At 35.2% G+C, this 288,358-nt stretch overlaps 1 protein-coding gene and 2 long non-coding RNA genes across 11 annotated transcripts in view; 2 read left to right on the plus strand and 1 right to left on the minus strand.

Annotated features, from left to right (window-relative positions):
- LOC127842320 (uncharacterized) overlaps window positions 1–398 on the plus strand; it is a 13,373-nt gene extending 12,975 nt beyond the window's left edge. Inside the window, exon 3 of the long non-coding RNA XR_008031538.1 lies at window positions 1–398. This exon is cut by the window's left edge and continues 1,584 nt beyond it. This is a non-coding gene — a long non-coding RNA (uncharacterized LOC127842320).
- An 18,919-nt stretch (window positions 399–19,317) lies between these two features.
- Window positions 19,318–238,614, minus strand: LOC127841264 (zinc finger protein 492-like). Of its 8 annotated transcripts, none has more exons than XR_008030831.1 (10): window positions 214,213–214,337; window positions 199,726–200,607; window positions 198,736–198,876; window positions 197,996–198,093; window positions 197,236–197,347; window positions 195,734–195,810; window positions 195,302–195,487; window positions 192,714–192,879; window positions 188,793–190,858; window positions 187,642–188,593 (listed from the first exon to the last, which is right to left on the minus strand). XR_008030831.1 is itself a non-coding variant. In XM_052369944.1 (9 exons), exons 2-9 carry the CDS (start codon window positions 200,462–200,464, stop codon window positions 20,475–20,477), a joined length of 2,241 nt encoding a protein of 746 aa, XP_052225904.1. In that variant the 5' UTR covers window positions 200,465–200,607; window positions 214,213–214,337; the 3' UTR covers window positions 19,318–20,474. The 8 variants fall into 8 exon arrangements, 5 of the variants coding, with proteins under 5 accessions (XP_052225904.1, XP_052225903.1, XP_052225901.1 ...); XR_008030830.1 differs by having other exon boundaries at window positions 187,642–188,643; XR_008030832.1 differs by lacking the exon at window positions 187,642–188,593 and adding an exon at window positions 188,608–188,693.
- A 20,332-nt stretch (window positions 238,615–258,946) lies between these two features.
- LOC127842032 (uncharacterized) lies at window positions 258,947–269,248 on the plus strand. 2 transcript variants are annotated; one of them, XR_008031460.1, is made up of 7 exons: window positions 258,947–259,169; window positions 259,440–259,533; window positions 262,211–262,304; window positions 263,596–263,689; window positions 266,367–266,460; window positions 267,750–267,843; window positions 269,174–269,248. It is a non-coding gene; the product is annotated as an uncharacterized LOC127842032 (long non-coding RNA). The 2 variants fall into 2 exon arrangements; XR_008031461.1 differs by having other exon boundaries at window positions 258,947–259,130.
- Window positions 269,249–288,358: the final 19,110 nt, after the last annotated feature.

Consider the following 288,358-nt stretch of genomic DNA (forward strand, 5'->3'; position numbering starts at 1 on the left):
TTGTATATTTATCATGATATGTACATTCTGTTTTTATGGTTATCATTACTTGAAGATTAATTGAATATGAAAATATCAAAACTTTAATTTTGCCTAACAGGCATATTAGAAATTAGTTGTACTAAGAATATATCGTAGCTAACCCGACTTGTTAAGAAGACCCTGAAGGCCACCTGTTTTACACAAATGTTGGCTAATAAATAAAAACATAAATAAATGCATGAATTAATTTTAATAAAATTTGTTGACTTCTTTACCAAATAAAACTTTAAGTAAGCCATCAAACTCAGAATGTACATCATCCTGTTTATTTTTTTTCACAAAAATGTCCATTTTATGTCCGAAGTGTATCATTGTCATATTTAATCTATACCCCCAGTACAAATAAGCTAAATTAAAATGACTCAAGTATGAATTAAATGACTTTTACATTAAACTGTATTCGTATTTGATCATATTTTGTTTATATCATTTTAACTGTATTTTTAAAGTGTGTTTATGTATATATGTACACGTTTGATGTTTAACGGATTTTTAGAAACTCGATAAAAGCATACAGGTTGTGGGGTAAAATCAATTTGAATATTGTTATGATACTATCTGTTTTCTCATATGTTTTCAAAATGAATAACTACAACAGAAACACGAATTATATAATGCGTTATTCAAATAAAACAGTCTATTAAGATTAATGCCTTAATAACTTAATTAGTTCTTTTGATTTTGAGTTCACCGCATCTATTTGTGTTTTAACATATATTATGATCAGAAGTTTCAAGACTATATTAAATAGTAAATTGAGAGTCTGGATCGTATGACAATAGTTACAAATTTATTCGACTACATAAAACGAAGTAAATAATAGGATTATTAGTTGCATGTGCACATTACTATATCTTGCCTACAGTTACACAAAACAAGTGTGTAACATGCTGACATTATATGCCCGAAAAATGAGCTGTCGTTTTCTATTTTGTGTGTAATACATTTTTGGTCGCTGTTGTTTTGTTGTAAAAAAATTAAATGTCAGAAAAATTGACATGACATATGAGAACAGCATGTTAGTACCTTAACATGTCCTCACTCTGCGCGATTTATGACATTGGCCCCGCACTACACACATACCGGCACAAACTTCCAAGCTGCTCCTGAAAAAAAAGGGTGTATGTCCTGCTATAAGAAATCCCGTGACATAAAAAACAGAAGTAAGATTTTGGACAGGCCTGATAACATTGCATACAGGACATGAATAGATTATGTTGATGGATGATAAGATAATGATAATTATATAATAATACTATTACTACAATAATAATAATAATAGAAATAATAATAATAACGATAGTAAAAAAATCTGACAAATTATGATAATAAACAACGAGGACATTTTCAACAATGAATAATGACAGCAAAAAAATCCAAACATTTAAATACACATTAAACTGCAAAAGAAATTAATACATTTTGATTGACAAATGAATATGAATTTAAATTTCAATATACAATAACGTATATTCTCATTATTCTTAAGGGTTAAACATACATTCTTCATTATCATTATGAAGAAGCAATAGAACAAATTAATAAGAGTATAATAATAATGTCATATATATTTTATTTGTTCAATAACTTAGTTTAATGTGCACGTTTGACGATGAGTTCATTATTTCCAAATGTCATTTGTGCCATACCATTGTGCATTGATCTGTATATGTATCTCTGTAAAATGCTCGTGGTTTTTATTTTGTGAATAATGACAGCTTAGCGTATGCTGAATGCGCGATGCGTTGTTTGAAACGGTAAACAGTTCATTCATATATGATGGCACCAAAAACATTGCAACAAAAGAATCAATTCATGGCAGGAATGAGAACATTCATCAATTGTAAGTAATTGATGACGCAAATGCAAAGCATTTTATTATAATTTGGACAATTCTCAATTTGGACAAAGTCAACTGGCAGACTATTGCAATTTTTATCCGTATAAAAGCGTTCTTATTCTTACTTACCGTTTTAATTTATATCGCAACCAAAGGCTGGTTATCCGACGTTAATACGCACTGACACGTTTCATCTCGTTTTAAACCATAACAATACGTATTACTTCTGTCACTGTATGGTCCAGTCCCGACATTAGCCTTGGGATGTATGTCGCAAAGTTTTAAATCTTTATCTTTATCGGATTACGGAATTGTGCATAGCCGGCGTCATATCTAATTTATTCAATCCGTAGTGAAACCGGCGGGGAGGTCTTTAAATATGTAACATATTCAAAATGTGGTCCTCCGAGAAGAATGTTTAAATCATGCTCTATTGCCACTTATTGCACACACATAGGGGTCAAATAGGGGTTAACATAAATGCCACAGCTCAGTTTAGTAATAATCGATGTTGAAAATTTGATGGTCGTCCTAAAAAGATTGTTCAAAATCTGTCAAGCAGCAATATTATGTTTGACTAACGCGACATACTTACGGACGAACAGACAATGGCAAATGACCCACCCCTGCCATTTGAAACGGATGCAAACATAATTTATTCTCTGGAAAAACAAAACACAAGGCCATTATGTGTTATTTTCATTTGTAACGTCGAACAAATTTTCAAATCATGCCACGGGTATCAACAATGACCTCATCATTTAAGATGGTTCCATCTTTATTTCCACCTAAAATTGTGCATACCCATCTTTGAACAACACATAAAGACACAAAGAAAGGAAACATATTTTGTCGGCAGCAAACGCAGAGCAAACGGTAAACACAATGACGAATTGGTTTTATAAGATTTGAAACAAATAAAAACAATTATGAAGACAAACAAGCGGGGTAAACGACATTTATGATATGCGTGTTCTGGGATGTTGCAATTTCGGCGCTTTTAAAAAATCTTTAAACATGAGGAAATGACAAAGGTCGTATCGGCGGGTATCAGTATTCTTGTCGATCTGATTTATTGTCGCTTTTGTGGCTTTCAAACCGGCAAACTCTCAACGACGTAGAAATCAACCAATATAATATTTGTAGCCATCGGGCTCTATTTAAGTGCTGGCTATGCTGTCAGTTAACATAGTTACACTTAATACAGGGTATTTATTTTGACATGTTGTGATCACTAACTAAGTACCCTTAATAACAAATATTGATCGTTTTAAACGTGGTATACGTTTCTTTTTTAGACTTAAACGGTTGATTTGATATACTTGTCTAACACAATAGTAAACGGATCCCTATTGTCTCATCTAATGATGTGTTATATGACGCCGAGTGACTTCAATCAGGCGGTGATGTGACCTACGACAGAAAGGCGACCACATTAACACTGACAGACTGACATTGACCTATATAATGTTGTGTGGGTGACCTTCTTGCGCTTATTGTAATAAACCTTATTTGCATCAACCACTTCAGACTGAGCGTACCTTCCTCTCCTTCACAAGATGGAGCAAGTGTATGTAGGTCATGTTATGTATCAGTACCGCCATCAAAAAGCTCGACACTGCTGTTTTATTTGTAAATGTAGGACCGAAATAATTTAGCAAAGTAGTAAGCAGTTTTTCTTATCCACATACCCCAGGTAAGCATAGAAACAGTTATATTTAGTTTTAGTTGTCGCACTTGGAACAGAAAAATGATAAATATCTTCATGTTATTTATTGACACAATTCTACGGTGTGTATAATGATTTTTCGTTGATGCATTCGTTGTTTATCTTCTAAATATAATATTCAATCGCTCTTCTGACATTCGTTGATCAAACAACGTCCGATTTTTAACTTCTACCCGGATTATGGCACTTAATATAAAAACGAGTTATTATTTCAAACTATATTTTAGTAAACGATATGTTATGCCATGTACGTAAGTTTCGTTGGGTATTCAAATCCTCTTGGTTCAAATCCCGGCAGGGCTTAAGATGAGATGCATTTTGGAACAAATGATTGGTTTTGCTTTACATTATCTTCAAACATAACCAAATCAACAAATTGATTGAAAATAATATTTGTCTGTACATAAATGAAAATACATCAAACTTATGACATCATTTCACTTCAATTTAGTCACCTTAAGTGTCACGCAACATTCAAATGCAAAAGAATAACATTCATTGTGTCAATAGACTCAATGAAATAAAAACACAGTATAATGCAAAAAAGAGAGAACAGATTTAACTCAATAATTGCCTGTATATAACTATTTCACAATATATAACAATTTACATACCTTAATAATAACTGCTGGTAGTCATGTACAGGTATTTAAGTACATCTATTTAATAAAGGATTGACAAATGTCATACTATCACTCAAGCAACCATTAAACCATTGATGACATAGCCTAAATTTCCTTTTTATCCATGACCACATTTGTGCATTTAAGCTTTGAAATTGTGGAAAAAGAATAAGAATCGTGTTTGTTTGCACATAACCGCGTAAAAAGCGGCAAAACAATTAACTCGGTAAACAACTGACTTCTGGATATCTTCTCATTGAACTCATGCAGTATGTGGCTAGGAACCGTCTTCCCTGTTGTTGAAAAGCCATAATGATTATTTTATGTCCTGGGTTTCGGAAAGATCAGTGTATGAATGCAGCTACTTAACTTTTTCTTAGAAATGTTCATTCATTACCACTTATACAGTTTATTTTGTATAAACGTTTCGGCTGTTCGCGTGGAAACTTTAAATAAACGTCCCAATATACACATATACATATGTGTACACGGAACTTAACATTAAAAAATAACGCGAAAGTATTGTTTTATTACATTATATCACAAGAATAACGTTATTACTTTGGTCAATCAAATAATATTTTGCTTTTTTTTTAAAAATATATAGCCAATATCAATACTCCACCTGCTATCTTACACGTGTTTCGCACTAAACAAAGGCCCTTTACCACAAAAAATGCATACACACTGCAAAGACAAAAACTCATGCAAATTCACTTTTAAAATAAACTATTCGGGAATGTTCATGCTAGTATCTCGCATATTGACAATATTATTTTCTGATATGCATACCATAGTTATAAGATAAGGGAAATCTGCTACAAATGACATAGCAAGAAGCTAAGATTTACAAGGGTTTTAGAACGTAATAAGCAACTAAGTAGCATATGTTTTCAGATTGGAACTGCATCTGTATCTACTATAAGTTATGGAAAAGACAAGCAAGCATAGAGCGTGTACTTGCATTTAAAATGACTTAAGTTTCCATGTTGTCCAGTGTTTTCGAATTGCGCCCACTCTAAGGTTAGAAGCGTAGAGCTCCTTGTCAAATGTTAGCATCATAATGCAACTAGTGTTGCAAGCTGATATATTATTATATTTAATGGGCAGTAAACTTCTTTTTCCTAGTACCGTATGCCATATTCTAATAAGGAATAAAATACTTTTTCACGCTTAACACATTTGACATAAGTTAAAAAAAGAAATGTATATAATTCTAAAGTAAGTCAAAACAAAATAACAAGAGTGCATTTAATTTATGTATAACGATACATATGCATGTTTCTTTTTCGCGTTGACATAGGATTTCTTGTGCAAACCAAACCGGTATTGTCTTCTTCGAATACAAACTTCACAACAACCAAACCTAAAGCCTGTACAATTATTTAACATTTATGTGATATACAAATGCAATCTAGTACATTTCAAAATAAAAGTTTTTTTTAACTCCATTTACTGTTTCGCGGTGGAATAAGGAAAAGGGAATCCGTTCCGTATTCCTTATTCAAGCCAAATAAGGAACTCGCATTTTCCTCATAAGTTTAAATGAACCAACGTGTACTGCATATAAATACAAATAATTGCATATGTAGGTTGGATATTAAAAGTAGTTATTGATATACCTAACGTCTTAGTTTTACCTAATGATAACCCGTTTCCTTTTATCGCTGCTTAATAATTTAATTAATAATTTACTTATTGAGACCGAATAAGAAATTGACATTTTTCATACTTGACACATTCATTAAAATTAATGAAAATCATTGCATATCTAGTGCATTTCTACTTAGTTTTATTTAATGATAACCCAGTTCCTTATTCCGGTTGAATAAAGAATAAGGAGCTGGTTCCTTATTCCTTATTCAATTAGAATAAGGAACTGGCATTTTCTTATTAAAACTAAATTAAAATAAACCAAAGAGACCAATAAAGAAATGAAAATCATTGTAAATGTAGGTTTTGTTTCACAATATTTATTGCAGTACATTTCATTTTAAGGTAGTAACATAAACATGACCAACATACACAAGTTTTTTTTATTGATTTATTGGTGACTTTGGTTCATTTTAATTTATAATTTTTGTAAGAACATTTTTTATTATTTAATGAAAATTACCGCATGACTACCATTAAATGAATTACAACTCATTTTGAATGTAAGCGATTTACCGCAGTTTTGAAGGTTATTTTACACTAAATATAAAATAATTGAAAACAAAAGGGCTACCTTTTAGGACATTTTCCCTGTCATTTCTTTATTTCAGATAAGAGATTATTAATTTATTAGTGAAAATGTATTTTTCCAAAAAAATGGTATAAAAATATGTTATGCAACTTTTGAGTAAACCCAATTCTCCCAGATTAAAGAACCCTCGGACAACCATGTTTTAGGCAGTGATAATTCGACAAAAGCACAACTCTTCAATAAAATCCCACAAACGTTCATCTTCAACGTCGCCCCAAATGAAATACATCAAAATCTTGCAGAAACACATAGGATACAGGGAATTAAAAGAATGTGTAAGCGCGACCGCTAACTGGCCTAAAATCAGAGGAGAAAATGAACTCTTTAAAAAAGGAACTATAAAAACAATTAACTATGGAACTCATATTTTTCACGTAAAACGAATTCGATACTAAATAACTAAAACAAGCAAAGCAGACAGTCTGCTCAGCGCTCAAGAAAATTTTGTTTGAAGGAAACTATAAACGACGGACATATTAAAACATGATACACGACACACAACGCGAAACAGCATAAGCTCACCATAAACACTCCGTGAGCTTCAACACTGATCAAATAGTGTTCGCGACATGTATTTTTACGATAAAGTACTACACATTGTGCCACATTTTATCACATCAAAGTTGTTGAAAAAAAATAAATGATCGAAAAGGCCTCGGGCACAATATCAGAGTATCAATATTCAAGCTTGTTGTACGCGTATATTTGTATATACGAAGCAAAAATAAAAAACCTCGTTGTTTTCGGTGCATGATAAAATATTTATTTTAATCGTGCTTAAAGAAAAAACAGTTCACATCACTCGTACAAATATTAATTTCTTTACCTGCTGGTGATCACATTTTTTTAGTAACTTGGAAAAAAGTAATTTTATTTCCAAATATATTTTATGCATTCAGAGAGAAGATGGAACAGTAATATATGAACCGGAAAGTTTCATAAAGAAGCAACTTCCTTTTACATATTGTTATATTCTGAACAACACACTATCAACTATGATCTCAAAGACGAGTTTAAATATGATGACATATTAGAGGGCAATGGGTTTCTGCGTGGTTAGAAGCACTAATTATTCATATAATATATAGGTTCACTCTCAATAACTCAAAAGAAGGGAATTATTAAATGTATCCTAATGGAGAGAAAGTCTAAACAATTAAAAAAATTGAGACATGTTTGCTTTTTTAACACATTCAATAAACAAGCATCAGGAACGATAGTTAACAGACTTAAGTCAGTCTTGAACAAATTAGTAAATAATGACCAAACTGGTTTCATTAAAGGCAGGTACATGGGAGATAATACACGATTATAATATGATATTTTGAGTTATACTGCGCGCAACCATATCCCTGGCCTACTGATGCTAATAGATTTTAAAAAAAAACGTTCGATACTATATCATTAAATAAAATAAAATACTAAAACAAGTGTTAGTTTTTTTAACTTGGGGTCAATGTTTATGAACTGGATAGCACTTTGTTGTAATACTATGAAAAATGCAATCGAGTTGAACGGGGTTTTGTCAGTCTTTTTATAATAAGACGAGGTTGTGGTCATGGAGATCCTATTTCAGCATATATATTTAAGCAGAAATAGTGGCTAATAAAATAAGGAAATGTAAGCAAAAGAAGGGAATTACAATAAGTAAAATTTGAAAATAATTTGTACACTGGAACGAAAGAGATCTAACTCCCTTATGTAGGATAAATATTGTTAATGCCTTGATACTTCCATTGTTTACTCACTTGTTTATCTCTTTGCCACAACCCGGAGAGGTTATTTGTAAGGTTTTAAATGATAAAATATTCAAGTCTGTTGTCAATGGCCTTTACAAAATCAAATCAAAAGTCATAACAAACGAATTTGATGAAGGAGACTCAAAATGGTGGACATAAATGCTTTTATGAAAAGTTTAAAATTATCATGGATAAGAAAAGTGATTCAAGGCCAAAACAAATTTACATATTTGACTAGAACGTTAGTGGATTTTAATATACTATGTTATACCGACAGCTTATATGCTATTTCAGCTGTAAACAAATAAACAACACTTTTTGGATTATTGTTTTAACCATATATACTGATTTTGTTAAGAGTATTAATATTGATTATGTTGATTAACTTTTAGACATGCCTTTGATTTTCACTAACATTTCATAAATCAACAATAAATACGTTTTGGGAAATATTGCTGTGATAATAACATTCAGTATGTTAAAGATATTATTAAATAAAGTGGGCAGATTTTGTCACTGCAATAGCTACACGTCAAAATGAATAAACCAGTAATTGTTTTACTTTATGAGGGTATAACAATGGTAATTTCTACATACATGGTCTCAGTTCAAAATGTAAACTTATAAGAGTATAAAGTACATTTATATCACATTGTGTGGAACTATATAAAACCTGTCATTTTGAATTCAAGTAATAAGTTACTATACAATATGTTAACACGGAACTCTGAAATCCCTAAGACTGCCTAACCACAGGCTTTTTCCTCAGTTAATCGGCTGCCTAACCACAGGCTTTGCCTCTGTGCATCGACTGGCTAACCACAGGCTTTGCCTCTGTACTTAAGCTGCCTATTCGCATGCTTTGCCTCTGTACATCGACTGCATACTCACAGGCTTTGCCTCTGTGCATCGTGTGACGTAACTAGTTAAATATTAGATTAAATATCAGTATACAAAATAGTTAACGCATTAGAAAATTATAAACAACAAAAATTCAATTGGCTAAAATTCCTACTATAAGTAATATCTTACATACAAAGAAACCAACAAATTAATGAATTAGCGAATACATGCTTCAGAAAGATATCAGATGACCATCACAGATGGTAATTATAAATAACGTCAAAACCGACCAGAATAACACACCAAGTTAATTAATCATTGCTTATAACGTTGATTAAAGATCCATTGTGGTATGCAACCTGCAGATTGAATGTTGTGTGATTTCATGTAAACAGCGTACTTCCTTATTTGTCTCTCTCGTATATCATCTTCGCTACCTTTAGGCATGTTGTTTTGCACGAGATCCCGTCGGAAATTGACACGTTAGCATTGGGTGTTCCAACCTATATTATTACACTGTTTGTCGGTAGAAGTTAGTTAGAGAGCAAGAGACCGCCGAACTTTACGGTCACACAATTTGTTATTGCCATGGGGCCAATAGGCCTTTACATTTCACTTTCAGTTTAGAATAGTTTACGAACATTGGAAACGTTGTGTTGAATTTAAATCAATAGAAAAATTGCCTCTGTACTAAAGCTGCCTAACCGCAGGCCTCGCCTCTCTGCATCGACTGCCTAATCACAGGCTTTGCCTCTGAGCATCGGCTGTCTAACCACAGGCTTTGCCTCTGTATTTTAGGAATATCCGGATGAAAAGCATGCATGAAGCGGTATTTCACTTACATTTTATAAATTATATAATGACTATTTCTTATTTCGAAATGTCTTTAAAGTGGCCCTCTTCAAAATTATAAATAATAAGTACTCTCTATCCTAGACAGATGCCCTGTTGGCAGTATAAAATACCCATTATAAAACATGCTTGCAATTCTTGAACAAGCTATGCTATGCCCATGTTTACCTTAAGTGTGACCATTACCTTTGACTGATGGTGAAATTGCAGTTCAGACAAACTGTACTTTGCTGAAATGGAACACTGGACATGTACGTTACTGTTTGACCCATCTATTGAGTGTGGCCTAGATGTTAGGGTGACGATTGTTTAACATGACATTCAGTTTCAAAATTTAAAAATGTAAATTTCTTATTTAAATGCATAATAATGTTTAGTCTTGATAAACCTTATAATGGTCAAAATTTACTCTTCACCTTGAATGGTTACCATGACGTCAGACTGAAGGATTACACAATAAATGGAGTGGTTAATTTTCCAAGAGTCTATCGATGACCGCTTAAGCAATCATTCAACAAATACTAATTGAAAGATAATCTTATTTTTATACATAATCGTATACAGGGAATATTACCTGAGTGTGGTGTTCCGCTTGGCTGTATCGCATGAGTTGATTGTGTGGCACTATATTTTGCGAGCCCGCTGGGACATCGCCGCCATTCCATGTGTAATATAACTATATACAAATCATCACCATCGCTTTAACTCTATACTCTTCAAATAAACGTTACTTTACGTAGAACTCCACAGACATGTATGAGTTATACATGTCAAATTGACGTCATTGTGACATAAAATTGAATGACATTATTCAATTATCCATTATAACAAAAATCGTGTAGAATGATTAAGTTATGCAGTAGTTGTTTAAGCATGTGGAGAGGGACGCTTTAAAGACATCAGTCTTGCCATTCATTCAAAGATAATTGTGGAAAAGTACTTAAAAGACAATCGTTTATTTTAATGTCATTAAATGAATTATCTTACACAACTAGATTGTTTTGAATAGTGTTAAATAATTGCAAAACCAAGCAAAAAAGACAGAATAAAAATGTGCCTGACGTTAGGTTAGAAAATGGGACCACTAGACTGAATAGATAACGTGCTACCATAACAAAACGCATGTTTTGAATTGAATGTTTGTCCATAAAACACTTGTGTGCTTAATTATAAATGCAAATGTAAAGCATTACAGATGCTTTTTAAGCGATTTTTCCGATTTCGATTGATGACTATCAATACAAGAACACATATTTTTAACATTTGTCTTAGTCGGGAGTGTTATTTTGCTTGTTTGAATGTAATGTATATAGTTGTATTCGAATCCATGACGTATCTTTTAAAATTGTCATTTAGCCATGTTAAAAAGTCCCTTTAAATAATATATATGACATCATGTATGCAATAAAAGGTAAAAGCATAAGTACACATATAAACATTATGCAAGTGTAATTCGCCGAGAATTAGTCAAGTGTGTAACTCAAAGTTTATGAGGTTTTTCCGCGCATGAGGCTGGATTATGTGAGGACCCGGAGTGTGTCCCAGCACTCCTACCTTAGTTATTTAGTAGACTCACACGAGTTGGAAAGAATGTTAAATTACACTAGCTGTCGTGGCCCGTGAAAACTTCTGCACCCGATTGTATAAACGCTGGTTTAAGTTACCGCTCGGTAACATTCAAACCTTGGTAAGTTTGCGGTTATTCAGGTATAGTAACCTTCAAGGTAACTCGATTGTATAAACACGATTTACCGCAAAGTAACCTAACCGCGCATAGTGGAATTTAACCACCGGTAACTTTAACCAAAACATTCCCACAATGCATTTTCTAATGACGTAATTTTCGCGCGAAGTGTCACGCTTATAAACAGCGACATGTATTTTTTTTATCAAATTCATTTACAAATGAATTCACAATAAAATAAAGTGTAAATTTTAACTTTGAGTTCATCAAAATGTCCAAGGACAAATTGATAATGATGTCGGGATATGCATCATTCAGCGGAATCCCTGGTGCTTCCAAACTGCAAGAGAGTGCTTACAAAGACGTCTATTCTTCTAGTTGTTCTAGATGTAACATAAAAATTATACATGGTCGTCGTAACATGCTAGACTATTCTTCTAATTTGGCTTATGTTTACAATAAACTTACTTACTTTCTTGTACAATAAGGGAATTTACCATAGACAAATAAAACATTGTTCAAGTTTAAATATATCTTTTATGCAGAAATCTGCAAATGCAACCGAGCTCACCAACGGCTATTATTTGTGTCGTGTTCTGAGAAAACTGGGCATAATGCATGTGCGTAAAGTTTCGTCCCAGATTAGCGTGGTAAGTTCGCACAGGCTTATCAGGGACGACACTTTCTCCAAAAATTGATTTTTTGCTAAGAAGGGACTTAATTTTAAAGGGGCCTTTTCACAGATTTTGGCATTTTTTTTAACTTATTCATTAAATGCTGTATATTGATAAATGTAAACATTGGATCATAAAAGCTCCAGTAAAAAATCAAGAAAAAAAAATAAAAAAAGGAAAAGAACATTGCCCGGAGCAGGTTTCGAACCAGTGACCCCTGGAGTACTGCCAGAGTCCTGAAGTAAAAACGCTTCAGCCTACTGAGCTATTCCGCCGAGTACACATTATTGACGTATTTTATATCTTATATAAGCAATCTTCGTAGTTTCACAAAATTTAACGACAAAAACAGAACTCTCCAAATTATTCAATCGTTTCGCGTTGCAACGCTTTATAATTTTTAGGTTTTAAAATCGTCAAAAGATGCATATAATGGCTATATTAGAGCATGGTTAATGTTCAGTATTACTGTTTCCTCACAAATATCATAACTAAAACGAAAACTTACGAATCTGAAACAACTTTTTTCAATTTTGTCAATTTACCAAAGCGTGAAAAGATCCCTTTAACAAAAAATGTCATAAAAGCGTAAAGTGTCGTCCCTGATTAGCCTTTGCAGTTCTGTGCGAACTGCACAGGCTAATATGGGACGACACTTTAAGCACATGCATTATGCCCATTTTTCTCAGAACACGACACATTTGATAAACTGCTCCGGTTCATTTTTACAGCAGTAATGTACATCGAGTACATGACGTGGCGTGTGACGAAGAAGAAAGTTTATTGAGTTCTCATTTGAATATAATGATATGATGGCATAAGGGTCTTTATTTAACTATGCTAAAATAATTATCAAAGACCCTAGATGCAAACTCGTCAATTGTTGAATTAAATGGTCTATTTATGGATTGTAAAGAATTATTAAAGGTAAGATACTAGTTCGAATGTGTTTTGTTTTTTGTTTGTACTTTTGTTGTTCACTGTTCTCGGAGAAATTATTTTAACATGGGCGCCATTGATGCATCGGATCACACACGGCATACCCATAACAGAATATAAGAAACACGTTCTGTGCGTCTTTAAATTCGTCGTCCGAAGTCGGAAATCGTATTGCCCTGTAAATTAAGTCAAATAAAGTGTCAGTCGCTGCAATTTGTTGTTTACTCGTCGAAATTGTGAAGGTTGTCGATGGTAGGCTTTTATAATGTCGCGCGCCGCGGCCATTTTGTGTAAGTTACCTATCGGTTACTTGTACTTACCCACCTAGGGAAGCAGGGTATGCTTTAACTGGGTTTAACCGATCGGTATAACTGACCAAATTTTATACAAACGCTTACCGACCAGTAACCAACATGTTACCGACTTTTAACCGCCGATATGTGGTTAACCGACGGTTTAACTGTTTATACAATCGGGTGCTGGTTCAGTTTGTACTATTATTTGCTTGGCCTGTTCATTTGCGATGAATGGTAGCTGGAGCGTGCATGTTTAGTATTTGTACACTTTTGGTAACTTTTTACAAACTAGTATGCCAAGGTGATCATAATTATTTGAATGAGGGTAAGTTCATCACATGAGGCCCCCAAAAAGTGTTTGTTACTTTGGTTAGTTGTTTTGTTGCCGTTATCAAAAAGTAGTTCATTCATATCATGGCGGTCTGCTAGCAAACTCAACACTTTTTTCGGGGTTAGCTGGTTTAACAGTATTACCGTACATTAGTATTTATAAATGTGCATTGTATTAGATGCACACTAATAAATGTGCATTTTATTATGTGCACACTATCGAGTTTAAATAAAACATGAGATGTTGCACAGTTGCAAACCCAAATACTTTATTGGAGATTATAAAAGGTAACTTATGCAGTATAACAAGAAGAACCGCCTCATTTAAATAAATACAAAAACACGCTTAGTCGAAGAAAAACACAACATGATCTCGACTCATTCGACAGACAATAACATGACATAAATACCATCGATAAAACCATTATTGAAAGTGAAATCATTCAAAGCAAGTGTAAGACATTAACCACAAACATCTTGATGGAATACTCCTAAGAGCGAGAGTAAAACACGTAGAGAACAATAAAACTTTAAAAATATGTGGCAAACCTTGAAAAGGTAAAAATGAACAAAGCAGTTATCTACTTGTCGTAAATAACATTCAAGTAACCAACTCTTTAAATGCAAATTATAAAACTCATGTGAAATATGAACAAAGGTACGCCATTTTCCGAAGTAAATAGTCCGTGAATTATGAAACTGGGATTTTCAAATTGAAGATGGGCAAAGCAGGCAACGAAATATTTGCGCATAAGGCACTGTTCATATTAAATTATAAAAACCAAATGACGAGTAAATTAACATTTATATTGAATGCAGCTCTAACAAAGCAATGATTTATTGCGTCATATGATGTGGTCATACAGAAAAAACGTGCGTCACTGGGTCTCTCTACTGGTTTCAGAGATCATGTAATAGTTTCTTGTTTTAGCTCTGTCTTCTCTTATATTCGTATATATCCTCATGTGCCTCTTCAAGTTTTCAAGGGACCACTCTGGTTACACAGATAACCACACATCTAACACTCTGTCAAGTCTTCCACCCATGGATACATGGATAACCACACATCTAACACTCTGTAAAGTATTCCCCCCATGGATACATGGACAACCACACATCTAACACTCTGTAAAGTCTTCCCCCCCATGGATACATGGACAACCACACATCTAACACTCTGTAAAGTCTTCCCCCCATGGATACATGGACAACCACACATCTAACACTCTGTAAAGTCTTCCCCCCATGGATACATGGACAACCACACATCTAACACTCTGTAAAGTCTTCCCCCCATGGATACATGGACAACCACACATCTAACACTCTGTAAAGTCTTCCACCCATGGATACATGGACAACCACACATCTAACACTCTGTAAAGTCTTCCCCCCATGGATACATGGACAACCACACATCTAACACTCTGTAAAGTCTTCCCCCCATGGATACATGGACAACCACACATCTAACACTCTGTAAAGTCTTCCCCCCATGGATACATGGACAACCACACATCTAACACTCTGTAAAGTCTTCCCCCCATGGATACATGGACAACCACACATCTAACACTCTGTAAAGTCTTCCCCCCATGGATACATAGATAACCACACATCTAACACTCTGTAAAGTCTTCCCCCCCATGGATACATGGATAACCACACATCTAACACTCTGTAAAGTCTTCCCCCCATGGATACATGGATAACCACACATCTAACACTCTGTAAAGTCTTCCCCCCATGGATACATGGACAACCACACATCTAACACTCTGTAAAGTCTTCCCCCCATGGATACATGGACAACCACACATCTAACACTCTGTAAAGTATTCCCCCCATGGATACATGGACAACCACACATCTAACACTCTGTAAAGTCTTCCCCCCATGGATACATGGATAACCACACATCTAACACTCTGTAAAGTCTTCCCCCCATGGATACATGGACAACCACACATCTAACACTCTGTAAAGTCTTCCACCCATGGATACATGGACAACCACACATCTAACACTCTGTAAAGTCTTCCACCCATGGATACATGGATAACCACACATCTAACACTCTGTAAAGTCTTCCCCCCATGGATACATGGACAACCACACATCTAACACTCTGTAAAGTCTTCCACCCATGGATACATGGATAACCACACACCTTACACTTGTTTAAGTCTTCCTTCCATGCAAACTTGGATAACCAAACACATCTTCCTCCCATGGATGCATGGATAACCACAAACTTAACACTTTTTAAAGTCATCCTCCCGCATGTATCCTCATGCATTTCTTTAAATCACAACTATGGTTACAAGTATAAACAAGCATGTTTCTTCAAATCACCACTATGGTTACAAGAATAACCAAGCATGTTTCTTCAAATCACCACTATGGTTACTATGGTTACAAGTATAAGCAAGCACGTTTCTTCATACCACCACTATGATTACAAGTATGACCAAGCATGTTGCTTCGATCACCAATATGGTTACTATGGTTACAAGTATAAGCAAGCATGTTGCTTCAAATCACCACTATGATAACAAGTATAGCCAAGCATGTTACTTCAAATCACCACTATGGTAACAATGGTTACAAGTGTAAACAAGCATGTGGCTTCAAATCACCACTATGGTTATGTATGACAAAGCATGTTTCTTAAAATCACCATTATGATTATAAGCAATACCAATTATGTTCCTACACATCACCACTTTGATTACAAGTATAACAAAGCATGTTTCTTAAAATCACCACTATGATTATAAGTATAACCAAGTATGTTTCTTCAAATCACCACTATGGTTACTATGGTTACCAGTATAACCAAGCATGTTCCTTCAAATCACCACTATGATTACCAAAGTATAACCAAGCATGTTACTTCAAATCATCACTGTGGTTTAACATTATAAGTATAAAAAAGCAGGTATCTTCAAATCACCACTATGGTTAGAAGTATAGCCAAGCATGTTTCTTTAAATCACCACTATGGTTAATATTAGGGATGGCAAACCGAAGCAAATTCCTAACCGGTTTACCTGTTTCGATATTCGAGCGGTTAACCGGTTAACCAATTGTCTTTGTACCACATAAATAAATTATAAACATCCGAAAAACATATACGTTTACAAAGACCTATAAAATACGTATTTTATAGGTCTTTGACGTTTATAAGCAATTACATGTATATGCAAATATACTCTGTCTTGTTGATTGTCTTGCAACCTAATTACTTGTACGTTGTGAGAAATCCAGGCATGTGTGTACAGTTTTGTCCAATATTAGCATGTGCAGTCCGTAAAGGCTAATCAGGGACGAAATTTCAACATACACTGGATTTTCGTTAGGCAGATACTTTTCTTTGATTTTCATTTATAAATTGTGTCTTTGTTTTTATACTGGAGCTCTGTATTTTACGTCAACTAAATAATAAATGAAGTGTGTTTATCTTAATGGGATAATATATGATGCTTGTTAAAAAACAACTTTATTTTATTACTTTCGCTCTCTCAAAATTTGTGTTCATGTAATAATAAATGAAGCGTTTTTACGCTTCGAGAATAATAAAACAAAGCGTGGTAATGTTAATGGGATACTAAGCAAACTTGTTTACTTGCGCTCTCGAAAATTCTTACTACATAAACAAATATATAACCAAACATAACAATAGAGCAAAATGTTTAAAAAGTTACTGATGAACTTCAATAGTTTCTATCAAGAGTTCCAGTGCTCAAATAAAAATAAACAAACGGTGGGACGAACATATCCGACAATAACTATTCAAGATGACCATCATCTTTAAGTCAATCACTTCATTCATTCTGTTGTAGTCTATTTATGTTTCTCATACAGATTACAACTATCGTAACACTGGTGTGTGCTGATTAAAAATGAAAATGTGCGAATATTCATCAAAACTAAAAGTAGCAGTGTCTTAAAACAAGAGGGCCTGAAAGGCCCAAAGTCGCTCACCTGAGATAACAAGATATTATTGGGACAAATCTTCTGACCAAGTTTCATGAAGACCGCCCCTTGGAAGCCATGTTTTTCAAGCAAACATAATTATTTTCGAAATCATCCAAGATATCATTGAGACCAATCTTCCTCCAAATTTCATGAAGATTGGACAATAAATGTGGCCTCTAGAGTGTTAACAAGATTTTACTATATCCATATAAGGAAAAATGCCCCGCCCCTTGGCGGCCATGTTTTTCAACCAAAGGGCATAATTTTTGAACTCTTCTAAGATATTATTGGGATGAATCTTCTGACCAAGTTTCATGAAGATTGGACAATAAATATGGCATCTAGAGTGTTAAGAAGATTTGACTATAGCCATATATAGCCATATAGGGAAAAATGCCCCGCCCCTTTGCAGCCATGTTTTTCAAGCAAAGGTTACCATTTTTGAACTCATCCAAGATATCATTGAAAAAAAATCTTCTGAGCAAGTTTCGTGAAGATCGGAAAATAAATGTGGACTCTAGATTGTTAACAAGGTTTTACTGTGGCCATATAAGGAAAAATACCCTGACCCCTGGCAGCCATGTTTTTCAACCAAGCGGCATCATTTTCAAACTCGTCCAAGATATTATTGGGATGAATCTTCTGACCAAGTTTCATGAAGATCACACCATTAATGTGGCCTCTAGAGTGTTAACAAGATTTTACAATAGCCATATAAGGAAAAATGTCCCGCCCCTTGGCAGCCATGTTTTTCAAGCAAACGTAACCATTTTCGAACTTTTATTTCCAGAAAAGACATGTTCTGCCCAAATTTCATGAAGATTGGACCAAAAATGTGACTTCTAGAGTATTCACATTGTTCACTATATACATATAGAGAAAACTGCCCCGCCCCCTGGCGGCCATGTTTTTTCACCGATCTGGACCATTTTCGACCTCGTCCGAGATATAAATGAAACCTATGTTTTCACCAAGTTTCATGATAATTGGGACTTGTAGAGTGTTCACAAGGTTTCTCTATAGCAATATAAAGAGTACTGCCCCGCCCCCTGGCGGCCATGTTTTTCAACGGAACGGAACCATTTTTGAACTCAACCAACATATCATTTAGACAAACATTTTGACAAAGTAACATGAAGATTTGGCATCAAATGTGACTTCTACAGTGTTAACAAGGTTTTTCTTTTTTTGACCTAGTTTATGACCCAGTTTCGAACTTAGTCGAGGTATCAATGGGACAAATGTTCTGACCAAGTTTCGTGAAGATCGGACAATAAATGTTCACAAGACAAAATGTTGACGACGGACAAAAGCTCACCATGAGCACGTTGTGCTCAGGTGAGCTAAAAAAGAATTTGCGTGTTGAATTTTACATTTTGATGTTATTTGTTTACCATTATCCACGTCCAGTTATTTTCAAACATAGCAGGTGGTAATTGCCAATAATTTGCGATCAGATGAGCGGATTAACCAATACAGTGAAATGAATTAAAACAAAACTAACGATTTTAGCATTTATTGTGTTCAACAAAAAAGGCGAGATTAACCGAATATTAATTTTGTAATCGGTTAACCTCCTTAAGAAACGAATAACCGGTAAACCGATTAATCGTTGCCATCCCTAGTTAATATGGTTACAAGTAAAATCAAGCATATTTCTTCAAATCACCACTATGGTTACATGTATAACTTAACTAGTTTCTTCAAATAACCACTATGGTTACAAGTATAACCAAGCAAGTTTCTTTAAATCCCCACTATGGCTACTATGGTAACAAGTATAAACAAGCATGTTTCTTCAAATTACCACTATGGTTACAAGTATAACCAAGCATGCTTCTTCATGTGTCTCTTCATGCGATCACTCTGGTTACATGCATAACCACACATCTAACATGTACGGTCTCTCGCCTGTATGCATCATCATGTGTGTCTTCAACAAACTACTATCTTTACACGCATAATCACACTCTTCACACTTATAAGGTCTTTCTTCTGTATTTATCCTCATGTGTTTCTTCAAGAGACCACTAAAGTTACATGCATTACCACATACCCCACACTTGTACGGTCTCTCGCCTGTATGTATCATCTTGTGTGTCTTCAACGTACTACTAGCTTTACACGCATAGCCCCACTCTTCACACTTGTACGGTTTCTCGCCTGTATGTATAATCATGTGTCTCTTCAAATCACCACTTTGTTTAGACGCATAATCAAACTCCTCACACTTGTATGGTCTCTCTCCTGTATGTATCCTCACGTGTGTCTTCAAGTGACTACTCAATTTACATTCATAGCCATACACCTCACACTTCTACTGTTTCTCTCCTGCATGTATCCCCATGTGTATCTTCAAAAGATCACTCCTTGTACATTCATAACCACACATACCCGTACGGTTTCTCGCCTGTATGTATCCTCATGTGTGTCTTCAACAAACCACTTTGTTTACAAGCATAATCACACTCCTCACACTTGTATGGTCTCTCTCCTGTATGTATCCTCATGTGTGTCTTCAAGGTACTACTCGAGTTACATTCATAGCGACACACCCCACACTTGCACGGTCTCTCGCCTGTATGTATACTCATGTGTGTCTTCAACAAACCACTTTGTTTACAAGCATAATCACACTCCTCACGCTTGTACGGTCGCTAGCCTGTATGTATCATCATGTGTGTCTTCAAGTTACACTTCTGGTTACATGCATAACTACACACCTCACACTTGTACTTTCTCTCTCCTGTATGCATCCTCATGTGTCTCGTCAAGAGATCACTCTGTTTACATAAATAGCCACACACCATACACTTGTACGGTCTCTCTCCTGTATGTATCCTCATGTGTCTCGTCAAGTTTCCACTTTGTTTACAAGCATAATCACACTCCTGACACTTGTACTCTCTCTGTCCTGCATGTATCCTCATGTGTCTCTTCAACGAACTTCTGTCTTTCGAAGCACAATTACACTCTTCACACTTAAACGGTCTTTCTCCTGTATGTATCCTCGTGTGTTTCTTCAAATCACCACTATGGTTACATTCATAGCCACACACCTCACACGAGTACAGTCTCTCGCCTGTATGTATCCTCATGTGTGACTTCAAGTGACCACTCTGTTTAAATAAATATCCACACACCTCACACTTGTACGGTCTCTCTCCTGTATGTATCCTTATGTGATTCTTCAAGTTACTACTCTGTTTACATACATAGCCACACACCTCACACTTGTACTGTCTTTCTCCAGTATGTATCCTCATGTGTCTCTTCAAGGGACCACTGTTTTTACTGGAATCACTGCACACGTTTCTGATGAGGCCAAGTTCTCTGGCGAATTCGTCTCCGTACCAGACCAGCAGTTCCTCTCCTTTAACAATAGAGATATGAACAAGTCATTTGTACAATTTTTTTTGCTAAAATCTATGTTTATATATGTGGATGTATGTTTGCTTTAAACTTTATGTATCTTAAATCACAAAAAGTGGAAATACATAGTATATATATATATATATATATATATATATATATATATATATATATATACACATTGTATATATATGAGCCATGTCGTGAAAAAAACTTTATTTGTGACAAAATTTCACATTTTCTGTTTTCTATAGATTGATAAAGACTGTTCTGTGCTTGTTATTATGAAACCAAATTTAAAGATATAGCTCCATTACCTACTGAGAATCTTGTATTTTAGTAACATAACTGCAGAGGTGTTTTGACGTTAACAACGTTAACAACGTTTTCAAGTAAACGGCATTCAGATGTATGTTTCATCAAAATCCACACTTATTAAAAAGACATGAAATAAAATTGAAGAGCACAATTATTTTGTTAAAGATATATTATCTATTTGTTCTAAAAAAAAGTTGTGATTAACATTAAGCTGTAATCTAACATGCGCTGCTTAGAAACATAGTCCACTTATATTTACATCGACAAGAAAACCATACAGTTTAAATCATTTTCTTCTAAACCAATATCACATATTCTCACAATATATCATTTAGTTTTTCATAGGAATACACACATCATGTTCAAAACAATCACTATCAATAACACCATCAATAAATAAACCAACAATATCCAATAATAATAATAATAAAATTTCATTGTGCTATAATGTTAGATTTTAATTTCTCAAAAGTGTTTTTCCTAAAAATTAAGAGTTGAGTAATCTTTAATAATATCTACTTTTCACACTTATCTATTTTTTACAATTTTTATTAGCATGTTCACAATTTATTTATCATGCAGCTTATTTTGTATGTAGAATTCTTCGTTTGACATGAACTCTATAGAAACAAGCAGAAGTGAATTCAAATATGTCATTTTATATAAAAAAGTGTTATTTAAATGTGTTATAAATAAACCAAAGTATTCAAACAGACATTTAAGGATATTCAACAATTACTGAAGAATAAGTTTGAAGTTATTTGTCATGCCCCTGTAAATATTGACATTATAATGTGTGTACAATTTCGCCGTCGATGCCATTGATGCCATAGATGCGACATCATAATTATAGTTATGCTTCTGGGCAAGGGCAAGTAACATTCTTGCTCGCATCGCTGAGATATGGCCTGGCAACTTAAATTGTACAAGTACTCTTGTATGTTTCGGCTGAGTCCTTTGCCCTCTACAATCCGCAGTTGTTGGTATGGAATATGGTCGCAATTCATAGCCACAGTAACCTTGACCTCTGGACATGCGACTCCCGTTCTCATTGTGACCACACCTGGCTCTTCCGTCTTCATGCGGATATAGTAGTACTGATTGTGTCTGAAAATAAAAATAAATACTATTTTGGCAAACATTTTAATACCTGTTGATAGGACAAATCAAAGCACTGAAAGTACTGGTTTGACGATGCTTTTGAAGAAGATGGATATATAGAGGATATTTGTTGGATTCGGCGGAATATCGATTTTCCCAGAAAAACAGCGAAAAATATCGATATTTTCACTGTTATTTTTCACTGTTTAAAACAGTGAAAAACCAGTTTATTTCACTGATAATTCTGTATAAATCACCGGAAAGCATAAAATCAATAAGCATCCATTTAAGTTAATCTACATCACCGCAATTGTGTAATTTTTATTGCTTGTCGTTTATCCGCAGGTCAATAGTTTATGGTTGTGGTGCAATCGTTTTCGCTCTTGGACACTGCACTCCCTTCAATGAGATTTATTTACCTAAATATCTCATATTTGAACTTACAATACTTTTGGGAGTAATGGTCCAGACAACTGGATAAAACAGCAACAATATGCTAACCCATTATTTTTCGAGGAACATAATTGAGAATTCCCCCAATCACAGTATGTTGGGGTATAATAATAGTCAAATTTTGTTTTTCTTCTCAAAAGATTATCGTAGATTATAAGTTGAGGAATATATCATCCAAGACTACAACTTTTAGAAAGCCATTTTTTTCATTTATTTTTATTAAAAAACAAGGTTTTGTAACAATCTATACTATACATAGATAGCTTTAACAGCAAAATGTGGCTCACCTGAAACTGATTGTTTCCTAGTGGTGTTAACTAATTTTTCATGAAGATCTAGAAAAAAAGGCATTGTGAGTATGAACAAACTATTTGCGTCTATCCGGTCTAGTTGAGCCTTGTTACCGAGTTCCTTACTTTTATTTATTTGAACATTCTGATCAACTGCAGTGAAGATCAGGTAAAAAATGTAAGTGTTAACATAGATTTTAATGATTTTAGTTATTGGTCAAATGCTTGGAAGCATATGACCCACTTTGGAACGTGACCTGTTAATCACTGAAACTAGACCTTGTGACCTAAATGTTGAATATGCTACTTTCAAGCTTGACTTTGAAATCATTTAAAATAATGTTCTAACCAATTTACAAGTGGATCAGAGACAAAATGTGACCACTAAAGTATTAACAGACCTTTTCTTATATTTGATCTAGTGCCCTAATTGTTGATAGAATATGAAACCCAAAAAGACATAGAAGTGACTAGTTTAATAAGAATCTGGCAAAGAGGTGACACCCAAATTTAAACATTGTAAAATGATATCTTATGTGTTCACAATAAACTTTGGATAAAATACAACAGAAAAAGAGTGATAACAAAAGCTCGCCTTTTCACATCATAACAAGTGAGAAAAATTACCAAATTGCTCAGTTACTTCCAATAACAATAAAATGTTACTTTTGAAACAAATACAATACCTTCCCTTTCTTACTACAGGCTGTTCTAAAACAAGATAGCCCTGTATCGCTCACCCAAAACTCATTCTATAGTGTCAAAAACTTGTGTATGATTTGACTTAGTTGTAACCTAGCTTTAGCCTGCACATGACCAACTTGCAAATTCAGCTTTTGATTTGATTAAGAAGGACATTGTAAGCAATTTTCATGAAAATCAGGAAGATAATGTGACCTGTAGAAAGGTAAAGGAAGTTTTCTATATTTTTACATAATGACCTAGTTTATGACAAACTACCAACTTTCAAACTGAAATTTTATTTCATCGAGATAACATTCTGTCCAATTTTCATGAAGATCTGGAAGAAAATGTGACCTCTGGAGTGTTCACTAACCTTTTCTGTGATTTGGTTTGTGGACCTAGTTTGAACCACATATGACCTACTTTCAAACTTAACCTAGAATTTACCGAGATGAACATTAACCAACATAAGACAAACAAGGGCTGTTTGTAAAACATGCATGCCCCCCATATGGGCTGTCAGTTGTAGTGGTAGCCATTGTGTGAATATATTTTTTGTCACTGTGACCTTGACCTTTCACCTAGTGACCTGAAAATCAATAGGGATCATCTGCTAGTCATGATCAATTTACCTATGAAATTTCATGATCCTAGGGCTTAGTATTCTTGAGTTATCATCAGGAAACATTTTTACTGTTATGAATCACTGTGACCTTGTCCTTTGACCAAGTGACCTGAAAATCAATAAGGGTTATATACCAGTCATGATCAATGTACCTATGAAGTTTAATGGTTCTAGGCGTAAGCATTTTTGAGTTATCATCCGGATACTATTTTACTGTTTTGAGTCACTTTGACCTTTGACCTAGTGACCTAAACATCAATAGGGGTAATCTGCGAGTCATTATCAATGTACCTATGAAGTTTCATGATCCTAGACGTAAGCATTCTTGAGTTATCATCCGGAAATCATTAAACTGTTTTGACTCACTGTGACCTTGACCTTTGACCTAATGACCTGAACATCAATAGGGGTCATATGCCAGTCATGATCTATGTACCCATGTAGTTTCATGATCCTGGGCCTAAGCATTCTAGTCACTGTGACCTTGACCTTTGACCTAGTGACCTGAAAATCAATAGGTTTCATCTGCCAGTCATGATCAATGTACCTATGAAATTTCATGATCCTAGACGTAAGCATTCTTGAGTTATCAACCGGAAACCTTTAAACTGTTTTGACTCACTGTGACCTTGACCTTTGACCTAATGACCTGAACATCAATAGGGGTCATATGCCAGTCATGATCAATGTACCTATGAAGTTTCATGATCCTAGGCCTAAGCGTTCTTGAGTTATCATCCGAAAACCATCTGGTGGACGGACCAACTGACGGACTGAGCGACATGTGCTAAACAATATACCCCCAACAAGCCACATAAGAAATGCAGCATAACACATTCTAAAAGTAAAAGACATCTGTCAGTGTGCAATGATATCTTTTCTTCAAATGGTAAGATGAACAAACAAGAGGGCCTGAAAGGCCCAAAGTCGTTCACCTGAGATAACAAGATATTATTGGGACAAATATTGTGACCGAAATTCTTAACAAGGGCTGTTTGTAAAACATGCATGCCCCCCATATGGGCTCTCCGTTGTAGTGACAGCCATTGTGTGAATATGTTTTTTGTCACTGTGACCTTGACCTTTTACCTAGTGACCTGAAAATCAATAGGGGTCATCTGCCAGTCATGATCAATAAACCTATGAAGTTTCATAATCGTAGCCATTAGCGTTCTTGAGTTTTCATCCGGAAACCATTTTACTATTTCAGGTCACCGTGACCTTGACCTTTGATATAGTGACCTGAAAATCTATAGGGGTCAACTGCGAGTCATGATCAATGAACCTATGAAGTTTCATGATCCTAGGCATAAGCGTTCTTGAGTTATCAACCGGAAACCATTTTACTATTTCGGGTCAACGTGACCATAACCTTTGACCTAGTGACCTGAAAATCAATAGGGGTCATCTGCCAGCCATTATCAATCTACCTACGAAGTTTCATGATCCTAGGCATAAGCGTTTTGGAGTTATCATCCGGAAACCATTTTACTATTTCGGGTCACTGTGACCTTGACCTTTGACCTAGTGACATGAAAATCAATAGGGGTCATCTGCGAGTCATGATCAATCTACCTATCAAGTTTCATGATCCTAGGCCTAAGCATTCTTGAGTTATCATCCGGAAACCATTTTACTATTTCGGGTCACTGTGACCTTGACCTTTGACCTAGTGTCCTGACAATCAATAGGGGTCATCTGCGAGTCATGATCAATCTACCTATCAAGTTTCATGATCCTAGGCCTAAGCGTTCTTGAGTTATCATCCGGAAACCATTTTACTATTTCGGGTCACCGTGACATTGACATTTGACCTAGTGACCTGAAAATCAATAGGGGTCATCTGCGAGTCATGATCAATGTACCTATGAAGTTTCATGATCCTAGGCCCAAGCGTTCTTAAGTTATCATCTGGAAACCACCTGGTGGACGGACCGACCAACAGACCGACCGACATGTGCAAAGCAATATACACCCTCTTCTTCGAAGGGGGCATAAAGATCGGAAAATAAATGTGACCTCTCGGGTGTTAACAATGTTTTACTGTAGCAATATAAGGAAAAATGCCCCACCCCCTGGCAGCAATGTTTTTCAACCAATTGTAACCATTTTCGAACTGATCCAAGATATCATTGAGACTTATATTCTGGCCAAATTTTATGAAGATTGGAATATAAACGAGGCATCCACAGAGTTAACAAAGCAAATGTTGACGGCTCACGACGGCCATAAAGCGATCACAAAAGCTCACCATGAGCACGTTGTGTGATTACACTCAATGCGTTCACATTTTTCTCACAGGCTTTGCCATTGACCTTTATAGTATGGATGGCTTTGTTATTATTTATTGCTATCATGTACCTGCAATATTGTGTGTATGTTTACACAAAGCATATGACATAAATAGACTAATTGAGCTTATAATTATCTGATTACTATAGCCAGGTCAATTAAGGACTTAAAAAACATTTTTGTTGTCCTGATTTCATGAAGACTTGAGATATTTATGCACATAAAGTTTCAAGATATGGGATTATCTACAAATATTGATCTGTGTTGTGCAGGCTCTTTTTCCATGACTGTCAAAGTGTAATTTCCATGTGAAAATGATGTCAATTTTTTCATTCAACCATTGTGTATAAAGAACGGTTCTGCATATAATTTGCCTTTTTGATAGGAGATGACCAGTGTGACAGAGAAAAGAGATGTGCATTTTAGATCTGGTCAGGACTCCATATAAAAGTGGTTATATTTAAAAATGTTTAATTACCACATGACCACGGACTCTAGATCTCCGTGACATTACTAAGGTTCTAAATTAATCTAGTATGAACATTTGAACTATATCTTTTTAAAACAATTAAAAAATAATATTTGATGTACAAATTTAATCTACCAATGTGTACAGATACTACTTAACATATATTGGACTGTATTGAATGTAGGAACTAGTTAAAATATCCATTAGAAAAAGAGATCAGGATATGAAATATTCATTGCCTGAAGCAAAGACCCTGGAGCTATGTTTATATATCTTTAAACACACTGATTAAAGAAGTAAAACAATACATTGATACAACAGAGGTAAAATCATCCCCTCTGAACAATATGATACATAATTATGTATCATATCTTTTTATCTGGATCTGGATAGGTACACAGCAGGATGTTTAGGTGTGCGCGATGCGGGAGAGATATAGGAGTTACTTATGTTTTTGATTTAATTTAATTCACTGAAATTCATCACTGAAGTTACAGTATGATCTCATTTGATATAGATGTACATGATTGTTTCAAGCAAAATATATTAAATAATTATCAGTATTAATTCACTGTCATGATTTCAGTATCATTAAAATGATTTCAGTAAAGTCTATCATTCATATGCATCAATTTTGTAAATATCAATATAAGTATACTACATGAATACATTTTTGAAACAAGGGCTGTTTGTTAAACATGCATGCACCCCATATGGGCTGTCAGTTGTAGTGGCAGCCATTGTGTGAATACGTTTTTTGGAACTGAGACCTTTGACCTAGTGACCCGAAAATCAATAGGGGTCATCTGCGAGTCATGATCAATGTACCTTTTAAGTTTTCATGATCCTAGGCGTAAGCTTTCTTGTGTTATCATCCGGAAAACATTCTACTCTGTCAAGTCACCGTGACCTTTGACCTAGTGACCTGAAAGTCAATAGGGGTCATCTGCGAGTCATGATCAATGTACCTAAGAAAATTAATGATCATAGGCGGAAGCATTCTTGAGTTATCATCCGGAAACCATTTTTCAAAGTTGAGTCACTGTGACCATGACCTTTGACCTAGTGACCTGAAAATGATTAGGGGTCATTTGCGAGTCATGATCAATGTACCTATGAAGTTTCATGATCCTATGCATAAACGTTGTTGAGTTATCATCCGGAAACCATTTACTATTTCGGGTCAGCATGACCTTGACCTTTGACCTAGTGACCTGAAATTCAATAGGTATCATCTGCGAGTCATGATTAATGTATATATGAATTTCATGATCCTAGGCATAAGCGTTCTTGAGTTATCATCCGGAAACCATTTTACTGTTTCGGGTCGCCTTGACCTTGACCTTTGACCTAGTTACCTCAAAAGGGGTCATCTGCCAGTCATGATCAATGTATCTATGAAGTTTCATGATCCTAGGCATAAGCGTTCTTTAGTTATCATCCGGAAACTATTTTACTATTTCGGGTCACCGTGACCTTGACCTCTGACCTAGTGACCTGAAAATCAATAGGGTTCATCTGCGAATCATGATCAATGTACACATGAAGTTTCATGATCCTAGGCATAAGCGTTCTTGAGTTATCATCAGAAAACTATTTTACTATTTCGGGTCACCGTGACCTTGCTCTTTGACCTAGTGACCTCAAAATCAATATGGGTCATCTGCGAGTCATGATCAATGTACCTATAAAGTATCATGATCCTAGGCATAAGCATTCTTGAGTTATCATCCGGAAACCATCTGGTGGACGGACATACGGACCGACATTTGCAAAACAATATACCCTCTCTTCTTCGAAGGGGGCATAATAATACAGTAGAATGAACCAACAAAGGAGGCAACTTGTTATGTCACAATTTGGCAGTGTATAAAAAGTGGTACTTAATTATCTCGCTAAACATGGGTCTAAATTACGTTTAAAAGCTATTTTCTGATTGGATGAAACAGTCCGAAATCATCCAATAAATAAAGTCGAGATATTTATCTTGCGGAACATGCAATGCAATGCCGCATGCAAGCTATTTATAAAGTAAATATCGTACATAAAAAAGTTTGTTATGTTTTTTTTCGCGGTCATAGACAGTGTTCCTGGCTGAAAACGATGCAATATTACTTTTAAATCATTCATGCATTAGCTTTTAGCAAGAAAGAGGTAGAATATTAGTGTAAAACATACTTTTTTTATTTAAACTTGTGCCTGCTACAATTTAACGAGTGGTTACGGAAATTACCGATTGTACAGATGTATCGACAGACATATGCAAAACGAAAGAATAGCTTGCATATTTCAAGTTTATCAGCCTTGAAATTACCTATTAATCAAATGAGAATCAAAATTATTAAAATATAAACCAGTAATGTTCATTAACACCAAAATCTTTGGGCACAATCATCATATTTTTGGAAACCGTGACGTATTGTTTTTTTAGAAACCGACGATCGGTAATTTCCATAACCATATGGAAAATTTCATCACTGACAAGTTTCGTTTCTAATGTTTTTCTCAAATATTCTACCACAAAATTATTGTATACCATTACACAAATGAATGACATGTAATAACTCCTTAATTTGGGGGAGGGACACTGTCTATAAATGCTAAAAAAAAGCATAAAGGCTTAACTTAAGTGCATACAATATTGAAAAATAAATCATAATTCAAGTGTAGACAAGTGTTCGTTATATCCGATATATTCATTCATCCACATTGCTCTGACACTCAATTATAATGGAAATTATTACGAATATCTGACAAAAACTTGCATTATTTATTTTTATCTTTAAGCTTCCATTTTATAAATGATTTTTTTTGATAAACGTCGTCAATTATTAATTGTATATAGATTTCTCTATAGTTTGAAAAACATTTAGGCAAATATTTCTCATGCAAGATAAAATGCAAATAATTAATAAAATATTCCCTTTTAATCAGTATGTTGTTTTATCGGTCAATAACAATATCACTTTGAACATTGAATTATTTAAAAGTTATAACAAACATTTAATGTTCTCCGAACAAATGATTCATAATACATATAACAGATTGATAGAAAGATATGAACAAATCAAGGTTGCTAGGTTGCCCACCTAGAATGGTCCTGTTAGTATGGAAGTACTTGATATATAAATTTATTAGCCAGTCGGTGTTGTAAAGACATAAAATATTTTATGAATGTCTCAAAGCATAGAATTATTTTGCATTTAGTAAAAGAAAGGCAACATATAACCCTTAAGTGGCTGACAAGAACTTGTGGCTGAATACAACTAAAAAGAGGCATTATGCTTCTTGAAAATAAAAGTAAACATCATTATATATGAATTTTCTGATCAAAAGTGTTATGTTTAGTGAATAGGGGAAACACATTATCAATAATAAACAATATAATTATAAATGTTTTGGCGAAGTGCATTATAGTATTATCAAAGTACCAGTTTTGGTCTAAAAATCCAGTAACATTTTTTAAATTTCATAACCCCTTGTTGCAAAAAAAAATCATGAAAAATAGAATTTTCAGAGTAACCTATTAAAAAAAAAAAAAGGCTTTATTAGACCCTAGATATTATTTTTGCAATCATTTTTCATCAATTACAAATGTTTAAAAAAAATTGTTTCATGCTACTCATGGTACCAGTTTTTTGTCGAAAATTAATTACATTTTTTAAAAATGCGTTACCCCTTGTTGCCAAAAAATTCATAAAAAATATAATTTTCAAAGATATCCTTTAAAACAAAAGAAAATGCCTTCTTAAACATTAAATATTATTCCTTCAAGCATTTTACATCAATAATTATTTATGTTTGAAAAAATCATTGGTTCATGCTAAATTATGTTTGATATACTGTAAATAATGTAACTACATGTACACATCCAAGTAGTGAGTCCATCAAACTATTGCAACCGAAACACCTGGTGTGCCAAGGCACCAGCCGAAGTCAAATGCCTTCTGACTTAGGGCATTTTACTATTTATATTTGTATGCATTTGTATATGTTTGAAAAAATGTATAATCTTAAATGACATCTTCTGACCATGCATGTCCTAGATTTCAAAATCCAGGCCTTGGTCTGACACATTGGTAACATTAACGTTAAACTGTTACCAGGCTTCTGAATTTAATTAGCCAGGTCACAGGAAAAAGGCAGTCTAATCAGTATCCAATTAAACTATTTGTCATTGTCAGAAAACCGCTCTTAAGCAAACAGCTTTCAAGCAACTGCAGGCTGAATTGGATCTAAACTGGCCACAATCGCCTTAATGTCTCTTTTACTGGGATACAGTTCATATAACTTAAATGGGATCTTTTCACGTTTTGGTAAATTGACAACAATTTTAAAAAGTTGTATCGGAATCGCAAATTTTCGTTTAAGTTATGTCATTTTTAGGAAACAGTATTACTGAACATTTACCATGGTCTAATATAGCCATTATATGCTCTTTTAACGATTTAAAAATTATAAAGCAATGCAACGCGAAACGATTGAATAATTTGGAGAGTAATGTTGTTGTTGTTTAATTGTGTGAAACTACGAAGATTGCTTATATTAGGTATAAAATACGTCAACCATTTATACTTGGCAGAAAAGTCGAGCAGGCTAATGCGTTTTTACTCCAGAACTAAGGGGGTCACTGGTTCAAGCCCTGCGGCGGACTACATTTTTTAAAAGAATTATATTCTGGATTTTTAACTGGAGCTTTTAAGATCCAATGCTTACATTTATCAATATAAAGCATTTAATGACTAACTTGTTACATGTTAAAATCTGTGAAAAGGCCCCTTTAACATAATATCTACTCCTATAAATGTGAGGTCGATATACATGGACTAAACGGTAAATTACGTCTAATTATTTGGACTATGATATCAACTACTTTAATAGAAAGAAGAACAAATTCATACAAACCAGTAATTTGAGTAAAGAGTTTGTAATCAATGTTGTATTTCAGGACAGCTTGGTGATATGCAAATCCCATACGAGCTGTTGATATCGGGTATCATAGCCATTCAATAAGTCACAAAATGCTCGAACAAAATTTATAAAGCAAAATATGACTTAACTTGATAACTAAAAATACCAGTATCATCAGTATGCCAGTTTTGCCAATCTGTCGAGATCCAGAAAGTGCTTCATTTCACATTGAATATATCCTTCGAATTCCATTTATTGTTGCATTACTAAATAGCGAAACAAGCCGATTTAAGCTGTAAGAAAGTTTTGACACGAGTGTTATCAAGTCTCTCATGGGCGAAGCCATTGTTGTAGAAAGTGATCCATTCACATCGAATATATCCTTCGAATTCCATCCATTGTTGTCATTAGCGGAGATTTAGTGAATAAATAATTCATATATCATATATGACAGCTTCTACATTGCGAAACAAGCCAATTTACGCAGTAAGAAAGTTTTGAATCGAGACTCTCATGGGAGCGGCCATTGTTGAATGTTGAAACACGAACGACAACTCTGCTAGAAGAATGTTATCATGAAAATCAACGAGCAATCTCCTACGCAGTGGCGAATGCCCAAGGGAAGTAACTGAAAAATTGAGTTATCTCAATCAGACTGGCTCGGTCTTTTACATAGGTCGCCATTGTGAAGAATTTTTTGATGGTTATCATACCTTAGACGATGCTGTTCCAGCATCGTCAAAAATTATGATGCATTTGCGAATAATATTCATTTGCATTGGTAACTACATGTATAATTGAAGACAATGTGCATGGTTATGTCCGAGTTTTGTTTTTCTTTCGCTTTGTATTGCACTTTAGGAACTTTACACGTTTCTTTAAACAGCATTTTAAAACCGTTATACTGAAAAAACAATCACTTGTACTCAGTAGTGTGAACATTTTCAACCAATTATCATGGGCCTACGTTAGTAAATACCTTACCGATGGAGTTCGTCCAGAGTGGCCGGATAATAAATTCTCCAGTTCCTGGAAACGTAAATATGCCATTTATTCAAACATAAATAATCGATACGTGTTTCTATATGCGAAGTTACAGAGATTTGTTTTTGCACTCAGTCATTGAATCATAGGAGACAATGTAGATCTATATGTGCGATATAAAAGCTATTTCCTCCTGTCCTACATATAAATCTATTTAAATCTATATAGAAGTTGGATAAATAATAAGTTAGAGAATATGATCGACTTTATAATAAACATTGATAACAAATACCAACAAATACTATTTTGATTTGAATTAGAAAAAAATGTTTAGCCTTTATGATCGGCACAACAAATTAGAATCGGTCGGGTTTTTGAAAAAAAAAACACGTTGTGTATGCCTTGTTATGTGTAACCTCATGGCTGCAATTAAAGGTTGGGATAAACTCTTACAACAATTCATGTACAAATAAAAATAACAAACTTCTAGTCTGATAAGCTCTACCATAAATATAAAATTTTCATTCACTAAATATCTTAAAAACGTTTAAAACATGGTGGTTAATTTGTAAACACGTCTAGTTCGCTATATTCTATTAAATGTTTAGATCAAACCAATTTTGCTAAAAAGATAATAATAATAAAATATATTACTTACTTCTATTTCATTATCCATATCACGTCATTTCATGTTAAAGATGTTTCACAAATACAAAAATGTCCAAAAACCAGCTACACAGATTCACATGTTTCAGTGATGACGAAATCGCGCAAATTAAAAAACGTCATAACTGATGTCACGAATACAGGTTTTGTCGCGACACGGCTCATATATATATATATATATATATATATATATATATATATATATAATGACGTACATAATGTCCATATTGCCATCTATCCATGTTCCAAGTTTCATGAAAAAATATTAAGAACTTTTAAAGTTATCGCAGGTTCCGGAAAAGTGTGACGGACGGACGGACAGACAGACGGAGCGCAAACCATAAGTCCCCTCCGGTGAAACCGGTAGGGGATAATTATAGCTCAAATGTCCAACTATTTATTTAATAGCCAAGGTATTTAATTCACATGGCATATCAACCACTTCAGCTAAGTTTCCTCCTGCGGGCAGTGTATGACATGCTTCCAACACCCACAAATCTTCAGTGATGGAAGCTGACAGAAGACCCTCCTTGTTCTTTGTGTGGGAGAATAGGAACGTTGCGAGACATTTTGCAATTGTGTCCAACAGTCCTTGCACAAGGGCGCTACAGGTGGCGCCATGACCAAGTACTCAGAATGTTGGACGACACCCTAGAAAGAGAGCGGAAAAAGAACAAACCCCGGAAAAAATTAGGACCCCAATTCATCAGCTAGGAGGGTACAACAAAGCTCACCACCACAACCAGTTCCAGATCTTGTATTCTGCAAGATGCAAACGACTGAGAGATGCGTGCAGACATAGGGAAGAAACTAGTTTTTCCCGAGGAAGTAGCCCATACAACTCTCAGACCCGACATAGTACTATCGTCAAAGGCAGTGAAGTGGGTGATCCTTGTAGAGCTAACTGTGCCATATAGGGAGAATATCGAGGAAGCCTATGTGCTGAATAAAGCCAATTTCCGCAATCTGGCAGAGGTATGCAGAGATAGAGGCTGGAAGACATGGATCTTTTTGGTGGAAGTCGGATGCAAGGATTTCCATCACATTCGGTGTGGAAGATGTTTGGAGCGCTGGGCGCCGAAAGAAGAGTCAGGAAGACTACAATCCACGCCCTTGGCAGGACAGCTGAACGAGCATCCAGTTGGCTCTGGTTAATACGCAGCTAACCAAATTGGCAGCCATCGTAGACGTGGAAGTAATTGGCCATCACTACCTGCCCCACCACCTCGAGGTTGTACCAAACAAAAGGGGGCGAGACAACCAATGACAGGTGCAGCTTTGCTGATGACATCTACGTTCAGAAGTTTATACTGTATCATAACATCAATATTGGTGCACCTTTGTGCTGTGGGGAAACTCGAGCAAACCAACAGAAAACCACAACTTTCCTGTATGGGAAAAATCGAGCAAACTCATATGCGCTTGCACAGGGAATTGAACCCGTATTACCAAGGTGAGACTGCTCTTATCAGACAACACCTCATTGAATAGTCATATATTTAGTCATACAACAAGCCTGTATACCTGGTGAAACTGGCTTCAATGTGCAGTAAAAGATGCCTCCTTTGTACTGGAATGCTACAAGATTCTGATCTGCCTTCGTCATTGCACAGTTCACGTATCTCATCCAGTTAGAGGTGGCCTTGTTCTGGGCATCCACAAAGTGGCTCGCTTTGCCTTCCTTATAGATCTGAATGGCATAGAATCTTACCATAAAAAACAACAACTAAACAAGATGGATACACAAGAAAACATGAAACCTAATATAACTTGTTTTTAATAGCAAAATTCAATAGCTAGACTAGAATACCAAGGATTGCACTTCTAAACTAAAAAGCGGCAGTGATCATACAATATTTTCAACAGAACAAACAGACTAAGTAATTTGTTCTTAATTTTTTCAAGTTTCACTCATGTAAAATAGTATAGAACTTTACATTTTTGAATTGCCTACTTATTTTAATCAATTACTGAATCAGTTTAAAAAAGATGTGTGCAATCTATTCACACCAGCATGATTATCTAGAACACAAAATAGTTACATCAAAATGAAATGTGCCATGATACAAAGGCCCAAACAACATATTTGGACACGGACAAATCAATATTTTATCCTACAGTGGAAAAATAGAATAAATTCCATAATTCAGCCAAAACTGTCACAGTTGAAATTACTCTTTAAACAATCATCTACATGTACACACTAAGGACCATGAGCTCTTTAAGTCTGAGCAAAATCTGCCATGCACTTAGAAGCATTAAAAATTAAAGTTTGGGACTCTATATTTTATAACTAGTTGAAATCTATTTAGTTTATCTCAATCGCATCAAAAGCCTCAGACTTATAGAAACGCTCAACAACTCGAGTCCGTTTCCTGTGCCAATAACCAGTACTTGGTGTCTTTGAGGAAGATCTAGAGAATGGTCCCCGAGTGGGGATCGAACATGTGACCTCCCAATCGCTAGGCACCTTATCCATTACGTCACGGCAAACGTTCTATAGTTGAAAACCAGGCAAAGGGCCCTTACTCTGCCAAACATTGTCACAGAAAGAGTTCCTTAAATAACAATAATCTCCAGAAAATAAAGATAACTGATCTGTGAAAACTTGAACTATATCAACCCAGTAATTAAAGATGTGTAAAACAGACAAACGCCATAATTCTGCCAACAATTGCTGCAGTCAAAGTTACTTTCGTTGCAATCATCTATGCATTACGGTCATTCATTTTTGAAAGTTTGAAGATTCATCAAATACTTACAAAGAAACACATGCGTCAGGACTTATAAAACAGACAATATACTATCATCATGCTCAAATTCCTAAAGTCCCAATTCCTGTTGTATGATCATCTACAATTTATAGTCATTTAACATTTTGCATGTGATCCACCCACTAGTTAAAGAGTAGTTGAAATTACAAGCTTTGGGGTGAACAGACATGCTGAAGGATAGATGGACAAGTACCATATTAAATGCTTCCCTCACTGTGGTGGAATAATAAACATTAAATACCCTTTAGAGACTGCTAGATAGATAATGCATTTGTTTAAAATGAAGCTCTTTATTTTCAATCATTTAGACTTTAAGAAATAACCCTTGCATTTCAAACAAAACAAGAGTGCCAAACTGTCGCAAGATACGCCCGTTTGAAGGTTTTGGACAGCTTGATAACATTTGAGTGGCATATATGAAGTATGAAAATAAAGTAAATAAAATGCCGTCTGTCAATTTCCTCAAAATCGTGGACAGCATAAACGAAAACCCGCGAAATAAGTGTAGCATGATATCACAACTAATAGACTAGGGTTAAATACACAATGGTGATTGTTTTAAACTACTTTTAAACCCGGAATGACCCATATTTAAACTTGACCTAGATATCATCTAGGCACAACTTCTGAGCAAATTTGGTGAAGATCGGATAAAAACTACTTCAATTAGAGAGCGGACATCGTGCTAAATTCTTGAAATGCACTAAGTGATCATGTTACCTATTTTTTTACCCGGCATGACCCATATTTGAACTTGAACTAGATATTGTCAAGATACAACTTCTGACCAAGTTTGGTGAAGATCGGATGAAAACTATTTGAATTAGATAGCGCACACTGCTGTGGACGCCGGGGTGATTGTTTTAACGCACTTAAAGACTATGTGACCTTTTTTTTGACCCAGCATGACCCATTTAAACTTGACCTAGATATCATCTAGACAACTTGTGACAAAATTTGGTGAAGATCAGATGAAAACTACTTCAAGTAGAGAGCGGACACCATGCTAAATGCTTGAAATGCACTGAGTGATTTCGTGACCTAGTTTTTGACCCGACATGGCCCATATTAGAACTTAACCTCGATATCATTTAGACTCAACGTCAAACCAAATTTGGTGAAGATCGGATGAAAACTTATTGAATAAGAGAGCGGACACCATGCTAAATCCTTGAAATGCAGTAAGTGACCCCGTGACCTAGTGTTTGACCCGGCATGACCCATATTCAAACTTGACCTAGATATTGTCTAGATACAACGTCTGACCAAGTTTGGTGAAGAACGGATGAAAACTATTTAAATTAGAGAGCGGACACTGCTGTGGAAGCCGCCCGCTCGCCGCATGCCAAGGGTGATCTTATAATACGTCCCGTTTTGACAAACGGGCGTATAAAAAGGTATCAATGCATCAAGCTAAGCATCACCTCACCTTTACCTGCCAGCAATATCTTGATTTCTGATTTTCAGCTATGACATCGCCCCCATACGGTCCAAACATGACCCTGAATTCCAGTCCCTCCTTGGAAAATACTCCATGACCAGCTCCAGCTATTTTAGAAGTTTTGATTTCAAGGCAATCTGGCACGGTATGGTCAGCTTTAAGTGGGTCCCCTTCTGGCACCTGCAGTTTAAAATAAGGTATATGAGAATGTACTGGAAACACTCTTTTGTGTTAGAATAATTAGTGCATATTTAAGGCATTTCTTAAATATATTGATATATACAGGGCTCAACATTAACCTAAAAACCAACTTGCCCTTCTGGGCAAGTGCTTAGAAAATCTACTTGCCCTGAACGTAAAGCCGCTTGCCCAATCATGAAAAATAACATTAACTGTAAACCTCATATTCTTTAATAAAGATCAAAATGATACACCACAAAACTTTTTTTGGCACATTTAACAAAATCATTACAGCAATTTAAGTCTAATTTAAGTCTAAATTAAGTCTAAATTAAATGCTCTTTGTTCTTTTTTGCACTTGCCTGGGCGGACAACTAGATTGTAAAAAAACTTGCCCGGACCCAACTTTTACTTGCCAGGGGCAATAGAACAACCATTAATGTTGAGCCCTGCATACATTAAAATAATGAAAAGTTTTTTAAATTCATTACCAGTAATAGAAATCTCAAGTAACAGTCTCAGAAGCCTATTATTATCTTTTGTTTTTCCCTTTTTTTCTCCACCACATGTAGTTTATGTTTTTAAGATGAACACAGCTCTACCTCTTTGTCCTGTATGTAGTTATAGGGTCCATGGACAGGGCAGTCCCCTTCAAACTCCTTGTTGCATTCTCCACAGTCTAAGAAAGCAACATAAACACAAGGCAATAATGAAAACAAAGTAAAAGACTAATGTCAGGCACTGGAACATCAAGTTTAAAGAACCCACTTATATGTATTATAAATATTATTAAACTGCTAATTAAGAAACATATCTGAAAGACAGACTTTGGGTAGCAACACTCTATATTTTATATTTGCACTATTCCTAGAGTCACCGGTTCATTAAAAATAACGTTCATATGGTTTCATCAAATGTTCTTTTTTGTTTCTAAGTTATGTGTAACACATGATCTGACAGAAAAAAAAATATCCTCATCTGAATGTAGGAGCATAACAAGGGAGCCATGATGACTTAAAAGGACTCACCTGAGATCAAGGTAGAATTGTTAAAATAGGTCAATCCTTTGACCTAGTGACACAGTTTGCTACTTCGTGTGACGAGGTTTAATTTATGCCTCGAAATGGTCAAGAAAAACATTTACAAGTTTAATCGCAATGAGGCACATATGAGGCTTTTGAAGTGCTATTACTATTTTTCTCAAATTTGACCTAGGGACCTCATTTTGGACCACATCTGACCACAATTCTAACTTGCTACTGTTAAGATGAAAAAGTTCTTCAAGATTGCCTTTTTAAGCGGCTTGTCATATGGTTACAAGTTTTTTCTCAAATTGACCAAGGGACCTAGTTTTGTATCGCACTTCATCCATAGTTGCACTTGGCCTAGATATTAATAAACTTAAACATTCTGACCAAGTTGTTTTCAAGATGGAATCTTAAACAAGGCTTTAAATGTTAACAAATTTTCAAAATTTATCCTGGTGATCTAGTAGTGACTCAACCCATTCAAAAATTGCAAAGTTAAGCATTTTGACCAAGTTACAGCATGATAGATTCATACATGTGCCTTTTATTGTAGTAAGACAGATTCTCTAGGATTTGACCAATAAGTCTAGTTTTTAACCTACTTGACCCAGGTTCTAACTTGGGTTTCAATAAAAATATACTGACAAAATTTTATCAATATTGACTTAAATGTTTCCTGTCGAGTGGTTACAAGCCAAATCTTGACAATTTTTAACACATTACACCGAATTTAACACTTACCAATATGGTGTCCGCCTAGCGACCGGGAGTTCATGGACTAGGATAAAAGACACAGTGGTGATTTCGAAATTCAAGCGCCCCGGTGAGGGACTGTTAAATTGGCCTGTGGAAAGCACTTGGGTTCGATTCCCACCGTGGGAGCGTTCTTTAGATCTCTCTCAAAGAGACCAAGAACTGGTTCTAGTCCCAGGAAAAAGACTTGAGAGCGTTTCAAATAAGCCTAAGGCTTTCGATGAAATTGAGCTTAACTAAATAGGTTTAAACTACCTAAATTAAGTGATCATGGAGCTAAAACGATTATTATGTTTGTTGGTCTTCAGTGAGACTTTCTAGTGTGAAGGAATGGATGTTTAGTTCAAGGGCTTACAGAGAAAATGGTCATTATCTCGAGGTTCCAGGTTCATACAGCTGGCTTGATTCCTCTCTTGTAGACTATACTCAGTCTTTTCTTTTTCTGGGATCTTGGCTTTCTTTATTCTCCGCAATAGATGATATGTAAAGTTCTGTCAAAAATATCCGAACCAAAATATGGATTTGCACAAGTTCACATGCTAGGGACGTCCTTGACAAATCTATATGCCCCCCCCCCATTATTCCCCGCATAAAGTGCGGGCATAAAAAATGACAGACACAGGGCATTTATTCTGCATATACTTGTCAACTCATATTTTTATATTCTTTACAATTGTGTACACATTAAGTAGTGAAAGTTTGAGCCAATTTTGTAATACAGCTTAAGACTTAAAACACACAATTTTGGGATTATATTTACTTAAGAGGAAAGACATACCAAGGACTCTAAATGCCGTGAAAACTGGCTGCAGCAAATCTTTTTGACCTTATGATCATCACACATTAATGTCCTTCAACTGTGAACAATTGAGCAAGATGTAAAAATAGATTGGAAACAAGCTTCATGACTGACGGACACACGTACTAATGGACCAGCGCAATGCTTAATACCTCCCTATCCGTGGTTTTGATAAGAGGAAAACAAAAACTTATATGTACCTTAACTTTCTTCACTCCGTCATCCTGTTTGCTCAATTTCATCTCAGCTGGTTTAAGAGAAAGGGGGGCAGTCCTTATAACAGCATTCTCTGCACTATCTGCAAACAAATCATTAAAATTAAATAAGAGGATATTTGTTGGATTCGGTGGATTATCAATTTAAATTCATGAGTGTTCTTAGAAATGCGCCACTTGTGAAAATAATTTTTTTCTATGATCTCGAGTGAATTTAAATCGATATTTTCCCGAATCCAACAAATTTTCATTTTATTTCATGCTTTTTTAACCGTTTCTATACATTGTTAAAGAGTTTTACTCAAGAATTTTGCTGCGATAATGACATCATTTCGTAAACAAGAGCACCGCCTTGCGGGTGCAGACAGCTCATCTATTTTCTTTTTAAAGGTGAAGGGACTCTCAATTTCAATCACGAAGGAGGGAGGGGTGGAGTGAAGAGGGGTGTATAGTGTGGGGGTGTGGACATTTATTACATTATCTTCCAAAAATGCGAAAAAAAAATGCAAAAAAAAAAAAAAAAATTCGGGGGTGGGGGGGGGGTGGGTGAGGGGAAGGGGATGCGATGGTTGGACGATATTTCAAAAATAAAATAATAAAAATAAATATGTGTGTTTTTTAACCGTTTAAAAAAAAAATTGGGGGGGTTTGGGGGGGGGGCGGTAAAGTGTTAGGGTGTGGTGGTCATTTGTGAGATGATCTTAAAAAAAAAAAATATTTAGGGGGGGGGGAGGATTCGGGGGGGAGGGAGGGCACAGGGGATGGTTTGGGTGGAGTCTATTGTGGTATGTCAGATAAGAGTAGTTTTGTCAAAGTATCAATCAAATCTAATCATAAATAAAGAAGTTATGGCAATTTTAGCAAAATTTAATAATTTGACCTTGAGAGTCAAGGTCATTCAAAGGTCAAGGTAAAATTGAACTTGCCAGGTACAGTAACCTCATGATAGCATGAAAGTATTTGAAGTTTGAAAGCAATAGCCTTGATACTTTAGAAGTAAAGTGGATCGAAACACAAAATTTAACCATATATTCAAAGTAACTAAGTCAAAAAAGGGCCATAATTCCATAAAAATGACAACCAGAGTTATGCAACTTGTCCTTTTACTGTACCCTTATGATAGTTTGCGAGTGTTCCAAGTATGAAAGCAATATCTATGATACTTTAGGGGTAAAGAGGACCAAAACACAAAACTTAACCAAATTTTCAATTTTCTAAGTATAAAGGGTCCATAATTCCGTCCAAATGCCAGACAGACTTACATAACTTTGCCTGCACAGTCCCCTTATGATAGTTAATAAGTGTTGCAAGTATGAAAGCAATAGCTTTGATACTGTAGGAATAAAGTGGACCTAAACACAAAACTTAACCAAATTTTAAATTTTCTACGTATAAAAAGGGCACATAATTCTGTCAAAATGCCAGTCAGAGTTACATAACTTTGCCTGCAGTGTCCCCTTATGATAGTTAGTAAGTGTTGCAAGTATGAAAGCCATAGCATTGATACTTAAGGAATAAAATGGACCTAAACACAAAACTTAACCAAAATTTTCAATTTTCTAAGTATAAAAAGGGCACATATTTCTGTCAAAATGCACGCCAGAGTTATCTAACTTTGCCTGCCCAGTCCCCTCATGATAGTGTAAGTAAGTGTACCAAGTTTGAATGCAATAGCATTGATACTTCCTGAGAAAAGTGGACCTAAACGCAAAACTTAACCGGACGCCGACGCCAAAGTGATGACAATAGCTCTTTTTTTTTTCAAAAAATAGATGAGTTAAAAACAGTGTTGAAACAGTGAAAATATTAGTTTTAATCCAATGATATTTCTCTTTAAACACCGGCAACCATAAAATAAACTACTGTAATTACTAAGTTAGTTTTTCAACACCCTTGTTTTAGCAAAAAAAAAATTCTTTTTTTGTGTCCCTTTTTTTCATTCATGATTGATGAATTTGAGTTACCCCCCCCCCCCCTTAATATACTGAATCTAAAAATATGATAAATAATTCTACACTACCACTTGCTGAAAGACTCATTGGCTTGACCACGCCACTGTATGAATCTTCACATAGAAATCTCTTTGGTGCCACAATAGTTGAATGACAGCTCTCACTTTTTCTTTTGTCTCTTTCAAAGAATATCTCTGCAAAGTCATCATCTGAAGATTAAACATTCAAATGATAATAAATTACTGCTGCAGTAGTCTCTGTCAAATATTGAATGCATCATTACAGAAGGACATAAACAAGAGCTGTCAGAGGACAGCGCGCTCGACTATTCGAGTGCTTGACAGTATAACGTAAGCCATAAGGTTTTTGTGGAAAGACAGATGTGAAAGAGGGGGCATTTTTTAAGGATGTTTAAAAGAAAAAAATAATATTTTTTTTTTTTTTTTTTTTTTGGGGGGGGGGGGACTTACATGTAGATGAGGGTTTAATTTGGGTTGTGGCAATTTATTAGACGATGCAAAAAAAGGGAAAAAAAATGCGGGGGAGGGGAGGGGGTTGAGAGGTGGGTAGAATGTGGGGCGTGGTTTTTTATTAGATGAAAAATCCAAAATAAAAAAAAGTTAATTTTGTTGTTTGGGGGGGGGGGTAAGAGGGGGGCGGGGAATCTGGGTTGGGGCGTGGGGTATTGTTTGGGTGAGTAGGATAGCTCCACTATATATATATATGTAATTCATATATAAAAGCCGAGGTATAAAATATATTTCATATGTAAAAGTCGAGGTTATAAAGAAAGGAACAAAAAAAATTTGAGGGGGGGGGTAGGGGGCGGTTGAGAGGGGGGAATAATGTGGGGGGGTAATTTATTAGATGAAGTTAACAAAAATGGGGGGGGGCGAGGTTGAGGGTGGGGGTGAGAGGGGGGTATAATGTGGGGGGGTGGTAATTTATTAAATGTTTAAAAAAAAAAAATTTGGGGGGGTGGGGGGGGAAGGGATTCTGGGTAGGGGGTTGGGGTATTGTTTGGGTGGAATCCATTGTGGTATTCAGGTATGTGTTGTTTTGTGAAAGTAATAATAAAATGTGGTCACAAATAAAGAAGTTATGGCAATTTAAGCAAAATGTTCAATTATCTAAGTGAACAAGGGGCCATAAGTATGTCAAAATGCTTGATACAGTGGTGTGCTCTTGTTTAAAGGTTGGGGTCATGTTGGTAAACAAGTACGCAAAATATAAAAGCAATATGTCAAAGGATATAAAAAATATTTGGGGAAGTACGCAAACTTTAACATGGATTTTTTAATAATATGCATATTCTTAGTATAAAAAGGGGAAATAATTATTTCAAAATGCTTGATAGAGTTGTCTGCTCTTGTTTATAGGTTGGGGTCATGATGGTAAACAAGTATGCAAAATATGAAAGCAATATGTCAAGGGACATTGAAAATATTCGGGGAAGTAGGCAAACTTTAACATTTGCTGCATATTCTAAGTGGTAAAGGGGTCATAATTATGAAAAAAATGCTTGATAGAGTTGTCTGCTCTTGTTTATAGGTTAGGGTCATGTTGGTAAACAAGTATGAAAGTTAGGGTCATGTTGGTAAACAAGTATGAAAAATATGAAAGCAATATGTCAAGGGACAATGGAAATAATTGCGGTAGTACGAAAACTTAAACATTTGCACGCTAACGCTAACGGAAACGGAAATGCCGACACCGGGATGATTAGGATAGCTCCACTATATATATTTCATATATAATAGTCAAGCTAGAAATGATGAAGTTAACAAAAATGGGGGAGGGGGGGGGGCGAGGTTGGGGGTGGGGGTGAGAGGGGGGTATAATGTGGGGGATGGTAATTTATTAGATGATGTTTAAAAAAAATAATAATTTGGGGGGGTGGGGGGGGGGGAAGGGATTCTGGGTAGGGGCGTGGGGTATTGTTTGGGTGGAATCCATTGTGGTATTCAGGTATGTGTTGTTTTGTGAAAGTAATAATAAAATGTGGTCACAAATAAAGAAGTTATGGCAATTTAAGCAAAATGTTCAATTATCTAAGTGAACAAGGGGCCATAAGTATGTCAAAATGCTTGATACAGTGGTGTGCTCTTGTTTAAAGGTTGGGGTCATGTTGGTAAACAAGTACGCAAAATATAAAAGCAATATGTCAAAGGATATAAAAAATATTTGGGGTAGTACGCAAACTTTAACAGAGATTTATTAATAATATGCATATTCTTTAGTATAAAAGGGGCAATAATTATTTCAAAATGCTTGATAGAGTTGTCTGCTCTTGTTTATAGGTTGGGGTCATGATGGTAAACAAGTATGCAAAATATGAAAGCAATATGTCAAGGGACATTGAAAATATTCGGGGAAGTAGGCAAACTTTAACATTTGCTGCATATTCTAAGTGGTAAAGGGGTCATAATTATGAAAAAAATGCTTGATAGAGTTGTCTGCTCTTGTTTATAGGTTAGGGTCATGTTGGTAAACAAGTATGACAAATATGAAAGCAATATGTCAAGGGACAATGGAAATAATTGCGGTAGTACGAAAACTTAAACATTTGCACGCTAACGCTAACGGAAACAGAAATGCCGACGCCGGGATGATTAGGATAGCTCCACTATATATATTTCATATATAATAGTCAAGCTAAAAATGAAGAAACAATGGATGTGTGTTAACTGTAATCTTGGATCAGATTGTCTAGTCTGCACAAAAAGTGTTGAATGTGAAACAACTGTATCTAATATACCGGTAGAAATGTTCAGCAGATACAACAGTTTCACACTCAACCCCAGGGATTTTTTCCAATCATTTAACCCTTTCCCTCTCAGAAGCAAACTGAAAATGGCTATGTGCAAACAGCATATCATTAGAACAAATGTTCTGACCAAGTTTCATGAATGTTTGAAAATGAATGTGACTTTTAGTGTGTTTACAAGATTTTATTATAGCCATAAAAGTAACAAGAGATGTGTTTGTCAGAAACACAATGCCCCCTGCTGCGCCGCTTTGAAATAATGTTCTTTTATTATATCTCTTTAAAAAAATATTACTTCCCTTGCAAAATTGATCTGTACCTGCCAAATGATATAAAATAAAAATTATCTCCCTTTAAAGCTTGTTACTTCCCTTGGATTTTGTTTTTTGACCTCTGACCTTAAAGGATGACCTTGCCTTTTTACCACTCAAAATGTGCAGCTTAATGGGATACACATGCATGCCAAATATCAAGTAGCTATCTTCAATATTGCAAAAGTTATGGCCAATCAGGGCTTTCCTTAGACCTCCAATCTCAAGAGTCAATGACTCTTGGGACCAAATTTTCAAGAGTCAAAATCAAATTTGTATGAGTCATAATAATAACGCAGGAGAGTCAATGATCTTTTGTACTTAAAGCGAATTACTGAGATATATATATATATATATTTGGGAAAGTAGCGAAGATGTTTTAAAACAAAACAAAAAGATGTTTCGTCAGTTACTTCTCATGTCAGTGCCAGCTGTTTACCATCAAAATACCTCCTTAACCCTTTCCTTGACAGCCATTTAGCCAATAAAACCTCTCCAGTTACCACAAGACCTAGCTGCCTGCTGACCAGTGGCTGATAGCCATCTTATCAATATCAGTACCCCATCTTTACAGGCATTATTGGAAAAACGCTGTTTTATGACCCTCATTGCTTTTAAACCTGATATTCTCATAAAAATTGAAATATAATTGAAAAATACACAATATGAAAGTTTAAGCTAATAAAATTTCCTTTCCTGTGGTGTAAACTGTATGTTTATACCTTAATTTATTGGTCAGTTATAGTCATGCAAAGTTGACCGTTGTGTGTTTTACTGCATTTAAATGCAAATCTCTTTCCAGCTCATATAGAAACTTTGCGAAGTTGGTGTGTTGAATCAAATACAAATAATTATATTTTGGAATATTAATTTTTTTCTTACTTTCCAAACTACAATTCTTCTTTCTTGAAGATTTTTTTATTTTATAAATTCATTCTGCAAGCCTCAAAATTCATGTAAATTCTTATAAATAACTATAGAAAAACACAGAGTTTCTCAAACAACTTCATGCATTTTCAAAATAAATTGTATTATTTTTTATAAAATTCGTACGATACTTGGTATTTCTATTACATTAATTCACCTAATGATTTATAAACATTTATAGATACCGGTAACAATTTAATTGGATGTTGCATAATGTGCCATGAATATTCATATAATTAATTTGCATTTTGCATTTTATTACCTATCGAAATCCGGCAATGTCGGCGTCTTCAATAAGTCTTCAATTTGTGTATTTATTTGCAAAATTCCAAGTTTATTATCAAATACTCCAGTTTATCTGATCGCCGACATATAACTTTATAACCCAGAAGTCGCCAACAAACCCGTGTATTTGTGTACCAAATTACAAAACGCCGAGGTAACATGGCACGCGCGCCAATGTCATCTGAAGACTACTGCTGCGTCCGGTAAACATGTTTATTCAAAGTGTCTAGAACCCGTGTTTCTTATCCCTAAATGTTAGATTAGCATGTGCGCTATTAATTATTATTGGTCAGTTCAAAGGCATATTGAAGACCGCCGACTGCGTCTTTGTTTTATTGCCCAATCAAGCACCGATAATCCAATATCCTGTGTATTACGAAACACAAACTTTAGATAAGCACGTGTCGTTTGTAAAAACATTTTAGTGTACATGCCATTTAACATATTGATGTAATAGTCGTATATGATCTCGGAAACAAACATTTACGATATAATGGAATCAAACAACAATAAGAATGAAATCGATTTACTCCCAAATGATATTATATCCCTATGGGACGTGTTTATTTTTGCGACATTTTTAACGAGTTATTAATACGTTTTCGGAAAATGTCCAAATTAAATATGGTTCGAGAAAAGCAGTTATTTTAGGACATTACGAAATGCCTGAAGCGCGCACATCCCGGAACGTGATTTACGCATGTCAAATGGTAAACCCTCGTCTTGATTGGTCGCCAATTGCATCATAACTTTAAATAGCAACATTACCGGATGTTTACTCGACAGTTTAGAAAAATGATGAACGCAGGTGTATATGCATTTCTGTTACACTTAAAACGTCATTTTAAGCATTTAAATAGCAAATTAAATCGTGACGCGTAAAAACGCGTATATATCAGGTAATAGATAGGGTAGTAGAAATGCGTAGATAACAGGGAATCGATACAGGCGTAGATAAGCGTATTTGACAGGGAATCGATAGGGTCGTAGAAACGCGTACCTGTCAAGGAAAGGGTTAAACTAACTAATTGGATTTCCTATCATCTCAAAATCGACCCTGGACGGCTCAAATCCAGATTTAATTATTTCATGTGCCATCTTTACCGAGGACGTGCGACAAACACGCCGATTTTCTATGCCGTCTCAAATGGTCAATTATTACACCTATGTTGTAATCAATTAGCAGATGCAGCATCCAAATTTGTCACTTTGCCACACGGTCAGTTATACCAGTTCTATGGTTATTATTAGCAACTCTGATGCAAAGCGTGTAAATTTACTTTGTAGACAGTACATATGCCAGCATAACTTTCGCGCGTCTTTGAACGGAGCAAACATGGAATAAAACAGGGTTGGGTACACTGTATTCAGCATTGGAAATACATTCTGACATATTGTGGAAGTATTTCTCAAAATATTGTGGATAGGGATGTTATAATTATATATTGGATATTATTAAAACTGACGCGGGTGAGTCCATTCTGTTATGGTGGGATGAATACATGTCGTTTCTGCAAACAGCTGATAACAAACGCTCAGATAAATAATGGAACGTTGATACACGCGTCATCGAACCAGCAGTGTTTTAATTGGTCATTATTAGATTTCTCAATGGGCAAAACTCCGCTTACTGGGCGGACTTGTGCTTCAAACGGGCGATATAGGTTAGCGTCTACCAAAAGATACTCCGCCCCAAGCCAATTATCGATTACTCTTAATAACTTTTGATCTCTTTGACGCAAGTCGGTACATTCCCCTGGGTCAAATGTGACGCATGACGTAATTTTCTCAAGAGTCAAACTAGGGTATTCTGTAATTTTCAAGCGTCAAAACCCGGGAGCTCGGGTCAAAGAAAAGCCCTGCCAATTTTAAAGTTTTCGGACAGACGCACGGACAGACAGACAGACTGACAGTTCAACTGCTATATGCCACCCACCAGGGGGCATAACAAGAGCTGTCAGAGGACAGCGCACTCGACTATTAGATTGCTTGACAGTATAACGTAAGCCATCATGGAGAGGGGGGGGGTATAATGTGGGTGTGTGATCATTTAATAATGATATTTCAAAAATAAGAAAAACAAAAGTTTTTTTTTTGGGGGGGGGGATTTTGGGGTGGAGCGTGGGGGATGGTTTGGGTGGAGTCCATTGTGGTGTGTCAGGCAAGTGTTGTTTTGTAAAAGCATGAATCAAATGTGATCATAAATAAAGAAGTTATGGCAATTTAGGCAAAATTTATTAATTTGACCTTGAGAGTCAAGGTCATTCAAAAGCTTTAAGGTCAAGGTCAAATTCAACTTGCCAGGTACAGTAACATCATGATAGTACAGTGTTTTTTTATGGCAATTTCGGGGCCGATATTCGGCCCCATTCCTCTCAAAAAAGAGTATATATATTTTTCCCCCATTTTGTAAAAAAAAATCCCCTCCAGAAGTAAAATTTTTTTTTTTAAAGAACTGTCTCATAATCATGATAAATATATCTCAAATTTATCTCATAAACAACTAACAAAGTATATAACTCTGATTTAAATTATTTTGAATTATTATAAAGAGTTATATTAAATAGTTTTTCCCAAATCAGTGGACTTTTCTCATAAATTGCATTTTTCTCCCAAAATGGCCAGGAAAAGCCTGATGTATCTATATTGTGTCAATATGTGTTGATAAAATCATTCCAATTTGGTTCATTTTATTGATGAAAAATGCTCAAATTTGCCATTTTATCGATTTAAAAGATCCCAATTAGACTCAAAATGGCTAAGAAAACTGAGACTGTGCATGAAGGCTGAACTGTCTGAAACTAATGTTGAAAAAATCATTGATAATTATATATTTAATTTTAAGAAAAAGGACAAAGACATTCGGCTGTGAATATTATATTCATACAAACATGTGTATTAATATCATAAATATCATTACATATAAACAAGTGAATTTTTAATTTTCTCCTTTTCCTAAAAAACAACGCATTTTTTCCCCTTTGGACGGGCCCCGCCACCATTCCCCTATGCCAGTGTTTTTTTTATGGCAATTTCGGGGCCGATATTCGGCCCCATTCCCCTAAAAAAAGAGTATATATTTTTCCCCTATTCGGTAAAAAATAATCCCCTCCAGAATTAAAAAAAATATTTATTTATTTATTTTTTTTTAGAAAGAACTGTCTAATGTTAAATATATCTCAAATTTATTTCATAAACACCTAACAAAGTTTATAACTATAATTAGTATGTTTCTAATTATTATATAAAGAGTCATATTAAATTAGTTTTTCCCAAAAAAGTTGACTTTTCACATGAATTGCATTTTTTTTCCCCAAAATGGTTAGGATCGAAGAGGCCTGATGTATCTATATTGTGTCAATATTTGTTGGTAAAAACAATCTAATTAGGTCCATTTTATTGATAACAAATGCTCAAATTTGCCATTTTATCAATTAAAAAATCCCAATTAGACTCAAATTGGCTAGAAAAACTGAGACTGTGCATGGCGGCTGAACTGTCTGAAACTTATAATGTTGAAAAAAATCATTGATCAATATATATTTAAGAAAAAGGACAGAGACATTCAGCTGTGAATATTACATTCATACAAACATGAGTATATATATAATAAATATCATTACATATAAAAAAGTGATTTTTTTATTTTCCCCTTTTCCTAGAAAACGACGCGTTTTTCCCCTTTGGACGGGCCCCGCCACCATTCCCCTATAGGTGAAAAAAACACTGAATTGACGCTCATGCTAACGCTGATGCCAGGGTGAGTAGGATAGATCCACTTTATATATTTCATATAGAATAGTTAAGCTAAAAATGCCCCGATCCCTGGCGGCCATGTTTTTCAACAGACCAGAACCATTTTCGAACTTATCCAAGATATCATAAGAACAAATATTATGACCAAGTTTCATGAAGATTGAACAATACATGTGACTTCAAAAGTGTTTACAATGTTTTACTATAGCCATAAAACTTAGAAAAAATGCCGCTCCCCCTGGTTGCCATGTTTTTCAACCAACCGGAACCATTTTCGTACTTGTACAAAATATCATTGTAAAAAATCGCCTGGCCAACTTTCATGTAGATTGGACAATATGTGGTCCTTAGAGTGTTACCAAGGCAAATGTTCAACATTCTAAATATTTTCGCAAACGACTCAAATGGCGAATGACAGCACGAGCCCTGTGAGCCAACAGTTTAGGACGCACGACAGACAAAAGGCGACCACAAAAGCTTACTATGCGCACGTTGTGCCCAGATGTGCTAAAAATAAAAATACCTGAGTCATATTTTTTGGAGTTTGAATGTCTATGAACATCAAGGTTTGAGTAAAGGTCCTTTTGTATTGTCTCTCCACCCACAGTTGGTGTAGCACAATATTGGTCAACATTTGAAAGCTCAATCTCTTCCCTTGTCAGGAATACAGAATTAAGGTAGGTCAGTTGAGCTTGATCCACGATTACATTTGAATTATCACATAAAGCATTTTGATCATTTTCTGTTCTATTTTCATTGTCCGTATCTGTTTTTATATACTGTTTAGCTATACCACATACATAATTGAGGTCGTTTGATGTTATATAACTCGGGTCTTTATTTAGAAACTGTGTTGTTGTTCCATGTACAGAATGGAGCTCATCTTGTTGCATAATTTCATATTGTGTCTGTTCTGATTTAACACATTCGGAGGTGAAGCCATCTTGTTTAGTGTAATATTGATCCATCTGTAAACATCCTGTTTGTTCATGTACTACATTAAAGCAATCGTTTTTGTTGCAATCTGATTGTCTCTCTTCCCATAAAACTTGTTCTGCATTGGCACACACAGAATACAAATCAGCAGCCGTGTTATACCATTCATCAGTCTCGATTTTGACACAAACACAGTTTAAGTCACCTTGATTTCGGTCTGAATTTAATGTCACCACACTTACCCTAGCAGACATTGTGTTAACGCTAGTTTTGGTTGTGGAATCAAAGTCCTTTATAATCGCACTCTCGCTTTCCATGTCACTTTCCCTTGTATTGCTTTCTGTTTTTCGTTTTCTTATTTTGAACTTTTTCGAGGCCACCAGAAGAGGACCTGTCTATGTACGCGCCATGCTGAAAATAATTTAAAGATAAAACAGGTTCATTTATAGGCAATTTCATGGGAAAGATATAGGCACAATACTTATAAATGTGTTAAGATGTCAATTGCTTGACATATATAATTATTACGTCAAGTGGTCTTAAAACCTTATCTTGATATATTTTTTATTTTATTTTATGTATGAACAAGACTTTTGCCAAGCAATAAATGTCCCCTGCCGGTGAAACTCCACCATTTTCAGCAAATTTTGTAGTTTATTTGTTGCCATAGCAACTACAATTCTTGACGTAGGAACACAATGAAATGTCGTGCACAATCTCCATATTGCCATCTGTCCATGTTTTAAGTTTCATGAAAACAAGGGCTGTTTGTAAAACATGCATGCCCCCCATATGGGATGTCAGTTGTAGTGGCAGCCATTGTGTGAATACGTTTTTTGGCACTGTGACCTTGACCTTTGACCTAGTGACGTGAAAATCAATAGGGTCATCTGCGAGTCATGATCAATTTACCTATGAAGTTTCATTATCCTAGGCGTAAGCTTTCTTGAGTTATCATCTGGAAACCATTCTACTGTGTAAAGTCACCATGACCTTGACCATTGACCAAGTGACCTGAAAATCAATAGGGTCATTTGCAAGTCATGATCAATGTACCTATGAAGTTCATGATCCTAGGTGTAAGCATTCTTGAGTTATCCGGAAACCATTTTTTTAAGTTGGGTCACCGTGACCTTGACCTTTGACCTAGTGACCTGAAAATTAATAGGGGTCATCTGCGAGTCATGATCAATGTTCCTATGAAGTTTCATGATCCTAGGCATAAGCGTTCTTGAGTTATCGTCCAGAAACCATTTTACTATTTCGGGTCACCGTGACCTTGACCTTTGACCTAGTGACCTGAAAATCGATAGGGGTCATCTGCGAGTCATGATCAATGTACCTATGAAGTTTCATGATCCTAGGCATAAGTGTTCTTGAGTTATTATCCGGAAACCAATTTACTATTTTGGGTCATTGTGACCTTGACATTTGACCTAGTGACCTAAAAATCAATAGGGTCCATCTGCAAGTCATGATCAATGTACCTATGAAGTTTCATGATCCTAGGCATAAGCGTTCTTGAGTTATCATCCGGAAACCATTTTACTATTTCGGGTCACCGTGACCTTGACCTTTAACCTAGTGACCTGAAAATCGAAAGGGGTAATCTGCGAGTCATGATCAATGTACCTATGAAGTTTCATGATCCTAGGCATAAGCATTCTTGAGTTATCATCCCGAAACCATTTTACTATTTCGGGTCACCCTGACCTTGACCTTTGACCTAGTGACCTGAAAATCAATAGGGGTCATCTGCGAGTCATGATCAATGTACCTATGAAGTTTCATGATCCTAGGCATAAGCGTTCTTGAGTTATCATCTGGAAACCATTTTACTATTTCCGGTCACCGTGACCTTGACCTTTGACCTAGTGACCTCAAAATCAATGTACCTATGAAGTTTCATGATCCTAGGCATAAGCATTCTTGAGTTATCATCCCGAAACCATTTTACTATTTCGGGTCACCCTGACCTTGACCTTTGACCTAGTGACCTGAAAATCAATAGGGTTAATCTGCGAGTCATGATCAATGTACCTATGAAGTTTCATGATCCTAGGCCTAAGCATTCTTGAGTTATCATCCGGAAACCATCTAGTGGACGGACATATGGACGGACAGACGGACCAACACGAGCAAAACAATATACCCCCTCTTCTTCGAAGGGGAGCATAAAAATATGAAGAACTTGTAAAGTTATCGCAGGATCCAGAAAAGTGTTACAGACTGACAGACAGAGAGCAAACCATAAGTCCCCTCCGGTTTCACTGGTAGGGTATTAAAAACAATAATGCATACTAAATAATCTGTCATCTGCTACATGTATTTTAAAAGATCACACTGAACTAGACCTTGTCATGATATTATAGAGACTAATACCTTCCCATGATGAAACGAGCTGCTAGTTATAACAATAAACAAGTGATGTGTTTTAGAAACACTATGTCCCCATATACATGACGTTTGACCTTGAAGGATGACCTTGACCTTTCACCACTCAAAATGTGCAGCTCCATGAGATACACATGCATGCCAAATATCAAGTTGCTATCTTCAATATTGCAAAAGTATTAAGAAAATGTGCGATTTTGGCCACATATATTTGACCTCTGACCTTGAAGGATGACCTTGACCTTTCACCACTCAAAATGTGCAGCTCCATGAGATACACATGCATGCCTACTATGAAGTTGCTATCTTGAATATTGAAAAAGTTATTGCAAATGTTAAAGTTGGAGCAAACAGACCAACATACAGACCAACAGGGCAATAACAATTATGTCCCCCAAATTGAACTCTAAGGCAACGTTATAAATAAGAATTGTTTAAGGAGAACAACATGTATTTAATTCATTCCATACTACAGCCTAATGAATCTATAAATCTCTTGGCAAACCCTTTCAGAAATAGCCTTATATAGCCCTCAATAATCCATGCCCTCATCAAATCTGAATGCCTGACAGATTATTATATGTTTATTGATAGTGGTGTGAAATAGGATATGATGTTTTAGGAAGTGTATTGCTATTTTGTTTACTTATTACATGACACATGTTTGGTATTGTATTATCTAACACAAATTTGAAAGTGAATACGGTAACATATAAAAATGTCCAAATCTCGCATAACTTATCAATCAAAACAAAAATAATGGATTATTTCCAAATTAATAAATTTTGAATTGGAAGACATACTGCACATTAATAGCTCTTTTTTAAATACCAATTTAATCAGACGTTTTTTAAGCCATTATGCATTCAGAGCTCCATCTAAGTTGTCGTATATTTATGACCCTAGGAATTCACACTGTAGATAATTGGACACATATACACGACGTTATGAACTCCACTGTAGATTATTTGGACACATATATACAACGCTATGAACTCCACTGTAGATTATTTGGACACATATATACAACGCTAGGAACTAAACTACAGATTATTTGGACACATATATACGATGCTATGAACTCCACTGTAGATTATTTGGACACATATACGATGCTATGAACTCCACTGTAGATTATTTGGACACATATATACGATGCTATGAACTCCACTGTAGATTATTTGGACACATATATACGATGCTATGAACTCCACTGTACATTATTTGGACACATATATACGATGCTATGAACTCCACTGTAGATTATTTGGACACATATATACGATGCTATGAACTCCACTGTAGATTATTTGGACACATATATACAACGCTAGGAACTAAACTACAGATTATTTGGACACATATATACGATGCTATGAACTCCACTGTAGATTATTTGGACACATATATACGATGCTATGAACTCCACTGTAGATTATTTGGACACATATATACGATGCTATGAACTCCACTGTAGATTATTTGGACACATATATACGATGCTATGAACTCCACTGTAGATTATTTGGACACATATATACGATGCTATGAACTCCACTGTACATTATTTGGACACATATATACAACGCTATGAACTCCACTGTAGATTATTTGGACACATATATACAACGCTAGGAACTAAACTGTAGATTATTTGGTCACACATATACGATGCTATGAACTCCACTGTAGATTATTTGGACACATATATACGACGCTAAAAAACTCCACTGTAGATTATTTGGACGCATATATACAACCCTCGGAATTCACACTGTAGATAATTGGAAGCATATATACCACGCTAGGAACTGTAGATTACAGTTACTGTAGACAACTGTAGATAATACTGTAATTATTTGGACGCATACATATGACGCTATGAACTCAGGGGTTTTTATCTGATTTTGGGGAAAGGGCCTGGCCTTTTTTGAGGGGAAAAAAATCGCGCAAAATGCCGGATTTTGGGGGAAAAAATGACACGAAACGCCGGATTTTGGGGAAAATAAGGAAAGTCTTAAATAATCAATTCAACATATTTTGCTGTTTTTAAAACAAAATCAAGGCAACAGATAATTTAATTATGCAATATGTTATATTTTCTACACTGGAACAGGTTAACTTATGTATTAAAAGTTAAAAAAAATAAAAAAATAAAAAAAAAATTATTTTTTTTTTTAGGGGAAAAAAATGAAGTCTGGGGGAAAATTTACCTGCTGAGGGGAAAAAAAATCTGAGGGGAAAGGGCCGATTTTCGGCGGGTCCCAAAGAAGGAAAAAAAGCCCTGGAACTCCACTGTAGGTTATTTGGATGCATATATTCGACGCTATGAACTCCACTGTAGATTATTTGGACGCATATATACGATGTTAGGAACTCCATTGTAGGTTATTTGGATGCATATAAACGACGCTATGAACTCCACTGTAGATTATTTGGACGCATATATACGATGTTAGGAACTCCACTGTAGATAATTGAACGCATATATACAACGCTAGGAACTATACTGTAGATTATTTGGACGAATATTTACGACCCTAGGAATTCACGCTGTAGATAATTTGACACATATATACGACGCTAGGAACTCCACTGTAGATTATTTGGACACATATATACATGTACGACGCTATGAACTCCACTGTAGATTATTTTGACGCATATATACGTCACTAGGAACTCCACTGTAGATTATTTGGATGCATATATACGATGCTAGGAACTATACTGTAGCTTATTTGGATGAATATTTACGACCCTAGGAATTCACGCTGTAGATAATTGGACACATATATACGACGCTAGGAACTCCACTGTAGATTTTTTGGACACAAACAAATGTATATACAACGCTATGAACTCCACTGTTAAGTATTTGAGTCGTGTTCTGACAAAACTGGGCATAATACATGTGCGTAAAGTGTCGTCACAGATTAGCCTGTGCAGTCTGCACAGGCTAATCAGGGACGACACTTTCCGCTGTTATGGTATTTTTTGTTTGGTTATCAATACTGGGTAATGTGTACTGTGTAGCCTACTCCTGTCAACTGATTCAAATAAAGGAATACTATACTCTACAATTTCTTATTCATTTTTACATGGTTTTGGAAACTATAATATCCATTGTAAAATATGTTCCTTGTTGTAACTTTATAATGTACATCAGAGGGCAATAGCGAAGATAAAGTATGTTAATGAACATTTGTGTGAGTCCCAATAACAAAACTTAAGGGTAGATTTTTTTCTTGCTATCAACTATCTTGTTTTTGCTTAATTGTGCTAACACTATGTAAACTTGTCCAAATAACAAATACCGGTCATGAAGAAGATTTCAAGAGCATAAATTAGTAAACAATAAACATACATTTTCCTTGTTACCAAAGCATATACTTATTATAAGATTTGATAAAAACTTTGAATTTATATATAAAATTAAACAGGTTACCAGAAAAATAGCACATGTTCTAAAATTTGATGCAGCAACTTTATTTTCTCATCGAAAGAAGCATTTCATTTTTGTTGTCTTAATTCACTTTAAGGGGTGTTGCTGCAGTTTTGCTGATTTTTTCCATCAAATAGATATTGACAATTTTTTTTATTTAAGATATACATACAAATTCTATATGAAAAATGAAATTAAACATAGGGTCACCGGCCTTGTTTTGATTTTATTCACCATTATATAACATGTACTTTTTCAATAAAACTGAAAAATCTCTAATTGCGTAAAAATAATTAATAACCTATGAAATTGGCAATATGTTGATATTATTTAAGCTAAGATACATCATATACCATTTAATTAAACCACACACTACCAATAAAATGGAGTACACAAGTTAAATTTTAAGATTTTTTTTTTTAATTTTTATGTCACCCAAAAAAACTTCATTTTTTTCTATTTTAACCACATACATGGAATTAAAAAAAAATATACCAAACAGAATTCTGCGAAACTGCTCAAATATGTTCATCTACGTATTTTCATCATAAAACACAAATAAAAAAGGGGGTCACCGCACTTTTAACAGAGATTTTTTGTTTTAATTATCCCTACCGTCTAGACGTCAAATTTCATTTAAAAAACAGCAAATAAGACAAAACCCAAGTACTGGTACATAGATTGTCAGAAATATGCATAAACATTAGAAATTGTTAACAATCTTAACTGGGATCACAACAGCTTACCAAAAAAAATTTAATAAAAAACAATATTTAATCACAAACATAAGACCATACAGGATCAAACTCGACCTTAATCATTAATAACTTACATGTTCACAGATTTCGGCATGTTTTGAAGTTTGTGTTTAAATGCTTTAAATTGATAAATGTAAATAACAGGAATAAAGAGCTCCAATATAAAACAAGTATGAAATAAAAAAAAATAAAAAAGTTAAAAAAAAAAGGTTAACCCCGCCTGGAATCGAACCACTGACAATTGTATTATGAACCAACTCAGTCATTTCTGATGATACTGATAACAAAAATATTCAGTTGTGATAATAGCATCATCGGTGTTGCTATAAATATATCCTTGGTTAAATAAACTGCCGCAACACCCCTTAAACCATACTTAAATGTTGGTTTACTTGCAATCAAATGTCATAAGTTCACTGCCATAATTGTGGAGACTGAAACCCCTGGATCACTGCATAATTTGGTATGACATTGTAATGATGAAATAGTTTATTTGTGTCTTTCTAAAACTCGACTTTTCGAGTGCTTGACAGTATAATTGGGAAATAGTTCATATTCAATAAAGTCAGGGTAATAAAGTCACATTCAAACTGGAAGAGGAACCATAATTGAAACATATTGATCACTTATGTTTAAAAGAAGTGGTACATTTTAGACGATTCTGAGTTCGTGTATATTTTCATAAATCTATTGAACATTCTGAAAGACATGAAACAAACTAATAAGATTTTATTTCAAGTTTGATAGCAATAGCTTGGGTGTGATGGTTGGACTGTCTTTCAAAAATAAAATAATTTCAAAAATAAATAAAAATAAATAAATAATAAAAATATTTTTGAATGTGTGTATGGGGGGTGGGGGTGGAGAGGGGGAATAATGTGGGTGTGTGGTCATTTATTAGATGATATTTTAAAAATAAGAAGAATAAAAAAAATGATTTTTTTATTTTGTTTTCGAGGGGTGGGGATTCTTGGGTGGGGCTTAGGGGATGGTTTAGGTGGAGTCCATTGTAGTATGTCAGGTAGGTGTTGTAAGAGCTGTGTTCATGCCCCTTATGTGCCGCTTTGAAGCCAAATATTTGACCTTGAAGGATGACCTTGACCTTTCACCACTCAAAATGTGCAGCTCCATGAGATGCGCATGCATGATGCCAAATATCGAGTTGCTATCTTCAATATTGCAAAATTTGACATTTGATCTTGAAGGATGAACTTGACCTTTCACCACTCGAAATATGAAGCTCCATGAGATACGCATTTATGCAAAATATCGAGTTACTATCTTCAATATTGCGACCTTGAAGGATGACTTTGACCTTTCACCACTCAAAATATGCAGCTCCATCAGATACGCCTGCATGCCAAATATCAAGTTGCTATCTTCAATATAATTTTTTTTACCTTTGACCTTGAAGGATGACCTTAACCTTTAACTACTCAAAATATGCAGCTCCATCAGATACGCATGCATGCCAAATATCAAGTTGATATCTTCAATATTGCAAAATTTGACCTTTGACCTTGACCTTGAAGGATGACCTTGACCTTTCACCACTCAAAATGGACAGCTCCATGAGATACACATGCATGCCAAATATCAAGTTGCTACATGTATACACATGCATGCCAAATATCAAGTTGCTATCTTCAATATTGCAAAAGTTATGACCAATGTTTAAGTTTTCGGACGGACAGACGCCATATATATGACCTTTGACCTTTAAGGACGACCATGAATTTCACCATTCAAAAAGTGAAGCTCCACATGCATGCAAATATCAAGTTGTTATCTTCAATACTGCAAGATTTGATCTTTGACCTTGAAGGACGACCTTCACCTTGACCCTCTACCACTCAAACTGTGCAGCTCCATGAGATACAAATGCATGCCAAAATTTGAAATATCAAGTTGCTATCTTCAATATTGCGAAAGTCATGGCCCATGATAAAGTTTTTAGATGGACGCACAGACAGACGGACAGTTCAACTGCTGCTACCAGGAGCATAAAAAAAGTAAAACAAAAAAAAATTGGGGGGGGGGATTCTGGGGTGGGGCCTTGGGGATGGTTTGGGTGGAGTCCATTGTGGTATGTCAGGTAAGCGTTGTTTGGTCAAAATATGAATCAAATCTGATCCTAAATAAAGAAGTTATGGCAATTTAAGAAAAATTTATTTGCCCTTGAGATTCAAGGTCATTCAAAGGTCAAGGTCACATTCAACTTGCCAGGTTCATGATAGTAAGAAAGTATTTGAATTTTGAAAGCAATATCCTTGATACTTTAGACGTAATGAGCATCTAAACACAAAATTTAACAAAAAATTCAAAGTTACTAAGTCAAAAAAGGGCCATAATTCCATCAAAATGCCTACCAGAGTTATGCAACTTGTCCTGTACAGTCCCCTTATGATAGTTAGCTAGTCCATCAATGCTGAAAGCAATAGCTATGATACTTTAGGAGTAAAATGGACCAAACACAAAACTTAACCAAATTTTCAATTTTCTAAGCATAAAAGGGGCCATAATTCTGTCAAAATGGCAGTCAGAGTTACATAACTTTGCCTTCACAGTCTCCTTATGATAGTTAGTAAATGTTGCAATTATGAAAGCAATAGCTTTGATACTTTAGGAATAAAGTGGACATAAACACAAAACTTAACCAAATTTTCAATTTTCTAAGTATAAAAAGGGGCATAACACTAAAAATAATGCTGACCAAGTTATGCAACTTGAAATATATAATTGTCTTGTTGCCATAAAGAAGTATTCAAGTTTGAGTGAATTATCTTTGATAGTGTTAAAGTTATTTGACTTTATAAAAAACTTTCACCAACAGCGATGGCGACGCCGGGGCGAGTAGAATAGCTGTCATTTTTCTTCGAAAAGTTGAGCTTAAAATATAATTATTCAAACATTTTCAATAAATTGACATTATATTCATTACAAGACCAAAGACCTATCAAAATGTACATGTCTTTTAAAGAATCCAGTTGCATTTTGTCGGCAACTGCATGGGAACATGTGTGTTTTTCGGTGAAAAAGGTCACGTCCAGTGTTCCACAATCTTCAGTAATAGGCATATAGTACGTTTCATACCTTGTGTATATATAATACATATACGAGGGTTATTTTTTCACACTGTGTATTTTTGTCAATATTCGTTGTTGAAAAGTCAAACCATACACAATAGGTGTACATTTAACAATCTGGAACCCCTAGGGTAAGCTCGGGGGGGGGGGGGGCCTGTGCGTCTCTGCGTTATTTGCAAAGAGTGAATACAGGTTTTGTGTTTATATATTAAATTATAATTTAATTATTTATAGAGAATACACCTAAATTGACTCCTACCTATATGCACGCAGTAGTTTCACTATAAAACAGTAAGAAGTTCAAATTGCAAGCCTCCTTTCGGATTGATGAAAAAATTATCCATATTTGGATTGTTTACATTCCACCGGAAGCACTATTTCTGAATGGGTCAATACGGTCACCTTTCAAAACGGTAGCAACACTCTGTCTGGTTCCCGCGGTAAAAGTAAGATGAAATATAAACATATTTTTTTAGTTTTCGGCGAATTTAATGTAAAAGCATCAGCTGCTACAAAATATCATTAAATGAATGTGAATTGACATTTCTTTGCTTCTACCAACATAAAACACAATTGTTCAAACATGAAGATATAATATTACGGAAACTTAACATTATGCAAACGAGGACTTGACATCTTTCTTTGGTCATTACTAGCACACACCCTCGAATTTGAGGTGCGTTTTGATGTGAATTGTTAATTTTTACTCATATTCTTGATTGAACACATGTATTTTTTCATCTCCAAATATAGCAAATAACGATATTGTTTACTACCGCCGAACAGCTGACAAGATTCCAGCAGTCCAATGGCACTTTACACGTCGACCGCTGTCTGTGCACGCCTTAATGCGACATAAAGATGCATTGAACCATGATATCACAAGAATAAGGCATACTTTGGTTTGGCAAGCGGCTCGACGCATAATCCCAATAAACTAGGTTTCGCTTGAAGATTGCACATGGCTTCTAGAACCCAAGTTTTCGAATGAAAACCTAGGTTTTCATGAGAACCAAGGTTTCTAGGTTTCATTTGAAAAACCAAGGTTCTGGTAACAACCTAGGTTCTCAGAATGAAAACCTAGGTTCTCATGAGAAACCTAGTTTCTTGGGATTATGCGTCGAACTGCTTGCCATATCCGTGGTTTTCGTTTGGGAACCTATTTTCTCATGAGAACCTAGATTCTCGCGAGAACATAGGTTCTTCTGAGAACCTAGGTTTACAGAATTACGCGTCTTTAAAATTAAATCCGTTTTCGTTTGGGAGCCATAGATTCTCATGAGAACCTAGGTTCTCATGAGAATCTAGGTTTCCAGAATTACGCGTCGGACGGCGTAAACTTGCTCGTTTGGAATACGAGACACATATTATTCAGGGCGCAGGATCAATGGTGTTCACATATGATTGCACACGGGCCGGACAGAATGAAAACACGCCGTTAAGAACTTTATTTTTGCAGATATCTCAAGTTATTGAAATATGTTTTCAAAGTCTTTAGTGCATTAGTTTTTCTTGCAGTGTGGGTCGATATCTTACGAGTAAATAAAACATTATTACACATTATCAATAGAGATTAAACTTATATTCATGCCATAATGATTGCTTACTATATCACAGACATACTTAAAATAGAAAACTGTACCGTACAGTCGTTTGAGGCCCGAACAAGGGAACTGAATATCTGAAACTCATTTAATGCTGTAACAATGAATTGTGTAACGTTTGATCTAAATATGTTTCAATTTTAAGTCTCAAAATAATATCTACAGTAAAAGATGTATTTCATAAACAGTTTAATTTTTTATTAACGTGTTCAGACCAATGTCGACCGATTACTTTACTGGTTTCATTCCTCAAGAAGTTTCCTACAAGTTTCGTTGAATATTACTTAGCATTGTCTGAACATTGTTGAAAAATGTTCTTGGGAAGTAACATTCACTGTTTCACGTCGATTTCATATCATTCTACACATATGCCGCCAGCGTGTACCAAGCAACGGGAGACAAATGGAGGTTAATTATAGCAAGCGGTTCGACACATAATCCTAAGAAAATAGGTTTCTCATGAGAACCTAGGTTCTCATGAGAACCTATGTTTTCATGAGAAACTAGGTTTATGAAATCGCAAGAAACCAGGTTTTTCATGAGAACCTAGGTTCTCATGAGAAACTAGGTTCTCATGAGAACCTAGGTTTACATGAAAACCTAAGTTCTCATGAGGAACTAGGTTTATGAAATCCCAAGAAACCAGTTTTTTTCATGAGAACCTAGGTTATCATGAGAACCTAGGTTCTCATGAGAAACTTGGTTTATGAAATCCCAAGAAACCAGGTTTTTCAGGAGAACCTAGGTTCTCAAGAGAATCTAGGTTCTCATTTGAAAACCTTAGTTTACGCTTGAGAACCTAGGTTCTTATGAGTAACTAGGTTTCTCATGAGAACCTATGTTCTCATAGACACATAGAACTTAGGTTCTCATGAGAAACTAGGTTTTCATGAGAACCTAGGTTCTCATTCTGGGAACTTAAGTTCTCGTTTGATATCCAAGGTTCTCATGAAAACCTAGGTTCTCATTTGAAAACTTGGGTTCTTGAAGCTATGTGCAATCTTTAAGCGAGAACCAAGGTTCTCATAATGAGAACCTAGGTTCTCATGAGAAACCTAGTTTCTTGGGATTATGCGTCAAACCGCAAGAAACTAGGTTTCTCATGATAACCTAGGTTCTCGCTTGAAGATTGCACATGGCTTCAAGAACCCAAGTTTTCAAATGAAAACCTAGGTTTTCATGAGAACCTAGGTTCTCATTTGAAAACCTAGGTTCTCATGAGAACCTAGGTTCTTATTTAAAAAGGAGAAACCTAGTTTCTTGCGGTTCGACGCATAATCCCAAGAAACTAGGTTTCTCAGGAGAACCTAGGTTCTCAGACTGAGAACCTAAGTTCTCGCTTGAATATTGCACATGATTTCAAGAACCCGAGTTTTCAAATGAGAAACTAGGTTTTCATGAGAACCTAGGTTCTTGTTAGAACCAAGGTTCTCATTTGAAAACCATATTGATTAGGTAATATTATTTAACAAACACAACCGACTTATAATCACGGATAAGATGTACTTAAATAACAATAAGATCTGTACTCTAGACTGTGCACACATTTAAACAGTTTCGTATTGTACAAAGTCCAATCAAGTATCCACTTTTGTAGTAAAATCAATTTTAATTATGCAACTAGTGTATATGCATGTGTCTGTTTAACCCATTAGATTTCTGATAAACCTACATATAAAATCATAATGTAAAAGCAGTGTTTTATCTAGTTACAATAACATGTTGACATTTTTTTGCGATTTGTATCAAACTCAAACCTAGTTCTTACAGAATTAAAAAAAACTACAGTAATATTGTCAGTAGCTCGGATACCGATTTTATTTAAATACCCGAGAGAAATCCCTAAAATAAAAATAGAAATGGCATGCGCACCATCCGCTTCATCGGATGCCTAACTGCAGGCTTTGCCTCTGTACATCGGCTGCTTAACCGCAGGCATTGCCTCTGTATATCGGCTGCCTAACCGCAGGCTTTACCGCTGTACATCGACTATCCTAATCACAGGCTTTGCCTCTGTGCATCGACTGCCTAATCACAGGCTTTGCCTCTGTACATCTGCTGCATAACCACAGATATTGCCTCTGTACAAAAGCTGCTTTGCCGCAGGCCTCGCCTCTGTGCATCGGCTGCCTAACCGCAGGCTTTGCCTCTCTTCATCGGCTGCTAACCGCAGGCTTTGCCTCTGTATTTTAGCATGAACAAATAAACAGCATGAAGCGGTATTTCACTTACATTTCATAAATAATAATATAATGACTATAACTTTTTAACCATGTCTGTGAATTTGCCCCCTTTAAATTATAAATAATAAGTACACTCTATACTAGACAGATGACCTGTTGGCAATATAAAATACCTAAATCAAAAATGCTTGCTATTCTTGAACAAGCTATGCCAGGCCCATGCTTGACCTTACAGGGATTGTCAACCGCGATTGACGAAAAAAGAAAAGTTGTAAAACGCCGTATTTTTTACAATTTTCAGTTTATATTGATTAAAATATCACGACTGGTATATTACTTTTCTTGAAAAAAGTTGTCAAGTTTTCATATTTTCAGTAAATTCGGTAATACATTTTACTGGGTATGTCTACCAGGTAACTGCCAGTTAACTATTAATAACGCAAGTAGATTGATAATCATCGTCACGTGGTAAACCCAGTAATGCCAATTGTACATGCATAGTCAATCGTATATATTTTATATATAAAATGATCAATCTACTTGCGTTATTTACAGTGTGTATATCATTATGTCATCTATTTTCGCGATGTACTTTCGATTTCACATCGCGAAATTTTATTACCAAATATACTAAAAATATGAACTTTTTTCAAGTCATGTAATATACCAGTCGTATTATTTTAGTTAATATAAACGAATAACTGAAAAAATACGGTATTTTAAAACTTTTCTTTTTTCGTCAATCGCGGTTGACAGTCCCTTTAATGGCCCTATTCCACTACGAAAACAAGCCCACGATTCGCTACGATTTATCACATTTTTTGAATTGGGAAGAATCGTGCAAGTCTACGATTCAGTTACGACACTGGTAAGATTGAGTTACGACGAATCGTTGGGTTCGGTTGAAGTCTTGCGAAAAGGGTCGCGACTTCACAACTATGTGCACGAATCTACAGCGACTGTACTACGAACGATGCAGATCGGTCACGACAAAGATAGAACCTCACCGAACGCACCGATGAATAAGGCGCCAATATCTATTGATATTGATCTTTATTTACAATGTGACCTACATTCGTCTGTGTACATGTACATGTGTAAGAAGGCCTCCGTTCCTTTTGGCGCCAAATCAAAAATGGAAACTCGACGAAGAGCAGCTGTAATATTTGCACTAGAAATTTGACATCAACACGAAGTGTATTCTTATTTATCTTCCCACTGCCATTGCCTTTTCTTGCCATTTTTGATAATAAACAAATAACCTGTTATTCATACAAAGCCATAACAAGCCATAACAACTGAATGACTGAAAAAAAACTTATATATAACAAAAAGGTCGTTTTAATATAATTTGCTATTGTTTCGGTCTTTTTTGGTGATAAATAACATACGATTTGGGAAATGGCTGTGATTATTCGTCATAGTCAAACAAAGTATTTTTCTGAGTACATATCAGTTACTGATGCTTTGTATTTCAGTGGATGTCGTGTTAAAGACTTGCTCGAAAACGACGGAGTTCCGGATGTAGTAAAAAATGCTTCGGTAAGTCTTAATCTTTTATCTTGATCTGTACCATGACATAGACCATTTACTTACTTTTGTTATCGATATTTTAATATTGAAGCTAACAAGACAAATACTGTCTTAACGGATGGGTAATTTTTGCTTTTTTAATAAGCTTATAATACAATTATGTGAAATGTATACACACATATGCGTTTTATTAAGATTATACTTGTTATTTTAAAGTAAATCGCAATTCAAATGCAGTCAAAATGGTATTTTTATGTCTAACGACATTTTGTTATACTATATTTATATATATTTATATAAGAACGCGGCATAATTTCTGTTTTTAACTTCTTTTAAAATAACGAAACGACGGAAAACGGAAAATATAAGAAATGGTTATCTGACTTTTAAAATGTGAAATTCATGTTATATTTGTTATAAAATGTGATAGTCTCTTATAATTTTTGATAAGAATGACCTTTCACATGTATTTTAAATTGAATGCATATATGTAAATCGTACTTGCATGTAATGGATGATACTGAAATAAACTAATACATATAAAACTAATAAATGCAATATCGACAATTTAAATATTTCCAATTCGAATCTGGTATGGTATAATCTATTCCAGAATATATTTAAGCTGTTTCACGGGAAAATGGACCTTAAGGACCTTAAGGCGATTGCGACCAGTTTTAATTATTACAGAATTATGCTTTAACAAATATAACATTGACTTAAATTTAAGGTTAAAAGTTCTCGAAATGAGATGGTTGAGTGTAAAGAAAATGGTACTTTTCAGCCTATTCCAAAAATTGCCAAAATGAAAAAGATGGCTACAGAGGAAACAAAAACTAATAAAATACCTTTGTATTGCGATTTTAGATGATGTTGTGAAGTGTGGAAATTAAAAATGTCCCGTTCAATTGTTTCACAGACGTTGCATAGGATTTGCGCATGAGCATTGGATCTGCATAAGCTGCAGAACTGGGTTTGTTCTCGGACCATACGTACGCTATTAATGTCCATAGAAGTGTACTTAAGGTAAACATGTTTATGCCTACTCGTGTTATAATTTCACAACAGTTGTGTGTTTTATTAATGCATTTATTAATGTACATAAATATCATGCTACCTCGACTCATGTATTTTGTTTTAATCAAATTATTTATGATACACGTATGTGTGTTTTGACATAATTGTATAAATGTATGTACATTATTACGATGTAAATAAAGTTTTGATACTGTCTTTGTATATCACGCTATCCTTTTGGTTTCCTCTTTTAGTTAATGTAATTCAGCGGTATCTATAATATAAGAAAGTTGCATTATTAGAAATAATACTTACGCTCGTCCATATTTTAGCAGTTTCCAACCTACCCATCTCTAAATGATCTCTTATCTAGCTATTGTCAATTAGAAACGTTGTTATCATTAATAATAATTATTTTAAAACATTAAAACAAAATGTTTAATCAATTATTATTTTGTCTAATTTAAACAAGTTGTACATTGTTTGTAAGTGTATTCTTGTACATTTTTTTAAGTGTGTTCGTAAGTAAATAACATGTTTACATGTTTTAAGATCAGGTACATTTTTCAAAGATTTACTGGTGTTTTTATATCGTAGATTTTTTTCTATTTCTGGCGGTTTTCTTTCTATTTAATTTTTCAAAAACAGCAGGTAATTGTTACTACAAGAAATAAATCAATCGTTCTTTATATGTTATATTTACTGAGTACCTTGAAAAATATCATTCTTAAGATTAAGTATTTTTAAGTATTACAATTAATCAACTTATCTTTGGATTTTTCTCTATTTTTTGCAGTTTTCTTTCTATTAAAGTTAAAATTAATAAACGTATCTTTGGAAAAGCTGGCTTAGACAGCTACGCCGAAAAAATGAATGATACTGCACTCGATTTCCCCCGCATAATGACCGCATTTATACCTCAGTCACAAATAGACACCGATCACCGTCCGATCAGCGGCCGACGTATTTTTCAGCTCACCGGGCTGGCGACCGGCCGATGATCGCACGGAAACCGGGCCAATTTGTAGCATCGGGCGGCGTCCGGATTAATTTTAAGTCTCACATAAAATTTTACCCGACGTCGGGCCTGAGGAGGAATCGAGTTGAGATCGAAACAAGATCGGACGATCAACGCACGGGTATCGCCCGGCGATCGCCCGACATCGGATTCATTGAACGTGTATCGGCAAAAGTAAAGGTATTTCCCAGAGGCATATACATCGGCCGGCGACCGTCTGATTGCCGGAGGGCATCCGCACGATGCCCGACGGACGCCGGACGATGCTCGTTATGATACACGTACAATGAATCCGATATCGGGCGCACGCCGGGCGATAACCGTTCGTTGATCGTCCGATCTTTTTTTGATCTCAACTCGATTCCTTCCCAGGCCCGATATTGCATTTAACAAACTGTGATATAAAAAATTAATCCGGACGCCGCCCGATGCTACTAAATGACCCGATGTGCGTGCGATCATCGGCCGGCGCCAGACCGATGAGCGGAAAAAAAACGTCGGCCGCTGATCGGACGGTGATCGGTGTCTATTTGTGACTGAGGTTTTAAACTTTGTTACTCATCGGACGGCGGACGGCTCCGACGTGTCCAGTCACCTGGAGATCGGACACATCGGCCGGCGGCCGGATTATTTGTGACTGAGGCATTAGAGCCGCTGATATGGCCGCAGTGGCCGCAAAATAGGGATGTCCGATTCTTTCGTTGTTGATCTTCTTTCTATAATAATCAATCGCTCTTCTAACATACCTGGATCAAACAACGGCCGATTTTTAATTCTTACTCGGATTAAGGCACTCAATATATAAACGATGTTTTATTTCAAGCTATATTTTAGTACACGAATTCGGGGATAAACAAAATATGTTATGACATGTTAGTAAGTATCGTTTAGTTGTATGACATTTATTGCTATTCGCGTTGAAACGTTAAATAAATGTCACAATATACACATATACATATGTGTATCCAGAAACTTAACGTTTAAAAAATGATTTATTGGTCTCCTTGGTTCATTATATTTTTTTAGTTTATAAATTTTTAAAAACCCGTTTGATTATTTTATGAAAATTACCGCATGACTATAATTAAATGAATTCCAACTCATTTTGAACGTAATCGATTTACCGCAGTTTGGAAGGTTATTTTACACTAAATATAAAATAATGAATTGGGAAAGGGATAACGTTTAGGATATTTTGTCTTGTCATTTCTTTATTTCAGATTTTGCGAACTTATTATCAATTTATTAGTGAAAATGTATTTCTCCTGAAATTGGTATACAAAGATATGTTATGCAACTTTTGAGAAAACCCAACTTTCCCAGATTAAAGAAACCTCCGACAACCATGGTTTCGGAGGTGAAATTTCGACAAAAGCACAACTCTTCAATAAAATTTCCCGAAACGTTCATATTCAATGTCTTTCAGAAACTCATGTAGGATACAGGAAATTACAACGAATGTGTTTGCGCTAACTGGCCTAAAATGAAATGAACTCTTTAAAAAAGGAACTAAAAAAACAAAAGTGTTTCTACAATCAACTATGGAAAACATATTTTTCACGTAAAACGAATTCAATACTAAATAACTAAGAAAACCAAAGCTGACAGTCTGCTCAGCGATCAAGAAAACTGTTGACGACGGACATATTATAAACATGATATACGACACACAACGCGAACAACATAAGCTCACCATAAACACTTCGTGAGCTTCAATACTGATCAAATAGTGTCAGCGACATGTGTTTCTACAAAAGCTCCAGATAATGATTTAGTCTGAAGTGTATTTTACCCCCTGATATTATTGTTAAAGCGTATTTTACTCGTTTGTTGCAGCAAGAAAGGGTATTTAGGAATATTGTGGGGTATTTTCCATTTCAATACAAACCTGACATAGTACATGGCGTGTTTAATCAGAGATGTAGATATCTACGTTTCTTGTTTAATCTAGAAATAATATTATTTGTTATTAATACATGCAAACAGAATACATTTTAAATGATGATATGAACAGTTTTTCTGTAAAATATGCCCAAAGGAGCCACTGGGCGATTAACACGTCCTTTTATTTGATTCACAAACATGATAGGCCGCCATTTTGTTACAAGCTTATTTTGATTGACTTTCTTTTGATTTAAAGGTACACCAACACTAAAATCTCATCTGGATCATTGGTTAAATCGGTTACGCACTTTAATCAATTAAAAAAACGTATCCATTTGTATTGCGTAATGTGACGCACTGGGCCGATTTTTAAAGCGTTTTTTAAATTTTCAATGCGTTAATACGCAGGTACGCATCTTATCTGGAGCTTTGGTTTCTACTATAATGTACTACACATTGTGACACATTTTATCACATCAAAGTTGTTAATAAAAAGTAAATGATCGAAAATGGCCTCATTTGAATCGAACACAATATCACAGTATTTTAGCTTTTGTACGCGTATATTTGTTTATTTTACGAAGCAAAAATAAAAATAACCCTCGTTGTTTTCGGTGCATGATCAATAATTTACATGTTTAAAGAAAAAAATATCACACCTCTCGTAAAAATATTTATTTCTTTATATGTTCGTGATAACACACAGAAAAATATTGTTTACATATTCTATTGTCACCATATTAGTTAATCATTGGGAAACTTGCTTGTAAAATTTCGTTTCCAATCATATTTATGCGTCAGAATAAAAAAATACATTACACGCCCCTTATAAATATCCTCGAATGAAGTCTGGAGAGAGGCGATCACCTGACCGGAGGACGGTAAATGCGACCAAAGCTTATGGATATCGGTTACTATGATAATTTGAAACCCGACTGCATAAACGGGTTACATGATGCCTCGTTACATTGGTTTGATTGCTGAGCGACATTTCACACGGATCCTTATTTGTGAATACCGATGTAACGCAACCGTTAAATAATGACGCGCTTATATGGTTTAATTGCCATGCGATATTGGACACGTATCCTTATTTATGAAAACAAGTAACCCACAGGGCAAGAGCCATACTGTTCCAACGAACATCATATGTACACACTTGGTCAATTGCCACTATATCGATGTTAAATATTACACCAATGGGCCAGTTTATACACCTATGGCATGATTGAACATGATTTGAACAAAACCGTCGACGACTACTTAACTATTTAACTTAACATATGTAACATATCTGAACATTACGGTTTTGGTGGAGAAGACTAGTTCAGTTTCCAATACTTAATCTAATTTTAACATGTGCTATCTACATTTGCATCGGACCGGAACCATTTGAACATCTTTCAAAGCTGTTAACACTAGGATAATTTATGTGAAGGTTCGAGAAAATTTGCTCAGCGATCAAGGACGACGGATATGTAACAACATAGATATGACAAACACGTCGCATCATTAGCCAAGTATAAACACTTCGTGAGCTTAAACGCTAACCAAATATTGTCAGCGACATGTGTTTCAAAGATACAGTACTACACATTGTGACACATTTTATCATGTAGAACTTGTATGTTTAAAAGATATGATTGAAATAAGAACTTTTTTGCAACGAACTCAATGCCCCAGTAGTGAAGCTTTTGTATATTTTTAAAATAGAAAATTCGTGGTTTTCGGTACATGATCAAATATTAATTTCAATCGTGATTATAGAAAATCGTTTTAAGCCACTAACTTAAATAATTTTTTTTTAACTTTTCACGATCATACACAGACAGCAAGAAATCGCATTTTTTACAGTGAAGTATCTCAACTATTGTACTGTCAAAGGGGCATATTACAATATTTATCATACACAGAATTTTTAAGAATACAACTGTAAGATGTAAGAAACTATGAAGGGGTAAAAATAAGGCCCTTATACGTTTATACTGGAGGAAAATCAACGGTACTAATAATAAACCGTGTATACATTCAACTATTACGGCTGACGAATGGTATAAACATTTATATATTAAGTAAACTGCTATATGAGACAGAGGCTGTGGAATATGTCAATGCTGTAAAACCAGAATTTATTGATGCACCAGCATACGAACTTAATGAACGATTTACCGCACAGGAAGTTGAACGGCTATTGTCCAAATTGATAAACAACAAAAAATGTGGTGTTGATGATGTTTCCGCGGAATTTGATAAGTATACCTCCAAGAAAATAACACCGTATCTATGCATACTCTTTAAAAAAATCTCGATTTAAGTAATTTTCCAGAATCGTGGGGAACCAGCATTATAGGTGATATATTTAAATCGGGAACAACAAACGACCCTGGAAATTACATGGGCATTTCTGTTATATCAAAAGATCTATAAAAAAATATCCATAAAAAAAGAAAGATTATATTGCATAAACGTTGATTTTAAGAAAGCTAGATTACTCCATTTTTTTTTAAATTGTTTAAATGTATTGAAAAGAAAGACTTCCAAGGTAAATTTCTGAATGATTTTTAAGGTATGTATAAGAACTTCAATAAGGTAAGGTATGTATAAGAACTGCGTTAAAGTGCAAAATAAATGTACAAGCTTTAATTATAATAACACAAAATCAGTTGACTAGCTGTTACCGATTGGTTCTCTTGTAACATCGGCACCAGACAAGGATACAATACAAGTTTGACAATATTTGTCCTCTTTATTGACGTGTTATCTACCTGTTTGCGTGAAAACTGTGGTTCGGGTACTAATGTGATCAATAAAATTCACGACATTATTTGTTAAATATTCACCGACCATATTGCAAATCGCGTGGAAATAAAACAAACACACGAGAACAAATTAATTTAATAGAGTTACTCTTTAAAAACACTGAGATGGCAGAAAATCACAATAAAACTGAAATAATTGTATATGATACTGGCGGGTAACTAAAATACACCGAACGTTGGTATTTTCGGAGCAAAAAAGTCAAAACAACACCAGTATACACGTATATGGGCCTTATTTTTACCTTTTACCCCTTCATTATCATGGACATTGACACTTATGATCCTTGCTGCCCGAGAACAAAAGGCAATATCATCAATAAATAACTTTCAAAAGCAACTTGGCTACTTTCAGCCTCTTGAAATGTTCAAAATCTTTGATTCCATGATCAAACCTATTCTTTGTTACTGATCCCAAATATGGGGAAATGAGTAGTACAAGAAGTCAAAGCTGTTCACACCATTTTTTGCCTGAAGCTAAATAACACAAACATAATTGTATTCGGTTGGAACAACAGTTTGGATGTGGTAGACATCAATTGTTTGTAAATTATTTTACTAATTGTATTAATTATTGCTGTAACCTTTAACAAATGCCTGCGCATCTTGGGGATTAAAAACTGACCCTTTCAGCGCTAAGTTTCAATTTATTTTTCTTATATTGATTATAACTAAAAGCTAATTTACATTCCTTGCGATGCATGCTTCCTTCGTATAACACCGGTACTCTCGTCGGTCTACAATATATCAGTGCGCCAAATTTGTTTACCGTCTCCGTTATCCGACGTGCTTTTATTTCCTTGTTATCGAAGTGCCATCCGTTATCAAAGTATCCGCATGACCAGAGTGGTAATTTTTACCGATTTAGATAATTCAATATATATAATGGTTAGACAATACATACACATGTTAAGGAGAAGGACACTGTCAAAACAACATATTCATATAATAAAATGTGAAATGTCCATGTTTATCATTTAATCGCTGGACTGTTCCTTGGGATATAGCAAACCTCTGGTCAGGAACACGTACATTTGTGGTTCTAATGGAAAACATTTTGCAAAAGTTGATATTGTTTTCAATCTATTTCAAATTACTTCACAGATATCCTATCGTGACACTTTTTGTTGTCCATCTTCAATAACAAGTAAGAAAGTCCAATTCAAATAATCACTCTAAATAAAATACATCATATTAAATATGGAAATCAGATTTCAAAGAACTTTTTAACAGGATAATTCAGATGTCACTGCGTATGTTCTTAATTAATACGAAGTCAAATGTCCAGCTAAATTCACTTTACATTAAACAGAAATAACATAGCGTGCAATTCCATTTAAATAATTTAAGTTAATGACAAAACAAATAATTTTGAAAATGTTTATATAAGCTGATAATTTGATTACACACAAGTAATTCATGAAATTATTTTTATCGCAGATTAATATTAACTTCACTTTGTCTCATGTCCGTGCTTTTCAGTTCTTGGCAACACATGCACATACGCTAACAGCTAAGCAATATATTTTTGAATTCTCTTATACGTGTTAAGACCGTCAATCTACGGATTCATTTATATTTCGCTTGTATAGACAAATATCCAAAATGTTCTGTATACAGGGTTATTTTCCTTTCCTTTCAGTTTTGTCGTACAAATAAGGTGTTGAAGGTTTTCTATGATTTTATGTCGTGGCTAGGTTCAGACAGCTTTTACGGTTGAAAGTTTGGTTGACTCGAGGTTGTCATCGAGATTCAGGTCGATCCGACGTACCACATCGTAGTTTATAACTGGCTTTTAGTGTTTGATGACCAGAACTTAAGGGTAGTTCCATGAAGCACATTGTATTTGAAAAGCAACAGTGTGCGGGCCATGGGATGTAAACCTGAGTATTGTTCGAGTAAGTCGGGAGAAAATCTTGTCCAAATATCTAGAGACCACTTCAAATAAGGGGTGATGAAGATGGATTTATCGGCCAAGGTGTTCTATCAACCCCTTCCAGGAAGTAGGATTAGCATGGCTCCGACGCGGATGAGGGAAATTTTCTCTGCAGTAAGGATTTATGTTGGCGTGTATAATTGTTAGTTGTTGCTTATTACCATGGTTTGTAGATATGAGGCCAGTGCTATCTCCGACGTCGATAGTATTTTCGATTTTTACGAAATTACCTTTAAACGGTGTGCATACAAGAACATAAAATTAAAGAAGGGTAATTCGAAGGACGTTGATCAGTCCACCATCTTTACTCTGTTGAGCCCAAATAAGGATTTAAACAAAAGTTACCTATACGATTTTGAAAGCTCGTCAAGTCATTCGTAGTGTATTTCAAGTTGACAGTCATATTATTTGCTACCGCATTATGTATTTACTGAAGGAAATTTTTTTTTATGTTAGTTTTAAGTGTAGACAAAAGCTTTGGCAGTGTCGCACATTTGTACAATAAAAGACGATTTATGTGAATTGGGCTTGCAAGTAAAGTGACATTTCTTTCATAAGTTATACAGGGTAATCCACTTTGTGTATGATGATATATGGACCGTTCCATCTTGGTGCCAATGTGCTACATATCCCGGGAATTTAAGATGTGTCGTGTCACGCTGATAATGCAGACGGGTATAGTAATCAAAACTGGACATTGTCCATTCAATAAGATTAGTGGAAAGAAGTTTAAGGGTGAAATAATATCTTATTTGTTGTCTGCCTGGTGCGGACATGAACTGATTACCGGTAAGTAATCATGACTTGCAAATGGTAAGGATCACATGATTTCAGGATTTTGCGAAGCAGTTAAACTTGTATGTTGCATATAAAAAATGACACATCAAGCAATTTTGATACAAATTGGCTCGTCTGTTTGTATGAATATGCATAGGTACATCAAATCTTAAAACCAAGTAAATATCTCAAATGCTTTTGAATTCGCTTCAGATAACTGTTTTGGGATTGCATTTGCTTCGGTTGACGGGTTGAAACAGTCGTTAATTACATATTATATGATCTCAGTATATGAATTACCGTCACTTGTGCGAGAGAGTGATCCAACGATGACTGGCGAAACTAGTTAAGTTTTAATGGTTGGGATAAACCCTTAAGAAAACGTTGATGACGTGGATGGGTTTCTTGCTGAATATGAAAGACATTTTGAGCAGAACGTTTCGATCACACATTCGATACCTGGCCAATAGAAAGTCTGCTGTTTGTTTGCCAGCATATTGTCCGTACCAAGACGATCTGGACATTGGCTGTTGTGCATATTGATCAGAACATCTGGTTGGAGCATACCGGGGACCACAATTTTATTTAAACAAGCGTAAACAAACCAGGTTCGCAAGAGGCAACTATCAATGAATGCTTACCTATTCCATATAACAAATATTTGATCCAACACTTGGGACCATAAAGGTATAGAAGTAGAATGCTCAATAGCATTGATACGGAAACTCAAAGAACTATCTTGCCTTGTTAGGTCTGAAGCTGTATTTTTCTCACAAAATTGGTGGTGGTTTGAAGGTGGACGCTTATGTTTCATTAAGAGTAACTATTCGCACTGTGTCATCTGAGTTTGAAGTAGTTAATTGAGGCACAATTGCACACAACGGTTAAATATTCGATTTTTCGATTTGTGAATTTGTGGAAAGAGCATTAGCCATTCTGTGCTGGATACTCTTACGATGTACCAATGTTACATCATACTTGCTAATAATTCCGAGCCAGCGCTCTACATGTTTGATATTGCGCATTCAAGACTGGTGTCATTGTCATTGCGTAACAATTTTGGCTGACAATGGAAGTATTGATGGAAGGACTAAAAGGTCTAAACCATGTCCTTTTCTTGTAGCTCAGTATTTTTATATGTTGCAACACTCTCGTGACCGTATTAAACTTAGGAGAAAACAGCTTGAGTAGCTCGGTCTGATGCATCAGTGTCTAGCTAGAACAAATTGTGTGTCTGTTACAGGATAACCTTAATTTGGAAATTATGTTAAGGTATCGTTTAAGGTGTTGACGTTACATAATACTCATCATCCCAGATATATGTGTTGCTCTTTTCAGCAAAGATGTGTATTGGTGTTGCGATTTTAGCAAAGCAGTGAACAAAACGTAGATAATACTTATGCCTTAAAAGAACGTTACTTCCATAGCATTCATGGTTAAGGTTGTGTCTTCTGAATTATTTGGAGATGAACAATTGGTCAAGACAGACAGTCATCATCCCTTGGAAAATATAATCTTTGACTGTAACATTATTGAGTTGTGTTGATAATAGTCTGCACAAAATCTGTAAAAGCCATTATGCGTTATTTACAAAAAAGCCAGGACTGGCCCATTAACTATTTGATGGTTCAATTATGCTTCTATGAATCATTTTGTTAACTTTATCTTTTTTTGTCGCTTTGCAAAACTTTTAATTGCCGCATTGAAGTATGATTGGTTTGACCAATATAGTATGGAGTTTTCGAGAATACACTCTGATAAAGAAGATCATGTAAACCTGGCTTTTCTGGCTCATTTAAGTTGTAGAGCCTGTTTGATAGAAGTCAACGAGGTGATCAAGCTATTCATAATATTTTATAGTTTCCTGGACCGATGAAATGGATTCACATTCCTGGTCATGAACAAAGTAAAAAACATATGATGAACAAGTTTCCGTGTGGGTGTTTGTTCTTCACTGTAACGTCAGATTGACCAAGTTTTAAAAGATTAAAAATAAGCAAGTTGGAAATGTAATTAACATGACAAACGAATATGCAAAATTCCAAGTATGTCACGGGGTCTGTAGACAGTCCTTCCATGACATTCTGTGACAAATGTTCTTTAAGATATATCTCGACCGAAATCAGATTTCGTAAATAAGGTCTATTTTAAAGTCTTTTGTAGCTGAACTTGGCATGACTGGTTTACTTGACCACAAGTCTAAATTGTAAAACATGCCCACAAATAATTAAACATGACTGTTTGTTATTGATGGTATCAACATATTGTTCGATAAAATCTTGTCCAATAATGTCCTCTCCTAACCTTTAAAAGACACTACATGATTGGACATTATATTTAACTTAACATTTGGACAATAAAGGTGACCCTTCCGCTGACTGCCAAAGGTTTTTCATTCCCCGTTTTGAGAACATTTGAAAAAGGAAGTTTTAATTAAACTTACTTGATAAAATGTTTCGTCGGAAACCGAGGATGATGTTGTACCAATTAGAACATTTATATGAATAAATCTGTGATAGAACCCGTTATAATATGTTAAATGCGATCCAGAACTATCTGAATGAATTGGTCGTATGTCGTTTCTTATATTGGCCATTTTGTAGAAATGTTAGCTGACCCTTTTCATTCAAATGTAGTTTTCCTTTATACGAGTATGTTTACGACTTCCAAACAGTCCGGTGGTTTGTGAGAATAGTGCTTGTTTTGTAAATTATATCGTTGTAAATTTGTGACGTTTCGTCGCGTGCGAGGATTTGCGATGTGCGGACACGATGTCCATAAGTTCATGTAGCTAGGAGAAAAGCATCCGAAACTTTTATTTGACTTCCTTTGCGGTGCGTTTTCATGAAAACTCCTGTTCGCCGCGTTTCGTTGAAACATTTGTTCGGGAGCAGTTTGATATTAGTCGGAAGCCGATTTTTCCGAAAGCTGATAAAGTTGTCGTCATTTTAGGCTATCGATTCTACGCTAACACAGAACTGTTCTGTGCTGTGACTCTTCAGTCACAAAGATTGCCGCTAAATAATGGGGCTAATCTTTCTTACAACCTCGCCCTAAGTGTCCCATACTCGCGCCGCTCAAAATTTGTAAACCACAAGTACCTTTCAGACTCAGTCTGGACACGTGTCACTGGGTCCTATTCTGTGCAATCCCATAAATGCGAGCAGTTCCTTATTATGTGTCAGGCTTACCTCATTGTTTAAATTTAAAAGTGTGTGTGTATATTGTGTGTATGTTGTTCGTTCGTTCGGAGCGACAGCTGTGTTAAAGGAACCTTGATGAACATGTTTTAAATCGGAAAAGAACGTGCAATGAAATGTCAAGATATGGGATGCCATTATGATTGATGCTATTGAAAGATAAACAAATCAAGCAGGGTTGAGATTTTAATTATAATAAACTAAGACATCATATCCCACTTCTGACTACAAACATTGAAAACACAAATGCTGTTTCAGTCGTGAGTGATGAAACTAACTAAACCACAGAGAAGTTTGAAATTAGTTAACGAACAACTGTATTGTTCCCTCATCGTTTTCCCATTATCGAAACCCATATAGTTGAAAACAGCTATAATCAAAGAAATGGCACTCAGTTTCAGGAAGTACGATGTTCTTCACCTAGCCAATGGGGCCAGCTGAAATGATTAGATCATTCAAAATGGAATTGACAATATGCAAATAAATAGTTAAAGCTATTTTTTGTACCATTGCCTATCCTGGCTTTGAGGTACATAATGAGAAAAATATGCGGTGCGGCTTGTAAATATTTATGTCATTGACATAGTTCAATTGTGTGTGTATTTCGAAGTTAATGAGGTCCTTCCAAACATGAAGCTGCTTTTTTGAGAACCCGGCGTGTTCCCCTGTACTCAAACCTAATTAACTTCCTAGACTCAAGAAAGCTGGTACAAATTTTTGAATGATATCTTCTTTTTTCCAGCTAATTGTAAGCTTAAGCTTTTAACGTTTGGTGTTATGTGTTGTGGGTGTTGCGGCGGGAAAAATGTTGAGTATCTGCAGAAAACCCCATCTTGACAGTATGGTTACCAACAATCAAACACACTAACATGCTTTAGGGAATGTGGATTGAACCCAGAATGCACAAACAAAATATCCCTACGTCAAGTATGTGGAATGCAAATAGCGGTCGGATAGACTAGCTTAAGCGCCAGCATGAGATGCTTGAAGTCGATAATTCATTTTGTAAGTTATGTTGAATCAACTTAAATATAAGCTGGGATAAACATTATTGCAAGAGAATTGTTTGTCAGATTCACACTAACGACCCCTTCTGCGCTGCTTTGAAGCCATATATTTGACCTTTGACCTTGAAGGATGACCATGACCTTTTACCACTCGAAATGTGCAGCTCATTGAGATACACATGCATGCAGGCAGGCAGGCAGGCAGGCAGGCAGGCAGGCAGGCAGGCAGGCAGGCAGGCAGGCAGACAGACAGGCAGGCAGGCAGGCAGGCAGACAGACAGGCAGGCAGGCCAAAAACAATATACACCCGATCATTCGATCCGGGGGAATAAAAATCTAATAATTTGAGGAATTAGAACAGTCATATATTGTAAGTAATTGATAACTTAAGTGCATTTTATTATAATTCGAACAATGCTTACTTCGGACAACGTCAACGACAGGCTTTTACACGATTTCTCCATATAAAGCCGTCTTATTCGTACTAACCCTTAGTTATATCGTAGCGAACCGCTGGTTATTGTAATGCGTCTTAAGGATTTTTCCATCTTAACTCCGACTTAAAATTTTGCATGCCCATCTATAAACAACAAATATTCAAACATGTAGACATATTTCGAAAGCAGCAGTTTCACACAGCGAACGGTTAACGTAATGACGAATTGGTAATTTACGCTTTGGAACAAATAAAACAAATTATAAAGATAAACACGCGAGCCAATCGACACTAATGGTTTGTTGGTGTTGGGGTTGTGTCGTTTTGTTCACGCTTGGCCTGAATAATTTGGTTAGGGTGACTTACATAGGGTTCCGCCCTTGGTCTTCTTGCAATAAACCTCATTTGCTACTAATACTACAAACCCGGTTTACAATCACCTCCTAAACGACGTGGTGCAACAATAACCAAAATAACTAGGCAAAGTTACAATACTGCATTTTTAGCAAATAAACAGTAATCATTACTTTTCTCCCTTGGTTTACACATAAATAAATGTCTGCATTTCATTTGTTGACCAAATTCTACGGTGTTTATGATTATTTTTGATAATGCATTTGTTGTTTGTCTTTCTACTATAAATCAATCGCACTTCCGTAATATTTTGATCAAACAACGGTCGATTTTCACTTACTATCCGGATTCACGCCCTCAAAAATATGACAACGAGGTATAATTTTAAATTATATTTTAGTAAACGAGTTCAGGATTGTTTTCTTTAGTGAGATAACATGTTATTACGCGTTAGTGAATATCGGTTCTTTTCCATAACCTTTTTTACTATTCGTGAAAACGTTATATAAACGTATAATATACAAATTTATGCAAATCCATACTTTTCTAAAGACGCGACATTAGTTTTTATGACATCATTACACCAAAATAACGTTTCGACTTTGGTCAATAAAATTGATATGTGAAGAAAATTCTGGAGCTATCTTACATATGAAAATTGATAAAATCTGAGTAGAAAAATATGTGAAAATCCATGAGGGACTGGACTATTCGGGACCGTTCATGTTCGCGATTTTCAAATGAACGTACCGCATTTAGAAAATAATGGAAATCTGCTCTGAAATACATATCAAGCAACTAAGAGCACGTAAGTAAGAACGTTATTAGCAAACCATGCAGCATAACTGTGTACTATTTGTGCAACCCCGTTAAAATCAGTTATGGAATAGCAGGGAACAACTCGCACATGCATTTTAACATCGCTAAAGATTCTCACGTGTGCAATGTTTTCAGAATAAAGGCTTTAAGCCTCTTGTCAAATCTTAGCGTCATTATACAAAACTAGTTTCAAGTTGATATGTTTTTACATCTAGGGTATTCGGCATTTTGCCAAACGCAATCGGCCTTGGACCTAACATTCGTAAATCAGCAAAAGGCATGGTGTCCCGGGCTTCTTTTAACGCCATACGTGTCATCAGTTCTCTATAAATACAGACGATATATCATAGATTGGAATGTGGCGTGATTAGCGACAACTCATTTTCAACATGTCTTTGGATGATTTGTTACAAAAACTTAATTGTATTTTGCACTGCACTCTGGAAACGTGCCAGACCAACCAACGCAATATATGTTATTCAGCCTTTGGCATAACAAATGTCGATCAATAGAAGACCTCGATTTCCGAAAATTCTATTGACGTGTTTTAACTTTAAATAAAGGTGATTTCATCGACTGAAATGTGGCGTGATCAATGAAAACTAATTTGTAATACTTCAGTATGGTGTGGTGTCCGGCCTTCTATAAATGCTTTCAGTGTCATCAGTTCTGTCTATAAATAGAGACGATATCATGGACTGGAACGTGGCGTGATCAGTGGCAACTCATTTACAAGATGTCTTTGCGATGATTTGTTACAAAAACTTAACTTTTTTACACTGCATTCTGGAAACGTGCCAGACCAACCAACGCAAGTGGATGTTATTCGGCCTTGGCCATAACAAATGTCGATCAATAGAAGGATTTCGATTTCCGAAAATTCTATTGACGTGTTTCAACTATAAATATAGGTGATTTCATCGACTGAAATGTGGCGTGATCAATGACAACTCATTTTATATATGTCTTTCAGTGATAACAGTATGTATAATACTTAATTGTTGTTTTGCCACTGCACTCTGAAAAAGTGCTAGATAAATCATGGCCAAGTTATGATAATGGTTTTCGGTAGTGTTTATTTATGGAGTAAGGAGTGTACCATGGTGATAGACACAACATTATATTATCATATTATCAAGACACGTCAAGACGAAATGATTGTCCGGTCTACCTCAATCGTCTTTTACTGTTTTTTAAATGTTCTAACGACAAACAACAAATTAAACAACGGCAACCTACCCACAAAACATTTTAATATGGCGATCCAAGTATTAGTTTGAGTACACGCCTGCGACGATAGGGGCAGTATACTCGGTTATGTCGATAACAATTTGAATTTATAAATAATTTATCTGATTAAAAACTTAATTTGCGTTTTGTTGTCTTCAAGCAGATGGAATTTTTGTATTTTTCAAAGAATAAAAGCCACACTATGTTTTTGCATGATAATAAATAGGAAGCATTAAACTGTTAAATTACGGCAACAATTAATTATGGTTCATGGTTAATGATAAAATACGTTTGTATACTCCGTTCGTAACAAACCTCGGACGTGTACATTATCCTCTTAATATTGTAGTATGGGGCATAGTTAATAAAAAATGACTAAGATCGATGCACTACGGAATACCGTTAGGGCCATCGTGGTTACAAATTAAAATCCAGAGGGCGACAATTCGATAGTGCGATAGTACGATCGCAACAATACGATAGTACGATGGCGACAATGCGATAGTACGATGGCGACAATGCGACAACGCGATAGTACGATGGCGACAATGCGAAAGTACGATGGCGACAATGCGACAACGCGATATTACGATGGCGACAATGCGATAGTCATATCGTACTGTCACCATCGTATCATCGCATTGTCGCCTTCGAACTATCGCGTTATCGTGCTGTCGCCATCGTATTATAGCATTATCGCCATCGTACTATCGCATTGTCACCATCGTATTGTCGCACTGTCGTCATCGTATTATCGAATTATCGCCACCGTACTATCGCACTATCGCATTGTCGCATTGTCGCCATCGTACTATCGCATTGTCGCCATCGTATTGTCTCACTGTCGTCATCGTATTATCGCACTAACGCATTGTCGCCATGGTACTTTCGCACTATCGCCATCGTATTGTCGTATTGTCGCCATCGTACTATCGCATTGTCGCAATCGTACTATCGCGTTGTCGCCATCGTACTATCGCACTATCGCATTTTCTTCCTCTGGATTTTAATGTGTAACCACGATGGCTGAACGGTATTCCGCAATGCACTGATTGCGATAAGCCCAAATAGAAGAAGGACGCCCGATACGTAACAAAAGCACGCATTTGCCTTGATTAGATGAAGAACTCGGAAGCCAGTATTTTTTTTAAGACGCAGCAAAATACAATACATTGTAGACAATGTTTGGGCGATCAATCTGTAATCCAATGACAAGAGTCACTTTTCCTAGCAGATATATGCAACTCATTGCGATTGTAAATTTATAATTTTAAGGAAATGAATTTTCATTGGGATGATCGGTGCTATGAGTGCGTTCTTACTAGTCAGTATAGTCATTATAGAGCAATTAAATGGACATTTTTAGTAAAAAAATGGATTGCTGGAAACTCGCAGGAACCTTTACCTATTTAGAAAAACTTAATATGAAATTACTGCGCGCCAAACATTTATTTTCAAACAAGCCAGGACGATAATGCAAACATCAGCTTTTATTATGACAATCAAACAGTTGTGTTGTACATATATTATGTAGTACTTTCAATGTCACGAATTCCAAATTCAGGGCTGAAAGTTTAATCAACTTGTTTCCCATGCTATTATATTTATTAAAGACTATTAAAAAAAGTTTACATGTGTAAATAACTTTATTACTGGAATTTAAAAAATCGAATATCTGTCTATTTCACATAAATACATTCATTTATATTTCACAATAAAGTATGATTTAGGAATACACCGACTTGACGCAGACAATTAGTGAAGTTTTCTTACTCTTTATATGATAGTATGACCTGTAATACTGGTGGCGATGTGGTGTTTGTCATCAAACCGACTCATATGCTTCGTAAACTTCTCTGACGTCACGTTTTTAAAAACGACGCTAGATCACTTATATAGTTGTACTGTGTATAAAAATAACGCAATCCGAATTAATCCGGGGCCCGTCTTATCAAAGATAGTACGACATTCTCACCTTACGATGCAATTTTCGAAGCGCCATAAATACTTAACCGTCACTTTAATAATTACTTTTGTTGAACATTTCCATTCATTTTCAAAGAAACTGTCAAATATCCTTTTTATTTGAAACATACAAATCATAATCACGTATATTTTAAAATTACAAAATTCAATCGTAAGTTAACATTGTCGTGCGATCTTTGATAAGACGGACCCCTGATCCTGAATCGAGATCATCCGTAAAGCGAAAACAAGATGGCATCGTGAAACGATATTTACATGCTAAAACGTTGCAGAATGTTTGTATTAAAACGTTTTTACACCAATGTTATTTGTGTTAGGATCTTCCTATTGTAATTAACCTACGTGTGGGACTTTTTGTTGTTATGTTTTGAAAGCATACTAGTATTGAGCAGTGTTCACGGGTTTTTAAACTGTAAACATAAAGAGATTCATTTTATAACCAAACATCGTTTGAACCTAATTTTTGCAAAAGTTTCCTCCGATCGTTTGGTACCCATGACGTTGAGTTAGGATTACTGCATTCTTCTGTACATTATCTACAAATTACATGGCTTAAAATGCGGTTTTAAATGGACGATTCTTTATTAAATCTTATAGAGAAAATGCATAAATATAGAAATTTATGCAATGGGTATCTACCTACTTCGGCATACAGTGCATTTAAATTTGTAGAAGCTGTTACATTTAAAAGTTAAAACGCTTTACAGAATGTTCCGCCTAAGTAAATACCCACGCCTCGCAGTCATAATATGGAAAAAAACCAACTGAGCCTTAAATAGGTTGAACACGGATTTGTATAGGTTCGTTAAAATATTGCGTAACAGAAAATAAAGATTTCAAAACCATAAGCGCATTGGCTTATAAAGTGTTTTTGGCATGTAAATATGCGCCGCTGCCTGACGATACTACTCCTACATTATTTGTAATTGTTCACGATTTTACTCGGATTATTGTAATGCATCCAGCAATTTCCCTTTGTAATATTTTTTTTTATGATAGATTTCGGTTTTGGTTTATTTTTATAATTGACCGTGATAATTCGCTTGTCATCAGCGGACTCGCATGTAATAGTTTAACATAAAATAATTAGGATCGACATAAAGATAAAAAATTTAATGTCATGCAGCAGTTTATATTTATATTTTGGAATAGTCTAGTAAGTTTGAATACCTAAATGATCATTCTTCATTATAATTTATGTTAAAACAAGGAATGATGCAGTGTACTTAATATCAACACTTCACATTGAACTTGTGAAATAGGAATATGCCATCAATCTTTGAATAAACTGTGGTATATGAATAATGCTTTATATGACGTTTAACATGTTTAGTTATTTATAATAAACGGTAGCGCAAAGTTAACTCAAAGGCTCCTCTGCCCAGCCCTTAAATGCACACACGCGTATCCATTTTGTAAGTCATACTTGGCGTTCTTGAAGAATCCAGGGGCATTGGTTGTTCCTTCCTGTAATGTAGCATTTTCTACCCGAATGAATTTAGGTTGTTAAATCTTTATATTAGCTGCATCGCTTAAGCGTTTGAATAAAGAATGGCCGCGTAGGCAAAGGCGGATGGGTCCGTACTAATAATTATGTAAACATTAGCAAACTCTTAGTGATCAAAATGGCTGGGATGTTTTGACAGCGATTGTTGCTAAAAATTACGTGGGGCTTTCCCGTTATTTTGATGAGGTCTTAGGTGTACTTAGCGTTAATTACAATCGTGGAGCTGTTGTCAAAATGTGGAAATCGTGGGACGACCAGGCGACTGTTCTGCCGATTAAATACGGCTTTACAGTTGACAATAAGAACGTTCTCGTTACTCAAGTAGTTCTTCTTGCTGGATTCATCACGGCGGTAGACATTGAACTGTAAGTAAATTTATGGCATGCAAACGTTATCGGTGAGAACCACGTCAAAGAAATTCAGTTGCAAGAAACTACATCAAAGCTGCTGCCAGATGCATACGGAAGCTCTGTTGTGCCCCAAACGGTCTACTATCATTCATCGCATGCGATTCTAGTAGGGTGGTCACCTTAATGCACAAGCGGGGTTTCCGCCGGGTGCAACATATTGGCGAACGGGTTATCCATCGGGTAATTAAACCGGACAGGCGGGCCTTCCATTGGGTTCTCCGGTCTATATACGGGACAGGCCGCGTGTCTACCGAGTATTCAGACAAGCGTGATTTCCACAGGGTGATAAGGTTAACATCGTGGGCTGGCCGGGTTTCGGTCAACATACCAGACATGCGTGGTTTTATACCATATGCTCTTATCCCCATACTGGAATGGTGGGGTTTAACCCGGATACTCTAGACACAACGGGGCAGATTGAGTTTATACCGGAAACTCTTTCGCCGTGCTGGATATGGGGGGGGGGGTCAACCAGGTAATCTTATTACAATACCGCACTGGAGTGATTTCCGCGGGGTACTGTGGACACCTTAACTGACTTGCAGGGTTTCCACTGAGTACTGTAGTCACCATACCAAATAGTTGGAGGTTTCGCAAGATAGTCCGGTACCCCTATCGGTTAGTCCGGGATTCCATGGAGTTCTCTTGTCAATTTACCCAACAAGCGCCGGAGTTTCCAACATGTATCGCCGTCACCGTACCGGATAGGCGGGTTCTCCGCTGAGTATATGGATTACCGTCAAGGGCACTCATGGTTTCCATCGGGTACTCTGTTCATAATACCGGACAGGCTGGGGTTTCACCGGGTATTTTGGTCACCCTACTGGACCGGCGGGGTTTCATACAATCCGAATACAGAATACAAACAGACCAATGGCTGATTAAGCAGTAATAACAGTGTTTGGTTAGGGTTTGAATTCTAGACAGACTAACTTGTATTTTTTATTTTTTAACAATAAAAGTACACCCCCCCCCCCAAAAAAAAAAAATAAATAAAAAAAATAAAATAAAAAATAAATAAATTAAAATGAAATAATGTCATACTGTATTCATTTTTTTCCCAAAAAGGGACTTGTTTGCAGTGTTAATTTTTTTAACAAGTGTCCAAGATCCATACAGTAATGTATTCTTTTTTTCAAATAACACTCTTGTTAATATTATAGGTTTGTCAATAAATAATAATTTATTGAAATTGGTAAAATAACAAAGCGATGGCAAAGCTTTTTGTAATTATTATTTTTTTAAATAACAATCATACCGTTTAACATATGTTGGATACTACAAAAGGGTCCATTGTCAGCGGGTTAGATTTTGCTTTCATGACACGTGGGTGCAAATCCGGCGGCAGGTATAATTTTTATATAACTTTCTTGCTATTATATTCAAACACTTAAAAATCTCGAAGGTTACGAAATTAAACAATAGACTTGTGGACGATTTTGCTTCAATAACTTTTTTATTCTGAAGTCTACGTTATTGAAACGAAACCCGAGGGTAGCACTAACAACGTCGAGCCAAACGGGTGTATTCATTAAAAATAAATATAAAGAGGCTTACCGGGTGAAAATATCTGCTACTCCTTACGGTAAACACGAAAACAACGCAATTTTGGAAGTAAGTTCCAACTAACCTCACTTAAACCCATTAAGCTCCAATCAACGCATACCCCCTCTGGTTCTATTCTTTTAATTTAGCATTTTATTCTAACAACACGCACCTTCAATATAATCGCTACCTAAAGCAATACATGGTTCGTAGATGTCTCCGTAAAGCATTAATGGTGTGTAGATGGCTGAAGTAATTCATGGTTTGTAGCTGTCTACTTAAAGCAATTTAAAGTTCGTAGCTGTCTACTTAAAGCTGGTTCGTAGCTGTCTACTTAAAGCAATTTAAGGTTCATAGCTGTTTTTGTAAAGCAATGTAGGGTTTGTAGCTGTCTACTTAAAGCAATATAAGGTGCGCAGCTGTCTACTTAAAGTAATATAAGGTAAATATCTGTCTACTTAAAGCAATGTAAGGTTCCTAGCTGTCTACTTAAAGAAATGTAAGGTTCGTAGCTGTATACTTAAAGCAATGGCAGTTTCGTCTACTTAAAACAATGTAAGGTTCGTAGATGTCTACTGCCAGCTGTCTCTCTATTCAAAGATATAATTGTACAGACACTACATCGAACTTTATTTTCCGTCAATGCATACGTGTTTCACTTTCGGTATCCAATATCTTAACATACTGACTTAATAATGCATTTTATGCTCCCCTAAAATTTATTTTGGGGGAAGCATATAGTCGCCGCTTCGTCTGTCCGTGTGTGCGTCTGTCTGTCTGTCTGTCCGTCCGTGCACAATTTTTGTCCGGTCTATTTCTCAGCAACTAATGACCGGAATTCAATGAAACTTTATGGGAAGCTTCACTACCAAGAGGAGATGTGAATATTATCAGCGGATTCTGGTCGGATGATTTTTCACAAAGTTATGGCCATTTGAAATTTTCTATAAGAAATTCTTGTCCCCCAAACTACTGTGCCCTCAAGACGTTTCCTTTTATCTGAATATATAGTGCAATATTGTGACAAAAAAATTTTTGGGAGCATCACCCGTCTCCGACGGTTTCTTGTTTTACAAGTTCTCGTTTATTTTAATCAATATTCCATAATCTATAATTAGCAGGTACATGGTATAAACGTTTTGCATTTATACGGCTGTGCATTTTACGGTTTGGCCTCGATAACAGGATAATTGTATGAGATACATTTACCTGGGCTTAAATTATCGAATGTTATAACAGGTGACAGCATTAAAAGAGTATTGACAAATTCGAACAAGCTTACGTTTAACAAACGATCGGCTATATTATACGTATTATGTTGCAATAGAAACATTGTGGTGGGGATAAGAGCGAATGGAAGTCGAATTCGTATATGTTAACAGGTATCTCCGTAACCCGTGTCAAGCGGCAGTGCACACGTCCGGATTCGTTTCATTGACAAGCGAAGGCAGTAACGATGTGCACGTGGTCACTGGGTCCTTGGAACACTCAAAAATACTTCTACGCGGCCACTTGTGTGGACCTCGTGCTATTTGCTTCAATGACACCCAGGATAAGTTAGCTGTGGTTGATTCAACCTCAGGAAAGCAGTTCCGAATTTACAGCATACACACATAAGCTTCTTCTTTAGAATATGGCGCAGTTTAAGTACGACAAAATACGCATTACACAACATTCTCATAAACATCCCTTAAAAACATGTAATCACAATCGAATTACGTATCCAATTTGCATTTTGACTGATCCAGCATATTTACTATTGACCATAAGAACACATAATTTTCTACGCCCAGTGTCTCGAAACGATCGACTTCATTCACATGATGATCACGTTTATGCACAATAGTGCATTTCAGTATACACTGATAGAATCGTTATATAGCATTAAGATGTTTTCTCTTGATCTAAATTTAAGCGGCTGTAAACTTAAGGGCTCGTTAACAATTTAACCAGGCAAGGTCTGGACAATTCATACTTTACATTTTTTTTAAATGCTTTATGCTCTGTTTAATAGATTGTTGTTTATTCAAGAATTGTGCATATCGCACAGAATATGTATTGCTGTTTGTTTTTCAAAAATTGTTCATGTTGCATAGAAATAACGAAATAAGACCAACATGGCCCATAGACATCATAGTTGCAACAATTTTGCTATATGAACACAAATGACATCATGTTATAGACATTTACATTTCGGCACTTAACAACAATTACATGCATTGTATAATTTGCAATTAATGTACACTCTGTAGTATGGTTTTCATAACTTGAACATGAAAGTAATCAGAACCTTAATTTTTGAAACCAGGCTTGATTGCAATAAATTGTACTAGCAATATCGTTTGTAATCCGACTAACCAATTAAGTCCGTATGGTCTCGTTTGAAAAAATGTTTTCCATTTTTTTGTGTAGACATGCTAGCTTGGGCGAAAAAACAATAAACATTTTCTACGGTTGCATTTGCATTTCTCTTTCCTTTCAATTGCACATCAATTATGTTAATGAATATGACTTTTTATTCAGTTAAATTGAAAGAGAAGGCATTTGAACTAATAAAGATAACTGAGAAGAAATATTACTATTCGGTTATCTTCAAACATATATATGTATATACATAAAATAGTATTTCATAATAATAATTGGATTGGTTTTGGTGGCCTATCTTTCCAATTTTCAAAAGTGTGCTGTAACTAACTTACCAAAACATGTATTAAAACCAAATTCATTGCAATATAAATTCAAATCATTGGAGGAATGAAAACATTTATCCAACGTAAGCAATTTATAACTTAAATGCAAACAAGTCAACTTGCTAAGACACTTTTAATCCGTATAAATCCGATGTTATGCGTACTTTCCCTTAGTTATATCGTTTCGAACCTCTGGTCATCCGCCGTGAATACGCACTGACTCGTTTTGAAGTGTGTCGCACTGTAACACTTCGTATTACTCCTGTATCTGTTGGGTCAATAACATACCTCACCCTGGAATGCGCCTAAAATTCATAGTCACAACGTTTCACATCTTTATTGGATTACGAAATTCTGCATATCCGGAGTAACATCCGTGTGGAACTGGCGGGAAGGTCTTTTAATATGTTACATATGCATTAAATGGCTCCATACAAAATATGTTTATATCATGCCCAACTGCCCCCTATTTTCCCACACACAGGTATCAAACATCAAAGCCAGTTCCTTAATAATTCATGTGGAAAATTAGATAGAGGTTTACAACTTACTACGTTGATATGCGCAAGTTCGCATGCTGGTTTCACAGCCGAGCACCAATGTATTAGATTTACGGATAGAAAGACAATGGAAAATTGACATGCCCTATCGCTCCCGTTTGAAATTGATGCATACATATTTTATGCTCTTAAAACCAAGGGCATGACGTGTTTTGTTCAATTTGTATATGTAGGACCAAAATAAGTTAGCAAATATACAATACTGACACTTAAGCACAGAAACAGAAATCTTTAGTTTCCTCCCTGGGTTATAAAATTGATAAATTTATAAATGTGTAAATTGTATTTTTTGAGCGATTGTTACGGTGTTTATAATGCGTTTTTGATAATACAGTAGTTATTTGTCTTCTGATAAATGTTTGAAGCTGATATATTGTTACCTTTAAGATATTAAGATTGTTGCAAAAAGCAATCTGCGTTAGGCATATCACTTGTCAATCAGCAAAAACATGGAGTTCCAGTATTCCACTAGTTCTTGAGTGTGTTTCATCTACGAATATAGACGATATCATCGAATGAAATGTGGCGTGATCAGTGACAACTCATTCTTAACGTGTCTTTTTAAGATCACTTACCAAAAAAAAATAAATAAAAAAATTAACATTTTATTTACAGCGCACAATGGAAAAGTGCCAAACCAACCAACGCACGGGCAATTCATTTACTCTTGGAAGTAATGGTTGTATATCAGCAAAGGCACGATGTCTTTACCTTTCGAAAATTCGATAAGTGTGATCTAACTAAAGATCTAACTATAAATATAGACGATCTCATCGATTGAAATGTGGCGTGATCATTGACATTTCATTCCTTTCATGTCTACCAATGATTACGGTACTTAAATAATGTAAAAAAACACTGCCAAAGTACTCTGGCGAAATGTCAGACCAATGTCAGACCAAAAAACGTGTTGCTAATTAAATGAAATCAATTGTGTATTGTGATGGCATAAGGAGTGTACCTAGTTGACGGACAAAAATATAATATCATCAGGCCACACCAAGATTATTTGGTAGTCTAGTCTATCTAATTGTTTGTTAAAGATATTTAAAAAAACTGTTTAAAAAATGTCTTCCCGATAAAAGACGGTGAATATTTAATCGATTTGTTATTGAGAGATTAATAAATGGCATAGCGGTGGCAGGGTTTGATAATAGCCTTGACAAACAATAATAGATCGACGGCTTAAGCGTTTCAAATTGATTGAACAAAACTTGAAGAAGATCCCCTGACATTGAATGACAAAAGAACAACCAGAATACGGGCCTAAAATACCTAAAATACGTTTACCCATTTAAGAAGTTTTCTTTCAAAACCATCGCATTTTGAAATACGACGCTGTCGAATTCCGTACGTATGCTCTATCAGTGTCAATAGACTAATTGTAATGTAAAAGGTATACCTTTATGATCTGTACAGTACTGTGATTTGTCGCGGGGTATAAAATTTATATTGGCTCTGGCATAAAGGTGCATTTGTTACCATTGTGTGTATGTATAATCACTTTTAAAAGCACATCCGACTCTTATTACATCTTCCCATAATAGAATACTTTGAAAATACATTAATAAGGGAAGCTATTTATTTATGATACGCAATTATTTGATGACATAAGAGAAGCTAGATATGGATTTTTGACTTACAAGAACCTTCTTGTAAATCCCTGTGAATGGTACTTTAATTGAATGAATTACAGTGTATCAAATAACAAGGCGTATTTCTGTATCGTATTAGCGATCCCGTAAATAGATATGTTACTTCATGTTTGCATAATTTACTTGTCCTAAAATAATATCGTTCACATTATTTTGTAAAATGTGCAAGAAGCATTTTTAGTGTAACATTAAAGTAGTACCAAACTAAAACACTTATGGAATCGGGAAATATCGGGTAAAATCGACTTCGTTGTCAACGTATCGGGTTGCCTTGGTATATTGCAGGATATTGTCCAACGCCATATTGACTTGAAGAAAATACCGTGTACTTTGAGCATAATATGTTATTAGCTGCAAAGTATTTATATTGCAAAATGCGTGTAACAAATCTGTAAACACGCGTAAACTGTACACACAGAACTCAGTTGTCTCAGCACAACAGCAAACCGACAAAAGACTCATGGAAAAACTATAATTTTACAGACTGTCAAATACAACTGTATTTCTTTGAAAGTATTCAATAAAATAATAATTAGTATATTTAAAAGGGTCAAACACTCTAACTTGCAACACTTGAACACAAGTCAAGTGATAAAATAGGAGTTAAAAGGAAATGTAATGGATTTGGATCGGAGAGGCTATTCCAATTCTCATATGATTGATGTAAACATTACACACATGGATGTGTTACCAAGATAGAGTATAGTTTTTTTCATTCCAAGTATAGATGGAAATAAATATACTGAAATGTTTTCTAGGGTTGGGGTGCCTGTAATTACCCTCAACTATAAAAAACACTGATTTTAATTAATGGTATTCCTTTGTGACGAAAGGGTTCATGGTCAAATAAGATGATATGTGTTTTTCTCACTATTACCTAATGGTTACTTCCATTAGTTTTTTCTATTTGCCAAATTGATAACATGGATATGTCACTTGTGAAACACTAAGTAAGTTAACATTCGTATAAATAGTGATTTATTAAGCATTTGTAAATTAACAAGTTGGTCACTTTTTCTGCGGACTCGAACGGGAAAAACATTAAAGAAGAAGGCACGGTGCTCTAATGAACAGTATTCGGGCGCATTTGGGTAATCACGTTAACTTCAAACGGGGCTGCCCGTGCTGCAGAGTTCCTGTTGCTAGAAGATATGACTTAAGAACGGTGGAACTCGTACAAAATAAGTCCATGCAAAATACTTTGTGCAAAAACCATTCAAAGCTTAATACGCACTGTAAAGGTCACATGACCCGCGTCATGCGGAAATGGGTCTTTTATCATATTCGGCCAGAGTTGGTCCATGCTAGCTTGCCCAAACCGCCCAGTATGAACAGGTGATACGCTGACTGCTATATACAGTCAAGTCGTGTTTCGTGGTCTCATATCCGAAATCGGTATCTTCTTACACGACTGTGCGACACGTTCATCGGAAACAACGGCACCGAGACGGGCGCTCGAACTTGGCGGATGCGTGTTATATGTTATATCATGGTATATATAATAGCACGATTTGTTTTTTCTTGCCTCAAATTATTAAGCACAATTAGCGTTTTATTGTGTTCTTTGCTTCTACTAATAACAAGAACTTCAACCGATACGAACATGAAATATATTTTAATATGTGTATATAAAGCTTGGAAAACCCATGTATATTTAGACTCCTATTTATAAAACAAAATCGGGGTTTCAACATCTGTTTTAGGCATATAAATTGTGATTCTAAACCAGATTTTACGCTCTATACTGTACGAAATACCGTAAGTGCCATCGTGGTTACACATTACAATCCAGAGGGCGAGAATGCGAGAAGCGCATGTACGATGACGACAGTGCGACACTACGATGGCGACAATGAGATAGTACGATAGCGAGAACGCGATAGTAAGATGACGACAATACGACAGTGCGACAATACGATGGCGACAGTGCGATAGTACGATGGCGACAATGCGATAGTCATATCGTACTGTCGCCATCGTATCATCGCATTGTCGCCATCGTTCTACTGCATTGTCGTCATCGTATTGTCGCACTGTTGTCGTCGTATTTTTGCATTGTCGTCATCGTACTATCGCATTCTCACAGTGTCGCCATCGAACTAGCGCACTGTCGCCATCGTGTTGTCGCACTGTCGTCATCGTATTTTCGCACTGCCGCCATCGTATAATCGCACTATCGCATTGACGCAATCGTACTATCTCACTGTCGCCATCGTATTGTCGCACTGTCGTCATCGCACTGTCTCATTGTCGTCATCGTACTATCGCGTTCTCGCATTGTCGCCAACGTACTATCGCATTGTCGCCATCGTATTGTCGCACTGTCGTCATCGTATTGTCGCATTGTCGCCATCGTTCTATCGCGTTCTCGCATTCTCGCCCTCTGGTTTTAAATGTACCATAGCATTGTATAAATAGGTCACTCCCAATGCTCATATCCTTATGTCTATTTTAGTAAAAACTTATGTCGGCACTGTCACTGAAGAACGCCTACTGGTAACTCTTACAATTTTTTTTTATATAAGACTGAGTAGCAATTTGTTTTGTTGTAGTTTCACTTAAATTCACAATTAAACTATGCTACATAGAAAATAAATGAGCTGGCCGATTTGTTAACGCAAAGGCCGGAAATACATTTTGGGGACCCCAACATAGTATAATTGTTTATACATATCGCATGATAAAACGTAATATATTTACTCGTTCTTAAATAGAAATTTTAAGCAACTTTCTATAACTATTATTAATTTCATGTACGCATACAATGTATATTGTCATTTATTTTATATGTAACATTTTTTAAAATACGACGAAACTTGGCAAACTTGTGTGGCCCGGTGGGCCACGCATCCGCCAAGTTCGAGCGCCCGTCTCGGTGCCGTCGTTTCCGGTGAGAGTGTCGCCAATGATACGCTAACGGGCCCGTATTGGCCCAGTTACCCTAAATTGGGAACCGGAAGTCACACTTATCTCCCCGAGTATGTGTTCGAGAGCAACGAAACTTGGCAGACTTGTGTAAACCCGGTGGGCCACGCATCCGCCAAGTTCGGTGCCGTCGTTTCCGGTGAAAGTGTCGCCAAAGGTACGCTAACGGACCCGTATTGGCCCCGTTATCCTATAAAGGGAGCCTGAAGTCTCACTTATCTCCCCGAGTATGCATCCGAGAGCGACGAAACTTGGCAGATTTGTGTGGCCCGGTGGGCCACGTATCCGCAAAGTTCGAGCGCCCGTCTCGGTGCCGTCATTTCCGGTGAAAGTGTCGCCGAATGTACGCTAACGGGTCCGTATTGGCCCCATTACCATATAAAGGGAGCCTGAAGTCGCAGTTTTCTCCCCGAGTATGAGTCCGAGAGCGACGAAACTTGGCAGACTTGTGTGGCCCGGAGCATTGGTAACGAAAATTTCCAAACTACATGTAAACAAGTCAAAAAAATGAGAAAATTGTCTAACTCAAGCTGTAAAGGCTTGAGTTAAGATTGAGTTAGACGATTTCCTCATATTGACTACAGAAACAGTCAAATGTCACTTTAAACATTAGGACACATGTAGGGATATCTAAACAGTCATTATATAACGTTTTAGCTTCATTCTGTAATTAAAAAAAGAAAAGATTTTCCCATTCTCCCGAAAACTTGTAAATATTGAGGTTGGCCATTTTCGCGGGGAGGGGACGAGTAGTAGTATACGAATAAGTATAATTATTGTATGAATAATAATAATAATCTTTTCATGAGTAATGGAGCTTCGTGTGATACACTTTCACGTGTATTCAACTGACATATTTCATTCAAGCCGATGGTCAAGACCAAATGGTGAGTATTCGAGCGATATACTAGTTCAAATGCATCGCAGTTGTATAGACAACGCTTTGATTCTGTACACAACGCATATAAATAACCTTGAGGTTAAAGGTTCTCTGTCATTAATAATATTCAAAAGTACAACAGCTTGGCAGTTATCATATGTAAAATACTTTTTGTATACATCATTTAATTTTTTTAAGTCAAACACAATTTTACTCTCATTGGCCCGCGTCATGCGAAAATGTGTTGTATGTTATATACGGCCGCTTTCAAGTCACGCAACGTTTTGGAGTCTCATGAGCGGACGTGGTAGCTCCTGTCCCGACCGTGCGAATGCGCCGGATGTGCTGGAGCTACGCTCGGCGTAGATGATAAAAGACTCAGTTACGCATCACGCAGCTTATATGACTTTGGCCATTATTATTTTTATTTACAATTGTATTACACTACCAGGAAGTCGATACAATTGCTATGAGTGATATGACTTTTCGAAACATCCGTTTGTGTTTGTGTGAATATAGCTACGGTTTACAAAATGTGGTAACAAGTTAAAAACAATAGAAACAAAATGGATTAACTGCTGTTGCATAAAGGTGATGTATCACATAAATTATTTTTTAAGACTGTGACTTGTACACGCGAAAGCAATAAAGTACGCAGTCGAAAGCTATAACGTTCGCATGTTACATATATATTACTTGCGCTTGCGATAACTACGACGCACTTACACGATATCTATGACGTGGGCACGCGATTGCTATGATGTTCGCACGCGATAGCTATTCAGTGCGAACGGGATAGCTAAGACGTCTGCATGCGATAGCTTTGACGTGCGCATGCGATATCGCAGACGTGCGCACGTCATAGCTATGGCGCAATTTTCTTGACTGACTATTATTTATTTGGGGTAACAGCTAAATGCGATGCACTGTGCGTTTGGCATTACACTTAAGATAATGCGTGTTTACCAAATATCATATTTTTTAAAAGAATAGAGTGCGGCGACACTTTCCTAAATATCAAACGTGGAAATCGAACTTAAATGCTAGTCAATTGTGAATTTAATCATCCCAAATCGTCTTAAGAGTGGAACTTAGTTTTTAAAATAGTTTCAATTATATTCAATGACGTGATGTGTCAACATTTTTTCTCCCAAAAATAAGTATGAATATATTAGTATCAAATGTCAATTTTACTAACACTCGCACTTAATTAAATTGAAATTTAATTAGTTTTGTTTTTCGAAAACAAAATAAGACAAGCGTGCCATAACGTTATTTGATGACATTAGCGCTGGCGCTGTTTCGCAGACTTGGCGTTATAATTTAGTTCACGTAGTCAATGCAAAACGAAATAAAGGAACATATGAGGTATACAATGCACAACAATTGTAACGGAGAGCTTTGATCTTGGTGATCGCGTTGATCGTGGAATGTCAGTGACCGCATTGTCATGTGTTTGTGTGCGGTTGCAAAACAGCAGGAACATAGAATAAGCATATTTAAAAAAACAACAACATTTTATTCTCAATTGAAACGCTCTTAACGGACCTATGTAATCGTAAACGGGTGACACATTGACTTTTGTATCGGGAATAGATCACATACGAGCGCATCGCAATTTATCTTCACGGATGGACTGACTTCACATGGTACCAAAGTCTAAACTATCAAATATAGCCCACGATCAGTAATGTGTTGTTCGTTAAATATATCACGGCAGTAAAAACATAGCACTTTAAAGAGACCACAATCTGGTACAATTGATCGATCGTTGCGTCCGTGGTGGACAATATATTTTGAAAAAAAGCATACAGCAAGTAAACACAAAGTTCTTCGTAAGCATGTTTTAATCTTAAAAACACATACTCGACAGTCATTCCAGTCAAAAACAATACTTCAGTCAGCACACTAGAGATCAAGATTGTGGATATTACTATTTAATTCAGGAATATCACTTGTATCAAGTTCAAAATCCGAAAAAATAAAGAGGGAGTCTGGGGCAGTAGGTCCCTTACAGGTATAAAATGTAGATCCCCGCCCGAGCCGTGGCTAATTGATTTATCGTAGTCTTTCTAGTTGCAATAATGATCTTTTGAATAAAAAACGCTATATTGTTACAATAGAATACATGTTTAAAACAGGTTTTCCTTTAATAAAATAATTAAGTCATATTCGGGGTTTCAGCGATTGACATCGGCAGCGGTCGGATAGATAAATACACTTGGCCGCTTCCGTGTATATTAAATCCCTTGAAAAAATAAAAATTTCAAAGCGTGAAATAATATATCTAATGTTAATAATGTTTATTTTTCCTGTTTTTCGTATGGTTCAGATGTTAATTACTTGACGTTTATGTTTAAAGGGGGCCTTTTCACGTTTTGGTAAATAAACAAAATTGAGAAAAAGTTGTTTCAGATTCGCAAATGTTCGTTTTAGTTATGATATTTGTGAGCAAACAGTAAAACGGAACATTTACCATGGTCTAATATAGCCATTTTATGCGTATTTTGACGATTTAAAAACATGAAAATTATAACGCGAAACGATTGAATAATTTGGAGAGTTCTGTTGTCGTTTAATTTTGTGAAACAAAGAAGATTGCTTATATTTAGTATAAAATACATCTCTCCTACGTACTTGGCAGGGTGGCCGAGCGGTCTAATCGGTTTTTACTCCAGAACTCCGGGGGTCACTGGTTCGAGCCTTGCTGAGGGCTACTTTTTTTCCTTTTTTATTATTTTTTTCTTGATTGTTTACTGGTGCTTTTAAGATCCAATATTTACATTTAATAATATTAAGCATTGAATGACAAACGTCAAAACATGCCAAAATCTCTGAAAAAATCCCCCTTTAAGTAATATTTTGTTTTAGTTTCTCATAAACATATGGTGCCTGTTATCTGCTATTGGCTCCTATGTAGATTGCACATATCACATAACCCTTACAACGGCCTAGCGCAGATATCTGCGCTAGGCCGCTATATAGAAACATCTTAGTGCATTAATTTAATTCAAATCTCATTATCATAATCATAATCATCGTCGTCGTCGTCACCATCATCATCATCATCATCATCATCATCATCATCATCATCATCATCATCATCATCATCATCATCATCATCATCATCATCATCATCATCATCATCATCATCATCATCACCACCATCATCATCATCATCATCATCATCATCATCATCATCATCATCATCACCACCATCATCAGCAGCAGCAGAAACAACAGCAACAACAACAACTTAACATCATTATCGTCATCAAACAACAATTAACATCGGTAGTATGCAATGTGCTATAGCAACCAAACATAATAATATGCGTTAAACCACCATAATATAACAATATGACGGAAAGCTGTTTTTTACTCTTTTATAGTTCATATACCCATACTTGTATTTTTTTTATTTTTTTATTTTTTTTTATTTGAAGGACTAGTTAAAATCTCCTATTAAAGCCCCTCTCTCCTAAAAAACTAAATAACCCTAGCAAACAACAATAAACATCGGAAGTATACACTGTGCTTTAGCAACCATGCGTAAATGAATGTTTATTACTTCGGACCGTAATTATGATTAAATTTAATTCTATAAACAATCAATTGTGTATGTATGCGGCACACAACAAATAGATAATTATAGTTTTATACCTTAAACGTAGTTAATCAAAATAAAGGTAAATTATTATCTATGTAATACTTAATTTATGTTTATAACGTATGCATACTCCCAGCAAACACAATAACTTTGTAAAAACGTTATAATAACGTTTTATCCCATTTTCACCGCGACATTGACGGTATAACACGTTGTGAAATATACTTGCTTGTATTCAACACTGTGGAATATACCTGTCGCGTGCACGGACTACTTTTTAAATGACGTCATGCGATATGCGCTAAAATTAAGTCGATATTGTTTGGTTCATTGATCAAATTTTAAGGTCAACCATTAGAAGAAAATGTGCATATTTTGCAGAAATATATATATATGACATATTCACCAAAAGAAATGTTGAAATAAAATATAAAATAACACGATTTTTGTTTTGTTATTTTTTTATTTATATTTACTTTACCACTGAATGATTTTTCATAAGAAACAAAGTCGACAAAACTTAAGCTTCAAAATTATACGACCTTCAACCTTTAAATCTAGTCATATGACATAATTTTTCGCCATCCGTATAATGAATCAGCTTATTGATGGCGTCATAAAATGACATACTTATTGCGTCATTTTCCCCATTTTTTTGACGATTTATTATAAACGCGACTTAATTCACATGTTTTCTACATGTACTGTATGTCGACATATCTGAATTGTCAATTGATCACATTTTCCTTATTTCATGTGATGTGCATTTTTTCTAACCAAAGCATATACTTTTGACATGTAACTTAAATATTAAGAATGTACAACAAGCCATACACAATCGCACAGTTCATGAATAATCTGCTATGTTTGCTTTCCTATTTAATTCACGTTAGGCATAGAGCTGTGTAAAGTATAAGATGGTAAAAATAGCACCACACTTGAATTGGGAACGTCCCATTTTGTACACGGGTATTTTCTACTCATTTATCTGTTGTGTACTGGAATGTTTTCCATTCTTTGTGTATTTATATATTAAATTATTTTCTCGTACAATAAGGGCATTTACCATAGATAAATAAAACATTGTGCAAGTTTTAACATAATTATGTTTGTATGCAGAAATCTGCAAATGCAACCGAGTTTACCAACGGCTATTATTAGATAAACTGCTCCGGTTCATTTGAACAGCAGTAATGTAGAGTACATGACGTAGCGTGTGACGAAGAAGAAAGTTTATCGCGTTCATAAACTCATTTGAATAAAGTGATAGAATGGCATAAGGGTCTTTATTTTACTATGCCAAAATAATTATTAAAGACCCTAGATGCAAAATCGTCAATTATTGAGTTAAATGGATTATTAGATGGATTTTAAAGGATAATTAAAGGTAAGATACTACTTCTTACGTGTTTTGATTTTTGTTTGTACTTTTGTCGTTCCCTGTTCTCGGGGAAATGATTTTAACATGGGCGCCATTGATGCATCGGATCACACACGGCATACCCATATCATTATATAAAAAACACGTTCTGTGCGTCCTTAAATTCGTCGTCCGAAGTCGGAAAACGTATTGCCCTGTATATTTTGTCAAATAAAGTGTCAGTCGCTGCAATTGTCTGCTACTCGTCAAAATTGTCAAGGTCGTCGATAGCTAAAGAAACTTCAGCGTACAGTTTATTTAGTATTGACAGACCTGTACAAAGTCGCGCCAGTCGAAAATCATAAAAAGCGACATTTAAAGTTATGGTAGCCAGAACTAGGTCGTCGATGGTGTACATGTATGTTGACATCGACAGCATTTTGTCAGGAGCAATCGCCGCCATATTGGATTTTGATCATTTTCTTTCGAAAATAAAATGAATTATAGTAAATAAATCTTCTTTTCGCCGTCGTAATGTGTTAAAATTCGCATACTGCGTAAAATTGAATCTAGGCATATGGTGATATTTTTACTTGTTTTACAGTTTGTGTGTGAATTTTTTAAAGACTATTTTGCGTACCAGAACAAATACATGTATATCACTACGCATGGTTAGATTTTAAGCGCTTTTATGACTGAATTAAAATTATTGTTAAGGTTATTAGATCTATTTATGTTAAATGTCACGTCGAAAAAAATCAAATGGGATAAATAGAATACTAGGATTAGCGTTGAATACAGAGAAGTTTATGTTGCTCGGCACGAGCCTCGCAACATAAACTTCTCTGTATTCAACGCTAACCTAGTATTCTCTATATACATAACGTTGGTAAGACGTTATTTTACACCGTCCATACGACGTGATTTGGTGAACTCAGTATAACGTTGTTATAACGTTATAAAATAACGTTATACAGTAACCAAAATGCAACCTATATACGACCTAAATGCACAATTGACACACTCTACATAACACGCCATATTTTAATAATTTTATTACAAAATTATAAAACAATCAAACAATGTAGCCTAACAAACTTAAAAAAATTAGTTCAATTATGAATAAATGTAATGTTTTCAGTTGTTAACAATGGTTTAACAGGAGTACATTAACAAACTAAAAAAGGATCGAATTTTAACAATCTACAAGAAGCATTTAAAGCACTTATAGTCAATAAGTTGGCTAAATTAATTTCCGGTAACTATGTCTTTTCAGAGCATTTGTGAAAGTTTACCCAGTAAAAATCACAAAGCTTTCTAACATGCATCCATGGAAGTGTCACAACTATATATGTATTAAATGCATATGAAAATAGGCATATTTTACCGTTTTAAGTGCAATAACAGATATTTTTACAAAATAAGGTTTAAGTTTTGTAAGATCATTGTTTTCCTAACCTCATAACTTCCAATTTTTTTTATATAAATCAAAACCTTCAAACTAAGGAAACAGGAAGTTCATACTTCATTTATGAAGACCTGTCTATTATTACAATAATAGAGCAAATTATCTACAACTGCAAGACATTAAAAAAAGTTGTTAGTTTCCACCAACATATGTTTGTTTCCACTAACACATCGGCAAAAATATAGGGTAGGTAGGTCGCCACAACTTTTGCCATCTAATTTTTTACCTTTACACGTTATTTTCCACTTAAAAAAGTAATCTAAATGACAAAAGTCATTCCAATTGTCAGTGCAACTTCATTTGTTTGTAATTCTGTGATGGCAAAATCAAAATTCGATAAAATAATCCAGTAAAAAAATTCAATAAAAAACTTGACTTCAAATGGCCAAAAATGTTAAGGATCCGCAAAAAAATAGGGTCGGTCGGGTCAGTGGAAACACGCAAAGTTTTTTAGGCCTTACAGACAAAGCCAATAAATTGTTTATGACACAATGTTTCAGTTTTGGTCTCTTATTAATCACACAAAAATGTTAAAAAATCATGTCGCTTTTGCACTACTTCTACAAAGTTTAAGAACAGTCCTACAGCTTCCTTTTCGTACACAAAATATGTTCTCCACACACGCACACAAGTAAACATTGACAATTATGAAAGTATATAAAATTGGCTAATTCTCCAGGTTACAAAATTAAAAATAGTTTAACATACACAGAAAATACTTCTAAATTTAAAGACAATATCATTTCGTAACATGCCCATAAAGTTTCATAGAAAACATTTTCTGACACCAACCGGTTTAACATATAATATATAGCCACAGGTGTGTGGCTTTCACGGAAACAATGCGTGCTTGCTATATTTAAGTATTGCAAAAATATGTACACATATTTTTATGAGAAGGATTTCTCCAAAATGTACCGGTATGCACAGCTAGAACGTTACGTTATTTGCAAGACAGAAGTACACATAATCGTGAAATTTGATCAAAATATATAAGAAATAGAAAACCTCACTGAGGGCCTTATGGCAGAATAGTGACCAGCCAGGCAGCCCCAAATAGTATATATGGACCGATCTGAATGCTGAGGTCCATATGCGAGTCGCGTTCTGAGAAAACTGGGCATAATGCTTGTGCGTAAAGCGTCGTCCCAGATTAGCCTGTGCAGTCCGCACAGGCTAATCTGGGATGACACTTTCCGCTTTTATGACATTTTTCGTTTAAATAAAGTCTCTTCTTAGCAAAAATCCAATTTAGGCGGAAAGTGTCGTCCCTGATTAGCTTGTGCAGACTGCACAGGCTAATCTGGGACGACACTTAACGCACATGGATTATGGCCAGTTTTCTCAGAACACGACTCGTATATACTACTTGGGGCTGCCTGGTTGGTCACTATTCTGCGACTGGACCTGAAGTGAGGTTTTCTATTTCTCATGTTATACATTTTTGTGCAGATAAATGTCAATAGAAATAAAAATAAATAACACAATATAAATTCCATCAATATCGACATTTTTGTAAACAAAGGAAATAGTACTCGAAAAATCTTTGCGTTATAAAACTTGCACAAATGTTACAAATAACGAACATTCTAGCGGGCAATATTTGATGCGCGCATCTAGTCAGCGAGTGTAGCGCCGTTTAATGTCGCATCGCCGTTAAATGTCGCAGGCTACGAGATTTGTCGCAACGTTGACGATAAATGTCGCAAGGAACGATACATGTCGCAAATCATACTGACGATATATGTCGCAACTTTAACGATAAATGTCGCAAAAATTTCAACTGCCGATATATGTCGCAACATTAACGAGAAATGTTGCACACCTTTGTAAGTCATGTTAAAAACGAAAACTTGAAGAAGTAAAATGACTAAAACTTTAAGGTTAGATTTAGATTACCCGACAAGTTTCTTTGAGCCGACTTCCACCAGAATGGTAAGATTTTAGTAAGTGTTGTCCGAAATGGTCAGTTGTGGTCAGTATTGTCCATAATTGTCAGCTGCGGTGAAGATCGGCCGTTGTGTGTTATAGCTTTGGGCCGTGCTCTGTGAAAAGGGGGTTTGATGCATGTGCGTAAATTATCGTCCCAGATTAGCCTGTGCAATCTGCACAGGCTAGTCAGGGACGACACTTTCCGCCTTAATTTGTGCTGAGAAGACACTTTCTTTAAACGAACAATATCATAAAAGCGGAAAGTTTCGTCCATTATTAGCCTGTGAGGACTGAACAGGCTAATGTGGAACGACACTTTACGCACATGCATTAAACCCCCTTTTCACAGAGTGAGGCTCATTTATAGCATGAGTTGTGTTGTGTGGGAGGGAAATGGGCTCGTACATTAACACACAATATTGTGTTAACTTAACACTTGAATGATTAAGTTTGATAAATTAGTGCAAACACCTGTTTTTTTGGCAGTAAAATGAAAGTTTAAAGACAAAAAACCTTTGTAATTAAAAGAGTTTTTGCTTATAATTGAGATAAATGGCTGAAATTATTTTGTACAAAAGATTCAATCAGATTCGTGTTGTGTTATTTAACTTAAGTGAATTACAGAATGTTATTTCCAAATCATATAAAGTTCTAATGTATGATTGCTTGCATTATATGAAGATCTAATTTACAGTGAATGCAAAGGTGTGCAAGTATCTGCTAAAGTGCACAACAGCATAATCAACCCATTTATGCCCAGTGGACTCTCCCATCCTTCTTAATTGGATCAATTTATTTCCAATATTAGGGATGTCTAGTTTATTTATTTCGATATTTAGAATATTTCTTACAAAAAATCCTTTAAGCAAACAGCGCAGACCCAGATGAGACGCCGCATCATGTGGCGTCTCATCTGGGTCTTCGCTGTTTGCCAAGGCCTTTTTTCTAGACGCTAGGCATAAATGGGTTAAATGAGCCGCCCTCCTTGCAAGCAATGCCTTATTAGCCTATGTGGACTGCGCAGGCTAATATTTGATGACACTTTAAGCACTTATATTAAACCCCATTTTTTGAAGAGCGAGGAGAAATGGGTTAATCACGAAAACACAAATCACATAAATAAGTAACCACGTTGGGTAAGTCGAACCAAATAGCATGCATACTTTGTAAGCTTACATACATGTATACTAAGCAAGTTGCTAAACTAAGCGCATACCATTGGCATTATGTATATTGTTATGTCGGTTTGTCTGATTTTTTTTTAATGTGGACAGCGAGGGACAAAATAAACGTTTTTCCTTTTTTAAGCGAGCATTGCGTTTCAGACACTTAGACATTTTTTTGTTATGCCTAATTGAGCGTAGGAAGCATGTTCGTTTACAATTTACATGACATATATTAAACATGTTGTTGACATCGACACCTTTTTTATGTGTCATTAAGTATGTTATTTTTAAGGATATAAACATACGTTTAAAACGTTTTTTCAGCACAATTGATCCTGACAATATTTCTGACTAATAATTTGTTACTCACTACAGAGCATCACATACAATGACGATTAATTAATCTTTATATTTTTAAGTAAAAATAATCAGTACATTTGTTATGAGAGTTCTTAAGTTTAAACCTACTTATTTTAGATCGAAGCATAGAAAGTCAACGGCTTATTTAAAACGCTGTCGAGGCCGTTTCCTATGACTATGACCAGTACTTGGTGTCTATGGGGAAGATCTAAAGAACGCTCCCACAATAGGGATTGAACCCGTGACCTCCCGATTGCGATGCGGACACCATCCATCCTTTTGGAATATGTGTATTTCATTGTAAGGATGCATAATGTGTTATCTTTACGTAGAGATAACGTGTAAGCGTTTTGGTCTATAATTTCATAAACGAAACGCATAATTGAGTCTTGACGACCTTCATATAAACGCTGCACAAACCCAGATATATCAATACAGGATATTCAATAATGATGGTTGAACCTTTGTCGGTATAATATTATGATAGGGCATTACCGTATCAACTGTCAGCCTAATATATATTTTGTATCAGCTAATGGTTATAACTCCCAATAAATCATTTAGTAAACGTGTAAAGGTAAATATTTTGGTGATTAAAGATAACATGTTTATGAAACAAAACATATCGACAAAGATTACAAGTTGGATGGTCTTTTGTTTGAAACTAAGGGATACGCTGGTAACTTTGGTTTATAATAATTTTTATATTACTGAAACGTTGTATCCCATATCTCGTGTATCAAAAGAAAGGGATTTTACACACGTACGTGCCTTTTTTGTAAAGCGCAACACAGCCTCAACTTATTCAGTAATAGTGCCCATGCCTGTGAATCTATCTTTTGCGACTTATGTAATTGAGTCGTGTTCTGAGAAAACTGGGCATAATGCATATGCGTAAAGTGGCGTCCCAGATTAGCCTGTGCAATCCGCACAGGCTAATCAGGGACGACACTTTCCGCTTTTATGGCATTTTCCGTTTAAATGAAGCCTCTTCTTAGCAAAAATCCAATTTAAGCGGAAACTGTTGTCCCTGATTAGCATGTGCGGATTGCACAGGCTAATCTGGGACGACACTTTACGCACATGAATTATGCCCAGTTTTCTCAGAACGCGACTCATTTGGACTTTTGAACCTGCCAACAGGCCAGCACGATATGGCTGAAATCAGCCAACATGTACGAATATGTGGGTTTGACAAATGGAAACATGATATAAATCCACACGCTTTCTGACATATATGCTGGCTATCTTGTATAATTAACTACGTATGTGTAGGCATGGTAAACTAAACTATAAATATGTAAGTATACAGTGTGTCTATACCCTAATAAAAAAAAAACGTCAGTCAACCCATTATCGTTACAATCAAATGGGCATAAATACACGGACGGGTATAGAGTTTGAATAAGAAATATTAAGAACGTATAAAATTAACACTGCCTTGGCGCAAATATATTAATTTACATTGTTAACGTGTTCATAAATCAAACGTAACTTGATATGTAGACCAAGGCTAAAGCATTCCCATCACCAACCATCTCAGGTCCTTTATTTACGGCAAGTGACCAATTGCCGAACAGCACAAAACAACACACATAACAAATGATGTTGGATAAAGCTGGGGTCACCACCTTGAAACGGTCAATGCTAGGCATTGTGGGTTTAAACCGGTTTTAGAGCGCTCAAGGAACTTTAATTTATTTCATTCTTTTTTAATATTTTTATAATATTTAACAAAGACATGACACGCTCTCCATTAAATTTAATATAATGTTTTATGATAATAGGAAGTAGGTTTATTTACATCGCTAAGGTGTCGTCTAATACCAAACTTAAATATTTTTTCGCGTCGTGAAAAATCCCATTTTGGGAAAAAAAATCGCAAAACTGGCTCAATTGGGAAAAATAATCGCATGCAAATAGTATTTCTTATATTTCAAAGAAGCCTTTAACTGGTAAATAACGACTATTTTGTAACAATATTATTAAAATTTTACAAAATATTATGAACATTTGTGATAAGTGTGCATGACCATACCTATGATAATAAAATATAAACAAACACAGTGTCAGTACTAAAAATACCCGACGTTTAGTTTGCGGATTAAGGTAACGTTATTTTGCGCATTTTTAGCGGCCAAAATAAATCAACTTTGCAATTGTTGGAAGTTGGAATTGGGATTTTTTTCAATTGGGAAAAAATCAACCAGATTGTCATTGGGAATGGGGCCCATATTCGGACCCGTGGCATAGGGCGGAAAAGGCCTGGCTGCATAAGAATACATGTCTTATAAATTAGACTAGTTCGCAATATACCATGCAATAAGAATAAATTGTTAAAATTTCCGGCTAGATTGCACTTTACCGGTACGCAGTTGTTTCCCACTATCGACAAGCGATGGTTTAGGGGCGGTTAGTCTTATTTATAAGACGCGCAAAGAATTTAGAGATACTTTTTATATGGGCTAAATTCTTTGAAGCTCCAAATATTACCAATATAAAAAGTAGCTTAATATTTGAGAGCCTCAACAAGTAGGACTACGGGGCAGTAGCCCCGGATACTAAGGAAATATAGAGAATAAAAAGGATTACTAGGTGTTGCGTTAAGGACTAGATGTAAAGTGTAAGGAGTTGCGTACCGGTAAAGTGCAATTGCCCCGAATTTCCTGATTCCTCTTTTCTGTTACTCATGACCGGGTAAATAATGTCATGCCCTTTACAGGTAAACATCTGCCTTTAACAGTTAATTCTGGGCCAGGTGAATGTCCGTATTTCTGGAAGTTTTAAGACTCCCATGGATGCAATTTTTATTGTTGTGACAAAAACTGGGGGTAAATAACTATACCAATTAAACTTGTTTAAAAAATGCCAGCAGCCTGGAGATGCATCAATATTAAAGATGCATGAAATTAATTTTCCATGATTCTATTAATATAATTTTTTATTATTTTCATTATTCTGAATTGTATTTCGACTTCCCAGTATACGTTTACAGGGCGAATTGACCGGGTGCGAACGAATATTGGGGGCGAACGGGGTCGTATCATTCTCGTAGAGTTCATGTTAGCTAAATCATGCCAACCGCGATTATATATGCAAATTAATTTAATACAATTAAGAAAACACATTTCGCTTACCTGTGAATGTAGTTTTTTTTATCAAACACGTTTTCCGGAATTAAATAATTTGCGTCTTGTTTCGCACTACTTTTGTGTTTCTTTTGTTCGTTTATTGTGGCACGCTACAAAGAGGAAGCTAGAAAAACCGCGGTTTCGTATTCAGAATATTGAAATTTGTTAAGTTGCAAATGTATATTTTAGCGCAAAACCTATCTATGTGTATCTTGTATGCAATGTTTTTGTGAATATTTAGTATAATTTATTGTTTACAAGTTTATTTTATACCCCAACGCAAAAATTCGCAACTAAAACTATAGCTCTTAAAGCTTTTTTAAAATGTTTCGGAAAACTGTTACAATATTTATCTAAAAATATAAATGGTATTTTTATTTAAATCGGTTACCAAATATTACTGATAATAATTATTTCGATAAAAAGGAACATTATACACTTATTTCATGGATGCGCGGTGAACAGTATACACTTATTTCATGGATGCGCGGTGAACAGTCAAAACTGTTTCCCAAGGTATCAGGGATGACTTTGGTACTGTTGCCCGAGGCCGATAGGCCGAGGGCAACAGTTCCAAATGTCAGCCCTGATACCGAGGGACAACAGTTTTGACTGTTCACCAAGCATCCATGAAATAAGTGTTTTATTACCTGATCAAATTTCCAACATAGAAATAACAGAAAACTAAATTTTTATCTACACATAACATTAATCGATAAAATAAATAATTTTGATTATTACCCGATGTCTTATATAAATGATAATTAATTATTTTTTGCTATTTCCTCGTCGAAAAAGAAATTTGCAATGTTTTAAACTGTTACCGGTGAATATCGAACTGTTGACCGGTCAACAGTTTGAACTGTTGCCCGCTGGAATAATGACGTCATTTCGTCGAAAAAATGACGTCATTTTACAGTTAAACAGTCAAAATTATTTATTTTATCGATTACTGTTGTGTGTAAATAAAAATTAAGTTTGCTGTTATTTCTATGTTGGAAATTTGATCAGGTAATAAAACACTTATTTCATGGATGCTTGGTTAACAGTCAAAACTGTTGTCCCTCGGTATCAGGGCTGACATTTGGAACTGTTGCCCTCGGCCTATCGGCCTCGGGCAACAGTACCAAAGTCATCCCTGATACCTTGGGAAACAGTTTTGACTGTTCACCGCGCATCCATGAAATAAGTGTATACTGTTTAACTGTAAAATGACGTCATTTTTTCGACGAAATGACGTCATTATTCCAGCGGGCAACAGTATATAAATATTACATGGCTGACAGGGTGACAGTAAATTTGTCAACTTGAGGTAATACTGTAAACCGAGGCGAAGCCGAGGTTGACAGTATTTTTCCGAAAGTTGACAAATTTACTGTCACCCTGTCAGACATGTAATATTTATTTCATTATACCGAATAAACTATTCAAACATGAACAATTTATATGAACCATGAACAATTTTAATATTCAATAATTGAATTGAATTTCAGCAATGAACAACCATTAATATGTTGAGTGGTTCAGATTTACGGGCAGAGCAAAATGAACTTCGCTTTATTCGGCACCGACCAAGTAATCAATTTATCCCATCAATTTTCTTAGTCGTCAATTATTTCTTTGAAAATATATTACAGAACCAGCTTTCCGTATTTTATTTTCATCACTTGATTACGCAATTTATGACGTACTTGTGTGACGTCATTTCGGTGACGAAACATTTTGGGACAACAATATGGACGTGTTGGTTTTTTTTTAACAGTAAAATATTTGTTTAAAGCATCGAACGAATCCAAAACGTATTTCGGATTGTGTGTTTGTCATGCATAACACCTTAAGAACATGCACTGGAAGTGTATATCGTTGTAACGTGTATTGTTATTAGTATTGGATTAAAGTTGCTTTTGAGGTAAGCGTGTCGTTTATACTAAATTGATTTTCTTTTTGACTCCTGTCAAAGCTTAAATAATGGCATTAATCTATTCTACCGCACAGTTTCAGCTGCAATCGATATTTTAATTATCCAAATACAACGGACACGCAAAACTGCGTACTGCGCATGCGCGAATGGGACAGTATAATTTTCGAACATTCCGCACGTGATTGCTAAGGCAGCGGGATACAGTATTTTTATGTCAGTAATTTTTTTCCCGCTGGTGGCACGTGATTGCTATGGCAGCGGGATACAGTATATTTTGGACAGTAAATTTATTCCCGCTGGGTCTGACAGTATTTCTATGTCACGATGGCCTATGGGAGTTTAGCATTGTAAATAAAAGTGAGGTATAATAATTCAAACTGTTGACCGGTCAACAGTTCGATAATCACCGGTAACAGTTTAAAACATTGCAAATTTCTTTTTCTACGAGGAAATAGCAAAAAATAATTAATTATCATTTATATAAGACATCAGGTAATAATCAAAACTGTTTCCCAAGGTATCAGGGATGACTTTGGTACTTTTGCCCGAGGCCGATAGGCCTCAGTTCCAACAGTTCCAACTGTCAGCCCTGATACCGAGGGACAAAATATTTTAATATTCAATAATTGTATTTAAATACAGCAATGAATAACCAATTATATTTTAATAACAAAAATAAAGTACACAGTCAATTTCTTATCATTTGATTACGCAATTTATGACGTTGTAAACAGACGACAAAATGGCAAGCAATATTGCCAGCAAACGTTTTTCAACGATAAGCGAGGAGGACTTGAAGGTTAACACAGTCAATTTCTTATCCCTTGTTCGGTATAATAAAATAAATATTACATGTCTGACAGGGGTCACCCTGTCAGACATGTAATATTAATTTTATTATAACGAACAAACTTTTCAAACATGAACAATTTATAAGAACCATGAACAATTTTAAGATTTAATAATTGTAGTTAATTTCAGCAATGAATAACTGTTTATATTTTGATAACAAAAATAAAAGTTCACTGGCTAACACAGTCAAAGTATTCTTTCCTAATGATGCAGCACAATACCAAATGTCACTGGTCTCTTGAAATGATTCTAACGGTCTTTGCCATAATGCTTCGAGTTTAGGGTTCAGTTTAGATAGGTACTTCTCAAAGTATCGGACTTGACAAAACGTACTGCCAGGCTGCTCGTAGATCTTTCCTTCTCCTGTGGTATCATCAGGCGTATCGTCAATCCTAAAAAGATGAATTCATTTAATTGAAAACACTGGTCTGACATTTAAAATTGCCTGAAACCGAAAATAGATATTTTTGCTTAAAGATTATGCGGTTTCATCCAGGTGGTTTCATCACTAAAATTCCATGTAATTCATGTTTTTTTTTCCTTTGTCAAACAAATTAACAGCCATCTTTTATAGTTATAATTCTTTGCAGTAACTGCCAGCTTTTAGTAAAATTACTACCATTTGAAAGGTTGGCATAATATATATTTTTTTAATTGAACCTACCCGTGATTTTTTGTTGATTCTGCGGTGACCTGGTGTATAAACTTTCTCCCGGTTGAATCGTCATCGACCCTAAATTCTCTTGACCTCTTCTCAGAAGGAAGTGCATTAAGATAAACCACACCCTGTTTTGAAAACCACATTGAGTGTTTATATGTTAATATTAAACGGTACACTGTTGCCACTTAATTTTTCCAGATCGCTGTCAGATATTACAGGTTTGTGGTCGACACTCCCACTCCACTTCGCTTAAGCTGCTTAACTTTTGACTTGTAGGCTTCATTACTTGATGAAAATTGCTGGTCTTTCAAATTAATGTTATACGTGCTTAAGAGATGCTTGGATATGCCCTACCGGTTTACTCCCGATTGTCGCACATTTTTATTTTAAGAGTAAAATATCGATAACGGAACATACAGGTAAGTCGCATATCTGGGGCTCGAAAAGGGGTATTTATTTCGTGTATTTATTTGATTAAATTAACAAAACATAAACACAAAAGTGTTTCTCGATAAATATTTTATTTTTATTTTCTTCCAATAGAGGGAATATAGACACACTTTATTAACATTTTATATTTAATCACCAATCGATTTAATACCTATAAAAATGAAATATGAATGTATTAAAAAATCAAACAATCTCAGGTAATTTGTTTATTTAACAATCTCCATTTAATCTTAATATTTCGATTCAAAGCATCAATCATTCAATCCGTTATTTAATCTCCCCTCTGAATAAAGATTCTGTATAATTTATTTCGAATGGCATACTAACACTACTTAGTTATAAGTAACACTGTTATAAGATCAATGAGTATACAAGTATACATATTAAAATACAAATCTGAATCCGTCAAGCAAAATGCTCATCCCTTCGTGTTTATTAGTAAATAAATAACGTGGAATTTTGAAAAAAGTGAAGTTAGGTTAATTTATTGATAACGCATGGATATATATTAATGCATGTTTGAGGTGTTCAACTGTTATTTAATTATATAAAATAACAGTTTTTATTTATCTTATTTTTTTTAAATTTAAATTGTATTTATGTTACAGCAGACAAACAATAGATAATTATCGTTTTATACTTTGATCGTAGTTAATCATAATAAATCCTAGACATGATATTTTTTACACTTGTATTACCCATCTTACGCCTCTTCACACCTATTTGTACGGTGTATTGAATTTCTAAATGTGGGACAATCGGGACGACACCGCCCTACCTCAGACTGTCCAAAGTTTAATTCTTTAGCTCCTCGCCGTTTTTCTGACGTACAGATGCATAGAAAAAGCGTAACCCAATAACTGGTTGTTAAGTTCCGCTGGATTTTCCACGAGATCACTAAGATCCATGTAATTTGAACGAAGATATTCGTCGTACAAGTTCGTACCATGTTTAACTACACGTTTAAAGTGTTTTTAGAGTCCTTGTCACGATCCAATGCCTTCAAAACTTCCTCGCTTATCGTTGAAAAACGTTTACTTGCCATTTTGTCGTATGTTTACAGCGGAAAGGCAAAACTGCGTACTGCGCATGCGCGAATGGGACAGTATGATATTCGAACAGTCCGCACGTGGTTGCTAAGGCAGCGGGATACAGTATTTTTGGTACAGTACATTTTTTCCCGCTGGTGGCACGTGATTGCTATGGCAGCGGGATACAGTATATTTTGGACAGTAAATTTATTCCCGCTGGGTCTGACAGTATTTCTATGTTACGATGGCCTATGGGAGTTTAGCATTGTCAATAAAAGTGAGGTATAATAATTCAAACTGTTGACCGGTCAACAGTTCAATATTCATCGGTAACAGTTTAAAAAATTGCAAATTTCTTTTTCTACGAGGAAATAGCAAAAAATAATTAATAATCATTTATATAAGCCATCAGGTAATAAGAGATGAAATGACCAAAAACAACGTTGGTAAAACGTTATGTTATAACGTTGGATAAACGTTGTTAAATAACGTTATAAAATAACGTTTAAACAACGTTATTTAAACGTTATTGCAAAGAAGGTAGAAAAACAAAAAAAACATGTTTTTTTTTTTAATTAAATTGTTTTCTTTTCCTCGTTTTATCAATTTACATCAAATTAAATTAAGTTTTACATAGTTATGGTAATAACGTTGCCGCAACGTCCGTATAAGGTTATTACATGACCTGACCATAATACAACCATATCACAACGTTGTAATAACATTATGTGTTTGCTGGGCTTGTCTAAAACATGTGAAATCAGATTCGTGAGCCGACGATAACTTTATCATTCGGACCCTTCTCCCCACCTAACAATCGAGAGTAAACCCCTGTGGAGGTCCCGATCTTATCAATTAATAAACGGGTTTAATGATGAAAACATAGTATTACTATCCAAACAAATATCTTTCAATGCATGTTTATTGATATATCGACCTAACTAAAACTTAAACTAAACTTAATCGATTAACAAGAAGAAAATATAAAGACGAAGCAGGCAAAGTAGACAAATTAATTAATTAATTGTAACATTTGTTTTCTCAGTCTCCCACTGTCGAACAATAGAAATAGCATTTATCGCCACCTCAAAAGGGATATTTATCACGTTTGGCTCAATTAATATAAAAATGTGGCAGGGCAAACGGTCAACATTTAACTTGTTAAACACATAAGTCCAATCAAAGGTTGACTTCCAAGCAAACTGCGGCATGCGGCTCTAGGATAGGTGCCCCCCCGGAAAACTGCCCCCTCAAAGATTTCTCGCTGGGCGGAGAACTGCCCACTCACTGTTTTTTAATGGGCGGAGAACTGCCTACTGACTGTTTTTTAGTGGGCGGATAACTGCCCTCCTGCTGAAAAATAGGGGGCGGAGAAGTGCCCTCCTGTCAGAATTGAAGACCCGGAGAAGTGCCCCCTAAATAAAGAAATTGCGCGGCGAGTAAAGTCGATATATAGAGCGAGTATTACAATGACAGAAACGCCAATAACTTTCTTGATAATATAGTTAGAAAGTAAGCGAAATTTATGCAATTAATAAAAGGTATAAAACAGCAGATAATACCTACATCGGCATCGACGTCGCCATATTGAGTTTCCCCTTTTTGCTTTTAAAAAGTTATCGCGGCTGAATTATTTGATATATTCCCCGTCAGTAAAATAAACAATTAGTATGCAATTTATTACATCCTTATGCAAGCTGAAAACAATAATTTATTTGTTTATTTTCTCCAATAACGGATTTCGACGGTTCAATATAATAAACCCGTATGCGGCTTTCTTCAAAGGTTACAAGTGCTCAACAATTAAAAGTCCGCCCGGTCTACCAATTAAAAGATTGAAAGATTGCGGTGCTTATCGTTAACGGTAACACGTTCGCAGCCTGCCTAATTAGCTGCAAATTAAAGCAAACTGAAACCGATTTTGTTTTTGCTCAAAATGCAAACTGTTTTCCGTCAAATGTATAAAATGCAACATAGACTTCAAATCACTATAGTAGCGGATCCGTGGTCTAGTGGTAACACACTGGCTTCACAAATCCAGAGATCGCTGGTTCGATCCCCCGCTGCACCTAACCTACGAACTCGTCTTTCGCATGAGACGTTAAACCGAGGTGCAGTGTACTAGGTGCTATACACCGGGCACTTAAAGACCCAGGGTCACCTCTGGAACGGGGTGTCTCCTGTATCTTGCACTATTCCCCGTAACCAAATAACACGTCTTTCTGGGGGCGAAGGCCATATGGGAGACAATCCCGGTGCACTCGATAAAAAAAAACAACAACAACAAATCACTATAACCATTTCATCAATTATGGAGTTCATTAGAAGTCAGAGAGGCGCTGCTAAGTTTTGCTATGAAGGTTTCTCGTACACAAAGAAGAAGGAAACCAAGTCGACGATTCGATGGGAATGTTCTCAGCGACGAAGTGAGAACTGCAAGGGAACTGTCACTTCCGACAATCCAGTAAGTTAATTATTAATAATTATAAATAAACTGTATTAGTATACGAAAAGTTCATAACTTAATGAATCCAAAACGACCCTTTTAGCTATTATAATATTAAAGAATAGTGCATTTATTGCAGTAAGTCATTAATTGAACAGTGATGCGGACTATAAATGGAAATATACTTGTGCTAAAATTACATTGTTACCGGATAAAATGTGTACGGGTATAACGTAAAATTCCCCGTAAGTATTGTTTTCATTACGTATTCGCCATAAGTAAATTATTGCTCACCATTTGCATTTTACTTCTCATCGGAAACCATTTATGTTTGAGTAACTGTTTGCGGTAAAAAGGTGTGATGATGATGCCCGACATTTCATGTTAATTGAAGTTGACACGGGAGGGCACTCCTCCGCCCAATGAGTTATTGTGAGGGGGCAGATCTCCGCCTGCTTAATTCTGACAGGGGGGCAGTTCTCCGCCCCTAAAGATTTAATGGGAGGGCAGTTCTCTGCCCATAGAGATTTGATGGGAGGGCAGTTCTCCGCCCCTTTTAAAATAAGGGGACTGTTCTCCGGGGGGGGGGGCAGTTCTCCGGAGGGGAGGGGTGGCCTCTCCGGATACCGATACCGCGGCATGCTACAACTGTTGATTATGACAAAATGTTGTTTAGTACAAATAAGTACAATAGCGTCTGTTATATGGCCTTTAATAATCCAGTTAAATAAAACAGTTATCGCAGGAACGTTTAGATTATTTAGACCTTCAAGAAAATGAGAATATAACAGTTCTGTCCTGTTAAAAGAAAATGATACATTTAAAAAGAAAATATGAAGCATCGCTAGCAATAATAGTAATAGAAGTAGAAGGCGCATTGTTATAATTAGTAGCAGTAGCAGTAGCGGTAGCGGTAGCAGCTGTTTGCTTTTTTGTTTAAGAAGCATTTGTCTTTTAACAAGAATGCAAAGAAGACAAATTAATTGTAACATTTGTTATCTTAGTCTTTGTTTTAGTAGTATTTGTTGTATAAATAGTACACACAATACATATTTATATTCTACTGAAATAAAATAATTCATTATTGATATCCTACACAGCCATTTATCAGTCACCCGAGAGACATGTTTTTATAAGAGATTTTATTGTTGGCCAATATATCGTGTATTACTATCAGTGTACCGACTGGGACACCACATGGGGCGAGGATTAACAGATAAACTAGGCTTTTTATTAATTATGCACTAACAGGCAAACGATACTATAACTAACTGATAATTTGGGGATAATTATGCACTGAGAGGCAAACGATACTATAACTAACTGATAATTTGGGGATAATTATGCACTGAGAGGCAAACGATACTATAACTAACTGATAATTTGGGGATAATTATGCACTGAGAGGCAAACGATACTATAACTAACTGATAATTTGGGGATAATTATGCACTAAGAGGCAAACAATACTATAACTAACTGATAATTGGGGGATAATTATGCACTGAGAGGCAAACGATACTATAACTAACTGATAATTTGGGGATAATTATGCACTGAGAGGCAAACGATACTATAACTAACTGATAATTTGGGGATAATTATGCACTGAGAGGCAAACGATACTATAACTAACTGATAATTTGGGGACAATTATGCACTGAGAGGCAAACGCTACTATAACTAACTGATAATTTGGGGATAATTATGCACTGAGAGGCAAACGATACTATAACTAACTGATAATTTGGGGATAATTAAGCACTGAGGGGCAAACGATTCTATAACTAACTGATAATTTGGGGATAATTATGCACTGAGAGGTAAACGATACTATAACTAACTGATAATTTGGGGATAATTATGCACTGAGAGGCAAACGATACTATAACTAACTGATAATTTGGGGATAATTATGCACTGAGAGGCAAACGATACTATAACTAACTGATAATTTGGGGATAATTTTGCACTGAGAGGCAAACGATACTATAACTAACTGATAATTTGGGGATAATTATGCACTGAGAGGCAAACGATACTATAACTAACTGACAATTTGGGGATAATTATGCACTGAGAGGCAAACGATACTATAACTAACTGATAATTTGGGGATAATTATGCACTGAGAGGCAAACGATACTAAAACTAACTGATAATTTGGGATAATTATGCACTGAGAGGCAAACGATACTATAACTAACTGATAATTTGGGGATTGTGATGTGTGTGAATCTTATTGGAAATAACCTCGCTTAATTCAAAAACTAATTATAGCCTCATTATTATCATGGACAACAACATCATCATATATCATTTCTGTTATACATAATCATATCACCATCACAATATGCCAGAATATCACCATCACAATATGCCAGAGCGTTAGTATTGAGCATACATATACTACAGCAACATTTACAAAACTTATTACATACTTACTACACAAGCTTTCATTTAGATTGGTTTCATTTTATGTCAAGACATACATTAAAGATAACTTTCAATTAATTAAAATAAAGCTTGATTCTTCATACTCGGCGATTTAAATAAGAGAAACGTTGCGTACACATTAATTGGGATTAATAAAATTGTACGATTCAAATAATGCCACTTAAATGATACTAGATTAAGTTTCAAATTGTCGCTCAAAATAGTTATAAGTTATATCAGTTACTAGGGAATCGATTTCCGCAATCCAATAATAATTAAGGTGTGTGTATGACAAATGAATAGCTATTCGTCATTGAATGTATGCTACTCATTAAGATATTGAAACAACAACAACAACAACATATGTGCATATGTATATATCTTCTTCAGATATACTGTGTCATACTTTTAACGTTATCCTCATAAGATTTATTGTAATAAAATAAACGCTATTGCAATCTTAATCAAATTTTTTTTTAACGTTATGCTAATGCTTTTATTTTCAGTATATGTCTATATTTTAATATTGTATAACAAAACGTGTTCACAAATACCAAAAAAATAATAATTCAAATAAATTGACTGTTAAATATAATTGACTTAGTCGTGTATATCATACCAACCAAAATTTTAACTATCACCGCTATACAAAAGGTGTTTATCGCGGTTGCGACCCAATTAAGAGGAACACGTGTAATGTTAAATTGATAGCAATTATCCTGCTTAAATCTAACGCATTCAGTAAATAAGATGTTCGGTTTACTTGAAAAAAGTTATGAACGTCTTAAAACATCTGGGGGCTTATATCCTAGCGTGTACTTTTTTGAAGGGGCTAATGTCCTAGGGGCTTATGTCCCAGGGGCTAATGTCCTAGAGTGCTAGTGTCGATACCCTCTCTTGAATTTTAGTTTATTTTAAAACTGATTATTATTGCATGATATTGTAATGTTATGTACAAGTTTTCACGTTTATGTTTGTTGTTTATGTGTGTACCAAGCATCATAAAAACCACAGTGCATTCTAAATTTTCTAACATATCATTTTTAAGCCAAAATATTTATTTTTCATGATTCTAAATTTTCGGACATACGGATTTTCGGACAGTCAGTTAAACAGCGCTGTTTTATCAGATTTTGGCCACACTAAATAAACATAACCAGATACCCCCAGCCGTCATTATAAACACTTGCTCAAAACGTTCATAAAGAAACATAAATATACTGTAGAAAATAACTAAGGTCATTGAACGCTTCAAACCACAAATTATATTGGAATCTTTTAAACAGTGCAAATAAAAGTATAAACTTAAGTGAACGCCTGAAGATTGCGCGGTTAATTTTTTAATTATTAAAAGATACGAATTCAATTATAAACCCAAATATATTGCCATCCAGTTATATTGCCACCAGAACCAGATGAACGTGGCACACCAGTTACATACAATGAGGAAGTCCTGAATACACAAATCGCTTGGAGCGAAATTGATAAAAGGATTATAAAATTAAAGAATGGAAAAGCGCAATCACAAATTGACAATGTTTTAAATACAATATAATGACACTTCTTTCAAAATATTCCCAATAAATTAATGTTCCCAATATAATGAAGTCTTTTTAATACAATTTTATACACAGGAATCTTACCTGAAGCTTGGTTAATCGGTGCAATAAAACCCTATTGGTCTTTCATTTTTTATGTTAACAGCAAGAGAACATTTCGACAAATAAAATACGTGAGAAGGTCAATACAACTTTAACCGATCTGTTAATCCTGTGTAGGAATGCACATAAACAATGTTATATAAAGGCATAATTTACGGATAATTTAGATTAATACAAATTTTTAACATTATTTAACAGCCTCACCAAATCACTACGATTAACTATGCTACAGTTTTGTACCGGCAACTATCTATTCCCAGTTGAAACGTGCCTCTTTTCTCAACACTTCACATCTCACGAAGTTCGAAAATGTAACCTCTGTTATACAAATGATATTGGGAACAAAACGCATAACCTTTAAGTATGTCCTCATTTAGAGTAAAGAGAACACAATTAATCCCATATTTTTATACGCTCCGCTCAAACGTCATTAAATTTTAGGCCTTAATGCGCACTATCAACCCTGTCACACTTGCAAACACAGCTTTATTTATGAAACACTTTATCATCATCATCATCATCATCATCATCCTCATCATCATCATCATCGTCATCGTCATCGTCATCATCATCATCATCATCATCATCATCATCATCATCATCATCATCATCATCATCATCATCATCATCATCATCATCACCACCACCATCATCATCATCATCATCATCATCATCATCATCATCATCATCATCATCATCATCATCATCATCATCATCATCATCATCATCATCAAAAGTTCTCCTTATACCGAGCCCTGCTACATTATTATGCAATTAACGCTCTTGTTGTTGTTTATTTACCCCAATTTTGTCATTCGAGCCTATTCACATTAGCACTAAACAATTGTCAACTTTTAATTGCTGTTGTTGTTGTTGTAACTATTGTCAGAAATATTATATAATATGTTGTTGTTAATAATCATTAATCGTACTTTTGTAATTGGAGCGTATTTATATTAGTACTTAACTATAAATTATTTAACAACTATTTTTTCCAAAACTTAAATTGTTGTTTCTTTCTAGACAATTTGTTTTAAATAACCACTAGTAGTGATTCTCTTCTAATGAATCTTCACTTAACAACCACTTTCCCACAGGTTTTACGATGATTTAATGTTTATACGACTGTTTGTTTGATGTCTGTGTAATTCTCTTATAAATTTGTCCGAATGTTATTACAAAATGTTATTGTTTTGTAACCTGTTAAAAATAATTTAGTACTGTTCTATTCCACTCTGTTCTGTTCTGTAAATACATTTCACAAGCTATTAGTTTGATGTGACAAATCATTAATATCTAATGTATGTAAGTATATCAAAGAGGCTTTTTTGTGATAAGAAATATGATCCTAAAAATACTGTTCAATACATTTCTAACCGCATCGATCGAACATACGTGTTCGTTTAATCGAGTTTGTTCAATTATACTTATATTATTTTTTTAATGACTATTGCATATTATATACTGTTGTGTTGTTATACCAATTCAAGTGAAAAAAATGTCTGTTTTTCTGTCTGTGTGTCTGTCTGTCTGTATGTCTGTTTGTGTGTCTTTCTGTGTATTCGCGTATTGTACTGTATTGTACTGCATTTTTGTCTTTAACATGTTTGAAATATTTGTGTTATTATTAAAAGCCCATAGATTCTCAAAATCAACGAATATTTCTCACAATATTTCAAAATCTTAAGTTAACACATATAAAATTAATGTTCCTTATAGCAATAGCCAAAATGTCAATATTAGATGTGGTCTGGTAATATAGATGTGACAAGATACGCGTATTGTACTGTATTTTTGTCTTTAACATGTTTGAAATATTTGTGTTCTTATTAAAAGCCCCTTAACCCTCAAAATCAACATATATTTCGTACAATATTTCAAAAAATAAAGTTAACACATATAAAATCAATTCCTTATAGCAATAGCGAAACTTTCAACATTAGATGTAATCTGGTAACACAGATTCGACAAGATACAAAATGCTCTTTTTGGGGTTTTGTGCGGGACAATATATTTAGCACATGTTCATGTACCAAGTTAGTGTTCGTGTGTCGTTTGATAAGATATCTTTCAAGGAAATTAAAATGGAATATATTCAGTCACAAAAAAAACGAGTACCATGTACGACATTTAAATTGCCTTTTAGTGTATGTTTCCATAATTATTTATAATCTATACAAATGTATATCAATTAAGTTAGAATTATACGACTGGCACTCCAAATAAAATATTTTATGATCTCCGTGTAGTACATAATACGTTTCATTTGTAGAGAAAAATACACATCAGAAGGATAATACTGATAAGATATCAGCATAACTAACCTTGGTTGAAAGAATGAAGAAATGTTAACTTGTCAAGAAAAACAGGATTTAATATAAAAAGAGTCCCTTAAATTTCTATTTTAAAAATGAACGAACGTCGTGAAGAGTTTTGGCACAATGATTAATCTTTGTCAGTTTGTATCCACACCTAACACTAAGAAAAGACGGGGTTATATGAATCGCAATGTCCCTTCGTCTGTTGGTTCAAGTGTCCGGATGTCCATCCAACATGTCAACCATTATAAAGTCAAAAGTTCGTCTTTGGCCATTAAATTCCTTCACCTGCCAAAACTTTTCTATATACATGTTTTGGAGGATTTTCAATCACTTGGCTTAAATGTCAATCATCATAAGACGACGTTGTCACATGTAAATCCGTTTCAAGTGCAAGTTGATATGTTTCTATTAGAGCTTGGGACTGTCAAGTCGTCTTAAATAATGTAATTTAAAAATAATTTTCAACAAATTACCACCTTCAGACAACGGTGTGTCGCGTATAACCCATTTCGATTGCAGTTAGGCCATATCTTTGTACAACAGTTAAACGACCTCAATGTGAATTCTGTTGTATAGAGAGGAGTTATTGATTCAACAAGCTATTGCAGACTTATGCTTCTTTGTGTATTTGATGTACTTATGTACAGTGACACAATGTTTTATTCTCAATTTATCTTGAACTACTGGGTGAATCTTGATCAAACTTGCTCAGTTAAGTGACCTTAATGTTTAGATGATGTCATATAAAAATAGGCTTTAGATTTGGTAGACAAATGTAGTTTCAAATATCTTCTTTTTTGACCGATTTCGCTCGTTCAGACAGACATTTTGGATTTTATGCTCCGACCCGTGTTAGCTGAATTTTAGCTATTTGCCCTTTGTCGAGTTTGAAATATAAAGTGGATTTGTTCGTGTTCAAATATAGGTTGTTGGGACATAAGGTCTCTGTAAATTTTCTAGTTTCTGTTATTTTTTTTTATTGTGCACTGGTTATGATACTTGAATTTTTTTATTATTCAAATCTGCCAATTTTTAGTACTTGGCATTTTTCAAGATATGGCAATATCCATGAAACAAGTCTCTTTAAATTTTACTAGTGCAGTTGTCGATGTCAATTGCAATCAGTACCTGTTTCAGTTCCATTTTATATTACACACTTAATAAGATACATAAGCTTAGAGGTAGATAATGAAACATAGTATTTGAACAATACATCAAATGTATAATTGTAATATTGGTATATTTGTATACATGAATGGGACTAAATCATGTTATATTTTTTAACTAGATTTGTCTTAAGTTTATTTGTAGCATAAATTTCATTCTTTTGAATACTGTGTGGGCAATATGGTAGCAGTAATTTATTGAATTTCATCTTTCTATATCAATTGCCCAACATAAGAGTATGTTAAAGTTAGACCCAATGTAATAATGTTCAGAGCACGTTCATGGCATATTTACAAAAATATCCAACATACAGGTTTTACAATCAAGAATGGCGACTGTTTCAATTTAATCGATGCGAGGCTAGGGAAGGTGGTTATATTCTTTATTCTGTGCATAGTACATCGTCGTTATAAAATGTAAGCGTACAAATAGGTAAAATATGATATGAACATCAAACAAATATAATATATAATGATAAGATAATATAAAAGTATATTATTTGCTGTCAGTGATAATCGGTTTATTATTTTTAGCTAATTACAAAACACCCATCACAACTAGAATTTGCTACACTTACTAAGTATATATAAGTTACTATATTCGTGATACATTGCAACACACATATTAAAAAGTAAAAAGTATTAATATACACATGATACTATATATCAAACAATACATACACCCTACGACAGAGTTGTACACGAAGCAAAGCATATAACTCACACCATGGTGCTACAAAACCAAGCATGCATCTGTAACAATACTCATTAATTAATAAAAAGCCACCATTGAATTAATTATTTAATACAAATTATAAAACGGTTAGCCTCTTCTTTTTTTAAATTCTAAGCCTCACCGTATATATACCACATTAGGGAAGTAACATGCTATTAACTATGTATTCTACTAAAATGTGTCAGACCATTTACACGAAACGTTTATGCTAAACGTTATTGTTTATTGTTTGCTAGCATTTTGAACTGTAGTGTGATATGCTCTCCATGAATGTAGGGAATAAAGAATCTATCGATTAATTTGACGTCATATTGGATCTTTGAGTTGTATTAATGATTCAGGTGCCATTCCTAAAAATTCAAGACTTTATTTACAACATTTCCAGAAGGCTAATGGCCCATGTAAACACATTTTAGTACATGCAATTGATAACCACATTAATATACCTATATACATATTGATTATCATTATCGATACTTTATACATAAATGATGTCAATCAACCATTAACACAGCAATTTTTTAATACTTACATTTCCTCGTCGCAAAATAACCATGGTGAGACAATAACAAGAACTTACACAAAACTATTGAAAATACAGGGGACGCTTAGTAATACAAAAACCATAGTGTATTGTATTCCTTTAAAATTAACAATGATAGGACATGCAATAAATAAGAATTAGAACGAATGTGTAACATTCCAGTAACAAAACACATTTCGCGTCTATTTTCCAACACTACCATATGTTAAATGACATGCATGTAATACAACACATTAAAAACATTCATAAAGACAATTGAATACCATTTTTGATTAATTTAAGCATAATTTACTTAACATTTTATAACGTATGAAATAAATGTACATTTCATGTACATACACAAACAAAAACAGCAGCAATTAACATATTTGAGCTAATAAACGTATGAAACATCAATAACAGTTAGATTACATGCGTTGACAACGTTTCATGGGTAAATATAATCCAATAAAAAGACACATGCGAGGTAACCTAACTAACAATGCGGCATGGACAAAGGCACTAAGTTTTCTTTACACAGATTTACACTCAGAAGACATAAGTGCTATAAATGTTCGCATATCTGGTCTGTTTCGAGATACATAGATTTATATCTTCAATCTGTATACATGTTGCATTAAAACACAAAACGCCGTCAAGACGGTTACAGGCAATACATGTTCTTTTCTCAACAGTTATATGATTGGGTTTAATCCATCTGCATCTTTCTATCCTCAATCTATGAGCAAATGAACACAACCTAAACTAAATAATATGTTAACTTAACTAAATGTTTAACTAAATGTTCATGAAAGACATTAACGTCAAAATGTGTTGTAATGGCTGAACGTTCGTCAAAAAAGATGCGTCGAGTATAAACAATATAGTTCTAACGCATACAGTTCAAGAAACATACTAAAAAATTAGATATTTTCTACCATATTACAACTGCTAAAACATATAAATCAATAAGTAATAGTTAAAACTAATAGCTGAAAAAATGATAACATGTTATCGAAGAGCATTATGAATAGACATCCAAGAAGCAAGCATCACTATAGATAATGATAAAATCATTCACCATAGACAATCGTGTGCTTTTGAACGTTGGGTAGGTGTGGTTTCATCTTTGTGCACGTGGACATGTTAAAACGCGATATGATTATTATTTTATTTTAATTTTTTAATTTAAGTTGGGTTGATACATCAGGGAAACATAAGATTCATTAAAAAACGTCTCGTATAAAAATTTAGGAGCACAACCGCGCAATCGTCGTGTTGCAGGCTACCTTCCCCACTTGCTGGAGCATCTATTCGCCACAGATGAATGATTTTAACGTTTGATTGCACAAACTGTAGTCTAAAAATCACATGTACACTTTAAAATCAAAATATTTACTTATTACTGAGATATTTAAGTTTGAACAATTTTGCGTTAGAAATGTAATCAAGTGTAGTAAAACGCTATAAAAGTCCAATTTAATTTAAATATCATCATTCTTGGTGAGTTTTTACCCCAGGAAAACAAAACATTAATTAAAAAATTATGGCTCGTATGAATATTCAAAAACGAAATGTTGCAATCCGGTCGGTCATTAAGAAGTTTAAGTTAATGCGTTTTACTGTTCACATTATATTATTTAACGTTGTACGATTATGAAAAGTCACAAAGACTATACGAATAGGGTAACACCTGATGAATGCTTCGAAACAAAATTGGGACTTATTTGACAACTATAAATTTAATTGAAAAGAAGGACAAGCAACAACAACTACGTTTCATTTAAAGGTGCTTGTCATCCACTTATAATGACAAGACCACCTCGTTTTTGAATAATTCGTGTTAAGAAAATTTCGCCAAATTGTTTTTTAGCGATTTATCTACAGTAAAACTGCGATAACTCGAGGAAGCACGGGACCGACATCGATGCTCGAGTAATCGCAGGTTTCGAGTAATCCATGGTATTATTTGTTTTCACTGTCTCGGTTGATAGTGCTAAATTCTGACCGCCAACGCTTTATTTACATTTAAGACGGTGCTAGAGAAAGAAAAGGCTTTGTAATAATCGCTTAAGGTTACAGTATAATAAACAAAACAATTAAGATGATCGTAAATTCATTAAATTATTTCATATAAGGTGACATAGGCCTTTCAGGTTCCGGCACAGCGTCTAACACACATATCTGTTTTACTTCAACAAGGTTTTCTATTTCTCTAAGTACATTATTTAATAGAGTTTGTTTACCTGTAAATCTTTTTGCTCCAAGTGTGGGGCTGAACCTTGAACTTTTTCTAGGTTCAGAATTTTCAGAATAATAATTTTGTGAAGAGCATTCTGGTGTCTTTTCGAGAACAATACGCTTCTGCGTGAAAGTAATGTACATGGCCGCTTCAGCGTCAACATTGCTCGGCTGATTACGCATGTACACATATTTCTGCACATCGTCACCATGAGAAAGAACACCATCAAGTTCCTCCTTCTTGTTTTGTATATCGGACTTTTTGGCAGTCGCTTTTCTTAAGGTTGTCTCTGACGACTGTTTAATGTCTTTTTTGTCCTTCATAAACGCCTTCCTTACCTTGCCTTTAAGACTTTGAACTGCATTCTCTATAAGTGATTTAATTTCGGACAGCTGCAATTCTATATTTTTCTCATAAGTGGCAATACGTAACGGCTCTCCTTCTAGTTCTAAGCACAGAGCAGAAACATGCTTTAAAGCTTTGTCCATCATGTCTGTCTTTTCTTTAATACTAGCTTCGTAGGTTTTACTGTCTTTGATGACGTCTCTTAAAAGGTCTACTTTATCACATTTTCGATGTGTTGTTAAAGTGCATTTACTACAGCAGGGTTGGTCATGATCTTGGCAAATATACTCTAAATGTTCAGTTTCATGATTTGGACAGCGACTCAGTTCCTGTAACAAATTCGCTACTTTGGGTGAAGGCGCCTCTTCTGACGGCCGTAACTGATGATTCCTCATGTTTTTGTACTTTATGTGATTTTCTCCACAGCTTTTACACATGTGTTCGTGACAGCCCATACAATATACCGTCGCAATCTCTTTCTTATTCTCGATTTTGCACGCGACGCATGTCTTCCTCCTGTCCAAATGAGATTGCATCTCGAGATCCACTGGGAATTGAGTTACGAGTACTCCTGATGTTTCAATAGTAATACGAATGTTAGTATTTATAGAAGCCCGGCACAGAGGGCAAGGGAACGCAGACTTTCCCTCGTGTTGCTTCACGATCCCACACAAACAATCGTGGCAAAACTTGTGCTTACATGTCAATATTCTTGGTTTCCGAAAGATTAACAGACATATTGAACATTTTGTGTCGTCCTCAGTTATCTTTTCTTTTTCAGTTGCCATTATTGATTATACTGAAATGATTTTTTTTAAATTGTTACAACTGGTTTCAATAATAAAAGAAAACAGCATTATGTACATAGGTGATTTCTTAACATCGACCATGCAATGAAAGAAGAAAATTAATAATGTTCTTCACATCAATTTTATGTGCTGCGAAATTCTCTTCGTTAACATATTAAAGAATATCAGATATAATCAAATAATAATTTAATATACTTTCTGTATATTCAAGTTTCAAAATTAACTCGTTTACTTAACACGTTAGATCTTCATAACCGCAAGCTAGTCATTTATTGCTTTAAATATAATATAGTTATCAGAAAAAGAAGTACTTAACAAAACTAATTTTACGAAAAGCACTCACCGACAATGCTAGGTTGTGTAGATCCGTTGATGGTTCAAACAGAGTATACTTATAATCGTACGCTTCAGAGTAAATATAGGGGCGGGTTTCCCTGTGATGACTCAATAAGTTGCGAATTTCGCAATACATTCAAGTTCGTTGGCTCCATGCCATATATTTTTAAGCTTGGCGACTTAATAATCGTGCATGCAACAAATTAATTAGATCATTCTCCCGATATAGCATTAACAACTTAAATCCTTTTTTTTTATACATTTGCTATAAGCGAATTCAGGCTATCAAGTTGTGTAGCTTTATTATTACTAATATAACCTCGCTAATGAGGCCTTTAGTACCATGGTAAAAGTTTGAGCTTTTTGGATGGTTTCTAGCTAATGATGAGTGTATGACTTTAACTGTTATTGTTATTTCTAAGAGATGTGTTACACATTTATGAATGGAATCAAATGACTTTATATGCTTAAAATTACAAATGCAAACACATGATCATATCCTAAAAATGTCACAAGTTCCTTAGGCAATCGTGCACATTGTAAGATTGAATGTCTGAGTAGGCTGAGCCAATCTCATAATCAAACCACCTTCTGATTGGTGTGATTGTTGCTGAGATGGTCCACCCATCGCTTCATCAAATAACACCACTCTGTGAACTTAAAGGTGCACTGAAACAGAAATATATTTATATAGTGAAATGTTACGAAATCAAGATCCATACATTGACGGACACTTTTCTGTGAACAACAAAAAGTGATTATATCCAGGGAGGCTACTTTCAAGAGTACAAGGTATGATCACGTCGTCAGTTCTCTTCCTTTTAAGTTTCAGTAAACAAGTCAAAGTATAAACGGACGGATTAATATTTATGACATGAAATAATTATTCATGATTGAAATAATTAGAATTATAATCATGTTGAAAATAAAGGCATCACATACCCTTTATAGAAAATGATAGATTCTGTCATTGAAAGCAAATCGTGATGTTAACACTGGTACTATGGTTTCTTCAAATTTATTTAAAAGCGTGCATAATGTAATATGTGGTGAAAAGTATGACCAATAATTTAATAAAAATAACATAAATGCCTGGTATATTTTTTGGCGTCGCACTGAATTGCGGCGACTAGTATGTAATACGTTTTTATTCGCTTATGGGAGGAGAAGTCATTTACGGATCAATGTATATATTTTTGTTGTCAGAATATCTTGCATAGTGGTGATTTTTTGTGTAAATTAGTGTAAATAAGTACTGCATTTGTGCCTATCACATTTACTACAACATTTATTGCCAATAATGCAATGCAAATTCTTTTAATTAATAACTGATCACAGGGACTGGGCAATAATAAAAGATCACAGGGACTGGGCAAATACGCGAACTGGTGAAACTGTCTGGTTTTGTATAAAAACAATTTTTTTTGTTCCACTATCCTAGCAACCATCTAGTTACTAATAAAGGCGCTATAGAGCGCAAAGCGCGACACGTATTATTAATTGTAATAATGAGTCTTGATAAAGGAAGCAGCCGCTTATCAATGAGGAGCATCATCACAGCACCCCAGTGTCATTACTATCAAGTCCTCCCACCGGTTTTTTAAGAACCACATATAGAAGGCCGCAGGCCTGACCCGTATCTTGCCAGTGGTATGGACCCTTTGGTTTGGACCTTTAACCCCGCTCACTATCCAGCGTTTCAGCGACTATTAATAGCTTATTAATATCTTAGTTAGAAGGAGATTTTTTTAAGCGGTTCCGTAGTGTAGTGGTTACACGCTCGCTTCACATGTGAGAGGCCCAATGTTTGAGCCCCAGTAGAATCAAATTATTTTATTTGTGTTTTATGTTAACTTTTTGTTTTGATGTAGACATTTTATTTTAAATAAATATGCTGTTTTATTGTAACCATTTGTTGTTTTAATTATGCCCATGAAATATATGTGTGAGAGGGTGGGGGGGGGGGTCATAAACACATTCAAACTTTAACAGTGTTTTCATTTCAATGAGTACTCAACCCCTATCGTAAATGAGTAACGTAAGAATAAGTTTAGAATCATCTCTCCTTGAAAAATATGAAATAACGCTTACAAGATGAAGCAGATTTTTTAAAACCTACACAGTTATGTTCCATTGATGAAAACTGCACTAGGATGCCAGTAAAAAAGGAAACCCATGTAAATAAAATCAACTATGAAATATTGGGGGGTTACAACACAAAATCATAGATAATGGTTATTTGGGAGTTATAACACAATATCATAGATAATGGTTATTGGGGGGTTATAACACAAAATCATAGATACCGTAATTACTCTATGTTTTCGGACATTTAAAAATAATTATTTTTTTCGTGTCCGAAAACTTAGATACGAAAAATATTCACAAAATACAGGTGTCCGAAAACTTAGAGTCGAAAATTGAAGAGTCCGAAAATAGCCTCAATTGTATCAACGACTACCGGTAATAGCACGCGCTTGTAAATTACCATGCTGTAAAGTATAAATTACAGTTAAATATGTTTGCACTCCATTGTAAATAATTTTTTAATGCTTAATTTATGTGACCGAAAGTTACTACAAGGTTGTACTTTGACCAACGAGTTCAAAGATAAGCATGTGATGTACCGATACTCGCTAGTATAAACCTGTAATTAACGCAATAAAAAATTCGAACTATGAATTCTTTGTTTGTTCCTTTCCGACAGTTGTTGTCTAACACCTTCCATTGTTCGTAAAACTTGAATCACACTTTGAAGCGTTTAGTATTTGTCAAAGTTATTTTACTGAGAATTGGTAGTACCATTGCGGTAGATAATTTAACTGTTAATTGGCGCTACCCCTGGCAATTGTCATAACGCTTATGCTATCGGGCGAAACCATTGTTTAATACCGGTTTACAAGGTAATTTACCCATTTACGCAAATGTAATGGTCCGTTGCCCTCAGGCAAGCACCAGCCATGGGTCAAGGTCGATGGTGAAAAGTCGCTGTTTATATCACAGTGATAAATTCTAGGATATATGTGTAATGATGAGACTAAATTAAAATAAATTAAATAAATACCTAGTGGAAAAATGGATGTCTTAAGTGTAGTGACGGAAGATGAGTGTTTGGCAGGGAGTGAAGAGAAATTAACTTTTGAATATAGTGTTCCCATAACAAACCGGTTTGAACAAAGGCAAGATGGCGGGCCTGGTGGTTTTGAAACTGTCAACAGAAAGAGGAAAAAACAAAGCAGCGGTTCAACACATGCCTTTGTGAGTATGAGCACTGATGAAAAACTTATATGCATTTTTTAACAAATAAACAAAACGTATGATAGAATAGGAACTATCGAAAGCCAGCAAACCACATGCAACAATGATATGAAAAATATCAAACAGAGTTACCTGGACTTAGACTATAGGCTACAGAAAATGGAAAATCTATGCAAAACACAGGCCTTACAGTCAAAAGCGCTATCATACAAATCTATTGACGCTGAAGCAAGGAGTATGAGAAACAATATAGTTATATATGGCCTTACAGAGAATATACATAGGGATGCAAAAAACTTAGTTCGAGCCTTCATCGAGAATGAACTAGATATTGACACTAGTGAGATGTATATAGAGCGAGCACATCGAATAGGAAAGGGCCCACGAACCAATGAAAGTAAGCGGCCGATGGTTATACGGTTCAGGGATTATGTCGACACAGAAATCATAATGGAAAAGACCTATAAACTGAAAGGAACACCGTTTGGCATCGACAGGCAATACCCCAGAGAAATAGCCAGAGCACGATCAGAGCTGTACAATAGCCACGAAGCACGTGACGCGAGAAGCAGACGCCTTAAAATGCAGATCCGATACCCAGCAAGACTATATGTTGAGGGGAAAATGGTTAAGGATAAATTCCCAGACTGGTATGAAACACTGAACATGGACCGACTGGGTAATACCACGACTGACTTAAGAAATAACACTACTGATACAAGAAATAGGCAAGACCGAAAACACTACAGTGTTTATTCGAATGACACAGTTGTCGACAGCACAATCCCAACAGCTGATCGGAGAAGTCACTCTGAAAATGAAGAAGTGTTCGAAGTAGCCGAAAATAGTGAACACAGCTGCGAAGAAAGTGACAGAGGCCACGCCCCCATGGAGGTAAACAAACCACACAAAACAGCAGCCTATGAAGAAAAGCAACATAAAATCGAAAACAAACCTTGTGCTGATCAATGCTCAGATTCATCGGCTACAGAAGGACGTAATCAGTCCTTTAGTGAAGTAGTTAGGTCAACACAAAACAAAATTAACAATGATAACAAACAGTTACACAAGAACACGTCAACAAACAAATCTAAACCGGAACCACGTGGAAATGCGACGATGACAAAACGCGAAACTATAAATAGACAAGGAAACCCGTCAGACGAGGTAAAACGTGACTACTCGCTGGGATCCCAGCAAGTCGACACCGAGGACACGCGGCGTGCAGAAATACCGGCCAATCAGAAACGTACCTAGGAATGCGGGGAGGGGTTAAACGAGGTCAGGATGTGTTTACTGAACGTTTAAGGACTTGTGGGTAAAACCTATAACAAATTAGACGATGAAGAAATGCAAAAACTGTTTATGTCTCACAAAATTTTGCCATTTACGGAAACATGGCTAAATGATTTTTACAATTACGATGTTCTAAACTTTCACTCATTTATATTAAATAGAGACAAGCGAGTAGGATCAAAACGGAGCAGCGGAGGTGTTATTGTTTACATACATGATTCTTTAAAGAGGCATGTTGACTTTGTAAAAAATTCTGATGATTGTATTATATGGATAAAAATAAAAGGGAATTTGTTCAATCTAGAAAGAGATATTTTACTATGTCTTACATATAATGTCCCTCATGGGAGTAGCAGATTTTTACTAAGCGAAAATAATATCTTTGAAATAATTACTGATGATATGATTAAATTTGAATCAATATATGGAAATGACTTAAATTTTATTGTTACTGGAGATCTAAATGCAAGAGTAGCGGGGAAAGCCGATTATGTTGAAAATGAAAATTCTTTTGTATCAAATATCTTACCTGATGGATATACTTTTGATGTCGAATTACCAAGAATAAGCCAGGATAAATGTGTTAATGAACATGGCAAGAATTTATTAGATTTTTGTAAATCAACAGGATTGAGAATATTAAATGGGAGATGTGGTGTTGATAGAAATATTGGGAAATTCACATTTGTAAGTACTCAAGGGTGTAGTGTTGTTGATTATGTGTTATGTAAACCGACTTTTTTTAAACATGTGAATAATTTCGAAGTACAAGACCCTAACATTCTTTCTGATCATTGTGTAATAACTTTTAGCATAATGCTGTTGTTGATGATGAAAATGCCATTGTTGTTGAAAATAATGAAAAATGTGTACCTTACAAATATAAATGGGATTCCAATAAGGAAGATGCATATTTTTATGCTCTCTCAGATGAAAACATTTCTAGGAAATTTGATGAACTTACAGAAACTATCGAATTATCTAATAGTAGTTGTGATTTGGATTGTAACCTCCAATCATTTTGTGATATTGTAGAAAGTGTTTGTAGTCCTTTTTTTAGAAAACAATTAAACATAAATAAAAATAAACAATTTAAAAATATCGAAAACAAATTATACTTTGATAAAGATTGTAACGATGCTAAATCAAAATACTATAAATGTCTGAATATATATAGGAATCACCCGAATATAGAAACAAGGCAGGAAATGGTACAGGCAAGGAATACTTATAAGAACACAGTTAGAAAGAAAAAAATTGTCTTTGATGAAAATGAAACTCAAAAATTAGAAAAGTCAAAACTCGAAAATGCTAAATCGTACTGGAAACTATTGAAAGGAACCGCTTGCAAGAAAAGTGTCCCATAAGTACTCAACATTTTTTTGAATATTTTAAATCTGTAAATGATCCCCAATCTGTGTTTTTTCAACCAGACGAAGATATTTTATACTTCAATGAAAGATATTTAAACGGAGAACTACAGGTGATGTTCGATGAACTGAATAGCCCCATAAGTGTAGAGGAAATTAAAAAGGCATGTGCAACTTTAAATAATGGCAAGTCCGCTGGACCAGATAAACTTTTAAATGAATTTTTTAAATACGGAGTGCAAAATGTATCATTTATTAATGTTCTGCACACGCTGTTTAATAAATTGTTTAACGCCAGTCATTTTCCAGATAAATGGGCGGAAGGGCATATAGTGCCGATTTATAAAAAGGGGGACGCATCTTTACCAGAAAATTATAGGGGCATTACGTTACTAAGCACTTTCGGAAAACTGTTTACAAAACTTCTTAATAATAGGTTAAATATTTGGGCAGAGAAATATCATGTATATATCGAAGCACAGGCAGGTTTTAGAGGGAAAATGGGAACAGTAGACAATATCTTTGTACTACATAGTGCTATTATGCATCTGATAAACAATGGTAAGAAATTATATACAGCTTTTGTCGATTTTACAAAGGCATTTGATTACCTGGTTAGGGATGTTATTTGGTTTAATTTAATAAAATTTGGGGTTAGAGGGAAAATGCTAGATATAATTAAAGCGATGTATATTACCGTCAGATCGAAAGTAAAAAATAATAACCAGCTCAGTGAAGATTTTGAATGCTTTCTTGGTGTAAGACAAGGTGAATCGCTCTCACCATTTTTATTTTCAATGTACCTTAACGACATTGAAGAATATTTTATATCACATGACTTCAGAGGGCTAGATATAGGTACCTTAAAATTATTTTTGCTGTTATATGCAGATGATATCGTACTACTATCAGAGACTGAAACTGGACTACAAAACGGATTACACTTGTTAGAAGCTTACTGTGAAAAATGGAAGCTATGTGTAAATACTGCTAAGACTAAGATTATGATTTTTAGAAAAGGTACACTAAGAAAAAACATTATTTTTACATATATGGAGAAAAATATAGAAATTGTTCAACATTTTACTTATCTTTGTCTTTACAACGGGGGGCTCTTTTAATGGCACGTTTATTTCACTGACAGGCCAAGCTATGAAAGCTATTTTTAAGTTAAAAAGTTGTTTTACAAGATTTCCCACAATGTCAATAAGTCACAAGTTAGATTTGTTCGACAAATTAATTGCACCAGTCTTAAGTTACGGATCAGAGGTTTGGGGGCTAAACAAAAATATCATACAAATAGAAAGAATACATTTAAAATTTTGCAAAGAACTACTCGGTGTATGGTCTCAAACACAAAATAATTTCGTATACGGGGAACTAGGCAGAACCCCATTGAAAAATAAATTTTATATAAATGTCATAAAATACTGGTTTAAAATATTACAAATGGAACCAATTAAATATGCAAAAATAGTATATAATACCATGGTAGAAAATGTAGAAAACAATAATGATACCAAGTCATGGGCATATAATGTTAAGATTTTATTACAATCTATTGTTTTTTTCCATGCATGGATATATCAAGGTGTTGGGGACATAGATATGTTTCTTCTCGCGTTTAAAGAAAGAATCAGAGATGTATTTTTACAAAATTGGATAAATGAATTAAACGAGTCAACACGATCTAGTTCATATACTATGTATTCTATTTTTAAGTTACAGCCATATTTATACCAGGTTAATATAGACAGTTGTAGGATTGCATTATCAAGATTAAGAATGTCTGCACATAACTTAGAAATAGAAGCTGGTAGATGGAAAAAACCAATACCTACTCCACGTGAAAATAGAACATGTTGTATATGTCATAAGTTAGAAGACGAATTCCATCTTTTATTGGAATGCCAACTTTACACTGAATTAAGAAAAACATACATTAACAAATATTACTATGTCAGACCAAACGTACCGAAATTTATCGAACTTCTTCAGTGCAATAATAGTAAAATAAATAGAAACCTTGCAATTTTTGTTAAAAAAGCTTTCGAATTGAGAAAAACATACTATACATATTATGAATAATTAAACAGTACTAAAAATACATACCTCTCACACGCTCACCTAACACATATCATAGATGGAAATCCATCTTTTCTATGTTTTTCTCAGCCTCTTATTACAACACCGAAGAAAACACACACCACTATTTTTTAACCAAATTGGTAGAAAAACAATTTGTGTCAAGAAACAGTAGTGGTACCTGAAATAGACAAAAACACTGTTATTACAAATAGATACAACATAACATACAATTATGTTTATTAGGTGTATTGCAAACATAAGAATCAAATAAACGTCATTAGTAAACGTCATATTTTATTTACATGTAAGCCAGTATATATATATTGCTCATTTTTATGTACATGTACATGTATGTATCTAAGTTTATAACAGTTGTCCATCATATAACATGCTATTTTATTCTATGTTGTTACTAAAACTTACAAAATGTGCAAAATGTGTAAGGTGTACTTATTTTGTGAACGCAAATACAATGCATTTGTTTACCACATAACATTCGATAAATGTGTGCTCTAATTGTCTAAATGTGTAACTTTTAAATCTTCATAAAAAAGTTTTTTAGCATGATGAATTGGCCATCACATATCAAGCCACTCAATAGATAGAGTTCTATCATGTGTAGTAACCTAATTGCTTGAATTAGGTTACTCGACTAACATGAGTCATGAGCAGAATTACACAATTATTAAATAAAAGTTGGTCAACTTTACACATGCGCCCCAACCTAACGTTTTGATTTCGGGTTAGGATGTCAAGCTTGTAAAACTGTACCACACTTACAACGTTGACTTACCATGATAAAATCCATTTAACTGTATTCACGACGTTAGTTAATCCGATTATTTCCAGACACATTGCTCCACTTTTAAATCGATTGTGTAACGGAAACACGCGTTAATATATCTGATAGTAAAATCGTTATGAGCTTGGATATGAAAGGCTACACAACACCAACATCAATTGCAAAATACACATGCACCAATTACATTACCAAGGTTGTAAAAAATGTTATATGATACCAAATATTTGTATACATATATTTATGTGTGTGTGTGTGTGTGTGTGTGTGTTTGTGTGTGTGTGCGTGCGTGCGTGCGTGCGTGCGTGCGTGCGTGTGTGTGTGTATAACAAATGTTATTTTGTAAACTGTTAAACATATATGTAAATATATATGTAAATAACTTTTACTGATAAATGCACATGATATGTACATGTACCTGAAATCAAACACTTTGGCACGCCTACGTGAGTTTTTCCATATTTTTGGTTTTCTAACAAGGAATATACAATTTCCCCCCCCCACACCAAAAAAAGGCTACCTAGATCTAATATCCATTTTTGTGTTAACTCACCTTTGTGTCTCAAATATATACTAAATATAACGTTCATATCTAAATTTACACTTTTTAATATATAAACTCTAGTTAGATTTCATTAGAATAGAACTTACATTTTTCTCCGAAATGACTCAATAACCCTGGCCTAAGACATATACACGTTATATTAATTTTTGTTATACATTTTCCTCCCATTGCTTCCAAACGTTTACTTATCTATTTATCTTGTATTGTATTTTCACAATCAAAACTACATGCTGATGCATCAGCATATATCTAACAGATATCTAACGCGATGCAACATATCTCACCATTAACAGGTTATATGCTTCTTTGTCATGTGTTACATGAGGCATATTGCCTCTTTTCCTGAATAAACATCTACATTATGTTATATTTTCCTCAGTACATGTATTATTCTGTACTACGTATTATATAACAAATGCTTTATTATTGGATTGTAAAACTTTTCACTTGTTCATATGCCTTAATATTTTCATAGAGAATATATTGTACTTCATAACATTGTGTAACAATATGCATGTTTTTATTATGACCTTGACTTTGATATGTGTAGAACATCTTTTGTATACTTTTGTGTACTCATGGGCATTTCTGCCCCGATGTATTTGGAAATAAAAAAAATCTAATGACACTTCGATCATGGGGTTTTACAACCAGATTAACATGGCTGGTGCTTGCCTGAGGGCAACGGACCATTACATTTGCGTAAATGGGTAAATTACCTTGTAAACCGGTATTAAACAATGGTTTCGCCCGATAGCATAAGCGTTATGACAATTGCCAGGGGTAGCGCCAATTAACAGTTAAATTATCTACCGCAATGGTACTACCAATTCTCAGTAAAATAACTTTGACAAATACTAAACGCTTCAAAGTGTGATTCAAGTTTTACGAACAATGGAAGGTGTTAGACAACAACTGTCGGAAAGGAACAAACAAAGAATTCATAGTTCGAATTTTTTATTGCGTTAATTACAGGTTTATACTAGCGAGTATCGGTACATCACATGCTTATCTTTGAACTCGTTGGTCAAAGTACAACCTTGTAGTAACTTTCGGTCACATAAATTAAGCATTAAAAAATTATTTACAATGGAGTGCAAACATATTTAACTGTAATTTATACTTTACAGCATGGTAATTTACAAGCGCGTGCTATTACCGGTAGTCGTTGATACAATTGAGGCTATTTTCGGACTCTTCAATTTTCGACTCTAAGTTTTCGGACACCTGTATTTTGTGAATATTTTTCGTATCTAAGTTTTCGGACACGAAAAAAATAATTATTTTTAAATGTCCGAAAACATAGAGTAATTACGGTATCTATGATTTTGTGTTATAACCCCCCAATAACCATTATCTATGATATTGTGTTATAACTCCCAAATAACCATTATCTATGATTTTGTGTTGTAACCCCCCAATATTTCATAGTTGATTTTATTTACATGGGTTTCCTTTTTTACTGGCATCCTAGTGCAGTTTTCATTAATGGAACATAACTGTGTAGGTTTTAAAAAATCTGCTTCATCTTGTAAGCGTTATTTCATATTTTTCAAGGAGAGATGATTCTAAACTTATTCTTACGTTACTCATTTACGATAGGGGTTGAGTACTCATTGAAATGAAAGCACTGTTAAAGTTTGAATGTGTTTATGACCCCCCCCACCCTCTCACACATATATTTCATGGGCATAATTAAAACAACAAATGGTTACAATAAAACAGCATATTTATTTAAAATAAAATGTCTACATCAAAACAAAAAGTTAACATAAAACACAAATAAAATAATTTGATTCTACTGGGGCTCAAACATTGGGCCTCTCACATGTGAAGCGAGCGTGTAACCACTACACTACGGAACCGCTTAAAAAAATCTCCTTCTAACTAAGATATTAATAAGCTATTAATAGTCGCTGAAACGCTGGATAGTGAGCGGGGTTAAAGGTCCAAACCAAAGGGTCCATACCACTGGCAAGATACGGGTCAGGCCTGCGGCCTTCTATATGTGGTTCTTAAAAAACCGGTGGGAGGACTTGATAGTAATGACACTGGGGTGCTGTGATGCTGCTCCTCATTGATAAGCGGCTGCTTCCTTTATCAAGACTCATTATTACAATTAATAATACGTGTCGCGCTTTGCGCTCTATAGCGCCTTTATTAGTAACTAGATGGTTGCTAGGATAGTGGAACAAAAAAAATTGTTTTTATACAAAACCAGACAGTTTCACCAGTTCGCGTATTTGCCCAGTCCCTGTGATCTTTTATTATTGCCCAGTCCCTGTGATCAGTTATTAATTAAAAGAATTTGCATTGCATTATTGGCAATAAATGTTGTAGTAAATGTGATAGGCACAAATGCAGTACTTATTTACACTAATTTACACAAAAAATCACCACTATGCAAGATATTCTGACAACAAAAATATATACATTGATCCGTAAATGACTTCTCCTCCCATAAGCGAATAAAAACGTATTACATACTAGTCGCCGCAATTCAGTGCGACGCCAAAAAATATACCAGGCATTTATGTTATTTTTATTAAATTATTGGTCATACTTTTCACCACATATTACATTATGCACGCTTTTAAATAAATTTGAAGAAACCATAGTACCAGTGTTAACATCACGATTTGCTTTCAATGACAGAATCTATCATTTTCTATAAAGGGTATGTGATGCCTTTATTTTCAACATGATTATAATTCTAATTATTTCAATCATGAATAATTATTTCATGTCATAAATATTAATCCGTCCGTTTATACTTTGACTTGTTTACTGAAACTTAAAAGGAAGAGAACTGACGACGTGATCATACCTTGTACTCTTGAAAGTAGCCTCCCTGGATATAATCACTTTTTGTTGTTCACAGAAAAGTGTCCGTCAATGTATGGATCTTGATTTCGTAACATTTCACTATATAAATATATTTCTGTTTCAGTGCACCTTTAAGTTCACAGAGTGGTGTTATTTGATGAAGCGATGGGTGGACCATCTCAGCAACAATCACACCAATCAGAAGGTGGTTTGATTATGAGATTGGCTCAGCCTACTCAGACATTCAATCTTACAATGTGCACGATTGCCTAAGGAACTTGTGACATATTTAGGATATGATCATGTGTTTGCATTTGTAATTTTAAGCATATAAAGTCATTTGATTCCATTCATAAATGTGTAACACATCTCTTAGAAATAACAATAACAGTTAAAGTCATACACTCATCATTAGCTAGAAACCATCCAAAAAGCTCAAACTTTTACCATGGTACTAAAGGCCTCATTAGCGAGGTTATATTAGTAATAATAAAGCTACACAACTTGAAAGCCTGAATTCGCTTATAGCAAATGTATAAAAAAAAGGATTTAAGTTGTTAATGCTATATCGGGAGAATGATCTAATTAATTTGTTGCATGCACGATTATTAAGTCGCCAAGCTTAAAAATATATGGCATGGAGCCAACGAACTTGAATGTATTGCGAAATTCGCAACTTATTGAGTCATGACAGGGAAACCCGCCCCTATATTTACTCTGAAGCGTACGATTATAAGTATACTCTGTTTGAACCATCAACGGATCTACACAACCTAGCATTGTCGGTGAGTGCTTTTCGTAAAATTAGTTTTGTTAAGTACTTCTTTTTCTGATAACTATATTATATTTAAAGCAATAAATGACTAGTTTGGCATCGACAGGCAATACCCCAGAGAAATAGCCAGAGCACGATCAGAGCTGTACAATAGCCACGAAGCACGTGACGCGAGAAGCAGACGCCTTAAAATGCAGATCCGATACCCAGCAAGACTATATGTTGAGGGGAAAATGGTTAAGGATAAATTCCCAGACTGGTATGAAACACTGAACATGGACCGACTGGGTAATACCACGACTGACTTAAGAAATAACACTACTGATACAAGAAATAGGCAAGACCGAAAACACTACAGTGTTTATTCGAATGACACAGTTGTCGACAGCACAATCCCAACAGCTGATCGGAGAAGTCACTCTGAAAATGAAGAAGTGTTCGAAGTAGCCGAAAATAGTGAACACAGCTGCGAAGAAAGTGACAGAGGCCACGCCCCCATGGAGGTAAACAAACCACACAAAACAGCAGCCTATGAAGAAAAGCAACATAAAATCGAAAACAAACCTTGTGCTGATCAATGCTCAGATTCATCGGCTACAGAAGGACGTAATCAGTCCTTTAGTGAAGTGGTTAGGTCAACACAAAACAAAATTAACAATGATAACAAACAGTTACACAAGAACACGTCAACAAACAAATCTAAACCGGAACCACGTGGAAATGCGACGATGACAAAACGCGAAACTATAAATAGACAAGGAAACCCGTCAGACGAGGTAAAACGTGACTACTCGCTGGGATCCCAGCAAGTCGACACCGAGGACACGCGGCGTGCAGAAATACCGGCCAATCAGAAACGTACCTAGGAATGCGGGGAGGGGTTAAACGAGGTCAGGATGTGTTTACTGAACGTTCAAGGACTTGTGGGTAAAACCTATAACAAATTAGACGATGAAGAAATGCAAAAACTGTTTATGTCTCACAAAATTTTGCTATTTACGGAAACATGGCTAAATGATTTTTACAATTACGATGTTCTAAACTTTCACTCATTTATATTAAATAGAGACAAGCGAGAAGGATCGAAACGGAGCAGCGGAGGTGTTATTGTTTACATACATGATTCTTTAAAGAGGCATGTTGACTTTGTAAAAAATTCTGATGATTGTATTATATGGATAAAAATAAAAGGGAATTTGTTCAATCTAGAAAGAGATATTTTACTATGTCTTACATATAATGTCCCTCATGGGAGTAGCAGATTTTTACTAAGCGAAAATAATATCTTTGAAATAATTACTGATGATATGATTACATTTGAATCAATATATGGAAATGACTTAAATTTTATTGTTACTGGAGATCTAAATGCAAGAGTAGCGGGGAAAGCCGATTATGTTGAAAATGAAAATTCTTTTGTATCAAATATCTTACCTGATGGATATACTTTTGATGTCGAATTACCAAGAATAAGCCAGGATAAATGTGTTAATGAACATGGCAAGAATTTATTAGATTTTTGTAAATCAACAGGATTGAGAATATTAAATGGGAGATGTGGTGTTGATAGAAATATTGGGAAATTCACATTTGTAAGTACTCAAGGGTGTAGTGTTGTTGATTATGTGTTATGTAAACCGACTTTTTTTAAACATGTGAATAATTTCGAAGTACAAGACCCTAACATTCTTTCTGATCATTGTGTAATAACTTTTAGCATAAATGCTGTTGTTGATGATGAAAATGCCATTGTTGTTGAAAATAATGAAAAATGTGTACCTTACAAATATAAATGGGATTCCAATAAGGAAGATGCATATTTTTATGCTCTCTCAGATGAAAACATTTCTAGGAAATTTGATGAACTTACAGAAACTATCGAATTATCTAATAGTAGTTGTGATTTGGATTGTAACCTCCAATCATTTTGTGATATTGTAGGAAGTGTTTGTAGTCCTTTTTTTAGAAAACAATTAAACATAAATAAAAATAAACAATTTAAAAATATCGAAAACAAATTATACTTTGATAAAGATTGTAACGATGCTAAATCAAAATACTATAAATGTCTGAATATATATAGGAATCACCCGAATATAGAAACAAGGCAGGAAATGGTACAGGCAAGGAATACTTATAAGAACACAGTTAGAAAGAAAAAATTTGTCTTTGATGAAAATGAAACTCAAAAATTAGAAAAGTCAAAACTCGAAAATGCTAAATCGTACTGGAAACTATTGAAAGGAACCGCTGTGCAAGAAAAGTGTCCCATAAGTACTCAACATTTTTTTGAATATTTTAAATCTGTAAATGATCCCCAATCTGTGTTTTTTCAACCAGACGAAGATATTTTATACTTCAATGAAAGATATTTAAACGGAGAACTACAGGTGATGTTCGATGAACTGAATAGCCCCATAAGTGTAGAGGAAATTAAAAAGGCATGTGCAACTTTAAATAATGGCAAGTCCGCTGGACCAGATAAACTTTTAAATGAATTTTTTAAATACGGAGTGCAAAATGTATCATTTATTAATGTTCTGCACACGCTGTTTAATAAATTGTTTAACGCCAGTCATTTTCCAGATAAATGGGCGGAAGGGCATATAGTGCCGATTTATAAAAAGGGGGACGCATCTTTACCAGAAAATTATAGGGGCATTACGTTACTAAGCACTTTCGGAAAACTGTTTACAAAACTTCTTAATAATAGGTTAAATATTTGGGCAGAGAAATATCATGTATATATCGAAGCACAGGCAGGTTTTAGAGGGAAAATGGGAACAGTAGACAATATCTTTGTACTACATAGTGCTATTATGCATCTGATAAACAATGGTAAGAAATTATATACAGCTTTTGTCGATTTTACAAAGGCATTTGATTACCTGGTTAGGGATGTTATTTGGTTTAAATTAATAAAATTTGGGGTTAGAGGGAAAATGCTAGATATAATTAAAGCGATGTATATTACCGTCAGATCGAAAGTAAAAAATAATAACCAGCTCAGTGAAGATTTTGAATGCTTTCTTGGTGTAAGACAAGGTGAATCGCTCTCACCATTTTTATTTTCAATGTACCTTAACGACATTGAAGAATATTTTATATCACATGACTTCAGAGGGCTAGATATAGGTACCTTAAAATTATTTTTGCTGTTATATGCAGATGATATCGTACTACTATCAGAGACTGAAACTGGACTACAAAACGGATTACACTTGTTAGAAGCTTACTGTGAAAAATGGAAGCTATGTGTAAATACTGCTAAGACTAAGATTATGATTTTTAGAAAAGGTACACTAAGAAAAAACATTATTTTTACATATATGGAGAAAAATATAGAAATTGTTCAACATTTTACTTATCTTGGGATTGTCTTTACAACGGGGGGCTCTTTTAATGGCACGTTTATTTCACTGACAGGCCAAGCTATAAAAGCTATTTTTAAGTTAAAAAGTTGTTTTACAAGATTTCCCACAATGTCAATAAGTCACAAGTTAGATTTGTTCGACAAATTAATTGCACCAGTCTTAAGTTACGGATCAGAGGTTTGGGGGCTAAACAAAAATATCATACAAATAGAAAGAATACATTTAAAATTTTGCAAAGAACTACTCGGTGTAAGGTCTCAAACACAAAATAATTTCGTATACGGGGAACTAGGCAGAACCCCATTGAAAAATAAATTTTATCTAAATGTCATAAAATACTGGTTTAAAATATTACAAATGGAACCAATTAAATATGCAAAAATAGTATATAATACCATGGTAGAAAATGTAGAAAACAATAATGATACCAAGTCATGGGCATATAATGTTAAGATTTTATTACAATCTATTGGTTTTTTCCATGCATGGATATATCAAGGTGTTGGGGACATAGATATGTTTCTTCTCGCGTTTAAAGAAAGAATCAGAGATGTATTTTTACAAAATTGGATAAATGAATTAAACGAGTCAACACGATCTAGTTCATATACTATGTATTCTATTTTTAAGTTACAGCCATATTTATACCAGGTTAATATAGACAGTTGTAGGATTGCATTATCAAGATTAAGAATGTCTGCACATAACTTAGAAATAGAAGCTGGTAGATGGAAAAAACCAATACCTACTCCACGTGAAAATAGAACATGTTGTATATGTCATAAGTTAGAAGACGAATTCCATCTTTTATTGGAATGCCAACTTTACACTGAATTAAGAAAAACATACATTAACAAATATTACTATGTCAGACCAAACGTACCGAAATTTATCGAACTTCTTCAGTGCAATAATAGTAAAATAAATAGAAACCTTGCAATTTTTGTTAAAAAAGCTTTCGAATTGAGAAAAACATACTATACATATTATGAATAATTAAACAGTACTAAAAATACATACCTCTCACACGCTCACCTAACACATATCATAGATGGAAATCCATCTTTTCTATGTTTTTCTCAGCCTCTTATTACAACACCGAAGAAAACACACACCACTATTTTTTAACCAAATTGGTAGAAAAACAATTTGTGTCAAGAAACAGTAGTGGTACCTGAAATAGACAAAAACACTGGTATTACAAATAGATACAACATAACATACAATTATGTTTATTAGGTGTATTGCAAACATAAGAATCAAATAAACGTCATTAGTAAACGTCATATTTTATTTACATGTAAGCCAGTATATATATATTGCTCATTTTTATGTACATGTACATGTATGTATCTAAGTTTATAACAGTTGTCCATCATATAACATGCTATTTTATTCTATGTTGTTACTAAAACTTACAAAATGTGCAAAATGTGTAAGGTGTACTTATTTTGTGAACGCAAATACAATGCATTTGTTTACCACATAACATTCGATAAATGTGTGCTCTAATTGTCTAAATGTGTAACTTTTAAATCTTCATAAAAAAGTTTTTTAGCATGATGAATTGGCCATCACATATCAAGCCACTCAATAGATAGAGTTCTATCATGTGTAGTAACCTAATTGCTTGAATTAGGTTACTCGACTAACATGAGTCATGAGCAGAATTACACAATTATTAAATAAAAGTTGGTCAACTTTACACATGCGCCCCAACCTAACGTTTTGATTTCGGGTTAGGATGTCAAGCTTGTAAAACTGTACCACACTTACAACGTTGACTTACCATGATAAAATCCATTTAACTGTATTCACGACGTTAGTTAATCCGATTATTTCCAGACACATTGCTCCACTTTTAAATCGATTGTGTAACGGAAACACGCGTTAATATATCTGATAGTAAAATCGTTATGAGCTTGGATATGAAAGGCTACACAACACCAACATCAATTGCAAAATACACATGCACCAATTACATTACCAAGGTTGTAAAAAATGTTATATGATACCAAATATTTGTATACATATATTTATGTGTGTGTGTGTGTGTGTGTGTGTGTGTGTGCGTGCGTGCGTGCGTGCGTGCGTGCGTGCGTGTGTGTGTGTATAACAAATGTTATTTTGTAAACTGTTAAACATATATGTAAATATATATGTAAATAACTTTTACTGATAAATGCACATGATATGTACATGTACCTGAAATCAAACACTTTGGCACGCCTACGTGAGTTTTTCCATATTTTTGGTTTTCTAACAAGGAATATACAATTTCCCCCCCCACACCAAAAAAAGGCTACCTAGATCTAATATCCATTTTTGTGTTAACTCACCTTTGTGTCTCAAATATATACTAAATATAACGTTCATATCTAAATTTACACTTTTTAATATATAAACTCTAGTTAGATTTCATTAGAATAGAACTTACATTTTTCTCCGAAATGACCCAATAACCCTGGCCTAAGACATATACACGTTATATTAATTTTTGTTATACATTTTCCTCCCATTGCTTCCAAACGTTTACTTATCTATTTATCTTTTATTGTATTTTCACAATCAAAACTACATGCTGATGCATCAGCATATATCTAACAGATATCTAACGCGATGCAACATATCTCACCATTAACAGGTTATATGCTTCTTTGTCATGTGTTACATGAGGCATATTGCCTCTTTTCCTGAAAAAACATCTACATTATGTTATATTTTCCTCAGTACATGTATTATTCTGTACTACGTATTATATAACAAATGCTTTATTATTGGATTGTAAAACTTTTCACTTGATCATATGCCTTAATATTTTCATAGAGAATATATTGTACTTCATAACATTGTGTAACAATATGCATGTTTTTATTATGACCTTGACTTTGATATGTGTAGAACATCTTTTGTATACTTTTGTGTACTCATGGGCATTTCTGCCCCGATGTATTTGGAAATAAAAAAAATCTAATGACACTTCGATCATGGGGTTTTACAACCAGATTAACATGGCTGGTGCTTGCCTGAGGGCAACGGACCATTACATTTGCGTAAATGGGTAAATTACCTTGTAAACCGGTATTAAACAATGGTTTCGCCCGATAGCATAAGCGTTATGACAATTGCCAGGGGTAGCGCCAATTAACAGTTAAATTATCTACCGCAATGGTACTACCAATTCTCAGTAAAATAACTTTGACAAATACTAAACGCTTCAAAGTGTGATTCAAGTTTTACGAACAATGGAAGGTGTTAGACAACAACTGTCGGAAAGGAACAAACAAAGAATTCATAGTTCGAATTTTTTATTGCGTTAATTACAGGTTTATACTAGCGAGTATCGGTACATCACATGCTTATCTTTGAACTCGTTGGTCAAAGAACAACCTTGTAGTAACTTTCGGTCACATAAATTAAGCATTAAAAAATTATTTACAATGGAGTGCAAACATATTTAACTGTAATTTATACTTTACAGCATGGTAATTTACAAGCGCGTGCTATTACCGGTAGTCGTTGATACAATTGGGGCTATTTTCGGACTCTTCAATTTTCGACTCTAAGTTTTCGGACACCTGTATTTTGTGAATATTTTTCGTATCTAAGTTTTCGGACACGAAAAAAATAATTATTTTTAAATGTCCGAAAACATAGAGTAATTACGGTATCTATGATTTTGTGTTATAACCCCCCAATAACCATTATCTATGATATTGTGTTATAACTCCCAAATAACCATTATCTATGATTTTGTGTTGTAACCCCCCAATATTTCATAGTTGATTTTATTTACATGGGTTTCCTTTTTTACTGGCATCCTAGTGCAGTTTTCATTAATGGAACATAACTGTGTAGGTTTTAAAAAATCTGCTTCATCTTGTAAGCGTTATTTCATATTTTTCAAGGAGAGATGATTCTAAACTTATTCTTACGTTACTCATTTACGATAGGGGTTGAGTACTCATTGAAATGAAAACACTGTTAAAGTTTGAATGTGTTTATGACCCCCCCCCACCCTCTCACACATATATTTCATGGGCATAATTAAAACAACAAATGGTTACAATAAAACAGCATATTTATTTAAAATAAAATGTCTACATCAAAACAAAAAGTTAACATGAAACACAAATAAAATAATTTGATTCTACTGGGGCTCAAACATTGGGCCTCTCACATGTGAAGCGAGCGTGTAACCACTACACTACGGAACCGCTTAAAAAAATCTCCTTCTAACTAAGATATTAATAAGCTATTAATAGTCGCTGAAACGCTGGATAGTGAGCGGGGTTAAAGGTCCAAACCAAAGGGTCCATACCACTGGCAAGATACGGGTCAGGCCTGCGGCCTTCTATATGTGGTTCTTAAAAAACCGGTGGGAGGACTTGATAGTAATGACACTGGGGTGCTGTGATGATGCTCCTCATTGATAAGCGGCTGCTTCCTTTATCAAGACTCATTATTACAATTAATAATACGTGTCGCGCTTTGCGCTCTATAGCGCCTTTATTAGTAACTAGATGGTTGCTAGGATAGTGGAACAAAAAAAATTGTTTTTATACAAAACCAGACAGTTTCACCAGTTCGCGTATTTGCCCAGTCCCTGTGATCTTTTATTATTGCCCAGTCCCTGTGATCAGTTATTAATTAAAAGAATTTGCATTGCATTATTGGCAATAAATGTTGTAGTAAATGTGATAGGCACAAATGCAGTACTTATTTACACTAATTTACACAAAAAATCACCACTATGCAAGATATTCTGACAACAAAAATATATACATTGATCCGTAAATGACTTCTCCTCCCATAAGCGAATAAAAACGTATTACATACTAGTCGCCGCAATTCAGTGCGACGCCAAAAAATATACCAGGCATTTATGTTATTTTTATTAAATTATTGGTCATACTTTTCACCACATATTACATTATGCACGCTTTTAAATAAATTTGAAGAAACCATAGTACCAGTGTTAACATCACGATTTGCTTTCAATGACAGAATCTATCATTTTCTATAAAGGGTATGTGATGCCTTTATTTTCAACATGATTATAATTCTAATTATTTCAATCATGAATAATTATTTCATGTCATAAATATTAATCCGTCCGTTTATACTTTGACTTGTTTACTGAAACTTAAAAGGAAGAGAACTGACGACGTGATCATACCTTGTACTCTTGAAAGTAGCCTCCCTGGATATAATCACTTTTTGTTGTTCACAGAAAAGTGTCCGTCAATGTATGGATCTTGATTTCGTAACATTTCACTATATAAATATATTTCTGTTTCAGTGCACCTTTAAGTTCACAGAGTGGTGTTATTTGATGAAGCGATGGGTGGACCATCTCAGCAACAATCACACCAATCAGAAGGTGGTTTGATTATGAGATTGGCTCAGCCTACTCAGACATTCAATCTTACAATGTGCACGATTGCCTAAGGAACTTGTGACATATTTAGGATATGATCATGTGTTTGCATTTGTAATTTTAAGCATATATAGAGAATAATAGGTTAGTGTTGATTATAGATCAGGTTTATCATGCGAGGCTTAGAAAACAAAAAGCACGAGCCTTGGCGAGTGCATTTTCGTTTTCGTGCCGAGCATGATAAACCTGATCTATAATCAACACTAACCTATTATTCTATTTATCCCACTTTTTATTCAGTAAACTATTTTTATTTAAACAAAATAAGTTTTCATGAGTGTCTGTCGTACTTTGATAATGACTGTAGTGTAACCAAGGTCAGTGTATTACTCCGCGTTCCAAAAATAACCGCTGATCAAATAATCATTTTTTTTTAATCAGAATATCGTTCTGTAACAAAGTGTCGAGCGTTATTTATTACACTTTTAATCATATTGAATTGCAAATCTTTAAGTTTTATGATATCAATATGGCATTAAGTTGTTATATACAAGGAACTACATTTGTTTACAACGTAGCCTAACACCACACACAATTCACTTTCGATATCAAACTATCGAGTCGATCACGAGGTGCACAATATTTCCTTCTTTGTTATAATATGTGGTTATTTCGTGACAAAATAACAAAGATTACTTGGATTTAAGCTAATTATATACATTAACATTTTGAATGTTGAAAGTGGCACCAAAGAATTGTGAGGCAAAGTTGTTCGAACTAGAGAAAGACATTTGCAAGTGAAGTGACTGGGTGGGGCGAACATCAAGATCAACTTGTTCGACGGTAGACATCGGTTGTCTAGGCTGCATTTCGGCCATCGTTTCAGTGCGTGAAGGTGAACCAGAGGAATCTGTTGGATTGTTACATTTACTGGACTGAGCAAGAATGAACACTTTTGCTGCTGTTCAACAGATATGTTGGAATAATTGGTTATGGACTGGACATTTTTGTGCCCTGTTATGGCCATGGTTTCAGTGGGTGGAATGTTTGCATTTCGAAGTTTTTGGACCAGGAATTTGCGAACTGAGTGGTTCGTTATTCTCTTGTACTTGAGAAAGCCGGCGTCTTTTGCCATGGCCTTCAGCATCTGACCTAACTTGTTGACACCCAATTGTTGACGCAAGAATCACCGGGATGCAGTGTCATTTGTGCGTATTGCCAGGTAGAAAAGATGCTTTAAAGAAAAATCAGATGGACGCATATCCGAGTACATCTTGTAAATGAACACAGGATTTCTTGGTCCAGACGATTGTTTTCTACGGTCAAAGGGGAGCAACTCGAACTGACTTCTTCAAAGGGGAGCAACAACAACAGAACCTATTTGCATAGTGTTAAATTTACCTAATACTAGGTTTTAATGACAATAAATGACAAAAAACTCGTTTATTTGCTACTTTCCTTTGTTTTAAGGTCATTAAGATTGACAAACATTTGAGATTGTTTTTATTATTGATGCACTTGGCAAATACAGGTGACGAGGTGCGTGGGAAAAAGTAGTCCCGGTTCGGCAGTTGATGACGTCATTTCGTGCCATTGATTATAGCCTTGCCGTTGATTATAGATGAAATTTAATCAACGGGGCTTTAATCAACCGATTTCGGTGTAAAAGTGGGATAAAAAGTCATTTGATTCCATTCATAAATGTGTAACACATCTCTTAGAAATAACAATAACAGTTAAAGTCATACACTCATCATTAGCTAGAAACCATCCAAAAAGCTCAAACTTTTACCATGGTACTAAAGGCCTCATTAGCGAGGTTATATTAGTAATAATAAAGCTACACAACTTGAAAGCCTGAATTCGCTTATAGCAAATGTATAAATAAAAAAGGATTTAAGTTGTTAATGCTATATCGGGAGAATGATCTAATTAATTTGTTGCATGCACGATTATTAAGTCGCCAAGCTTAAAAATATATGGCATGGAGCCAACGAACTTGAATGTATTGCGAAATTCGCAACTTATTGAGTCATCACAGGGAAACCCGCCCCTATATTTACTCTGAAGCGTACGATTATAAGTATACTCTGTTTGAACCATCAGCGGATCTACACAACCTAGCATTGTCGGTGAGTGCTTTTCGTAAAATTAGTTTTGTTAAGTACTTCTTTTTCTGATAACTATATTATATTTAAAGCAATAAATGACTAGCTTGCGGTTATGAAGATCTAACGTGTTAAGTAAACGAGTTAATTTTGAAACTTGAATATACAGAAAGTATATTAAATTATTATTTGATTATATCTGATATTCTTTAATATGTTAACGAAGAGAATTTCGCAGCACATAAAATTGATGTGAAGAACATTATTAATTTTCTTCTTTCATTGCATGGTCGATGTTAAGAAATCACCTATGTACATAATGCTGTTTTCTTTTATTATTGAAACCAGTTGTAACAATTTAAAAAAAATCATTTCAGTATAATCAATAATGGCAACTGAAAAAGAAAAGATAACTGAGGACGACACAAAATGTTCAATATGTCTGTTAATCTTTCGGAAACCAAGAATATTGACATGTAAGCACAAGTTTTGCCACGATTGTTTGTGTGGGATCGTGAAGCAACACGAGGGAAAGTCTGCGTTCCCTTGCCCTCTGTGCCGGGCTTCTATAAATACTGACATTCGTATTACTATTGAAACATCAGGAGTACTCGTAACTCAATTCCCAGTGGATCTCGAGATGCAATCTCATTTGGACAGGAGGAAGACATGCGTCGCGTGCAAAATCGAGAATAAGAATGAGATTGCGACGGTATATTGTATGGGCTGTCACGAACACATGTGTAAAAGCTGTGGAGAAAATCACATAAAGTACAAAAACATGAGGAATCATCAGTTACGGCCGTCAGAAGAGGCGCCTTCACCCAAAGTAGCGAATTCGTTACAGGAACTGAGTCGCTGTCCAAATCATGAAACTGAACATTTAGAGTATATTTGCCAAGATCATGACCAACCCTGCTGTAGTAAATGCACTTTAACATCACATCGAAAATGTGATAAAGTAGACCTTTTAAGAGACGTCATCAAAGACAGTAAAACCTACGAAGCTAGTATTAAAGAAAAGACAGACATGATGGACAAAGCTTTAAAGCATGTTTCTGCTCTGTGCTTAGAACTAGAAGGAGAGCCGTTACGTATTGCCACTTATGAGAAAAATATAGAATTGCAGCTGTCCGAAATTAAATCACTTATAGAGAATGCAGTTCAAAGTCTTAAAGGCAAGGTAAGGAAGGCGTTTATGAAGGACAAAAAAGACATTAAACAGTCGTCAGAGACAACCTTAAGAAAAGCGACTGCCAAAAAGTCCGATATACAAAACAAGAAGGAGGAACTTGATGGTGTTCTTTCTCATGGTGACGATGTGCAGAAATATGTGTACATGCGTAATCAGCCGAGCAATGTTGACGCTGAAGCGGCCATGTACATTACTTTCACGCAGAAGCGTATTGTTCTCGAAAAGACACCAGAATGCTCTTCACAAAATTATTATTCTGAAAATTCTGAACCTAGAAAAAGTTCAAGGTTCAGCCCCACACTTGGAGCAAAAAGATTTACAGGTAAACAAACTCTATTAAATAATGTACTTAGAGAAATAGAAAACCTTGTTGAAGTAAAACAGATATGTGTGTTAGACGCTGTGCCGGAACCTGAAAGGCCTATGTCACCTTATATGAAATAATTTAATGAATTTACGATCATCTTAATTGTTTTGTTTATTATACTGTAACCTTAAGCGATTATTACAAAGCCTTTTCTTTCTCTTGCACCGTCTTAAATGTAAATAAAGCGTTGGCGGTCAGAATTTAGCACTATCAACCGAGACAGTGAAAACAAATAATACCATGGATTACTCGAAACCTGCGATTACTCGAGCATCGATGTCGGTCCCGTGCTTCCTCGAGTTATCGCAGTTTTACTGTAGATAAATCGCTAAAAAACAATTTGGCGAAATTTTCTTAACACGAATTATTCAAAAACGAGTTGGTCTTGTCATTATAAGTGTATGACAAGCACCTTTAAATGAAACGTAGTTGTTGTTGCTTGTCCTTCTTTTCAATTAAATTTATAGTAGTCAAATAAGTCCCAATTTTGTTTCGAAGCATTCATCAGGTGTTACCCTATTCGTATAGTCTTTGTGACTTTTCATAATCGTACAACGTTAAATAATATAATGTGAACAGTAAAACGCATTAACTTAAACTTCTTAATGACCGACCGGATTGCAACATTTCGTTTTTGAATATTCATACGAGCCATAATTTTTTAATTAATGTTTTGTTTTCCTGGGGTAAAAACTCACCAAGAATGATGATATTTAAATTAAATTGGACTTTTATAGCGTTTTACTACACTTGATTACATTTCTAACGCAAAATTGTTCAAACTTAAATATCTCAGTAATAAGTAAATATTTTGATTTTAAAGTGAACATGTGATTTTTAGACTACAGTTTGTGCAATCAAACGTTAAAATCATTCATCTGTGGCGAATAGATGCTCCAGCAAGTGGGGAAGGTAGCCTGCAACACGACGATTGCGCGGTTGTGCTCCTAAATTTTTATACGAGACGTTTTTTAATGAATCTTATGTTTCCCTGATGTATCAACCCAACTTAAATTAAAAAATTAAAATAAAATAATAATCATATCGCGTTTTAACATGTCCACGTGCACAAAGATGAAACCACACCTACCCAACGTTCAAAAGCACACGATTGTCTATGGTGAATGATTTTATCATTATCTATAGTGATGCTTGCTTCTTGGATGTCTATTCATAATGCTCTTCGATAACATGTTATCATTTTTTCAGCTATTAGTTTTAACTATTACTTATTGATTTATATGTTTAAGCAGTTGTATTATGGTAGAAAATATCTAATTTTTTAGTATGTTTCTTGAACTGTATGCGTTAGAACTATATTGTTTATACTCGACGCATCTTTTTTGACGAACGTTCAGCCATTACAACACATTTTGACGTTAATGTCTTTCATGAACATTTAGTTAAACATTTAGTTAAGTTAACATATTATTTAGTTTAGGTTGTGTTCATTTGCTCATAGATTGAGGATAGAAAGATGCAGATGGATTAAACCCAATCATATAACTGTTGAGAAAAGAACATGTATTGCCTGTAACCGTCTTGACGGCGTTTTGTGTTTTAATGCAACATGTATACAGATTGAAGATATAAATCTATGTATCTCGAAACAGACCAGATATGCGAACATTTATAGCACTTATGTCTTCTGAGTGTAAATCTGTGTAAAGAAAACTTAGTGCCTTTGTCCATGCCGCATTGTTAGTTAGGTTACCTCGCATGTGTCTTTTTATTGGATTATATTTACCCATGAAACGTTGTCAACGCATGTAATCTAACTGTTATTGATGTTTCATACGTTTATTAGCTCAAATATGTTAATTGCTGCTGTTTTTGTTTGTGTATGTACATGAAATGTACATTTATTTCATACGTTATAAAATGTTAAGTAAATTATGCTTAAATTAATCAAAAATGGTATTCAATTGTCTTTATGAATGTTTTTAATGTGTTGTATTACATGCATGTCATTTAACATATGGTAGTGTTGGAAAATAGACGCGAAATGTGTTTTGTTACTGGAATGTTACACATTCGTTCTAATTCTTATTTATTGCATGTCCTATCATTGTTAATTTTAAAGGAATACAATACACTATGGTTTTTGTATTACTAAGCGTCCCCTGTATTTTCAATAGTTTTGTGTAAGTTCTTGTTATTGTCTCACCATGGTTATTTTGCGACGAGGAAATGTAAGTATTAAAAAATTGCTGTGTTAATGGTTGATTGACATCATTTATGTATAAAGTATCGATAATGATAATCAATATGTATATAGGTATATTAATGTGGTTATCAATTGCATGTACTAAAATGTGTTTACATGGGCCATTAGCCTTCTGGAAATGTTGTAAATAAAGTCTTGAATTTTTAGGAATGGCACCTGAATCATTAATACAACTCAAAGATCCAATATGACGTCAAATTAATCGATAGATTCTTTATTCCCTACATTCATGGAGAGCATATCACACTACAGTTCAAAATGCTAGCAAACAATAAACAATAACGTTTAGCATAAACGTTTCGTGTAAATGGTCTGACACATTTTAGTAGAATATATAGTTAATAGCATGTTACTTCCCTAATGTGGTATATACGGTGAGGCTTAGAATTTAAAAAAAGAAGAGGCTAACCGTTTTATAATTTGTATTAAATAATTAATTCAAGGGTGGCTTTTTATTAATTAATGAGTATTGTTACAGATGCATGCTTGGTTTTGTAGTACCATGGTGTGAGTTATATGCTTTGCTTCGTGTACAACTCTGTCGTAGGGTGTATGTATTGTTTGATATATAGTATCATGTGTATATTAATACTTTTTACTTTTTAATATGTGTGTTGCAATGTATCACGAATATAGTAACTTATATATACTTAGTAAGTGTAGCAAATTCTAGTTGTGATGGGTGTTTTGTAATTAGCTAAAAATAATAAACCGATTATCACTGACAGCAAATAATATACTTTTATATTATCTTATCATTATATATTATATTTGTTTGATGTTCATATCATATTTTACCTATTTGTACGCTTACATTTTATAACGACGATGTACTATGCACAGAATAAAGAATATAACCACCTTCCCTAGCCTCGCATCGATTAAATTGAAACAGTCGCCATTCTTGATTGTAAAACCTGTATGTTGGATATTTTTGTAAATATGCCATGAACGTGCTCTGAACATTATTACATTGGGTCTAACTTTAACATACTCTTATGTTGGGCAATTGATATAGAAAGATGAAATTCAATAAATTACTGCTACCATATTGCCCACACAGTATTCAAAAGAATGAAATTTATGCTACAAATAAACTTAAGACAAATCTAGTTAAAAAATATAACATGATTTAGTCCCATTCATGTATACAAATATACCAATATTACAATTATACATTTGATGTATTGTTCAAATACTATGTTTCATTATCTACCTCTAAGCTTATGTATCTTATTAAGTGTGTAATATAAAATGGAACTGAAACAGGTACTGATTGCAATTGACATCGACAACTGCACTAGTAAAATTTAAAGAGACTTGTTTCATGGATATTGCCATATCTTGAAAAATGCCAAGTACTAAAAATTGGCAGATTTGAATAATAAAAAAATTCAAGTATCATAACCAGTGCACAATAAAAAAAAAAAACAGAAACTAGAAAATTTACAGAGACCTTATGTCCCAACAACCTATATTTGAACACGAACAAATCCACTTTATATTTCAAACTCGACAAAGGGCAAATAGCTAAAATTCAGCTAACACGGGTCGGAGCATAAAATCCAAAATGTCTGTCTGAACGAGCGAAATCGGTCAAAAAAGAAGATATTTGAAACTACATTTGTCTACCAAATCTAAAGCCTATTTTTATATGACATCATCTAAACATTAAGGTCACTTAACTGAGCAAGTTTGATCAAGATTCACCCAGTAGTTCAAGATAAATTGATAATAAAACATTGTGTCACTGTACATAAGTACATCAAATACACAAAGAAGCATAAGTCTGCAATAGCTTGTTGAATCAATAACTCCTCTCTATACAACAAAATTCACATTGAGGTCGTTTAACTGTTGTACAAAGATATGGCCTAACTGCAATCGAAATGGGTTATACGCGACACACCGTTGTCTGAAGGTGGTAATTTGTTGAAAATTATTTTTAAATTACATTATTTAAGACGACTTGACAGTCCCAAGCTCTAATAGAAACATATCAACTTGCACTTGAAACGGATTTACATGTGACAACGTCGTCTTATGATGATTGACATTTAAGCCAAGTGATTGAAAATCCTCCAAAACATGTATATAGAAAAGTTTTGGCAGGTGAAGGAATTTAATGGCCAAAGACGAACTTTTGACTTTATAATGGTTGACATGTTGGATGGACATCCGGACACTTGAACCAACAGACGAAGGGACATTGCGATTCATATAACCCCGTCTTTTCTTAGTGTTAGGTGTGGATACAAACTGACAAAGATTAATCATTGTGCCAAAACTCTTCACGACGTTCGTTCATTTTTAAAATAGAAATTAAAGGGACTCTTTTTATATTAAATCCTGTTTTTCTTGACAAGTTAACATTTCTTCATTCTTTCAACCAAGGTTAGTTATGCTGATATCTTATCAGTATTATCCTTCTGATGTGTATTTTTCTCTACAAATGAAACGTATTATGTACTACACGGAGATCATAAAATATTTTATTTGGAGTGCCAGTCGTATAATTCTAACTTAATTGATATACATTTGTATAGATTATAAATAATTATGGAAACATACACTAAAAGGCAATTTAAATGTCGTACATGGTACTCGTTTTTTTTGTGACTGAATATATTCCATTCTAATTTCCTTGAAAGATATCTTATCAAACGACACACGAACACTAACTTGGTACATGAACATGTGCTTAATATATTGTCCCGCACAAAAACCCAAAAAGAGCATTTTGTATCTTGTCAAATCTGTGTTACCAGATTACATCTAATGTTGAAAGTTTCGCTATTGCTATAAGGAATTGATTTTATATGTGTTAACTTTATTTTTTGAAATATTGTACGAAATATATGTTGATTTTGAGGGTTAAGGGGCTTTTAATAAGAACACAAATATTTCAAACATGTTAAAGACAAAAATGCAGTACAATACAGTACAATACGCGAATACACAGAAAGACACACAAACAGACATACAGACAGACAGACACACAGACAGAAAAACAGACATTTTTTTCACTTGAATTGGTATAACAACACAACAGTATATAATATGCAATAGTCATTAAAAAAATAATATAAGTATAATTGAACAAACTCGATTGAACGAACACGTATGTTCGATCGATGCGGTTAGAAATGTATTGAACAGTATTTTTAGGATCATATTTCTTATCACAAAAAAGCCTCTTTGATATACTTACATACATTAGATATTAATGATTTGTCACATCAAACTAATAGCTTGTGAAATGTATTTACAGAACAGAACAGAGTGGAATAGAACAGTACTAAATTATTTTTAACAGGTTACAAAACAATAACATTTTGTAATAACATTCGGACAAATTTATAAGAGAATTACACAGACATCAAACAAACAGTCGTATAAACATTAAATCATCGTAAAACCTGTGGGAAAGTGGTTGTTAAGTGAAGATTCATTAGAAGAGAATCACTACTAGTGGTTATTTAAAACAAATTGTCTAGAAAGAAACAACAATTTAAGTTTTGGAAAAAATAGTTGTTAAATAATTTATAGTTAAGTACTAATATAAATACGCTCCAATTACAAAAGTACGATTAATGATTATTAACAACAACATATTATATAATATTTCTGACAATAGTTACAACAACAACAACAGCAATTAAAAGTTGACAATTGTTTAGTGCTAATGTGAATAGGCTCGAATGACAAAATTGGGGTAAATAAACAACAACAAGAGCGTTAATTGCATAATAATGTAGCAGGGCTCGGTATAAGGAGAACTTTTGATGATGATGATGATGATGATGATGATGATGATGATGATGATGATGATGATGATGGTGGTGGTGATGATGATGATGATGATGATGATGATGATGATGATGATGATGATGATGATGATGATGATGATGATGATGATGATGATGATGACGATGACGATGACGATGACGATGATGATGATGATGAGGATGAGGATGATGATGATGATGATGATGATAAAGTGTTTCATAAATAAAGCTGTGTTTGCAAGTGTGACAGGGTTGATAGTGCGCATTAAGGCCTATAATTTAATGACGTTTGAGCGGAGCGTATAAAAATATGGGATTAATTGTGTTCTCTTTACTCTAAATGAGGACATACTTAAAGGTTATGCGTTTTGTTCCAATATCATTTGTATAACAGAGGTTACATTTTCGAACTTCGTGAGATGTGAAGTGTTGAGAAAAGAGGCACGTTTCAACTGGGAATAGATAGTTGCCGGTACAAAACTGTAGCATAGTTAATCGTAGTGATTTGGTGAGGCTGTTAAATAATGTTAAAAATTTGTATTAATCTAAATTATCCGTAAATTATGCCTTTATATAACATTGTTTATGTGCATTCCTACACAGGATTAACAGATCGGTTAAAGTTGTATTGACCTTCTCACGTATTTTATTTGTCGAAATGTTCTCTTGCTGTTAACATAAAAAATGAAAGACCAATAGGGTTTTATTGCACCGATTAACCAAGCTTCAGGTAAGATTCCTGTGTATAAAATTGTATTAAAAAGACTTCATTATATTGGGAACATTAATTTATTGGGAATATTTTGAAAGAAGTGTCATTATATTGTATTTAAAACATTGTCAATTTGTGATTGCGCTTTTCCATTCTTTAATTTTATAATCCTTTTATCAATTTCGCTCCAAGCGATTTGTGTATTCAGGACTTCCTCATTGTATGTAACTGGTGTGCCACGTTCATCTGGTTCTGGTGGCAATATAACTGGATGGCAATATATTTGGGTTTATAATTGAATTCGTATCTTTTAATAATTAAAAAATTAACCGCGCAAACTTCAGGCGTTCACTTAAGTTTATACTTTTATTTGCACTGTTTAAAAGATTCCAATATAATTTGTGGTTTGAAGCGTTCAATGACCTTAGTTATTTTCTACAATATATTTATGTTTCTTTATGAACGTTTTGAGCAAGTGTTTATAATGACGGCTGGGGGTATCTGGTTATGTTTATTTAGTGTGGCCAAAATCTGATAAAATAGCGCTGTTTAACTGACTGTCCGAAAATCCGTATGTCCGAAAATTTAGAATCATGAAAAATAAATATTTTGGCTTAAAAATGATATGTTAGAAAATTTAGAATGCACTGTGGTTTTTATGATGCTTGGTACACACATAAACAACAAACATAAACGTGAAAACTTGTACATAACATTACAATATCATGCAATAATAATCAGTTTTAAAATAAACTAAAATTCAAGAGAGGGTATCGACACTAGCACTCTAGGACATTAGCCCCTGGGACATAAGCCCCTAGGACATTAGCCCCTTCAAAAAAGTACACGCTAGGATATAAGCCCCCAGATGTTTTAAGACGTTCATAACTTTTTTCAAGTAAACCGAACATCTTATTTACTGAATGCGTTAGATTTAAGCAGGATAATTGCTATCAATTTAACATTACACGTGTTCCTCTTAATTGGGTCGCAACCGCGATAAACACCTTTTGTATAGCGGTGATAGTTAAAATTTTGGTTGGTATGATATACACGACTAAGTCAATTATATTTAACAGTCAATTTATTTGAATTATTATTTTTTTGGTATTTGTGAACACTTTTTGTTATACAATATTAAAATATAGACATATACTGAAAATAAAAGCATTAGCATAACGTTAAAAAAAATTTGATTAAGATTGCAATAGCGTTTATTTTATTACAATAAATCTTATGAGGATAACGTTAAAAGTATGACACAGTATATCTGAAGAAGATATATACATATACACATATGTTGTTGTTGTTGTTGTTGTTGTTTCAATATCTTAATGAGTAGCATACATTCAATGACGAATAGCTATTCATTTGTCATACACACACCATAATTATTATTGGATTGCGGAATCGATTCCCTAGTAACTGATATAACTTATAACTATTTTGAGCGACAATTTGAAACTTAATCTAGTATCATTTAAGTGGCATTATTTGAATCGTACAATTTTATTAATCCCAATTAATGTGTACGCAACGTTTCTCTTAATTAAATCGCCGAGTATGAAGAATCAAGCTTTATTTTAATTAATTGAAAGTTATCTTTAATGTATGTCTTGACATAAAATGAAACCAATCTAAATGAAAGCTTGTGTAGTAAGTATGTAATAAGTTTTGTAAATGTTGCTGTAGTATATGTATGCTCAATACTAACGCTCTGGCATATTGTGATGGTGATATTCTGGCATATTGTGATGGTGATATGATTATGTATAACAGAAATGATATATGATGATGTTGTTGTCCATGATAATAATGAGGCTATAATTAGTTTTTGAATTAAGCGAGGTTATTTCCAATAAGATTCACACACATCACAATCCCCAAATTATCAGTTAGTTATAGTATCGTTTGCCTCTCAGTGCATAATTATCCCAAATTATCAGTTAGTTTTAGTATCGTTTGCCTCTCAGTGCATAATTATCCCCAAATTATCAGTTAGTTATAGTATCGTTTGCCTCTCAGTGCATAATTATCCCCAAATTGTCAGTTAGTTATAGTATCGTTTGCCTCTCAGTGCATAATTATCCCCAAATTATCAGTTAGTTATAGTATCGTTTGCCTCTCAGTGCAAAATTATCCCTAAATTATCAGTTAGTTATAGTATCGTTTGCCTCTCAGTGCATAATTATCCCCAAATTATCAGTTAGTTATAGTATCGTTTGCCTCTCAGTGCATAATTATCCCCAAATTATCAGTTAGTTATAGTATCGTTTACCTCTCAGTGCATAATTATCCCCAAATTATCAGTTAGTTATAGAATCGTTTGCCTCTCAGTGCTTAATTATCCCCAAATTATCAGTTAGTTATAGTATCGTTTGCCTCTAAGTGCATAATTATCCCCAAATTATCAGTTAGTTATAGTATCGTTTGCCTCTCAGTGCATAATTGTCCCCAAATTATCAGTTAGTTATAGTATCGTTTGCCTCTCAGTGCATAATTATCCCCAAATTATCAGTTAGTTATAGTATCGTTTGCCTCTCAGTGCATAATTATCCCCAAATTATCAGTTAGTTATAGTATCGTTTGCCTCTCAGTGCATAATTATCTCCCAATTATCAGTTAGTTATAGTATTGTTTGCCTCTTAGTGCATAATTATCCCCAAATTATCAGTTAGTTATAGTATCGTTTGCCTCTCAGTGCATAATTATCCCCAAATTATCAGTTAGTTATAGTATCGTTTGCCTCTCAGTGCATAATTATCCCCAAATTATCAGTTAGTTATAGTATCGTTTGCCTCTCAGTGCATAATTATCCCCAAATTATCAGTTAGTTATAGTATCGTTTGCCTGTTAGTGCATAATTAATAAAAAGCCTAGTTTATCTGTTAATACAGAACAGAACAGAATATTTTATTTTAGCTTAAGCATACAGCTCATCGCCATAAACATACATATGCAATAACAGCATGCGTGACAATTATATACAAAACATACATCCTTTTGAGGAAAGATCAATTTAAAAAGTAATGACATACAACATGTTTTAGTGAGAATGTCACATGGATGGGGTTAATACAAAGTGATCATGTAATGTTAACACGAAATTTAATAATTGTTACAAATACAACATTATTCTAAGCTTAATGTCTTTGTGGAAGATATATCATTTATACTACACATATAGCACATCTTCTCGTAGCTTAAAGCATTTTAAACAAAAAATGGCAAGTTTTCTTAACACTATTTTGTTTGAACAATTAAGTAGTTCGATAAACTTGAACATACTAGGTCGTGATCTGTAATACTTTGGAATTAATGTATTCCTAATATCGGCATAATAAGGACATTTAATAACAAAGTGATATTCATCCTCGATATCATTGAGGTTGCATAAAACACATTTGCGTTGATCTCTGACAATGTTCTGGTGTCTACCCGTTTCAATTAATAATTTGTGAGACGACAAACGTAATTTAGCAATAATATTCCTATGTTTTTTATTTTCAACAATATCAAGATACGCAGATTTTTCGAATATTGGTTTCAATTCTTTATATAAAATCATTGACCTAGATGATGTGACACTTGTATTCCAGTTAGTGATATACTGGTCTCGTAATCTGGTTTTAAGTAGCGGTATTAATTGATTAGAGTTCACAGATTCGGGGAATAGCCATACATCGTTAAAACCGGTTTGGTTTAGAATATTCCTTACTTTCGATGACCAATTGTTTGTGTTATTTTTGCGTTCAATTTCTAATCTCTGTGATAATAAAATGTGTTTAAGAATACAATTACCCTCTTTAACAGTATATAATTTCAAAAAGTATTTCACGATCCTGACATATCTGTCTAAATACAAGGGGAATCGACCAACTTCGGCATATAGCGATAATGAGTTTGTTGACATCTTAACATTCAATATTCTTTTACAAAATTTACGATGGACGCGCTCAATGTTTTCCGCTTTCATAAATCCCCATACCTCACAGTTATAGTTTAAAATTGATGATACATATGCGTTAAATAAATTTAACATGATATGTATAGGTACGTTCATGTCTTTTGTGAGAGTGAACAAAGAATGCATCGCTTTTAAAGCTTTGCCATACAATGTATTTGTTGCGGACGCAAAAGATCCACCGCTTGACATGACAATTCCAAGGTAATTAAAATTGTTAACAATTTCTATTTCTTGACCTTTATATGTCCATATTAATGTTTTACTAATTGTGCCACCTTTTCGGAATACCATGACCTTTGTTTTTTCAATGTTTACCGTTAAATTCCACTTATCGCAGTAGGTTTCTAAATTGTTTAATGATTCTTGAAGACCCTCCGGTGTTTCAGAAAATAAAGCCGCGTCGTCAGCGAATAATAATAGATATATCGATATTTGATCTAGTGTAATTCCGGCGTTTATTCCATTTTGCAAACCGAATTCGATGTCGTTAATAAAGAGGGAAAACAATATGGGCGAGGTTATCTCCCCCTGAAATAAGCCGACGTTACTATTAAATACGTCTGATAATTTACCCATGTGTTTAACCTGTAATTTCACTTCATCGTACATGGATCGAATAAGTGTTAATAGTTTACCGTCGATGCCCACATTAATCATCTTACTCCATAATTGGCCGCGATTGATGACGTCATATGCTTTCCGGTAGTCAATATAACAACAGTATAGCTTACCTTTATTCTGAAACTGTTTTTCTATAAGTGCATTAAGAATAAATATTGCATCGACCGTGCTACAGTTTGGTTTAAAGCCGAATTGTGCATCCGTTAGAATGTCATTCGTTTCTGCCCATTGTTTAAGCCGTTCATTTAATATGCTTGTAAACAATTTCGCAAAACAACTTATTAAAGTAATTCCCCGATAGTTATTTGGATCTGATATGTCCCCACGTTTATGAATTGGTATTATAATACCAGATGACCAGCTGCGCGGAAAACGCTTTTTATCAAGTATGTAGTTAAACAATATTTCTAACGGCCTGACGATTACATCGATTGTTTCAGTAAAATATTCATATATAATATTGTCATGCGCATGAGCTTTATTGTTTTTCAACCGTTTGGTTGCCCTTATAATTTCTTCTGTCGATATAGGATTATCGAGTTCGGGGTAGGAGGGTTCTGTGTTTAACCTATTGTCAAATTCATGTAAAAAAGTATCGGAATCAAACGAGTTTATATTTAGGTCACCTTCGTCCGCTAATTTACTGAAATAATCGTGGAATTCGATTAACGGTATCGTATTTGAGTTTTGTGATGTAGTTTTACGTTTAAATAATTTCCAAAACTCACGGGGTGATTTCCTTCTCATAGTGTTCATATGCTTGCTTAGATCAGTGTTGTACTTTAATTTAGTTTTTCTACAAGTATACTTATAATCCTTTTTCGATGCAATCATTTGTTCTCGTGTACGCTCGTTTTTGTTAAGATTAAACTCGTATATAGCTCTGGTACATTGAGATTGTTTGGTTTTACATTCTTCGTTAAACCACTTTTGTTTATTTTTATCATTATCTATAAACCCTTTACTTTCAAGATTTATATTGCGCTTAAAATACTTTTCTCCTTTAGAATTTAAGTAGTTCGAAAATTCTCCCACTAGGATATCCGGATCAGAGTTTGAATCAATTTGTGATAATAACATGTGTTCCAGATTATGTACATCGCACGAAACATCACGAAGAAAGTCGCATTTGTTCTCGGGTTTCCATTTAAAATAAACAATCGGATTAATATTACTAGTTGAAACAGCGTTATTCGTGCGGAGAGCAAATGTCAGCGGCGCATGGTTCGAGAATTCCGTGAAATCGTTAACGGTAAAATCTAAAATGTCCGTAAAATTGGTGTGCGCAGTTAATAAATAATCAACTAAGCTTTCACCATTATGTGTATAGCACGTTATTTTACCTATATTTTGATCGTTATGTAAACGTCCGTTCACGATACGAATATTAGTCGCTTTACAAATATCTAACAGGTTGTCTCCAAATCGATTCGTAGTAAGGTCACAAGTTGAGCGTGGGATTAAGGTTTCAATATCTGGGACAGTATCAAAATCGGTATCGCTTATATACCTATCATTTTCGATGTAATCGGCTTTATTTCCCGTTCGCGAGTTTGTGTCTCCAGTTAAAAATACCTTTCCTTTGGTTTGATAAAAATTAATATCTAATTCAATAGTTTCAAAAATATCATAAGTATACAAAGAGTGGACAGGGGAATTTTCAGGTGCAATATATATAACACATAAATATACATCTGATTCAATATTAAAAAACATTTTATCTAATTTAAGCCAAACAATGCAATCAATGTCATTTTTTACTAATGTAACACCTTTACGAATATAGTCTTTAATGTAAATCACAATACCACCACTCGAGCGCTTCGCTCTACGGTGTTGTAATCGTCTGTATGAGTGAATAGGCTTACTATAGCCTTTTAGGTCTAAGGTAGAGTCTTTATTTGTCCAAGTTTCAGTAAGACATATAATATCGTGACAGTTAAGAAAAGATGAAAACTTACTATCAGAGCATTTAAACGCTGTTATTCCTTCCACATTCCATGTGACAATTTTAATGACACCCTCACTAACGTCCTATTCTTTATACACTTGCTTGTTTATATACAGTTTGTCAATCCTGAGATACGCCTCCTTACCCTCGGATCTTGCCTTTTTCATGATGGGTACTAGCCTTCGTCGGGCCTCCATAACTTCCTGTGGATATTGCTCGGATATTCCGAAAGGGGTACCTTTTAGTTCCCTTGACTCCCTGCGAACCCTCTCCTTGTCCGGGTAGTATGCGAATTTCGCAACAATTGGCCGCACTTTATTTGGCTGGTATCGGCCTATCCGATGTGCCCTGTGCAACTTGATTTCGGTTTGGGCGTTTTGCACGTGAAGCTTTGTTTCGATAAATTCCAAGATTTTTTTGTCGCACTGTTCTTCTTGCTCCTCAGGTATCTTGAAAAACAACAAATTGTCCCGCATACTCCTGCACTTGAGGTCCGTTATTTCAGCCTGTAATTTATGTTCGTGCTGGATCACTGAATTCTCGCGACTTTGCAAGTTACTCGTGGATTTTAGAGTTGAGTCGAATTCACTCTGTTTTTTTGTTATGTTTTCTATCATGTTCCCACTGAAATCACACGATTTTTCTAACTCTTTCATTCGGGTTTCAAAGCTATTCATTCGTTGCTCTATTTTGTCTATTCTCAAAACTATGCCCGACACTGTTTGATGAATTTGGTCAAGTTGTGAAAGTTTTTTGTCAACAGAATTTAACCTTTCCAAAATTGATGATAAAATGTCCGAGCTTGGTGGCGGCGATGGCGTTGCCGGGGGTATAAACCCCTGTCCATAAAAATTGGGCGTGTTCATCATGTACGGAAATGGTATCTGCGTTAGTTGTGGACTGCCATAGTACTGACCTGCCTGGCTCGCCTGTGTTTGTCCGCTTATATTAGTCACGGGTGAAGCTTGAGCATTTTGCGCCATTTTTTTCCCTTTGTTTCGCTTGTTCGTGCTTTGTGTTGAGCTTGCTTGACCGTTATCCGGCGAATCTTTGGAGGGTTTGCGTTTTCTGGTCATAGATAATCATAGGTATCATCCAAATGTTCACTTAAAAACACTTTTCATTCATCCTCACTTGTTTTATTCCATAAACTTTCAATATTTTCGATGTAATTTTACTCCTTCAAAATTTTAGCCCGCCATGTTCACGCATGCGCATTATTAATCCTCGCCCCATGTGGTGTCCCAGTCGGTACACTGATAGTAATACACGATATATTGGCCAACAATAAAATCTCTTATAAAAACATGTCTCTCGGGTGACTGATAAATGGCTGTGTAGGATATCAATAATGAATTATTTTATTTCAGTAGAATATAAATATGTATTGTGTGTACTATTTATACAACAAATACTACTAAAACAAAGACTAAGATAACAAATGTTACAATTAATTTGTCTTCTTTGCATTCTTGTTAAAAGACAAATGCTACTTAAACAAAAAAGCAAACAGCTGCTACCGCTACCGCTACTGCTACTGCTACTAATTATAACAATGCGCCTTCTACTTCTATTACTATTATTGCTAGCGATGCTTCATATTTTCTTTTTAAATGTATCATTTTCTTTTAACAAGACAGAACTGTTATATTCTCATTTTCTTGAAGGTCTAAATAATCAAAACTTTCCTGCGATAACTGTTTTATTTAACTGGATTATTAAAGGCCATATAACAGACGCTATTGTACTTATTTGTACTAAACAACATTTTGTCATAATCAACAGTTGTAGCATGCCGCGGTATCGGTATCCGGAGAGGCCACCCCTCCCCTCCGGAGAACTGCCCCCCCCCCCCCCCCGGAGAACAGTCCCCTTATTTTAAAAGGGGCGGAGAACTGCCCTCCCATCAAATCTCTATGGGCAGAGAACTGCCCTCCCATTAAATCTTTAGGGGCGGAGAACTGCCCCCCTGTCAGAATTAAGCAGGCGGAGATCTGCCCCCTCACAATAACTCATTGGGCGGAGGAGTGCCCTCCCGTGTCAACTTCAATTAACATGAAATGTCGGGCATCATCATCACACCTTTTTACCGCAAACAGTTACTCAAACATAAATGGTTTCCGATGAGAAGTAAAATGCAAATGGTGAGCAATAATTTACTTATGGCGAATACGTAATGAAAACAATACTTACGGGGAATTTTACGTTATACCCGTACACATTTTATCCGGTAACAATGTAATTTTAGCACAAGTATATTTCCATTTATAGTCCGCATCACTGTTCAATTAATGACTTACTGCAATAAATGCACTATTCTTTAATATTATAATAGCTAAAAGGGTCGTTTTGGATTCATTAAGTTATGAACTTTTCGTATACTAATACAGTTTATTTATAATTATTAATAATTAACTTACTGGATTGTCGGAAGTGACAGTTCCCTTGCAGTTCTCACTTCGTCGCTGAGAACATTCCCATCGAATCGTCGACTTGGTTTCCTTCTTCTTTGTGTACGAGAAACCTTCATAGCATAACTTAGCAGCGCCTCTCTGACTTCTAATGAACTCCATAATTGATGAAATGGTTATAGTGATTTGTTGCTGTTGTTTTTTTTTTATCGAGTGCACCGGGATTGTCTCCCATATGGCCTTCGCCCCCAGAAAGACGTGTTAGTTGGTTACGGGGAATAGTGCAAGATACAGGAGACACCCCGTTCCAGAGGTGACCCTGGGTCTTTTAGTGCCCGGTGTATAGCACCTAGTACACTGCACCTCGGTTTAACGTCTCATGCGAAAGACGAGTTCGTAGGTTAGGTGCAGCGGGGGATCGAACCAGCGATCTCTGGATTTGTGAAGCCAGTGTGTTACCACTAGACCACGGATCCGCTACTATAGTGATTTGAAGTCTATGTTGCATTTTATACATTTGACGGAAAACAGTTTGCATTTTGAGCAAAAACAAAATCGGTTTCAGTTTGCTTTAATTTGCAGCTAATTAGGCAGGCTGCGAACGTGTTACCGTTAACGATAAGCACCGCGATCTTTCAATCTTTTAATTGGTAGACCGGGCGGACTTTTAATTGTTGAGCACTTGTAACCTTTGAAGAAAGCCGCATACGGGTTTATTATATTGAACCGTCGAAATCCGTTATTGGAGAAAATAAACAAATAAATTATTGTTTTCAGCTTGCATAAGGATGTAATAAATTGCATACTAATTGTTTATTTTACTGACGGGGAATATATCAAATAATTCAGCCGCGATAACTTTTTAAAAGCAAAAAGGGGAAACTCAATATGGCGACGTCGATGCCGATGTAGGTATTATCTGCTGTTTTATACCTTTTATTAATTGCATAAATTTCGCTTACTTTCTAACTATATTAGTAAGAAAGTTATTGGCGTTTTTGTCATTGTAATACTCGATCTATATATCGACTTTACTCGCCGCGCAATTTCTTTATTTAGGGGGCACTTCTCCGGGTCTTCAATTCTGACAGGAGGGCACTTCTCCGCCCCCTATTTTTCAGCAGGAGGGCAGTTATCCGCCCACTAAAAAACAGTGAGTAGGCAGTTCTCCGCCCATTAAAAAACAGTGAGTGGGCAGTTCTCCGCCCAGCGAGAAATCTTTGAGGGGGCAGTTTTCCGGGGGGGCACCTATCCTAGAGCCGCATGCCGCAGTTTGCTTGGAAGTCAACCTTTGATTGGACTTATGTGTTTAACAAGTTAAATGTTGACCGTTTGCCCTGCCACATTTTTATATTAATTGAGCCAAACGTGATAAATATCCCTTTTGAGGTGGCGATAAATGCTATTTCTATTGTTCGACAGTGGGAGACTGAGAAAACAAATGTTACAATTAATTAATTAATTTGTCTACTTTGCCTGCTTCGTCTTTATATTTTCTTCTTGTTAATCGATTAAGTTTAGTTTAAGTTTTAGTTAGGTCGATATATCAATAAACATGCATTGAAAGATATTTGTTTGGATAGTAATACTATGTTTTCATCATTAAACCCGTTTATTAATTGATAAGATCGGGACCTCCACAGGGGTTTACTCTCGATTGTTAGGTGGGGAGAAGGGTCCGAATGATAAAGTTATCGTCGGCTCACGAATCTGATTTCACATGTTTTAGACAAGCCCAGCACACACATAATGTTATTACAACGTTGTGATATGGTTGTATTATGGTCAGGTCATGTAATAACCTTATACGGACGTTGCGGCAACGTTATTACCATAACTATGTAAAACTTAATTTAATTTGATGTAAATTGATAAAACGAGGAAAAGAAAACAATTTAATTAAAAAAAAAAAACATGTTTTTTTTGTTTTTCTACCTTCTTTGCAATAACGTTTAAATAACGTTGTTTAAACGTTATTTTATAACGTTATTTAACAACGTTTATCCAACGTTATAACATAACGTTTTACCAACGTTGTTTTTGGTCATTTCATCTCTTATTACCTGATGGCTTATATAAATGATTATTAATTATTTTTTGCTATTTCCTCGTAGAAAAAGAAATTTGCAATTTTTTAAACTGTTACCGATGAATATTGAACTGTTGACCGGTCAACAGTTTGAATTATTATACCTCACTTTTATTGACAATGCTAAACTCCCATAGGCCATCGTAACATAGAAATACTGTCAGACCCAGCGGGAATAAATTTACTGTCCAAAATATACTGTATCCCGCTGCCATAGCAATCACGTGCCACCAGCGGGAAAAAATGTACTGTACAAAAAATACTGTATCCCGCTGCCTTAGCAACCACGTGCGGACTGTTCGAATATCATACTGTCCCATTCGCGCATGCGCAGTACGCAGTTTTGCCTTTCCGCTGTAAACATACGACAAAATGGCAAGTAAACGTTTTTCAACGATAAGCGAGGAAGTTTTGAAGGCATTGGATCGTGACAAGGACTCTAAAAACACTTTAAACGTGTAGTTAAACATGGTACGAACTTGTACGACGAATATCTTCGTTCAAATTACATGGATCTTAGTGATCTCGTGGAAAATCCAGCGGAACTTAACAACCAGTTATTGGGTTACGCTTTTTCTATGCATCTGTACGTCAGAAAAACGGCGAGGAGCTAAAGAATTAAACTTTGGACAGTCTGAGGTAGGGCGGTGTCGTCCCGATTGTCCCACATTTAGAAATTCAATACACCGTACAAATAGGTGTGAAGAGGCGTAAGATGGGTAATACAAGTGTAAAAAATATCATGTCTAGGATTTATTATGATTAACTACGATCAAAGTATAAAACGATAATTATCTATTGTTTGTCTGCTGTAACATAAATACAATTTAAATTAAAAAAAAATAAGATAAATAAAAACTGTTATTTTATATAATTAAATAACAGTTGAACATCTCAAACATGCATTAATATATATCCATGCGTTATCAATAAATTAACCTAACTTCACTTTTTTCAAAATTCCACGTTATTTATTTACTAATAAACACGAAGGGATGAGCATTTTGCTTGACGGATTCAGATTTGTATTTTAATATGTATACTTGTATACTCATTGATCTTATAACAGTGTTACTTATAACTAAGTAGTGTTAGTATGCCATTCGAAATAAATTATACAGAATCTTTATTCAGAGGGGAGATTAAATAACGGATTGAATGATTGATGCTTTGAATCGAAATATTAAGATTAAATGGAGATTGTTAAATAAACAAATTACCTGAGATTGTTTGATTTTTTAATACATTCATATTTCATTTTTATAGGTATTAAATCGATTGGTGATTAAATATAAAATGTTAATAAAGTGTGTCTATATTCCCTCTATTGGAAGAAAATAAAAATAAAATATTTATCGAGAAACACTTTTGTGTTTATGTTTTGTTAATTTAATCAAATAAATACACGAAATAAATACCCCTTTTCGAGCCCCAGATATGCGACTTACCTGTATGTTCCGTTATCGATATTTTACTCTTAAAATAAAAATGTGGGACAATCGGGAGTAAACCGGTAGGGCATATCCAAGCATCTCTTAAGCACGTATAACATTAATTTGAAAGACCAGCAATTTTCATCAAGTAATGAAGCCTACAAGTCAAAAGTTAAGCAGCTTAAGCGAAGTGGAGTGGGAGTGTCGACCACAAACCTGTAATATCTGACAGCGATCTGGAAAAATTAAGTGGCAACAGTGTACCGTTTAATATTAACATATAAACACTCAATGTGGTTTTCAAAACAGGGTGTGGTTAATCTTAATGCACTTCCTTCTGAGAAGAGGTCAAGAGAATTTAGGGTCGATGACGATTCAACCGGGAGAAAGTTTATACACCAGGTCACCGCAGAATCAACAAAAAATCACGGGTAGGTTCAATTAAAAAAATATATATTATGCCAACCTTTCAAATGGTAGTAATTTTACTAAAAGCTGGCAGTTACTGCAAAGAATTATAACTATAAAAGATGGCTGTTAATTTGTTTGACAAAGGAAAAAAAAACATGAATTACATGGAATTTTAGTGATGAAACCACCTGGATGAAACCGCATAATCTTTAAGCAAAAATATCTATTTTCGGTTTCAGGCAATTTTAAATGTCAGACCAGTGTTTTCAATTAAATGAATTCATCTTTTTAGGATTGACGATACGCCTGATGATACCACAGGAGAAGGAAAGATCTACGAGCAGCCTGGCAGTACGTTTTGTCAAGTCCGATACTTTGAGAAGTACCTATCTAAACTGAACCCTAAACTCGAAGCATTATGGCAAAGACCGTTAGAATCATTTCAAGAGACCAGTGACATTTGGTATTGTGCTGCATCATTAGGAAAGAATACTTTGACTGTGTTAGCCAGTGAACTTTTATTTTTGTTATCAAAATATAAACAGTTATTCATTGCTGAAATTAACTACAATTATTAAATCTTAAAATTGTTCATGGTTCTTATAAATTGTTCATGTTTGAAAAGTTTGTTCGTTATAATAAAATTAATATTACATGTCTGACAGGGTGACCCCTGTCAGACATGTAATATTTATTTTATTATACCGAACAAGGGATAAGAAATTGACTGTGTTAACCTTCAAGTCCTCCTCGCTTATCGTTGAAAAACGTTTGCTGGCAATATTGCTTGCCATTTTGTCGTCTGTTTACAACGTCATAAATTGCGTAATCAAATGATAAGAAATTGACTGTGTACTTTATTTTTGTTATTAAAATATAATTGGTTATTCATTGCTGTATTTAAATACAATTATTGAATATTAAAATATTTTGTCCCTCGGTATCAGGGCTGACAGTTGGAACTGTTGGAACTGAGGCCTATCGGCCTCGGGCAAAAGTACCAAAGTCATCCCTGATACCTTGGGAAACAGTTTTGATTATTACCTGATGTCTTATATAAATGATAATTAATTATTTTTTGCTATTTCCTCGTAGAAAAAGAAATTTGCAATGTTTTAAACTGTTACCGGTGATTATCGAACTGTTGACCGGTCAACAGTTTGAATTATTATACCTCACTTTTATTTACAATGCTAAACTCCCATAGGCCATCGTGACATAGAAATACTGTCAGACCCAGCGGGAATAAATTTACTGTCCAAAATATACTGTATCCCGCTGCCATAGCAATCACGTGCCACCAGCGGGAAAAAAATTACTGACATAAAAATACTGTATCCCGCTGCCTTAGCAATCACGTGCGGAATGTTCGAAAATTATACTGTCCCATTCGCGCATGCGCAGTACGCAGTTTTGCGTGTCCGTTGTATTTGGATAATTAAAATATCGATTGCAGCTGAAACTGTGCGGTAGAATAGATTAATGCCATTATTTAAGCTTTGACAGGAGTCAAAAAGAAAATCAATTTAGTATAAACGACACGCTTACCTCAAAAGCAACTTTAATCCAATACTAATAACAATACACGTTACAACGATATACACTTCCAGTGCATGTTCTTAAGGTGTTATGCATGACAAACACACAATCCGAAATACGTTTTGGATTCGTTCGATGCTTTAAACAAATATTTTACTGTTAAAAAAAACCCAACACGTCCATATTGTTGTCCCAAAATGTTTCGTCACCGAAATGACGTCACACAAGTACGTCATAAATTGCGTAATCAAGTGATGAAAATAAAATACGGAAAGCTGGTTCTGTAATATATTTTCAAAGAAATAATTGACGACTAAGAAAATTGATGGGATAAATTGATTACTTGGTCGGTGCCGAATAAAGCGAAGTTCATTTTGCTCTGCCCGTAAATCTGAACCACTCAACATATTAATGGTTGCTCATTGCTGAAATTCAATTCAATTATTGAATATTAAAATTGTTCATGGTTCATATAAATTGTTCATGTTTGAATAGTTTATTCGGTATAATGAAATAAATATTACATGTCTGACAGGGTGACAGTAAATTTGTCAACTTTCGGAAAAATACTGTATTAACACTCGGTATATTTTCCAGCTGCATATTTTTATGTCAATATAGCTATACATTGTCACAAATTGTATGAAATGTGTTTATAGAGCAAATCCATGCTTAGGCTGTCTGACTAAATTGTCAGGTATTGTTTTTGTACATTATGTTTTTTTGTTGTTTCCTTTTAATCTATATATGGTTGCATAGAGAAAAACAAATACATTCTCACGGATGATTTAAGCATAACACAATGTATTGTTTATGAAACATCCATTGCTGAGACTTGGAATATGATTTTTTGCATACAGAGAAATCATCTGACCCATAACTCCATTACGCTTAACCTATTGTTTAGGATGAATAGCTCTTCTCTATTTTTTTAAAATGAAACGAACTGGACAAGCACACACACATTATCATTCACGTCACCCTCCACCTTTTTTAAATGATTAAACTATGTACTTTGAATGTAAAGGGCTAAACAATAAAGACAAACGAATAAAAATCTTCAAATGGTTAGACGAAAAAAAGTGTATGCCTACTACAAGAAAGTCACTTGACACATACTTTAGCAAAAAACCTTAAAATATGAATGGGACGGAGACATCTACCTCAGTGTACAACATACTAATAAACAAGACATTGCCTTTCTGATTAAAAGCAATATAGGGATCACAGTCGATAACTTTAACGAAATAATAATTGGCAGACAAGCCACTCTTTTACACTGCGGTTCATTACATGTACGTTGAGGCACGAACGACAGCTCTGCTAGGAGAATGACGAAATGTGTAACTTTTAGGATATTTTTTCATGTCATTTCTTTATTTCAGATTTTGTGAACTTATTATCAATTTAAAAGTGAAAATGTATTTTTCCGAAAATTGGTATACAAAGTTATGTTATGCAACTTTTAAGAAAACCCGACTCTCCCAGATTAAAGAACCCTCCGACAACCATGGTTTCGGCGGTGAGATTTCGAAAAAAGCAAAACTCTTCAATAACATTTCCCGAAACGTTTACATTAAATGTCGCCCCCCAATAAAATGCATCAAAATCTTGCAGAAACACATAGGATACAGGGAATAAAAACGAATATGTGATTGCTAACTGGCCTTAAATCAGAGGAGAAAATGAACTCTTAAAAGAAGGAACTAAAATAACAAAAGTGTTTCTACAACTAACTATGGAAAACATATTTTTCACGTAAAACGAATTCACTACTAAATAACTAAGAAAACCAAAGCTGACAGTCCTCTCAGCGATCAAGGAAACTGTTGACGACGGACATATTAAAACATGATATACGAAACACAACGCGGATCAACATAAGCTCACCATAAACACTTCGTGAGCTTCAACACTGATCAAATAGTGTCAGCGACATGTTTTTCTACTATAAAGCACTACACATTCTGACACATGTTATCACATCAAAGTTGTTGATAAAACTAAATGATCGAAAAAGGCCTCATTTGAATCGAACACAAAATCACAGTAATTTAGCTTTTGTACGCGTATATTTGTTTATTTTACGAAGCAAAAATAAAAATAACCATCGTTGTTGTCGGTGCATGATCATTGATTTATTTATATCATGTTAAAAGAAAAAATATTACACCACTCTCAAAAATATTAATTTCTTTATCTGTTCGTGATCACACACAGAAAAAGGGCTTTACATATTATATTGTATACAAATAAGTTAATCATTGGGGAATTTGCTTGTAAAATTTCGTTTTCAATCATCTTAATGCGCCAGAACAAAAACTAAAAAATTCATTACACGCCATTTGTAAAACTTCTCCAATGAAGTATGGATAGAGGCGATCACCTTACCGAAGGACGGTAAATGCGACCCAAGGTTATGGATTTCGGTATCTATGATAATTTGAAACCCGACTTGCATAAACGGCTTACATGATTCCTCGTTACATTGGTTTTATTGCTGTACATTGGTTTTATTGCTGAGCGAACTATGATAATTTGAAACCCGACTTGCATAAACGGCTTACATGATGCCTCGTTACATTGGTTTTATTGCTGAGCGACATTTCACACGGATCCTTATTTGTGAATACCAATGTCATACAACTGTTAAATAATGCCTTGCTTAATTGCCATGCGATATTGGATACATATACTTATTTATAAAAACCAGTAATCCACAGGACAAGGACCATATTGATCCAACGGACATCATATGTACACACTTGGTCGATTACTACTATATTGATGTAAAATATTAGACCACTGGGCCAGTTTATACACCGGTGGAATGATTGAACATGATTTGACCAAAACCGTCGACGATTACTTCACAATTTAACATAACACGTATACCATATCTGAACATTACGCCCGCGGGGGGGGGGGGGGGTAACTTTCTATATACAGGTATATAGGGGTGTGCCGATTTTATGGGGTGTGTTTTTCGACTAAAATTATAGATATGGGTATGGTTTTGAGCATCTAAGTATAGATATGGGTATTGAAATCAGAAATTTGCTTGTATATAAATGCATATAGATTTGAAAGTATCAGTATCAAAATAGGTATGATAAATGTCATTCTTGTATATAAATGGGTATCAAAAAGTAAATTTCAGTAGCGGGAAAGATATAATAGCAAATTCAATAAGTATCCTGTATTGATATGAAAGAGATTAAAATTCAAGTTTGAAATGTGTCCACTTTATCAATTTCTAGTATTTAAATGGGTCCAGTTTATAAAACTTCTTGTATTGAAATGGGTCCACTTTCTCAATGGTATCGTATACAAATGGGTATGCTTTAAAAAAAATCGTGTATCAAAATGGGTGTACTTTATTAGAGTTCCGGTATAAAAATGGGTCACATTTCGGAAATCTCAGCGGGACACCCCTACCCTAAAATTTGGGAAGTTACCCCCCCCCCCCGGGACATTACGGTTTTGGTGGAGAAGACTTGTTCAGTTTCCAATACTAAAATCTAATTTTAACACGTGCTATCAACATTTGCATCGGGCCGGAACGATTTGAATAAGTTTGGAAGCGGTTAACACTAGGATAATGTTTGTGAAGGTTCGAGAAAATCTGCTCAGCGATTAAGGAAATGTCGTTTGAAAAAAATTGTTGACGACGAATATATAACATCGAACGACGTACACGTGGCAGCATTAGCCAAGTATAAACACTTCATGAGCTTAAACGCTGACCAAAAATTTTCAGCAACTTGTGTTTCAAAGATACAGTACTACACCTTGTGACACATTTGATCATGAAGGACTTGTATGTTTTTTAAAATATGAATGAAATAAGGACTTTTTTGCAACGAACTCATTTCACAGTATTGGAGCTTTTGTATATTTTTAATAGTAAATTCGTGGTTTTCGGTACATGATCAAATATTAATTTCAATCATGATTATCGACAATTGTTATCAAAATATTCATTTCTTTAACTTTTTGTGATCATAGACCGAAAGAAAGAAATATACTCTTTGACATTAAAGTATCTCTATTATTGCAATGTAATAAGGGAGAAAACTCATTTAAACTTGTATCCTTATCCTATGTTTTCAGATGTACTTACTTCCATATATCTATCCATAGCATTGACATACGAATGGATTATTGTAAAGATTTTTTTAATTATTTATTCGAGAAAATAAAGTCTTAATAATTATGGAAACCTATCGTCTGATTATGGAAACCTATTATGTGGATATAAATAAATAAATAAACATATATATATATATATATATATATATATATATATATATATATATATATATATATATATATATATATATATCCACCATTTTCAGCAATATTTGTAGTTTATTTGTTGCCATAGCAACCAGAATTCTTGACGTAGGAACACAATGAAATGACGTGCATAAAATGTCGGAAGAATCAATTACCCATTTATTCTGGGATTTACATAGTAAATGTACTTATGAAAGATATCGCTGATAGCTTATAAACGCAAATATACAAATAATAATAAACTGCGAAATGCTCCTTCTTGAAGATACAAATGAAAATGACGACTGCTTTATTATTTTTAGGGAACTTCAAAAATACATTTTGGAATGCAAAAAGGAAGAAAGCATTCCAAATTTTCAGGAATTTAAGGCCAGCTAAGATAAGCTTTAAATATTTATGCAAACACAACAAGAGAGTCGAATAAAGGAATTTGTTGGACAGTTATAAGAGTAATATGTTATCCATAAATGCATGAATAACAAAAATGACTGTATTTTACTCTCATTATATATAATATGTGCAAAATTTGTTTACTTGATCAAAGCTTTATATGTCATTCGTATATTGATCATAAAGTTTAAATTGTTTTGTAAACTGCACTCTTATTAAAAATCCAAACTTTTTTAATTTGTAACAACACTAGCAAATGTTACATAATTGGGTTTCATCCTGTTTGAACCAGAGTGAAAGTGTTGTTGTAAATCTGAATCCTTTTTCGTTCAATATAAATAAGTGAAACTCCAGCTGCTCCAGCAGTATTATGATACTCATGATACATATAGGTGTAAACAAAATTTAACCTCATAGCATTGCAACTCAAATTTAACAATAATAAAATGGAATTAAAATGCATTAAATTTAATTACCATTTAATTACTCATTGGTAGGAAGGAGACCAGAGCAACCGAGTTACAACTTTTTGAGGAACGGTGAAATAAAATTACGAGCAAGTGTTATCTACATACCTTCTTTTAACAAAAAGATTCATGAAAATAGCATTATATAGTTAATATTTCAATTACTGTGCAAGGCAGCAATATTTGGTGTAAAAGTTCCATATTACATAGCTTGGTTGTTTATGTGCCTGTAATTTACTAGGAAAATACATGTAAAAGAAAATGCATGTTATACCTAAAAAGAATAACCGTAAAGACTTAGGCGATAGTTTATCAAAACGAAAATTATACTAGGTATGATAAAAAGCTGCGTGATCTATCTATACACGAAGCTGAAAAATAAATCAATCGAGAAATGTCAGCACTTATTAATGTGTTTTTCATAAAGAGTATTTAAGCACATTACAACATGTAAAAGGTTGAAGTATGTATGATAATAATTCAAATTGTGTAATGATTTTGATAATATAATGAAAACACGTTACATATGGTATATTAAGTCTATGAATGTGCATGTCTTTGTGAATTGTGTGTAAAATAAATAAAATCATTTAAATAGGAAAAAAAGAAATATCCTCTATATATTTTATTGTCGTTAAATTATGTTTACCAGGGTAGAAATGGCTGGTTACATTTCAATTCCAATTATATTTAGGCGCCAGAATAAACACAAAGACAAAAACATCATACGCCACTTATTAAACTCCTCGAATGAAGTCTGGAGAGAGGCGATCATTTGATCGGAGGATGGTAAATACGACCAATTCAAGAAATCTTAATGATTGCATTGACTATCATAATTTGAAAGCCGATTGCATAAACGGGTTAAATGATGCCTCGTTTAATTACCGTGCGATATTAGACACGTAGTCTTTTTTATGAAAACCGACGTCATGTTAGGGTTTTAAGAAAGCTTCGGTTCATGTGTTTAATTCCCGTGCTATATTGGACACGAGTACTTATCTACGAATACCGACGTCATGTAACGGTTTAAATAATGCCGCGTTTCAACGGTTTAATTTCCGTGCTATATTGGACACTAATCCTTTTTTATAAATACGAGATTTTTTAAAGTTAAAATCTCATGATCCATCAAAAAAGAAATCATCTTTGAATTAACGTTCCGACGAGGTTTTGAGGGTTGCTTCACATTGTTTTGTTTTCAGCAACCAAGTTTATAATAATCATTTGGGCAACCAGTTTAATGAGCACATTATTACTAGCATTATTACTATTCCCTTTCCCCGTTTAGTTTGGGGCTTGCTTACTTAAATCGTCATTTCTTAAAACAAGGTGTCGCATTGAAACGTTTATGCCGATTCAACATTAAACAGAAATCACAAGAAACGGAACATGAAACGAGAATGATCCGAAATCTCATATTAATATTGTGTTTAGTATGAACATGTCAGTTCATTATTCGATTCGAATAAGGAATAAGGAGCCAGTTCCTTATTCCTTTTTCACACCGGATAAGGAACTGTGTTACTATTTAGTAAAACTAGGTAGAAATATACTGCAATTAATATTTTTAACGTCGAACCTACATATACCATGGTTTTCATTGACATTTAGTTTTCTTTGGTTAATTTTACTTTTTATGAGCACATAGTAGCCAGTTGGTCCTTCCTTCCGTCACACTTTTGTTAGAGTTTCTCATAGCGCCTTCAATATTTTACCGATCTCTTACATATTTGGCATGCATGTACCTTGCATTGACTTCTACTTTTTGATGAGGTTTGAGGTCACTGGGGTCAAGGTCAAGGTCACCGAGGCTAATAATAGATTTTCTCAATGTCACACGTTGGTTACAGTTTCTCATAGCGAAAATAAGGGGAGCATCGTTTTCAACGGTTCTTGTTGTTTGAGTAAGGCAATACCATTTCCTTATTACCGTCTTCATAATACTTGTTTTCAGCGTTTAAAATATATATTTCGTCAAATATAATATTAAAAGAAATGTGACAGAATACGTCCATATAACATTATCAACAACTAAAATATAACATATCCGAATGTGATCGTCCGGAATACAGGCTTCCGAATAAGAGACTAACTTTTAAGCTCATTCCTTATTCATAGGCCATAATTTCGGATACTTAAATTCGGATCATTCTCGCAAAGCACATCTTAATAGTCTTTTTTATTGGCGATGTTTAATGTAAGATTTGTTATTTATATCTCTGGTACAGTTCTTGAAGTCTCATCTGACCCTGAGCCTTGGTTAAGACTATAGGATAGCTGGAAACTCAAAATGTTTTAGATCACTCATTCCGTTCTCATACGTAAACAACTACGAAGGGATATGATTAAGAATTCAAAAATGATTTCAACAAGTCACCATTAAAGAAAGACTGCACCGGAGGCATCGGTCCATGTGCCTCAAGAAGACTGAAAAGTTTCATCAAAATGCCTTAATATTTTATTTTATAAACAAAACAAAAAAGCGCGCATCCTAGCTGTAAAAGTATGTTTTCTTTTTAGATATTTTAGTGCGAATACGCGTTTTCTCGCCCATGCAGACCAGTGGTACGTTCGGCGACTTTTAACCTCGGTACACGTTTATTGACCGTGAGATCTACAAAACGACAATGGTCGTGATGGTAAACAGTCCTTCGTCGTTCATAGTGTAACTGTATTCGCACCGAATGCCAATATGTCGGACAGCGCTGTCATCAATGCGACGTCACTGATGGCACAATAGAGGCGAGACTGAACCGGCAACAGCGGACAATGTGCCTCTATAAGACTAGAAAGTTTCATCGAAATGCCTCTGTATTTCGTTGTTGTTTCGTTGTTGTTGTTGTTTTCAGTTAAAAACAAAAACTTGCATTGCTGTAATTGGGTGGTTTTATTTCAAAAGATTTTCTATATTTGAAAGCGCGTTACCTCGCTCTATGATGCCTAAGTTACATCCGGCGACCTTCAACGTGGCTGCATGATTAAAAGTCGTGGTAACCGACAAAATGGCGCTGTTTTTTGGTTGTTATCAGTAATATTTTAAGATAGTGTAACATGTTACGTTTTCCTTTTTTAGACGCGAAAAAGGCACGGGATTATCATTACAACACAGAACTTAGAAGAAATGTACTGCAATAAATATACATTTTTTCCCAACCTACATTTACAGTGAGTTTCCATGATTTATGCGTTTCTTTATTCATATTAAATTATTTGCATGTCGACCAGTTCCATATTCAAGAGAAAGAGAGAGGGGAGATGGAGAGGAAGAGGGAGAGAGAGAGGGAGAGAGGAGAGAGACTTTCTCGCTATATGTCATTCGGTGTTTCATCTACACATGTACACCATTTTAATTTTATAACGCGTCATCTGGTTGGTTGTTCGCATTGTGTTGGCCAACGATATGGCGTTTTAGAACCGAGCATTCGATCATTTACTGTCTTTAAACGAATCCAGTTGCATTTTGTCGGCAACTGTATGGGAACATGTGTGTTCTCGATGAAAATGGTCACGTCCAGGGTTCCACAATCTTTCAGCAATAGGCATATAGTGCGTTCCTACCTTGTGTATATATAATACCTATGCGAGGGTTATTTTTTCAAACTGTTTATTTTTGTCAATATTCGTTGTTGAAAAGTAAAACCATACACAATAAGTGCCCTGGGGATATGCTCTGTGGAAGGTCTGGTCCCGGGGGGGGGGGATCAAATTTATAATACTGCTGCCTGTGGTACTGATTAGTCTAATCCGCTAATTGGTTGGAAAAACATAGATCGCTAATTGTCGATATAAATAATACCTGACGAACATTGCGATTAAAGGTGTTTTCAAATACATATATTTTCCTCCCTGAGTATCATCCCGGCTGTTTTCGATGCGTCTGACCCATGACAGTGGCTTATCAACGAACGCACCTTGGTACACCGAAAAAACAACAACAAATTACGAGATTTGATGGCAAATTTAAAGTACCATTATGCGCATCTAACAGTATATATGTTAATATTTGTCCATCGCAACCTTTGTTTATTTTTGGTGTTTTTATTTCAAATACACGTATATTTGTTAATGCAGCATCAACATACTAAAACAATATCCCGGAGAAAATGCATTTGAATATCAACCGTAGTTTCGTTTGACAACGGATCATTTTCATTTCCTGCAACGATATCTATTCCTACCACACACGATAGTTTAGCTCGGCTAAGAGGACTGGCACAGTCATGTAAAATATCAAATATAATATAAATCTTTTTTATTAACAATGGTAGCAAGATGAGTTGCAGATAATTGGTCAGCTACCGCATTTTAACTAACTCTTTTGACTCGTCTAACGTATTTTGTCATAAAAAGCGAATAATTGCGCGGTAATAATCATGTCAATAGGAGAACATGCATGCCTTATGCAACCGAAATTGTAGAGTTTACTCACGTTTAGGTCCAAAGTCAGTGCACCCTTGCATGAAAACGCTCGTCTCTGGGTGCATGTCCATCGTATGCTATCTTTCAATGTTTTCTGTTGTGTGTACAAGTAGTTTGCGAAACACAACCTTCGCACACCTTTACGTGTCGTGATGAATTGCATTTTTGTTGTGAAATGTTTTCATTTTCATTCGTCTAAATAAGCTTATGTTCATTCGCAGTTTGTTGTTTTCGGGACAAATCATAAGTTTAGGAATTCTTTAATTGTCTTTGATGTTTGTAAATTGCTCAGAGGTGTTATTAAACCAATTAGCAGATAACGTTAATCAATCCACATTTATATTGGTTTTATAACACATTTTGTTTGACGGGATTTATTAATCATCTCTTTTACCAAACCAATTAGCGGATGAGATTAATTAGTTCAACAAGGTGCTGACGGGCTTTATCGATCGCCTCTATTCGGGTGCCTATTGTTCGGGTATACAAATAAATCGGGTGCCGTTTGTCCGGGTATACAAATAAATCGGGTGCCGTCTGTCCGGGTATACAAATAAATCGGGTGCCGATTGTCCGGGTCGACAAATTAACAGGGTGCCGACTGTCCGCGTATGCAAAAAAAAACACTGGGTGCCGATTGTCCGGATACCTTCTGGGTTAGCTGGTTTACCAGTTCAACGGTTCATAAGTATTTATAAATGTGCATTGTATTATATGCATACTAATAAATGTGCATTTTATTATATGAACACTATGGAGCTGAAATAGCATATTAAATAAAACGCACAGTTGCAAACCCAATACTTTATTGGAGATAATAAAAGGAAATTTACGCAATGTATCAAGATGAAAAGCCTCATTTAAATAAATACAAAAACACGCGAAGTCGAAGAAAAAACACAACATGATCTTGGCTAATTTGATAGACAATTACCTAACATAAATACCATCGATAAAACCATTATTGACAGTGACATTAGTCAAAGCAAGTGTAAGAAGACATTTACCATAAACATCTTGATGGAATACTCCTAAGATCGAGAGTAAAACACGTAGAACACAATGAAAACAAAAAGTGAAAAATATATGGCAAACCTGGAGGAAGGTAAAAATGAACAAAGCAATTATCTTCTTGTCGTAACACGGGAGCGAGTTCAAACTAACCAAAATTTAAGTACTTATAAATCCTTCTGCTCTCAATAGAAATAAAAGTTCTTTATTTAAGATAACAAAAATTCTCTTTAAATGCACATGATAAAACTCATGCGAAATATAAACAAAGGTACACCTTTTTTTGAAGTGAAGTGTGCCGTGAATTATGAGACGAGTTTTTTTAATTGAAGATGGGAAAGGAGGTTACGAAATGTTTGCGCATAAGACACTGCAATTAGTATTAAATAATAAAAAAGAAATGGACAAGTAAATTAAAATTAAGATTGAATGCAGCTCTTACAAAGCAATGATTTATTGCGGCATATGGTCATGCAAAAAAACGTGCGTCACTGGGTCTCTACTGGTTTCAGAGATGATTTAAGTTTCTTGTTTTAGCACTGTCTTCTCTTATATTCGTATATATCCTCATGTGCCTCTTCAAGTGTTCAAGGGACCACTCTGGTTACACAGATAACCACACATCTAACACTCTGTAAAGTCTTCCACCCATGGATACATGGATAACCACACATCTAACACTCTGTAAAGTCTTCCCCCCATGGATACATGGATAACCACACATCTAACACTCTGTAAAGTCTTCCCCCCATGGATACATGGATAACCACACATCTAACACTCTGTAAAGTCTTCCCCCCATGGATACATGGATAACCACACATCTAACACTCTGTAAAGTCTTCCTCCCATGGATACATGGATAACCACACATCTAACACTCTGTAAAGTCTTCCCCCCATGGATACATGGATAACCACACATCTAACTTTTTTAAAGTCTTCCTCCCATGGATACTTGAATAACCATACACCTAACAATTTTTTAAGTCTTCCTCCTATGGATACGTGAATAACCACACACCTGACACGTTTTAAAGTCTTCCTCTCGTATCTATCCTCATGCGTTTCTTTAAATCACCACTATGGTTACAAGTAAAAAACAAGAATGTATCTTCAAATCAACACAAAGGTTACAAGTATAACCAAGCATGTTTCTTAATCTCACCACAATGGTTACAAGTATAACCAAGCATGTTTCTTCAAATCACCACAATGGTTACAAGTATAACCAAGCATAATTCTTCCAATCACCACTTTGGTTATTATGGTTACAAGTATAACCAGGCATGTTTCTTCAAATCACCACTATGATTAAAGGTATAACCAATCATGTTTCTTCCAATCACCACTATGGTTACTATGGTCATAAGTATAACCAAGCATGTTTCTTCAAATCACCAATATGATTACAAGTATAACCAATCATGTTTCTTCAAATCAATACTATGGCTACTATGGTTACAAGTATAACCAAGCACGTTTCTTCAAATCACCACTATGATTACAAGTATAACCAAGTATGTTTCTTCAAATCACCACTATAGTTACAAGTATATCCGAGCATGTTTCTTCAAATAACCACTCTGATAACAAGTATAACCAAGCATGTTCTTCAAATCACCAATATGATTACAAGTATAAACATGCATGTTTCTTCAAATCACAACTATGGTTTAACATAACAAGTTTAACCAAGCATGTTTCTTCAAATCACCACTATGGTTACTATGGATTCAAGCATTATCAAGCATGTTTCTTCAAATCACCACTATGGTTACAAGTATTACCAAGCATGTTTCTTCAAATCACCACTTTGGTTACAAGTATAACCAAGCATGTTTCTTTAAATCACCACTATGGTTACTGTGGTATTAACAAGCAAGTTTCTTCAAATTACCACTATGTTTAAACGTAAAACCAAGCATGCGTCTTCATGTGTCTCTTCATGCGATCACTCTGGATACCTGCATAACCATACACCTAACACTTTTAATGTCTCTCGCCTGAATGCATCATCATGTGTCTCTTGAAGTTACCGCTCAAGTTACATGCATAACCACACACCCCACACTTGTACGGTCTCTCGCCTGTATGTATCCTCATGTGTGCCTTCAAGGTTTCAATCCTGTTACATGCATAACCACACACCTCACACTTATACTTTCTCTCTCCTGTATGTATCCTCATGTGTCTCTTCAAGGTTTCACTCCTGTTACATGCATAACCACACACCTCACACGTATACTTTCTCTCGTCTGTATGTATCCTCATGTGTGTTTTCAGGTGACTACTCTGTTTACATAAATAACCACACACCTCACACTTAAACGGTCTTTCTCCTGTATGGATCCTCATGTGTATCTTCAAGGGAGCACTCTGTTTACATAAATAACCACACACCCCACACGTGTATTCTCTCTCCCCTGTATGTATCCTCATGTGTGCCTTAAAGGTTTCACTCCTGTTACATGCATAACCACACACCTCACGCTTGTACTTTCTCTCTCCTGTATGTATCCTCATCTCGCCTGTATGTATCATCATGTGTCTCTTCAAGTTACCACTCATGTTAAATGCATAACCACAGACCCCACATGTGTACGGTCTCTCGCCTGTATGTATCCTCATGTGTACCTTCAAGGTTTCACTCCTGTTACATGCATAACCACACACCTCACACTTGTACTTTCTCTCTCCTGTATGTATCCTCATGTGTGTCTTCAAGTGACTACTCTGTTTACATAAATAGCCACACACCTCACACTTAAACGGTCTTTCTTCTGTATGTATCCTCATGTGTGCCTTCAAGGAACCACTCTGTTTACATACATAGCCACACACCTCACACGTGTATTCTCTCTCTCCAGTATGTATCCTCATGTGTGACTTCAGGTGAACACTGTTTTTACTGGAATAAATGCAAATGTTTTTGTCTCTGATGAGGCCAAGTTCTCTGGCGAATTCATCTCCGTACCAGACCAACAGTTCCGCTCCTGTAGCAATAGAAATATGGACAAGTTTTTTGTTGTTGTTAAAATCTATGTTTATATATATAGGGATGTATGTCGCTTTATACTGTACATGTATATATCTTTAATCATAAAAAAAGTGGAAATACATAGCATAAATAAATAAATAAATAACTAACTAACTAACTAATTAACTAACTAACTAAATATATAATATATATATATATATATATATATATATATATATATATATATATTATTTAAAAAAAGTACAAACTTGTAACTTTTTCCAAGAAACAATAAATACCCTAACTACACCTTGTCACAAATGTAACTTATACTCAACATTTATTTCTGAAAATGTGCACGTGCGTTAGTTTTATTAAGTTAAATTATTAGTAAAGCTTTATTGTCTGAACAAAATATTCTACTGCAGTTCAAAGATAACTCCAATTACTTACATTTTCTGAAAGAGGAAGAAACACTTAACGGTGGTTTTGAAAAAATTGATGATTTTAGATTCTTATAAATTAGTGATGCAACACTAGAAGACACACTGAAAACAGGGTTGTTTACAAAAGAATTGACCTTCTCTACTTTCATTACTTATAATTGTGTCAAACCTTCTTTTATTGTCATGAAAACCTAGACAACAAATATTTATAATGACAAGGAAAGAAAAAAACGCGCACATATCTTGACGTTTATAAGGTCTTTCTAGGCCTAAGGCTGCTGTATGCAAGGACCTGGAGTGAATATCAGACAGAACTCAGACTTGAGAAGAAGTTTGAATTATAGTTCCAATGTCCAACTATTTATTTAATAGCCAAGGTAATAAATTGATGTGGCAAGAACTGTGGACATATGAACCACTTCAGCTAAGTTTCCTCTTGCAGACAGTGTGTGACATGCTTCCAACCCCCACAAATGGAAGCCGGCAGAGGACCCTACTTGTTCTTTGTGCGTTAGTATAGGAATATTGCGGCACATTTTCTCATCTTGTTAAACAGCCCTTGCAAAAGGGGGCTACAGGTGGCGCCACGACCAAGTACTCATAATGTTGGACGATGCCCCAAAAAGAGAGCGGAAGAAGAACAGACCCCGGAAGCAATTAGGACCCCAATTCATCAGCTTCATCAAGGAGGGTATAACAAAGCTCACTGCAACAACCATTTCCAGATCTTTTATTCTGCAAAGTGGAAACGACTCGGTGATGCGTGCAGACCTAGGGAAAAAAACTAGTTTTTTCCCGAGAAAGAAGCCCATTCAACTAACAGACCTGACATAGTCAAAAGCGGTGATGCCGGTGATCCTTCTAGAGCTTACTGTGCCATTGGAGGAGAGGATCGAGCTGAAGAAAGCTGATTACCAGGATCTGGCAGATGTATGCAGAGATAGAGGATGGAAGACATGGATCTTTCTGGTGGAAGTCTGGGATCCGAAGGAAAAGTCAGGAAGACTACAATCCACGCCCTTGGCAAGACAGCTAAACGAGCATCCAGTTGGCTCCGCAGCAAACCAAATTGGCAGCCATTGTAGACGAGGTAGTGATTGGCCATCACTACTTGCCTCGCTACCTCGAGGTTGTACCAAGCATAAGGGGGCGAAACAACAAATGACAGGTGGAGCTTGGCTGATGACATATACGTTCAGCAGTTTATACTGTACATCAATCACATCAATATTGGTGCTCTCTTATACTGTGGGCAAACCCGAGCGAACCCAGAGAAAACCACAACTTTCCTGCATGGGGACAATCGAGCAAACACATATGCGCTTGTACAGGGAATTGAACCCGTATTACAAAGGTGAGACTGCTCTAAGCAGACAAAACCTCATTGAATAGTCATATATTTAGTCATACAACATGCATGTATACCTGGCGAAACTGGCTTCAATGTGCAGTAATAGATGCCTCCTTTGTACTGGAATGCTACAAGGTTCTGATCTTCGTCTGTCATTGCACAGTTCACGTATCTCATCCAGTTAGAGGTGGCCTTGTTCTGGGCATCTACAAAGTGGCTCGCTCTGCCTTCCTTATATATCTGAATTGCATAGAATCTTACCATAAACAAGGGCTGTTTCTAAAACATGCATGCCTCCCATATGGGCTGTCAGTTGTAGTGACAGCCATTGTGTGTATTCGTTTTTTGTCACTTTGACCTTGACCTTTGACATAGTGACCTGAAAATCAATAGGTGTCATCTGCCAGTCATGATCAATGTACCTATAAAGTTTCATGATCCTAGGCCTTATAATTCTTGAGTAATCATCAGGAAACCATTTTACTATTTCGAGTCACTGTGACCTTGACCTTTGACCTAGTGACCTGAAAATTAATAGGGGTCATCTGCCAGTCATGATCAATGTACCTATGAAGTTTAATTTCTAGGCATTCTTGAGTTATCACCCGGAAACCATTTTACTATTTCGAGTCATTGTGACCTTGACCTTTGACCTAGTGACCTGAAAATCAATTGGGGTCATCTGCATGTCATGATAAATGTTCATATGAAGTTTCCTGATCCTAGGCGTAAGCATTCTTGAGTTATCATATGGAAACCATTTTACTGTTTCGAGTCACTGTGACCATGATCTTTGACCTAGTGAGCTAAAAAATCAACAGGGGTCATCTGCCAGTCATGATCAATGTACCTATGAAGTTTCATGATCCTAGGCGTAAGCATTCTTAAGTAATCATCCGGAAACCATTGTACTGTTTCGAGTCACTGTGACCTTGACCTAGTGACCTGAAAAGCAATATCTAATTCCCGACGCAATTAATCGAATAAGATTAGTCTCGAATTTATTGTATTCGTTCAATTCTGCACCTTATTTTTATTATTATACTCATAAATTAATAAAAATATATATTTAAAAAGCCTTTTTTGTTATAATCATTAACACCAGCGTTGTTTAGAGGTCTTAAATTTAAAGGGAGGTCGGGATTTAGGTAATACATTTTAGACAGGTTATTTTTCTGAACATTATGTTTGGAAAAAGTGAACGCGAAATTTAGTATAGCAGTCTTTGGTATTTGGCTTATTCCCGTAACGGCGTTAGGCCGGGAAACAGGAAAATAGGAAGAAAAACAAAAAATCGCATTTGGCGTTGAAAAACATATGTATAATACAATAACATAGAGTACGACTCGCTACACAATAATCACTGCCATGACGTATTGTTTCTTGAGGAATGCATCTACGTGTCATGTAGCGTTTGTCGAAGTGCCTCCAACGGTCTTTGATCTTCCATCGCGAAAATAGATGACGGCAGGAATTATTTGACTTGATAGCCTATAAGGTAATGTCGCTCTGTATTTCAGAAAATTGATATAAATAAACGGTCAACGCCCGCTTTGCGGGCTTTTGCCCGTATATAACTGATCAATGCCATAATTCTGCCAACAATAGATGCAGCGAAAGTTACTTTCGTTGCAATTATCTATACATTAGGGTCATTCAAATTTTGAATGTTTGAGGAAGATTTACCAAATAGGTACATAGAAAATACATTATAAAACAGACAATAAACTATAATCATACCCAAATTCCTAGAAGTCCTAATTCCTTATTTATGAGTATCTACAATTTAAAGTCATTTAAAAGTTTGCATGTGATCCACCCACTAGTTTAAGAGTAGTTGAAATTACAAGCTTTGAGGTCAAAAGACATACTGAAGGATAGACGGACAAGTAACATGTTTAATGCCTCCCTCACTGTGGTGGAATAATAAACATTAAATACCCTTTAGAGACTGCTAGATAGATAATGCATTTGTTTAAAATGCAGCTCTTTATTTTCAATCATTTAGACTTTAAGAAATAACCCTTGTATTTCAAACTAAACAATAGTGCCAAACTGTCACAAGATACGCCCGTTTTTGGACAACTTGATAACTTGACCATTTGAGTGGCATATATGAAGTATGAAAAAAATACCCGTAAATAAAATGCCGACTGTCAATTTCCTCAAAATCGTGGAGAGCATAAACGAAAAACCCGCGAAACACTAATGGAGACTAGGGTAAGACACAATGGTGATTGTTTTAAACGCACTAAGTGACCCTGAGACCTACTTTTTGACCCGGCATGACCCATATTTGAACTTGACCTAGATATCATTTAGACACAACTTCTGACCAAATTTGGTGAAGATCGGATGAAAACTACTTCAATACGAGAGCGGACACAATGCTAAATCCTTGAAATGCACTAAGTGACCCCGTGACCTAGTTTTTGACCCAGCATGATCCATATTCGAACATGAGCAAGATATTGTCTAGATACAACTTCTGACCAAGTTTGGTGAAGATCTGATGAAAATTATTTGAATTAGAGAGCGCACACTGTTGTGGATGCCGCCCGCCGGCCGCCCGCCTAGGGTGATCTTATAATTCATCCATTTTTGACATAAGGGCGTATAAAAAGGTACCAATGCATCAAAATAAGCATCACCTCACGTTTACCTGCCAGCAATATCCTGATTTCTGATTTTCAGCAATGACATCGCCCCCATATGGTCCAAACATGACCCTGGATTCCAGTTCCATCTTGGAAAATACTCCAAGACCAGCTCCAGCTATTTTGGACATTTTGATTTCAAGGCAATCAGGCACGGAATGGTCAGCTTTAAGTGGGTCCCCTTCTGGCACCTGCAGTTTATAATAAATTATATGAGAATGTGCTGGACACACTCTTTTGTATTCAAATAATAAGGGCATATTTATGGCATTTCTTCAATATATTGACATATATTAAAAGATTGAAATGTTTTTTACATTTATTACCAGTAATACAAATCTCAAGTAGCAGTCTCATAAGCCTATAATTATATGTTTGTTTTCCCTTATTTTCTCCACCACATGTAGTTTATGTTTTTAAGATGAACACAGCCCTACCTCTTTGTCCTGTATGTAGTTATAGGGTCCATGGACAGGGCAGTCCCCTTCAAACTCCATGTTGCATTCTCCACAGACTAAGAAAGCAACATAAACACAAGGCAAAAATGAAAACTAAGTAAACGACTAATGTCAGGCACTGGAACATCAAGTTTAAACAACCCACTTATGTATTATGAATATTATTATTAAATTGCTAATTAAGAAACATATCTGAAAGACAGACTTTGCGTAGCAACACTCTATATTTTTACTATTCTCAGAGTCACCAGTTCATTAAAAATAAAGTCCATATGGTTTCATCAAATTTTCTTTTTTCTTAATAAGGTATGTGCAACACATGATCTGACAGAAAACAAATATATCCCCATCTGAATGTAGGAGCATAACAAGGGAGCCATGATGACTTTAAAGGACTCACCTGAGATCAAGGTAGAATTGTTCAAATAGGTAAATCCTTTGACCTAGTGACATAGTTTGCTACTTCGTGTGACGAGGTTTAATTTATGCCTCGAAATGGTCAAGAAAAACATTTACATTATATTGAACAAATTTAATCGCAATGAGGCATCTATGAGGCTATTGAAGTGCTTTTACTATTTTTCTCAGATTTTACCTAGGGACCTCATTTTGGAGCAATCTGACTGCAATTCTAACTTGCTACTGTCAAGATGAACATTATGACTAAGGTTCTTCAATATTGACTAAGCGGCTTGTCATATGGGTACAAGGCTTTTCTGAAATTGACCCAGTGACCTAGTTTTTGTAACGAACTTCATCCATAGTTGCACTTGGCCTAGATATTGATAAATCTTAACATTTTGACCAAGTTTGTTTCAAGATTGAGTCTTAAACACGGCTATAAATGTTAACAAGGTTTTCAAAATTTAACCTGTTTATCTAGTTTTGACTCAACTTAACCCATTCAATAATTGCAAAGTTTAGCTTTTTGACCAAGTTAAATCATGATAGATTCATACATGTGCCTTTTATTGTAGTAAGACAGATTCTCTAGGTTTTCACCATATAGTCTAGTTTTTAACCTTCTTGACCCAGGTTCTAATTTGGTTTCAATATAAATATATACTGACAAAGTTCTATCAATATTGACTGTTTCCTGTCGAGTGGTTACAAGCAAAATGTTGACCATGTACAACACATTACACCGAACTTAAGACATAGCACAATAGCTTAACTTGTAAAGGTCGCCAGGGGTAGTGGATATGGTGTCCGCAAGCGACCGGGAATTCATGGGTTCAATCTCCACCGTGGAAGCGTTCTTTAGATATCTCTCAAAGAGACCAAGAACTGGTTCTAGTCCCAGGAAATGGACTCGAGAGCGTTTCAAATAAGCCTAAGGCTTTCGATAAAAATGAGCTAAAATAAATAGGTTTAAACTACCTAAATTAATTGATCAGGGAGTTAAAAAAGATTATTGTGTTTGTTGGTCTTCCGTGAGACTTTCTATTGTGAGGGAATGGATGTTTTGTTCAAGGGCTTACAGAGAAAATGGTCATTATCTCGAGGTTCCAGGTTCATACAGTTGGTTTGGTTTCTCTCTTGAAGACTGTACTCAGTCTTTTCTTTTTCTGGGGTCTTGGCTTTTTTCATTCTCTGCAATAGATGATATGTAAATAATTATGTATGTAAAGTTTCAGCTCTCTATCAGAAATAATTTTTGAGTTATATGGGAAAAAAGGAGTCCTTAATCAAGTTGTCAAAAATATCCGAACCAAAATATGGATTTGCACAAGTTGACATGCTAGGGACGTTCTTTATGAATCAATACCCCCCCCCCATTATTCCCTTCATAAAGTGCGAGCATAACAAATAACAGACACAGGGCATTTATTCTGCAAATACTGGTCAACGCATTTTTTTGTTCTTTACAGTTGACTACACATTAAGGTTAATCCAATAGTGAAAGTTTGAGCGAATTCTGCCAAACAGTTAAAGACTTAAAACATAAAATTTTGAGATTATATTTACTCAAGAGGAAAGATAGACCAAGGACCATAATGCCGCGAAAACTGGTTGCAGCAAATCTTTCTAACCTTATGATCATCAAACATGTCACAATGTCCTTCAACTGTGAACAATTTAGCAAACAATTGAGCAAGATCCAACCAGTAGTAAAAGATAGGTTGGAAAACAAGCTTCATGACTGACGGACACACATACGTATGGACCAGCACAATGCTTAATACCTCCCTATCCGTGATGTGGATATGAGGAAAACAAAAATCTAATTTATATATGTACCTTAACTTTCTTCACTCTGTAACCCTTTTTGTTCAATTTCATCTCAGCTGGTTTAAGAGAAAGGGGGACAGTCCTTGTCACAGCATTCTCTGAACTATCTGCAAACAAATCATTTAATTAAACAACTGTAATTACTAATATAATTTTCCTAGTTTGAGCGCAGTAAATAAGATTTTTTTTTTTCCTTTGAATAAGAAAGTCTCCTGTAGGGGTCGCTCAGTGTATTGTTTTTGCGGGTAAATATGCTAGTGGAGAAGCCATTTGGCTTTGCGATACGAACCAGAGAACATTTTCCTAATATTTTATTGGATATAAAATATTGACAAGTTTTCTGATGAAAATGATTATCTGTAGGAATATAGTCTGTTTGTTGATTTTTGTGTGTAAACTATATGAGCGTCATTTTATGTATGAGTTATGAAATTTATATAAAAATGTGAATTGTTCACATTTGTTTGTTGTTATACGTTATACTAGTAAATGTGTCATCTGGTCGTACGCATAGGTACCATAATACAAGCTGTATTTTTAATTTATATCGTTGTGTCTGTTGTTTATTTAGGAGACGTATAATGTATAAGGAAAGTTAGTTTTTCGACACTCTTGTTTAAGTCACAAGTAGCCAAAATAATAATTTATACTTGCGTGTGACTCTTTTTTAAATTTATGATTCATGAATTTGAGTTACCCCCCCCCTTAATATATTGAATCTAAAAATATGATAAATAAATCTACACTACCTCTTGCTGAAGGACTCATTGGCTTGACCACGCCACTGGATGAATCTTCACATAAAAATCTCTTTGGTCTCACAAGAGTTGAATGACTGCTCTCACTTTTTCTTTTTTCTCTTTCAAAGAATATCTCTGCAAAGTAATCATCTGAAGATTCAACATTCAAATGATAATAAATTACTGCTGCAGTCGTCTCTGTCAAATATTGAATGCATCCCAACAGAAGGACATAAAAAATGAAGAAACGATGCATGTGTGTGATCTGTCATCTTGGATCAGATTGTCCAGTCTGCACAAAAAGTGTTATTTGTTAAACAATTGTATCTAATATAGAAATGTTCAGCTGGTACAACAGTTTCACACTCAAACCCAGGGCTTTTTTTCCAATCATTAAACCCTTTCCTTCTCAGAAGCAAAGTGAAAATGGCTATGTTCAAACAGCATCTCATTAGAACAAATGTTTTGACGAAGTTTCATGAATGTTGGACAATTAATGTGACTTCTAGCGTGTTTAATTACCACGTTTTATTATAGCCATTTAAAAAAAAATGCCCCGACACCTGGCGGCCATGTTGTTCAACAGACCAGAACCATTTTCGAACTCATCCAAGATATCATAAGAACACATATTATGACAAAGTTTCATGAAGGTTGGACAATACATGTGACCTTTAGAGTGTTTACAAGGTTTTACTTTAGCCATATAACTTAGGAAAATTCAGCGCTCCCTGGTTGCCCTGGTTTTTCAACCAATCGGAACCATTTTCGTACTTATCCAAAATATCATTGGGAAAAATAGCCTGACCAAGTTTCATGAAGATCAGACAATAAATGTGGCCTCTAGAGGCAAATGTTCAATATTTCGCAAATGGCTCAAATGGCGAACGACAGCACGAGCCCTGTGAGCCAAAAGTTTAGGACGCAAGACAGACAAAACGCGATCACAAAAGCTTACTATGAGCACGTTGTGCTCAGGTGAGCTAAAAATAAAAATACCTGAGTCATCTTTTTCGGAGTACGAATGTCTATGAACATCAAGGTTTGAGCAAAGTTCCTTTTGTATTGTCTCTCCGCCCCCAGTTGGTCTAGCACAATTTTGGTCAACATTTGAAAGCTCATTCTCTTCACTTGTAAGAAATACAGAATTTAGGTAGGCCAGTTGAGCTTGATCCTCGATTGCGTTTGAATGATCACATAAAACATTTGGATCATTTTCTGTTCTATTTTTATTGTCCTTATCTGTATTTATATACTGTTTAGCTATACCACCTACAGAATTGAGGTCATTTGTTGTTATATAACACCGGTCTGTATTTGGATTTAGAAACTGTGTTGTTGTCCCACATACAAAATGGAGCTCATCTTGTGCTGTATATGCGTTTGAATTGGCAATCGTGTTTCTGTTCACACATACAGAATTGGTGACATCTTGTTGCATAATTTCATATTGTGTCTGTTCTGATTTAACACATTCGGAGGTGAAGCAATCTTGTTTGGTGTTAATTTGATCCGTCTGTAAACATCCTGTTTGTTCATTTACTAAATTGAGGCAATCTTGTTTGTTGCAATCTGATTGTCTCTCTTCCCATAAAACTTGTTCTGATTTGGCACACACAGAATACAAATCAGCAGCCGTATTATACCATTCATCAGTCTCGATTTTGACGCAAACAGAGTTTAAGTCACCTTGTTTTTGGTCTGAATTTATGGTCACCACACTTACCTTAGAAGACATAGTGTTTACGCTAGTTTAGGTTGTGGAATCTAAGTCCTTTATAATCGCACTGTCCCTTTCCATGTCACGTTCCGTGTATTGCTTTCTGTCTTTCGTTTTCTTATTTTAAACTTTTTGGAGGACCTCTCTATGTACGCGTCATTCTGGAAATAATATACAGATAACACAGGTTCATTTATAGGCAATTTCATGAGATAGATATGGGCACAACACTTATAAATGTGTTAAGGTATTGCCAATTGCTATACACTTACAATAATAACGTTAAGTGGTCTTACAAACTTATCTTGATCTATTTTTTATTTCATTTTATGTATGAACAAGACTATTGCCAAGCAATAAAAGTCCCCTACCGGTGAAACACCACCATTTTCAGCAATAATATTTCGCTGCATTGGTTCAAAAAGGTACCACGTGACATTGAAATAAGAAGGCACATCAGTAGTGCGTTCAGTTACAGCGAACGTTCGCTATAGTTCGCGAACGGTCGCGAACGTTCGCTACTGAACGCTCGGTTCGCCGCGAACGTTCGCGAACCGAAGCGAACCCTCTTGGGAGGTAGTTCGCTATAGTTCGCTAGCGAAACCAAGATGGCGGACAAATAAATATGTTGTATTTGTTCAGTGTAACTTCGATATTGTTTCCTTTTTTTGTAGTACAAAAATGAATTGAACAATAAACAAAGTGTATATGAGGTTTTGGGGATTCCGATAATGACGCCACGTTTGCGCATCCTCAAATTTTGGCCGTCAACACTGCGGCCATTCTGCTTTTGTTTGCGTTTGATGATCCGCATCGTGATAAGATTTCAATCATATTCGCGACCCTTTTTAAGAACAACAAAACACTCAGAAATTGAAATTCTTTCAGATTAAATAGAATCCAATGAATGAACACAAATAAGGACGAAAACAAACAACAAATTGATTGATTTTATGTAATCAACATAAAGAAACTATTTGAACCTATATGTCCGTAAAAACTTACCTTGTTGCAGATTAACTAAATCCTCTTGATACATGTAAATGTTTTTATTTAATTGTTCACACCAATTTTGACACTCCTTATTTCAGCATGTTTAACCACCCATTGTTTAATTGCCCCTTCATCACAAACCGATTATCTCGATATGATCGGATACTGTCCAGACAATTACTAAGAAAACAGGGTGTCATAAACCCAGGGACCTATATTTGTATGACTCAGTATGGGGTCATTAACCACATGTGTCTGGTCATTAAACACAATTGATGATACCTCTGTGTCATCTCTTGGCATATTAAGCCAAACACTTAACAGTTGCTTTAATAAAACATTTGAACATATTTAAAAAATAGGCGTACATTTGTCCGAAATGGATTAACAGGAACTATTAAGTATGTATATTAACCAGTTTAAACATAACACTTAAGTGTTTTATAATGAAATACATTTAAAATATTGTAGAAATTTACTGCTACACAATTATCGTATTTAACGGGTACCTGCAAATGTAAACTCCGATGTAATAACGTGTAAAGATCGTGCGTTTTTGCAGTGTTCGAAACATCATCGTGAAAACAAGCAATCGCGTTTGATCATAATACGGATATAAAATACTTGGGTAAAATAAATGTATAGATTAAGGTATAATAAAATGCCAGATTTGTATCCCTCATTATCACTACAAAAGAGTTTTCAATATAGATGTGCATTCAAAGACAGTTCAATTCGCAAAATATGAAGGTGTTTTTTTTCCATTTGAATGCTAAAATTTATTAATATTTTCATTAAATGTAAACGAAACGAAAATTCATTCAATGTAAAAGAAAATTACAACTACATTTGAAGATTGTAATGTATTGCGCTATTTTAGGGCTTTGTTTTATAACTGATTCAATGCACCTCTTACACTAAATTTCGATCGCTAATGAAAAATAACACTATCGCATCCACACCACTTATAATTATAATCAAATTATTATAGGTTTTTTATTTTTGAAATATCTGTTAGATAAGTACTTTCTGTGTTATTAGCGATTTCCGCCATCAACATCGCAATCAATTTTCTGGGAGCCGCCATCTTGAAACGTTCGCGCCGAACTTATCGTTCAATAAGACCGAATCGCAAACGAACCATCATTGGCGAACGTTCGCTGTAACTGAACGCACTACAGGGGTTCCGCTGTCGATCGCCATTGGCGCCAAATGGCGCTAAATTTTTAAATGTGGCTCCAATTTTTTAAAAGTGGCGAATTTAAAAAAATCGGTAAAATCCTATCCGAAAATGTACTGCGAGTCGAAAGCACGCGACCGAGCATTAGCGGCCAGCTTCTGTCAGTTGTATTTATAGATTTACGACGATGTAAGCGACCTACAGTGCATGGTGCATTAGAAATCACCGAAGCGTGTAAGTGTTACAAACGGTGTTTTTACTGCTATTGTCAAGTTTTATGGGGGTTATTATCGGATTAACGGCTCCTTTATGATATTGAGCAATAAGTTAAGTAACACGGGGACAAACTGTCACGACGATCAATAATTATAACGATTATTAGGGCCGCTATTTCTTTGTTAAAATCAAAACCATGGGGCTGGCAAAAGCATTTAATTTCTCCACATCAACAAATAAAAACTTGTTTCAACAGGTATTTGTGAGCATTTCTGTTTAATAGATTCATTATTGTAATGTTCTGGGAAGGATATAAATTGTTTAAGATAACAACAATTTTTGAATTAAATATAAAACATTCACTCGATGTACTATATTTCGGATATGTTAAATTCGGACATTTAAAGATAGGGACATTTATGTGTTGGTTTGATGTTGATACATGTAGTTAGTAAAAATATGTTTTATGCTATTTCAGGCAACTAGAATGGATGGTGGCAATTATCTGGGCCTTTCTGTCAGGAAAAAGGCGTGAACAACAGTCATTTAATTGAACCTGGAAATCATCCACCACTAACAGAAAACTTGTTAACAACAGAAGCTGATGTATATCATGTCCAAATGACCAAATATAACTGTTAAACACTTTGAAGTGAGATGCTTTATTTTCTGATTCCCTTTCAAATGATGAACATTGGTGTGATTTTATGTTTAAATAATTAATTTCGAAACATTTATGCAGCATACTGTTTAATACATTGATGTTAACATTATTATATAATTTTGGTTATCTGTGTTGTTTATCAAGTTGAACTTTTTTTTATTTATATACAAATAAAGCTTATTAAGACTTATGAAGGTATGACTTATGAAGGTACTTATTGTTTTATTTATGAAATAACATACTTTTTAAAGTGATAATATAGTTAATGACATTTATGTAGCAAGGTTTCTTAAAATGTTCTTATTAATAAGGTGGAATAACCGCCAGTATTCACGCCGCGAAAAAGTGGCGACAACATGGTATCTTTTTGACCTTTTTGCACCAATAGGGTGATTTGTAGTTAATTTGTTGCCAAAGCAACCAGAATTCTTTACATAGGAACAAAATGAAACTAGAGCTTTGTCACAGACGTGACGAATACCCCCACATTCCGCATTGACACAGAATATTTTGCATGTTGTCTTCACAAAAAACAACGGACACCATGCTTAATGCTTAAAACGCACTAAGTGACCCCGTGACCTAGTTTTCCCATGTTCGAACTTGACCTACACATCATCTAGATACAACTTCTGACCAAGTTTGGTGAAGCTCTGATGAAAACTACTTGAATTAGAGAGCGGACACTTAATACGGACCGACCGACCGACAGACAAGCTCACTCCTATATACCCCCTAAACTTCGTTTGTGGGGGTATAATAACGTGCATAATCACCATATTGCCATCTATCCATGTTTCAAGTTTCATGAAAAAATATGAAGAACTTTTTAATTTAACGCATGATCCACCTTTTTCAGCAATATTTCTAGTCTATTTGTTGCCATAGCAACCAGGAATCTTGACGTAGGAACATAATGAAATGACGTGCATAATCTCCATATCGTCATCTGTCCATGTTTCAAGTTTAATGAAAAATATGAAGAACTTTTAAAGCTATCGCAGGATCCAGATAAGTGTGACAGACTAACAGACAGAGCGCAAACCATAAGTCCCCTCCAGTTTCACCGGTAGGGGACTAAAACAATATTGTATACTAAATAATCTATCATCTGCTATTTTAAAAGTTCAGACTAAACTAGACCTTGTCACAATATTATAGAAACTAATACATTTTCATGACAAGCAGTAAGTAATAACAATAACAAAGTGAACTCGTAGGCAAGGTTATAAATAAGAATTGTTTTAATAAGGAGATCGACTTGTATTTAACTCATTCCATACTATAGCCTTATCTTTAGGCAAACTCTATCATTCAGAAATAGCCTTATTTACCCCTCAATAATCGGTGCCCTCATCAGATCTGAATGCCTGACAGATTATTATCTGTTTATTGATAGTTTCGTGAAATACATATGTAAGATATTATGTTTTCAGGAAGTGTATTGCTATTTTGTTTACTGATTACATGACACATGTTTGACATTGTATTATCTAACACAAATTTAAAAGTGAATATGGTAACATATGATAATTTCCAAATCTGGCAGAACTTCTAAATCAAAACAAAATAATGAATTATTTTCAACCAACAGGCATCATATTTGAACTCTTCCAAGATATTACTGGGATGAATCTTCTGACCAAGTTTCATGAAGATCGGACAATAAATGTGGTCTCTAGAGTGTTCACAAGGTTTTACTATAGCCATAATTATATAGCCATATAAAGAAAAATGCCCCGCCTCTTGACAGCCATGTTTTTCAAGCAAAAAAACCCATTTTCAAACTCATCTAAGATATCATTGAGGCCAATCTTCTGACCAAATTTCATGAAGATTGGACAATAAATGTTGCCTCTAGAGTGCTAACAAGGCAAATTGATGCCGCACAACGCACGACGGACAAAAGGTGATCACTGTCACAAAAGCTCATCATGAGCACATTGTGCTCAGGTAAGCTAAAAATAAAACAAAATTAATTATTTAAAGACATAAAAATAAGATCATGTTTACAATAAAAACACACATAAATAGATAGTAAGCACTGAAATGTTTAAATGGCAGGTAATGTATGGAAAAAAACAGCCAAAATCTGAGAACATCTTAATATGCTTATATAAGTACTTGGAAAACATTAAATAGAATACAAATAACTATCCATGAAATAAACAAAAAAAAACATGAGTTACTATTAGTGACAGGCATTACTTCAAATATATTTTTATTTTCATCTTATTTTAACACGCTTTGAAATGGTAAATTAAGCAAAATCAATTTCCAAACTTAGAAAGTATTTGTTACAAGAATTTTTTAAAGTTGGAAAACATACAGCAAATAAATAGCTCATTTTTACAAGGGCCACATTGGCCCTGAATCGCTCACCTGAACAAATTTAATAGCCTTAGGCCCAATGGTAATTGACAAGAAACAAATTTTCTTGAACAAATTTTTAGGGGAGCCTTTAAGGATCATCCTTGTAAAAAAAATTGAAAATCCGACGAGCCCTTTCTGACAAGAAGATTTTTTAAGGTATTGACCATATATGGGCATGGCGGCCAGCTTGGTTATGTGACCAATTTTTTTTTTAACAATATTTTTTTTCGTGACGTAGGAATGCTCCACATGAAATTTGGTTGAAATTGGCTCAATGGTTTAGGAGAATATGATCTGCTCAGGTACGCTAAAAACTTAAACATTGAGATAAAAGGAATTTTTGCTTGTTTTGAAGAGATTCCTCCTTTTTCTCAAAATTGACAAGATATCATCGACTAAACAGGCAACCCATGTTTGCATAAGGATAAATCCTTTTACCAATCAACATATTTTGGACTGAACAATTTCTCAATTTCCCACAATGATTCAACCCTACCAGAGCCATTTCCTAAGCAATAATCACCTCCCATTTTAAAGGAAAAATAATTTCTCATCAACAAAACTACAGCATTAATTGATTTCTGGTAGTTAACCCTTTTCCAAATTGAAAGAGGTTGCAGACGACAAATTAAATTATAATGGAATAAGAAGAAACTGATTTAATAGGGTAGGAAGCATTGTGATGAAAGGAGAAAATGCTAATTTCAGCAATTTCTCCTTTTATTTCAATGATTTCCACAGTCACAAACATTTGCAGAAAGAATTAACTGTTCTGGGTTAAGGGTTTATGTGGTCTGCAGCAAAGCCATCAGAAGAGAATCGTGTCAGAGAAACCTGGCCTGTAGCCAGCAAATCCTTTACTCTAATAGCACTATTAATTGGAAAAAAGAGTACACTATAATTATTTCTAAATCTGCCATCTCAAGGAGATAATTCTGGACTTAATGGTATGATGTTGCTCATTTTCGACAGGGCTCGAGTTTTCATTGATATGAAGACACTGTGCAAGTTTGGAAAGAATTGGATGAAAAATTTGGACTTTATTGCATAAACACCATTTTCTCAATTCAAGGGGAGGTAATTCTGTACTTCATGGACCAATAATGCTCATTTTTTGTAGGGTTCGTGTCCTCATTGATATAAAGACACTGTGCAAATTTGGAAAGGATCGGACAAAAAATGTGGAAGATTTTTGAAAGTTTTCACAAAATAGGCAAAAACGAATAAACATGCAAAGTTCAACGAGCTCCTGCGGCCATGTTTTTTGACGAATCAAATTTCTTTGAACAACTTTTTCAGGGGAGCCTTCAAAGGTCATCCCTGTGATATTTTTTGAAAATCTGATGAGCGGTTTCTGACAAGAAGATTTTTTAAGGTTTTTACCATATATGGTCATGGCGGCCATCTTGGTTATGTGATCAAATTTTTTTTAACAATTCTTTTGTCCCATGACCTAGGGATGCTCCACATGAAATTTAGTTGAAATTGGCTCAATGGTTTAGTAGAAGAAGATCGGACAAAAATGTGGAAGATTTTTGAAAGTTTTCACAAAATAGGCAAAAACGAATAAACATGCAAAGTTCAACGAGCTCCTGCGGCCATGTTTTTTGACGAATCAAATTTCTTTGAACAACTTTTTCAGGGGTGCCTTCAAAGGTCATCCCTGTGAAATTTTTTGAAAATCTGATGAGTGGTTTCTGACAAGAAGATTTTTTAAGGTTTTTACCATATATGGTCATGGCGGCCATCTTGGTTATGTGATCATTTTTTTTTTTAACAATTCTTTTGTCCCATGACCTAGGGATGCTCCACATGAAATTTAGTTGAAATTGGCTCAATGGTTTAGTAGAAGAAGATCGGACAAAAATGTGGAAGATTTTTGAAAGTTTTCACAAAATAGGCAAAAACGAATAAACATGCAAAGTTCAACGAGCTCCTGCGGCCATGTTTTTTGACGAATCAAATTTCTTTGAACAACTTTTTCAGGGGTGCCTTCAAAGGTCATCCCTGTGAAATTTTTTGAAAATCTGATGAGTGGTTTCTGACAAGAAGATTTTTTAAGGTTTTTACCATATATGGTCATGGCGGCCATCTTGGTTATGTGATCATTTTTTTTTTAACAATTCTTTTGTCCCATGACCTAGGGATGCTCCACATGAAATTTAGTTGAAATTGGCTCAATGGTTTAGTAGAAGAAGATGTTTACAAATTGTTTACAGACAGACAGACAGACAGACGGACGGACGCCGGACGGTAAGTGATCACAATAGCTCACCCCGAGCTATCGCTCAGGTGAGCTAAAAAACCAACTTGACCAGACGTGTTTTTAAGTCAATAGGCATTCTGAGCTACATCTAAGTTGTTGTATATTTATGTCATTAGGAATTCACACTGTCGATAATTGGAAGGCAAGCATATAATGAGTCACTTGGAACTATACCGTAGATTATTTGGACACATATACGACGCTATGAACTCCACTGTAGATTATTTGGACACATTATAAACAACGCTAGGAACTCCACTGTAGATTATTTGGACGCATATATACGACAATAGGGCTGAATGGGTTAAAGAAGGTCTCAGGTAATCAATACTGGGTACTGTGTAGCATATTCCTGAATGATTTAAATAAAAGAATACTACCCTCTACAAACATTTTAATATTCATTTTTACATGGTTTTGGAAACTATGTTAATATCCATCGGAGGATTTTGTGTGACGTCACAAGAGGGGTTATCTGTTACTAAAAATAGATTGGCCGTCAACACTCTCGATCGCGGCCATTTACATTGTATAAGAGTAAAGGTCGTCGGAAGACTAAATACTGACAATTTCAAACAAACAAAATATAAATACACGTATTCTTTCTTAAAGTAAGACGTAAAGAAATTATATTTTAAAAATAAATAAAACATACACCGTAATAATTTGATTATAATTATAAGTGGTGTGAATGCAAAAGTGTTATTTATCATCAGCGAGGTGCATTCAATCAGTTAGAAAACAAAGCCCTTAAAAAGTGACAAACATTTCAATCTTTTAATGTTGTTTTAATTTTCTTTAACATTGAATACATTTTCGTTTCGTTAACATTGAGTAAAAATATTAATAAACTTAATAAGTATTCAAATGAAAAAAATGAATATTTTGAAAATTGAACTGGCATGTACATGTATATTGAAAACTCTTTACTAGTGTTAATGAGCGGTACAAATCTAGCATTTTAATTTATGTATGCCAAGAGATGATATGAAGGTATCATAAATAGTGTTAAATGACCAGACACATGTAGTATATGCAGGGTATAGGTCCCCGGGTTTATGACACCCTGTTTTCATAGTTATTGTCTTGACAGTATTCAATCATATCGAGATAATCGGTTGGTGATGAACAAAGGGGCAATTAAACACTGGGATAAAAATGCTGAAACAAAGACTGTCAAAATTGGTGTGGACAATAAAATAACAAGAGAGCCTGAAAGGCACAAAGTTGCTCACCTGAGATAACAAGATATTATTGGGACAAATCTTCTGACCAAGTTTCAAGAAGATCGGAAAATAAATGCGGCCTCTAGAGTGTTAACAAGGTTTTACTATAGCCATATAAGGAAAAGTGCCCCGCCCCCTGGCAGCCATGTTTTTCAACCAACCGGCATCATTTTTGAACTCATCCTACTCCAAGATATTATCGGGATGAATCTTCTGACCATATTTCATGTAGATCAGACAGTAAATGTGGCCTCTAGAGTGTTAACAAGATTTCACTATAGCCATATAAGGAAAAATGCCCCGCCTCCTTGGAAGCCTTTTTTTCAAGCAAACATAATTATTTTCGAACAAGTCCAAGAAATCATTGAAACCAATCTTCTGATAAAATTTCATGAAGATTGGACAATTAATGTGGCCTCTAGAGTGTTAACAAGGTTTTACTATAGCCATATAAGGAAAAATGCCCCGCCCCTGGTGACCATGTTTTTAAAGCAACCAAAACCATTTTCGAACTCATTCAAGATATCATTGGGACAAATCTTCTGACCAAGTTTCATGATGATCGGAAAATAAATGTGACCTCTAGAGTGTTAACACTGTTTTACTATAGCCACATAAGGAAAATAGCCCCGCCCCCGTGGTGGCCATGTTTTTCAACCAACCGGCATCATTTTTGAACTCGTCCAAGATATCATTGGGATGAATCTTCTGACCGAGTTTCATGAAGATCGGACTATAAATGTGGCCTCTAGAGTGTTAACAAGATTTTACTATAGACTTATATAGCCATATAAGGAAAAATGCCCCGCCCCTTGGCGGCCATGTTTTTCAAGCAAAAGTAACCATTTTCGAACTCATCAGATATCATTAAGACAAATCTTCTGACCATATTTCATCAAGATTGGAAAAAAAATCCGGATTGTAAGAGATTAATCCCCCAAAATATTCATCCCTAAGCAACCCCTTATTTGCAGAACAAAATCCCTAACCCCACTGTAGCCATATAAGGAAAAATGCCCCACCCCGTGGCAGCCATGTTTTTCAAGCAAACATTACCATTTTCAAAGTCATTCAAGATATCAGTGAGATCAATCATCTGACCAAATTTCATGAAGATTGGACAATAAATGTGGCCTCTAGAGAGTTAACAAGTCAAATGTTGACGCCGCACAACGCATGACGGACAAAAGGCAGGGTTGGCACCAATCGACCGCCCCCGGTTTAAACTGGCGGTTTTTACCGGTTAAAACCGCCCCGGTCAATACTCCCAAAGTGGTCATTACTGGTCAATACTGGTCGATTGAACCTTACCCCCAATTTTGATTAATATTCCATGCTTAATTAAACAATATTGATAATATAAATTAAACAGACATGTTGCCAATAATGTTATAAGCTATTAAAACCCACTATTTTATACCTTTTCATGCAATTTGTAGGCCAATCTCTCAAAATTTTGAAAATGAGTCAAGTTGGTAAATTGGATTTTGCTGGTCGATTGGATTTTTTTTTTCAATTCTAACGAATTATGAATGCTCAGAAAATTCTGTGCTTGATTCAACAAGAACCTGTGTATTAGTTGTTCCTCATGCCCCACTGTCTCCACAGTCTTTCACAGTCTTCAAACCTATACAGGTTAGGGCGCCCAAAACTGATAATAGGGCCTTACATGGCACCTTTGACACAACCCTTACTTGTCATGTATTCTCGCCTGGATTTCTTTAACAAAATAGTGAAAAAATATTTTGTTTTACCATTGATAAAAAAAAAAAACTTAATAAGAAATAATTATTAAAAGAAAGAAATAATTGAAAAGAAGAGTCTAGAGTAGACCAACAATTGGTTAACATTATTTGTTGCCAAAATCAAGAACTTTGATTGCTTATTCATTTGAAGACCAATTGAACTTTAAAATAAGAAAACCCTCTTAATATAGAAAGTAGACAAGTTAGAAGTAACTATTAAATTAATAACATTAATAGCAAGTTATCTCATTTTGTTTGAGTGAAATGAAATAGCCTAAGGGCAGATTTGCTTCATTGTCACTATCAGAGACATACCAGTGCATGCATTTTATTACCAATTAAGGCTTAGGGTTTAGATCATTTATGACCCTAGAAACCACAAGAGTTCTGTTTGCCCATCAGCTTATCAAATAGATATATCAATAGATCAGTGAAATACTATGATAACTACAATAGTAATAATACTTCAGTAACAGATGTGATACATTGAGATAAAGATATTGCCTTAGTTCTTTTGTATTTGAGACCGTTTCCATAAATAATAAAGAAGTATTTTTTCCAGCTTTAAAGCTTTTTTTTACAATAGATAACTCAAAAAAAGTTTATCAATTACAGTTTAATGATTGATTTAATATAGAATAGCTTAAATTCTTCCTTTGTCATGTTTAAATGCTACAATTTTCAATCGACCAGTATTGACCAATAATGACCAGTAATGACCGGTTTTAACCAGGTATTGACCGCCGGCCCGGTCAATACTCAATTGACCGGTCAATATGCCAACCCTGACAAAAGGCGATCACAAAAGCTCACCATGAGCACGTTGTGCCCAGGTGAACGTGCTCAGGTGAGCTAAAAACAATTACATTTATCAAGAGGATTTAATAATTCTGTAACAAGGTAAGTTTTTACAGACATATCTATAGGCTCAAATCAGTTTGTGTTGATTAAATCAAATAAATCTATTTGTTGTTTGTTTTCGTCCTTATTAATTTCGTGTTCGTTCATTGAAATCAATTCATTCTGAAAGAATTTCAATTTCTGAGTATTTTGTTGTTCTTAAAAAGGGTCGCGAATATATTTCAAGTAGAGATTATTGTGGTAACCTTATCACGATGCGGTTCATCAAATACATACAATAGCAAAATGGCCGCAGTGTTGACGGCCAAAATTTAAGCATGCGCAAATGTGACGTCATTATCGAAATCCCCTTAACCTCCTATTGTAAAATATGTTCCTTGTTGTAACTTTATTATGTACATCAGAGTGCAAAAGCGAAGATAAATTATGTTAATGAACATTTGTAAGAGTCCCAATAACAAAACTTAAGGGTAGATTTGTTTCTTGCAATCAACTATTTTGTTTTGCTTAATTGTGCTAACACAAAGGAAACTTGTCCAAATAACAAATAGCGGTCATGATCAAGATTTCAAGTGCATAAATTAGTTAGTTAACAATAACCATACATTTTCCTTGTAACCATAGCATATAATTATTAAAAGATTTGTTAATAACTTTTAATTAATATATACAATTAAAAAGGTTACTATAAAAATACCACATGTTTTAAAATTTGATGCAGCAACCTTATTTTCTCATCAAAGGAAGCATTACATTTTTCTTGTCTTTATTCACTTTAAGCCATACTTAAATGCTGGTTTACTTGCAATCAAATGTCATAATTTCAGTGTCATAATTGTGAGGACTGAGATCCCTAAATTACTGCCAAATTTGGTATGACATTATGGCTATAATGATGAAGCAGTTTCCTTGTGTCTTCATAAAATTAAGACCCCCCACTACCCGTACATGTTTTCACAATTTGGTAACCATATCGTACAACATTATGTTTGTAGTCAATTGTTAAAGTTATACGTCTAAATTGCATTATTTTCATTCGCAACATCAGAGACGTAGTTGTTATCGGGTGATGGTCGTTCCGTCCCACTACCAGTTCGAGCCACTGATATTTGTGTAGGGAGGGATTGGTCGTTTCGTCCCACTGATAAGATATAGCCAGGATGGTGTGAATAATAGCCTGGATGGTGTGAATAATACCGAATAATAATAATCTTTAATTTGCCGCGTGGATTGTACAAACTGTGTAATGAACACTGTTGCGCCGTGAGGCAGATATGACGATCCGCCTAGTGTCTGAGCACGCCCTGACACGCGTGCATCGGAAGAAATACCAAGAAGCCCATGGGAAACTCTTCCTCATATGGGAGCAGTATGAGGACCATGAGACAACAACTACCCAGCTTCTGCGGGCATTTAGTCGCATTGCCAGTCTGGGACCTGATACATCCCATGACCAGGTTCACGACGAAGACGAGCTCTGAAGAAAAACAACTGAAAAAAACGTGTTGTGTATAAGAGGCTCTGTTTTATTGTTTGTATATATTATTGCTATGTGTATAAAAGGCTGTTTTTATTGCTTGTGAATATGTATTTATTTGTGTAATTTTTTTCTAAGACATCTTGTAAAATCTGATTTAAAAGAACGTGTAGTGTACTGAATTTGCTAAGAGGCTGTTTTATTGTGTGTATATATGTGTACAAAATGTGAAATATATCTTGTGGCGTGATGTTTTATTTTATTTATGTATTCCATATCAATATTGTTAATGTACTATATATAATATATATATATATATGACAACTTTAAAATAAATCTTTGACTGAAATATATTTAATTAAATTTTTCATATTTAAATTCAATCTTCAATTATGAAAAATCGCATGCTGAATACATTTAACCTGAATAAATAATCTTGAAATTAAACAATGTTGTTTTTACATGGCCCAGAGGTGACCATCACAGGTGCAAAATTTCCCGTTTTCATTCACACCTATATAGATACGGTATTATTCACACCTACCCGGCTATATAATTCACACCTACCCGGCTATATATTATCAGTGGGACGAAACGCTACCCCCATTTCAACAGTAATATCAGTGGCTCGATCTGGTAGTGGGACGAAACGACCATAATTCGTTGTTATCTACGTCTCTGCGTTATTTGCAAAGAGTGTTTAGTGTTTATATATTAAATTCTTATTGAATTATTTATTGAGAATACACCAGAAATGACCCGTACCTATATGTAGGCAGTAGTACCACTATTAAACAGTAAGAATTTCAAATTGCAAGCCGCCTTTCGAATTGATGAACAAATTAATTGCCAATTTTGGAAATGTTTACATTCAACCGGAAGCAGTATTTCTACATGGGTAAATACGTTCACCTTTCAAAACGGTAGCAACACGCTGTCTGGTTCCCGCGGTAAAAGTAAGATGAAATATATACATATTTTAGTTTTCAGCGAATTAAACGTAAAAGCATCAGCTGCTACAAAATATCAGTAAATGAATGTGAATTGACATATATTTTCTTCTACCAACATTTAACACAATTGTTCGAACATGAATATATAATAATATGATTATAGGCGCTACCTAATTTGCGGGCAACAGCTTAAATATGTCTATTTTAGTTTGCATATTGATTAGAAATAAAAGCCTGCACATTTTAGTGGAACAAAACATTTAAACGTAACTCTGCAACCCCAAAAATAATTAGTTTAAGACAAATGAACCAAAAACAATTTTTAAGATTTAGGCAATAGATATAGCAATCACTTGTCTTGTTTTAAAACGTTTTAATATCAAGTTTTATGGTTGTTCACTTTTTAAATAAACAATATTTGAAATTTCAATCGTAACAATCTCTTGAAAAGAGGAAAGTAACTGGGTTTGAAGAAAAAATAAATGCTCAAATATCAGGATAAATGTTATTATAAATTATTGGGCATCTTTAAATCACTTCAATAGCAACATATATTTCATATATCTTTACATGAGTCCATTTACAGAAGTGTGACATCCATGCTTGCATCTAGACCCTGCGAGAAACGAATAACTTAATGACATTTTTTCACAAACATGCATATGCGAAGTTGTTGTCCACCGAAAAAGAAAATAATTTCTAAATAGTGTTTTTCCCAGTAGGGCAAATGAGCATGGTGAAGAAAATTCAAAAAGCGCATATTTTAACGCGCAGTTAAGCCAAAAAGGGCAAACCGTTCCGTCACGTGAAAACCTGTTTTTTTCGAGGAATATTTAAACACATACATGTATAAAAAACACACTAAAGTGTAAGTGATCTATTTAATTTACATGTATTTAATTAATATTAATATGTTGCCTTGCAATATAATCCATTTCATTTCCATGCTCTTTCAGTACAGCATGACAAACGTAATAAAGCAATATATGCACACGAATCTGATTATACACAGATTCACTAACATATCAATGAAACCATGTTTGTCTTATCCCATTTTGTAACGATAATCTTGTCAAATGTTTTAACCTCGCGATTAAACTAAATGCCAATTTGGTAACAGTGTAACACTCGTTTCCGTGACATACATCCAGTGTGTAGGAGTGCGTTTCACTAAGCTAAATAATTTCCGTAAATATTTGCGTACGCAAATCTTGTTCTCAAAAACGCATTTTACTAAACAGCGTACATTAACGCAGTGCGTAAATTCTGTCGTAAATTTACGCCAGATATGTACTTCGCGTAAATCAGAAAAATTGGCATAACGCCAATCTGTCATGGTTCCGTTGCTGAAGCGTTAGCAGTACGCGAAATTCGTCCTCGAATATTCCGAGCACGAATCGACCCCTTAAGTTATCTAATGCCTCAGTCAAAAATTATCCGGCGGTTTTCCGCTCATCGTGCTGGCGCCGGCCGATGATCGATCGCACATCGGGTCATTTTGTAGCATCGGGCGGCGTTCGGATTAATTTTTTATATCACAGTTTGTTTTACCCGACATCGGGCCCGGGAAGAAATCGAGTTGAGATCGAAAGAAGATCGGACGAGCAACGAACGGTTATCGCCCGGTGTGCGCCCGACATCGGATTCATTGTACGTGTATCATAACGAGCATCGTCCGGCGTCCGTCGGGCATCGTGCGGAGGCCCTCCTGCAATCAGACGGTCGCCGGCCGATGTATATGCCTTTGGAAAATACCTTTATTTTTGCCGATACACGTTCAATGAATCCGATGTCGGGCGATCGCCGGGCAATAACCGTGCGTTGATCGTCCGATCTTGTTTTGATCTCAACTCGATTCCTTCCCAGGCCCGACGTCGGGTAAAATTTTTAGTGAGACTTAAAATTAATCCGGACGCCGCCCGATGCTACAAATTGGCCTGTTTTCCGTGCGATCATCGGCCGGTCGCCAGCACGATGAACGGAAAAATACGTTGGACGCTGATGGGACGGTGATCGGTGTCTATTTGCGACTGAGGTATAAGCGAAAAAAGAAATTGTTGAAAGGTATCGTCTGTCGCCGGAGGGTATTATAAAGGAGGTTTTGGCGTGACGTCACAAGCGGGGTTTTTCGTTACTAAAAATAGATTGGCCGTCACACCTCTCGATTGCGGGCATTTACATATTAGCAGAGTAAAGGTCGTCGGTTGACTAAATACTGACAATTTCACAAAGCAAAAATATAAATACCCGTTTTCTTTCTTAAAGTAAGACGTTAATAAATGATATTTCAATAATTATAAAACAGATATCAATTTGATTATAATTATAAGTGGTGTGGACGCGATAGTGTTATTTTTTATCAGCGATTGAAATTTAGTGTAAGAGGTGCATTAAATCAGTTATAAAACAAAACCCTAAAAAAGCGCAATACATTACAATCTTGAAATATAGTTTTTATTTTAATTTACATTTTCGTTTCGTTTACATTGAATAAAAACGTAAATGAATTTGAACAAAAAAATAAAAAAACGTACATCCGGGACCTGCATATTTTGTAAAGTGAACTGTCTTTGCATGTTCATGAATTTTGAAAATTCTTTACTAGTGATAATGATCGTTACAAATCTAGCATTTTATTATACCATAAATCTTTACATTTAATTTAAGTTACGCAAGTATTTTATATCCCTATTATGATCAAACGTGATTGCTTGTTTTCATGATGATGTTTCAAAACTGCAGTATACAGAATTGTATTGATACGCAGATTTTTGAGTTGCGAATATATGTTCACTAAAAAATGCAATTTCAGTCTAGCAAAAATTCATCACACGTTATACTTTTACCACCAGCACCAGTTATAAGCTCCAAAAATGAAAAATATACACACGATAAAGAATAAATACATGTTTTCACATTTAACACTGAAGCTTAAATTTAGCAATGACACTACATGCTTAAATTGTATCAGTTTTATTTCAAAAAGGGGCTTCAGAAAAATTGATCGATCATCAGTTACTAAAAATTTTATATCTAAATTATTGTCTGAATTTTCTTTATTTTCTTGAATTTTTGTGTTGATATGATTGATCTGAGGCTTTGCATGTTCAACCACTTACGCGTCCATTCTATAACGCTTTACCAGGCTTTTCGTTTGTCCGAACCGGTGAGGGAAACGGACAGATCACCCTCGAGCACGTCAAACTTGTTTTCATACTCGGAAACGAGCGTTTCAAACTCGTTTTTTGACCAATTCGTTTTCTTTTTCTTCGTTTTCACGTCCATGGTAACGATTGTTTACAGCGAGTATATACGATCTTGTCAAATACTTATTAATTAATATAAAATGTGTAAAAAACTTATTAACCATATATTTTTATATAAATTAAAATAAAAGTTAAGAAGAACATATGTCGGAAAATGCTAAATAAACCAGATATTTAATTCTGAAATCGAAAAAGGCTGTACAGACGAATTCGCCAGCATTTATATCATGCATGTACGATGTGAATCTAAATTTAGTTTCACAGATCATTTTAATTTCTTGCAACGATATCTATTCATACGACACACGAACACTAACTAAACAGACGAATGCTTCGGTTATTGTAGGAAAATATATACGAAATACATTCGTCACAATCGGCTCGGGGCGCTAATTTGTCTTTGCTGCATGTTATGAAATTCGTCTTCAATGTATAATTTTTATTGCCTATTTTGTGTTATTGTGACCTGACCTTTGTAAGTGTCCAATAAAATTCAAATAAAATTTCCCGCGGCTGATACGAATGAATACACTTCATTTATTCCATTGGCTGATTTGAGTATACCACCAGAACATTGGAAACATATCCGCGTCTTTGTAACACTGTTTTACTGCATGAAACAATTTTATCTCTAATGAAAAGGCTTAATATATAGAACAGTTTTACACTCAATTCTCGACATCAACGCAGTTTGCGCGTGCACCTTTTATTTTCAGAGGATTGCTAGCGCCAGTATCAGGGTCAAATCGCGGCCAGTGAAATAATCGTTATATAATATAGACGCTATCGCGTGAACTAGGTGAAGTGTTTGGGTTATCTGGAAGACTTGTGGTCAGCAGAAATAAATCACGTTCTCGGGTTAACCTTCTTAAAGGGTCAATCTCAGCATGTTATCTCATTAACAGCTACAGACCATTATTGTATTGCTGATAAGCGCTGAAGTCTATCTGACTCAAGAATCTGGCATATACCCTGGACTGTGGAATTTTCTTTAGACCAGAAATATGTTAAATGAAAATATTCAGCGATATAATTATGTTATGTACATACTAGATTCTTAATGTGTTTTCAACAATACAATGATAAATATTATTTTTGATTAATTTAACAATAATTATTCCACCATATTGACTAATGTATTAATAATGAGCGCGATGATTCTCGATACTGTTAATAATCGAATCAAATAGCAATGACCGACAAACCACTATAACAGGTTTGTTCGAAGAACGCGCCGATAAATACGGATACTTTGCGTGTGGCCGGTTGACTCATGTTTTAATTTCACTTCCATTCTTCTTTTGGTTTTCTGTTTTGTATCTATAGGTTTATGGCCAGCAATATGTAATAATGTAAAATAAGCCGCGAAAACTCCGCGTAACTACCCGAACTGCGTGTGATGCAGCTAAGAACTGCAAAGAAAAAGACATTCGCTATCCTTGATCTCATTCATTGAACTATCAACGCCGTATATCTTTTTTAAAGATATTTCTTCTTAGCCCTATTTGCGCTTTGGCCCCGGTCAATTTCCTGAATTTAAGGTGTATGGCCTAAAACAAATAGTTTTGTGACTCCAGAAGCTGAAATGTAAGTATAAATGGTCAATATTCTAGCAATTTCACTTGTTTTCAGTAATTGTAAACTAAATGACCCGGATTTTAGTCAACATTCTGCACATGCTCATTGAGAAGTAAACACATGTACTTCCTGCTTGAAGCAGTAGGCATTTGACATTTTTAAACGGTGGGTTTAAATAAGTTAGCAGTGCAAAAAAGTTTAACGGTAATGGCCCATTTTGTTTGGCTCAGTTTAAAAGCATTTGCTGTGATAGTGCAAAGCATGTTGTCGACTGAGTGCGTATTCTTACCCGGAAAGATAAATGTGATTGCCGGGTTTATCTTTTACGTGCAAGTTCCGAGACCCCCGAAAAGGTCTATTTTATCCCAGATATCAATTTAAAGAGCATTTTCTGCATTGTTTTGTGCTTTATTTTCAAGCTGTTGATTATCTGCACTGAATATTGTTTGAATCTTTTTTCAGGTTGTGACTGAAGGCCTTGTTTTGAGGGTGTTTTGCAGACCAGTGGTTGTCGGCCTGGGGATTTTCAAGAAAAACTGTAGACTTCCCCCTAATAATACCGGTACAAAATTGGACCAGCTATTTTAAAAAAATATATCGCGATATTGTTCGAGGTTCAGAGGAAGTAATCTGCGTACCATTTTCGGGTTATTTTCCCGAACTTGTTGACAGCTGACAGTTACGAATAAAAGCTCGTTCTAGTCTAATAAGATTCAGTATAATATGCAACTTGAATACTACATGAAACGTAATATCGTCGCGTTACTTAAAAGTGGAAATTCTTGATTTAAGAGCATGTGAATCTTTGTTTTTGATCTTGTTATCAACGGAATGATAGAGAGATAAAAAAATAATCTGGGAAACGCCGCGCGCGAACCATAACATTATAACGTCAAGTCACGAACAGCGCTACCGATTGGCTTCGCGTTATCCAATTAAAATCGCCGATACATGAGCCTATACCTGTTGTATATTATAGTCAACGGAGTCAACGTTTACATTTAACGAGGAACCAGTTAAGGGTAAAACTGCTTTATGAGAGAGAATGGTAAAGGCGTCACGAGTTCTGACAAGTAAACAGTAGGGTGTCGTTATTGAAATACCGCGAGAATACTGCGAGAACACAGATGCCGACTATAATGTTTAAAACAAATATTATTTTTGAACAAGCGTTTGTGACTTGTCAGGATAACAATATGATATCGAAAAGATCAACGCAAATAAATTCGAAAGAAATCGGAGATTCAGGCAGTACATTTTAGACGGGTTATGTTTAGGAAAATTGTGTTTGGTATAGACTGTCACTTTGTGCAGTGAACCAGTCTATGGCTTATACCCAATGAAGGCCGGGTGAGAGGAAACAAACGGAGGCAAAACATGGAACAAGATGAGTGTTCAGGGGAGATAAATAGCATCTCGAAAATATATGTCGCGTGGATATTTTATTTTAGATTCATCCCCTATGCCTATTGTTTTGTCTAAATTTCCATATGTATGAATCGGTCAACGCCCGCTACATGGGTTCTTGTCCGTATTACGGTATTTTAACATTATGCAAACGAGGACTTGACAACTTTCATAGGTTATTATTAGCACACACCAGAAATTGGTTGTGTAAATATACGCAAGTTTTAACATTATGCAAACGAGGACTTGACAACTTTCTTAGGTCATTATTAGCACACACCAGAAATTGGTTGTGTAAATATACGCAAGTAAAGAATATTAATATGTTTAAACAGAAGCAACAAAATAATAGAATAAAATGTCGCAATCATAATGGAAACAGTGTCCGCCTAGCGGCGCTAATCCTTAAACGTGCCCCAGGAAAGAATTGTCCAACAGACCCAACATCTCTCGAATTTGAGGTGCGTTTTGCTCAGAATTGCATTAAGTTAATTTGTACCAATATTCTCGATATATGTATTTATTTATCTTCAAATGTAACAAACGATATTGTTTGCTACCGCCGAACAGCTAACAAGACTCCAGCAGCCCCAAAACACTTTCCACATCGAACGCAAGCCGTTTTATCAACTGCTGTAAGAACACGCCTTAATGCGACATGAAGATCCATTGAACTATGATATCTCAAGAGTAAGGCATACCTTGTCGCCGTTTTTCGCCACATTTGAGGTATTTGGCGAGAATACACACTCGTCCAAAACTATGTTATGGACTTTGATGTAGATTTGTTTTACCCTTTTTAGTAGCAGCGTTAGTAGCGTTATTCAATATGTTGATATGTGTTAGCCTTTTCAATTATGTAGAAGCGTGATTTGCGTTATTAAATGGGTAATTATGTAAAAGGAACATGTAACATTTTAATGCCACCGTTAAATTTAATATTTCAGCACTATGGAAGGCGCTAAAGGAGCTTTACCCAGCATTCCAGATGAAAGGATGTGCCTTTTATTGGAACCAACATGTTCTCAGGCTGATTTACGAAATGGTCCTTAAAGCGACTTTCGAGAGGCATGATGCCGTCCTACGTTGAGGAAGTTAATGGCTATTTAATTTCTGCCCGGAATACAGATACATGTATATATAACTGATTAGTATTTAGTTTTTAAGGGTGGTACCGTTGGTTGAACAAGTGGGCAGCTGGCAAGTGCTACTCCCATTTGCTGGTACATTTACCTCCCAGTGCAGATCCAGGTTTGTTGGGAGTGATCCAGACGGATCCGACGACAAACGTACGTCTAGATGGACGAGTGACTCGACGAGTTGTGGAAAACATACGACGAGAGAGATCTGACCACCGAAGAAAAGATCGGAGATCTATGCCTATGCTTTCGCGTATAAAATCATCACTTGTCAAGTTTTGTCTTTTGGTACACAGACGACACATTATATCCGAGCAATATAACTCATATGTTAGACATGTTTAAAGTTAACATATTCATGAAATCATGAGTTAACAGATCAGTTTACAATCAATGAGTGTATTTAATTTATTTGTATTGTGTTCTGTTGTTTTTCAGTTTGATTATGACTCTATTATATATATTTGCTAGTAACATTGTTTTAAATTTATTATAAATGTAATACACGTGTGAAATTTGAATTGAAATGAAATAACCATTTTTAAATTTCAACACAACGATTGTATGATGTTCAGAACATGATATTATATTGTGGTGTGTAAACTGGTCACCAAATATATCTATATGTGGCAATATTGCATTGTATTTTTAAGACGTGCTTATTCGTTATTATGATGAAGAAAAAATAGATAAAAACATATGCAAACGGCATTATAAAATATACCGAAAGTTTTTTTTATTTCATTGCCGCCTGTAACATTCATAGTCCACTTTTCGAAGACACCATACCTGAAGCAAATGACAAAAGAAACAATTAACAAAATGGAATCAACAATAACAACAAAAACATTATTCTGTAATACACAATATCTCATAGCTATAAACAGTTTACACATATGTATTCAAATTAAATGAGGCCGAAAAGACATCTATCTTGCCTTTCATTTAAAGATAATTACTTAATGGCGAATAATTGTTTATTTTAATGTCATTAAATGAATTTACTAACACAGCTATAGACTATTTGGAATAGTGACTGTGCTAAATAATTGTACAAATAAGCAAAAAAATGTGCCTGCCCTTAAGTTACAACCAGGGACCACTAGAACGGATAGATAACGTGCTACTATTCCAAAACGCAGGCTTTGAATTTGAATGCTCGTTTGTCCATAAAACACTTGTGTGCTTAATTATAAATGCAAATGTAAAGCATTACACATGCTTTTAAAGCAATTTTTCCGATTTCGATTGATGACTATCAATAAAAGAACACATATTTTTAACATTTGTCTTAGTCGGGAGTGTTATTTTGCTTGTTTGAATGTATTGCATATAGTTGCTTTTGAATCCATGACGTATCTTTTAAAATTGTCATTAACTCATGTTAAAAAGTCCCTTTAAATATATATGACAACATGTATGTAATCAAAGGTAAAAGCATAAGTATACATATAAACATTATGCAAGTGTAATTCGCCGTGAATGAGTCAAGTGTGTAATTCAAGTTTTTGTGGTTCTTTCGCGCATTAGGCTGGATTATGTGAGAAACCTGGGTGCGTCTCAACACTCCTACCTTATTTTTTTAGTAAACTCAGCAAAGTTGGAAAGAATGTTAAATTACAATTGCGATGAATGGGTTGGCAGCTGGAGCATGTATATTTGATATATGTACGTTTTTGGTAACTTTTTACAAACAAGTATGCAATGGTGATCATAATTATTTGACTGAGGGTAAGTACATATCATGAGGCCCCAAGAAAGTGATTGTTGCTTTGTTAAATTTTTTTGTTGCCGAATTCAAAAGTATTTCATTCATATCATGGTCTGATAGGATAGCAAAATCAACACTTTTTTCCTGGATTGGCTGGTTTACCAGTTCAACGGTACATAAGTATTTATGAATGTGAATTGTATTATATGCGCACTAATAAATGTGCCTTTTATTATATGCACACAATGACGCTCAAATTAAACATTAAATAAAACGCACAGTTGCAAACCCCAATACTTTATTGGAGATTATAAAAGGTAACTTACGCAATATAACAAGAAATACCGCCTCATATAAATACAAAAACACGTTTAGTCGAAGAAAAACACAACATGATCTCGACACATTCGATAGACAATAACATTACATAAATACCATCGACAAAACCATTATTGAAAGTGAAATCATTCAAAGCAAGTGTAAGGAGACATTGACCATAAACATCTTGATGGAATACTCCAAAGAGCGAGAGTAAAAAACGTAGAACACAATTAAAACAAAACTATAAAAATATTTTGCAAACCTTGAAAAAGGTAAATATGAACAATGCAGTTATCTACTTGTCGTAAATAACATTTAAGTAACCAACAGAACACTTATTATTGAAGAGCAATGCTTATGTTATGAAAATCCCTAATCCTATACACGGAAGCGAGTTCAAACTAACCAACATTTAAGTACTCCTCCATCTGCTCTCAATGATAATAAAAACTGTTTATTTAAGAAAAAAGTATCTCTTTAAATGCAAACTATAAAACTCATGGTACGTCATTTTCCTAAGTGAAGTGTACCGTGAATTATAAGACGGGGATTTTCAAATTGAAGATGGGAAAAGCAGGTAACGAAATGTTTGCGCATAAGGCACTGCAGTTCATATTAAATTATAACAAGAGCACCGCATAACGGGTGCCACGCTCGGCTACGGGTGCAGTTTTGAACAAGAGCACCGCATAACGGGTGTCACGCTCGGCTGCGAACGCTTGTCAGAATTTGTTTTTTAGAGGTCACAGTGACCTTGACCTTTGACCTAGTGACTCACAATGGGTGTGGCTTGTAGAAGTCATCAAGGTGCATCTACATATGAAGTTTCAAAGTTGTAGGTTGAAGCACTTTGATTTTAGAGGCAATGTTAAGATTTATGTAAAAGTTTTATATCAGAGGTCACAGTGACCTTGACCTTTGACCTAGGGACCAAAAAATGGGTGTGGCATGTAGAACTCATCAAGGTGCAACTACATATGAAGTTTCAAAGTTGTAGGTGGAAGCACTTTGATTTTAGAGCCTGTGTTTGAGTTTGATATAAGAGGTCACAGTGACCTTGACCTTTGACCTAGTGACAAAAAATGGGTGTGGCGTGTAGAACTCATCAAGGTGCCTCTACATAAGAAATTTCAAAGTTGTAGGTGGAAGCGCTTTGATTTTAGAGTTAATGTTAAGGTTTTAGCACGACGCCTACGGCGGACGGCGGACGTCGGACGAGCTGTCTATGACAATAGCTCGGGTTTTCTCCAAAAACAGCCTCGCTAATAAATGAAAGCTTGTCAGATATTTTTTAGAGGTCACAGTGACCTTGACCTTTGACATAGTGACCATAAATGGGTGTGGCGTGTAGAACTCATCAGAGGTGCATCAGTTTCAAAGTTTTAGGTGTAAAAACTTTGATTTTAGAGCCAATGTTAAGGTTTTAGCACGACGCGGACGGCGGAGGTCAGACGGCGGACGAGACGACGAGCTGGCTATGACAATACCTCGGGATATTTCCGAAAACGCCGTGCTAAAAACCAATGGACGAGTATATTAAAATTTAAATTGAATGCAGCTCTAACAAAGCAATGATTTATTGCGTCATATGGTCCTGCAAAAGAACGTGCGTCACTGGGTCTCTACTGGTTTCAGAGATGATTTAAAAATTTCTTGTTTTAGCTCTTTCTTCTCTTACATTCTTATATATCCTCATAAGTCTTTTCACGTTTTTAAGGGACCACTCTGTATATACAGATAACCAAACAGTCACACCTTACACTCTTTAAAGTCTTCCTCCCATGGATACATGGATAGCCAAACATCTAACACTCTTTAAAGTCTTCCTCCCATGGATACTTGGATAACAACACATCTAACAATTTTGTAAGTCTTCCTCCTATGGATACATGGATTACCACACACCTAACATTTTTTTTAAGTCTTCCTCCCATGGTTACATGGATAACCACACACCTGACACGTTTTTAATCTTCCTCTAGTATGTATCCTCATACGTTTCTTTGAATCACCACAATAGTTTCAAGTATAACCAATCATGTTTCTTCAAATCACCACAATGGTTACACGTATAACCAAGCATGATTATTCACATCTACACTATGGTTACTATGGTTACAAGTATAACCAATCATTTTTCTTCATATCACCACTATGATTACAAGTATAACCAAGCATGTTTCTTTAAATCACTACTATGGTTACTATGGTTACAAGTATAACCAAGCGAGTTTCTATAAATCACCACTATGATTAAAAGTATAACCAAGCATGCTTCTTCAAATCACCACTTTGATTACCAGTATAACCAAGCATGTTTCTCCAAATCAACACTATGGTTACTATGGTTACAAGTATAATCAAGCATGTTTCTTCACATAACCACTCTGATAACAAATATAACCAAGCATGTTTCTTCAAATCACCAATATGATTACAAATATAAATATGCATGTTTCTTCAAATCACCACTAAGGTTTAACCTAACAAGTATAACCAAGCATGTTTCTTCGAATCACCACTATGTTTACTATGGTAATAAGTATAATCAAGCATGTTTCTTCAAATCACCACTATGGTTACAAGTTTAACCAATCATGTGTCTTCAAATCGCCACTATGGTTACAAGTATAACCAAGCAGGTTTCTTTTAATCACCACTATGGTTACTATGGTTACAAGTATAACCAAGCATGCTTCTTCATGTGTCTCTTCATGCGATCACTCTGGATACATGCATAACCATACACGTAACACTTGGACCGTCTCTCGCCTGTATGTATCATCATGTGTCTCTTCAAGTTACCACTTAATTTACATGCATAACCACACACCCCACACTTGTACGGTCTCTCGCCTCTATGTAACAACATGTGTCTCTTCAACGAAAAAATTTGTTTAGGTGCAAAATCACACTCCTCACACTTGTATAGTCTCTCTCCTGTATGTATCCTCATGTGTCTCTTCAACGAGAAACTTTTTATACATGCAAAACCACACACCTCACACTTGTATTTTCTCTCTCCTGTATGTATCCTCATGTGTCTCTTTAAGTGACCACTCAAGTTACATACATAACCACACACCCCACACCTGTACTGTTTCTTTCCTGTATGTATCCTCATGTGTATCTTCAAGTTTTCATTCCTGTTACATGCAAAACCACACACCCCACACTTGTACGGTCTCTGGCCTGTATGCATCGTCATGTGTGTCTTCAACGAAATACTTTGATTACATGCAAAATCACACTCCTCACACTTAAACGGTCTCTCTCCTGTATGTATCCTCATGTGTGTCTGCAAGTGATCACTCTGTTTAAATAAATAGCCACACACCTAACACTTAAACGGTCTTTCTCCTGTATGTATCCTCATGTGTGTCTTCAAGTGAGCACTCAGTTTACATAAATAGCCACACACCTCACACTTGTATGGTCTTTCTCATGTATGTATCCTCATGTGTGTCTTCAAGGTTTGACTCCTGTTACATGCATAACCACACAACCCACACTTGTGCGGCCTCTTGCCTGTATGTATCGTCATGTGTGTCTTCAACGAACTACTACGTTTAAATGCAAAATCACACTCCTCACACTTAAACGGTCTTTCTTCTGTATGTATCCTCATGTGTGTCTTCAAGTTACCACGTTGTTTATATAAATAGCCACACACCTCACACTTGTACTGTCTTCCTCCTGTATGTATCATCATGTGTGTCTTCAAGTTACACTTCTGGTTACATGCATAACTACACACCTCACACTTGTACTTTCTCTCTCCTGTATGTTTCCTCATGTGTGTCTTCAAGTGACAACTCTGTTTACATAAATAGCCACACACCTCACACTTGAACGGTCTCTCTCCTGTATGTATCCTCATGTGTGTCTTCAATTGACCACTATGCTTACATAAATAGCCACACACATCACACTTGTACAGTCTCTCGCCTGTATGTATCCTCATGTGTGTCTTCAAGTGACTACTTTGTTTACATAAATAGCCACACACCTCACACTTGAACGGTCTCTCTCCTGTATGTATCCTCATGTGTGTCTTCAATTGACCACTATGCTTACATAAATAGCCACACACATCACACGTGTACGGTCTTTCGCCTGTATGTATCCTCATGTGTGTCTTCAATTGACCACTCTGTTTACATAAATAGCCACACACCTCACACTTGTACGGTCTCTCTCCTGTTTGTATCCTCAAGTGTATCTTAAGGTGACCACTGTATTTACTGGAATAACTGCAGATGTTTTTCTCTCTGACGAGGCCAAGTTCTCAGGCGAATTCGTCTCCGTACCAGACAAGCAGTTCCGCTCCTGTATCAATAGCAATATAAACAATTTATTGTTTTTTGTTTTTGCTTAAGTCTATCTTTATATATGTGGATGTATGTTTGCTTTATACTGTATGTATTTTTAATCATTTAAAAGTCGAAATACATAGTACATACATATTTATATATATACAACATTTATTTCTGAAAATGTGCATGCACGTTAGTTTTTATAATTAAATTATTAGTTAATCTTTATTATCTGAACAAACATTTCTACTGCAATTCAAAGATCACTCCAATTATTTACATTTTCTGAAAGAAGAAGAAAAACTTTGCGGTCGTTTTGAAAAAAATATGAGATTTTAGATTCTATTTAATTAGTGATGCAACACTAGAAGACACACTGAAACAGGGTTGTTTACAAAAGTATTTACCTTTTTCTACTTTCAATACTTAAATGTGATGCAAACCTTCTTTTATTGTCATGAAAACCTAGACAACAAATAATTATTATTAGAAGGAAAGAAAAAAACTCGAACATATCTTGACGTTTATAAGGTCTTTCTAGGCCTAAGGCTGCTGTATGCAAGGACCTGGAGTGAATCTCAGACCGCACTCAGACTTAAGAAGAAGTTTGAATTATAGCTCCAATGTCCAACTATTTATTTAATACTCAAGGTATTTCATTCACGTGGCAAGAACTGTGGACATATGAACCACTTCAGCTAAGTTTCCTCCTGCGGGCAGTGAACGACATGCTTTTAACCCCCACAAATCTTCATCGATGGAAGCCGACGGAAGACCCTACTTGTTCTTTGTGTGGGAGTATAGGAACGTTGCGGCACATTCTGTCATTGTGTCCAACAGTCGTTGCACAAGGGCGCTACAAGTGGCGCCATGACCAAGTACTCAGAATGTTGGCCGACGCCCTAGAAAGAGAGGGGAAGAAGGACAGACCCCAGAATTAATTAGGATCCCAATTCATCAGGTTTGTCAAAGAGGGAACAACAAAGCTCACCGCCACAACCAGTTGCAGATATTGTATTCTGCAAGATGCAAATGACGGAGAGATGCGTTGAGACCTTGGGTAGAAACTAGTTTTTACCGAGGAAGTAGCCCAACATAGTGCTATGGTCAAAGGCATGGAAGCGGGTGATCCTTATAGAGCTAACTGTGCCATTGGCGGAGAGGATCGAGGAGGCCTATGAGCTGGAGAAAGCCAAATACCAGGATCTGGCATATGTATGCAGATATAAAAGCTGGAAGGCATGGATCTTTCTGGTCGAAGTGGGATGCAGAGTATTTCCATCACAGTCGGTGTGGAAGATGTTTTGAGCGCTGGGCGCCGAGGGAAGATTCAGGAAGACTACACTCCACGCCCATGGCAAGACAGCTTAATGAGCATCGAGTTGGCTCTAGTTAAGACGCAGCGAACCGAATTGGCAGCCATCCTAGATGAGGCAGTGATTGGCAATCACTACCTGCCCCGCCACCTCGAGATTGTACCAAGCATAAGGGGGCGAAACAACCAATGACAGGTGGAGCTTGGCTGATGACGTCTACGTTCAGCAGCTTGTTCTGCCCGCCAGAAAGCCCGACCGCCCATCTGCCCGCCCGCCCGCCGACATTCGCCAATCCAATAAAAACCAGTTTTTTTCCTTTGGAAAACCTGGTTAAAAACCAAAACTTTCCTGTATGAGGACAATCGAGCAAACTCATATGCGCTTGTGCAGGGAGTTGAACCCGTATTACCAAGGTGAGACTGCTCTGATCAGACACAACCTCATTGAATAGTCATATATTTAGTCATACAACATGCCTGTATACCTGGTGAAACTGGCTTCAATGTGCAGAAAAAGATGCCTCCTTTGTACTGGAATGCTACAATGTTCTGATCTTCCTCCGTCATTGCATAGTTCACGTATCTCATCCAGTTAGAGGTTGCCTTGTTCTGGGCATCTACAAAGTGGCTCGCTTTGCCTTCCTTATAGATCTGATTGCATAGAATCTTACCGTAACAAACAACAACTAAACAAAATGGATACACAAGAAAACATGAAACCTAATATAACTTGTTTTTAAGAGCAAAATTCAATTGTTAGACTAGAACACCAAGGATTGCATTTCTAAACTAAAAAGCGGCAATTATCATACACTATTTTCAACAGAACAAACAGAATTAGTAATTCGTTCTTAATTTTTTAAGTTTCATTCATGTAAAATCGTATAGAACTTTACATTTTTGAATTGCATACTTATTTTAAATAATTACTGAATCAGTTTAAAAAAAAGATGTGTGAAATCTATTAACGACAGCATAATTATCTAGAACACAAAATAGTGACATCAACTTGAAATGTGTCCATGATACGAAGGCCCAAACAACATATTTGGACATGAACGAATCCATATTTAATCCTACAGTGGACAAATAGAAACAAGAGGGCCAAGATGGCCCTAGTTCGATCTGAGAGGAGTCGGTTCATATAATCTTTACCAAATGTCACACTTGACCTAGATATTGTCAAGACAAACGACCTGGTCAAGTTTCATCATTATTTCATCTGCGAGTCATGATCAATGTACCTATGAAGTTTCATGATCCTAGGCGTAAGCATTCTTGAGTTATCATCCGGAAACCATTTTTCTAAGTTGAGTCACCGTGACCTTGACAGCCATTGTGTGAATACGTTTTTTAGCACTGTGACATTGACCTTTGACCTATTGACCTGATCATCGATAGGGGTCATCTGCGAGTCATGATCAATATACCTATGAAGTTTCATGAACCTAGGCATAAGTGTTATTGAGTTATCATCCAGAACCTAGTTTACTATTACTGGTCACCGTGACCTTGACCTTTGACATAGTGACCTGAAAATCAATAGGGGTCATCTCCGAGTCATGATCGTTGTGCCTATGAAGTTTCATGATCCTAGGCATAAGCGTTCTTGAGTTATCATCCAGAAACCATTTTACTATTTCAGGTCACCGTGACTTTGACCTTTTACCTAGTGACCTGAAAATCGATAGGGGTCATCTTCGAGTCATGATCAATGTACCTATAAAGTTTTATGATCCTAGGCATAAGCGTTCTTGAGTTATTATCTGGAAACCATTTTACTATTTCGGGTCACCGAGAACTTGACCTTTGACCTAGTGACCTGAAAATCAATAGGGGTCATCTTCGAGTCATGATCAATGTACCTATGAAGTTTCATGATCCTAGGCCTAAGCGTTCTTGAGTTATCATCCGGAAATCATTTTACTATTGCGGGTCATCGTGACCTTGACCTTTGACCTAGTGACCTGAAAATCGAAAGGGGTCATCTACGAGTTATGATCAATGTACCTATGAAGTTTCATGATCCTAGGCCTTAGCATTCTTGAGTTATCATCCGGAAACCATTTTACTATTTCGGGTCATCGTGACCTTGATCTTTGACCTAGTAACCTGAAAATCAATATGGGTTATCTGCTAGTCATGATCAATGTATCTATGAAGTTTTATGATCCTAGGCATAAGCGTTCTTGAGTTATCATCCGGAAACCATTTTACTGCTTTGGGTCACCATGACCTTGAACTTTGACCTAGTGACCTGAAAATCAATAGGGTTCACCTGCAAGTCATGATCAATGTATCTATGAAGTTTTATGATCCTAGGCTGAAGCGTTCTTGAGTTATCATCCGGAAACCATTTTACTATTTCGGGTCATCTTGACCTTGACCTTTGACCTAGTGACCTGAAAATCAAAATGGGTTATCTGCTAGTCATGATCAATGTATCTATGAAGTTTCATGATCCTTGGCATAAGCGCTCTTGAGTTATCATCCGGAAACCATCTGGTGGACGGACGGACCGACATGAGCAAAACAATATACCCCCTTTTCTTCAAAAGGGGGGGGGGGCATAATGAGAAAACTGCCCACCTCCCAGCAGCCATGTTATTCAACTGACCGGAACCATTTTTGAACTCAACTCTCGTATCAAGGAAACAAATGTTCTGAGCAAATTTCATGAAATTTGGGCCAAAAATGTGACTTCTACTGTGTTCACATGTTTTCACTATATACATAAAGAGAAAAATGCCCCGCCCACTGGCGGCCATGTTTTTTCACCGATCCCGACCATTTTCAAATTGGTCCGAGATATCAATAAAACCAATGTTTTGACCAACTTTCATGATGATTGGGCAAAAATTGTGACTTCTAGAGTGTTTACAAGGTTTCTCTATAGCCAAATAGGGAAAACTTCCACTATATACATATAGAGAAAAATGCCCTGCCCACTGGCGGCCATGTTTTTTCACTGATCTCGACCATTTTCGAACTCGTCTAAGACATCAATTGAACCAATGTTTAGACCAATTTTCATGATGATTGGGCAAAAATTGTGACTTCTAGAGTGTTTACAAGGTTTCTCTATAGCCAAATAAGGAAAACTGCCCCGCCCACTGGCGGCCATGTTTTTTAATGGATCGGAACCACTTTTGAACTCAACCAAGATATCATTAAGACAAAAATTTTGACAAAGTTACATGAAGATCGGACATGAAATGTGACTTCGACAGTGTTTACAAGATTTCCCTTTTTTTGACTTAGTGACCTAGTTTTTGACCTGGCACAACCCAGTGTCGATCTCGGCCGAGATTTTATTGGGACAAAGCTTCTGACCAAGTTTCATGAAGATTGGACAAGAAATGTGGCCTCTAGATAGTTTACGAGTAAATGTTAACGGACAGACGGACGGACATACGGCGGACAAAGACCGGTCACAAAAGCTCACCTGAGCAATCAGGTGAGCTAAACATTCCAAAATTCAGCCAAAACTGTCAGTTGAAATTACTCTTTTAACAATCATCTGCATGTACACACTAAGGACAATCAGCTCTTTAAGCCTGAGCAAAATCTGCCATGCACTTAGAGGCATTAAAAACTTAAGTTTTGGACTCTATATTCTATAGTTAGTTTAAACTAATTTATTTAAGATCAATTGCATCGAAAGCCTCAGGCTTATAGAAACGCTCTCGAATCCGTTTCATGTGCCTATAATAACCAGTACTTGGTGTCTTTGGGGACGATCTAGAGAATGGTCCCCGAGTGGGGATCGAAACCGTGACCTCCCAATCGCTAGGCGGACACCTTATCCATTACCCACGGCGAACTTTCTATACTCGAAAACCAGACAAAGGGCCCGTACTCTGCCAAACATTGTCGCAGAAAGAGTTCCTTTAATAACAATTATCTTCAGAAAATAGAGATAACTCATGCCACAATGACACAGACTATTTTGCATGTTGTCTTCACAAAAAACAGCGGACACCATGCTCAATGTATAAAACGCACTTAGTGACCCCATGACCTAGTTGTAGACCCGGCTTGACCCATATTCAAACTTGACCTAGACATCATCTAGATACAACTTCGGATCAAGTTTGGTGAAGATCGTATGAAAACTACTTGAATTAGAGAGCGGCCACCATACTCAATGTTTAAAACACACTAAGTGACCCCGTGACCTAGTTTTGGACCTGCCATGATCCATTTTCGAACTTAGTCTAAACATTATCTATATACAACTTCTGACCAAGTTTGGTGAAGCTCTGATGAAAACTACTTGAATTAGAGAGCGGACACCATGCTCAATGTTTAACACGCACTAAGTAACCCCGTGACCTAGTTTTTGACCCGATATGACCCATATTCGAACTTGACCTAGACATCTGACCAAGATCGGATGAAAACAACTTGAATTAGAGAGCGGACACTTAATACGGACCGACCGACAGACCGACCGACAGGCAGACAAGCTCACTCCTATATACCCCCCCCCCTACACTTTGTTAGTGGGGGTATAAATACCATTTAAAGACTGCTAGATAGATAATGCATTTGTTTTAAATGCAGTTCTTCATTTTCAATCGTTTAGACTTTAAGAAATAATCCTTGCATTTCAAACTTAACAATAGTACCAAACTGTCACATTTGAGTGGCATATATGAAGTATAAAAAAACAAGAGCTTTCTCACAGACGTGACGAATACCCCCACATCCCGCATTAACACAGATTATTTTGCATGTTGCTCAATGCTTGACATGCACCAAGTGACCTCGAGACCTAGTTATTGAACCGGCATGACCGAGATAGCATTTAGACGTAACATCTGACAAAATTCGGTGAAGATCAGATGAAAACTACTTAAATTAGAGAGCGGACACCATGCTAAATGCTTGAAATGCACTAAGTGACATCGTGACCTCGTTTTTGATCCGGCATGACCCATATTCGAACTTGACCTACATATCATCTAGACACAACTTCTGACCAAATTAGGTGAAGATCGGATGAAAACTACTTCAATAAGAGAGCGGACACCATGAGAAATGCTTGAAATGCACTAAGAAACCTCAAGACCTCATTTTTGACCCTGCATAACCCATATTCGAACTTGACCTACATATCATCTAGACACAACTTCTGACCAAATTAGGTGACGATCCGATGAAAACTACTTCAATTAGAGAGCGGACACCATGCTTAATGCTTGAAATGCACTTAGTAACCTCATGACCTCGTGTTTAACCCGGCATGACCCATATTCAAACTTGACCTACATATCATCTTGACACAACTTCTGACCTAAATTTGGTGAAGATCGGATGAAAACTACTTCAATTAGAGAGCGGACACCATGCTAAATGCTTGAAATGTACTAAGTGACATCGTGACCTAGTTTTTGACCCGGCATAACCCATATTTGAACTTGACCTAGATATCATTGAGACACAACTTCTGACCCAATTTGGTGAAGATCGGATGAAAACAACTTCATTTAGGGAGCGGACACCATGCTAAATCCTTGAAATGCACTAAGTGATCATGTTACCTAGTTTCTGACCCGGCATGACCCATATTCAAACTTTACCTAGATATTGTCTAGATACAACTCTTGACTATGTTTGGTGAAGATCGGTGAATACTATTTGAATTAGAGAGCGGACACTGCTGTGGACGCCGGGGTGATTGTTTTAAACGCACTTAGTTACCATGTGACCTATTTTTTGAACCGGCATGACCCGTATTTAAACTTGACTTGCATATCATCTAGACACAATTTCTGTCCAAATTTGGTGAAAATCGAGTGAAAACTACTTCAATTAGAGAGCTGACACCATGCGAATTGCTTGAAATGCACTAAGTGTCCTCGTGACCTATGTTTTGACCCGGCATTGCCCAGATTTGAACTTGACCTAGATATTATTTAGACACAACTTCTGACCAAATTTGGTGAAGATCGGATGAAAACTATTTCAATACGAGATCGGACACAATGCTAAATCCTTGAAATGCACTAAGTGACCCCGTGACCTAGTATTTGACTTTGCATGACCCATATTCGAACTTGACCGAGATATTGACTAGATACAACTTCTGCCAAATTTGGTGCAGATCGAATAAAAACTATTTGAATAAGAGAGCGGACACTGCTGTGGACGCCGCCCGCCCGCCAAGGGTGATCTTATTATACGTCCCGTTTTGACAAACGGGCGTATAAAAAGGTATCAATGCATCAAACTAAACATCACCTCACCTTTACCTGCCAGCAATATCCTGATTTCTGATTTTCAGCAATGACATCGCCCCCATACGGTCCAAACATAACCCTGCATTCCAGTCCCTCCTTAGAAAATACTCCAAGACCAGCTCCAGCTATATTGGACGTTTTGATTTCAAGGCAATCGGGAATGGTATGGTCAGCTTTGAGGGGGTCCCCTTCTGGCACCTGCAGTTTATATTAAGGTGTATTAGAATGTACTGGATGCACTCTTTTGTATTAGAATAAAAGGGCATATTTATGGCATTTCTTAAATATATTGACATATTAAATTAATGATTTTTTTTACATTCATTACATGTAATACAAATCTCAAAAAACACAGTCTCATAAGCATATAATTAAATGTTTGTTTTACCCTTTTATTTTCTCCACCACATGTAGTTTATGTTTTAAATATGAAAACAGTTCTACCTCTTTGTCCTGTATGTATGTATAGGGTCCATGGACAGGGAAGTGCCCTTCAAACTCCTTGTTGCATTCTCCACAGTCTAAGAGAGCAACATAAACACAAGGCAATAATCAAACTAAGTAAATGACAGGCACTGGAACATCAGATTTAAAGAACCCACTTATATGTATTATGAATGTTATTAAATTGCTAATTAAGAAATATATCTGAAAGACAGACTTTGTATAGCAACACCCTAATTTATTACTATTCCCAGAGTCACCAGTTCATATAAAAAAAAAGTTCATATGATTTCATCAAATGTTCTTTTTTCTTTCTAAGTTGTGTTCAACACATGATCTGACAGAAAAGCAAATATATCCCCATCTTAATGTAGGAGCATAACGAGGGAGCCATGATGACTCACCTGAGATTAAGGTAGAATGTTAAAATAGGTCAATCCTTTGACCTAGTGATTTAGTTTGCTACTTCATGTGACGAGTACTAATTTATGCCTCGAAATGGTCAAGAAAAACATTAACAACAAGTTTAATCGCAATGAGGCACATATTAGGCCTTTGAAGTGCTATTAGTATTTTTATCATATTTGACATAGGGACCTCATTTTGGACAACGTCTGACCGCAATTTTAACTTGCTACTGTCAAGATGAACATTATGACTTATGTTCTTCAAGATTGACTATTTAAGCGGCTTGTCATATGGTGACAAGGTTTTTCTGAAATTTACCCAGTGACCTAGTTTTGTAACGAACTTCATCCATAGTTGCACTTGGCCTAGATATAATAAATTTAAACATTTTGACCAAGTTTTTTTCAAGATTGAATCTTAAACAAGGCTTTAAATGTTAAACAGGTTTTCAAAATTTAACTTGGTAATCTAGTTTTAACTCAATTTAACCCATTCAAAAATTGCAAAGTTTATCATTTTGACCAAGTAACAGCATGAAAGATTCATACATGTGCCTTTTATAGTTGTAAGACACTAAATATACTGACAAAGTTTTATCAATATTGACTTAAATGTTTCCTATCGAGTGGTTACAAGCCAAATGTTGACCATGTACAACACATCACACCGAACATAAGACATAGCTCAATAGCTTAACTTGTAAAGGTGTCAGGGGGGCAGTGGATATGTCGTCCGCCTAGCGACCGAAGGTTCATAAGTTCGATCCCCACCGTGGAAGCGTTCTTTAAATATCTCTAAAAGAGACCAAGTACTGGTTCTAGAAAACGGATTCGAGAGCGTTATAAATAAGCCTAAGACTTTCGATGCAATTGAGCGAAAATAAAATAGGTTTAAACTACATATATTAAGTGATCAGAGAGAGCTAAAAAAGATTATTATGTTTGTTGGTCTTCAGCGAGACTTTCTAGTGAGGAAACGGATGTTTTGTTCAGGGGCTTACAGAGAAAATGGTCATTATCTCGAGGTTCCAGGTTCATACAGCTGGCTTGGTTTTTCTCTTGAAGACTGTACTCAGTCTTTTCTTTTTCTGGGGACTTGGCTTTGTTCATTCTCTGCAATAGATGATATGTAATTATGTATGTTAAGTTTCAGCTCTCTATCAGAAATATTTTTTGAGTTATGGGAGAAAAAGAAGTCCTTACTCAAGTTGTCAAAAATATCCGAACCACAATATCGATTTGCACATGCTAGGGACGTCCTTGACAAATCTATATGGCCCCCTCCCATTGTTCCCCTCATAAAGTGCGAGCATAAAATATAACAGACACAGGGCATTTATTCTGCAAATACTGGTCAACGCATTATTTTTATTCTTTACAGTCGACTAAACATTAAGGTTAATCCAGAAGTGAAAGTTTCAGCTAATTCTGCCAAACAGTTAAAGACTTAAAACATAACATTTTGGGATTATATTTACTTAAGAGGAAAGACAGACCAAGGACCATAATGCCGCGAAAACTGGTTACAGCAAATCTTTCTTACCTTATGATCATCACACATGTCGGAATGCCCTTCATTTGTGAACAATTGAGCAAGATCCAACCAGTGGTAAAATATAGGTTGGAACACAAGCTTCATGACTGACGGACACACATACGTATGGACCAGCACATTGCTTAATACCTCCCTTGCCATGATTTCGATAAGAGGAAAACAAAATACCGCTAACTTATATGTACCTTAATTTTCTTCACACCGTCACCCTTTTTGTTCAATTTCATCTCAACTGGTTTAAGAGAAAGGGGGACAGTCCTTGGCACAGCATTCTCTGCACTATCTGCAAATATATCATTAAAATTAAACTACTATATTTACTAAGTTAGTTTTAGCCACAAGTAGCCAAAATAATAATTTATAATTTATGTGCCTCTTTTTCATTCATGATTCCTTAATTTGATTTATCCCCCTTAATATATTGAATCTAAAATTATGATAAATAAATGTAAACTACCTCTTGCTGAAGGACTCATTGGCTTGACCACGCCACTGTATGAATCTTCACATAGAAATCTCTTTGGTGCCACAAGAGTTGAATGACAGCTCTCACTTTTTCTTTTTTCTCTTTCAAAGAATATCTCTACAAAGTCATCATCTGAAGATTCAACACTCAAATGATAATAAATTATTGCTGCAGTCGTCTCTGTCAAATATTGAATGCATCATAACAGAAGGACATAAGAAATGAAGAAATGATGGATGTGTGTTAACTGACATCTTGGATCAGATTGTCCAGTCTGCACCGAATGTGTTGATTGTGAAACAACTGTATGTAATATACCATTAGAAATGTTTCACACTCAACCTCAGGGCTTTTTTCCAATCATTTACCCCTTTGCCTCTCAGAAGCAAAGTAAAAATTGCTATGTGCAAACAGCATATCATTAGAACATATGTTCTGACCAAGTTCCATGAATGTTGAACAATTAATGTGTCTTCTAGAGTGTTTACAAGGTTTTGTTATAGCCATAAAATGATAAATGCCATGACCCCTGGCGGCCATGTTTCAACAGACCAGAACCATTTTCGAACTCAGCCAAGATATCACAAGAACAAATATTATGACCAAGTGTCATGAAGGTTGGGCAATACATGTGACTTCTAGAGTGTTAACTATAGGTTTAACTATAGCCACATAACTTAGGAAAAATGCTGCGCCCCCTGGTTGCCATGTTTTTCAACATATCGGAACCAATTTCGTTATTGTCCAAAATATAATTGGGAAAAATCTTCTGACCAAGTTTCATGAAGATTGGACAATAAATGTGGCCTCTAGAGTGTCACCAAGGCAAATGTTCAATATTCTCAATATTTTCGCAAATGGCTCAAATGGCGAACGACAGCGCGAGCCCTGTGAGCCAACAGTTTAGGATGCACGACGGACAAAAGGCGATCACAAAACCTTAATATGATCACGTTTTGCTCAGATGAGCTTAAAATGAAAATACCTGAGTCATCTTTTTCACAGCTTGAATGTCTATGAACATCAAGGTTTGAGTAAAGGTCCTTTTGTATTGTCTCTCCAACCACAGTTGGTCTAGCATAATATTGGTCAACATTTGAAAGCTCAATCTCTTCCCTTTTCAGAAATACAGAATTTAGGTAGGCCATTTGAGCTTGCTCCTCGATTGCGTTTGAATGATCACATAAAGCATTATGATGATTTTCTGTTCTATTTTTATTGTCCGTATCTGAATTCATATACTGTTTAGCTATACCACATACAGAATTGAGGTCATCTGTTGTTATATAACTCTGGCCTGTATTTGTTGTCCCACATACATAATGGAGATCATCTTGTGCTGTATATGCATTTGAATCGGCAATCGTGTTCACACATACAGAATTGGTGACATCTTGTTGCATAATTTCATATTGTGTCTGTTCTGATTTAACACATTCAGAGGTGAAGCCATCTTGTTTGGTGTTAATTTGATCCGTCTGTAAACATACTGTTTGTTCATTTACTAAATTGAGGCAATCTTGTTTGTTGCAATCGGGTTGTCTCTCTTCCCATAAAACCTGTTCTGATTTGGCACACACAGAATACAAATCAACAGCCGTATTATACCATTCATCAGTCTCGATTTTGACGCAAACACAGTTAAAGTCACCTTGTTTCTGGTCTGAATTTTAGGTCACCAAACTTACCCTAGCAGACATAGTGTTTACGCTAGTTTGGGCTGTGGAATCAAAGTCCTATAATCGCAATCTCGCTTTCCATGTCACTTTCCCTTGTATTGCTTTCTGTCTTTCTTTTTAGTTATTTTGAACTTTTTGGAGGCCACGATAAGAGGACCTCCTAATCTACGCGTTATTCTGAAAATAATTTATAGAGAAAACATGTTAATTCAAACGCAATTTCATGACATAGATATGGTCACAACAATTATGAATGTGTTAAGGTATTGTCAATTGCTTGACATTTACAATAATTACGTAAAGCTGTCTTAAAAACTTATCTTGATATATTTTTAACTGTATTTAATGTATGAACAAGACTATTGCCAAGCAATAAAAGTCCTCTACCGGTGAACTCCACCATTTTCAACAATATTTGTAGTTTATTTGTTGCCATAGCAACCAGAATTCTTGATGTAGGAACAAAATGAAATGACGTGCATAATCTCCATATTGCCATCTTCACATGTTTAAATTTTGATGAAACATATGAAGAACTTTTAAAGTAATAACAGGATCCACCATTTCTATTCTATGTGTTGCCATATCAACCATAATTCTTGCCTTAGGAACAAAATGAAATGACATAATGACATATGACATGAAATGCATAATCTCCATATTGCCATCTGTTCATGTTTCAAGTTTCATGAAAAAATATGAAGAACTTTAAAGTTATTGCAGAATCCAGAAAAGTGTGACAGACTGACTGACAGAGCGCAAACCATAAGTCTCATCAGGTTGTGCCGGTAGGGGACTTAAACAATATTGTTTACTAAATAATCTATCATCTACTATTTTAAAAGTTCATACAAAAGTAGACCTTGTCACAATATTATAGAAACTAATGATGAAACGAGCAGCAAGTTATAACAATAACAAATTGGACTCTTAGGCAAGGATATAAATAAAAATTGTTTAAGGAGAACAACTTGTATTTAACTCATTCGATACTACAGCCTAATCTCTTGGCAACCCCTATCAGAAATAGCCTTATCTACCCCTAAATAATCGTTGCCCTCATCGGATCTTTATGCCATACAGATAATTATGTGTTTATTGATAGTGGTGTGAAATAGGATATGATGTTTTTAAGAAGTGTATTGATATTTTGTTTACTGAATACATTGTATTCTCTAACACAAATTTAAAAGTGAATATGGTAACATATGAACATTTCCAACACTTGCAAATCTTACATGTATCAATTAAAACAAAAATAATGGATTATTTCCAAATTATGTACATGTATCCAATACCATAATTATTTTTGTATACACTTTTTACCAAAAAGAAACTGTTTTTATTAACAAATTAAAACAATCATATATTATTATTTAAAAATAAAACAAAATTAATAATTTAAAGCGGGTATATACGATTTTGTCAAATATTTATGAATTTATATAAACTGTGTAAAAAACTTATTATATATATATATTTCAATATAAATTAAAATAAAAGTTAAGAAGAAAATGTGTCGAAAAATGAGAAATAAGCCAGATATTTAATTCTGAAATTGAAAACGGCTGTACAGCCGAATTCGCCAGCATGTTTACCATACATGTACGATGTGCATCTAAACGTACGAGGGGTGTTCCAGAAGTTAGTGGATTTTCGCTATAACTTTCATTTGGTAACATAAATGGACAAACAAATAGCATGTTAAGAATATTTCGTCCTTTCCAAATCTACTCTCCAAATATCATGGAAATACATAAAACCAATAAATATATATCAGAGATTTAAACATGTGCACAATGCGCACACCGACGCACGTGTAACGTTTCTGTTCAACGTCAATGACGTTATGGAGTTAACAACTGTCAAATCTTTTTCACATAATCACCTCCAACGCGAATGCACTTTATGTGTCGGGAAATCCACTTGTCAAAAGTGTCTCTATACCAGTCAGCGTCAAAAGACGACACGATTCGCTTTGCTTCAACTGTAAGTTCCTGTTTACTTGCAAAGCGAATATCGCGCAACTGTGATTTAACTTCCGGGAAGACGCGGAAGTCCATAGGGGCCAAATCCGGGCTGTAAGGAGGAAATTCTGTTAATCAACGACATATAAACCAAATTTAAATTCGCGTAACGCTCATACTTATAATAAAATACACGCGTGCGCAGCATGCCGTTACTGAGGTCTCTATGGCAACGCGTTTCAAACGCGCTTTATGGAATTCATGCATTTTTAGCTTATATATAAAGTCCGTGATAATTGGTTTGTATAATATGTCATTTTCATTGACTTTTACCAGCAAACTAATAAGTTATAGCGAAAATCCACGAACGTCTGGAACACCCCTCGTAGTTTAACGGTTTATAATACAAAGACGAATGCTTCGGTCACTATCGGCTCGGGGCGCTAATTTGTCTTTGCTTCATTTTATGAAATTCGGCTTTAATGTTTAATTTTTCTTGCCTATTTTGTGTTATTGTAACATATTTTATCAATATATTACAATTAAACACATATAAAAAATCGTATATACCCGCTTTAAAGACATGAAAATAATGTATATGTATTGTTTACAACAAGATGGCCATGGTGACCTTTTATCGCTCAACTGTTTTTTATGCGAAAAAAGCGTGCAATGCGCATGGGTTGAAATGTACTCAAGCATGTGACATTCTCTTTCTATCCCTGGTCCCACTGGGTCCTTGAAGTTGGAAGGGTGAGCATTTTTTATATATGGAAAACGTTAATACGGTGTTAACTAAACAGACTAAAAAGTCCGAGAATTGTCGCACAGGGCCTTTGCTTATAACGTAGGTACATTTATCTCTCAAAAAGATATTGTCGTTCTTTCTATTTCACATATTTTGAGATGCTAGATATCAAATCTACGCATGTTCTACAAGATTAATGAAAGATCCTTCATTCAATCATGAATCTTTTTCCAAAATTCCAAAAATAGTTTGTAGATTTCAAAGTTTCTGTTACTTATATAGTTTATGACATATGCAAAATACCTAATGACGTAGATCACCTGAACTTTACTTCATTCTTGAGGCATTAGTGAGTGTAGCAGGATTGTTAACGTAGTGAAGAAATTGTTTATTGTACAAAGAAGATATTTGCCTGAGGAAACATAAAGTAACGAGTTTTTTCAGGTTCATGAGGTGCCAAAAGGCAGTAGGAATGATAACTTTGTAGAGGTTGTTTGTTGAACAAAGTAAATGTTTATGAGACAAAAAACTGAATTATAATTCATCAAGATGTTGCGATCATGGCAACACTACTTGCATATGGCGTGTTGTTTAAAGAGATATCATTACAAACAATTAGCTTGACTTAACTTCCCTTTACTTTTTCCATCTGACATTGGTTACCTGTCATGTTTACTTTTGAAAAATACTAGGATTGCCATATATTGAAATAAGGTATCTGACCTATTCTCTGATAGGTTGCTAGTAATAGACTTAGCGGCAGTCATGTTATTAACAAGGGGATTGTTCACGGCATTGGTAGAATATACTTTGAATAGATATATCTTTTTAAGTTGGATTCTCCTTACTTTTTCGGTACTGAATATTAAAATCACTTAATTTCAATGTAACAATTTGTTGTTAAGTTTATCTTGAACAAATATTTTTTTGCAATCTGTTTATAAATCATAAAATGATGTCATTCAATTTTTTTTAAATAGAGCCTATAATAAAACAAGAGTTTTGAGAATGTTTACATAAAAGATTAATACTAGCCATTTGGTGAAAACAAACAAACAATACATTTTTTTTTATAAAATGTTATATAATATACACTTGAGTATTCTTCTTGTGGTAATGATGTATTAAACTGGGTCAAATTAATATGTATAATTTGTTTACCTTTCAATATCTTGCATTTCACATCTTTAGTTCAATGGTATTTCACTTAACTGAACAGCGTGACAAACATAATAAAGCAGAATATGCATACGAATCTGATTATACACAGATCCACTATCATATAAATCAAATCATGTTTGTCTATTTCCATGTTCGAAAGATCCTCTTCTAAATTGTTATACTTTGCGAGTAGACTGAACTCCCAATTAATGGCAATTTGCAAACAGAAACACTGGTTTCCGTGACACAAATTCAATGTGCACATTTCTAAACAAAATATGTATTTCTTGTATCTAAAACGTAGTCTTTTTCGTTGACAAACACATTTCATTATTCCTATCAAACTATATGATGTCAGTCGTTAATTCGATTGATATTTGTCATTTCAATAATCTTAAGTTTCGCTTCACAACAGGGCATTTGCATACGAAATACCAAACACATTTTATGAAACCGATTTTAATTGGAAGACTGGGAAACGACAGCCAATTATATCGCTCGTTTTAAAAATGCTTAGGCAGCATCTACCAGTGTAAAATGCGGAGAGATTTCGCGGGCTGCGGATATATTAAGCATATGTTCATTTTTGTGACCCCCGGGGCAGGGTCAAATTTGACCCCATAATTTGAACAAACTAAGTAGAGAACAATTAGATGTCACTACATACCGAATTCGGTAGCCCTAAGCCCTACGGTTATGAACATAAAGATTTTTAAAGTTTGCACAAAATAGGCTTTATATAAGCATTTGTTCAATTTTGTAACCCCCGGGGCAGGGTCAAATTTGACCCCAGGGGCATAATTTGAAGAAATTTGGTAGAGGACTATTAGATGTCTCTAAATACCCAATTTGATAACCCTAGGCCCAATGGTTATGGACGAAAAGAGTTTGAAAGCGTTCACAAAATAGGCCTTATATAAGCAAATTTTCAATTTTGTGATCCCCGGGGCGGGGGTCAAATTTGAACCCAATGGGCATAATTTGAACAAATTTGAAAGAGGTTCACCCAAGAAACATTCCTGAGAAATTTCATCAGAATTGGACCAGTACTTTAGGAAAAGATGTTTAAAAAAAGTTTACGCACGGATGTACGCACAAACGCACGCACGACGGACACAGGATCCTGACATAAGCCCCGCTGGCCTCTGGCCAGTAGAGCTAGTAATAACACACATAAATAGATAGTAAGCACGGAAATGTTTCAATGGCAGGTAATTAATGGAAAACAAGAGTTGTGTTTGTCTGAAACACAATGCCCCCTACTGCATCACTTTGATTAATTTATTTTTGTTTTTTATTATATCCCTTTAAACAAGAGCTGTCAGAAGATAGCGCGCTTGACTATTCGAGTGCTTGACAGTATAACATAAGCCATCATGGGAAAATTGTTCATATTCAATGAGGTCAAGGAAATATAGTCATATTCTAAGTGGAAGAGGACCATAATTGAAAAATATTGATCGCTTATGCTTTAAAGAAGTTGTACTTTATAGACGATATTTACCACAATCTATTGAACATGTGTTAAGAAATAAAACAAACTAATAAGATTTTATTTCAAGTTTGATATCAATAGCTTGGGTGGGATGGTTGGACGGTCCTTCAAAAATAAAATAAATCAATATTGGTGTTTTTTACCATGTTTAAAAAATCTTTTTGTTAGGGGGTGGTGAAAGGAGGGGGTGGAGAGGGGGTTTAATGTGGTGTGTGGTAATGTATTAGATGATCTATCAAAAATAACAACAAAGAAAGGTTGTCGGTGGATTTTGGGGTGGTGCGTGGTTCGGGTGGAGTCCATTGTGGTATGTCAGGTAAGTGTTGTTTTCTCAAAGTATTAATCAAAGCTGATCATAAATAAAGTCATGGCAATTATAGCAGAATTAATTAATTTGACATTGAGAGTCAATGTCATTCAAAGGTCAAGGTCAAATTCAACTTACCAGGTACAGTTCCCTCATGATAGTAAGAACGTATTTGAAGTTTGAAAGCAACAACGTTGATACTTTAGAAGTAAAGTGGAGCTAAACACAAAATTTAACAAAATATTCAAAGTTACTAAGACAAAAAAGGGCCATAATTCATTAAAAAGCCAACCATAGTTATGCAACTTGCCCTGTACAGTCCCCTTATGATAGTTAGTGAGTTTTCTAAGGCTGAAAGCAAAATCTATGATAATTTAGGAGTAAAATGGACCAAAACGCAAAACTAAACCAAATGTTTCAGAGTTACATAACTTTGCCTGCACAGTCCCCTTATGATAGTTAACAAGTGTTGAAAGTATGAAAGCAATAGCTTTCATACTTTAGGAATAAAGTGAGCCCAAACACAAAACTTAACCAAATTTTCAATTTTCTAAGTATAAAAGGGCACATAATTCTTACGAAATGCTTGATACAGGTGTTTGCTCGTGTTTATAGATTGGGGTCATGTTGGTAAGGAAGTATGCAAAATATGAAAGCAATATGTCAAAGGACATAGCAAATATTTGAGGTGGTACGCAAACTTTAACATAGATTTAGCAATAATATGCATATTTTAAGTGAAAAAAGGGCCATAATTCTTACAAAATGCTTGATACAGTTGTCTGCTCTTGTTTATTGATTGGTGTCATGTTGGTAAAGAGGTATGCAAAATATAAAAGCAATATGTCCATGGACATAGGAAATATTTTAGGTGATACGCAAATTTTAACATTCCACGGTAACGCCGACGCCGGGGTGAGTAGGATAGCTCCACTATATATATGTTTATTTTTTATATTACATTTTATTATCTCTTATAATATATATATATAGTCGAGCTAAAAATATTACTTCCTTTGTAAAAATGATCTGTACCTGCCAAATGTTGTATAGAAATTATCTCCCTTTAAAGCTTGTCACTTCCCTTAGATTTGATATTTTGACCTTTGACCTTGAACATTTGTTTGAGTCCCAATAACAAAAGTTAAGGGTAGATTTCTTTTTACTATCGACTATCTTGTTTTTGCTTAATTGTGCTAACACTAAGAAAACTTTTCCAAATAACAAATACTGGTCATGAAGAAGATTTCAAGTGCATAAATTAGTAAACAATAGCCGTACATTTTCCTTGTTACCATAGCATATAATTATTAAAAGATTTGATAATAACTTTTAATTAATACACACAATTAAAAAGGTTACTAGAAAAATAGACAAATAATGTTTTAAAATATGATGCAGAAACCTTGTTTTCTCATCAAAAGCAGCATGACATTTTTCTTGTCTTTATTCACTTTAAACCATACTTAAATGCTGGTTTACTTGCAATCAAATGTTATAATTTCAGTTTCATAATTGTTGAGACTGAGATCCCTAGATTACTGCCCAATTTGGTACGACATTATAATGGTAAAGTAGTTTCCTTGAGTCTTCATAAAATTAAGACCCCGACTACCCGGGGTGATGGACGTTTTGTGCCACTACCAGTCTGTGCCACTGATATTTGTTAAGGTGGGCATTGGACATTTCGTCCACTGATGTATATAGGGAGATAGGGGTGAATTATAACAGGAAACTTTCGCACCTTTAATTGTAACATCTGTTCAATGTAAAAACATTGTTTTATTTCAAGATTATTTATTCAGCTTAAAAGTATTCTGCGATTTCAAGATTTTTTTATATAATGCATGGACAAAAGGCATGTCAGTTTAAGATTCAATTTACATGATTCATATACTAGTAATACATTAGCTAACACTATCGAGAATGGTTAGATAAAAAAATATATTCAAACATTTTCAATAAATTGACATTATATTCATTACAAGACCAAAGACCTATCAATATGTATATTGATAGGTCTTTTACAAGACACACAAAAATCGAAACAAGATTTATTTCATTTCAAGATTTACTTTACCTATTTTAATATTATTCATTAACAATATCAACAGTGAATACATATATATATTTTAAAATGTTTCAATACACATGTACACAAGTACACAAATGTCATGATGGCCCTGAGTCGCTCACCTGACTACCCTTGCTTCATGAACTTAAATTTTATTAGACCCATATACAATCCCAAGCCAAATTTCATTAATTAATGCATTCTGACAAAATTTCATTAAGACGTGATGAAAACTGTGACCTCTTTCATCTACACAAGGTTTAACTAGAATTGCCCCAGTGACCTAATTTTTGACCCCAGATGACCCATATACGATCCAAAATCAGATATTATCAAGATAAACATTCTGACCATATTTCATTAAGATCATATGAAACTATGACCTCTATTGTCTTCACAAAGTTTTTCTATGATTTGACCTAGTGACCTAGTGATTTGACCTAGTGACCCCTGATGATCCTAATACAATCCCAACCCAGATTTCATCAAGATTAATATTCTGGCCAAATTTCATAAAGATTTGATGAAAACTGTGACCTCTATTGTCTACACAAGGCTTTTCTATTATTTGACCTAGTGACCTAGTTTTTTGACCCCAGATGACCCAAATACAATCCCAACCCAGATTTCATCAAGAGAAACATTCTGACCAAATTTTATAAAGATAGGATGAAAACTGTGACCTCTACTGTCTACACAAACAAATTGTTGACGGACACACGCACGCACATACGGACGCCGGACATCACACGATCACAAAGCTCACCATGTAACTTCGTGACAGGTGAGCTAAAAAATACAACAGCATTATTATGATCATACTATACTTTATATACAAAAATCAGATATATTACATTTCATAATATAACCAAACAAGAGATGTGTTCGTCAGAAACACAACGCCCCTATTGCGCCGCTATTAATTTTTTTTTACCTCTGACCTTGAAGGATGACCTTGACCTTGAAATTCCACCACTCAAAATGTTCAGCTTCATGAGAACGCCGCTTTGAAAAAAAAAAATTGTTTTTGAACCTTTGACCATGAAGGATGACCTTGACCTTGAACTTCCACCACTCAAAATGTGCAGCTTCATGAGAATGCCGCTTTGAATTTCTTTTGGACCTTTGACCTTGAAGGATGACCTTGACCTTGAACTTCCATCACTCAAAATGTGCAGCTTCATGAGATACACATGCATGCCAAATATCAAGTTGTTATCTTCAATATTGAAAAAGTTATAGCCAATGTTAAAGTTTACGGACGGACAGACGCCATATATTTGACATTTGACCTTGAAGGATGACAGACTGACACACACACATACTGGCATACTGACTGACGGACAGTTCAACTGCTATATGCCTACCTACCGGGGGCATAAAAATAGATTACTACCTGCTTCAAAGTCGTACATGAACCACTGGACCAGTGGATTGTCCAGGCGTTGGTGGATGGTTGTCAGCACACTTATATACCAGTGATCATCCTTCGTATGCCTGGACATCAGCACGTACACCAAACCAACGGCATTTGCTTAATCTCTTCAGCCTTCTTCACGAAGGCATGTATAGTGAACAGCTTGGACGTCTCGTTGGTAAATTAAAGGCATCAGAACGTACACCAACGGCACTTGCTTAGTCTCTTCAGCCTTCTTCACGAAGGCATGTATAGTGAACAGCTTGGACGTCTCGTTGGTAAATTAAAGGCATCAGAACGTACACCAACGGCACTTGCTTAGTCTCTTCAGCCTTTTTCACGAAGGCACGTATAGTGAACAGCTGGTAAAGAGTTTTTACCAGCTTGAACGTCCTTTCGGTAAATTAAAGGCCCGTGTCGGTAATTAATTGTTTGCTAATTACTTACAGGCACATACCGCTAATTGATAGTTTGTGAGTCGATAGTAAACCATAAGCTTTTTTCTAAAAGTAAAAGACCAACTAATTAATTAAATAAATTGTATTTTTACATACACATAATGCATATAAAAATAACAGCACTTTATGTTTTATATTTATTGAACATAATGAAATTAATGCACATATATTTGTATACTTACGATTAATCATTTATTATTGTTATTTATAATTATAATTGTTAACATGGTTTTAATTTACTACATTAATATACACCCAAATATCATTCACACTATAATACGGCATTATTCACACCTATCCGCCTATATATTATCAGTGGGACAAAACGTCTACCCCTTTTCAACACAAATATCAGTCATTCAGTGGCACGGACTGGTAGTGGCACGAGCATTAGGTATATACTGACCATGGATCATACGGCCCAGATTAGCGGACCATACGGCCCAGATTAACGCAAATACGGCCCAGATTTGCAGACTATACGGTCCAGATTTCCGGACCATACAAAACATATTCGAATTAATTATCATTTCGTGTTCCTCTTCATTTTTTTGTATTTATACATGTACTACAATAATAAAGTTGATTTACTTACATTAATGACTACATACTTTCTTAAATTTTGAACATGTGCGGACCATACGGATCAGATTTTCGGACCATATGGAACATGTAAAATTAATATTCATTTCGTGTTCCACTCCTGCATTATTGCATCAATAAAATTAATAAAATATTCAAAGTTGCTGTAATAACAGTAATGCCAGTATAATTGTTTCAATTTGAACATTTGCGGACCATACGGATCAGACTAGCGGACTATACGGCCCAGATTAGCGAAACATACGGCGGACTATACCGCCCAGATTAGCGGACTATACGGCCCAGATTAGCGGACTATACGGCCCAGATTTACGGAACATGTCTGAATTTATATTTATTTCGTGTTTCACTTCTTCCAATAATGTATCAATAAATTAAATAAAATATTTAAGTGGCTGTAATGACATTAATTACGGCATACTTTTTTAATTTGAATTACGGCATACTTTTTTTAATTTAAACATGTCTTAATAGCAGGATTTCAGGAAAGGGAGATTTTTACCCTGACACCGCCGCGGCGGCCATCTTGGAGGCATTCTGGAAAATTCCAAAGCGTTCTTTTGTTGTCGATAAACAAATAACAAATATTGACGGTTATAAGTTGTGTTAAAACATGTATATGATGGCAAAATCAAAAGAAATTGTTTAGAAATCGATTGCATACAAAGATGGACTGACTTATGAGGAAAAACAGCGATATGAAGGGAAATTATCGATTGTCGGTGGACTTGATCCGTACGAAGATAAATTGAGTTGGTCACAAGATGTGAATGTGTTACCGACAATCACGTATCCTGACATAGTGAACTATTTATTATTCACACCAAGTCCATACATCAAGGATGATTTGAAGGCTTACAAGTCTTTAGAGGCTTACAATCAGTTTGTGTGCGGATTGGTCCGAGATAAAGTCGGCATTGTACATGGACAGCATGTGATTGTAATGGCAAAGGTATTTATTGTTGTGAACTTACATTCTACATTTTTCAATATTGATTTGCGTTCGTGTCAATAATGAATCTTTGTTGGTGATTCAAGCATTTGCAGAAGTGCGACAGCAGTCGAAGAGGACAAGTGTTAATCGATTACTGCATTAAATCTTTACAAAACAATATAACTCAGACGCGCCGTGTGTCCCCTGAATTGTCTAACATCCTTCTTGGTTACATGATTGTGCATGCATAATCTCTCCAAGCGTGCTTAATATCACGGCAATGCACTAAAAATTAATATCTTCTAATTACCTATTATGCTATTATGTACATGTATGTGTTTGTTAATTCCAGGTTCTCCACTCACAGAGAATGCGGGAGAAGCCAGTAAGACCCTGGATTATCGCCACCAAAGACGGGAACATTGTTTCTTGCCACTGTAACTGCATGGCTGGACTGGGCGAGGTTTAACCTGATGTACTTTATTAAAACTATAACATAACTGTTTTGCTCATTTTCTGTATATCATTGTCAGTTTTTGTACATATTGTAAGCTTCCAAGAATAATAAAATGTACATATATTGTATATATCACTGCAGATCTAATGAGGCACGTTCTAAGAAAACGGGGCCTAATGCATATGCATTAAATGTCGTCCCAGATCAGCCTGTGCAGTCTGCACAGGCTAATAAGGAAAAAGGCACTTTACTCTTTTATGACAGTTTTCGTTAAAATGAAGTCTCTTCTTAGAAAAAAATCCAATTTAGGCGGACAATGTCGTCCCTGATAAGCCTGTGCGGACTGCAAAGGCTAATCTGGGACGACACTTTACGCACATGCATTATGCCTAGTTTTCTCATAACACGACACAAATAATTAGATAGTAAAGATAATCATTAGAGCAATATTTTCAAACATGTTTGAATCTTCAACTCAGATATTGTACCATACAAGTTCCCTGAAATTATTGCAATAATGTTAACTTTAATATTATGATTTTGGTTGAATACTTGCCACACATTTAAATGCCTACACATTTATATGTACAGTATTAACTTCTTAATAATGGATACTTTAATGTTAAACTTAAATATTTTAATCTTTGTTGCTCTTCTCATTGTCTTTATTTTGATAATACTCAATACATATAATATATATATATAGAATAATAGGTTAGTGTTGATTATAGATCAGGTTTAGCATGCGAGGCTTAGAAAACAAAAAGCACGATCTATTATTCTATTTATCCCACTTTTTATTTTGTTAACCTTTTTGTTTAAACAAATTAGTTTGACTGGATAATTTCGCTGGATATATGACGTCATTTCGTCGAAATATCAACGTCATTTGCTGCCGTTGATTATAGATGATATTTAATCAACGGGGCTTTAATCAACCGAATTCGCTGTAAAAGTGGGATATATATATATATATATATATATATATATATATATATATATATATATATATATATATATATATATATATATATATTTATATGCATTCAATAAATATATATGTTCCTTTCATAGTGTTATACTGATTACTCTTACTCTCTTCAAAATGAGAACCAGTCCATATAAACAATCAATGCGAAGCATTTCACTCAAAACTAACAACCGAGTCAGGTTTATTAGAGAACAACAGACATGTGCTATTTTGTCGATCACCGTTACTACACCCTCTTGTCCGGAATTTAGAAAACTGATAGGAATTGTATTTTGTCTGACAGTCCCAATAACACGTTCCACGTGTATACACATTAGCCAATTTTCTCGTTGTTTCCAAATCGGCTGGAGAAAGCTGGTCTCTCCCCTTTGTGAAAGCCGGGATATTCACTTGGGCACACATTGTTCCTACACTGTCTCGTATATCGAACCCTCTGTCCGCTAATATAAGATCACCGGGCAATAACTTATCAAGAAAGCCGCTGTGCTCTGCAATTATTTTGTTGCTAACTCTTCCGCCCCAAGCTTTAGATATGAAAGAAACTGTTCATTGCAGTGTGATACATATAAGACATTTGATGGTGTTATGATGTTTATACGAGGACCAGGTTTCTGCACGCGCTTTCAGATTAGATGGTCGCTCTATGTTTACTTCAAAACCATGATCACAGCGCATGTACGTCCAAATATTTTTCGAAACTGCATTGGCATTGTCAACTGTAATGACTCGCGGTCTGGCCAGTGAACGAATGGTTTCATCCGTAAATACATCGCATCAATAACACTTGAAAAAATCCTAGAGACAGAAGCCTTCGAAATGTCAAAATCATACGACAAGAAAAGCACTGATAAATTCAGTCTTTACCGCATGAGTGTGAGAAATAGACATCTAAATTTGTCCAAAACGTCCATGTTTTGCAAGAATGGCTCAATGTAATTAAACAGTGTCATAAGTAAAGCAAATGTAGCAAGTCCAGTCAGGTTCTTATCTTTTTCATTATTTCCTTCAAAGTCTTTTTGTGAAAACATGCGGTAATTCTTCTCACAGTATTTCCTTAATGTCTCATTTTCGTGTCTTAGCGCATTAATTTCACTGTCCATGGCACGAAGGTAGTTTCCATCGATTACAGTCTGACCTTACATGTCCTTATCATCGTCGTCTGTCTGTTCAGACACAGAGGCTTCAGGCTCTTTCGTAGGAGCTTCAGCGAAAAGCTCAAGTTTGCGACGCTTCCTCTATTTCATTCGGTTATACCGGCTTACACTAGGTGTAGTCCCTGTCTCAACCGACACATCTTCATGTTCTTGATTCCCTTTGAGGCGTAATGTAGGACACCAATCTGGGTTGTTACGGTCGTACAGCTCTGCTTTTTTCCCTGAAAAGATCAATATTTGTATAAAGTATAATCTGTAAACCCATATTTGCATTCATGTTCATGAAAAATTTGTATAATAAAGTTTGCTAAAACACGGCATCAGTTAATTTCATTGATTTATCTTTCGCAAATGTGGGTGGGGTATGGCACAAAAACATGTAATTTATGTGATTGTTAATTTATTAACATATATCTTACCTAGTAACAAACAAAATCAATACCCACTTACCACTTAAAAAATGGACTGAACACACTATGACATGATCCAGATTTTTATTTTCGAAGTTCTGGTTTATTTTGGCAAACCATTCACGGCGCCGGTCCTCGCTCAGTTTCTCTCATTCAGAGCCTTGTTTTTTTTTTTCACTGCTGGATGTCTATAGTAATTTAAGTCCTTTTCACGTTCCTTTCTATTCGAACAACCAATAATTGCACATTTCAAAACCCTTTTCTCGATATGTATCACATAAAATCAGTAAGTATTGATACAAAAATGACATTGCAATAAACAATAGGTGTTCAATTACAAAAATATGGATATATGTTTAAATACCTTTATTGACAAATGTCTGTAAAAAAACGTTTATAACAATTATGGATGATCTATATACAAACGCATGTACAGGAACAAACATTTATAATATACAAGCAAACAAACAAACTTACATATACATTGACAGTCAACTAACGATCATACATTCCACTCAATCGCTCACACAGGTCTATACAATCTATAACACTCATTCAGCAACTCACTCGTACATATCTCTTTCTTTCCGTAGCAGTCCCAAGCCGCCCACAAACGCCCTTGGATAGTACGGGACTGCTTAGTCTGATATCTCTTTAGCTTTTTTCATTTACCAGCTTGCATTGCCTAGGCACTTCGGTAGCTTCTTCGAAGAGCAGGGTGATCAGTGATAGAAGGACAGGTTACCCTTCTTCTCCGGCGGTTAAGGCGGTTGTGCCACCCCTTGACGTCATTATTGGTTGAACAGGTTCTAACTGAGCGCCCGTACACCGACCAGTTTTCCACCGCCCATACGACATTAGTCATCCATGTATTCCCGACGTATGGGAAGAAGGGGTGCAGGCATTTTGTCGAATATGGCAAGACCATGTCTAGACCTGATATTTATATTGTCGTCAATAATAATGATTGTCACACTTCAATTTTAATAAGTAATTAAAGACGTGCTCACTCTATTAGTGTATATTATTCACTAGTGTAATTATCAACATCAATTAATATTTATGTTATAAATAGCGTAACAGATAGGCAAACATAAGCTGATGTTGTCTACAATTATAACGATTATCACACTTTTCCTTTAATTGGTACTTACAGACGTGTTAATCAATTAGGGTATATTATCAATTACTGTAATAGATAAGATCAATCAGTAGGTGTCATAAATAGGGCGTATCCAATATGCAAACGTACGTGTCACTTATTCGAGTGTCATAACCCTATTGCAATTTTAAAATATACGTTTGACTGCTCAACTTTATTAAATATGAATAAAAATGTGTTGTCTAAACATACATTGATACAGCTATATTGTTTGCATTTATTTGTTAATATAGAAACACATGTGCAGTTTTGTGTGATGTAAGCCATTTTTATTACCATTTTCATCATGAGGCATGTTTTAAATTTAATAAGTATGTTATAAATTTTTAATACCATTTTCACCACGCGGCATGTTTTAAAATAAGTATTAATTTATAATTTTATTCAAATACATTCTGTACATTAAAGACGAATAAAAGTGCATGTTTGCGTTATGAGTACTGCTTAAATGAATAAGTGATGACAACATGAAAATGAATTTATCATGGACAAACCAGTTATCGAACACCTAGGAAATTACGTTAAATTACCTTGAAATTGAAACACTTACAATGACAAAAACATTTTGTTTTAACAAATGACTAACAGTTCAATCATTGAATGATTTATCTGTAAAGCTTTCCAGCAAACTACCTTCAAGAATTCATAACAATGATTCCCTGGTTATTGTCACCTCTAGCAGACAAAACAAAATGGCGGCCGATGTAAACATGACCTATTACCCGACACTTCATAAATACTACTCCAGTATATACCAAGTCACATGACTATCACGTGACCCGGACTCGGCGAAAAAATCTGCGTCTTCTGCAATTAAAATTGCAAACGGAAATATGCTTTTTGGTGTGTAAATGCACGTTTTGATAAATGCATTCAAAAAGTAATAGCAAAAACACATTAAACGGTGTAAATAACAATAAATGCATTCCTTTAACCTGTTTTCGGCGCATTTGTTTCAAGCTTAGTAGGCAGGTAGGTCATGGACTTCATGTGCGACCATTTGTTTATCAATGTGACGTCATGCGCACTTTTGCGCATGTGCATACAGAACCAAAATAAAACATCCGATAATAGGTGCTGTTCGATAACAGGTACTTACATGATAAAATCTGACAGTAATAATGACTTTTGCAAAAATATGACACAAAAGTTTCATTTCCATGTAACACATTCTTAGTACAATAGTAGCACAGTAGTGTAGTATATTCATGTTTTAAAATAATGAACATGACGTAAAAAACATGTGGGCCATATGGTCGGCTAATCTGGGCCGTATGGTCGGCTAATCTGAGCCGTATGTTCCGCTAATCTGGGCCATATGGTCCGCTAATCTGGGCCGTATGGTCCGCTAATCTGGGCCATATGGTCCGCTAATCTGGGCCATATGGTCCGCTAATCTGGGCCGTATGGTCCGCTAATCTGGGCCGTATGGTCCGCTAATCTGGGCCATATGGTCCGCTAATCTGGGCCATATGGTCCGCTAATCTGGGCCATATGGTCGGCTAATCTGGGCAATATGGTCCGCTAATCTGGGCCATATGGTCCGCTAATCTGGGCCATATGGTCCGCTAATCTGGGCCGTATGGTCCGCTAATCTGGGCCATATGGTCGGCTAATCTGGGCCCTATGGTCCGCTAATCTGGGCCATATGGTCCGCTAATCTGGGCCGTATGGTCCGCTAATCTGGGCCGTATGGTCCGCTAATCTGGGCCGTATGGTCCGCTAATCTGGGCCGTATGGTCCGCTAATCTGGGCCGTATGGTCCGCTAATCTGGGCCATATGGTCCGCTAATCTGGGCCGTATGGTCCGCTAATCTGGGCCATATGGTCCGCTAATCTGGGCCGTATGGTCTGCTTATCTGGGCCGTATGGTCCGCTAATCTGGGCCGTATGGTCCGCTAATCTGGGCCGTATGGTCCGCTAATCTGGGCCGTTTGGTGTGGGCCGTATGTAGTGCTGCAACAATATACCGGTATATCGGTATATATCGCAATCCGCATATTGTATTGCGATACGATTTTCATCATACAGGTACGAAAATTTTACAAAAAATCATTCACATTTCGTCCAGAAAAGCCATCCAAAATAATGATAACGAGGTAAACAAAACAAAGCAGTGTAAATATTTTTTTCCGTAAAAATAGCATTCTGAAAGTGTATTATACGGAGTAGCGTTGTTACATCGGAGCATTCGTTCGATGCTTTTGAACAGATTATCGTTGAATTAATTGCGCACAGCTGTAAATGTTTCGTTCGATTCTGAATTGAGCATTATAAAATTTGTAATCTGAATTTCGGAAATACGCTTCCAAATTTTAATGCTAATGCGACAATAAAAAATTATAGCGTCAAATAAAAAGTGCTTTATCCTTTGTCTCAATAAAAAGCGGGCGAAAATTATACAGACATGTAGAACGTCGCATGGAAAGTATGGGTGTATTTTATGTTGTATAAAAACGGGAACATCACGTCAGGTGAATTACGCGTGTTCAGTGGAAAAAAATGCCCCGGTTGGACGTTATTTCATGACATCTTTAAATAGTAACGAATGCCAAAATGTATTTGATACTTAAGAAAATTTGCGAATGTTTGTGTTTCTTGTTATTCTTGAGCACATTTATAGTAAATATATACCAGAATGTGCTTTAAAACTGGAATATACGGGATTATCGGGTAATTGGCAAGTTATAATTTTGGTACAAGTTAGCAATATATTGCGATATATTGCAATACGGGTTTTTGAACTGACAATATATTGCAATACGGGTTTTGGTGTATTGTTTCAGCACTAGCCGTATGGTCCATGGTCTGTATCCGTTCACGAAACGTCCATAACTCACTACCTGTACATGTTTTCACAATTTGGTAACAATGTCATACAACATTATGTTTGTACAACACTATGATATAATAAATCATACGTCCATTTTTGAAAATGATACATCTAAATTGCATTATTTTTATTAGCAACATCAGAGACGTAGATGGTATCTGCGTCTCTGCGTTATTTGCAAAGAGTGACTATCTAGATACAAGATATACTATCTAGATACAAGAAACAAGATACAAACTTTTATTTCAAGTCGGTTAACAATAAATAACAGTATAACATTAGCTATGTTTAGCTATTGACCGACACCTATCTATGTTTTGTGTTTATATATTAAATTCTTATTTAATTATTTATAGATAATGCACCTAAAATGAGCCCTACCTATATGCAGGCAGTAGTACCACTATAAAACAGTAAGAATGTCAAATTGCAAGCCTCCTTTCGGAGGCAGTCTACAGTTTTGTAGCCCTATTTGCGCATTGGCCCCGGTCAATTTCCTGAACATAAGGTGTATGACCTAAACAAACTTGTTTTTTGACTCCAGGAGCTTAAATGTAAGTACAAATGGTCAATATTCTAGTAATTTCACATGTTTTCAGTAATTCGAAACTAAGTTACCTGAATTTTAGTCAACAACAACAACATGCTCAGTGAGATGTAAACAAATGTACTTCCTGCTTAAAGCAGCCGGCATTTGACAGATTTCAACGGTGGGTTTAAATAAGTTAGCAGTGCAAAAAAGTTCAATGGTAATGACCCATTTTGTTTGGCTCAGTTTGAAAGCTTTTGCTGTGATAGTGCAAAGCATGTTGTCCACTGTGTGCGTATTCTTACCCGTAAAGATAAATGTGATTGCCGGGTTTATCTGAAAATGGGGTTTTTAGGGGCAAATTCCGAGACCTCCGAAAAGGTCTATTTTACATCAGATACCAGTTTAAAGTGCTTTTTCTGCATTGTTTTGTGCTTTATTTGCAAGCTGTTGATGAGCTGCACTGAATATTGTCTGAATCTATTTTCAGGTTGGGACTGAAGGCCTTGTTTTGAGGGTGTTTTGCAGACCAGTGGTTGTCGGCCTGGGGATTTTCAAGAAAAACCGTAGACTGCCCCCTTAAGGTAAATATCCCAAATTTCACACCCAACGCCCCATAGTCAAAGGTGACATTTTTTAATAAAATAGAGTCATCAACACCTGAAAACAGCTTTCCCATTGAATTCTGAGCAATTAGAGCAGAGATGTTAACATTCCAGTAGGGGGAGGTAAGCCTGATTTTTAAAGAAAACCCTATTTTGCATGGTACGCACATCTGCTTTAGAGCCACAGTCTTTGTTTCTTTGTGCGATATGCTTAGTTGTTTATGCAAGAAAGACTAAGCTGACTTATTTCAACTATATGTACAACATTTAGTGCCTTTCAAACCATTTGAACGCCTAAATGTGCATACACTTTGATGAAAAGTGAGTAAAAAACACTGATTTAAAGGAAAAACCCATCAAAATTCATTATTTTTTTTAAACTTTGACCAGTGTAGTGAGCAATTTTTGACTCAGGATGTAAGCTGACACTCATTATGAGTGATTTTTGGCAATATGATTATATCTACATCTCATATCTGTGCAAATTGAGTGATTTTTAGACTTGCGTAGAATACCGAAAGAATGACCAAAAAGTTGCGTGAAAATGTTGCCGCTGATATGCTCACTAAAAATAGTCTCAAAATGTACATTGCAGTTATATTACAAAGAAAACCACCCAGTTTCATCCAGAATCGACTGAAGAGTACAAATACTTCAAATTTAGATGGGTTTAAAACTTTGGACTGCTATCTTAAGGAGGCAGTCTACAGTTTTGTAGCCCTATTTGCGCATTGGCCCCGGTCAATTTCCTGAACATAAGGTGTATGACCTAAACAAACTTGTTTTTTGACTCCAGGAGCTTAAATGTAAATACAAATGGTCAATATTCTAGTAATTTCACATGTTTTCAGTAATTCGAAACTAAGTTACCTGAATTTTAGTCAACAACAACAACATGCTCAGTGAGATGTAAACAAATGTACTTCCTGCTTAAAGCAGCCGGCATTTGACAGATTTCAACGGTGGGTTTAAATAAGTTAGCAGTGCAAAAAAGTTCAATGGTAATGACCCATTTTGTTTGGCTCAGTTTGAAAGCTTTTGCTGTGATAGTGCAAAGCATGTTGTCCACTGTGTGCGTATTCTTACCCGTAAAGATAAATGTGATTGCCGGGTTTATCTGAAAATGGGGTTTTTGGGGCAAGTTCCGAGACCTCCGAAAAGGTCTATTTTACATCAGATACCAGTTTAAAGTGCTTTTTCTGCATTGTTTTGTGCTTTATTTGCAAGCTGTTGATGAGCTGCACTGAATATTGTCTGAATCTATTTTCAGGTTGGGACTGAAGGCCTTGTTTTGAGAGTGTTTTGCAGACCAGTGGTTGTCGGCCTGGGGATTTTCAAGAAAAACCGTAGACTGCCCCCTTAAGATAAATATCCCAGATATCACACCCAACGCCCCATAGTCAAAGGTGACATTTTTTAATAAAATAGAATCATCAACACCTGAAAACAGCTTTTCCATTGAATTCTGAGCAATTTGAGCAGAGATGTTAACATTCCAGTAGGGGGAGGTAAGCCTGATTTTTGAAGAAAACCCTATTTTGCATGGTACGCACATCTGCTTTAGAGCCGCAGTCTTTGTTTCTTTGTGCGATATGCTTAGTTGTTTATGCAAGAAAGACTAAGCTGACTTATTTCAACTATATGTACAACATTTAGTGCCTTTCAAACCATTTGAACCCCTAAATGTGCATACACTTTGATGAAAAGTGAGTAAAAAACACTGATTTAAAGGAAAAACCCATCAAAATTCATTATTTTTTTTAAACTTTGACCAGTGTAGTGAGCAATTTTTGACTCAGGATGTAAGCTGACACTCATTATGAGTGATATTTGGCAATATGATTATATCTACATCTCATATCTGTGCAAATTGAGTGATTTTTAGTCTTGCGAAGAATACCGAAAGAATGACCAAAAAGTTGCGTGAAAATGCTGCCGCTGATATGCTCACTAAAAATAGTCTCCAAATGTACATTGCAGTTATATTACAAAGAAAACCACCCAGTTTCATCCAGAATTGACTGAAGAGTACAAATACTTCAAATTTAGATGGGTTTAAAACTTTGGACTGCTATCTTAAGGAGGCAGTCTACAGTTTTGTAGCCCTATTTGCGCATTGGCCCCGGTCAATTTCCTGAACATAAGGTGTATGACCTAAACAAACTTGTTTTTTGACTCCAGGAGCTTAAATGTAAGTGCAAATGGTCAATATTCTAGTTATTTCACATGTTTTCAGTAATTCGAAACTAAGTTACCTGAATTTTAGTCAACAACAACAACATGCTCAGTGAGATGTAAACAAATGTACTTCCTGCTTAAAGCAGCCGGCATTTAACAGATTTCAACGGTGGGTTTAAATAAGTTAGCAGTGCAAAAAAGTTCAATGGTAATGACCTATTTCGTTTGGCTCAGTTTGAAAGCTTTTGCTGTGATAGTGCAAAGCATGTTGTCCACTGTGTGCGTATTCTTACCCGTAAAGATAAATGTGATTTCCGGGTTTATCTGAAAATGGGGATTTTAGGGGCAAGTTCCGAGACCTCCGAAAAGGTCTATTTTACATCAGATACCAGTTTTAAGTGCTTTTTCTGCATTGTTTTGTGCTTTATTTGCAAGCTGTTGATGAGCTGCACTGAATATTGTCTGAATCTATTTTCAGGTTGGGACTGAAGGCCTTGTTTTGAGGGTGTTTTGCAGACCAGTGGTTGTCGGCCTGGGGATTTTCAAGAAAAACCGTAGACTGCCCCCTTAAGGTAAATATCCCAAATTTCACACCCAACGCCCCATAGTCAAAGGTGACATTTTTTAATAAAATAGAGTCATCAACACCTGAAAACAGCTTTCCCATTGAATTCTGAGCAATTTGAGCAGAGATGTTCACATTCCAGTAGGGGGAGGTAAGCCTGATTTTTGAAGAAAACCCTATTTTGCATGGTTAGCACATCTGCTTTAGAGCCGCAGTCTTTGTTTCTTTGTGCGATATGCTTAGTTGTTTATGCAAGAAAGACTAAGCTGACTTATTTCAACTATATGTAAAACATTTAGTGCCTTTCAAACCATTTGAACCCCTAAATGTGCATACACTTTGATGAAAAGTGAGTAAAAAACACTGATTTAAAGGAAAAACCCATCAAAATTCATTATTTTTTTAAACTTTGACCAGTGTAGTGAGCAATTTTTGACTCAGGATGTAAGCTGACACTCATTATGAGTGATTTTTGGCAATATGATTATATCTACATCTCATATCTGTGCAAATTGAGTGATTTTTAGACTTGCGTAGAATACCGAAAGAATGACCAAAAAGTTGCGTGAAAATGCTTCCGCTGATATGCTCACTAAAAATAGTCTTAAAATGTACATTGCAGTTATATTACAAAGAAAACCACCCAGTTTCATCCAGAATTGACTGAAGAGTACAAATACTTCAAATTTAGATGGGTTTAAAACTTTGGACTGCTATCTTAAGGAGGCAGTCTACAGTTTTGTAGCCCTATTTGCGCATTGGCCCCGGTCAATTTCCTGAACATAAGGTGTATGACCTAAACAAACTTGTTTTTTGACTCCAGGAGCTTAAATGTAAGTACAAATGGTCAATATTCTAGTAATTTCACATGTTTTCAGTAATTCGAAACTAAGTTACCTGAATTTTAGTCAACAACAACAACATGCTCAGTGAGATGTAAACAAATGTACTTCCTGCTTAAAGCAGCCGGCATTTGACAGATTTCAACGGTGGGTTTAAATAAGTTAGCAGTGCAAAAAAGTTCAATGGTAATGACCCATTTTGTTTGGCTCAGTTTGAAAGCTTTTGCTGTGATAGTGCAAAGCATGTTGTCCACTGTGTGCGTATTCTTACCCGTAAAGATAAATGTGATTGCCGGGTTTATCTGAAAATGGGGTTTTTAGGGGCAAGTTCCGAGACCTCCGAAAAGGTCTATTTTACATCAGATGCCAGTTTAAAGTGCTTTTTCTGCATTGTTTTGTGCTTTATTTGCAAGCTGTTGATGAGCTGCACTGAATATTGTCTGAATCCATTTTCAGGTTGGGACTGAAGGCCTTGTTTTGAGGGTGTTTTGCAGACCAGTGGTTGTCGGCCTGGGGATTTTCAAGAAAAACCGTAGACTGCCCCCTTAAGGTAAATATCCCAAATTTCACACCCAACGCCCCATAGTCAAAGGTGACATTTTTTAATAAAATAGAGTCATCAACACCTGAAAACAGCTTTCCCATTGAATTCTGAGCAATTTGAGCAGAGATGTTAACATTCCAGTAGGGGGAGGTAAGCCTGATTTTTGAAGAAAACCCTATTTTGCATGGTACGCACATCTGCTTTAGAGCCGCAGTCTTTGTTTCTTTGTGCGATATGCTTAGTTGTTTATGCAAGAAAGACTAAGCTGACTTATTTCAACTATATGTACAACATTTAGTGCCTTTCAAACCATTTGAACCCCTAAATGTGCATACACTTTGATGAAAAGTGAGTAAAAAACACTGATTTAAAGGAAAAACCCATCAAAATTCATTATTTTTTTTAAACTTTGACCAGTGTAGTGAGCAATTTTTGACTCAGGATGTAAGCTGACACTCATTATGAGTGATTTTTGGCAATATGATTATATCTACATCTCATATCTGTGCAAATTGAGTGATTTTTAGACTTGCGTAGAATACCGAAAGAATGACCAAAAAGTTGCGTGAAAATGCTGCCGCTGATATGCTCACTAAAAATAGTCTCAAAATGTACATTGCAGTTATATTACAAAGAAAACCACCCAGTTTCATCCAGAATTGACTGAAGAGTACAAATACTTCAAATTTAGATGGGTTTAAAACTTTGGACTGCTATCTTAAGGAGGCAGTCTACAGTTTTGTAGCCCTATTTGCGCATTGGCCCCGGTCAATTTCCTGAACATAAGGTGTATGACCTAAACAAACTTGTTTTTTGACTCCAGGAGCTTAAATGTTAGTGCAAATGGTAAATATTCTAGTAATTTCACATGTTTTCAGTAATTCGAAACTAAGTTACCTGAATTTTAGTCAACAACAACAACATGCTCAGTGAGATGTAAACAAATGTACTTCCTGCTTAAAGCAGCCGGCATTTGACAGATTTCAACGGTGGGTTTAAATAAGTTAGCAGTGCAAAAAAGTTCAATGGTAATGACCCATTTTGTTTGGCTCAGTTTGAAAGCTTTTGCTGTGATAGTGCAAAGCATGTTGTCCACTGTGTGCGTATTCTTACCCGTAAAGATAAATGTGATTTCCGGGTTTATCTGAAAATGGGGATTTTAGGGGCAAGTTCCGAGACCTCCGAAAAGGTCTATTTTACATCAGATACCAGTTTAAAGTGCTTTTTCTGCATTGTTTTGTGCTTTTTTGCAAGCTGTTGATGAGCTGCACTGAATATTGTCTGAATCTATTTTCAGTTTGGGTCTGAAGGCCTTGTTTTGAGGGTGTTTTGCAGACCAGTGGTTGTCGGCCTGGGGATTTTCAAGAAAAACCGTAGACTGCCCCCTTAAGGTAAATATCCCAAATTTCACACCCAACGCCCCATAGTCAAAGGTGACATATTTTAATAAAATAGAGTCATCAACACCTGAAAACAGCTTTCCCATTGAATTCTGAGCAATTTGAGCAGAGATGTTAACATTCCAGTAGGGGGAGGTAAGCCTGATTTTTGAAGAAAACCCTATTTTGCATGGTACGCACATCTGCTTTAGAGCCGCAGTCTTTGTTTCTTTGTGCGATATGCTTAGTTGTTTATGCAAGAAAGACTACGCTGACTTATTTCAACTATATGTAAAACATTTAGTGCCTTTCAAACCATTTGAACCCCTAAATGTGCATACACTTTGATGAAAAGTGAGTAAAAAACACTGATTTAAAGGAAAAACCCATCAAAATTCATTATTTTTTTAAAACTTTGACCAGTGTAGTGAGCAATTTTTGACTCAGGATGTAAGCTGACACTCATTATGAGTGATTTTTGGCAATATGATTATATCTACATCTCATATCTGTGCAAATTGAGTGATTTTTAGACTTGCGTAGAATACCGAAAGAATGACCAAAAAGTTGCGTGAAAATGCTGCCGCTGATATGCTCACTAAAAATAGTCTCAAAATGTACATTGCAGTTATATTACAAAGAAAACCACCCAGTTTCATCCAGAATTGACTGAAGAGTACACATACTTCAAATTTAGATGGGTTTAAAACTTTGGACTGCTATCTTAAGGAGGCAGTCTACAGTTTTGTAGCCTTATTTGCGCATTGGCCCCGGTCAATTTCCTGAACATAAGGTGTATGACCTAAACAAACTTGTTTTTTGACTCCAGGAGCTTAAATGTAAGTACAAATGGTCAATATTCTAGTAATTTCACATGTTTTCAGTAATTCGAAACTAAGTTACCTGAATTTTAGTCAACAACAACAACATGCTTAGTGAGATGTAAACAAATGTACATCCTGCTTAAAGCAGCCGGCATTTGACAGATTTCAACGGTGGGTTTAAATAAGTTAGCAGTGCAAAAAAGTTCAATGGTAATGACCCATTTTGTTTGGCTCAGTTTGAAAGCTTTTGCTGTGATAGTGTAAAGCATGTTGTCCACTGTGTGCGTATTCTTACCCGTAAAGATAAATGTGATTGCCGGGTTTATCTGAAAATGGGGTTTTTAGGGGCAAGTTCCGAGACCTCCGAAAAGGTCTATTTTACATCAGATGCCAGTTTAAAGTGCTTTTTCTGCATTGTTTTGTGCTTTATTTGCAAGCTGTTGATGAGCTGCACTGAATATTGTCTGAATCCATTTTCAGGTTGGGACTGAAGGCCTTGTTTTGAGGGTGTTTTGCAGACCAGTGGTTGTCGGCCTGGGGATTTTCAAGAAAAACCGTAGACTGCCCCCTTAAGGTAAATATCCCAAATTTCACACCCAACGCCCCATAGTCAAAGGTGACATTTTTTAATAAAATAGAGTCATCAACACCTGAAAACAGCTTTCCCATTGAATTCTGAGCAATTTGAGCAGAGATGTTAACATTCCAGTAGGGGGAGGTAAGCCTGATTTTTGAAGAAAACCCTATTTTGCATGGTACGCACATCTGCTTTAGAGCCGCAGTCTTTGTTTCTTTGTGCGATATGCTTAGTTGTTTATGCAAGAAAGACTAAGCTGACTTATTTCAACTATATGTACAACATTTAGTGCCTTTCAAACCATTTGAACCCCTAAATGTGCATACACTTTGATGAAAAGTGAGTAAAAAACACTGATTTAAAGGAAAAACCCATCAAATTCATTATTTTTTTTAAACTTTGACCAGTGTAGTGAGCAATTTTTGACTCAGGATGTAAGCTGACACTCATTATGAGTGATTTTTGGCAATATGATTATATCTACATCTCATATCTGTGCAAATTGAGTGATTTTTAGACTTGCGTAGAATACCGAAAGAATGACCAAAAAGTTGCGTGAAAATGCTGCCGCTGATATGCTCACTAAAAATAGTCTCAAAATGTACATTGCAGTTATATTACAAAGAAAACCACCCAGTTTCATCCAGAATTGACTGAAGAGTACAAATACTTCAAATTTAGATGGGTTTAAAACTTTGGACTGCTATCTTAAGGAGGCAGTCTACAGTTTTGTAGCCCTATTTGCGCATTGGCCCCGGTCAATTTCCTGAACATAAGGTGTATGACCTAAACAAACTTGTTTTTTGACTCCAGGAGCTTAAATGTAAGTGCAAATGGTCAATATTCTAGTAATTTCACATGTTTTCAGTAATTGAAACTAAGTTACCTGAATTGTAGTCAACAACAACAACATGCTCAGTGAGATGTAAACAAATGTACTTCCTGCTTAAAGCAGCCGGCATTTGACAGATTTCAACGGTGGGTTTAAATAAGTTAGCAGTGCAAAAAGTTCAATGGTAATGACCCATTTTGTTTGGCTCAGTTTGAAAGCTTTTGCTGTGATAGTGCAAAGCATGTTGTCCACTGTGTGCGTATTCTTACCCGTAAAGATAAATGTGATTTCCGGGTTTATCTGAAAATGGGGATTTTAGGGGCAAGTTCCGAGACCTCCGAAAAGGTCTATTTTACATCAGATACCAGTTTAAAGTGCTTTTTCTGCATTGTTTTGTGCTTTATTTGCAAGCTGTTGATGAGCTGCACTGAATATTGTCTGAATCTATTTTCAGGTTGGGACTGAAGGCCTTGTTTTGAGGGTGTTTTGCAGACCAGTGGTTGTCGGCCTGGGGATTTTCAAGAAAAACCGTAGACTGCCCCCTTAAGGTAAATATCCCAAATTTCACACCCAACGCCCCATAGTCAAAGGTGACATTTTTTAATAAAATAGAGTCATCAACACCTGAAAACAGCTTTCCCATTGAATTCTGAGCAATTTGAGCAGAGATGTTAACATTCCAGTAGGGGGAGGTAAGCCTGATTTTTGAAGAAAACCCTATTTTGCATGGTACGCACATCTGCTTTAGAGCCGCAGTCTTTGTTTCTTTGTGCGATATGCTTAGTTGTTTATGCAAGAAAGACTAAGCTGACTTATTTCAACTATATGTACAACATTTAGTGCCTTTCAAACCATTTGAACCCCTAAATGTGCATACACTTTGATAAAAAGTGAGTAAAAAACACTGATTTAAAGGAAAAACCCATCAAAATTCATTATTTTTTTTTAAACTTTGACCAGTGTAGTGAGCAATTTTTGACTCAGGATGTAAGCTGACACTCATTATGAGTGATTTTTGGCAATATGATTATATCTACATCTCATATCTGTGCAAATTGAGTGATTTTTAGACTTGCGTAGAATACCGAAAGAATGACCAAAAAGTTGCGTGAAAATGCTGCCGCTGATATGCTCACTAAAAATAGTCTCAAAATGTACATTGCAGTTATATTACAAAGAAAACCACCCAGTTTCATCCGGAATTGACTGAAGAGTACAAATACTTCAAATTTAGATGGGTTTAAAACTTTGGACTGCTATCTTAAGGAGGCAGTCTACAGTTTTGTAGCCCTATTTGCGCATTGGCCCCGGTCAATTTCCTGAACATAAGGTGTATGACCTAAACAAACTTGTTTTTTGAACATAAGGTGTATGACCTAAACAAACTTGTTTTTTGACTCCAGGAGCTTAAATGTAAGTACAAATGGTCAATATTCTAGTTATTTCACATGTTATCAGTAATTCGAAACTAAGTTACCTGAATTTTAGTCAACAACAACAACATGCTCAGTGAGATGTAAACAAATGTACTTCCTGCTTAAAGCAGCCGGCATTTGACAGATTTCAACGGTGGGTTTAAATATGTTAGCAGTGCAAAAAAGTTCAATGGTAATGACCCATTTTGTTTGGCTCAGTTTGAAAGCTTTTGCTGTGATAGTGCAAAGCATGTTGTCCACTGTGTGCGTATTCTTACCCGTAAAGATAAATGTGATTGCCGGGTTTATCTGAAAATGGGGTTTTTAGGGGCAAGTTCCGAGACCTCCGAAAAGGTCTATTTTACATCAGATACCAGTTTAAAGTGCTTTTTCTGCATTGTTTTGTGCTTTATTTGCAAGCTGTTGATGAGCTGCACTGAATATTGTCTGAATCTAGTTTCAGGTTGGGACTGAAGGCCTTGTTTTGAGGGTGTTTTGCAGGCCAGTGGTTGTCGGCCTGGGGATTTTCAAGAAAAAAAGGTAGACTGCCCCCTTCGGATTGATGACAAAATTAATTGCCATAATTGGGATTGTTTACATTCCACCGGAAGCAGTATTTCTAAATGGGTCAATACGGCCACCTTTCAAAACGGTAGCAACACGCTGTCTGGTTCCTGCGGTAAAGTAAGATTAAATATATACATTTTTTAGTTTTCAGCGAATTAAATGTAAAAGCATCAGTTGCTACAAAATAACAGTAAATGAATGTGAATTGACATTTCTTTGCTTCTACTAACATTAATCACAATTGTTCAAACATGAAGATATAATATTACGGACACTTAACATTATGCAAACGAGGACTTATCATCTGTCTTTGGTCATTATTAGCACACACCAGAAATTGATTGTGCAATAATACTTAAGTAAAGACTATTAATATGTTTTAATAGAAGAAACAAAATGATAAAATAAAGTGTCTCAATCGTATTGGAGACGGTGTCTGCCTAGCGACGCTAATCCTTAAACGTGCCCAAGAAAAGGATTGTCCAAAACACCCAACATCCCTCGAATTTGTGGTGCATTTTGATCAGAATTGTTAATTTTTACTCTTATTCTTGATTGAACACATGAATTTATTTATCTTCAAGTATAAAAAAGAACGATATTGTTTGCTACCGCCGAACAGCCGACAAGACTCCAGCAGTCCAATGGCACTTTCCATGTAGACCGCAAGCAGTTTTATCAACTGCTGTCAGTACACACCTTAATGCGACATGAAGATCCATTGAACCATGATATCACAAGAGAAAGGCATACTTTGTCATCGTTTGTCGCCACATTTGAGGTCTGTGGCGTGAAAACACACTTGTCTTAAACTATGTTATGGACTTTGATGTAGGTTTGTTTACCCTTTTCAAAGGAGCGTTAGAAGCGTTATTCAATGTGTTGATATGTATTCGCCTTTTCAATTATGTAGTTGCGTGAGTTGCGTTATTTAATGGGTAATTATGTAAAAGGGACATGTAACATCTTAATGCAACCGTTAAATTTAATATTTCAGCACTATGGAAGGCGCTAAAGGAGCTTTACCCAGCATTCCAGATGAAAGGATGTGCCTTTTATTGGAGCAAACATGTTCTCAGGCTGATTTACGAAATGGACCTTAAAGCGACTTTCGAGAGGCATGATGCCGTCCATAGGTTGAAGTTAATGGCTATTTAATTGCTGCCCGGATAACAGATACATGTTTATATAACTGATTAGTATTTAGTATTTAAGGGTGGTACCGTCGGTTGAACAAGTGGGCAGCTGGCAAGTGCTAATCCCATTTTCCAAGTTTCATGATGATTGGGCAAACAATGTTAATTCTACAAGCTTTTTTTATATAAATATAAGGAAAATGCGCCAACCCCCCCCCCCCCCCGCCATCCATGTTTTTCAACGGACCGGATAACTTTTGAACTTAACTCCCGTATCTAGGAAACAAATGTTCTGACCAAATTTCAAGAAGATTGGACCAAACATGTGACTTCTGGCATGTTCATATGTTTTCACTATATAAATATAGAGAAAACTGCCCCGCTATCTGGTGGCGATGTTTTTTCACCGTTCTGGACCATTTTTGAACTTGTCCGAGATATCAATAAAACCAATGTTTTGACCCACTGGCGGCCATGTTTTTCAAAAGCCAGGAACCACTTTTACACTATACCAACATATCATTAAAACAAACATTTTGATTAAGTAACATGAAGATTGGGCATGAAATGTGACTTCTACAGTGTTTACACGGTTTTTCTTTTCTTCACCTAGTGACCTAGTTTTTGACTCAGCATGATCCAGTTTCGAACTAGATCAAGGTATCATTGGCACAAATCGTCTGACCAAGTTTCAAAAAGATCGGACAAGAAACGTGGTCTCTAGAGTGTTTACAAGGTTTCTCTATAACCGAAAAGGAAAACTCATCCGCATAATGCACGTGTGTGTTTACACATTAAAATATGACTATGTCAATTTTTTAAATAAATAAAAGGTCAGGGTGGGACCTCGGAAGGGCAGGGCGGGCGCCCTTCCATTTAGGACTTGCTGGAGCAATGCTCATGTGTTTTTTCAAGTGACTGTTTTTAGATTCAAAATCACACATTTTACACATGTACGGTCTCTCTCCTGTATGTATCGTCATGTGTTTCTTCAAGTGACCACTGTTTTTACATGCAAAATCACCCATTTTAGACATGTACGGTCTCTCTCTCTTCATGTGTTTCTTCAAAACACCATTAAATTTACATTCATAGCAACACTTCCCACACTTGAACTCCTGTATCTATCCTTATGTTTGCCTTCAAGTGACCACTCAAGTATCATTCATTCACTGAAAATTATTGTCAGACATTATTTGATCTACAAATATGTCTTAACAACATATAATTTGCCAGTCGTAAGTATAAATTGTGGGTGGATTAATTGTTTAAGGCAGTACTCCTTATAAAAATGCATGTTCGAGCAAAAAGAGAAGGTTATGGGCCGCTGCAGTTGACATCAGTTAAGTTAATGTCACCATTCTTCTTTGTGCTGCCCACACAAACTATGCTAGATACGGCCTCTATTATCTAAGGCAATTGAAAAAATGAGTTCAAAAGAACAAGACAAGTTCGTTAAGAGTTATCATGTCTTGAGACATGTTCCGGGGGTATGGATTGCCAGATGTAGCATCATGTGCATAGAAAAATGGGGTAGGGTAATCGTAAGAAGGGGAATAGGGGTGCAAAACACGAAACAATCAAACTCTCAAGGTTTGGAGTTCAGCCTGCATAGTTGCAGAATTAAAGATGATCTGAGAGAAATTAGCAGTACCAGTTTATTGTACACTGATGAACAACACAAAAAGAAAATCGAGGAGGATTAGTGCAGACGCTAAGCATGAAGTATTAAAAGAAAGTTCAAAGCATTAATTAACCAGTTTGATTCATACAAGCATCCACTTAATCTAATGAATATTTTAACTGGAACAATAGCGCAAAAGCCTGGTATTGTTGATCAAGCAAAAGATAATGGAAAAACCTAAATGACAGAACTTTGAAAACTTATGACCGTACAATTGGTTTTGACTAATATTGAAAAAAAGGTTAAACTAAGGTTGAGTCTAGAAACACATGATAGCTTCAGACACCAACATAAACCTAATCTACATATTTAAGAAATATGGCTTGCAAGCTATTTCTAGGGAAGCTGACATTACCCATATACTTAGCCATGAATTGGCTCGAGTACCTACTGCTATGTTTACTGAAATAGGGAAACGTAAATAAGGAAAAATATCGGTGCTAAAGAAACAATTAATAGGAGAAGTTAGGGGCACATTGATAACCATATCACATGTTCAGTAATAGATGGATCTGCTGTCCTTTATGTCATTCAGTGATCCCAATAAAGATAGATGCATGACTACATTGACAGTTTTAAGTCTTATGTGAGACAAAATTTGAAGTAATATGGTGTCTACTTAGCGTGTGACCAATTCATGGAGTTCAGCTCCAAAAAGCGGTCGAGGTCAAGTAGACAATACAATGTGTGAAGGATGTACAAAGTAACAGGTGACATGTCAGTACCATCAGTGCATTTGATACTTGGTGTCACTGAGAACAAACATCAGCTGGTCTCTGTGATTTGTAAAAAACGGATAAAGAATTTCAAATCTTGTGCACTCAAACAACAACTGAGTCGTTTAAAGAGATCAAGGTACGCATACAAAAATATATACGAGTGTCATAATCATTCGAGCAGACTTAAAAATAACATATGATTAAGCTGACGTTAATGTAATTATGCAAATGATTGACGCTGAATACGCATACCACATAGGCATTTCTGTGGTAACTTACAATACAGAGGTGTTTTTGGTTACATTTCTATGTTGTCATGAAGCTGTCTTTACTGATCATCGTGTAATAACCAGTTAGAGAAAGAATGCTGTATTCGATATTCGCAAAACTTCCCAAACAATATGAAATATCGTGAGCGACTTGCTTTTTGTTCTTGCTATCTCTGTATGGGACACTGTGGCTGGATATGTTTGTAGAGTTAAGAGTGAATTAATTAGACTCTGAACGCAGAAAGCTTTATCAGACCGTAAGGCGATATGATAACCAGTTTAAAGGAAGGTGTGAATGAATCGACCAGGTTTGTCTCAGCATGCTTTGGAAAGCCTCATACAGATGACAGGTGTTACAAGAAAAAACCTTTTGGCAGCCAGGGAAATTAAGTCGGGAAAAGCTTTTACATCCATCGAAAACAAACTTGCTACTAACCATAGAAGCATTTTATGATAATGTGGAACGAGCGCACATGCAGACGGCTATTTTGATACACGCATTAGATGCAGACACCCAAATCTTTCTAACAGTAGATAAAGAGGTCAAAGCCCTAGGCGTTTTTGGTTGATGAAGTATCTGGGGCCTTTATATATGCGCCGCTGTTTGACATTTCTATTCCTACATAATTAAAAAAGTTAACGATTTGCATCGGAGTATTAATACACCCAGCAATATATATTTTGTAATCTGTCTAAAAGGACCTATTCACGTTTTGGTAAATTGACCAAATTGAAGAAAACAAATGATTCAGATTCGCACATTTTCGCTGTAGTTTTTATTTTGGCGAGGAAACAGTATTACTGAAAATTTACCACGCTCTAAATAATTTTGATAGTTCTGTTTTTATCATTATATGTTGTGTCACTACGAGGATTAATTATATAAAGTATAAACAAACACAAATCACTGTATGAGCAAGGATGGCCGAGTGCTTTATGTGCTAGACTCCAAGGGTCACTGGTTAGAGAACAGATGATGATGACTTTTTTTGTCTTTCTTCACTTTTATTCTTGTTTTATATTGGAGCTTTTGAGCTCTAATGTTTCTACTACTACTTCTACTTCTACAACAACAACAACTACTACTTCTACTACTACTACTACTACTACTACTACTACTACTACTACTACTACTACTACTACTACAACAACTACTAGTACTACTACAACAACAACAACAATAGTTTCCATCGGGTACTCCGGCCGGTCATAATACCGGGTAGGCGGGGTTTTCACCGGGTACTAAGGTAACCATTCCAGACCGGCGGAGTGTTCTATAATCCTTCGCGCATAATACGCACATACCAAATGCTTAAGTTGAACCGGCATCAGAATAATTTTCTCTGACTCTTAACCCTAGTATCTGTCGTGTCTAATTTCGCAAACGCGATTTGCAGTCATTCTATTCTTACCGAATCGATTACTTTGTAGCAGCACTCTTGGGTTTAAGGTTAGGGTATTAATATAGCCGTGTACTTATAGCAATTCATGGTTCATAGCTGTGTACTTAAAATCAATTTATGCTTCGAAGCTATCTCCTTAAAGCTATGCGTGGTTCATAGCTGTCAACTTAAAACAATAAAAGATTCGTAATTGCCACTAGTCAAGCCCCATGTTCACAAATCAAAACAGTATGACTACGATTTCATGTGACTAATTCTCATTTATTGTTATATTTAACTTAATTTGTGAACTGACAAGGTTTACATTCGTCTCCATAGCATGCCGTATTAAACCAATGTGATACAAATCATTTTTGAAAGCAAACAAAGTTCACAATTTCTTTTAAAGTAAACGTTTTTAGTAAACTTTTTAATGACATCAACGAATGTTATAATTATTTAGTGTCCTTGTTAATTGTTCAGCAAGATAATATACCGCATTCTTTTGTTTCACAAATGAGTTATGCACAGAGCTATTTTAAACTAATTATTATTAGTTTAAACAATTAAAAAAACAGCAAATTGTAACACTTTATACGGAAATTAATTGGACGTAGAAATTCGAGATGAAATGCACCGCTCATAAAGGTTCTGAATACATTGGGCAACAATCATGTTTACACAAACGACACCATATTTGTGAAAACATTGAAATTTTCTGACGAATTACAGAAATTTATTTCCTGATATGCGTTTTCATACACGACGTGGATCTTTATTTTCTGTAAATTCACTTTCGTTTTCGTATATCGTAGAAAACGTATACTGTGATGTAAATATTAAAATGTTCTTGTTAATTGTAATCAATAAATAATTCCGTATAATTGCAGGTATATTGTACCAAAACGATTGTGTCGGGGTGGACTACGTTTATAAACTAACGGAAGTGTTTTCTTGTGAATGTTTTATTAGTTCACGGACTAAAAATAAAAGAGATAAATGTAAATATCCACGAACGTAAAGTAATATGACATAGATGGACTAATAAAGAAAATGACGAAGCTTCTGCGCAAGCAACACCAAGAATTTCGTCAAACTATTTTGTTTCGAATTTGTTTACAGTAGCAGCGTTTTCTTGCGAACGTGAAAAGCATTCATGAAAAACTCAACATCTTGTGAGTATTTATCACTTTAAAATAGCGGCGCCCGAACCATATGTTGACAGTCTTGCTACATTTCACTTACATACAGCCATGGAACCAATTGGGGATAATCAGGATCATTCGTATTACCGTGAATCTTCGGAGTCAATCCTTGAAAAGAACCATGACGAACAAGGTTTGTCTACTGACAGTGGACTGACAGCCATTAAGGCTAAAGATAACGATGACGTCTTGTTAGAAGAACTTCTTTCTTCAATCGATGATATAATGAAAAACCCCAATAAAGTAGTTGATATAACTAAACATCAAGATGAAACCGATAAAGCAACCACAAAGACGAGTCAGTCTTCACTTAGTTCTATAATCAGTTCAATTCGTCTGTCAAACAAACGAAATACAATATCATCAAATTTGTGTAACAGCGTCCAAAATGTACGTCAGCGGATTTCCAATGAAGTCATCAAATGTGACCCACATATGTATTGGCATTTCGACCTTAAACAGAGAAATGATGCCACGGACTACTGGACCAACGGATGTGTTTGGGTTGGAGAATTTATAGCTGTAGCCATTGGTGAATCAGATTTAGTAAATCTTATTGATATAAGACACCGGTCAGTGGTTTCCACGTTTTATTGTGACTCGGAACCATTTTCCATAACTGCTATAGCGAATGGGGAGTATCTGATGATTTGCTTAACCGATTCTAACAAAATAGACGTGTTGACCATTTTCGACAGATGTCTTACATGTGTACTCGAAATTGACTGCGAAGTTCCTATTTTTGACATTGTGCATTTATACGACTGTGTATTTTACTGCTTGGCCTCGATAAAAGGTGACTTGTATGAGATACATTTAGATGGGCTTAAACTATCAAAGTTGTAACAAGTGAGAGCATTAAGAGAGCATTGAGAAATGCAAACAAGCTTACATTTAACAAAAGATCCACTATATTATACGTAACGTGTTGTAATAGAAATAGAAACAAGGTGGTGGGTATTACAGCGAATGGGGAAGTGAAATTCGTATATGTTCACAGGTATCTTCGCGACCCGTATATTGCGGCAGTGCACACGTCCGGATTCGTCTTATTGACAAGCGAAGGCAGTAACGCTGTGCACGTTGTCACCGAGTCCTTGGAACACTCAAAAATACTTCTACGCGGCCACTTGTGTGGACCTCGTGCTATTTGCTTCAACGACACTCAGGACAAGTTCGCTGTGGTTGATTCTACACCCGGTAAAGAGTTGCGAATTTACAACCTCCAAACAGTTGCTACTTCTTTAGAATGTGGCACAGTTTAAGTACGACATATAACGCATAAATCAGCATTTTGTTAGACATGTTGTCAAACAGGAAAATTTGTCGAAGACATATTTTTATCATGATCGAAATGCGTACCAATATAGTGACTAATCCAACATATAGTTAATGTTTAGTTGCTCGGAACGGTCGATTTCATTCACATGATGCGCACGCTTAATGCAAATGCTGTTAGTGCATTGTATTACAAATAATTTGTTCATTCTTATTTCTTTTTTTCAACATAACAGCGCTGCCAAGATACACTTAACAAATCGTTATCTAAAATGTACATGGTATCTCTTGATTAAAATGAAAGCGGCTGTAAACTTTACGTTCGTGAATATCGCAATTTAATCACGCAAGGTCCGGACAATGTATAATCTACATTTTTGTTAATGTTGTATGCTTTGTTGAAAAGAGTGTAGTTTATTTGAGAAGAATACAAATTTCATATACATAAATATAGTTTGTTTAAACATTTTACATGTTGCATATAAATTTCGAAATAAGAACGACATTGCCCATAGGCATAATGTTCGTAACACATTTTCTATATGATTGGAGCATATATCTAATCTTGTTTGAAATGTTTTAATTTCGGCACTTAACATGGACATGTATTGTATAGTTTGCAAGTAACGTACACTATGTTTATGGTTTGTTTTATTTAAAAAATAATTGAACATGAAAGTCATCAAAATGTTAATTGTTCAAACCAGGCTTGATACATATCAATTGTACTAGGAATATTGCTGTTTACCCGAGTTACCAATCAGATCCTTGTAGACAAACATGTAATCTTAAATGATGGGCGAGAAAAAGACAACTAACATTTCACCGGTGGCATTTTTCTCTGCTTTCCATGGCATGTCATTTATATTCATATATGTGAATGTTTATTTAATAAAATGGAAATATAAGGTTTGGGAACCAATCAAGATAACTAAATGAGATAAAATTGTAGTATTCGTTTATATACAAACTTATTTATGTTCGTATGAAACCTAGTATTTCATAACAATTAACTTGATTTCCCTGGCTTCTATGCCCAGGTTGATTATGTATGTTTGCTACACATTTGTGTATTTAATTAATCTATACCTTAAGAAAATTTAATAAATAATAATACATTAATTAGTATTTCTTTGACTTTTTCATTAACAATTATGGTTGATTTTAGCACGGTGTTGATAATATTCTTTGTATTTTTAAACCTTGTTTATGCACGCATAGACACATTGATTTTTTGGTAAATTTTTACAAAATCCATACAAGCAAACAGTTTATGTGTTAAAATCAATTTCAAAAGATTCATTATACTGTCTGTTATACTCATTTGTTGTCAAGATACATAAGTGGTACACGTTCAACAGCAATCATTATTGAAATACAGCAGTTTATTCCAAGATTTATGTCTGATTCCGACTTTACATGACAGTGTGTTAATAGTTTAATGTGTTGTTTTGATCTTAAGTTCACATCATCTTTCTGGGCTTAGCATGTTATAATGCAAAATGATCATTCATGGATTAGGACCTACTATACAATCTCTTATTGTAACTGTCATCCCACAGCTGTAACCTTTTAAACTTAACATTCCATACACACATTAAATAAACAAGAATATCAGTGAAACTGATTAATGCTCCCCGATGATGCGCTTTGTCAATATATGTGTTAATTGTGTAACCACCTAACAAATCTATTATTAGCCTCGGTTACCTTGATCCTAGTGACCTCAAACCTCATCAAAAGGTAGAGGTCCATGCAAGGTACCTTCATGCCAAATTATAAGAGATCGGTTCAACATTGAAGGCGCTATGAGAAACTGTAACAAAGTGTGACGGAAAAAATCTCTTATAAGCCTCGGTGACCTTGACCTTGACCCCAGTGAAAAAAAACTTAACAAAAGGTAGACGTCCATGCAAGATACTTACATGCCAAATATGTAAGAGATCGGTAAAATATTGAAGGCGCTATGAGAAACTGTAACAAAAGTTTGACGGAAAAAATATATTATTAGCCTCGGTGACCTTTACCTTGACCCCAGTGACCTCATCAAAGGGTAGAGGTATATGCAAGGTACCTACATGCCAAGTATGTAAGAGATCGGTAAAATATTGAAGGCGCTATAAGAAACTGTAACAAAAGTGTGACGGAAGTAAGGAAGGACAAACTAGCAACTATATGCTCCCCAAATATATATATATATATATATATATATATATATATATATATATATATATAAATACTATCGTCACCTTAGGGCGAAGTGCGCAAAAACACAGCACTTTGGCGATGTTTTTTAACTTCTTTAAACTTAGTTTATATTTAATAACAATCTCATAATTAAATAATTTAAGAGAAAAACATTGTAAAACTATGAAAAAATATTTTAAATTTTGCACAATTATATGTTAAATTTCTAAATTTTCATTTTCGACTTAATTCTATTTCTACCTAATGCCAAAAAACCCATATAGAAATTTCACTTTATCTCTTCAATGCACTTGGGAGAAGGGAACTTAATACCGAAAACATACTAATTTACGCTCTACTTCTCTAAGACTGTTGATAAATTTAGCAAAAATAAATATTTAAATAATAAATAATAAATAAAAATATATTCTGCCGATACACGTCTGTAAACGTAACAGCATAATTTTATTATGCGTTTATGATAATTTTCTTACAATTTAATAATATATTTAATATTTATAATATTTATGTATTATCCGCGTGCTGATTTTTCTCTGATCTAAAAATAGAACACATACACTAAGTAAATGTTAGGAATTAGGGTGCACTCAGATATATACGTTTATTTTTTTAGATTCAATTGCTCTGTTCGATCGCGACCTCGGCGATGCATTAAATTTATCCAAGTATTGTGTGCTTTTTGTTGGTTACTTCAGACGTTTGTGGAACATTCAAGATCTTACATTTATTTCGACTCACCTATGGTCGGTGTTGTGCTAAACCGTTACGACATTGCTTTGCACGAATGAATCAGTGTACGCCTTTTACTTCTGCTTTATTATTTGTTTACAGTTTAGTGCTTGCATTTATTGCGCCAAATTTACCTCACATTTACTTATCACGTGATGCTTCGAATAGCCAATTACCTTTATGGTTAATATTCTTATCAATGTAAGTGTAATTACAAATATTATATAAATTCTAATTTTGATAACTGAATTAGTTCTTTGGTGGATTTTGATTAGCGTCTCTATAATGATGGCCAGTTAATGGTTAAAACAAAAACAAAACGAAACAACGTAAAAAACGACATTGAATAAAAGTGTGGTCATCTGCTATGAACGTTCATTAAATACATAGCATTGCGAATTTAAAACTATTTGAGAGATCCCGAACCTCACACTTAGCCCAGCGATATAAAACACACATAAGTGTGAATATTCTTTTGTAATACAAATTGAAAGGCAATAAAAGAGAGCATATAAATGATTTAATAACGGCTATATTAATCAATGGTTAGAAGAAACCACAGCAACAGAGTTATAGTTTTCTGAGGCACGATGCAATGAACGAAATAATAAGTATCAATTTTTCTTTTCGTTTGAACAAAAAAACACAAAAAAACGCGTCTGCTAATTTATTTGATGCATTTATTTGGTTTTCACTTACGCCAGTATTGTATCGAAGTATATGACAACGCATTCTCTTACTGTCGTAAAAATAAGACCTCTCGATATAAGATTTAACTATATTTAATAAATGTATACTTTATGATTATACTTTAAGAAGAATAAAAAACAGACAAACAAACATAACAGTGCACTCACACATATTGTGTATTAACTATTATACATAATACGGGTTCGATACATACAATATTCTCATTTGTACAAAATATTTGTTCTGATATCGCATAATTGGTATGCAATTGTCAAAAATTGTACGCCTGAATATTCATATACGGCTATAAACAAGCATGTTGCAATATACATATATTTTGCCATACAAGTTTTATAATTTCGCTTGCATCTTTCTATTTCCATGCATTTGTAGGCATTTGAAGGGAATTTTAAACACAGCACTGACCGCAGTTTTTCTGATATTTTGTGATGCTATGCAATGTAGGACCATAGGCGGATCCCCTAAAATCGCCAAAGTAAAGTCAATTCATTTGATGTTTAACACTTAACTAGATCTTAATCACCTATTTAAACATGTCAAAGCATTCAACATCACTATAATCGTGGCGCTTCCGGGGAGCTTTGCCCCCCTGGACCCCCAAAACGATAAACTATGCACTTTTTGGCATTAAAAGAAGGTACTTTGATGAAAGTATATAAGGCGTGACATGGTCGAGAAGTGGTTGTCAAAGCCTTCAAAATCACTAAAATCGTGGAGCTTAGGGAGGGGGGGGGGCTTTGCCCCCCTGGACCCCTATCAGGACTATGCCCTGCACCCACCAGAGGTTCTAGCGGCCCCCCTGGACCACCAGCAAAACTTTGAATATCCCGCCCCCCACCCCAAACCAGAAATCCCGGATCCGCCCCTGTGGACGGGTTGTTGTTTTGAAAATCTTTCTAGGGAAGCATATTTGTTTTAATGTATATACCCTGTATTTTTCGTACCCAAATGTTTTTTCGTACCCAATTTTGTTTTGGCATACTTTGTTTGTACCCTGAAGTTTTGTGTTTTGTTACCGTTTTCTAAATTATGTATCTTGGTGGATTTGAGCAAATAATACAAGTAAATGTCCAGCGTAAAGAAGCCTGTACGTCAGGTATACCCTTAACACAGTATTGAGTCGAGGTACCTGACAGCTTTCATGTTTGTCGTCGGATAATTGACAATCAATTTATATAAAGTAAATAGTCTATAAAATTGATCTTGGCAACAAAAATGTTCACACCTTAAAAAGGCACTTCACCATTTAAACTGATGTTAAATTTAATCCCAATTGCTTAGTTGAAGTAGTTTATTAATGTTTATGTTGAGTCATTTTAATACTGAAATAACTTTGCATAAAAATAAATCAGTTTCGTTAACACATGTTTTCTCTTATAATCACATGTGTAAACACGTATGTCCGAAAAAAGCATTGTCAACAATCTTGTTCATTTTTAGATCTGCTTATTCATTCTTAGAAAGATATTTTATTATTATGTATTTTTATATACATTTCCAGCATTAGGTTGCATTTTCCACAGTGTGCAATTGCTGGAAGAAAAAAAGCAACGTATAAATACAAAGTTTTGTGCTTTCATTTCATTATATTACGGGCTTTTTGCAGCAATATGAAACACGTTTTAGCTTCTGATTATTTCCCGTAAGAATGTATTTTGTTTTCTACGCAAACAGTATTATGTCGAAGTATATGAACGCATTCTCGTTATGGTGTCAGATTAAATATCGTCATAAAAAATGTAACGACATATAATAAATGTAGATTTTATGATGATTTTTTATATAAAAATAGAACAAACGTAAAGCATATTCACGCAAAGTGTAAATTGACTTGATTCACTACTTATTTCTCAATAAATAGTAACCTCTTAGCATTGTTGCTCTCATTTGTACGAAATCTATCGCCCTGTTCTTATGTAATATGCATACAATGTACGCCTGAACACATATATGGTAGTCAAATAAAAATGCATGTAGGAATATATACATTTTATCATAATAGTTTATTATTTTGCTTGCATGAACAAACGGATACTTTCTATGTGTGAGTATTTCCAGCATTAGGGGGAATTTTAAACAAAGCGCTTTTTAGAACATATTCTGTGGTTGCATAATTTTTCTGTTCGTTTATACCCTGTAATCTGTTCATGACCATGTTTTATGATCAGAATGCATATACCGTTTTCTAAATATGCATTCATTATATAATATTATTGCATAAACTCTATCTATAATGCCCTCTGGCGGGGTGCAGAAACTTGGCAAAAAGAGGGCTTGAACGGGAGAAATCATGTATTAACAATGCGATTCACGTGCCGTTCAAGCGCTGTTATGTGTTTTACATATCCATAATCTGGTCTACGCGCAGTTACTTCCCTTCTCCAGCCTTCGACGACTTTCCAAGCATAAATGGGGAACTGAATAAGCATCAGTTTCCACATGCATGCAGGGATAATGACTATTTCAATCCACTTTTCAAGTTACTATATCACCTGCACTCTCTTGACAACAGCTTTATTGTATTGGCAACGTCATTGAAGTTAAGGTTATTTACTCAACACTTTCAAAAGACTATGCTGTAAATGTAAGTGTTTATGTACCTTCAACGTTCCTGCTGTAAATTCCAAAATAATTCCTCATTTCTTACTTTACGCTGCTGCATTTCAACTTTGCATTAATCCACTGTTTAAACACATTTTTAATCGAAAACTGCCCACCGAAGGTAAAGCCTCGTCATTTCGGATGATGACCGAGTGAGGCATATCTAAAACACAACCTTGAACTGTATTTAAATAATCGAATTATTTTGTCGATGTCGTATGAACAAAATATTGTTTTCAATGTTATTTAAAATTATTTTGGTATGTGTGATTTGTTAATGCAATAATAGCGAAAATACCCATTTTCTCGGACATGATCATCTGCCGGCGCTCTCAAAATCCGTTCCTGCCCTCGTGCCTGCGGGCGCTCTCAAAATCCGTATCTGCCCGAGTGCGCTTTTTCGAGCGCCCGCAGACGATCATGCCCTCGAAAACGTGTATTATCCCTATAGTAAAACTCTAGTTGCTCCAGCATTTATTTAGGATAGAAAAATCATATTTTAAAGTACATGTAATCTATGTGATCATAAACGTAAACACAATTCCAATAGTTGTTACATCTTTTACATATTTTATTTCAGTTTTCGTGAATGTATAATTATGCATCATGATGGATTTCAACATAGCATACAACATCGTTTGTCCAACGAAAAAGAGTCTGTACTATGGGGATGCCCTTAACACAGCATTAAATCGAAGTACGTGAAAGCTTTTGTTTTTGTCGTCGGATGATTTAAGTTCAATTTATATAAATAAATTAGTCTATAACAATGCATTTAGAAATAAAAACATTCAACCTGAAATAGAACATCACCATTTAACTAGATGTTAAATAACAAATCCAACTGCTAAGATGAAATAGTTTATTATTTTTTATGTTTCGTCATATAAATACTGAAATAAATTTGCATAAAATTAATCTGTTTCTTAAACAAAGTTTTTTTTATAATCACATCTGATTATTCATTCTCAGACATCAAGTTTTATTATTATGTACTTTTATATACTTTCCCAGCATTAAGTTGCATTTTATACAGTGTGCAATGTTATGTTTGGTTTTATAAATTCATACTGACTTGAAGAAAAACAACATATGAAAACAAACATTTGTGTTGTCATTTTAGTATATTAAGGGCTTGTAGCAGCAATGTGATCACAATTTTAGCTTCCGCTAATTTCTGACGCATTTATTTGGTTTTCTTCTGAAACAGTATTTTGTCGAAGAATATGAACGCATTCTCTTTATGGAGTCAAATTATAATAGCTGGACATGACAATTAACGATATATATTAATGTAGATTTTATGATTTTATCAAACACCCAACAGAAAACTAACATCATATTCACGCATATTGTAAATTGTCTTCATTCACTACTTACATGTTCTCATAAATAATTTCATCATAGCATTGTAACTCTTCTCATTTAAACAAAATACTGATTCTGTAATCGATCTACTCTTATGTGATATGCATAATAGTTACGCCTGAATATACATACATGTACATGGAAGGCAAGTAAATAAACTTGAAGGAATATATACATTTTACCGAAATAGTTTAATTATAAAGATTGCATGTAATTTACACACTCACTCTGTCTACGTCTGTGTATATCCAGCATTAGTGGGATTTTTAAACAAAGTGTTTTGTGAAGTATACTAATGTAAAACTTCCGCTGCTCCAGCAGCACAGCATTCCCATCAATAACTTTTAAAACATATTCTGGGGTTGCATACTTTATGTTTACACATGTTCATCCTGTAATCCATTCAGGACCATGTTTTTGTTCAGCATGCCTATAGCGTTTTCTCAACATGCTTTCATTATATAAGAGTTAGTCTAGTTGCTTCAGCGTTTATTTAGGATAGACATGTTATGATTTAATGTACATGTAATTTTTGATAATATACGTTAACATAAATTCAAAAGTTGTGATATCTTTAATAATATTTATTACCGTTTTCGTGCATGTTTAAATATGTACCATGATGGTGTTCAGCATAGCATAGTTTCTCCAACGAAAAGGAGCCTGTACTATGGGTATGGCCTTTAATCAGCATTAAATTGAAGTACATGAACGCTTTTATTTTTGTCGTCTTTCAAAACATCTTCGTGGGGTTTTATAACTTTTGTTTGGTCGTGTATACCCTGTAATCCCTTCAGGACCATGTTTTATGTTCAGCATGCATTTAACGTTTTTTAAATATGCCATCATTATATAAGACTAAAACTCTAGTTTCTCCAGCCTGTATAAAGGATACAAATGTTATATTTTAAAGTACATGTTATTTCTGATCATGTACGATAACAAAAATCAACAGATTTGATAACTTTTATAAATTTTATTACCGTTTTTGTGAATGTATATTTACGTACCATGCTGGGTTTAAGCACAACATACAAGTACAGTCAAACGTAAAGGAGGCCTTACTATGGGTTAGCCCTTTAATCAGCATTAAGTCGAAGTACCCGAAAACTTTTTTGTTTGTCGTCGGATAATTTATGTTCATTTTATTAAAAAAAAATAATCTAAAACAATGATTTTGGCTACAAAAACGTTTACACCTTACATAGCACATTTCCATATAAAAAGATGCAAAATTAAAAATCCAACTGCTGTTATTTTTATGTTCAGCATGCCTATATCGTTTTCGCAATATGCGTTAATTAAAAAAGGGTAAAACTCTAATTGCTCCAGCGTTTATTTACGAGATAAATACAATGTTTTAAAGTACACGTACTTTCTGATTATGTATGTTAACAAAATCCAAAATGTTGTTATATCCTTTATTTATCTTTTAACTGTTTTCATGAATGTATAATTATGTACCATGATGGATGTCAGCACAGCATACACGTATTTGTGCAAAAAGGAGCCTGTACTATGGATATGCCCTTAAATCAGCATTAAGCAGAATAATATAAAAGCTTTCATTGTTAAACATCTCAATTATTCAGGTTTGATTTATACATAAACATATATATAACAACTATTTGTGGCAACAACACCGAATACAAAACATAAAGCATTTCAACATTTGAAGATATGTCAAATTAAAATCCGATTACAAAGCTGTTTGTTTATTTTAATGTTTCGTCTAATGCAAACTAAAATTAATTTGCAAGCATTATTTTTTCAACAAATGCTTTCTTTTACAATCATATTTGTAATCACAGATGTCGGGAAGACAGCATCGCCAAGAATCTAGTTAATAATTAGATCTGATAAGTCATATTCAGACGGATAACTTTTTGTATATATTTTGCAGAGTTTTCAGAATTAAGTTGCAGTTTTACCTAGTGTACAATGTTAGGTTTGGTTTGTTCATACGGACTTGCTTGAGGAAAACAATATCCTTACACAATTTTTTTACCGACAATATTTTAGAGTAAGCACGTGTTTCAGCAACGTGATCGAAGTGTTAGAGTCTGCTAATTGAATTGATGTATTTAATTTGGTTTCCCCTAAACCAGTATTTTGTCAAAAATCAATTGATGTTACATTATCGATGTATGATAAATGTTCATTTTGATTTATGATGTTATGTTTAGTGAGAGACGACACACATGCACACGTTTACGCATATTTCAAATGGACTTAAAACAATACTTATTTTTTTACTACTTTAATAATATCGCTTCAATGGATGCATTTCTTTTATCTATTTGTATTCATGTTCAGTATTGGGAGGGAATTTTAAATAAAGCGCTGATAAAAGTTTTGCTCCAATTTTGTCTTGTATTTTGTAATTTTACATCGCAGCTTTCTGTTCAGGAAATTGGTCTATTACAGTGGAGAGCCAGCTCATTCGTGAGAGTTTTCTAAAGGTATCATGATCTTTTAAAACAAATAAGTATTTTTCAGTAAAGTGCAACCGCAATATGAAGTCCCCACACTGATCCGACATTTGTCTAGCCGTTCAAACGCGCGGTTGCACTTTACTGAAAAAATACTTATTTGTTTAAAAAGATCATAAAACCTATAGAAAACACTCACAAAATAGCGGGCTCTCCACTTTATCCCATTAAAATAATGGTGAAATATTTAAAAAGAGATCCTTAAAAATGTCAACTGGGTCGCGCTTTATTCTCCCAACACAGATCCGAAAAAGTCACGTGGTATAGGCACCGTTTTAATGCTAATATAGCGTCATACTGATACAACACATATTAAGATTTCTTTCGTTAATATCAATAAAGTCATTTAAACATTTACATTCATGATATTTATTCTTGTAAATAAGGATATACATTAAATGTTTTTAAATAATTTCTGAACATGTGTGTCAATAATTTTCTAAATGTTTATGATTTGTTACCGTTAATGTAAAAGTATTTGTCCAACAAAAAGAAGCCTGTGCTGTGAGTATGGCCTTAAAGCATAATTAAATCGTAGAATCTGAAAGCTTTCATTTTTGTCGTCCGAATAAGGCAAGGTCAATTTGCATCAAGAAATAAAATAATATAAGAACGATTGTGGGAAAAGGACCGAACAGAAGTAAAATAGCACTAAACAATTTAAACAGATGTAAATTTAAAATCCAATTGTAAAGTCGAAATAGTTTTATTTTGTTTTGTCGTATGCATGTTTAAATAACTTTACAACCAAACATTTCTTATTTGTATTTTCTATTTGTACAAAATATTGGTTCTGATATCGCCTTATTCTTATGCAATAAGAATTGAATAACCGGCAAGGTTATACAAACGCATGTTGAAAAATATATACTGCCTTACAAGTTTAATAATTTCGCTTGTATGGACGCACTGCTTCTTTCTATGTTTATGCATTTAAAACATTTGGAAAAAAAATTAAACAAAGCGCTTGCTGCAGTTTACTGCAGTTTTGTCGTGTAATTGTCATGTTTTGCATTTCAGCTTTCTGGTCAGGCAATGTATCACTTCCCTCACACGGACTAGTTACAATGAAGTACGGATTGGTGTTCTGAAAATATTTCTAGGGAGGCATAATATTTGTTTACACGTTTATACCCTATAATACAGTCTGGACCAAATGTAAGGTCCAGTATGCGATATGACACATTTAAACTACCAATCTCTAGTTGCTCCAGCGTTTATTTATGATTGTCATGTTATGTTTTAAAGTACATGTAATTTCGTATCATGTACGTTAGCAAAATTCTAAAAGTTGTGAAT

This window comes from Dreissena polymorpha, chromosome 8, assembly GCF_020536995.1.
Source record: "Dreissena polymorpha isolate Duluth1 chromosome 8, UMN_Dpol_1.0, whole genome shotgun sequence".
NCBI classification, from domain to species: domain Eukaryota; kingdom Metazoa; phylum Mollusca; class Bivalvia; order Myida; family Dreissenidae; genus Dreissena; species Dreissena polymorpha.

Bases quoted from the DNA above. Each gene is read 5' to 3' on its own strand.
- LOC127841264 (XM_052369941.1), bottom strand. From the start codon at position 200,464: ATGTCTTCTAAGGTAAGTGTGGTGACCATAAATTCAGACCAAAAACAA. The intron at 198,094-198,735 runs GTAGTGTAGATT...ATTTGTTTGCAG, and splicing joins AATGAGTCCTTCAGCAAGAG to ATAGTTCAGAGAATGCTGTG. The intron at 192,880-195,301 runs GTAAACGTGAGG...TATGCAATTCAG, and splicing joins AATCAGGATATTGCTGGCAG to ATATATAAGGAAGGCAGAGC.